Raw genomic sequence first — 288,358 nt, forward strand, 5'->3', positions numbered from 1 at the left:
TTTGTGTGTAAATGTATCTGTCAGATACTGTAACCTACAGCATGATTGACAGCAAACACCACTATAGCTAAAGTAGCAACTGGAAAAGCATTTAAATCCACTTTAGAGATCCTTACACAAGCAATCAGATCTGCCTGATCAAACAGCACACAGGTTATGTTGCAGGGTGTGACTTGGCATGGAGTACGCTGTAGGTGATTCCTGAAACTGTAAAGCCTGCATGAGTTTGTATGTGTGTCTGTGTGTACGTGTTAGTTTCCTCACCTGCTGGGCAGCAGAAGCACCTTGGCAAAAGCAGGCGCCAACAAGCTGATCCTCCCTGCCCATTAACTGCCAACAAGAGCTCTTGAAGTGTGTCTCACAGCATGTAGCTAACTGCCTTAGCACACAAGTGTATGTACACAAACGGACACTAAACACACAGAAAGATATCGCCAGCTACACAACTATTACTCTCCCAGATGCAAACCACACATGACTGAGCCATAGGATGGAAAGAAGCACATCGTAATGTCTCTCTCTCTCTCTCTCTCTCTCTCTCTCTCTCTCTCTCTCTATGTGTTTGTGTATGTGTCTGCTCTTTAAATAATAATCAGAGATGAAATGTCTAGGAAAGGGGACTACATAGATAAATGAGTCTAGATAAACGAGGCAGAATTCAAAGAACAGTAGGAATGAAACCTGCACGTGTTCAAATGTTTTAACAGTATTTTTTTCATATTTTAAAAATCATTTTAATTTAAATAAAACATGGAAAATAAAGCATGCCACTTCAGGGAACCCTTGTTCTGACTTCACTTATTGTAACTTAAATGATGCCATTTGGCTAATAGGCCTCCTCCTAATGAGGTACCTACATGGTGCCCATTCAAAGTGCACAGTTTTGCTTTAAAACTGCCTTGGGCAAGCGCTTCCTACAGAAACATCTGCATACAAGCTGCTACAAGCAGCAAAACACATATGGGGAGGTATCTAACCACTGAATTTGGTTGCATGCTCATTAGGTTTTATTAAATATTAGAGAAAGCCAACTGGGCATGTTATCATGGTGGTTTTGTACATATTTCTGATTATTAAAGTGTTTATCAAAATATATGGATCAAACCATTTATACTACCATAATATGTTTAACAGATTGTATACTGATACATTGATTATCCAGATGATCCTGGGTTTAAAATCTTAATAATGTTTCAGACTATACTTGGACAAAAAAAAAAAAAAAAAAAAAAAACAATGTATGAATTTGATTTTTTAGACCCATTAAAGCAAGCAAAATCTGATAAGCTGAATATGAAATTCGAATAACTGAAAGGTTATATGGATAAAATGCAATCGCATTATTGTATAAACGTCTTCATTCTAACAACCCATGGTAGTTGCTTATCAGGAATACACTAGTTTAAAATATCTCATGTTGTTGTTTTAACTTTGCCATCCCCTACTATAGTCCTTAATATTTAATCACAGGCTTTTAACACCTTAAACTTCCAGAGCCATCTTCTCATAGCTATATACTGTACATTTCCTAATTGCTTTCCTGTAGTTCCTAAAATCAGTTTTAAGATGAATGAATACTCTGATATTACCTGAGACTGTAAGGAGTTAAAGCATACAGCTTTCTGTCATAATCCTTTAGCCACAGTAGTGTGCTCAAGTCTGATGGAATGTAGTATCTTGATACGTCTAAAGGAAGCTAATGATATATGAAATACATGACAAGGCAATGAAAGCTCTCTCTCTCTCTCTCTCTCTCTCTCTCTCTCACCTTTTCTATAGTCACATTATGAAAGAATAAAAGTGCTAGTCTAAAAGTCATTGAACAATATAAGATGAGAAGAGAGATGGAAGAATTAAACAGTGTCTCAGGTGATGAGCACATTATTTAAAAGCTGTTCTAAAGCTCTGAACACAGACACTGAAATATCCAATGTACTGGTGCCCTGGCCCCTGTTTTGCGGACGTATGCATTCTGTGTGTGTATGTGTAATGTATGATTATTAGGCTTGAGTGTGTTGTTGCCCCCACCCACCCATCTCCCACCCGCTAACAGTGCTTTCAGCAACCATGTGGCTTCAAACGTTGGGCTTCCGTTAATAAAACCAGGGGGCTTTAAAACGAGGCACCTATTGGGTAAGACGCTTTGTGAGGATGGTTACAGTGTACTCATTAGTTTTTTCTTATGGAGGGTGATGGAAAAATAGCTGTCATAAAGCCTTCATAACATGCTGTGATACTCAGGTGTTGTTAAATGGCCCAAAACAGGTTTTAATGGCTTTAATCAGAAGACTGTTGGCTTTGAGTCTTAAAAAAAAGACTTGTGTTTGTGATTAAACTGGACTTTTTTATTATAGCAAACAATGATTGGATATAATGCAAGGGAGTAAGGGTAAGGGAGACTAGTTTGCTAAAATACACTACATAAAGCCCTATTAGGTATGTTTATGGATTACATATAAAATATATAAAGCTGCATATATTGAAGGACTCCCCTTATTCCCTGTATTTAAAAAAAAAAAAAAAAAAAAAAAAAGAAAAGGTCATATATCATACGATGAAAATCGGTGACCATATTTATCTTTTTTTTCATGCTGAACATTTTGCCCTTAACTGTAATTTAACAGTTTAGGTTTCAAAACAATTTCAATTTCTACCCACATTAAAAGCCTTACTGTTTAAAAAAAATAAAAAAAAAATCCTGATCCTCCTTCAGTGTCTCACTCTTCATTCCAAGCTTTAGCTGCCTGTAATCTCAATTAGCTATTGGTTTTTTTTTTGTTTGTTTTGTGTGTGTGTGTGTGTGTGTGTGTGTGTGTGTGTGTGTGTGCTACTAAAGAGAAAGTGGGAGAGAGAACAGAAAGAAGTAGAAGTTTCCTCTCAGTAGAGCAGAACTAAAGTTTGTCTCCAGTCAAGCTCTAGGCTGCTATGCAGTCCAGCAGCACTCCACCCATAATCACCAGTTTGAACCCAGAGAGACGTTCGCCACACAACTATAGATTACAAAGACCAGGGTCGGATGAGGAGGTTCTGTAAAATGGCAGTTTCTATTTCCACCCAAAACCCCAGCTGCCTCTGTTCTACTCCTGAACTACTTATTCAATAAGCCTTAGGAAACTGCCATGAGAGGACTAGGTGCATGATCAGGGCGTGACTAGCCTTACATTTCTACACCATATTACCTTCATGATGGTTTCTTTGAATTTAATACATAATACATAATACATAAGCATGACTGTGTGAATAAAATGTACAGATACTGACAGAAAAGCAGAAATAGTATGATCAAGGTCTTATCCCAGTTCCATTCTTCAGATTCCTCGTATGTATTTCCATTCCAAGACAATTTGCATTCAAGCATCTGGCAGTCCTGAGCTTCAGAGTAGAGTATTTTTCCATGCTACCTGGACTGGATTTAAATGAGCTCTGTGGTTAATACAACTGCCTCAAATTTCTCTTCATCTGATCATCTCCCTGCTTAATATTTATCTAGTGTGTAGCTTGATTGCAAATTAATATATATAGCTCAAGAAAGAGAAAGGTTTTAGCATAATTTTCATGCAAAAGTCATTCGGGGGAACTAAATGTCAGCAATCATACATTGTAAAAAAAAAAACAACAACAACAACAATAACACTATCTTACTGATTATACACTCATGGAGCACTTTATTAGGAACACTATACTCAACACTGGGTAGGATCCATGCTGTTGGCGCCAAAATTATGACCCTACCATCTGTGTGCCTCAGCAGAAATCGAGATTCATCAGACTAGCCAATGTTTTTCCAGTCTTCACCTGCCCAGTTTTGTTGAGCCCGTGCTCAGTGTAGCCTCAGCTTTCTGTTCTTGGCTGAGAGAAGTAGAACCCGACATGGTCTTCTGCTGTTGTAGCCCATCTGCCTCAAAGTTCGATGTGTTGTGCATTATGAGATACTTTTCTGCTCACCACAATTGTACAGAGTGGATATTTGAGTAGTTACTGTAGCCTTTCTGTCAGTTCAAACAAGTCTGGTCATTCTCCATTGATCTCTCTTTCACTGACAGGGCATTTCCATCTGCAGACTGCAACTCACTCGATGTTTTTTCTTTATTGCACCATTCTGAGAAAACTCTAGAGACTGTTGTGTGTGAAAATCCCAAGAAATCAGCAGAAATACTCAAACTAGCCCATCTGACACCAACAATCATGCCATGGTCAAAATCCCTGAGATCACATTTTTTCCCCATTCTGATGGTCGGCGTGAACATAACCCAAAGCTACTGACTCATATCTGCATGATTTTATGCACTGCACTGCTGCCACATGATTGGCTGTTTAGATAATTGCATGAATGAATATGTGTACATGTGTTCCTAATAAAGTGTTCGGTGAGTGTAGTTGGTACGTAGTTGCAGTAGATACTATTTATAGCATTTAAACTGTAATGTATATTCACAGTAATGGCGAGACTTCATATTGCTTTAAATATCAAGTTACACTTTAAACTCTTTTATTGCCAAATCTACACCTAGAATAAATTTGAAAAAGTCCTAACAAAAGAATCTAATAAAATGTGTTTATTAATCATTTCATTTTAGTAGCTGCTCTGAGTAGCCCACTAACAAACATCGCTAGCTGAGTATTAGAAAGTTCTTGTGTTGCAGGAGCTAGCTATTAGCTAGCTACAGAATGTAGTCCAGGAGCACAATGTAAGGATGATCTCCCTTAGTATCAGTCAAACATTCCAGTGTTTGATGGAAAGTTAGTTATAATTGGTATTTACAGTTAGAACTTGTATATAAGTAGTTGCTGTAAACTGTATGGATTACCTGTTTTAACTTGAAAGCTTTTAGGTAGCTAGCTAGCAATTATTAGCAGATCTCCTGCCAGCTCTCTTGTATAGTTTAAGCCTTGTTTAAACTTGTTGCACTTACCCTGGTTTGCTGGTAATACTGAAGCCATGATGCTTTATCAAAAGTGAGGGGGAAATGAAAGTTAACTTACAGTAAAGTTATTGATAATATACATAGTTACAGCAGTATTACGATAGCGATACATTGAAAGGTACTGCTGGTACGGTAAATATGTTCCCACAATACTTGCTGCATTAAACTGAAAGCACATTTTCAGTATAGTACTGACTTGAAACACAGACACATGGAGAAATGATAGAATTTCTTTACAGATTCTTTGCACAGAAGCACAGGTCACGCTGGTCGCTACATTCTGGTTTTCATGTGTAACTAAAGTTTAATCCACCACATTACTGAATACTGATAGAGTACACATAGCACTGAGGGTGTTTTGTGATGAATTACATTTATGGCTGTCAGCAGTATTGCCCCAACAATACAACACCATTTAGAGTGTTTTGCTTTTTTTCACTCTTGAAATACTTCCAGCACTCAGCAAAAAACAGAAGATACATTATGTAATGCTTTATTACTTATCTGTAGTAGAGTTTATATGCAAGTGCAAATTTACTCATGCGTAACCAATTTGAGATTTCCTTCTTAGTTTAATAAATGTTTTATGCACATAGAAAACATACATATTGTGTTGCTGCACATGATAAAATCTATTTTATAGTCTTCTGCACCTAGTTAAAACTAATCACAATCATTTTGGCAGTAAACAATAATGTTGTTCTCATGCCCACCAATGAAAATGCATTTTTACTGGCATGTTGTTGTACTTCAATTATCTTTTCTTGGGAGTTTTGTCCAGGATTCATGCTGAAATGCTGAAAAAGTCTAAAGCAAGCAGAAGATGTTTTTTTTCTTCAAATGTTAAAATGTCTACGTGAATTCAGTTAAAATAGAAGAAAAATGATCAAATGATCACTAACTCCATATCTCGTTTGTTATTCTCTACATGCCATTGGAAGGTTTGCAAAAAAAAAATTAACAGACACTCAGGAAAAAATGTATTAAGCTGCACTTTTCAGGGTAAAAACAGGAATCACTAGGATTGTCCCTCAAGAAGATCTCAAGAATGTGGTACCTTTCAAATTCATTCAGGTCCACTGTGATACTATTCCATTGCTTGTACACTGATGAACATGTTATTATACCTGTTTGTTGTTTTTTTTTTTGCTGGTTTTCAAACATGATTGCAAACCACCAAGAGGATGAGTAGCTTCCTAAAGAACAACAGCTGCAAAGGCTGCTTAATGGGGTAATGCTGGTATTTCTGTCATGCCAGGATTCTGTTTCTTGAAAGCACGGTAAGTATAGAAACACCTGTTTGTCTAAAACAGACCTTCCCATCAAACAGTAGTATTTTCAGAAATATTTTCAGAGGCTGATCTGGACATCTTAATGACACAATGATTGAGTATCGATGCCAGTATACCCCTATGGAGATACTACGTTAACTACGTTTCCCTTGCTTGACGTGGGGATTCATAATACTTAATCAAATGTGAAAATGTTTTAATCAACATTAAATAGATAATTACACATAGGTATTTATTAAGCAGAATAAGTTTGGCACTCAGAGTGCCAAAGTCAAATTGTATTCCCAAATGTTTTTAAGAAACCTTTTCATAGAATTTACAATGGGCAAATTGGTGCAGCAAACTAACACAGTTAAATTGAATAAATTTTCAACATACAGTAATAAAAAAGAGTAAACTGGTATTCTCTTGAATCTATATCTACCGTCTCACGTGGTAATACACTTTCTCTAAAAAAGACAAGCCATGAAAAGCAGAGGCTTTATGAATACTCTTCATAGGTTTTACTTTTCCCGGTGTCTTGTCCAGGTTGGAGCCATCTGAGCTCTCTGTGTTTTGCTTGGCGGCTTCTTGTTCCTGCTGACTTTGGACAACGTGAAAGCTCCCAGAAGATTTCATTCTCCATGGATAAATTCTAACACTTGACTTTTCTCAGTTGCTTCTATTTTCATTCATTAGCAAGTCCCTTCTGTCTCCATAAATTTTCAGTTTCTTGAATTACAACCATGTATGCATTATTAAACAGCAAAGATCAGCCTGAGAAGAGATGAATGCCTGCAGGTTTTTAATGGCATAGTGAAATCCAAACGGGACCTTAATGTTCAAGTCTCTTTGTTGGAATCACTGAGAAATAAATATTTGCACTCTTTCTCAGACATGGATGAACTTTTCATAAATGTGGATTTTATTTTAAGTCAAAGATAATTCCATGGCCTATGATACCTTCACTCTTGAGGAGAGCAATTTTACTTGCCTATAAACTATCCACAGTAAAACGGAATATCTTTGGTATTGACGTCCAACTAACAAAAGAGTTTCATTTTTAAGGAAGCTTCATTAATTTCCTATAAAGTGGATAAAGTCATGCATCAATCCTTATGCATTACTGCTGGAGGGTATTTTTTTTTTGTTGTTGTTGTTTTTTGTTTTTTTTAAACTGTGTATGTGTTTGTATTACTTTATATTTTATTTCTCCAAAATATGCAATCAACTGTATATTTGGTAAACCAAGAGAAGGCTGGTGGATTGTCTTGTTAAGCACCTAGGTACAATCAGACAAGGTCATTTTTCATTAAATCTTCTTGAAGGATATCTTCTTTGCAATGCAAGCTTGAATGGCCATATTTTACTGTAAACATGTTGATGCTTGTGTGTGAGAATTTTCAACTGCATGTACATCTCTGCTGGGGATATATAAGGTATAGGTGTGTTTTGGGGTGTTCATTTTTCACTTTCTCACCTTGTGTTTGTTTGTTTGTTGCGGCTCCTTGTGCTAACTTTATCTAATTTGTAGCTATTCAAGAAGACATTTTTGTGAAATCCAAACAAAATGTGTGTTTAGTTAATGGATCTCAGAAAACCTATTCATTCTCGACTACAGATTCGAAATAAGCATATTAACAATGTTAGCTGCTATCAACTTTCATTCATTTTCATTCATCTTCAGTAACCGCTTTTCTTGGTCAGGGTCATAGTGGATCTGAAGCCTATCCCGGCAACATCGGGCACGAGGTAGGAACACAGCCCAGATGGGATGCCAGTTCATTGCAGGGCACCATGCACACACATTCATACACTCATTCACACTTAGGGGCATAGCTAATCCAAGTGAGCATAGCTAATCCACCTACTGGCATATTTTTTTCGAGGTTCAGTTCAGGAAACTGAAGAACCCTGAGGAAACCCATGCAGACATGGAGAAAACATGCACAGACACCTGAGCTCAGGATTAAACTGAGGACTGTGAGGCAGCAACGCTACCCATTGTGCCACCATGCTGCCACCAGAAATGCTGTTATAGATTACATAACATGTTGCAGTATTTATTTTTAAAGGATATTAGAGTCTTGGTGATTTCAAAATGATTTTTTTTTGGCAAGTAACAGGTTAAAGAAAATGGCAAAAAAGAAAAGAAAAAACATGCAAGCACATGTCCAGAACTTAAAAAAATTGGTGTTACAGCTGTCCATAATATGAGGAGAGCTGTTACAAAAGGTTCATATTGTCTTATAATCTATGTATATACCTTTAGACAGATCAAATAAGTATTACATAAAAAGGTGTGATTTCTAAGTCTGTTTTCCATCTACAGGTTTTGTATGGTAATGCAAAGAGTTGTTACTTGAATCCCCCTTATAGCTACACTGGCAGCACTTCTTCAGCAGACACTGTTTTAAAATCTTTTTCCCTCTGTGCCAAAGCCTAATGGCACCTGAAGGCGATGAGGTGGCGTTTTCTCTCACGAGCGCTCACGCTGCTTTCACCTCCCAGTGTTTGAAAGGAAAAAAGGAAAGCAAAGTCAGTTCTCGGATGGCGGAAAATACACGAAGTTATAAAAAAAAGGGGGGGGGGGGAGCTGTGATTGGATCCTCACATAGATGCGACGTCTGCGGAAGAGAGATGAAATCCTCAAGTCGAATTGCTGTTGTTATTTTTTTTTTGTAATAGCGTCAGTGCGCATGTGCGCAAAGAGGCTCGTGCGTGGCGCGTGTAGGAGCGCACACACTGCTGTGTGTCTGTGAAGTTCAGCATCTTTCTCTCGCTCAAACGTGCCAGGTGTTTTCTTTAATAAATCTTCTTACTGAATGCAATGAATTGCATTGCGGTGCGTTTTCAAAATTATTCGGAACTAACAATGTCCTAAACATAGTATTTATTAACTACGCACCGTGGTATAACTCCCAGATAAATTCACGTGCCTAGATAATATGAGACAGTCATATGTTCTGACTTTAATTTTTATTGAAGAGGGGGGGGGGCCTTTGAAACGTACCCATGCACTGTAAACAGTTTGCCAACACCCCTGAGATATGAAATTATATATATATATATATATATATATATATATATATATATATATATATATATATATATATATATATATATATATATATATATTAAACATAATTTTAAAGTGATCACATTTGCAGTACACTGACCTGTGAAGAAATTACTGTGCACGAGTCATTTAAGTGAATTATTTACTACAGGCCTACTTATGTTGCACCAGAAAATCCTGAGATGAATCATTTCATCTGTCCATCATATAGCAAGAGTAAACTAATCAATATAGAAAAAGGTCCTCAGTGCTGAATAGTGTTGCATTATTATTATTATTATTATTATTATTATTATTATTATTATTATTAGTCCTATAGCCTACTATTTAGTGCTGAAGCAAAAAAGTTCATTTAGCACTGTGGTTTTTGCTATTGAACTCGTGTGCATCCACACAAGAGCGCAAAGCGGATGGAAGTAACAAATATACAGGCCTGTATACTACTGAGAATAGCTGCAAATCTCCTCCATGCGTTTCTGCAGTACATCACTAACTTTTAGCTGAAAGATGCTTATGGCATGCCACTCTGTCCAACTGAATCGAGAAGAGGGGGTTTTTTGGTTTGTTTGGTGTTTTTTTTTTTTTTTTTTTTTTTTTGCTGGCTTAACTCTCACCTTTTCTTTGAAAGATCAAGTTTCTTCAGATCTTAAGGCTAAAGAGGGGGGAAACGTTTTTAAGACAACCCCTTAGTCTGCTGAAGGAGGGACTTTATCCCCGGTTAAATGGGAACATGCCCGAGTTATCTGGTGTGGCCGGCACCTCCCCAAAACTTTGGAGTATAAAAGCGTGGGCAAAAAGTTTGCTTGGGCAGTAGGGAGTTTCTGCTGGGGTCCGCACTGGAATCAGAGGAGACCGGACCCTACTGTATATGACTGGAGTCTAACGGGAGAAAAAACAGAACTTCCCTCGCCTCAAAGAGTCTACATGTCTAATATTTAGACATGTTCAGCTTTGTGGATATCCGGCTGGCGCTGTTGCTCAGCGCAACAGTGCTTTTAGCAAGGGGACAAGGAGAGGACGACCGTGAGTATAACTCTTTCTTTGGTGTTTGTTTTGTTTTCTTGCTGTACCCTGTTATATCTGAGGAAAAGCGATGCTATATAACAGGGATGCAGAACGCAGAGGCCCCAGAGTGAAAGTGCCTCCCCTGGACTTGCAGAGTTGTTCTCTTTGGTGTTTTCTCTTTCTCGTGGTTGTGAATAGAAATGTGATAGAAGTGGAGAAAATGCTCTGGGTTTGAGGTGCACTAGCCCCCATTTACCTTTTTTTGCGCGCTTGCGAGCTCGAGTCTGTGGAGGCAAGTTGGTGCAGGTTTGGAGACGCGTCCCTCCACCCACCCATGCGCTTTCTACACCCTGCAGCGACAGCTCTTAACATCTGTCTTAACATCTGCACATTAACATCACCTTCAAAATTGGTCAGGCAGGAGTAAATCACTGGACCTGACACTCTCTTCAGATATGCTTTGTGTGTGTGTGTGTGTGTGTGTGTGTGTGTGTGTGTAAATTCTGCTAATTTACAACCAGCAAGCTTGGGATAAGAAATAAGATTGGGAGGATTGGGAATAGATGAGTTACAGGAGTATAAGTATCTAAATTTAAGCGAATTCCACTGAAGGTATGTCTTGAGAAGGAGTTATATAAACCACTTCAAGCGCGTTTTTTTTTCTCTTGGAAAAAGTGATGATCTCATGTTTGGATCAGTGAGGGGATGGAGTGGATCACGTAGGCTAGCATAAAGCTGAATAAACGCATTAGAACACAAATATGTGTCTTTGCTCGGACAAGAAGTAGAAATGCTGGCGAGTGATTAAAGAAACCTATTTTATATGAGGATTTTAACCGAATTGTTAATTCGGTTAGTTGCTGAGATCTTTGTCGCTGTTAAGTGATCGGATTTCTTTTCCCATAATCCAACGGCGCCTCCACGTGGCTGTGTTTGGAATTGAATTTTTTGGCAACTGTTTCCGAAACCCCACCTTTTTCACCCCTTCCCCCCTTTTTGTGTGATAATGTAAAACATATGTTGACTCTGCAGACTTTCCACAAAGGGAAAAACGCAAGTCGGTGCCAAGCCAACAGTTTTCAATTATTTTCTGATAGACACTCAAAAGCAGAAGACGTGGAAGTTTTCTCTGAGCTTTTTTCCCCTACATTGTATATATTTTTACACGGTATTGCGCCACCTAGTGTCACAAATTGATTAATCCAGCATTTCAGGTTTACAGCATATATATATATATATATATATATATATATATATATATATATATATATATATATATATATATACAAGTATTTCTAAAATTTATTTAGAGCTAACCATCACCATCAGTTCCTTGAACTTCCACGGTGGCATGATACTAAAAGCAGATTTTTAATATTAAAACTACTTTTAAAAGGATTTAACTACTTTTCAGCCCAAAGCCTGGGCGTACTTGGAAGATAAGAGAGTGAAAACAAAACTTCAAATCCTCCTCATCATTGTGTAAACTTAAACAATTCAAATGCTTGCTTTCTTACAACTAATGAGATCCTGGCCTACCAATATAATACTACTACTACTAATAATAATAATAATAATTATTATTATTATTATTATTATTATTATTATTATTATTATTATTATGCACAATATATGGAGTGGTTTAGTAGCTACAGTATTGACATACTCTCTCTTCTTTCGCTTAAGGCACAGCTGGCAGCTGCACGCTAGACGGTCAGGTCTACAATGATCGTGATGTGTGGAAACCAGAGCCATGCCAGATTTGTGTGTGTGACAGCGGAACGGTCATGTGCGACGAGGTGATCTGCGAGGACACAAGTGACTGCGCCAACCCAGTGATTCCCCCTGATGAGTGCTGTCCTGTCTGCCCTGATGACGGTACGCTGGCCTGCTTCTGTGTTTTAAATGGCACCTTATCATACTCATTCATCAATACACCAGACATCTCTAAGCTTGTAAAGAACGGAACTCATGCAATTCATGTGAATGAACTCGTGCTCATCATTCTGTAACAGTCACCAAACCTGTGCCCATTTCACTATATAGATGACTATATGTATTCATGTGACACATTACTGGTATTCTGAACTCATTAGAGCACATCATTAGGATCTTATTGCATTTTGTGTTGCACTGTAATATTTCATGAATATGCTGCATATTCCACACCAAGCTAGATTACCAAATGGCAGAAACGCAAAATATTGCACTATATATGAAATGGGGTGTGATTTCATAGATGGTAGCCACCGTCTTTCTTTGACTTTGGAAAATTTACTTTTGGCAAAGCACAACTGACTCTTTTTAATAGTTTAATAATCAAGGGCCTTATTATGTTCGCTTTAGAGAAAAACATACTGCAAATTATCAACAAATTCCTCTGGATTTCAGAAAGATTTCCCTTTTCTAGATAAAATATTATTGCTCTTGTTATACCAGAGGTTGTGCACTTCAAAGAGAAGGCCAAATTATGCATTTATCCCAAGAACTTGGCCCTCTTAGTAAATCTGGGAGGATGATACAGGGTCACAGTCATGTTATTAGCTGTCAAAGGGCAATGGGCTTACCATGGCTAAAACATCTCTTACTTGGTTTAGAAAGACATTATTTATTATCTTATTTTTATTAATTTATTTTTGACATGTTTACTTTCCTTCCATTTAGCAGAATACAAAGAACCCAGAGTTGAGGTAATTCCTGTTTTATCATAACTATCAAAAAATAATGTTATCTATTTTATCTGTGTTTTATTTATTTATTTACTTGTTTGTTTGTTTATTTGTCTAGTCTACTGCAATATATACATCTCTAGTTCAATTTGCAGTCATACCATTAATCATGTGAAATGCTGCAAACTCTTTATATAACATCAAATTAATTCATCATATTGTGGGGAAAACCACAAGTAACTAATTTTATATTTTTTCTTTGCTGTTTATTAGGGACCCAGGGGTGAGCCTGGTGAGAAGGGTGACAGGGTAGGTTTCTTTTCCTTTTTTATCTTACCATGACTAATGTTACTCAGGTTTATCGTTTTCACGCTTTGCCTGGTGTTAGGATGTTTATGAAGATAAAGCATTTTATACACACAGTATGTGATTTAGCAGAACATTGGCATCAATAACTGTTATATAATAGTGACTGTAATATAAAATAAAATAGAAAAATCCCCAGTGCTGAATTAATACTTAGTAAATACAGTATTATTTACACTGTACAATGCTTACAGTGTTCATTTGTGTCTAGCTGGATTTATATTCACTGTCAGTGTTATACCAAGTTATATCTCACAATTTTATTGTTCAACACATTGGTTAGTTGTTTTCATACAATTTTAGATATACATGTGAAAAATATGCACCCTAGAGGTTTTTTTTTTTTTTTTTTTTTTTTTTTACACACATATGGAATAGAGATCTATGGACTTTTATCCTGCATATTTATTTGCACTGAAGGAATAATTACTAGTGTGCTGACTGTAAACAGGCAGCAGATCAGTGGCAGAATGCCATTCCTCTACAATTAGATGTTTTCCATATGCAATAAACAGATGTTAATAGATACAAATACATAATATTTTATATAGTATGTAAGCATAATTATAGGCCAGAGCCTTTTCTTACCCAAAGCCTCCACTTCTCATACACCCTCTCATTTTCTCCTCTGTTATCAGGGTCCTGCTGGTCCTCCCGGCAATGATGGAATTCCTGGACAACCTGGACTTCCTGGACCTCCAGGCCCCCCTGGACCCCCTGGCCTTGGCGGAGTAAGTAGGCACCTGGAGATGAAAAATACCACACAGACCACACAGGAAGGGAAGTAGATTGTCATGCCATTAGTTACTGCTGATCAATCGGATTGATTTGTGATCCAAAGTGAGTCCCAGGTCAAAGCATGAGAAATCTAAGAGAACTACACAGGTTACAGTGCAAATATATTTCAGCACTATGGGAATGGACAGCACCCTGTTGGTGGACCAGAAATTTGGAGTATTCCTCCATGAAGGCTATGAAAACTGACCAAATCAATACTAAACTCTTGGCTATACTGTCTTGACTTATTTGCACCCTTTATATGCATCTCGGTACTCATGCATTTCACCTTTGTGGTGCTTTTCTTCCTTTGCTCTTGGAGTAATCGATAGCCATTAGTACATTCATTAAGACAAATTGGGTTTTGATACTTAAAAACATTGTTCAACTGTTCTTTATAATACAAAAATGGCTCTGTGTAATCACTCACCACTAACCTGACTTTTTGTATTTTCCACAGAACTTTTCTCCTCAGCTGTCTGGAGGTTATGATGAGAAATCTGGTGGCGCTGCCTTGGCTGTTCCTGGCCCAATGGTAAGGATAGACATGTGTGCACCAAAACAGCCACAAAAAAAAAGATGCCAAGTCCATACATTACCACTTTATACATTTTATATATTCATATAGTCATAATTTGGGCATGACACTATAGAAAATTATGTCTCCCACTTCTAACACACCAAATTTACCCAAATGCTGAGCCTAAGCTCTCCAACAGACTGGAGTTTACACTCCTGGTCCACAACTATACAAGTTACAATCATCACCACTTCCAATAAATCTGACGGAAAGGGCTTGATCATTAGACAATCAGTTGCATACCAGTGTTGACAGGCATCTATTTTTATTTCCTGGTCTTGCAAGTAAACATTTTCACTATTTATTAGTTAAACTACATAATTTACACATGCAGCAAGATTTTCTCATATTCCTACATTACATTTATTCCCTAAATTAACAGATTTGAACTCCACAAAATACTACTGCAGTTTTGTTACAAATGATTTGATATGACATAATATGATACGAATGCTATTATAAACAAATGTTGTATGATGCATGGATGGATGACAATAACAGTGTGACTGCAACATTTCAATGCTCCTCTTCTCTGTGTCCTTCAGGGACCCATGGGCCCTCGTGGTCCCCCTGGACCTCCTGGACTTTCTGTAAGCATTGTTTTTCTTGACTATGTATATTTTTTTAAGAAGAAACATGCTGTTTCTTATAGTATTTTACTGAGTGCAACTCTAATCTTGTATGAGATATATTAGATGCTGGTGTTGACCAGTAAATTGTAGCATCTTCATACTAATACCTCTTATAGTCACTGTGAATCATTATAGTGAAAATGGAAGCTAGTTAAATTTAGCTAGTAGTAACTAAGCTGACCTGAACTGATTTAGAGCTGTTTTAAATGATCCACAGTCTCCCTTGAGTTTAAAGATATCATTCTCAATTTTAATTTGTGCTTTGTTTCCGACTATAGGGACCTCAAGGTTTTACTGGCCCTCCTGGTGAGCCTGGTGAGGCTGGTTCTTCTGTAAGTGTCTGAAATATATCATCAATAACCACTTAGAAATAAACATAACCTCACCCTCACATTGATATCAAAAGATTACCAGTGTAAATGAGTGTTGGTCCAAGAATCTCTTGGTACCACTACACTCAGGTAACGCATGATTATTTGGCAATGCTGTCTTAATTCATGTGACTTCATTTTGGTCAACAGTTTTTCTGTTTGCTTTTATGATTTTTCACTTTCTCATGTACATACACACATTTCTAACCTGGTTTGTCCTGCTTGTCTTCTGCAGGGTCCAATGGGTCCCCGTGGTCCAGCTGGTCCTCCTGGAAAGAACGGAGAAGATGTGAGTAGCTCAGTCCATCTCAACACAGCATTGTCCAAGGACACATTATTTCAAATTTACATTTCCAACTACTTGCTACTGAATATTCATAATATTATGAATTTGTGCATATCTAGTATGCTCAGTGTATCTGTAATAGAGAGCTAGTATGACTCAAAGCATGTTTACATGGATATCAGTCTTGGTAAGTTTCAAATTTGTCTTCTCCAGCCATTTTGATTCACTGTTCCTGTCTCCTGTAGGGTGAGTCTGGCAAGCCTGGTCGCCCTGGTGAGCGTGGTCCTCCTGGCGCACAGGTTAGTATCTCTAGCATTTAGCGTTAGTCTTGTTAACAATGCTTTTGTCCTTGACACTTTTGTCCTTATTTTGTCTGATCTCACCAATTTCTTGTCTGCTCTCTTATACAGGGTGCCCGTGGATTCCCTGGAACTCCCGGACTTCCTGGTATCAAGGGACACAGAGTGAGTGTTCAAGCTAGCCAACAGGCACTGTCTTCAGCTTGTTGGATCTCAGCAGCACTCAACGTATCCTGAATCTTTCTTGTCATCTTTTCACTCTTAGGGTTTCAGTGGTCTAGATGGATCTAAGGGAGACACTGGCCCTGCTGGACCCAAGGTTGGTGCCACAATCTAAATTCTCATCATAATTGCTTTAGAAACGGCATTGCTCTGGGCATTCCTTTAAAACATCCTGATTTGCCCCACAGGGAGAGCCTGGTGCAGCTGGAGAGAATGGAACCCCTGGCGCTATGGTAGGTGTCACCAATACCTACTATCATATTCACGATCTAGTTAATAAAGGAAGGACTTTCATATATTGTGGTTGTGCTCCATCCTGACTTCCTCCCTTTATGTAACTTTTTTACACAGGGTCCTCGTGGTCTTCCTGGTGAGAGAGGCCGTTCTGGTCCTAATGGAGCTGCTGTAAGTAATTTCACCCATGGACCTGAAGACTGAATCTCACATAACTGAAAATGTTCATTTGTTTAGGCCAGGCCTATGCACCTAATTCCATAAAATCCATAACAATTCAGACTAACTTAAAAATGGTCTGCTTTAGCATTGAATAAGAACACCTAATTTCACAAATAACATGCTGAGGTCAGCTGGAGTTAGCTGGAGTTGTGTAGACTAAGGCATAGAGCATAGGTTTTGTTGCAAAGCCTCCCCCATATTCTAGTATAATGAATCAAAAACTGCTAAAATTCTCAGGTGTTGATGCTCTAGCAAACACCCAGATACTGATATACTTTATACTTTGTCGGACCTGGAATGAGTATATTCTTCTTCTTGATTTTTTCTTAATGCAGCGCTGACACATTGAAATATTTTGTATTTCTAATACATCTGATGTTTCCACAGGGTGCTCGTGGTAACGATGGTGCTGCTGGAGCTGCTGGTCCTCCTGTGAGTAGCCAACTTTTTAACCCACATTATGTATTTGTTCTGTCTGTTAGTACTTTCAGTTTTAACTTCATTTTAAAGATTACACAATGAGTGCTAGATCAAATCAAATTTGAGGACTGACATCATTTTTATCATTTGTTCTAGGGCCCAACTGGCCCTGCTGGTCCTCCCGGATTCCCCGGTGGCCCTGGAGCTAAAGTAAGTGATTTCTATCAGCAATACATTAAGCTAAAGTCTGTAGAGCAAACGTTGTGTTCTAGCAAATAATCATCTACTTGATTGATCACATATTTCTCTATTCAGAATTTTTTATGGCATGCTGAAATGAGTTATACCAGGGGTGTATTTGCTTGGTTAAAATAAACAGACAATATGAAAGCTTCATCAGCTATAAATCTACATAGAAAAACCTCATTAAAAGAGAGGTTATTCTGGGTTACTGTGTTAATAGGGTAAATAGTGGTAATGGGTTAATGGGACGTTCAGAAAAGTATGTCCTGTTGCTACTTTCTACATCTCAGAGAGCAGTTTCTGTAGAGTAATATTCATTCCTTTCAATCATTGTGAGAATCTGCTATGTATCTCACCACACAGCAACGGGTTTTCACAACAAATTGGGCTTTGCTGTTAGGATTATAGGCCTATTCCTTTCTTGTGAAAATGACTGATAGGCATGCACTTAACTGGTCTCCTGTGTACCTTTCAGGGAGAGGTTGGTCCTCAGGGAGCTCGTGGAGGTGAGGGACCCCAGGGTGCTCGTGGTGAGCCTGGTAGCCCTGGCCCTGCTGGTGCTGCTGGACCTGCTGTGAGTGGATCTTCTTAACTTGATTTTTGTTGCAAATTATTCATTGCAAGCTGGAGCATTAGGTAGATTCCACTTTGATTCCACCATTTTGGTTTTCTTCTACTCTAGGGCAACAATGGTGCTGATGGTGCTCCTGGTGCTAAGGGCGCCCCTGTAAGTATAATGTGTTTTTAAAAATCTGCAGTTAGATTTATTTGAATTTCTCTTAACCAACACATACATTGCACTGACTCTCTGCTGCAATCTACAGGGTGCCGCTGGTATTGCTGGTGCTCCTGGCTTCCCTGGACCCCGTGGTCCTCCTGGAGCTGCTGGAACTCCTGGTGCTGTTGGTCCCAAAGGTAACACTGTAAGTATATATTTGTTATCAACTTATCAAATATTATTTTTATAATTATACCGTTTTTTTCTAAATACAATATTAAAGAACTAGCAACCAACTGGGCAGTCATTTGTTCCAACATTAACATTTTCTTTCTTTGTTACAGGGTGAAGTTGGTGCTCATGGTGCCAAGGGAGATGCTGGTGCCAAGGGAGAACCTGTAAGTGCATCATCTCAACCGCCTTATGTCACAATCCTAATTAGAACTGTGTTCAAATCTGTTTTGCAAAGCCAAAGTTCAATTATTATTAAGTTAGCATTGCATTTAGGCTACACAGGTTAGCATGAGTTAACATTCATTCACAGGACCCGACACTGATTCATTGGCTACTTTGTCTGACTCTCACTCTTCCATGTAACTACTTAGGGTATACCCGGAGTTCAAGGTCCCCCTGGACCCGCTGGTGAGGAGGGCAAGAGAGGAGCCCGTGGTGAGCCTGGTCCTGCTGGTGGCCGTGGACCCCCTGGAGAGCGTGTATGTTTCTGACTTGTCTCATCATATGTTCTCCTATGTGCTCTAAAACATGTTTCCATATTTACATATCAGTTTCCATATCAGTGTTTATATATCAGTTTCATTAGGAAATAAAGAATGTTGAAAAAGCTTTATCGGTTATTATTCTGTATAGAGAGACAGTAACCAAAAGGTCACTGTCAATTTCCCAGCATTTCCTTGTTTAGTTCAGATTATTTATGCATGCAACAAATATAATATACAACAGTGCATAAATATAGATGCATTAATCTTGATCTACCTATTCTTCCTTGTACAGGGTGCTCCTGGTGGTCGTGGTTTCCCTGGTGCTGATGGAGCTGCAGGCCCCAAAGTAAGTCTAAAAAATCACTTACTGGAATATAACTGGACAATTTAGATGATTATTGTCAGTGTACTGTTCTGTGCAAAAAAAACCCCACTCCAAATAAGGATGTGACAGTGAGGAAATTTTCCCGACGGTTAATCGACATGTGACAACACTGGTACTACCGGTATCACGGGGGGGGGGGGGGGGGGGGGGGGGGCTTTGGGGGGGTTGGTGTTTCCCCCCTTGCTTATGAATGCCCATGCGGCGGTGCGTATTTCACTTTCACTTTTGAATTAGTGGCAGTTCGGGGGCAGCAATTGCTTGAATGCTGGGTTCATTATTATTCTTAATGAAAAACACAGCAGCTACAAAACAGTACAATGACAAACTCACTCGTATTAAATATAGAACTTTTGAAACCAAATCTTCCGCCATCGTCTTGTTAGTCAGCTCGCTTCAATCTCGTCACATGATGAATGAAGTGTTACTCTTGCTGATCTGTGCTGTGACTCTCACTAATTCACTCATGCTGAATTGAGCATCCGTTATCTAACTGAACTAAATGATTTTTATTACTATAAAAATCCAAAACCACAGTAATCGGTGTGTGGCCCCAACACGGAACACCGGAACAATAGACAATAGACGGAACACCGTCGGAATAGACGGAACACCGTCTATTGCAGCAAGCCTAATTCCAAACATAATTGAACTCATCAGCCTCTTGTCAATCATGCTAATTCCTGTCATGTACTTCTTTTTACTATAGGGTTCCCCTGGTGAGCGTGGAGGCCCTGGCATTGTTGGACCTAAGGGTGCCTCTGGTGAGCCTGGCCGCAACGGTGAGCCTGGCATGCCTGGATCAAAGGTAGGAACTAGTTTCTTGCATTTTTCTTATATCCAAAAACTATAAGGGTTAGAATGGATACTACCATGGTGATTTTAGGTGGTACATCTAGGATGGATGCTGGAAAAATGTTTCCCCACAGAAAGCTCTCCCATTTAGTAGCAATCATTACAGATTTTTTTTTTTTTTTGCCTAGCTAAAGTTGTTGCTAGCTCAGGTACTCCAAATTGAAGATCGAAAATCTCTGATAACTGATGGTATAAATTGATAAATTGCGGCCATATAAAAACAGTGTCCATTCTATTCATTCTAAGTAATCTTTCATTTAGTCAAGTTAAAATCTCTTGCTTTAGAATACAACATTCCTGACCTTTGTTCTCCTCGCTCTACATTGTAGGGTATGACTGGTAGCCCTGGCAGCCCTGGACCTGATGGAAAGATGGGAGCTGCTGTAAGTAACCACTATTCCATGTTTCATACATAATAGCCACAATATTTATGCACTCCAATTATATTACTCCAATTGTAGCTACTCTACCCACAATTTAACTGGGTTTTAATTCAGATTTCCTTAACCATAAAAATAGCAATATTTCCTGAAATAGCTAAATGTAGCTTTCGCTGTATTTGAATAATAGTATTGAATAAAAGTATGCCATTCTGTCACATTATAAGAATGTTCAACCTGATGGATGATATAGCAAGGGTAGGCTGTTACATTCTAGTTAACAGAGTGCTAGATGCCATGAAATACATATATCCACATACATATCCACATATATCTCTAATTTATCTACTTTGTTTCTGGCAGGGTCCTTCTGGACAAGATGGCCGTCCTGGACCCCCAGGCCCTGTTGGAGCCAGAGGTCAGCCTGGTGTTATGGGATTCCCTGGACCCAAGGGTGCTGCCGTACGTATTTTATCATTTCACCCAATCTCCTAAATTGGATTCAGTATTAAAGCTTATACAATTTGGTAACATTTTTCTACTGTCTGCAGGGTGAGGCTGGCAAACCTGGTGAGAGAGGTGTGATGGGTGCCATTGGTGCCCCTGTAAGTGTCAACGTCTATTTTTTGCAACACAATAAAATGTCCCAAAAATTAGTAATTTGAATGTTGTTTTTTCACTCTTTCATCATATGCATTTGTGTATGTATATGTAGGGTGCTGCCGGTAAGGATGGTGATGTTGGTGCTCCTGGTGCCCCTGGCCCTGCTGTGAGTATCTTTTCATATACCCGTATATCTCAACTAGCGTCTTCTCTCAATTTTTAGATAACCTTCCTCTGGTCTAATTACATTTCAAAAAGCTTTTTTGCTTTTGTTTGTAGGGACCCGCTGGTGAGAGAGGTGAGCAGGGACCTGCTGGTTCACCTGGATTCCAGGTGAGTGCCTACTTCCCTTGACAGAACACAAAGTCTTCCCTTGTACAGTGATTCTGACAATTTGTGTACTCATTGATTTTTATTTCTCTCTGTAACAGGGTCTGCCCGGACCTCAGGGTGCTACTGGTGAACCTGGAAAGCACGGTGAGCAGGTAAGACGCTCAATTACATTTACAGCATTTGCCAGACACCCTTATTCAGAGTGTCTTAGAAATGTGATTTGTAGTCTCCATCAAAAAACATATCCTCATTTTAACAGTCCAGGGTCTAACTATACCATTAATCTAAAACCTTGTTAGACAGGAATTAGTACAGTGAGTTATTATAGCAACTAAAGAGAACATGTTGAGTGATTTTACACTGACCCATGTAAAGGCTTGTTTTTAAAATCTGTCAAAAACAAAAATACTGCTTCTTTTAAATTCCTAGTAAGCATATGCAGCCTGCATGTGCAGTCCTACTGTTCTATCATTAATAGAACTGAATTGACTATGATTCCCAAGCTTAAAATAAATCAATCAAAATTACAACTAGCATTGGAGTATTGAAAATGAATAGTACGATTTCAAAATTGATTGTTGTGATGCAAGTATAAACCTCTTTGTTACAGGGATTGCCTGGTGAAGTTGGTGCCCCCGGACCTTCCGGATCTAGAGTAAGTATCCATTGCTATAGAAGTTATGGGATTTTATTTAACAATTCAGCAGACCATACCTAATGACACTCTAAACTTCAGTCCTCAGAATGATAGTCATTCTCCTTCTCCTCTCTTTGCTCAGGGTGATAGAGGATTCCCTGGTGAGCGTGGAGCCCCTGGTATTGCTGGTCCTGCTGGCGCACGTGGTTCTCCTGGTTCAGCTGGTAACGATGGTGCCAAGGTCAGAGCTACATGTCTACCTTGATCAAAGAAATGTGATCTCTAGTTAAGGATTTAGCACTGCAATAAGCTGGGCTGATACAGAGTAATTTTCTTTAAGCTAATTACTAGTCTTGACTATTTTCTTTGCGTATTTCTCTTTCTTTAGGGAGAGCCTGGTGCTGCCGGTGCCCCTGGTGCTCAGGGTGCTCCTGGACTTCAGGGTATGCCTGGTGAGCGTGGTGCTTCTGGTCTGCCAGGTCTCAAGGGAGACAGAGTAAGTGCCAAAATATATCTCAGAGATTATCATTTGGATGGGATTTATTTCATTCCAATGACAAAAACTGGATTACATTAAATTTCTTCAAGTAATGTTCTAACAAGTAGGAAGGTGACTATTATTATTATTATTTCCATCGTGTACTATATCACATTCTTGTTGCACTCATATTGGAGTGGATTGAAACTTCATTAGGCATGGATGTGATTCCAACCAGTTAAAATGAGCCTGAATTCGGCAAGAAAACATATGGTAAAGAACCAAAATAAAGAAATCAAAGTCATGATCCCCCAAGAAGGCAAGAATATTACATGTGACAGAGTGAAAATAGATATGTCAAGAAGGTATGGACAAAAATTGGCCAAGCAATCTGGCAGCATTATGACAGACATGTCCAGAAGAATGGGAACATACTACTAAGTATAGAATATTACTTCCTTGCACAATTGATGGACAGCAATACATCTACACAGCAAAATTGTTAAAGGTGTGATTCAGTAGATTGTATAATATGTTTGCCTGCTTTTTAAACTTTTCTGTCTATACATAATCACGTATAGTGTTACATCAGGCCACATCAGGCCAACCCTGATGTCGCATTGACTTTCTACATAGGGTGATCAAGGTGCTAAGGGTGCTGATGGTGCCCCTGGTAAGGATGGCATCCGTGGTTTGACTGGACCTATTGGACCTCATGGACCAGCTGGCCCTCAGGGTGACAAGGTTAGTCTCTTCAGTGTTTCTATAACTTGATATCCATTACTGCCACAACCAAATATCCTGACATTGTTGAGGCTAACTTAATTTGTTCTATCTTTATCAAGGGAGAGCCTGGTGCTGCTGGACCTGTTGGACCTACTGGTGCCCGTGGACCCCCTGTAAGTACTTTTTTCTTCTCTGGACACCAGATGCAATATCAATTCCCCTCAAGGAATACAAACATGGTTTATTTTGATAAAATGGACACTGATCATTATTTATGCCATATAAAGACTTTCCAAATCATGACATGTTTATTGCTAGTGTTTATTGTTAGTGTTTACCTATTGCCTTAGTTCCCATGAGTGACTAGTGTCCACTTCTAGGGAGAGCGTGGTGAGAATGGTGCGCCTGGACCTGCCGGATTTGCTGGACCACCTGTGAGTATCAATATAAATTCCAACTCAGCCAGATTCATACCTGATGGGAATTTAGCTTAAAATGCAACCTTAAAAAATTATTCAATTATACTGTATCTATAAAATCAATTTCAGATTAATCATGTTGAGCTCCAAGACTCAAATCACTATTAATGTGTGTGCTTATGGACTTAGTTGGTTTTTGAACAGGTTGCAGTAAAGATGTCTACGTTTCTCACATAGGGTACTGATGGTCAGCCTGGTGCTAAGGGAGAGGCTGGAGACACTGGTGCCAAGGGAGATGCTGGTGCTCCTGGACCTGCTGGAGCAACAGGTGCACCTGGACCTCAGGTATAGGCAACATCCAGAGCTCTCTTTCAACTTTATTTAATTTTCTATTCAACTTTTGTAGAAACTGATGAACTGCTGAAATGTTTAGCCAAAATATACAAACGTATAAGATATCAAATACTTAGTAAATATGAGCGTTACAATTCATTTGTCCCTTGAATACTTTAGCCATATACTTTCTGTTGTTTGATAACCTTATAAAGGTATCATTATAAAAATTTAAGCTGAGTATATTTACAATACAGCATAAACACCATTGTTCCCTTACAGGGCCCTGTTGGTTCTACTGGTCCTAAAGGTGCCCGTGGTCCTGCTGGTCCTCCAGTAAGTATCACTTTCTTAAATGAAACTAGGCTTCACTCTTTACTTAATCATTTTCTTGAGATCAGGAATTTTTGACTATTCTAATCAATCTCTGTTTCTTTTGTTAAGGGAGCTACTGGTTTCCCTGGTGCTGCTGGAAGACTTGGACCTCCTGGCCCTTCTGTAAGTTCTTTAGTATAGCTACAAGGCAACATTCTTTAAACTCTTCTCCAATGTCACTTCAGTATAACTTCTTGTCTACTCATTTAGCTGCTGTTCCATCCTTTCCATTTCCTTTCTAGGGTAATGCTGGACCACCTGGACCTCCTGGAGCCCCTGGAAAGGAAGGTGCAAAGGGTCTTCGTGGTGAGACTGGATCTCCTGGTCGCACTGGTGAGATTGGTGCTTCTGGTCCTCCTGGTACACCTGGTGAGAAAGGAACTCCTGGAGCTGAGGGTCCCCCTGTACGTTTCTCTTACTGTGTCTAAAAATAACCTCAGTCTTATAAGCCAGAAAAGGACAATTTTTTTATTAATTCAAAAATTCTTAGTCATGGCCTGAACACAGACATTGTCAGGTACCAGACATCTTCAGCATTGCCTTTTCTTAACAGGGAGCTCCTGGTATACCTGGACCTCATGGTCTTGCTGGACAGCGCGGTATTGTTGGTTTCCCTGGACAGAAAGGAGAGCGTGGTTTCCCTGGTCTCCCAGGACCATCGGTGAGTATTCAGAGTGAACATATCTCCAGTCAGTGTCAAAGAACCCAAAGTTAAACACAGACAGGAGGTAACATCAATTTTGCCTGGTTGACCACAGTAAAAGAATCCAATGTATCCTATATTGCCCTCTACATGATAAAACAATAATTGGTACTGAGGTTCTTCAGAGTACTCAATATTTTGTGAAATTGCATGGACATCAATCCAGCACTTGCTCTTGTCACCGTCTAGGGAGAGCCTGGTAAGCAGGGACCTGGTGGCCCCTCTGGTGAGCGTGGACCTCCTGGACCCATGGGACCCCCAGGACTGGCTGGACCTCCGGGCGAGCCTGGTCGTGAGGTAGGCACATTTACCTGTGCACCCCTACTTCATGCAGACATAATAAGTGACCTAATACCATCTTGACTTTAGTTAGCAATGTGTGTTGATGTTTGTTGTGGTCTATAGACCGTGCACAATTAATTGCTCAATATATTTCACCATTAGGGAACTCCTGGTAATGAGGGTTCTGCTGGCCGTGATGGTGCTGCTGGTCCCAAGGTAAACTGTGATCATTAATCACTGTATCAGTAAATCAGTCATATTGCCACAAAATAATGAGAACATGGACTTTTCCTGACTGTTTTATTTTTTTTTGCTTGTGTTGACCAAGTTCTCTATTTGTATACCACAGGGTGACCGTGGTGAGAGTGGTGCTGCTGGTGCTCCTGGTGCTCCAGGACCTCCAGGAGCTCCTGGACCTGTTGGCCCTGCTGGAAAGACTGGTGATCGTGGAGAGTCTGTGAGTCTTTCTTTCAGAACTAAAGATAATCTAGTCCAGTGGTTTTCAAAGTGTTGGTTGTGGCGCCCCTGGGGACCGCTAGGGGGCGCCCGGGGGGCCTCAACAATTTGGTGTGAAAAATAAATTCTCACTCTCAGACAACCACACACACACACAATCAATACCTAATGTAATGTAATGTAAAGATGTAAGATGTAATTATTAATAAAAAAAAAGGGGGGGATATATTCAGAAGTCTGTATTTTAAAGGGGGGCCTTGGTCAAATGTTAATGCCATTTGGGGGGTCTTGCCCTGGAAAAGTTTGGGAATCCCTGATCTAGTCAACACTGCAACTACTCTTAATAAAAGATACCTAGTATTTTACTTGAATGAGAGTGCACAGAGAAAGTCTGAATGAGTTCACTCAGCATCATTTCTCTCTTTACTTCATTAGGGTCCTGCCGGTCCCGCTGGTGCTGCTGGCCCTGCTGGCCCCCGTGGCCCTGCTGTAAGTTTGTACTTTAGTCATTCGCTTGTTATGATCCAGTAGAGTAGTTCATAATACCCTAAGGCCAATATATCTCTCTGTGCAGGGACCCGCTGGAGCCCGTGGAGACAAAGGTGAGACTGGTGAGGCTGGAGAAAGGGGCATGAAGGGACATAGAGGATTCACTGGAATGCAGGGACCACCTGGACCTCCCGTGAGTAATGCCCCATTTGCCTGATGAACAATCCACTATTTTAAAATGATATCTTCACCAGTGCATGAAACCACAAATACCAAAATGAACAGGCTCCACACACATTGGTGTTTTATTTTAGTTTAAATATTCACAAAGAGGACAAAAGACTAGGACTGTAATGGGTCCACAAGAGTGAACTAGGAAGATTTGTTCTTTTACTACAGGGACCTTCTGGAGAGTCCGGACCTGCCGGAGCTTCTGGCCCTGCTGGACCTAGAGTGAGTTTTTTTTTTAGTATTTTACTTTGCAGCGGTAGTAGATTGAAATGTCATACAGATGTTCCCTCATTTTTTGACTATATGTAATAATAGGGACCTGTTGGAGCTGCCGGTTCTTCTGGTAAAGATGGCATGAGTGGACTTCCTGGACCCATTGGACCTCCTGGACCTCGTGGTCGCACTGGTGAAATAGGACCAGCTGTGAGCTGCCCTTTCTTTTTAACTTTATTTTGAAGTTTTTAGCCAGCACACACAAGACAGCCATTTCACACCAGTCTTTTCATCATTCTTTAGGGACCTCCTGGACCTCCCGGACCCCCTGGACCTCCTGGACCATCCGGTGGTGGATTCGACATTGGCTTCATTGCTGCACCCCAGGAGAAAGCTCCTGATCCTTTCCGTCACTACCGTGCTGATGATGCCAATGTGATGCGTGACCGTGACCTGGAGGTTGATACCACCCTTAAGTCCCTGAGCCAGCAGATTGAGAATATCCACAGCCCCGATGGCACCAAGAAGAACCCTGCCCGCACCTGCCGTGACCTGAAGATGTGTCACCCCGACTGGAAGAGCGGTATGCAAGCTCAGAATTCCTTGCAAATTGTGATAGAAATAGGCCATTTTTAACCAACCATTCAATTGCATATTGTAGAGAGACTCAAGGTGTGTTTCACCTTGGTATAATGGAAACATGCCACAGTGGTATTCAACCAGAATAGTATAAGTTTAGTAAAAAAAAAAAAAATTAAACTTAATCCGGCTGTTGTTCTGGTATTTAACATGGTATGTGGTTTTGTAACACCTGTTCTATAAAAACAGGTGAGTACTGGATTGACCCTGACCAGGGCTGCAACCAGGATGCCATCAAGGTCTACTGCAACATGGAGAATGGTGAGACCTGCGTCTACCCATCACAGTCTGATGTTCCCAAGAAGAGCTGGTACACAAGCAAGAACATCAAGGAGAAGAAACATGTCTGGTTTGGAGAGGCTATGACTGATGGCTTCCAGGTGAGGGTTCTCTTAATGTATGCATCATTTTAAAAACTATTATACCTAGTAATATGCGGCATGTTCTCAACCTTTTTTGTCTCTCTTCTCTCTTCAGTTCGAGTATGGCAGTGAGGGCTCCAAGCCTGAGGATGTCAACATCCAACTTACCTTCCTGCGCCTTATGTCCACTGAGGCTTCCCAGAACATTACATATCACTGCAAGAACAGCATTGCCTACATGGATCAGGCCACAGGCAACCTTAAGAAGGCTCTGCTTCTGCAGGGCTCCAATGAGATTGAGATCAGAGCAGAAGGCAACAGCCGCTTCACATACAGCGTCACTGAAGATGGCTGCACGGTGAGTCATTTTCCAAGTCTACTCTCACTGTATGTTCATAGTAAATGGTTATATATAATGTGTTCCAGTATATGTCAGGGCTGTGTTCACACCATCATTGAATTTAAATGCAGTGTAAGTAGTGTGTGTATTCACATGACTGTTAAGGGTCAAGCCTAGTCTTGGAATGAAATGCAAAATTAGTGACAGCATTACTTTGAAAAAACAAACAAACAACCGGTTTAGTCTAAAACCTTAGGCCTATGTTTTGATTGTTGATTTAATTATCACCTCTTACAGTCCAGTACTTATACTTTTGTTCATTCCCTGCAGTCGCACACTGGTGCATGGGGCAAGACAGTCATCGACTACAAAACAACGAAAACATCTCGGCTGCCCATTATTGACATCGCTCCTATGGACGTTGGTGCACCCGATCAGGAATTTGGCATTGAAGTTGGCCCAGTCTGCTTCTTGTAAAAAAGAAATCTGGACTTGAAATTGTTTGTGTTGTGTGTGTGTTTTTTCTAGCAGTCATCTCTCTAAAATCTTTTCTATGCATTTAAAAAAAAAACCCTAGACTTCGATTTGGCTGTCCGAATGGTCCACTTGCTTAGAACTACGCTTCAGAAGACAGTGGTTATGTGTTATCAAGCTTTTTTTGGGACCACTATTTTACCACCATCAACACCGAGGACACTTTAGAAGACTCATTTGTTTCACTGGCCACAAGAAAATAATATATACTTGTAAAGTGTAAAATCCCCCTGGAAAATGGAGAAAAAAACATCAGAGATACAGGTGACTTTTTTTACCACTGCGGAAGGACAATGAAAAAGAGAAAACAATGCTTTGTACCATGTTCAGGTGTTAAATAAATCTGTAAAATGACATTTAAGTGTCTTTGTGTTCTACCCATCAGAACAAGTGATCAACAGGCACAACCATCATTGTTCGCAGACAGAACAGAATTCATATGAGACAGGGGTTTTGATATCTTATGTCTACCTCAGAAAAGAAACCTATATTCTTACCCAGTGTTGACCAACATTAGTTTAGGATTTTACACAGAAGTATGCTTAAGAAAACAAGAAACAGCAGCAAAAGGTGCTATTTCATGAGGTCCTGCAAGTGGGGTGTGTTAGAGCAGTTTTTAAAGTAATGTATTATTTCACTCTTGCTCACAGGGCCTTTGGTGCTAAAATCATATTCTCTTGCTGTCCAGTTATAACACATGCCTCTCTTGCTAAAGAACTTTGCTTCAATTTCTGTAGCAAAAGCCTTGTTAAGGAAATATAATTAAGCTTTGATGCACATCGTCTTTTCAAGTGTAGAAATAAGCAGGTGGAGTATTTAATTTTTTCCAACAACTTTTTGACACTTTTTGGTTGTTGTCTTGATTTCTTTACAAAACATCCCCATGTTGTCCAGTGATTACTTTCAGTGCTTCCATTCTACCACTTTTGTATCAGGATATGTTGGTTTTCAGTTTGTTTTTTTTGTTTGTTTGTTTGTTTGTTTGGTTTTTTTTAACTAGGGATTTTCAAAGCTGGCAAAAGAACTAGGGATCGCCAAAACTAGTGAGAGAAGCATACACACAATAGGGGTTAAAACAAGATGATCTGTACCTATTTTGTATATGTATAATAATTTGAGATGTTTTTAATTATTTTGAGTGCTGAAATAAAGCATGATAAGTGGTCGATCTAATGTTTGTCAGAAGTGGTCTTGACTCATCCCGAAGTGCCCCATGGACTTTAAAGAAGCACAGCTTGCACCTGTTACAGTTGTTTTGACTGGAAAGAAGATTAAAGAAAAATCAAAGAAACAGAATTGTCTTACAGTTGTACCTTATTTTTTTTAACTTTCAAATTTAAAATCTCTCAAATTAAAAGTAAAACCGTTTGTCCTACTCACACAGATGCCCACTCAGTCACTGAATTTAACCAGCAGTGAAGTTTTAATGACTAGCAAAGCCTAATGTTGCTCTGTAGAGTTTTGGTGCATTACCTACTTTCGTTCTGGACTTCTTCTGCTGCTTTGAAGAAAACCTGATATATAATCCAAACCAAATGGGCTCAACTGATTCTCCGCTGTCAGTCCCATCCGTCTATGGAGTCTCTACCGTACATCCAGGGAGACAATTCTTCACTCTGATTATATCTCCACCAAAGAAATAACATCCACTCTGCCGAGTCCTCAGGGTCACTTCACTCCATGCAGGGTCACTTTGTAGACAACTCTCATAATCCACCAGAAGGGAACTCGGCTTCCAGCTTTACCTGTACCTCACAGTCCTGGTACTGAAGTGATCTGTGCACCAATATGTACTGAAGAAATCTTCATGGTGAAAGGAAGCTTGTCTCGCTTGATACAAGGAAGCCATTGTATGGCTAGGTATGTACAGGCTTCCGTAGTTGGGGGGTTAGCTGAAATATGAGCCGTTCCCCTGCTTTCATTTCATTTGGTATTCTGTAGTCTCCTGCCATAATATTTCATCTACATTGATATGAATATATTCAGCCTGTAGGACGTTATTCCACCCATACAGGTGTCCTAAACTCCACAACACACCTAGTTTTGTTAGGACTCTATCTGTTTAATACACTGTGTATCTAGTAGCCTTATGGCCACTGTTTAAGCAGCACACGCAGCACTAGTGCTCCAAAATGGCTCCTTATTTCCAAAAAGTTCAATTACTACCTAAATTACTACCTAGGGTACAATAGAATGGCTTTTACACTCTACATAGTGTCCTAATTATGTGTAATGGAAGGTGTTTGTAAATTAATAAATATTAGTAATGCTTTATCAATCTTTTAGTCAATTTTATCAAATAAAACTGGACCCAGATTAAATGTACTATATGTCATCTTTTCATCTTTACAAGCAAAATCAGTTAGTTTAAATGGTGTAATGGAATAATAAAGAAATGAGTACTTTGGAGAAGTAGGGAAAATGATCTGTATTCGTAGTTAAATTACAGCATCTCTACTTGTGTACCTAAATTACAACAGTGTCTCAGAAGGTTCTAGAAGCCACTGAAATGTTGTCTAAGGATAAACTGACAATGACAAGAGAACATTCATCTGAATATATTTAAAAATTTACATTACAACAATATTTAGAACATTGCAACAATATTGTAAAATAAAACAAAATGATATGAAACAAAAATTAAATAATAACAGATATAAATAATAAAAACAGAACAGGTGGCAAATGACCTGTATGTGTAGTTAAATTACAGCACTGTCAGTACGTGCATAGTTAAATTACAGCACTATCTCTACTTGTGCAGTTACATTAAATCACTGTCTCTACTTGCGTAGTTAAATGATAGCACTGTCTCTTCTTGTGTAGTTAAATTACAGCACTATCACTACTTGCGTAGTTAAATTACAGCACTATCACTACTTGCGTAGTTAAATTAGAGCACTATCACTACTTGTGTAGTTAAATTACAGCACTTTCATTACTTGCGTAGTTAAATTACAGAACTATCACTACTTGTGTAGTTAAATTACAGCACTGTCTCTACTTGCGTAGTTAAATTACAGCACTTTCATTACTTGCGTAGTTAAATTACAGCACTGTCTCTTCTTGTGTAGTTAAATTACAGCACTATCACTACTTGCGTAGTTAAATTAGAGCACTATCACTACTTGCGTAGTTAAATTACAGCACTTTCATTACTTGCGTAGTTAAATTACAGCACTATCACTACTTGCGTAGTTAAATTAGAGCACTATCACTACTTGTGTAGTTAACTTACAGCACTTTCATTACTTGCGTAGTTAAATTACAGCACTATCTCTACTTGCGTAGTTAAATTACAGCACTATCACTACTTGTGTAGTTAAATTACAGCACTTTCATTACTTGCGTAGTTAAATTACAGAACTATCACTACTTGCGTAGGTAAATTACAGCACTGTCTCTACTTGCGTAGTTAAATTACAGCACTTTCATTACTTGCGTAGTTAAATTACAGCACTATCACTACTTGCGACTGTCTCTACTTGCGTAGTTAAATTACAGCACTTTCATTACTTGCGTAGTTAAATTACAGCACTATCACTACTTGCGTAGTTAAATTACAGCACTTTCATTACTTGCGTAGTTAAATTACAGCACTATCACTACTTGCGTAGTTAAATTAGAGCACTATCACTACTTGTGTAGTTAAATTACAGCACTTTCATTACTTGCGTAGTTAAATTACAGCACTATCACTACTTGCGTAGTTAAATTACAGCACTGTCTCTACTTGCGTAGTTAAATTATAGCACTTTCACTACTTGCATAGTTAAATTACAGAACTATCACTACCTACGTAGTTAAATTACAACACTTTCTCCTCTTGTGTAGTTAAACGTAGTTTAACTGTGTTTACTTGCGTAGTTAAAATATAGAAGTCATTACATGAATAGTTAAATTACAGCACTGTCTCTACTTGCATAGATAAATTATAGCACTGTCCCTACTTGCGTAGTTAAATTACAGCACTGTCTTTACTTGCATAGATAAATTACAGCACTGTCTCTACCTGTGTAGGTAAATTACAGCACTGTCTTTACTTGTATAGTTAAATTACAGCACTGTCACTACTTGCGTAATTAAATCACAGCACTGTCTATACTTGCGTAGTTAAATTACAGCACTTTCACTACTTGCATAGTTAAATTACAGAACTATCACTACCCACGTAGTTAAATTACAACACTGTCTTTACTTGTGTAGTTAAATTACAACACTGTCTTTACTTGTGTAGTTAAACTACAGCACTGTGTTTACTTGCGTAGTTAAAATACAGCAGTCATTACATGCATAGTATGCATAGTTAAATTACAGCACTGTCTCTACTTGTGTACCTAAATTACAGCACTGTCCCTACTTGCGTAGATAAATTACAGCACTGTCCCTACTTGCGTAGATAAATTACAGCACTGTCCCTACTTGCGTAATTAAATTACAGCACTGTGTTTACTTGCGTAGTTAAATTACAGCATTCTCTCCACTTGCATAGGTAATTTACAGCACTGTCTCTACCTGTGTAGGTAAATTACAGCACTGTCTTTACTTGCATAGTTTAATTACAGCACTATCACTACTTGTGTAGTTAAATTACAGCACTTTCACTACTTCCGTAATTAAATCACAGCACTGTCTCTACTTGCGTAGTTAAATTACAGCACTTTCACTACTTGCATAGTTAAATTTCAGAACTATCACTACCTACGTAGTTAAATTACGACACTGTCTACTCTTGTGTAGTTAAACTACAGCACTGTCTTTACTTGTGTAGTTAATCTACAGCACTGTGTTTACTTGTGTAGTTAAAATACAGCAGTCATTACATGCATAGTTAAATTACAGCACTGTCTCTACTTGTGTACTTGTATTACAGCACTGTCTCTACTTGCGTAGTTAAATTACAGCACTGTCTTTAATTGCATAGTTAAATTACAGCATTGTCTCAACTTGCGTAGGTAATTTACAGCACTGTCTCTACTTGCATAGATAAATTACAGCACTGTCTCTACCTGTGTAAGTAAATTACAGCACTGTCTTTACTTGCATAGTTAAATCACAGCACTGTCTCTATTTGTGTCCCTAAATTACAGCACTGTCTCTACTTCTGTAGTTAAATTACAGCGGTGTCTCAGAAGATTCTAGAAGCCACTGAAATGTTGTCTAAGGATAAAGTGACAATAACAAGAGAACACTCAATCTGAATATATTTTAAAAATTTACACAAAATAAAACAAAACTAAAAGAAACAAAAATAAAATGATAATAAAAAACAGATAGAACAGGTGGCAAATGTGCTGTTAGCAAATGTGCCTAGTTAACACATTCAAATGGCGGAATTAATGACTAAAATATTTTAATTTGTGGATCTACCAGTAATTTTAGTTGCATTATTGAAAACAACGAAATGTCAGTGTAATTGTGAATGAAATTGTGAATTAGCTGATTTTCATATTTTCAGGCGCCAGAGAAGGACAATTTTTTTAGACAGACAAATATCGACACCTAGTGGCCATGAAAGGTCAGCAATGAAATAGCGAACTAATAAAAGATATGAAGCATTTTATGTTGTGAAGTTGAAGTTATTTTAGTTCTGTAAAAATCATATTTGTTGTTGTTATTATTATTATTTATTTATTTATTTATTTATTTATTTATTTTGACAGTTTAGCACTGTTACAGAGAAAAAGAAAATGTGCTATTTGAACACTATTTTTCATAAAATCCAAAAAATCTAGTTAATTTTCTGATTTATTCAGAGAAATCCAAGACTACAGTGGACACAGATTCATGGAAGCTAGAACATTGAAGAATGGAAAAAGATAAAGCAATTTTTTTTCCCAGTCTGCAACTGTTCATCTTCAGGGAGCCTGTGCCCACTATAACCTTAGATTTCAATTCTTACTTGACAGGAGTGGAACCTGATGTGGTCTTCTGCTGTTGTAGCGCATCCACCTCAAGGCCTGATATGGTGTGCATACTGAGATGCTTTTCTGCTCACCACAGTTATAAAGCGTGCTTATTTGAGTTACTGTAGACTTACTGTCAGTTCAGACAGTCTGACAATTCTCCTATGACCTCTCTCATCAACAAAGCATTTCCGCCTGCAGACCTGCTGCTCACTGGATGTTTTGTTTTTCACACCATTCTGTGCAACCTCTAGAGACTGTTGTGTGTGTGAAAATCCCAGGAGAACAACATTTTCCGAAATATTTAAACCAGACTTGGCATTGGCACCAGCGGCCATGCCAAGGCAATGATATCACATTTTCCCCATTTTCTGATGTTTGATGTGAACATGAAGCTCGTGACCAGTAGATGCATGATTTTTTGCACTGCACTGCTGCTACATGATTGGCTAACGGGATAATTGCCTGAATGTGCAGGTGTACAGCCGTCCAGTGAGTGTATAGTGCTGTGAAAAAGTATTTGCCCCATACTGATTTCTTCTCTTTTTGTGTATATCTCATACTAAATTGTTTCAGAAATTAAAACCAGATCTAAGATAAAACAAAGACAACCTGAGTAAACACAAAATACAGTTTTTAAATGATAATGTTATTTATTGAAGCAAAAAAGTTATCCAATACCAACTGGGCCTGTGTGAAAATGTGTTTGCCCCCATAGTTACTAATTTCCCAAATCTATGAAACTGCATTCATAATGGGGTTCAGCTGGACTGGCCGCAACCAAGCCTGATTACTGCAAACCCTGTTCAATCAAATCAACACTTAAATAGAACTTTTTCAGCAGCATGAAGTTGGTTAAAAGGTCTTACCCAGTAACACACTATGCCAAACCACAACATCGACTCATCCAGGAAGTCACAAAAGAGCTAAGAAGAACATCAAAGGACATACAGGCCTCTCTTGCATCAATAAAGGTTCATGACTACACTATCAGAAAGACACTGGGCAAAAATGGCATCGATGGAAGGGCGTAGAGGCAAAAACTACAGCTAACCCAATAGAACATTAAGACTCATTTAAATTTTGCCAAAACACACCTTAATGATCCTCAAACCTTTTGGGACAATGTTCTGTGGATTGATGAGTCGAAAGTGGAACTTTTTGGAAGACAGGGGTCCCATTACATCTGGCATAAACCAAACACAGAATTCCACAAAAAGAACATCATACCTACACTCAAGCATGGTGGTGGAAGTGTGATGGTGTGGGGATGCTTTGCTGCTTCCGGGCCTGGACAACTTGCAATAATTGCGGGAAACATGAATTCTGCTCTCTACCAGAAAATCCTAAAGGAGAATGTGTCTTCAGTCCATAAGTTGAAACTCAAGCGCAACTGGATTATGCAGCAAGACAATGATCCAAAGCGTAGGAGTAAGTCCACCTCTGAATGGGTCCAAAAAAAGCTAAATTAGTGGCCTAGTCAAAGTCCTGACATAAACCAATTGCGATGCTGTGGCAGAAGCTTAAATGGGCAGTTCATGCTTGAAAACACTCCAATGTGGCTGAACTAAAGCAGTTCTGCAAAGGGGAGTGTGCTGAAATTCCACCACAGTGCTGTGAAGCACTGATCTCCAGGTATAGGTGGCACAACCAGATCTTAAGTTTAAGGGGGCAATTAATTTTTCACATGGGTGATAGGTGTTGAATAACTTTTTTTGTTTGTTTGTTTCATTAATAAAAAAAAATAAATAAAAACTATATCATGTGTTTAATCAGGTTCCATTTATACAACGGGATTTTGCATGGCCAACCTCATAATTATATCAATGCAGTTTGTTTGCAGTTATACATATATTTTTACCTATTGTTTAAAATAATTTTGATTGTTATAGGAAATGTTCACCAGTTGTCTGAGTGAGAAAAATCAAGTCATTGCAGTGTTTTATGCGATAATCTTTGGCCTTTTTTTAAAGGGTGGCAATAATTCTCAAAACGAACCCAAATATTCACATGAACCAGATTCAAATCCAACAAGTAACTAATTCTAAATAATTTTGCATGGGTTTATTTTATTTTATTTTAGAGATAAGTGGTTAAGCTGTTGGACTTCTGATCAGATGGTCATGAGTTTAAATCCTAGCACCGCTAAGCTGCCACTGTTGGGCCCTTGAGCAAGGCCCTTAACCCTCAACTGCTCAGTTGTATAAAAAATTTGATAATAGTAAGTCGCTCTGGATAAAGGCATCTGCCAAATGCCATAAATGTAAGTGAATATCAGGGTGGATGGTCTTAATGTTGCCTTCAAAAAATGTTTAAATTATCTTCAAACAATTTTTTTCCCCCTCAAATGTGTTCCACCATCTGCTACCACAACCGCAAATCTGATGACTAGATACACGACTCAGAAAAAATTAACAACATAACAAACACTAACCAGACACAGGTGAGGCTAATAATGGGTTTACAAGATGAGAAACAATCAGCACAGAATGGGGAAGAGTAAACAGAACAAAAACAAAAACAGAAGCACATGTGGATTAAAACTCCAGGGAGGTCTGGATTCCAGGTCCTTTCACTACACTTAAACTTTTTGTCCTCTCTGGCATGGATGCAAGGGAAGTGAAGAGGTTGGTAACTTAAGACACATTGAAAGGGAGTCATTCCTGATGGGTGAGACAGTTCTGGTATATTCCGCCCAGGGGAGAATTGCTGTTGACTACAATGAAACGACAAAGTATGTCATTGAGGACTTTGTTGGCAAAGGCCTGGAAGACAGGACTGGTGTTGACAAGTCCATGCAGCATCACAAAGTATTCATAATGTCCAGGATGGTGGAGAAGGTCATCTACCATTCATTTCCTTCCCGGATACGTATAAAATTGTATGAACTTCTGAGGTCCAATGTTGTGGCAACCTCTCAATTATAGCTGGCAGCAATGGCAAGGCTTACAATACTTGACAGTGACCTTGATACAGAGGCAGATATAACCATCCATTTCTCTTCTCCACAAAGAAGAACCCTGAAAGTTTTGCTTGAAACTGTGCCTTAGCACTTCCTGCATGTAATCCTTCATCACCTCTGTCTCCTTGTGTGTGTGACAGAGGATATATCCAAGAACACAGAGGTATAGCACCAAACAAAAGCTCAATGGAACTGTCACCTGGTATATTGAGGGGAAATTCTGTGCACTCAGTCTCTGTACTCTAACAAATGAGATGTTAGGTTGTGATGAGAACGGCTCTCAATGGAGGTGGAACCACACTGGAGTGGGAGACAGAAGCTGTAGCAAAATGTGAACCATATTCAGTCTTTCCAGGAGATCAGGGGACCATGAAGAGTGAGCCAAGGGAGTCCTAGCATCAGAGGGTGATGAGGTGACTAAATGACAAAAAGCTCTATCTCCTAAATCCTTAATCTCCTTAATGATCTCCAAATAGTAGCGAAATGGGAAGTGTTCATTCCTCATCCTAAGTCTTCATTCCTCAACTCCTCAGGCTGAGAGGTCAGCCATTCAGGTCTTCTCCATGTAGTGGTGGCTTGCAGGGCACTACAAAGATCTCCAGGACTCTGGCTAAATACCAATATGAATCAATCTATGAATCCTACCAATCAGGTAGAATACAAATTATTTTAAGGTGAAATACTACACTGTTGAAAGAAAACTGTACTTTACTCACCACTGCATATTTATTTGTGTTTGGGTAAGCTCCACAACTGGCATAGAGATGATCTGAATCCCTGCAATACAAGCACAGGCATTGTTGATGTCTACACTGTCATTACTCTGATGAAACCGTTGTCCTTCCAACCTCCATGGGCTCAGGAAATCTGTCTGAATAAATGCAGAGTGGTGCTCTCCACTCTCTGAAAGAGATTGCCCAGCTGGATTGAGAGGACAATAGCCTAGTCAAGAGATAGGGAGCCATAATGACAGGCTAACATACTGTTACTCTTCCCACAATTTGCAGTGATATGTGGTGATTTGAACTGAGTGATTTCAACTGCTGTTTGCAGCCAGCATATTCTAAAGCTATAGTAGTTCCCTGAGCCCATCGTAGCAGGTTTTCCTCTATATCCTCTGTTCTCTGTAGGATCAAAAACTACCTTAAGGCAGGATGTGATCATACCACCTTATCTCCATTCCTTGCAGCCCCATATCAGTCCACTCTCTTACTCTCCCCACCAGCAAGCACAGCACAAAAGTGTTCTGATTATCAGTTAGAAATAGGGCTGGGTTGTGTCTAATGTTCACTGTAGTGTGAAGTCTTTACACCATTCAGGCTTCAATACTACAGACTTAAGCAGGGTGACAGGTACAGGTCAAACAATTAATCAGCACCGATAATTGATTGCTGGAACTATTGGTTATCTGCAAAAATCAACATGATAGCTTTTCCCGGTTTCATCTTTTGCAGGAGCAACTGAGAAGGGTCCGCTGTCATTATACAGTATGAGAGCGGCGTCTTGAATTGAAATAAAAACTATCACTGACAAATTTTGGTGAGTTATTTGAAGTGGGTTTTTTGTGTTCATTATGGGTGTCTCTATTTTTATTTGTTATTTATTTTTATGTGTTACTTTTTGGTTCAGTTTGGATAAGGGCTGGGCGATAAAACGGTATAGGTATTTATCAATGGTACACCTTTAACTAAAAAAATGTTAGATATAACTCTTGATAAAATGTCAACAGACATGAAGTTTGTTTGTATGAACAACCCTCAAGCGTGCACCATCCCTGGATCATAAACATTTATATTTATTCATTTAGCAGATGCTTTTATCCAAAGTGACTTACAAATGAGGAAATACAAGCAAAGCGATATATCAAACGCGGAGAACAATACAAGTAGTGCTACCATACAAGATTTATAATTGAGTTCTAGAGAAGCAAAGAGTAGAGGTGTAAGAGCCAGAGTAAGTTTTATTTTTATTTTTACTTTTTTTTTTCTTCAATATTGTGGGGGTTAGCATTTTAGCATCTTCTAAACAGCCTATCATATGCCTTGATAAAAGGAGTGTGCTACGAGTGACAAGCTAACAGCCAATAAGAAGTTGCGTATCTGTGGGGTTCGTCATCACCATATGACCCGGACCTCCAGAAATAAGCGTTAAGGTGGAAGTTTTATACGAGGCTAGGATAACTATGCTAACTATGCTGTGCTTTAATACGATCTCCCTTAAAGTTTGCCTTTTACATTGCACACATTTTGTAACATTTTATTTATTAAGTTTTTATTAAGAGTTTCTTTAACACTTGTTTATTTAATGTTCATATTGTCACAGTTTCCCCTCGCGCTAGCACTGTAACACGCAGTGCTCCGAAGCTTGAAACGTGAGCATGCATTTCCGGGGATTTCAGTGACTTTGACACGTGTGTTTTGTTATGATTTCTGTCCTGTCTCCAGCCCTGTATTGTCATTGGTTGGTTCCCCCATGTGTCATCATTGTTCTCAGCTGTTTTGTGTTCACCCTTGATTACGTTTGTGATTTAAACCCTTTGTGTCTCATTGTTCATCGCGAAGTATTGTGTGTAAATTTATTCTCAGTACCAAGCCTTTGTTCCTCGTTTCCGCCACAGTTTTGATCTTGTTCTCATCCTCGTTATTCGATTCTATCTTGCCTCCTTTATGCCCGTTTGCCAATCGCTTGATCTGTTGCCTGTTTATTACCACGCCTTTGCCTTTCGATTTGTATTTGTCTGCATATCTCTAATAAAACTCTTATTTGCACTTGCATCCGTCTACAACCCCCCATTTCGTGACACATATGAAATATGAGAAGATATTTGTTTAAATTCTATTTTGTTTTTGACTGTTAAAACTAAAGATTATTTGTTGTTTGCCTTAATAAAGTGGGTAAATGAAAAATACTGTGGTTAAATTCAAACTTTTTTCTACTCATCTTTTTTTTTTTTTTTAAATTATCAATAATTATCGATACCGATTTATATGAAACATTATATCGTGATCAATTTTTATTGCTGTACCGCCCAGCCCTAGTTTGGATGTATATTTTTTATTGACTTTAATATTTATTAATAGTTAATAAAAAAATTACAGTAAATTTTCATGGTACAGTCAGTACTGTTTATTAAGGACTGTTAATGCAGCAATATTTTACTTTGAGTGTTATGTTTTCATTCAGTATCAATTTTAAAAACTATCGTTTGATTAATCAGGTATTGGCAGGTACCGCCTGACTTAGTTATCAATATCAGTAAAATCTCCAGTGACAGGGATTCCTGGGTCCTCCTCCCTGGAAGATGCTGAGAAAGGAGCATTCAGTGTGGTGAGTTGCTGTGAGATTCTCTTGATCAAGACAGTTAAACACTGGAGGGTTTGCTGCTCTTGTTCCAGGATCTGCTTCTGCTGCAACTGATCCTGTTGGGCAGCAGAAATATCAAGTTTGACTGACACTCCGTGCTGTCCTGATGTTCCTTCACCTGTATCTATTTTCACATCATTCTTCGATTATGCAAATCCAAAAGACAAAAAGATGAGAAAGAATGCAAGCTAATGAAGGATGTTTAATAGCAACTCAAAAGTAAACGTGTATGGATTTACCAAAAAAAAAAAAAATGAGATGAGTGCCCTATGAGACATGATGTTAGTTATATAGGCTAATTCAATTCCATTTCTTTTATGTCATAAACGTGTTTACAGGTAAACAAAGTACATATTAACATATTGCATAGCAATTTCAAATTGCTTTTTTATATGAACACATTTGCTAAGTATAATTTGTTGATTAAAATTCTGAATAATTATTCCTCTTAAATGAGCCTGTCTTCTCTAAATGAGTGTGATGACATGTAAGCTATAAGAAATTATATAACCCTAAGTAATCGTGGGCAGATTTAGTATAAATAGCTTATGCCAACAAAGGCAACTGTTTGTAATTAGTGCAAATGGAGGCTTTTTTAATGAGCATTTGAGATACATTCCATTAATTATATCAAAGATCATATATCAAAAATGATTCAAACAGACATTTTCCAAATCAGAATGAGCAATGCTAGGAGATCTAATGATTTTAAAACCTGTGCATTTCAGATTTTTAAAACGTTATTCAACTTAGAGAGAAACATGTTAGATGTAGAACATCCTGGCAGTAAGTACAATAATTATGTAACTTATTATGTGTAAAGCTTTTGATTTGCATTGGCGTTGCCTGTGTGGGTGTGTGTCCATCTGTCCGTCTGTCTGTCTGTCTGTTTGTACACTGAAATGTGCACATAGTGAAAAATTGTATCTCTTATACATACAGGTAGAGCCTGTTTGTGTTTTAATCAGGTCATGAAATTGCATAGATATAATGTGTTTATGTGTTTACAAAATGAAACCAGGAAACTTCTGTTTTATTCCACCCTTAGCACACACCCATTTGTCCCTTTAGGTATACCAACTTTCAACCCAAGCCTACATCTATATCTGAAGGCCTGTTACCACCAGTGCAGGTTGAATCCATGAATGTGAAAAATCCGGGTCACTATGGTGGCAGTGAGGAGGAGGGGTTGCTATGGAAACTAGGTCTGTGAGAATAGGGGAGTGCAGCAGTCTTAATTTGCGTCTGCATGAACTACCTGCATTCTACATCAGCACCTTCTAGGAATATACATAGAGATCTTACTATTTAATGATACTCATTATGTTTCTGTCATTTTTAGTGGACTTTGTGAAACATCGCTGAATTCCATAATAGGACACACATTCACCAGTTTATAAAGCAGACACATGCTAATATGCCACATACGAGCTCACTTATCTTTTTTTTTCCTTTTTGTACCATGTGGTGATTTAATTAGAGTACCATACAGTATTTCTTTTCTATCAGTTTGTTTAAAGGGAATGATTATGAACAATTTCTGTAGGTGGTCTTTAAGTGGTGCTGCTCTGATTCTATGCATTTTATCCATCTTATCCCCAACACCAAACTCATGAGAATTAGATCACAGTGAAGTCTTACCCGCACACATTAGATTAGCTCACCATATATATATGTATATATATAATGACGAATTTAAAGCAATAGGTTGCTGGTCAGAGGGTTGGTCTTGTAGCAGTGACGTTTCTCTCGGCTCTAGGTGTCATGTCTCCAACCGGTCACGTGGTGTCGCTCTTCTCAATGCGCTTTCCAGAGAAGACACACGTCATGCCAAAATGGGTCAGTGTGTCTCCTAGAACGGTATAGTGTCGACTGCTGCAGTGGTTTCATTCATCTTGTCTGATTAATTCACTCTTTATATAAATTTGATCTTAAGCTAATGAACTGAAAACTAAAATTTGCTGTGGATTCTAATGTCAAAGGTCATTAACGTCACTCAACACTTGTTCTTTAACAGACAATAAATTGCTTCACATTGTAGTTTATTAAAATAACATTATTCTTTTTTAAAAATGCTCTTTTAATGTCCTTTAATGTGCCTTTTTTCTGTTGTCTAATGGCAACAGAAAAAAAGAAAAGAAGCGACTACATATTTATCAACAAAATCAAGCATATCATAAAAGGCCCCAATCGCTGTGACACTCCGGTTCCTACTATTATAAACTTGTGTTATTCAGCAGATATCAGTATTTTGAAAAATTCTACATTTTATTACAGAGGCTTAGTGGTTACCACGTTTGCCTCACACCTTCAGGGTTGAGAGTTCAAATATTGCCCCGCCCTGTGTGCATGGAATTTGCATGTTCTCCCCATGCTTTGGGGGTTTCCTCCAGGTACCCCGATTTCCTCTCTCTGTCCAAAGACATGCACTGTAGGCTGATTGGCATTTCCAAATTGTCCATAGTGTATGATTTTGCCCTGTGATGGATTAGCACCCCGTCCGGGGTGTCCCCTGCCTCGTGCTCCGAGTTCCCTGGGATCGGCTCCAGGCTGCCCACTTTCCTGTGTAGGATAAGGGGGATGGATATATATTTTATGACAAAATAGCACTTGCCAGTCATGTTTAATACTAAGTCATATTTTCCAGTAAGATTCTGCCCTCTCTCCTTCTCAAAAGATTGCAAATGCTGCAATCTGACTACTCTATAATCTCAGTGGATCAAACAATAAAAAGCATGTCTCATGTTTATCTTATTTGGTATATTTCTGCACTGCCTGTCATTCATTGCTGAATTTCGTGGCCTAAATAATGTATTCCTAAAGAGTGTTTTAATGGTTAAACGAACTTGTTTCTACCAAACTGGAAGGGTTATTTGGGCCTAAAGTAAATTTCTCTTGTGTAGTCAACAAAAGCTGATGAATAGATAAACTTCTATCCCTAAACACATATTTTAGGCAAGTTAAACAATCTGCTTTAGGGCCTTTGCCTGTCATTTCTGTCTTATCGTCTTCTTCAAGAATGGACACTTAAATTAGAATTGCTAAATAAAATCTATTATTATAAATTTACAGAGAGCAGTATTGCCATTTCACAGGACTCCAGGGTCCTGAGCTCGGGTTACTGTTTATGAATGTCCGTGTGGGTTTCATCAGGGTTCTCTGGTTTCCTCCCACTGTCCACAAACATGCTGGCAGGTAGATTGGCAAATAAATATGGCCCCTTTAGTGTGTGTGTGAGTGTGCGCTCGTATGGTGCTCTGTGATAGACCAGCTTCCTATTCCCAGGGTGTATTCCTACTTCATGTCTAGTGTTCCCTAAATAGACGCAGAACTACTGTGACCCTGACTGAGTGGTAACTGAAGATCGAATGAATGAGTGAATATATTAAGGGTGGAAATCTGTTAAAAGTATTATTTTAAAATCTGTTCAAAATCATTTGCATGTGTATCCTTTGGCTTTATAACTGTCTTTAACCTCCTTTGTTTCCTCTGACCAGCTTTTCTAATCTAAGTTTGTTAAGTAATGCTTGTTCTTTTCCAAGTTGTTGTTTTCTTTTCTTTTTTTTTTTTTTTTTTCTGTTTGCTGCTTTATAATTTGTATGGTTGCCTTGTTATAGCGTACCCCAACAACTTCTTACAAATGAGCACCAACACAGCGGCATATTTTTCATTCACAAACCATGGGGATGCAAACTTTTGCACAGAACTGTATCTGTATCTGTAGTATCCACACACCGAGCAATGCTAACACGCTGCATGCTCCTCAAGCCCACAGGAGGAAAATGTGATGGAAGCAGTGATGCCATGCGCGCGAAAGGAGGGGCGGGGCTGTGAGCTGAGCTGTGAGCGCGAGCCGGGGAGAGAGACACCGCGGCCGCGTCACTGCTGCTCGCTCGCGGGGAAACCGACAGATTGAAAACGGCTCGCGGACACAATGGACTCGCCAGCGGACGGCGTTTAACGCACTGGACCTTTTGATGAACACACACACACAAAAAAAAACAAGGTGAGTCCGTGTAGTGGCTGTTGCGCGAACAGTTGTGTGTGTGTGTTTTTGTCTTCCTTTCTGTTTTCTGGTTGAAAAAAGAGAACCGTTATGTTGGGCGACAGAAGATGCAGGAAGCGACGTAAGCGAGACAAAGGCTACATGCGAAACCGTATACTAATGCACTAAATCGCATGGCAGCGCGTGCACAGCGTTCTGCTTTGACATATTGCTCTTTTTTTGCGGGATTATTCGGGCATGCGGTTTAGTGCGGTAGTACTGCGGTTTGGGATGTAGCCTCTGTATTAGGCAGTGTGAGCGGGGGCCTCGCCGTTCCGCAGGGTCCTACAGTTCTGTCGTGTTTTGACAGCGTTGCTGTTCGCTGACACACCGCAAACGAATCGCTTACTATCTATCCCGACAGGCTGTAGTTTATTGCACCGTTTTATACAACATATAAAAAGCACCTAGTCAGGATGTCGTGTTTCAGAGAGCTAAAGCCTAAACCTGCTTAGATGAAATTAGTGGCATCAGTCACAGGCAGGGGTTTATAACAAAGCCTACTGCACCATGCCAGGATATAACAGGCCATAGGAGAGCATTCGGATTTATTTCTTATAGGCCTTGGGAAGCTTACTATCCAAGCCTATTAATGTTTTAATCAAGATCACACCTTCACGACAGTGCTCGTATAGTATTGCACGAGCACGTTCTGATTTGAATGCAATTATAGGAGCACAGTTGGTGTAATAAATCAAGAAATCCAGAGCAAATACGGTTGAATGTTTGCAGTTGACATAGTAACATGAAGAATTACAAGGACATAAATGTGCATACAGTCTAGGCCTGTGTTGTTCCCTGTCATATCTACTCGCTGGGTAATAAAGTAGATTAATAGCGGATTCCTAAAGTGTGTGCTTTCTTCATCTGGATCGTACAGATTGAGCTGAACAGGCGGGGTGTTCGGTTGAATTTTGCTGGATTTCACACAAATGAAGGCGAGAGGAAATGTACAAATGTTAACCCCGCCCCTAGCCTTAAAGGTTTGGGGGTGGAGGGGTGGGGGGTTGGATCTAGCATCTTGCTGAGAGAACCTTTAAGGGTTTTTGGTAGAACCCTGTAACAGAGGATTGCCTATTAGGATCCAAGCAGAATCCCTTTAGAAAACTAGAACCTAGATCCATCTAAATAACCTTTGCCGTTAACCTTCATATCTTTCCATATGATTGAGTTGTGTGAATTGTTGGGTTGTGTGAAAGTGGGACACTATATTGGCCATCTTTGTAGGTCTGGCTAGCATTTTAGCCCTCGTGTGCTCTCACGTGATTTACCAAACATTATATGTTTCATAAAAAACCTTGTTGTATTCTCATCCATATTCGTGAAAGGTTCTTCTCGCTTTTTCGTCTGTTTCATAATACTGATAATGGCCCCTGGTTTGTGTCTGCTTCATGTTTGTTGCTGCTGCTACCACTGATGGGGTTCCACTTGCAGAGGAAAAGGGAGGAGGCTATGCCGTTACAACTACTCTTTACCACCATTTGATTAACCATGATGAAGACTGAACCCCCATCTGCAGCCAGCGGCACCACAAGCACCACGCTCGGAGCTCGGAGCGCGTCGCCACACAGGAATGCGTATGAGGCAGGAATCCAGTCACTTAAGCCAGTCAAAGACCCTGATGCTGCGAACGGTGAGGATAGCAAAGAGGGGAAGTCACGACCTCTGGGACGGGGTCGCAGGTACGGCTCCAATGTCCATCGCATCAAGAACATGTTCATGCAGATGGGCTCCCCTGGGGATGAGGAAGATCCGTCAAAGATGAAAGACCAGGCAGTGAGGCTCTCCTTGCCAAGAGCCAGTAGTCTTAATGAGAATGTAGACCACAGTGCACTTCTCAAGCTAGGCGGAACCGTTTCAGAGCGTGTGAGTCGCTTCGATGGGAAGCCTGACGGGGGAGGTGGCCGTGGACCTTGCTCTGGCTTCTCTAAGCTGCAGGAGACACGCAAGATTTTTGAGCAGCGTCACCTACAAGAGAAGCAGGCTGCCACTAACCGAATCCTCCTGAAGAAAGAGCGTGCCTCAGGCTTCCAGGACAGCCGTCTGGATGTGGTCGTACGATTTAATGGCAGCACAGAAGCCCTGGACAGACTGGACACGGAAGGTGGGCCTGTTGAAGCAGTGTCACCGACTGTCAGCCAGCTGAGCGCCGTGTTTGAGAAGGCAGAATTGCGGAACAATCTCCATCGGCCAACTTCAACCTCAATTCTGACCTCTCGCCCCAAAATCATCCCCAAAAAAGTGCTAACATTCCCTCAAACAGGAAGCCAAGAAAATGACTCGCAGGCTAAGGAGCAAGACGCAGCCCCTAAAAGTCCAAGGAGAACAGGATCCCAAGCTAACACAACAAACAACAAGCCATCAGCAGATGAGGCGTCTGTTTTGTCTGCAGAGCCAAACGCAAAGCACTCAAAGGAACTCCAAGACTCAGCAGGAACCAATACAGATAAGGATTCCAAACCTGGGGAGCACGATTCTGCTAGCAACCAGGAAGCAGGCAGCAGATTGGTGCACGCGGAGGTTCATGCTTCCCTGGAGAATGGGGAGGCTGAAAACAGTCACGAGACTGCTGAGCAGAGAGATGAGCGCAGGTTGAACCAAGGAGACGCCTCCACTCAAGATGAGGAGGCAGGAGAGGAGGAGCCCCTAAAGGAGGATTATTCAGAAGCTGACCTGATAGACATCAGTGCCTACAGTGGTATAGGTGAGGACTCTGGTGGCAGTCAGCTGGATGAGGATGAAGAGGCTGATGATGATGAGGCTTATGAACCGGAATCTAGCTGCACAGAGATCCCAGGACTGCCGAATGAGGATGAACCGCCAGCCAGTAGGAAGATCCGTTTCAGCACTGGGCCTATTAAGGTAAGCGTTTTATTAATTTTTATTTTTTTAATTTTTAAAAAAAATTTTTAGGAGTCAAGCATTAATTGTAAAATAATCAGCACTGCAGTTGTGACCATTGGAATATGTTAGTAACAGAAGACTGGATTACAATTGGCTCACCTCATTAGATTTTACTGCTCAGAATATACTGCATTATCTTCTGCAAGATTCTGACAAACCATAGTGCTCTGCTTCTTGACGGATCATTTCAGTATTCTGCGTTGACAATGCACAATAACTTTATTTTTTCTGTATTATTCACGTTTCATTTAAACAGGGTACTCCTGTGTAATAATGTTACACCTGTGTTATTAATGCCAAGTGTGGCTGACAGTTTTTTAATTTAGAGAAGGAATGTCAAAGGTTAATTGCCAAGGACTACGATTACTTTTACTATCACATAAATCACTTCACTAAATGCCTAGTTGATTTTAAGCATGCACTGGCCCAATGTCAAGCAGGTAGCCATTTCAGCAACACACAATTCAACCAATGACATTCAAGCTATCGGTCAGCTTACAGAGTCTCCTGCAGGTTTGCTGAACAGTTTGTGTCAGCTTCATTGTGCATCTCTTCAGAGTACATCTTTTACTTCAGGTTATAGCCACTTCCTGTAAGAGCTATGTCTGATGAGGTGCCTTCGTATGATCACATGCTTCTGCAACGACCATCGTGTTGGAATTTACACCCTCAAGAATACTGTTAGGACACTGGCATGTTTTTTTTTTTTTTGTTCTCTCTTTTACAAGTCACTTGTTTCATATTCAGTAAGTCAGGATATGAAAGCAGCATATGAAGTATTTATATCACCTCTTTTTAATGGACTGACTGAGTACTAATGTTCAAGCTTCTCTTTATATCTATCTGGTTTAAAAACTTCTGTTAACTTTTTTAACGTCAAGTGCTGTCTGGTATTAGTGCAGTCACTTGTGAAATCTATAGTGGCACTTCATGACTTATGACTTGTGCTCTTATGGTACATAGTCTGCGTTTTGACTCAGCTAGGGTGCAGAAGCTCCTCCTGTTTATCTGATCTATGGCATAGATAATCACAACCTTAGCTTATTTTGTCTCAAATCAAATGGGAGGGCGGGGGGTTGGTTATGGTGGCCTAGTGGTTAACATGTTTGCTGTCGTTAGGGGTTCGAATCCCACCTCCACCCTGTGTGTGCATGAGCTTCCATGTTCTCCTCATGCTTTGGTGGTTACTCCAGTTTTATCCCGAGTTCAAAGACATGTATCATAGGCTCATTGGCATTTCCAAAATTGTGCGCATGTGTGTGTGATTGTGCCCTGCGATGGGTTGGCACCCTGTCCAGGGTGTCCCCCGCCCTATGTGCCGAGCTCCCTGGGCTGCCCCCATGACCCTGTGTGGGCTAAGCGGTAAACACACAGCTGGTCTTAAATCCAAATACTAGGCATCTTTATCTTTAGGGCCTTTAAAAATGGTTGCAGCTTTTAGAACTATTACAACAAACACTTGTACTCTGGTAATATGTAAATGTTGGGGAAAAAATGTCATTTGCATTTATTTATTTGGCAGACAGTTTTATCAAAGTAACATAGAATTGAATTGAGCAAATGAACATTAAGGGCCTTGCTCAAGGACCCAGCAGTGGCAGCTTGGTGGTACCGGGAGTCGAACTTACAGCTTTCCAATTAATAGACCAGAATCATAACGTCCCGTGGTCAACTTCCACTCATGAGAACACCTATGTCACACAAGTGACCACTTGCCTAACAAGGAAAACAATTTGCTACACAAAGCCAAGTTTATCCATCCATCTTCTACCGCTTACTCCTTCTTCAGGGTCACGGGGGAACCTGGAGCCCATCCCAGGGATCATCGGGCACAGGGCGGGGTACACCCTGGACAGGGTGCCGTCCATCGCAGGGCACAATCACATACACACTCACACACCCATTCATACACTATGGACACACCAATCAGCATGCATGTCTTTGGACTGGGGAGGAAACCCCCGCAGCACAGGGAGAACATGCAAACTCCGCACACACGGCCCCGGCAGGACTTGAACCCCGGAGGTGTGAGGCGAACGTGCTAACCACTAAGCCACCGTGCGCCCCAAAGCCAAGTATTTTATTGCTCCTGTTTAACTTCCAACAAATCCATTTTGTGATCGTTTTTCTGCTCCTGAAGTCTACATTCATGATTACTCAGTTGCTCGTCCCTTCAAGGGGTCATCTAACAAATTTTATTTGAGCGAATACAGTAATACAGTAATGGACTGGCTCTTAAGATGGTGTCAGGGATTCCCACAGGGGCACGTGACAAGGGCAAGTCACCATGTTAAAAACAGTATTGGAACAGCGTATAGTGATATGTTTTAAGAAAGTGAAATCCCATTAAGAGAAGTTAAATTATCTTAGGAAACCTTTCCCAATGAAATCCCAATGTGTCTGCTCACAACGCATATGGATTTTCTGCTCTCAATGATGTCAAAGAGAAAATTTAAAAAGATGCCAACAATATCAAGAAAGGGTTTGTCCATTCATTCACTTAAAGATTATTTCCATGAATACACCAGAGCCACCAAACTGAAAGCAGTTTATATGTGGTGCTGTGCAATACCAGGCTCCCTCAGTATGTAGGCAGAATACACACATTGTGCCAATGTATTAACATAGATAACATCATTGAAAGGGTTTTGTCTCTGCACCAGTGAATAAAAGCATACAATACTTAAACACTCTGCACTATATTGGATTTTAGGCTTTACTAGTACGGCAAGCTTTTCATAAAGACTGCCATGGTGACTTTACTATATGAAGTACTTTTAAATTATACCCAGGCTGTTCATTGTGGACCATTTAAGCACCAACAATTTTCTTTGTGACTTGTTTTGCCTTGCAGAGTAATTATAGGCTGCAAGATCCTGCTTCAGGTTTCCTTATCCATAACATTAAGCACTGTAAGGGGGGAAAAAAAAAAAAAAGGTTAAAAAACCTAAATAGCAGGAAAGGGCAATTTCTACCAGCCGTGGCCACTCGTTTGCTCTTCCTTTCATTTCGTCCTCCGCCATTCCCCTTTTGTTTCTCCTCCCTCCCCTTGTTCATCTCCCATCTGTAAACTTTGCAGCCTTGCAGATAACACTGCAGCAGTACTGCTAGAAACAAACTGCATGCTCTAGAGTGAAAGTATGAGACACAAAAATGATATGCCTTTGCAATTTGCACATGGTATTGTTATTTACATATTGTTGTTGTTTTTTTTTATGTAGCAAGCATCCGTGTGGGTCATGTGTGTACATGCCCAGCTTTGTGGCTAGCCTTATTATTAAGTGCTTCCTGATTTCAGGCAGCTTTGGGCGGCCCCTCTTATCCTTTCAAACACAGGAAGAGGTCCAGCAGTTGCGTGGAAAGAGGTAGCTGGCTTCACTGCGCTGGAGATACTTGTCCTTTTGTGCTAGTCAAAGACCAGCATGGCGTTTTCTTTGTTCTGTAAACTTAATGCTTGGGTTCGGCTTTTAAAGTACTTGCCTTTGTAGCGTAGGCTCGCCATTCTGTAGAGTGAAAGGTCAAACGGTGTTCTGTGTGAACAGGAACTATCAAGGCAATCAAAGGATGAGGATAGAAATGGATTGTCTGTGTCTGTGCATAACGGCCAGTTCAAAAAGGGCCAATATTGGATAACATAGTCTTGTGTGAGCTCCCATTGTCACACAGCTCATGCTAATGTTGCTACTGCTCTTATAGTGTAAACATTCTTCAGAAATAAAACTTTTAAATGGTCTTTGTTAGGTATTTTATTATCAATAGACAAGATGTGCTTTTTATTCAGATGTAATTTCCTCACTTGGCTGCCGGTTGACAGTGAAAAACACAGTTGTCAGTCAAGTAGGCAGTGCAGTGCTACTGTCGGCTAATATACTGTTAATATTTTACATAGCGATACACCAATATCTCAGAAAACTCCTGCCTCGTAAAGCACATCACCTAAACAAATGACAGCTGTGTGGTTTTGAAGATTTTTGAAGAAGAGCTCTTTGCTAAAAACAAACAAACAATTAAAGATTCAACATCTTCCCTCAGACTTTATAACAAATCCCTTCCCCCGATACACAAGATTTGAAACCTGGAAGAGATCTCAAACCAGCGGGTGTATAGTGTGTGTGTGTGGGGGGGTGTGGGTGTGGTTATATAGATATGAAACATGATTCCTTCTTGTTAACAGCAGCAAGGCCAACCTTTATGAAATGTAGCAACGACTCAGCTAGGTAGCTGATTGATTAGCTAATAGTAATGGCAGCTAGCTACATCTAAACAAACAAGAGTCTAAACAAGAATCTAACCAAACACTCACAACTCACTCACTCACCCGTGAACATCTCTACAGCTTTACAACTATTTAACAAACTCTCAGATAGCATTACAGTTATCTAATCAATGATTTAGCTAGGTTACATCCCTGCTGGAAAAACAACAACAGTAGAAACCGTCATAGAATTTGTAATGGTGTAATGATTATATCAGGGATTGTATTGGTTTTAATGGAAACTGTAATGGTCCCTGTTGTTCTACTGGTAATTTGTTGCCTTCTACTGGTGGCATGTTATGTCTAGTGGATACCATTAAGGACCAATTATGGCAATGGTTTTAATGGTTAGCTGATGGTATTTGTAGTGTATATTAGAATTTCTGTGATGGTTACTATTTTTTTCCAGCAGGGATATTAGCAGTAATTATGTAGGACAGTTGACTGCTAAAAACAAACCGTTGAGGATTCTACATCATTTAGCAAAATAGGAGATTTTGTTTGACCTCAGATGAGCAAACTGATATCTGGCAGAATTTAGAGTACTTAACTCAAGTATTTCAAAAATGTACAATGCACCTTAAATCCATAGAGGCTAAAAATAGTTTTCTTTAATCCAAAAAGAAATCCTTAGCCTGTGCAGGTGGCCTCATAGACATCTCAGGGATCAGCACAATTCTGAATCAGTGCACATTTGCACTTTTTGTTATATATTTTTGAAATACATTAATAATCTATTTTCCTTTTAGAAAACTTGGAGCTTGGAGGTAAAAAATGCTTTCTAATTTTAAATGGGTGGTTGCACGGCTGTCTTCCTGGTTCAAAGGAAACCTAAAAATCTTACTCAGTTAACATGGAATAAACTAACTGTGACCTCTGTGTTCTGCACAGATTTTCTTTTTTTTTTTTTTTCTTTTTGCATATGAGGCCATGTGCCATAAATGTCTACTGTAAAGAAATTATTTTGACCTTCCTGCAGTGATATAAATACAGGCTCCTTAAAACGTGTTACAGCGCAATGTGTAAAAATTGCGGAAGTTCTCCATTAAAATGTAACTGAAGGAAAGTTTGTACTGTAGTTTCACTTTCACCTTCACTTAGGCCTTTTGTGTATGTCATTTTTTTTTATTAGAAATGATGGAAATTAATTAAAGAGTGCCATTATGTAGTGACACAACGATAATAGAGTTCTTTGTGCTTGTGTTTTAGTCACTCGTAGTAGTATGTTTTACAATTCCATAAAGAGTCAGAATGAACATAGTTTTACACATAATAATCTCCAGATGAATATTAAGCTTGTCCGTGGCCTTGTGAAATACCAGTGCCCACCATTGCGAAATTTGAGGAACGACTCTTACGCATTCTGAGTGGAAGAAATGAAGAGGCGTCAGTCTCCGCTTTCTCTTAGCGCTGTATCTTTTTTGAATGTATTTTTATAGAAAGATGAAATCCACTGAATCGATGTTATCTTTGTAAGAATAGCCCTCTTTGTAACAAAATGAAAATACATTCATTTTGCACGCAAACAATTTCTACATCTTACCTGTTTTAGCTAGTGTGTAGCATGTCATGCCCAGCACACTGTCATTGCTGACTCAGCAGTTAGCAGTTGCAATGGAGGTAGTTTGTTTCACATTAATAGGAAACCAATATTTGGTTTGTGCCCTTATTTGCTGAATGCAAATACTGTTTAATTAACCAAGGTATTTTATAAAAGGCAAATTGCTTAGTTAGCCACGTTATTTTGTTTCTATAGACCTTCTGGTTGGCTGTGCCTAATGGACATTACATGACATACATAATTTCAGAATCAGCTCATGAAACCTGATCTGTATTTTACCTGGGGCCTTCCTGGACAAGCACAATTTGATCCCGAATACCCATTGTTTTAGGAAAATAAATGTGAGAGTTGCATCACCATGGAGACTGTTCATCTTGCTGTTCATCTTGTTTTTTCTGTGTTTATTTTTCATAAACGCCTAATAAGATCATAAAGGTTAACCAGTCATGCTCATGCCAGTTTCCCCTTTATTTTCCGCACGTGTGCCGGATGCAGATTGTCCTTCACAATGGTCGTTGATGCGTTTAAACATACGAAAGGTTCATTTTAGGTTTGTACTTGGCCATTGGGGATTAAATAGAAGGCATTGAAATTTGAGACCCCTGAGATTTCTTGCCTTTTTATTGAACGCTGTAACTATTGATTACGTGGCTGTTGGTCTCCACATTTTTCTTGATGTTTTGTTGGGCTGGCTTTTTTTCAAGGACTATGAATCGATCCAGCATGCTTTAAAAAATCTGCAGTTCCAAGTAGGAGCAGCCATTTGAAGATTGAATGTCATCAAGTAGCCAGTTGTAATTTGTTGTTACGTAAGAGACAGTCCTTAGACCACTGCGGCCATACCGAGTCAAAGAGTAATGAGGATAATGGGATTACTACAATTGGTCCATTCTCTAAGAGCATGTTGAACAGTAGTGAAGTTTGTATGACTGAAGACATTGTTGGAGTGCCAGAAGAATAAACCCCATGTTTATTATCCATCTACAGTGCCGTAAAGTCCAAATCCAAGCTTCCTTAAAAAACAGTGGTTGGTGAACAGCTTTCACTGATCGTCTGAAATGTTAATCTGTTTAATCTGTCGGACTATTTTGAGCAGGAAGAACATTTTCACAAACTGTACTATAACACGAATCAGATTGACTTTTTATGACATCTGTTTGCTTGTGGTGTGACCTGGATGGACACCGAATGGCATTGGTGGCAGTGTGGTTTGTGGTTAATGGCAGTGGTGGCTTGACGGTTAAGGCTCTGGGTTACTGCTCGGTAACTTGGGGGTTCAAGCCCCAGCACTGCCAAGCTGCCAGTGTTGGGTCCTTGAGCAAGGCCATTAACCCTTCACTGTGCTGATGTCATGTAGATGTGACGAATAAAGATAAAGACTCATTATAATCCAGCTGTCGCTCATTTTGGAAATGGATAGAGAACTAAAGAATAATTTGAACTGTAAATAGTTTACTTAGTACCCTAAATCTAGTGATTACAATTAAATTGCGATGGCAGCAAGCAGCTTAAATAAATTCTTCATGAAGTGAACATGACATGATGTAGGTCATATTACTCAAGAGGCATTTAGTTATTATGTTGAACTAAATTGTTCTAAAATCTAAACAGTTTTGATTGTAGCTTGTTGATGACAGATCCTATGAAACAAAATGACTGGGTGGCATGGTGATGTATTCAGATATTGTTTGTTTGGTTTTTCCCCAAGAAAGGATATAATTTTGAGAGTTTTTATCGTCAAGCCCTACCCTATCTACCCTTACGGGAGGTACATTTGGTGTCTCCATTCAGCCTGCTTTTCTTCTTGACAGCGATGGAGTAAAGACATAAAAGGAGGTCAGAAAAAGAAATAGACCTGTACTCTAAGCAGCGAGACTCAGTAGCCACCACACTCTCAGATCCTTTTTTCCTCTTCTCGTAAAGCCTGTCTATCAATAGCCTTTGCAGTTTTTGGTCTCTTCCTCATGCAGATTTCACTAAGGTATCGTAATAAGCAATGCGTTTATTCTTAAATTAGTCTCTTACAGGAAGTGGATACAGAAATACCACAATGTATCATGTGTTTATTGAATTATAGAGTAACACCGGGATAAAGCCAATGTGTGATGAGTTATTAAGGCCAATTAAAGTGGCTGTAACACAAAGGTAACAAAGTTCTGTTTGTGGATACGTTTGTTCAGAAGCACAATGCACAATTCAGTCAACTACAGAATTATTGTTACCCTTCATGAGTGAAGTGTGCAAAACTAAATATATAATTGGATATCACATGCGATAACAGCACTGAGGTTCTTCCTGTAATGTCTAACAAGGTTGGAGATACCGGTAGAGAGGATCTTATTCCACTCCACCATGCAAAACATTTCAAGCTATATTTCTTAGTATTCTTTTTCGTTTGCACACGTGGACTCTCATCTTCAATTCAGACCACAGGTTCTCAACGGTTCAAATCCAGAATGAGGGCTCCCCGTGCTTCGGGGTTCAGGGGTTTCCTTCGGGTATTCCTCCCCCAACACGTGTTGTAGACTGATTTGGCATCTCTAACTTGTCTACATTGTGTGGATGGGAGTGTGTGTGTGTGTGTGTGTGTGTGTGTGTGTGATTGTGCCCTGCATCCAGGTTGTCCCCTGCCTTGTGCCCCGAGTGCCCTATGATAGGCTCCAGGCTCCACACAACCATGTGTAGGATAAACAGTACAGAAAATGGATGGATGTAGTGAGAGCTTGTTTGTTTCTCTTTGTTGAAGGTCTTGGCCTTGGCAAGTTGGCAAAATGAACAAGCAAATCTACAAGGAAAAGTAGTGTGGGATATAAATCATAAGAGAGATGTTTTTTATTTATTATTTTTTTGTGTGTTGGAAATGAAACAGTGATAATATTGTGTTTATTTTACTCCCAAGGCCACCAACAGAGGACTTAAAATAAATGTATGAATCTGATTGTCTGTCTCTCCTTGACAGTCCCCGGCTTCCCACCAGTTATATAAGCACATAAAGAGACCAGTGACGCACAAACACCCGGCAGTCACAACACAAAGCAAAGGCCAATGCAGGATTTGCCATTGCATTGCCATTGGTTGCTGTCCTAATGCATTTTGCATCACTTGTGAGAAGTGGCAGAATATTTATTTTTTCATTTGGCATATGGAGTATGTGAGCCACAAGAGAACAAACACAACCATCAACGTTTTTAACTGTTTCGTGGTAAAATGCGTTTGTTCTGGTAAAATGCATCCCTATGATGTAGATTGTTTAATAATAATAATAATAATAATAATAATAATACTAAAAACAGTAAAACAAGAAATTTAGCTATTAGCTGCATTGCACTGCTTTAAATGCTTGTTCACACAAATGTGTTCGTGTAAGAGGCAGAAGCAGGAAGTAGGTCGCTCGCATCATCTTCCTGAGACCTGTCTAAGAAAGACCTTCACTTCACGTTGTAGAACTACAGTAAACTCTGTCCTTATACATCAAGTGAGTAAAAGTGTGGTTAAAATGATCAACTCATTCACAAACACATTCCAATTTACTTTATTTAAAGATTTTTCAACAGTCACATTCCCTCATCCCTCTGCTCCTGTATCAGGGTCTCCACCTGTTCGCATATCCATTCTGGTTTTAAGTCTGATTTTAAGTTTTTTGCCGGATGCCCTTCCTGACGCAGCCCTCCCCGTTTACCGGGTTTCGGACCAGCACCGAGGGTGCACTGGTTCGTGCAGCCCTCCACCAGCTGAGGTTGGGTCCCTGACCAGGAATCAAACCCAGGCCGTGGCAATGAGAGCGCTGCATGCTAGCCACTAGTCAACCGTTCAGACTGTTGGATGCCGTTTGCATCCATTTTCAGTTCCTGCTGAGTTTCTGATGAGTTCATTTTTCCAGAAAGCACTCTAGACTGGAAACAACAAAGCCTCAAATCATTCTGAATTATTACAAATTATTTATAAGGTATCAATATTTTATAGTCAGGAAGATAGTTATAGTTAGTATTTATATAGTTAGTAGTAGGTTAGTAAGTTATGGTGTACTGGATAACAAAAAAAAATTGGTAATTACAAGATAAAATCACAAAGTGTCAGTTTAATGTACAAATACCTACTAATATCAAAATGTTCAACATAAATTAATCAGGTAATTTAATGTAAACTAAAGCTAATAGCCTGATGCTAAGTGTAAGTTAAAATCTTGAAGTTAGGTTAGTTACATCCTGATAAACAGCCTGTCTGATGAACTGAGTCAGCAGCGCTCAGTTGCAAATCCTATTGCAGGACAAAAATCTTACCAAATTTCATTTGAAACCGAATTATTAGGAACTCTAAGAAGTGAGCTTGAGTTTAAACCGGTCATAAATAAAGACACGCATATTCTCCAAACTGTGAAAACTAATTCGTTGTTGTCTTGCTTTAAAAAAAATGTCTGTGATTCTTGCATCCTGAACATAGTTCTTTAGTTTTTGTTCATGGATTTATATGGCTGCCAATCGAGGATACAAAGTTACAAAGAAGCTTTAAAATAAATGGACGTAAGCTATTTTTTTTAGCGTGTGCACAAATAAATGTCACGCCATAAACCGTTTAACCATTACACTTCTTTATGTGATGCGTAGGAAGTGAAATATGATAATACAGTATACTGTACGGGGTTCGGTGTAAAAAGAAGCTAGCTATGCTTGATGCTGTTGGCGTTTTTTTGGGTTTTTTTGAGAGAGGAATGTCAATGTGGCCCAGTGGCACTTAGAGAAGTCTTTGTGATTGAGCGTTAAGCAGAAGCCGTGGGACGAACACAAAGCGTCTCTTTTAGAGGAGGACCTTAATGAGGGTTCATCAGAGCTTTTAAGATTTGAATGTTTTGGAGTATTTTTGTGTTTGTTCTTTGGGCTTCTTCAGGTTTTCTCAACCTTTAAGTGAACGTAAAGGCAATACCACAATGGTGGGTATTTCCACCGCTGGTTATGGTGTGATGAGGCCCTCGGTGCTGTAGTCAGTGTAGCAGAAGGGGTCACTTTGGAGTGTCCAGCATGCCCGTTCAATCCCTTCCTCCTCCTCCTCCTTCCTCTTTAGCAGTCTTCTGGTGGCCTGTGGCACACTGCACTCTCTGTTCTCATCTCATGTGCCTTCCTCTCTCTCTCTCTCTCTCTCTCTGACATTCCCTCTGTGCTCTCACTCTTTCAGCTCTCTTCCACAAACAGCCTCTTGCATACAGCCTCCTCTTCCAGACACGCTCACTATAATCTTCTCTCTCTAAATATATCTCGCTTCTCTGACATATTGCCCCGTTTCTCTCTCTGCTTCCCGCCTCCACTCTGTCTCCCGCTCTCTCAAACGCTCTTTTCCCTAATTTTCCCTTATTTCTTCCTATTTGTTGTTACTCTTGTATCTTTTACAGTCGTTGTATTTATCTCATACTACAGTATGTAGTGAAAATGCACATACATGGTCTGGGGGGAAAGAGAGAAAGAAGCGGCGTATAGAGGAAGGACGTATTATTCACAGTACCCAGAAAAGACATAAAGGATGTAGGACTTGTACCTTTTTTCCTCCATGCTCACTTTGTCTTCACCTCGCTTTAATTTTTTTGTTTCACGTAGACATTAAATCAGCAGATTGGACGCTAGACAGCTAGTGACTGCTATCGACTTAGGGGTGTTACCTCCTGGCTTGCTGGAAACAGCGTTCATTCTGTTCCCGCATTATTAATTCATGCTGTTGATAATTATGCTCGTGTTTCTTTATGGGTAATGAATGGGTAATATGTGCCCAAAGCAGTGGTTTTGTACTTTCTCTGGTAATGAGTTATCTGCAGCTTCATGTTCGAGTGCGAAAACAGGTATATTGTGCCGCTAGAAGGACGGAGCTCAAAATGCGCGTGAACCAGAGCACATATAGATGTGCTGATTATGTAGTGTAAGTTATTATACATGCTTTATCTCTCTTGCGCTTTATGTTCTACATTTCGCAGCTCAGTACTGTCTCCACTATGTACTGTTACTATAGTGTGAGGCAAAAATTGAGTTAAAGGATGCTGATCCACAATGGGAATATGGATGAGAGACGCTGTGTAGTAATAAAGCATAATCTGTCGTGTAGTTGATGTGAAAGGTAATAAAAAATGACAAGCTGGTGAGATGCAGCTCCGACACAAAGCCGAGTTGATTACGTTAAGAATAAAACCTGATGGGGCATGCTGTTAGGAAAATCATCAGAAGTGATGTATGAACAGCCCAATGCAAAGTGTCCAATAATAGCACGTTCCGAAGTGTTTTTTCGTGCTTATACCACAGCAATTTGCCAACAATTTCTCATCCAAAATTTGGGACAAGACGGATCATGTGCCATTTTCAGCCAAGCCCTCTTCGTTTCACGTGGGTGCACAACATGAGTGCAGCTAAAAGCTCTCATTTACCAACAAACATCACTCTGAAAGACATTTGCATCGCAATTTTTTTAAAAAGCTGCAGCAAAATCAAGCATTTTTTGCCACAACAATCACAAAAAAAAATCTCCAAATCCTGTACAGACTGTTCAATGTTATAGAACATCTGTGAAACAAAGACTTCTCTCTGATTGTTTCAAAGCACTGGAGACTCATAGCAAAACGCCAAATAAACATCTCCTCGCAGAAAACCTATCAACAATTGTAGATGAGTTTATTTGGTTGGGGTTGGGGGTTCGAATCCCGTCTCCACTCTGTCTGCGTGGAGTTTGCATGTTCTCCCCGTGCTTCAGGGGTTCCCTCCAGGTACTCCGGTTTCCTCTCCCTGTCCAAAGACTTGCGTTGTAAGCTGATTGGAATTTCCAAATGGTCCGTAGTGTTTGTGATTGTGCCGGCGATGGGTTAGCACCCCATCTGTGGTGTTCCCCGCCTCGTGACCCAAGTTCCCTGGGATAAGCTCCAGGCTCCCCGCAACCCTGTGTAGGATAAGCGATACGGAAAATGGATTTATAGATGGATAGAACTTACACATCAATATAAACCTTGCAGCTGGAAGTATTGTCAAAAGAACCGTAATCAGCATCTTCTAAACAGTCCGAAATAAATAAATATGCGTTCTGAGGTTTTTAATGCCACAACAACTTTGTTAAAGGAAAGCATGCTGTAATTTACATTCATTTATAGTTACATGTAATGTTTTGGTACCTCTGCGAAACTAGTCATTTATTTTATAGCAACTATAAACAGTTGATCCGTCACCAGCATTCACTGCCTCGCGTTTTCATTTTTTTTCTTGAAGCGTTCACCTGGAACAGCTTTGTATTTACATGTTACAAAGTGCTGACGCTACAGTCTCCTATAGAAATTATAGAAACGGTAATGTGTTACAACATGTGCATACATATACAGCAGTCAGCACTACATGTCTATAGCCATGCTGTGTTAGAAAACTCATAAATGCCTTCTGAATTCAGCAGTACCATGGGATGTGATTATATTAAGGTTTAAAACTAATTAGAACTAACTATGTAACATACAACTATGTACTAAGTAATAAAAGTTGTCTATTGATTGTTACATATCAATAGTAAAGGTAGCATTAACAGAAGATGGACTGTTATATATCCAGTAAGTCTTGCTTCAAATAATACTGTGTGTGTGTGTGTGTGTGTGTGTGTTTTGACGGCGTTCATTGAGAAAACTCAGAATATGGTCATTTTTATGGTCAGTTACCTCTGTCCCTATGCCCTGATCTTCTGGCCTTCCCTTACCAGGAAGTAAACAGTTATCTCTAGGATACATGAGGATCCACATAGATACGCAGATATAATACATTTTTCAAAATGTAGTCTTTTTTTGAGATATCCGATCCACATTTCCGAACTAGACATGCTAAGGTAACCCTTTGTTGATCTTGTGTGTAAATCACCTTACACAGTTTTACAGTTAGGGCATTTGGCACACGCCCTTATCCAGAAGAACTTACTTTTATCTCATTTTTATACAACTGGGCAGTTGAGGGTTAAGGGCCTTACTCAAGGGCCTAGAAGTGGCAGCTTTGTGGGATTTGAACTCATGTCTAACTCATGTGTTATCATGTTTGCATGTTTTTACACATGCAGACATTTACTACTGTACATAAGGGCCTCATTTTCTTAAATATTAGACCTTATAGGTGCACACTGTAGGTTTACTGAAGTTCATCTGTTGCTATTCATAATTTGTCAAACTGTCTAAAAATGATTGGAAAGTTAACCGATGAAGATTGTGCATGGAAAAAGATGAGTAATATGTTCTATAGATGTTGTACCAAAAAATTAGGTGTGCTTAATTGAGCAAGCAGTGAACATTTAAAAACCCAGCAATACTGCTGTACCTGGTACAGTCTTGTCGGAGATCAGGAGTAGCACATGGCCACACTTCCTGTGTGAGATTAATCCAGGAGCCTGACTCTCGGGGATTAATGTCACATCCATCCAGATTAAAGCATTACCCCTCGGTGCCTCCAATCCATCAACACTAATATGGGATTGACTAATATGAATATCATCTTGTTGATGCTTCGGTTGTCCATTGACTTGATTAGTTTTGCACAGGTAAAGAGATTGAGGTGAATAGGCAGATGACTCTTTCTGTACTCAGTCTGGCAGAAACAAAGATTTTAGGTGCTTTGAGTGACACAATCTGACCGTGTTATCAGAACAACGTCCAGCCTGATGATTACAGAAACTACTGATTTTTTATGTTGGGTGAATATATGCACTTCAGTGGCCTTCATCTGTAGATGGCCTGGTAGTCTGTACTAATCTATGCTTCTGTATGCAATCTCATGATATTATATTGGTATTGCAATACATTTCATTTATGCTCGTTTGTTGTTAAATCATTTATTTTTTGATGTTTAAATTATACCATGGAAACCATCGTTGTTGGTATTTTCAAATGTAGTTTTATCTCTTTAGCAAACTGCAACACATATAAATATCGTGAGTAAGCCTGTCACGGTTTTGTCATAATTTTGCCTTAGTGCATTTATTTGAGGTAATCAGGATTATTTGAGGTGAACACGATTAATCGTTTGATTTTACAATCACAAGTTTACATACATGCTAAATCATGTCATGAATGATTAGCAGATTTGCGGTGCGTCTCAGTCAGCTCCCTAGTTCAGTAGTCAGGGCACTGATCAGGGAGTCGGCCATTTTAAGGGCTGTCTCAATTGCAAACTCGTTTTTTGGAACTGCCTAAAAATCCCATAATGCACCAAAAACTAGGGAACATCACCGTTCACGCTGTTCTCTTACTGGAAATGATATCATGCTTTCTGAAGCCTTTCAGCTCAAAAAAAAAAAAAAATGGCGGACGAACGCCAACTTCTTCTACAAATATAAGTAGCTTGTTATCGTTGTTGTAGTTCTCAAACGATTGCTTACGTTAGCGATTTTTAACCTTATTTGCCATTCTGTATACAGTTTGTGCGACTTTTAAATGTTAACTAGCTAGTGTACGATCCTGCTTGAAGCACCATGACAGAAATGTGTGTGATTAAGCTAACACATTTATATGACATATAAAACGGAAATATTTTTAATCTTTTCATTTCTGGTGAGGTTTTTACAACGCGAGTATGTAGTCATGCTGCCGGAAATTGAGTTATCAGTGTCCCATTGTGTGGTGAGCCAGAGTCCTTACCCAGGTAAATATACTTATACATTCAATTGAGATAAACAGGTATGTGTGTTTATATATTACTGCACTATTATTGTGCTTATAAGAGATTCCACAGTCCAATATCCTGTGTCGATATCGGGCCGATACTAGTTAAAAATGCTGGCTCAGATATGAACAATCAATCTGATCAGGTTGTGATGAATCTAGCCTGAAATATTACAGACGTGCCTGTAATGAAATGTAGCATATGAAAGGAATATAACACAACAGGATTTGCTGTTGGAGGAAAGTAAGCAGCGATGGGGTGGAGTGATGTGGTCTGGCACAAAGCAGGCGGCCGTTGCTACTCCAAGGTTGATTATTTTCCTATAACGGCACGTCCTGAACTGCTTTATTCCTCCGAGAAATTTGCCAGTGATTACAATTGATTCATTATTAAAGAACACGTTTTTTCCCCTCTCTCTTGAGCTTGTCACATAACATATTCCCTCCGTCCTGAAGACTCTCCCCATGGTGGAAACTTAAACGAACAGTTTTACCTCAAAGCACAGATACTGACTGAAGTCTTCTTTCATAAATGTTAAATAGAGAAAGCTTCACCAGAGCCATTTCCTGTGATTTGCCTTGCATCCAGAGTCATGCTGTTAGAGAATATTATTTAACACTGACTGACCAATCAGGTTCAACAATTCCACAGCCCTGTGGTATGAAGCAACACAAAGTAGGTCATCCGAAGATAATAATAGTAGCCACCTAAGTTATCATAACAGCGGCTATTTAGCAAAGCATGTGTGGGGTTCTTGTGTCAGCTGTATTACAATTTCACGGTAAATGGCTATGTATTTCTTCCTGTGGTGTTAGATGGCCATCTTAAATGAAGCGCTTCAATTAAAAGCAGTCATTTTACAACCTTGTAGTTAAAGAAATATAAAGGATCAGAATCAGAAAAGGGAAAGCGCTGTTGTGCGGTTTGAAGCGTTTGAATTATAAACATAATAGACATAACTGAAAAGACTTCATACCAGTCAATGGTTACTCTCTCATCCCAGAATCAGACTGATTTAATGAACATATTCATCAGGAAAATGTCCTGTGAATAGTCCCCCTGGACTTCTGTAGTTCAGAAATAAATAAAGTCTGCTGAAAGCCATCTGGCTAGCTAGAACATCCAGAAAAAAGACAAATGCTCGATTAGACTATCACTTTATTAGATTCTACAGGAAGCTCGTAATCAGTCACTTCTCTCTTTGGCCACGGATCCTGCGCCATTCATCTCAAACCTGGAGAGGACAAACAGTTTAATTGCACTGAGCAGTAAAACACTGCTCTGTCTCACTCCATCTCTCTTTTTCACACCTTCCTCCATCAGTGGTGTAGTGAATCAGAAGAGGTGAGCTGTGGTACTCTCTGTACCTCCCTCTGGTGATTTGACTTCATCACGGCTCTGTCAGCCTCTGTCAGGGATCTTCCATGCTTTAATGATTGATTCTCAAAGCAGGAAAAACCCTCTGTCGGCATGCATTTCACACATCGTTCCGATTATTTATTCATTACTAGCATGCAGGGTTAGTATTTATGATATTACTTCCTTATATGCTATAAGACACAGCTGTCGATGTATTAAGCTCACCTTTACATTGCTGGACAAAAGTCTGAATAATTTTTTCTTGCTTGAGAGCTAATTGGTCAGAAAGTTGGATTTAATCATAAAACTTGCCTCGGGTGTTATCATTGTTTGTAGGACTATCAGACCGATAAAATGCCTTGCAAAGTACATTGGCTGTCCTTATGCTCTGCTCATATCATGTTCGTGTAACGTGGAACTCGTATAGATATTTATACACCTTGTTTTCCTGCTCAGCATAAGAGGATGTTAGTGTTTCAGTTTCAACCGCTTTACTGGTAAAAAATAATAATAATTTGAAAAAGAATTTGAGACCTGTCCGCCAATAAGACACAAGTATTTTCCTGTAAACCCTGTCTGATTGGTCTCGCCTCCATTCACTTAAGATAAAATTACAACACCGCATCTCCACGTGGAGAATTATTCAGGGCTAAAGAAAAAATCTTTGGGGCTACAGCCCCAAATGCCCAGGCCAGCTTGCGCCCCTGGTTCTGGGTGGGAAGCATTCCACTACTCTCTCTTGTCTATCAGAGTTATTCTATTGAATCGTGGGTGCATGTGAGCTCAAGTATGCAGAAGAGGGCAGTTAGCGCGTTCCTCAGAGTGTGTTCAACTACTTGTAGTGTCTCAGAGGAAGTATGTACTAACCTATACCATCCCTGGCTGGTATCCGTCATTTAACAGGGTAGAGAGAGCTGGCTGGTGGGTGGGAAATCGCAGTGACCAACTTGGGATAAAATGGATTAATCGGGGACCTGAGGACTGATTCAGCAATCTGCCGTTATAAGCAGATCAGTATCATCCTCTAAAGCAGAGGTTCTCAACCTTTTGTAACTAAAGCCCACCCAAGACTCCCCTATCATGTGGCATGCCCCCCCCCCCATATTGTAGGAGACCAGGTATAATGATTATCTACTCTATATAAAATCTATCTATCTATATATAACCTAATCTATTATCTGTTTTAGATAGATAGATAGATCGATAGATAGATAGATAGATAGATTTTTGCTTTTGTGTTTTTGTACTTTTTAAAAAAATTACTTTTCATCACTTTTATGATTTTTTTATACTATAATTAAATCTTTAAATTCTATCTATAGTGTTTGTGAACACTATAATTACTTTGAACAAGAGAACTAGGCTGTAATAACATCGACTATTTTACACGTAAAACATGTTACATTACATTCGTCTGGATTCTAAAAACATTCGCATAAGAATGATATAAATTGTGAGGAAGGGCGCGTCTTGTTATCCATGACATTGTTAAATCTCCGGCTCTCAGACCCCCACTGAACAGAGCAGACGCAGAGAGAGGTGAGAGTGCAGCGGGAAAGCAACACCTCGCGCTTGCAGGACAGTACTGCTGACATTTGGAAAGTCGCTAAGGTTTGTCCCAGAAGTCAGTAGATTTATTGCTAAGCGCTTTTTTTTTTTTTAGCAGAAAAGTCGCTAAAGGGGTCTGAAAAGTGGCTAAGTTGGCAACGCTGGTATGCACTGACAGCTACATAAAAGGCAGGCTAAAAGAAAATACACAGAGAGAGGGAACACAGGGTTTTTCATTTATGCACATTCTATTTGAAAATCAATGAAGTATCCGAATGATGCCCTGTCTGTGTTTTTTCCTTGAAAACAATTCGCGCCCCCCTCCAATCTCTCTACCCACCCTGTGTTGAGAACCACTGCTCTACAGAAAGTTTTTTTTCTTAGATGCTGTTAGATTTATATACTGTAGCTGCTGAATATAGGCTTAAACTGTTAATATCCAAAAATAGTTACATTAATTTTTATGTTTGTGTAATCCAGAATTATTTGTGTGACCCTGTGGTCTTTATATTTCTCGTTTTGTGATTATTTATGATCATGTTGTGATTATTCCTTCTCTGAAGTTTTCTATATGTTCAGGTTATAAAACAGGCCATTTCCCTGTAAGACGATGTTCTACAGCAGCCATAAAAAAAAAGTCAATAGACAAGAATGGTAAATATAATGAGCATCTTTAGAGCGTTAATGATGAAGCCTCACTTAGAGTAGAATATTTCTGTTTGATGTTTGACTCGAGAACTTTTTCTGTGCTCTGTGTGGTAGAAGTAAGAGTTGAGATGCACCCTGGCCATGTGAGTATCTCTATATGTTCGACTGACATGGTGGTTTCGAAACATTTCCCCTGCTGATCACAATCCACAGCTTCCTGTTGTTGTAGCTGGCTTCCTGTTTCTTCTTTGGTCTCTGCCTATATGTTTGTGAGACAGAGCAAGGCCACTTTCTGTTGCAGTGAAGATTCTTGGCATGTCTGGTTTAGATAATGAAAGGTGTTTAAAATGTCTTTAACTATAAAAACTATAAGAACTGGCCTCATTCTAGTATTGACAGCTGTACAGATGTCTGTTCCAGTGTAGAGGTTGTGGTGTATTTAAATCGAAGCCCTATTGGCCGTGGTGTCAGTAGTGATGTTGTATTCTTAAAAACTGACTTTCACATGTATTGGCAGAGGTTATTCAGCAGAAATCATTAGTCTGGGTGGACAGGGCAAGCAGATGCCGGGTCTGGGCTATCTGTTTGTTTCATTTGCTGTTGCCTGGAGGACAAATTTCTCAGTATACTGCTCAGTCCAGTGTAATTTTTTTTCCGTCTCACGTCCATCTACCAGAGAATAAGACTCATCGCTGTCCATCATTGCTAAACAGTTTTGCATTTGATGTATTTCTGAACCCACTTCAGTTAATTGTTGGTGGTATTGTGCATCTTGACGTGTATTGTTGCAACCCCTATATACATCCATAAACTCCCTGATGGAAAAAAAACCAAAAAAACAATAGAAACCCTCAAAGAATTTGTATTGGTTTTAATGGAAAATGTAATGGTCCCTGCATGTCTCTCCTGATAATTTGTTGCCTTTTCTTGGTGGCTCATTATGTCTTGTGGATACTATTAATCTCCAGTAATGGTATTTAATGTTTTTAATGGTTAGCTGACGGTTTGTAAAGGTATTTGCAGTGGAAACCATTAGAATTTCTGTGATGGTTTCTATTGTTTCTTTTTTCAGCAGGGCTTCCACTGAGAATCCATTCTGGGTAGGGCCAATTTTAATTAGACTTATATTGACCACAGTCTTTATTAATGCACTTAACTAGCTGACTAGCTTCTCATAGATGTTGGTTAAATTACATTACATTTTTTTTTTAAGATAATGTTTAAATGGTTTGTGTCCTTTGGATGGCTGATTCCAATTACATAGATTTTTGGTTTAATTTGATAATACAACATAAATCGCATTTGGAGAGCCTGAGCCTGCCAGCTCAGTGAGTAAGCAAGTGCCACAATTTTTATATTTAATGCTACTGATAGCATTAAATGAATAAATAAATAGTGTTAATGGTTATATTTTAAAAGGCTTGGCTGCTGTTATATAAATTGCGACAGCCATTAAAATCCCTGAAGTCTCCCTGTGAAAAGTATGAGCTGGGTTGCTAGCAGTTAACAAGCCAGCTAACTGGGCTAATGTTATTGATGAAGGACTCTTGGGTCTTCTGATGCATTTTAATGTGTAAGTCTATGGTTATACAAGTCACTGAGAATAAGACTCTTATTGTAATTTCTCCTGAAGGTCTAGCAGTCAGAAAGTGTGAGGTACTTTACTACCAGGTAACTAGCCAACTAGCTAAGTTAGTTGATGTTAGTGATATAAAGCTATTCAGCAGTGCAGGGAGATTTTCAAGTGGCTTATTATCGTATAATCATTCCTTGTGTCTTTTGAGGTTTCCTTTACTTACTCATAGATTTATGAGTCTGTGTAATGCTATAGACTGTGTTCGCTCGAAAACGATAGAAGCCTTAACCCTTCCCTTTAGCTTTATATGCATGCACATTTCAGAAAGATGATGGATATCCTCTGTTAGTATTACACCATAAAGTGAAGGATTTTACGGTCTATAGATTATATATGAACAAACATACCTATAAAGTCCTGCCAACGAACATTTGGCACTTTTGAAGTCATGTCCATGCTCGTAAGCAGCTCACATACGATTAAGGAAAGCTGTGAAGTATCAAGTAACTAATACAATGTTAAGCATATTTTCTAAGCGGTTAAATAGTAACCGGGGTCTCCACAACTCCAAAAGGAACATAACGGTTAAATATCTGCATTTTCAATATGATTAAAAGTAGGGCTGGGTGATATATTGATATAATTTTGATATTGTGATAAGTGATTATGTGATACACTTTTTAAAAAATAAAAAAAAACAACTTTTTAATATTTGCAAATTAAACGATACTGAATGGATGCTGTTGGTTTGACGTCATCTTTTAAAACTTAATCTTCTTCGTCTTTGTAGGCGTTAAAGAAAAGTATCGTCGAACTCAGTCGAACAGTTTTTGATCAGCTTGCTAGCTAAATTATATATTGTGATGCTCATCGTGTGTCGTAGAAATGTCCTCAAGAAATGCTTATCATCCTCAATGCTTATCATATATATATGTATGTATATATATGTGTGTGTGTATATATATATATATATATATATATATATATATATATATATATATAGTTCATAATGAACAGGTTCAGCCCTATTTTAATTCAAACCAAAGTGGGTGGCAATTCAAAACTGCAAAGCGACATTGGTGGCTCTTCAGAATATAAACAAGTAAGTGAGAAGGTACAAGCATTCATTTATCCATATGATAAGTCAGCTGAATCTGCACTCACCTCATGTGTATTTGAGTGGGACATTAATTGCACAGTTTCTAGGCAACCAAATGTCTGGACTAGGTAGGCTAGCTAATAAATGTATTTCTTTAAAAAAAAAAAAAAATGCTGATTCTTCTCCTGTCTTGTTGTGTGTGTCTCTGCTCTACGTCTAGGCTGTCGTGCAGTGCAGTCACATGCATGCATGAATTTCCTTTTGTTTCTAGAAATACAGGAGGCTTGCTGTTCTAGACTGGAGTCAATGGACAAAACCCGCAGTGCTAAGAATAGTTGTCGCAACCTCCCTCAATGCCTGGGGGCTCTCCTGTGAGCACTTCATGTTGTGTGTGTGTGTGTGTGTGTGTGTGTGTGTGTGTGTGTGTGTGTGTTGTCGCCTTTCTGCACATAAAGACAATCTCCATAGCAACCAGGCTCGGGGTGTCAAAATAGGGCCTGGAGTGCCTAGTTTTCTCTGGTCATGAGAGAGGCGTGAAAGCAGCTGCCTGTTCCAAAATTGGGAAGAGCTGCAAGTGAGGGAAAACACACACACACACACACACACACACATGCACACAGTTTTGTGCATTCCCTCATACTCAGTCAAGTGGTTTTCTTGACTAGACACAGATTACGTATAGGCTCACAGACTCACTAAACACATGTGCTGGCTATTAGAAAAAGCTGTTGAATTTTGCAGGTTTCTGTGCAAGTGTGTGTGGACTGGTTTTATATATTGGTTGGGGACCAAAGGTCCTCACAAGGATAGGAATATCTGGCATTTTTGTCCTTGTGGGGACCAGCCAAATCAAACAGCAGCTTTTATTTCTTCTTATTATTATTTTTTCAAATTATGAGTCCAAATGTTTCATTTTGGATTCTGTGGTTAATATAGGATTAGGTTTAGGTGTAGGCATATGATGCCAATGAAAACTCTGCATGAGGACAGTAAGACAAGTGTGTGTGCGCGTATACACTCACCAGCCACTTTAATAGGAACACCTACACTTTCAAGCAATTATCCAAACAACCAGTCATGTAGCAGCAGCACTCGGAATAAAATCATGCAGAGGCAGGTCAGGAGCTTGTGACCATGCCATGATTGTTGGTGCCAGATGGGCTGGTTTGAGTATTTCAGAAACCGCTGATCTCATGGGATTCTCACACACAACAGCGCTTACACAGACCGGTGCGGAAAACCATCTAGCGAACAGCAGTTCTGCAGGCCTTGTTGATGAGAGAGGTCAAGGGGACTCTGAATGACCAGACTGGTGGTTACTGTAACTCAAATAACTCTTTACAACTGAGGTGAGCAGAAAAGCATCTCAGAACACACGACACAGATGGCCGACAAGAGCGGCACCTCGAAATGGACATTAGAGCACGTCAGGTTCCGCTCTTTCAGACAAGAACAGGAAGCTGACGCCAAACAAGGCACAGATTCGCCAAACTTGAGTAGCTGAAGAGTGAAAAAAGACCAGGCAATGTTTTTCCAATCTTCAGCTGTGTAAGCGTTCCTGTTAAAGTTGCCAGTGTATATACTGTATATGCAGCATTTACAGCATTAGAGCACCGCCAAGCTGCCACTGTTGGGCCCTTGAGCAAGGCCCTTAACCCTCTCTGCTCCAGGGGGCGCTATATCATGGCTGACCCTGCGCTCTGATCCCAACTTCCTGACATGCTGGGGTGTGCGAAGAAAAAAATTTCACTCTGCTGTAATATATGTGTTACAAATAAAGGCTTCTTCTTCTACTGTGTGCGTGTGTGCGTGCGTGTGTGCGTGCGTGTGTGTGTGTGTGTATTGCGCTATTCTGTAATATTCATCCTCCATATGAGGTGTAGAAGCAGCAAGTAATTACATTCTGTGTTTGTGTGTGTGTGTGTGTGTGTGAGAAGATTGTACAGTATGTGGGTGTAATAGACTGATTTTGTATGTCAGTACTAGGCTCTACTATTCATAGGTGTACTTTGTATAGTGTGTGTGGGTTTCGGGGATTGTGAGTCTTGGTGTGAGAGCAGGTTGTGCATTTTTAGCGTGTGTGTATGTATATATATATATATATATATATATATATATATATATATATATATATATATATATATATGTATATATTCTGTATGTGGTTAGCTATGCATAGAGTGTTTGTATGAGAAGCTAATAGACTTTGGCTATTATTCTAACGCATCATCATCATCCTCTGCATGCCTACGGGACCTCGGGAATGGCTGAGTCAAGCAGAACTGGAGAAATAACAGTAGCCAGACCAGCTGCTTTCTATGCGTGCACACACACACACACACACACACACACACACATACGCATATACACACATAGTCAGGCCGAGGAAACTGAGCATGGATGCGTGTGATACTGATTAAATGTTAGAGGTTTGAATTTTCAGCATGTATGAATTGTTCTTTAGGCAAAGCTGATAGAAAGCCTCCACTCGTCTTGTCTCATCTGTCTGTCTCTCATCTGTTTTGTCCCTGTCACGTCTCGCCTCTTCTTTCCCCGTCTCATCTCTCGTCCGTTGATACTGTTTCGTTTTGGTTCCGTGCTGTCTCATCTCATCTCGTCTTCTCTGCCCTTCTTTCCGCAACGTCTCATTTTGTCTCCTTGTCTCTTGTCCCGTCGTATTTCATCTTGTCTCATCGTCAGTCTTCTTTCGTTTTGTCTAGGCTCATCTTTTTCCATCTCCTCTTGTCTCTACCTCTCGTCTCATCCTGCCTCTGTTCTCAGCACGTGTTCGCTCTTCTCTCCTCCGTTCTCTCTTGTCTTTCGGCTCCCCCGTTTGCTGTTTTCTTCTCTCCCCGAAGATATCCGAAGATATATCTTCGAGAGGACTAACTGTTTTGTCCCTGGCACGTCCGGTGAGAGCGAGAGAGAGAAAGAGAGAGAGAGACTCCAAGAAGGAACACATGCATATATTAAACACAGCGCTCAAACACACGTTCCTCATGAAAATCTGGATAGCAGCTGGAATAGAGCAGAATATGAGGCTGCGAGATCATGTCCAGAAACATGAAGAATGTAGATGAATGTGTTTGAGCTGGACTGACATGCGTCAACGACTTTTTTCATCATACTGACCGTGTGAATTTGCTTCTGTGACATTTCCTCAAAAAAAAAGAATAAGATGGAGATGGAAAAAAGAAGTGTGTGTGTGTGTGTGTGTGAGAGAGAGAGAGAGAGGGAGAGAGAGGGAAAGCCTGGGGGTTGCCATGGAGATGGGACCATGTGACCAGTGTGATGGCATTCACAGTGAGGGGCGATGGCTTTGCCTGCTGCTGTCCTCCACACACACACACAAACACACACACACACAGAGCTTTTGGTAGAGCGAGAGATGAGTTGAAATGGAATGAGTAAAGACAGAATAAAGACTTTTCGGTTTACTCCGTGTTGGACACGGACTGAGAGACACGCACGGTTAGACGATAACACTAGAAGAGTGATGTGTATGATTTCGGAATGACAAAGACCAAGCGCGAGCAGAGCTGAGAGCTCAAACAGCTGACAGTCAGCACGGCCACAGGAGGGCTTTAACAAAGAGGAAGAGAGCGCTTGCGCGAGAAGAGCAAAGGAAGTAAAACATGAAGCAGTGAAACAAGGAAGCTGATGAACAGGAACAACTGATAATCCTGTCAGAAGTGAAAGATACCGACACCCTTACAGTGTAATCTTTTGCATGACAAAGAGACGCTGATCTTATTCGATGAAACACTGAGAGGGTGAAATGAACATAACCGTCGGATAACCGTCGCTACCGGCTCGCTCACTTTAATTTGTGGATTAATCCAAACACTTAAAATCCGTATCCTGTGTTTATATATTTCTCTAAAGCTGCTTTGAGACAATGACCATTGTAAAAAGCACTACACAAATAAAATTGAATTGAATTGAATAAAGAGATCGAGAGAAAATGGTTTCTCAAACCAGATTTATCGAAACTTTGTTAGAATAGCATTGTTTGAACATTTCTAGATTCAACATCTGCTTAGTAAAAGGAAGGGCTGGGTGATATGACAAAAAAAAATATGTCACGATTCTTGAGGACATTTGTACGATACACGATAGTTAATTTAGCTAACAAACTGTCTGCAAAACAGTAGTAAATTACACCAAAAAACTGTTAAACTGACTGTAGATGTGAAATATCTAATATAGGTGTGAACTGTAGGTATACAGTACAGCAGATGTGTAACCCGGCCTGGGCATTAGGGCTGTAGCACTAGAGGTTTTTTCTTTAGCCCCGAATAATTCTCCACTCGGAGCGGTTTGTCACTACGTAACTGAACGACAGTAAAATTTTGAATCCTCAGTGAACGGAGTGTTGTATTTTGTCCTCACTGGAAGCAGGAGCAATCAGACAAGAGTTTGACCTACTAATCAGAAGGTCATGAGTTCAAATCCCAGCAGCACGAAGTTTGGAGGTTGGGTCCTTGAGCAAGGCTTTTAACAAACCTCAATTGTAAGTTTCTTTGGATAAAAGTGTCAGGTGAATGTAAATGTCCTTGTGTATTGTGCTTTGTCAGAAGTGCATTAATACAGACTAAGAATATGAACATCTGGGGAAAAGACAACTGAGGATCCTCCTGATCCACAAAGTGCTTGGCTGTGAATCACGGTGTTCAATGTAAAAAATATTATTAGCGTCTGGTTAGCATCTTTATTTTCTCTTGGCATGTTTCAGCACAAGCTGACTGCACGTGGGGCGAGCACAGGAGAGTGATACGACGGCGTCACACTGCACTTTGCTTGGTTTGGTTTCGTCAGTGTTTCCACCAACCTACATGTTCCTGATTCTGAAAAGATCATCTGTCAAAGATCTGCTTAGTAAAAAAAATAGCTCTACCGTAGCCAGTATTTCCACAAACCTGCACGTTCCTGATTGTGAAAAGCTCCAAGCGAATTAATCCAGCTCGTAAAAAGCTGATGGGCGGTGAGATTCAGTTACAACCGCGATGTGTGTGATACCGTCATGTTTAAACATACGTGAAAACTCTTGTCTTCCAAAAGTCAGTGGGGATAAGACTTATTTTCATTCTCGGGTTGTTAGCACTACATGCAACTACAAGTAAACGAAATAATTACCAGGACATGAAACCTTCTTATTTCAGGGCTAGTGATTTGTCCGAACATTACTTCGCATATTAGTGTTAATAATTACTATGCGGCAAAAAAGATGACATCTTAGCAAGTGGAAATAGCTTGGATATGGTCAAATCTATCTAGTATTTCCTTTATTGTAGTAATATTGCAGTAAACCAAATATAAGATTATTAAACCTATTTAAAGCTATTTGTTCTCATTACAAGATTGAAACAGACGTGTTCTATCAGCAGATCATTTTGCGGATGTTCAGCCGATGGCCCATAGCGTGAAAAATTGCCTTTATCGGTCGATATGGGAATAAGAAGAATGGAGGACGTCTTTTTGTAAATCGCCACACTTGATGCTCTGTGAGCCACATCAAAGCGGCATCCGAGATGGACGAGGTGTTTAAACACAAACAAGTGTTTTCTCATTAATAAGATACTTCTGGCCAGAGGATCAACTCAATTCTCCTGACACCGATCCTTAATTATCTCTCACCTGTGCCTCATCCATACTGTAAATGTTTTACTGTGTGTAAAAAATACTATGACAGGAAAGTTTACACAGCCCAGTGAGGCACAACTTCCTTTTAACAAGGAACAGATTTTTTTTTTTTTTCTGGTGAGCGAATTAATTTGTCATCTAGGCTTTTCAGTGAGTTTGATGAGTCATTCATTTTGTTTTGAAGTTTGTAGTTTATTTTACTCTGCATTAAGGTACAGTTGAATTCTCTCCAGCTGTAAGGGTTTGCCATTACAACCAAGTAGCACACACACACACACACACACACACACACACACACACACACACAGGGAGAGAGATATACAAACCTTCCATAGGTTCTGTTGAGTGCTTTCATAAATGGAATGTATCCTGTCCTGAAGAGAAAAGAGTCAGATTAGATAATTTCATTAGGCATTTCCTTCCATCATCTATATCCACAGATCCGCGTCTGTACTGTAGGTGCTGGTGTTATCTGAGAAGCCTATGTGCTGACCTGCCTGTTTCCTCTTGGTGTCTCGGGGTGGACGAATCACTACCCCAGGCGCCTGGGACAAGAAGATTACACGTCCCGTAAAAGCTATCAGCTTTTTATTCATATTCATATTTTTCTCGTCATTCAGTTACCAGAGAAAGAAAAAAAGCCACTACTTGGCTATTGGCTTTTTTTGGCATGTATATTTCGAGCAAATGTGACAGAACTCATTGCTGTAACAACATTGTGCGCTGCTCGTATCCTACCGCTGGCTGCACTACACACATCAGGTTTTTACTAGGCAGATTAATTATCCTCTATGGATGACACACAATCTTTCGAGAATTAGCAACATGCAGGTTTGTGGAAAAACTAAAGCCGCCATATAAATCATCTGCTATCATAACATGCAGTCACCTCGCTGTTGGAGACATGTAGAGAGAGAGAGAGAGAGAGAGAAAAACACCAGGCAGACTGTAATAACACGCTTTCTGTGTGATGTGCAGAGAAAACACCACAGCTCTTCGCCAAACCTTGACCAGCAGTTCACAGAGTTTTCGTTGAGGGCACAACCCTGATGTGCTACCTCAGATGCTTTCTTAGAAAAGGATAATGACTATGGCTGAATTTTTTTTTTTTCTGCACTGGAATTTATACACTTGTTTATGTCTATATTCATGTATTTCACTAGCAATCTAGTTTGCCATACTGTAATACATTAATAAAGTAATTACAGCTTTTTTTTTTGCCTGCTCACCAAAACATGGGACTGACCAGTATATTAGAGCTTTCACTTTACCTGATAGGCTAGCTAAAGGAGTTTCTCATTTGTCCACCCCACTATGTATTTTCATAAACAGTGAGATTTTAGTGTATTATAAACAAGGCAGGATTTTATTCTCCTCAGGGATGCGTTTTCCATCATAAACGATCATGAGTCGTGAGTTTAAGCAAACACTTTAAATAAAAGTGGATTGCTATTCTACTGCTGCACCTGTGTTAGTGTTCTGATATACCAAGCTTCCATATTCAATCCTGCTGCTTTACCTTTGACCTCCAGGTTTTCACCACATACTCCAATGAGGATTATGACCGGCGTAACGATGACGTCGACCCTATGGCAGCCTCGGCTGAGTACGAGCTGGAGAAGAGAGTGGAGAGGCTGGACCTTTTCCCCGTAGAACTGGAGAAAGGTATCACATTCTATCCCTCTCTTTAGCTCAGGTTTAAAGCAGAAGAGCCGCTGGGTGGTTACGCTAAAGTCAGATTACTAAATGCTATAATTAGAAAAGCTTGACTGTAAATCTTGCATGCGTAGAGCTTTTGGCTTAGATTTTACTGATCAACTGATCTATTAAATGTTTGTGTTAGTTCATGTCATTTATCTATTTAAACTGGAACAGAACATCACTAAATGTAATTACTCTTCACTTGCACATAAAGAACTTGATGGAATAATTAGAGGTCGAGCAATAGTCGGGCGGTACCTGCCGATAACCCATTAATCAACCGATAGTTTTTAAAATTGATACTGAATGAAAACATAATACTCAAAGTAAAATAGTGCTGAACTTTAAACAGTAATGAAAACATATTGTACTTTTTTTAATGGAATAAATATATCGATATTAATATATATTAACTATTAATATATATTCAAGTCAATAAAAGATATGCATCCAAACCGAACCACGAAGTAACACTCCAGATAGCAACTAAAAATAGAGACAAACAAAATAAAAAACTCTACAAATGACACGAGAAAATTTGTCAGTGTATAATTACTGTATAATTACAGCAGACCCTTCTCAGCTGCTCCCACAACGGGTGCAACTGGGACAAAATTACCTGTGTGGATTTTTGCAGATAACCGATAGTTCCAGCAGTCAGTTATCTGTGCCGATTAATCGTCAAAAACCGCTCAATCAATCGACCTCTACAGTATACTACTGTTTAAACCATGAGGATCTTTCTGTGTGGTTCTGCGTGGTCAGATGGCGACGGGTTGGGGATCAGTATCATCGGAATGGGCGCTGGTGCAGACATGGGCCTGGAGAAACTCGGAATCTTCGTCAAGACTGTGACGGAGGGAGGTGCTGCTCACCGTGACGGAAGGTCAGAAATATACTAAACAGATATCGATCCACTGAACAGACCTGTGTCCTGACCCTGTTTGTTTATAGCTTCAGTTAGACGTAATCAAGAAATGATTTTCATCTACAGCTCACTAAAAACGAGGTTCACTTTTTATAGCATTTCGAGAACTGAGACTTGGTATTGAGGTAAACCTGAACTCAGGTCAGCTGATGTGACGTTTGAGAAAACGCTATGCTTGGTGAAATGTTGATGTTTTTTTGCTGTATGGAGTTCTGAAAACAGACTTTCCCGAACTGAAATACAGTTCTGTTTTGCATGTTTCTCACAAAGAAAGACTGGTTACGTCAACAACAAAAAAAAGTGTAAAAGGAGAAAATCATATTTAAAAATTCCATTCCGTCTGTGCCAAGGGTGGCTCACAGACATTTTGAGAGCTACTATCTGATTACAAACTGAACTGATTAGATTTCTATCAGTTTCACTATGACTGTATAAAAGCTAATCAAAAACCCGATCCAGGCATGCAATTTACTGTGTTAGAAAATCACACTTAGCGAGCAAGTTTTTATGTCCTTAAGCAGACTTCATGCAGACTTTCACCACTGCATTTTTTAAGTTGGCTCCATAATCGTCATGACCTTTGCAGAAAGCCTCAGCAAGAAAAAAACTACTGAGCTAAACACATTTACATGTCATTTTGGTGAAATATATTTGTGGATTCTTAGAGTTGTTAGTGTATGTCATATGCAGAAAAAATAAATTGGTCCATTTGGAATTTTCCATTTGGAAAATTTTGGTCAAAACCCGTTTAAATAAAAATGTTAAAAAAAAAAAAAATGTTGTCTTTTTCTGATTATTTGCCAGAATTCAGCACCAACGACAACTGACAGGTTTTCCCATATTACCACACATTATGCATTTAAAGCCCACCGTACTAGGTTTCTGTGAGTGTCCAGTAGCACATGCAGAAACCATGTACATGATGTCCTGCACTTTCATTCAAACATCCCATAACAGTCCCTCACTGGCTGTAACAGTCTGAGCTAGCCTTGAGAAGTGAGAAAGTAAGCCACACACAAGGATCCACTTTTTATGATGGAGGAGGCAGAGAGTAGCAATTCATCATTTTAATAGCTATGAATTACTGAAGACCGGCTCCTCCCTTAATGTTAGCCCTAAATGTTTTAGATTTCTTGTGATATAACAACTCACATGGAGTTGTTATTCCAGTTCAAGCAGTAATGGTAGACGATGATTCAGCTGAACTGCTGTGAATCGAATCATCCCAATTATTCATTACTGTAATAATGAATTTAATAAAGGTGCTTAATGAATAAATACACTCGGCATGGGAAAATGGCGTAACAGAATTACTAAGACCGGTCTGTATCTCATGTTCCTGAAAGCTGTCTCTTTTCCCTTTCCACCAGGATCCAGGTGAATGACCTGATAGTTGAGGTCGACGGCACCAGTCTGGTGGGTGTAACACAGAATTTTGCGGCATCTGTCCTGAGAAACACCACCGGCACTGTCAAGTAAGCAAATGCCTGCTATTGTTACACTTGTAATGTATGTACTGTGAATGGAGTGTATCAGTGAGAATGTGTGTGTCAGTAGCTAAGTCATTAGACATCCCTACAGTTCTAAACAACACTCACCATCCACATATCTACACGTGCACATCATGTGGCAGTAACGCAGTGTATAAAACCGTGTAGATACTCGTAAAGATAAGAGTTTCGGTTTGATGTTCTCATCAAACGTCATAATTAGGAAAAATGTGATGTCAGTTACTTTGACTTGGCATGCTTGTTGGTGCCAGATGGAATGGTTTGAGTATTTCAGACACTGCTGATCTCCTGGATTTTCACGCACAACAGTCTCTAGAGTTTACATAGAACGGTGCGAAAAACAAGAATGGAATGGTCAGGGTTGAGACCCGAAGGCTACGGTCAATCAAATAACCTCTCATTACAGCCATGGTGAGCAGAAAAGAATCTCAGAATGCGCAATTATGGAGAACCTTGAGGCGGACCGGCTACAACAGCAAAAGACCACATTGCGTTCCACTCCTGTCAACCAAGAACAGTAATCTGAGGCTACAGCGGGCACAGGCTCATCAAAGTGAAGATTGGAAAAACATGGCCTGATCTTTTTGTAAAATTTGATATGATATTTAATGCGAATATTACCAGAAGCACTTGATCTTTGTGATTTTGTGCACTGTGCTGCTGATACGTGATTGCATAATTGCATGAATGAGCAGGAGTAGAGATGATTCTATTAAAGTGGCCGGTGAGTCTATATACTGTTTTACTGAGGAGCTGTAACAAATCGAATGTCAGAGGATTGATTGTACCACTAACCAATAGCCGAAATCAACCTTCCCTATAGCTGAAATCAATCTACCCTTCATATTGCCCTTCAGTATTGTTGTAAGATTGTTTCTCCATGCTGTTATTGCATAATGTTCATGTTTTTGTGCTGAAATCTGAACCTACGCCATTCTAAAAAAAGGACACATTTTATCCACTGTGTGTACTTGTATTTTTCCATGAAAAGAACACATTTGCGTGGATTTAAGTGGATTGTCCTTGGCATGCAGTGATACAGGATAGCACATAGTGGGTTTTCTTTGTGCAAGTTACATTGCAATCTAATCTAAATCTATCTAAATAGATTTAAATTGTGTTGTGAGCAGAAACGTGCATTTCTCCAGCCTACCGTTTCTGTTTTCTTACAGAAATCAGCCAAGCTGGAGGAATGTCACTCACTCTTAACATGTATGCCAAAAAATCTTATCTCAGAGTCACAGTTCAGTGGGCTCTGTGTTATCAGTTATGCATATTCATAAATTAAACTGTCGCTTTAGTTTTGACAGACAGTGTACTTTCTGAAAGCTCTCACACTCCAACCCTGTGTTATTATGACTATTTTAACCAGTGATGTATGTGCTTTTTGTAGTCTTTAAACATTATCAGTCACATTTGCCATGGAAGTCCCTGTACACAGGATGGGCCATCAGTAAGAAATCAGAAGATTTGGTAGTATTTATGTTTCAAACACTTGAGTTTGTCCACTTCCAATGGGCATTTTGAGTAATTTTGTAGTCAAGCACTCAGATATATCGAGAAACAGTACTGGTTGTTCATTAAACCTTAACATTTTCCCTTTAAGGCTAGCTAGCAAAAACCAGACATGCAACTGAATAAATTAAATAACCAAACTACAGGGTGTTCCAAAAGTCTCCATACATAGTAGGGCTGCACGATTATGGCCAAAATGATAATTACGATTATTTGTCACGATTATTCATTGATTTTAGGGACCACATATTTTTATTGCACTTTCACATTTAATTAAACAGACCGCTGCTTTCACCTCCATGTTGTGCTACATTTCTGCTAATGTACAACTCTCTGCATCAAATTAGACTGATCCTTAAAGTGCATCATCTCGTAGAAGCAAAATATAAATACAATTGTACCCAAAATATAGGATGAGTAAAAATAAAAATGCCATCAACCAAATGAAAATATGCATCAAATATAACAAAATGCAACCAAATGAAAACAGTTCAGGCGTATGCAGAAAAGGCAATAACAGTGTTTACAGGAGGAGAGACGTAGCCAAATCACCCAGTAGAGTGGTGCAGGGATGACATAAATTTTTTGTACCGGAACCCGGAAGTTAGCGTCACACTGATTCTCTCGACAAAAACCCAATAGGATTTTCACATAGGCTTTTGGATTATTGCAAAAAATAAGCTCTGTGATCAACAAAAGTTTACAACACTAACACGTTTTGTCCATCAAGATAATTTTCACAAATGAACACAACTTTTATGAAGTTTGAAACCTAAATACAATCGCCAGAAATAAACAGCTAACCGTATGCTATAAACGAACTACACCACGGTCGCTTGACGTCAACGTCGCCATCACCAAGCTTCCGACAACTTTTCCGTACTTGATTTAAAAACATTTTCCATAATACGGATGTACTCTGTGGAGTAAATCTACATCCACGTTTTTTTTGGGAACTGTACACAGCAAACCTGAAGCAGTTAATCTGCAAAGTTTTTTTCTGTTCGACCTGATGTCGTTTAATGTCCCCGACAACGTCTGTAGTCCCATTTAGCAACATGTTAGCAAGCGCCTTTTTAAATACACGTAAAAGCTTTAAAAACTGACGAGTGGGGTATTACTGGTGTATTTTATGTCGTAGAATAAAACGTGAAAATATTTTGAGCTTGTGTTCACCACAGACCTTATTTCAGGGTTTTAACCAAAATCCCATCCAAAAAACCCATTGATTCGGGACGATGGAATGGGAAGTGCTAAAACGCTAACTCCGTTTCTGGGTTTTTGGCACTACAAAATGACGTCATCCCTGCGCCGCTCTATGGTGATTGGCTGTAAGTTTAGGAACGCTTGATTTGATCTGCAGCGGAGTTTTGTATGAGCGGAGGACGAACTTTAAACGTCAGTATCGCAGTCGATCATGTTCATTTAATCGTGGGCAGTCAAAATCGTAATCGCGATCGATATTCAATTAATTGTGCAGCCCTAATACATAGGGGACTGTGTTTGCCAGCACCATGTCCGTTGTGTCTTTGTCAGTTTATACGTCCACTTCTAGTCTTTTTGAATTTGTCAATTTGTACGTTTGGCAACAGTGCCGTGTGTTGTGGTTGCTATGTTTCTTGTTAAAGTCCATCGCAACCTTGCGACAGCTTCCCGATCCGGCCATGAAAATCATTTCAATATATTCTTCTTTTGTCGAAGGCACGCTTAAAGGCTATCTGAAAAAAAAAAAAATTTAATTCATACTAAGTTTATATTATATATATTTTACTATGATATAAATATATACACAGCATACAAAGGCATCTGTGTGGTTAAAAATTTGTGGCAACAGTGGGGAAGGTCCACACATGGGTGTGATGGTCAAATGTCCAGACATTTTCTTTTTTTGAAAATTGTTAACTGTGTTCAATCACTTCGAGTACATTTTGTTATTTAAGAAGGAAATAAATCCATGATTTAAAAAAAAAGACATATTTAGACCTTTTCCTGCATCATGACACGTTTTGGGGGTTTTTTTGACAATATTTAGGAAATTGTGTTTCAATGGACTTACTGTAGACAACTAACATAACATGATTTTTGCCCCTGAATACCTGAACATTTATATAAAAAAAAAAAATTTTGATGGACTGAAAGCATCAGTGTGACTATTGGCTTCTGTCCATGCATGAACCTGCGACTTACATTTAACAATCTCCAGGATTTTGCGATTTTATGATCGCAGAATTGAAAGCAAAATCAAGCAAACTCTGCAATATTCAGAGGAGCTTGCAATTTTTTTCAAAATTACCAAAGATTTTCTGCAGATTTGGGCCAAGACACGTCATGTGACGTCATCACAGCGCATCATTTGACGTCATCACTACGCGTATTCAGCCAAAGCCCTCTTCGAGTCACGTGAGTTGAACATGAGTACAGCTAAATGGTCTCATTTACCAACAAGCATCACTGCGAAAAGACCGTGCAGAACAATGTCTTGCAATGTGCGATGGGAATTTCACCAATTCAAGTATTTTTCCGCAAATATTTTTTTTGTAACAAGCCGCAGCAAAATCGAGCATTTTTCCCCACAACAATCTCAAAAAATCCGGTGCAGACCGATTTAACTTCCTTCCTGTTTACTTGTCGTTTAAAGTGCACGTGTAACAGGGGTTCCCACTCAGCCATGAAAATGTAACCCTACAGCCAATGACTCTTTCACTTTCCCCCAGCTTCCGTCCCGGTTTTAGCAGAAGTGGCTTCTCATTGCCACAGATGCCATCTTTATCATACCTCAACACTACCAGTCTGGTCATGTGCTCTGATGCGTACTTTTCATGTGCTTTCCTGCCGTAAATGTGTCTTTCTCTGTATTGCTGCTCAGAGCAGACACTTCCACTGGTTATTACATTGAATAGCAAGACTGGAGAGAGGCCAACTGGAACCCTGGGCTATAGATGCCATTTGGCACAGCTGTGGATTAGATTAGGTTCATCAACACTGAATGCAGAAGCAGTGCTTTAGCTGGATGAGCTACCCCAGGGTAGCAAGTGTACACGTTACAGTACGTTGCTGTTTTTCTGCTTCAGTTTAATTGTCCATTGAAAGGGTTACAAAATAAATGCATAGTGTAGACTGGTTTACAATGTAGTCATATTTCTGACCTGATGGGGGTTTTTTTTTCTTTCATTGTGTATGCTAAGAAAACAAGCACGATAGCGAACACAAATGACATTCAGACACAGGACATAACAAATAACACTGAAAACAGCGTTCGAAAGCAATTAAAAAAACAAAAAAAACAACAGGAACAATCGTACTGATTAACAATACTATTATGAATTGCTTAAAATCTGATCATGAGATTAAATGCACAAGCCATTCTATGATGATGGAGGTGCTAAAACTAAATGATGTCTTACCAAAAATCAGATCTCACCAGTAGAACATCATGATGTGTGTGCTGCAGGTTTATCATTGGCCGAGAGAAGCCCGGCGAGCAGAGCGAGGTAGCGCAGCTGATCCAGCAGACGTTGGAGCAGGAACGCTGGCAGAGGGAGATGATGGAGCAGCGCTATAACCAGTACATGGAGGAGGATGAAGAGGTTAGGCCTCACACACCCATACAGCAACGTTTCACACACAGCTGGCAAGAGGCTGCCATTTTGCTCACTTCCTCAAAACAGATGCAAAAGATGGTTTACAGCTAATATCCCACAGGAAATTGAATTCAGGTGGAAGATTCAACTTTTGGGCCACAGCACAGCGAAAGACAGTCAGACAGGACAAACTCTTCATCATCATCCTCATGTCATCACTTCATTAGTTGATCACTGTATTTTCGGTTTGTGTACACAAAGTAGTAATGGTTATAAGTTAACATCCCTTTCAGCATGGTTCCAGATGTTGCTCTACTAAGGATATGTAGCTTCAGGATCTGTGTATCCATAACTACAGTGTAATTATAGTTAAAGCTACATGCTACTAATTTCCGCCTGATCAGGACTGTGTGGGTGTGTAATGTAAGTGTCAGATTGCATAATGATTTGCAGCGTCTTCTCAGCAACGCTTGGATTTTTAGTCAAGAGTATTAAATGTTGCAGGATATATTTTTGTAGGGACTCAGCTCCTAACATAAATATGGTAAGATTTATTTTTTTTCCCTGCTTACTGCTTGCATCCAGCTGGTTTAAAAAGCAGCTCAAATGATTTCAAATAGGATTATACTACAAGAGTGCTGAGACTGTGTGGAAGCAGTGCAGTTAGTGCTTCCTGTTTAAAACGAGCTTTTATTTCGTAAATATTTAACTTCCTACTAGCACACGCAAAGTACAGTGTACAGGTAAATAAACCAGAGGACTATGTTTTACAGCACATAGACAGCTTGCTTGTCAACGGAAACAGTTGAAAATCGTGATTATATCATCATAGTACAGCCACTCTACGAATTCATTTCACTCCGTCTTGACCACACAAACTACAGGCCTGGAAATCATGTACAGTTAAGGTCATAAGTTTACGTACACCTTCCAGAATCTGCAAAATGTTAATTTTATATTTATATATATATATATATATATATATATATATATATATATATATATATATATATATATATATATATATATATATATATATATTAATGAATGAGGGATCATAAATGTTTAGTAATGTTTAGTAAAACTATTTAGTACTGCCGTGAATTTCACATGACTAGTCCACAAGACTATATATAATAATAACTGAACTTACAATAAAGTTCAACTGTTATTATTTTGTCTTCTGGGAAACATACTATGTAAATGTCCTATGTAGCGTCTGAAGGGTAGTACTAAATGAAAAAAATAAGATCTGTAAACAAGATCTGTAAAGATCCCCCCCACCGGCTCTTAATGTATCGTGTTGCCTTCTGGAGCGTCAGTGAATGTTTGCACCTGTTGTGTAATAGTTGTGTACGAGTCCCTCAGTTGTCCTCAGTGTCAAAAGATGAATCTCAGCATCATATAGCCGCTGTTGGAAAGGGTTCAAATATGCCGAAGATGCTGGAAAACAAAAGAATGTGCAGGACCTGGAGGATTTGTCTGAAGAACAGTGGGCAGTTTAACTACTCAGGACAAACAAACTCATGAAGAACTATCACAACACATAAAAACAGTGGTTGATCATCCAGGTAACGACACACAGTATTAAGAATGAAGCGTATGTAAACTTTTGAACTGGTTCATTTGTGTAAATTCAGTTGTTATTGTGTCTTGTGGATTATCTGTTATGTGAAATAGCTTATTCAGGGCAGAACTTAATGAAAAACAACATGTAATATTTATGATCCCTCTTTTTTTTTTAATTTAATTTTTAACATTTTGAAGATTCTGTAAGGCGTATGTAAAGTTATGACCTCAACTGTATACAAAATGCTAAATACAGTTTTAAGTCTGAATGAATGTAAATTTATTTGGAATTACCTATACTGAACAAGACAACAAAGAAAAATGACAGCTTTTAGGTGAAACGATCAACATCGTTCTTTCCTTTGCAGTCGGGTGTAAGTTGACATCGGAAGGTCCTTCTAATTATTAAAAAAAACGATATAATTTGAGAATAAATTGACCGGGGTTTGAAGTTGCTTCCGGGCTACACGTTAATTAGTGTCATTTTGTCCCTGGTTATTTGCAGAGAGCAGGTGTGTATTATAGGTCCTGTATTCACACACAGTATTCACACCTTCATCCATCACATTGGGTTTTCCAGCCAAAGCTTCCTCTGCTCCTCCTCCACGTGTGACGCATTTGGGTGTAAAGACAGTGGTAAATAATTCCGTGGCGGAGGATGTGCTGTGATCAGGTTGGGTAGCACGTGGGCATAAAAGCGAGAGCTGGCTCAGTGTTTCCTCCACACACTGTCTCTGAGATGGTTCAAGTTTGTGGCAGTCTCACACTTCCAGAACATTCAGCTCATCTCCTGCCTCACCCACGGCAATCTTTATAAACACCAGTTTTAATGTCCAAAATCTAATGGATGAACGCAACGGACAGATTTGGGGGAATTTGACTTGAATAACCAGATATTGTCTTTACTCTGTATTTTTTGTCTTTCCCCATGAAAGACAACACACCATTTCTGATCGTCTTCAATGTGCATTTTATTCTTAGTAGATACTTATGTATCTGCAAACAAACAGTGCAGTTAAATGTGTGCTGCGAGACAAACGTCCTCTCAGATCATTTACATTGACATTTGGTAGGTGTTTCATGCGAAGCAAATGAAAGGTTTTTAGTGGAGCTCAGAACTTTAGCTCTGTATTTTTTGTTCTGTAGGAATGGGATCCTCCTCTTCACAGTGACCCTGTGCTGTGACTCAGTCATTGTGCATCTGCTGTCTCTATTTGTAGCGAGAGTGTATTGGTTAAAGGTCCAGGAATCACTGAAGGTGGAAGCTAGGTTTGGGGATTCTTTTGGCCTCCAGCAGCAGAAGGCTCGTTCGATCAACAAAATTCCTGTAATTTTCAAGATCATGGTCTCGTCTGACTATATCACTTTTTTCCTCTGTAGGCCGGTGCTAATGGCTTATTGCACCACTGAACTCTCAAATGTGTGTTCAGCTTTGCTATGAGGGGTTTATGCACTGCAACTCTACTATAATATCCCTCACCATGTACAGTAGTTCTTGATGGACCTTTCTTGCTGTCAGTTACATTTTTCTTACGCTCTTTCCCATAGACCTTAATGCAGATGTCACTGTTCATATTGAAACCCAGCCAGTGGAGTAGTCTTTGTGACTGAAGCTGTGTTACTCATTAAAATTACTTCCATCTGTTACTTTTGCCATCGTGATCCAAAATCCTGGTCACCTTGGCCTGCTCAGTATTAGAGTACAAACCAAACAGTATGATAGAATGCTTATTTGCTTTGTTGTATCAGGCAGTATACCTGTCTAGAATCATCTGCACTCATTGGGGTTCTCAACACTTGGAAATCACCCGCTGTTGCTGAGGATTGCCCCACACGGACAGCCTTAAGATTGATGAGATTACTGAGGATGGTACCACTTTATGGACTGCACATTGAGATGAACAGTTTTACAGTTCTACACTAGCTTTAGGAGTGCAGTAGCCGTTTTGCACTCGAGTCTCCATCAGTAAACCATTGATAACTTCAACAAAATAGACCTCATGTGAAAACTGTAATGAATTTTCTGTTTACACATTTATACTTTTTGACCATGTAGTACACAGTTATAGAAGGGAATTATTTATCATCGCACTATCCGGTGTCACCCAAGTGAGGATGGGTTCCCTTTTGAGTCTGGTTCCTCTCATGGTTTGTTCCTCATATTGTCTTGGAGTTTTTCCTTGCCACCACCGCCTCTGAGTTGGTCATTAGGGATAAATTTATACATTTTAATTTTATATATTGATGTAAAGCTGCTTTATGTCTCTCCACCCACTTTGCTTTAGATGGGAGGAAATTAGTGGTTAGCACGTTCGCCTCACACCTCCAGGGTAGGGGGTTTGATTCCCACCGTGGCCCTGTGTGTGCGGAGTTTGCACGTTCTCACCGTGCTGCGGGGGTTTTCTCCGGGTACTCCGGTTTCCTCCCCCAGTCCAAAGACATGCATGGTAGGCTGATTGGCATGTCCAAAGTGTCTGTAGTGTATGAATGGGTGTGTGAGTGTGTGTGTGATTGTGCCCTGCGATGGATTGGCACCCTGTCCAGGGTGTACCCCGCCTTGTGCCCGATGCTCCCTGGGATAGACTCCAGGTTCCCCCGTGACCCTGAAAAGGATAAGCGGTGTAGAAGATGGATGGATGGATGGATGGATGTCCATGCATAAAGTTTTCCGAAGACCAACATTAAACCAATTAGAAAGTAATCACGGTTTGAGGTTGTGTGTTACTTTAGTGCTCAGTTTGTTAAAAAATAAAAAATAAATAAAATGTAAGATATCTGTGTTGCCTGTATTACAGAGATTAGTGCTACAGTCCTGTGATTACTTGGGTGAAATTTATGACCTTATTTTATGTCTCGCTTACTATGTACTATTGGTGTCAGCAGAGACTCTGCCACCTTGTGTCCGGTTGTGGAATTATCACTAATGTTTGTCTGCATCACACACACCCACAATTTGAATTATGTGTAGCAATGTGAATCTGAAATCCCAGGAAATATCACACGTTTATCGAGTCTGATCTTACAGTTGGCCTTGAGGTGGAAATACTGCACATTATCTGTCATTTTTAATGATGACACTTTAAGTAGACTCTGTACTGAAATTCAGTAGTGTTACTGGGTTAATGAATGAATTGCACTCTCTCTCTCTCTCTCTCTCTCTCTCTCTCTCTCTCTCTCTCTCTCTGTCTCTCTGTGTAGGCCGGTGAGTATGGCACAGATGAGGATGAGGAGATGAGCCCTATGTTCCCTAATGCTATCGAGGTGTTTGACCTGGCTGAGAGCGAGGACATGCTCTCTCCTGTGGAGATGGACCCCGAGAAACTTACCCACAAGTTTAAAGAGGTCAGTGCTGCCCGCGGTCATTTATCTTCCTCTCGTTCTGACCTCACAAAAGAGATTCAGGTTGAGAGAAGGGAATAAAACGTGTTAATATTTAGGTCAAGAGACTGCAGTGAATAGAAGATGCGCTTTCGAAAAGAAATGCATGTAGAATGTAGAATGTATGAAGAATTCACATCCAGTATAGGACCCGCTGTGTGATCGTTCACATGCATTTGCTCCATCTTTCTCTCTCCAGCTCCAGATAAAGCATGCTGTGACCCAGGCTGAGATCCAGCAGCTGAAGAGGAAGGTCAGAACATCACAACTGTTTCAAGTTCACAACAGCTAGATAATATGATATGATAAAAGGCTTTCAGACAAGATAGTCAAGAGTCTCCGCTTTGTTTTTGCTCTTTCTGTTTTGCAGCTGGCTCATGCCGAGCAGGAAAAGCTGCGTTGGAGGATGGAGAAGGCCCAGCTGGAGCAGACCGTGCGAGAGACGAAGGAACGCATGGAGAAGCTAGAGGGCTACTGGATGGAGGCCCAGAGCCTGTGTCAGGCAGTGGACGAGCACCTTAAAGAGACACAGGCGCAGTACCAGACACTGGAGCGCAAATACAGCAAAGCCAAACGCCTCATCAAAGAGTACCAGCAGAAGTGAGTGGGCAGGAAGTGGAAGGACTGCTTTGGTGGAGATGTGATGTGTAATTCCAAGTGGCAGTGGCGTGTAGTTCAACATGGCTTTGTAGTTTTAAAGTGAAAGATTAGAGAATATTCTAGAGATCACAGGTGCTGTGATGAGCTTTATACCTTGGTTCACAATAGGAAACTCACAAAAACATCACATCACGAGACCTGAGGACATTTCTACCATACACGATGCGTATCACGATATATAATTTAGCTAACAAACTGTCTGCAAAGCAGTTGTAAAATAAACAAAAAACTGATACTTTTCTTTAACGCCTACAAAGACAAAGAAGATTAAGTTTTTTAAAAAATTACCTTACATCAATGGCATCCATTCAGTACTGTTTAATTCGTCTTTTTTTTTTAAACATCACCATATCAGTATATCATTCACGTCATACCATCAGATCACGTCACCATTTATGACGATATCGACATTTTATCAATTATATAGACCCAGCCGTAGTGTAGAGTTCAGTTAGCTGAGTGATGCTGTTAGCATCTTAGCTTGATCACTAAGTTGTAACACTCATACACAGCTCATACTGATTTGCGAGAATGTTCAAGAGTGCCTTGGCACCCTGTCCAGGGTGTACCCTGCCTTGTGCCCGATGCTCCCTGGGATAGGCTCCAGGTTTCCCCGTGACCCTGAAAAGGATTAAGCGGTATAGAAGATGGATGAATGGATTCAAGAGTGCCTTTGCTGTCTTGTTTTTCTTTGTAATGAGCTCCTATCCCCTCCAGTTTTTTTATCCAACCATCACTACAGGTGTTTGCTAGCTAGCATTGTTAGCTGCACAGAAGCTAACATTATATATATTTCTATGAAGGTGATTTATGCAGAGAATGACCTCATATGGCTCATTAAGTGCTAGAGATTGAGTCACTCTGTAAGAACACATTCAGACAGGTTGACGTTTTATACAGACTGTGTTTACAATCATGTCCAGGAGCAGTGTAGCTAATTCCGTGTTCAGCTTCAGCCCCTTCATCAGTAAAAGACTTCTCCATCAACATTTATACTAATTGTATTATTTCATGTCATTAATAATTAATTTTTTTGCCAGTATGGCATGTTTTTTGTTGTTGTTGTTGTTTAAATAGACTGCCGCAGGGGTGATGTATTTTTGTAAGCCAACCGGGAAGATAACATCACCTTGGTTCCGTCGCCAAAAAGCCAGTAGGATTTTTCCATTGTCTTTTGGATTATTGTGGAAAGTACGCTCCGTGACCAACAAAAGTTTATGATTCTTACACGTTTTGTTCTTCACAATAATCTTCTCGAATGAATACAATTTTTATGAAGTTTGAAGCCTAAGTACAATCGCCAGAAGGAAAAAAGCAAACGTTAGGCTATAAACTAACTACACCACGGTCACATGATTTGACTCTGAAAAAAACAGTACAATTGGAAAATACTATAAATTGATAAATCTACAAGTTGGAACAGTTTGCAAGAGCGCGGGTATGAACACGACGAGGGTGTAGTAGATGAGTTTTCCTGTTCGGCGTGATGATGTTTAACGTCCCTGACAGCATCTCTAATCCCATTTAGCCATTTAACCGTGTTTTTTTTTCTTCTTCAAGACATGTAAAAGCTTAACAACATGTCGTTGGGGTGTTACTGATGCATTTTATCTCGTAGGATAAAACGTAAAAATATGTTGAGCTTGTGTTTACCACAGACCTTATTTCAGGCTTTTAACCAAAAACCCATTCAAAAAGCCCATTGAGGATGGAGCCGGAAGTGCTCAAATGCTAACTCATTTCCAGGTTTTAGGACTCATTCCTGCAGGACTCGATAGTAAATCTGGCTGCGCTGGGCGCTTACCGATTTCCGCCATGTTTTTTTTTTTTCTGTCTCGCTAATATGACTGACAGGAGGCCCTTGTAAACACATTATGTTAGAGGCTGAATTTTTCCAAACATGTTTTCTCAGACGCAGAATACGCTTGTTCTGATGCCATTACTTAAACAATCATTTTTACTGTGTATATATTTTATAAGAAAAAGAAATTCAAATGGAGTATTGCAGCTTTAAGTGCAGAAGGCGGTTTGCAGTTAGTGGTCGCAATATAGGGGACAGAGCTAGCAGAATACACTGTGGTGTAAAAGTCAGAACACTGTTGTACCGACAAATACAAATTAGTATAAAAAAAGGTTAAATAGGGTTAGTGTTAGGGTTGGTTGTTCCTATCACGGTTGTTTTAGCACAGGCTAATGGTGTGTGTGTGTGTGTGTGTGTGTGTGTGTGTGTGTGTGTGTGTGTGTGTGTGTGTGTGTGTGAGATGCAGAGAGATCGAGTATCTGAAGAAGGAGACCGCACAGAGGCGTGCGCAGGAGGAATCAGAGGTCGGCCACAAGGAGGAGACAGACAGCCTGCAGGAGAAGGTACAGTGCAAGTAGGAAAGCAAAACTTCATCTCCTAAGGGACTGCATTAAATGACAGATTCAGCCCAAACAAGTTTTTATTATTCAGTTTTTTCCTTTGCACATCAAAACAGATTTTCACCATCCATTAAACAAGTAAAAAGCATTAGTGTGCGTGGATGTGAACAGACGGATCCCTACGAGACATTCTGAAGACACTGAGCAGTTCAGGTTAATGTGAGAAAATCAGTGGAAGAGAAAACGATACTGTCGGAGTCCACTGGCTCATTAAAGAGCTAAAACTCCACAGCATTCTCATATTCCAGTGTGTCAGTGCCTGATGTGTTGCTGTTAATGCTGATGCCTGACAATAGAAAACAACTTTCACTGAATGTGACCGGGTTCTTTTTTTTTTACTGGCCCGTCATCTGAAAAACAAACAAACAAACATGGAAATCAACCTTTGTTGCACTTTTATAAAGATGTACTGCCATCTTGTTCTCTGTGTGCTAATTTCAATAGGATTTATTTGTTTAGTATTTTTTTTTACGGTCTGAATTTTTTGCCTGTTAGTAAAGTAATGCATTCTGTGTGCAATAGTGACTCCTTTTCATATATATATATTTTTAAACATCCCCTTGTTGAGTTGCCCTTACTATTTCTGTTAGCTCACGTTAGGTTTGTTAGATGACCCCTTGGATAGGTGAGCATGGAGCAGTGTGATTCCTACCCCACCAGGCCTCTATTATGCTGCGTTCACACGTACAGTACAGCTATTTTATCGCTGCAAGTTACCAGTCGCTGTACTATGAAGTCGCCAGTAGGCATTCTTACTACTGGTTGCCATAGTAACATGGGTGGCACAACTAGCATTCCACTTTTGACAACAAATCTTGACATTAAATTGAAGGGAGGGAGAGAAAATTCACCAGTGTGTGTATACATCATATCATACGAGATGAAGGAAGAGCAGTGTGAGCTCTTTGCCATTGTGGTGAAAGCACAACCGCCAATTAGCTTAGCTTAGCTCATGGCCTCCTCGGCCGTGGCCTCCATGTTTCCTGGGTCAAGTGTCCGGCTTGTTGCCAAGGTTATTATCGTAAACGAAAACTATGACGGAAATGAAAACTGTCAGTGAAAAAACCTTTTTGTTAACTGTTAAAAAAAGTATTGAAACAGATTTAAGCATGAAATCTTAGCTGCTTTAAAAGAAGTTTTACACATTTATAAAGCCTCCACTGTTGCTTTTTTCCTTCTTTAGATCACTGACTTAGAAACGAAGGTGGGTGCACTCAAGAGCTCCGAACCCTCCTAAACCTGCACAGGAACTATAGAGAACGAGGGAGAGAGCGGGAGAAAAGTCTTTCAGCCCTGGCCGTCCCTCCTTCCTGCATGTTTTCCCCTGTGGCATGCAACAATGGACAACCAAAAGACTGCAAGAAACATTAAAGGGATGTTACTGGGGGGAAAGGGGCGCGACAGAGAAATCATAATGCCCTGCCAGACGTGCGACACAGGCCTGCTCACCTCTAGTCTTCATGACACCCCATGTAATGTAGGACGTTTTTGCTTTCAAACAGTATTCCAATTAGATTTTTTTTCTTCTTCTTCTTCTTCTTTTTTTTTAATGGCCCTATAAAACATTACACAGCTTATTCTTGGCAACTCACTGCACATTTGAGTGACACACGCCACCTGGACCTGGTGCCAAGCGAACTGAGAAAAGAAAAATCCGTACTACAGACTTTTCGGTTTCACCTTTTTTTTTTTTTCCTTTTTTTTGCGTCATCTGTGGCAGAATGAGTCGCTGTGGGTTGTACAGCAGTGTCAGACCAGCTGATGGTGTTTGTATATATTCTTCAGTGTATTTAAAATGCTTAAGCAACGAGCTGTAGGGGAACAGGGGAAGATGTGTGGGTGGGTGGGTGGGTAATTCCAGGGTGCGGACGGGTAACGGTAAAAGTGAACGTATACAAATTTCCCAGTTCTAGACTGGCACAGAAAAATGGCAAACAGGGTGTGACCTTTCGATGTAATCTTTCAAGACTTTACATTTCACACTTTGCTTTCCTCTGGACAGTATTACTGGAAGTGTGTCGTGTGATTCAGACCAATGGGTCACTGTCTCCGGCATTTCCCTCACGCATCAGTCACTATTAGTGTATGAATGAGAACGAGAGGCTGTGTAAGAGGAGGCCTTGTGTGCTTAATTCTACCTTTTTTTTCATTCTTATTGTTTTTATTTCTGCTCACCAGATTATTCTTGCACAGCGTCAAATGAAAGTGCAGTAAATTATATGATGTGCGCTAATTGCCGAGAAATACAGCAGCGACGCTTCATCATCACTTCTTTAGGTTCTTCATTGTCCAGATTTTATTTTCTCACTTATCTAAAAAGTTCAAACAAAAGTCCCGCGGTATTATTTCGTTATTTATATTAAAGCACATGATACGGTAGCTACATTGCGTTATTCTGTAACAGGAAAGGCATGTAGTTATGAGAGCGAGGAATGTAAGCCCGGACCTGCCGATGGATCCTGGGAGTTTCAGGGGATAAACATTATTAGATCAAAAGTAACTTTCTTATCAGTATAATGATAACCGTACAGTCTTTGCAGTTTTTTCGCTTTTTTCTGACGTGATATTGTTGAGCAGCTCTTTTTTTTTTTTTTTTTTTCCAGATATTATTATTGTATTCAATCAAGCGTTGTGAATTTGGGAAACTGGAATTTAGATGGAGTTAAATACGGCTTTTAGGTAGACACTGGCCTTTAATCTGATTTTGGACCAGCCTCTGCAGACGAGACCGCATCTCAGCAATAGCATTAAAGGATAATTCCTTTAGTGTTTTAGAACGAATATGTGTAAGGGCATTCCGGCCAGGTGGCAAACTCCAGACGTTTTCACGTGCGAGATGCTATGTAGTCATTTTTATTTGAAATGAAGACGTGTCTGGGTGACCATCAGCCGGTAATTACTCTGAACTGTATGCGTTTAGTTCAGAACTCCTGGTGTTATCCTTTTACGGATTGGTGTGGGATCTGCTGGAGATATTCTTTCTGTTCGCAATAAGACAGAGGATCTGCTATTGCTATTTGTTTACTCTGAATTTCAGTTAAAACGTGTTGAACATTGATTCTGGAGAGACCGTTTTAGTTCGGGCAGACCGAATGCATTAGCTGTAGTTTTTCCATGGCTTTCCCATGTATGTAATTGAATTCAGTCCATCGCTTCCACTCGCTATGTTTTGTGATAATAAAATGTCTCTTACGATGCAGTATTGAAAGCCACGTCTGGGGGTTTTATCCAACCTTTTAACAGATATTTTAGTGATACAACAATTATTACTCTGCAACAATATATAATGGGCTTTGTTATTGTCAGTAGAGTATAAATAGAGTTTTTTTAATGTGTGGAAATAGATCTCGCGTCATTCACTTGCTCTGGATCCAATTTGAATTTTGTGCACACATGCAAGAAGAATCGTTACAGAGCACACTGCGATAGTCCAGGGTCTGTACTGTATGTATCGAGCGTCCCAGCTCAGCCATGTATAATTTTATCCATCAGTGCGACAAGCGGAACTCATCGTAAAGCAGCGCTTTTACTCTTGAGAGGTTTGATACATAAATACAATCCCTGAACTACCTCAGGTCCATTTTTCTGTCCATTTGGTTTCGTTTAGTTTTTTTTCCCTCCTCCCTGTTCTTTTGAATATTTTTTGCACATAGACAAATAGAACATCACTCATAACTGGAAATAAAAATAAATTGTGTAAATGCATTGTAATGAGTTCGACATGCTACAGTGGGGTTGATTTGATGACAGTCAGCGTGATGTAAGCTTGTCTCTGCTCCAGCTGTGCATAAGTATGATCCACTCAGGTTGAATGAGTATTAAGTACACGGACCTATTCCGGAGAACACACTGGACTCGTTTTTGCGATCACGTCCCAGGAGGACTCTGGAATTCCATTATTATCCACCTTTCTGGTACAAGGATTCGTTCCGTGCTCAGTGTGTCGCTGTTTACTGAAGCAGCAGAACAGGATTGTGTCCTGGAGCATACACATGCTCATTTCGGGTCAGCTTTTGCCTTTTGATAAATGTGATTACTGCAACGGGACCTGATCCTGTATCAGAATTCCTGATGGACGGGCCAGTAAAGATCGGAGCACTATCGGGACGAAACGCAGCAGGACAAGCTACATGCTGAGTGATTATCAGAGCACTGAAACACTAGTCAAACATTCAGAACTTACATTCCATTCGACTTGCTTTTGCGGACGTTGTAACCGACTATGAGGTTCACTTGCTTCTGTGTACAGAGAGGAACTCGTTCCTCATGCTGGTGTAAGGGTGTTACTCATTTTAACGTGAACTAAAACTTGACTCCATTCCTTCACCATTGAGGTTTTGTTTTTTAATTGCTTTGAGTTGCAACCATATAAATAAGAAAAGAAAAAAAAAAAGAATGTTCCATTTGAAAGGAGCGTCATGTTCATCTTGCATAATTTACTGTCATTAATAATAAATGCAAAAAAAAACAATGTGTTGAATAATGAGACGTGAGAATTTTTTTATGCGTGTATGATGCCTCATGCTTGCAGTGGTTAACAGCTATAGCTAAATATATTTAGGGAAAATTTATTATGAGTCACAATATCGTTATAAGTCATTCTGGCACCAACCATAATGACTGAGCAGTTTTGGTATAAAACTCTCGATAGAGTGTGTTATTCACGTCATGAGAAGCAATGTGTATGAATTTAATTTCAGCAATTAATATTGTAGTATGAGGTTTTCATTTTGGTGTGTCGGGGAAAGTTTTAAATTGGTTTAAATCCTATTTTACTGACTGTTCCCAGTTTATTTCTATGGGTGGTTACCGGTCTGACACTAGCTCTGTGCTCACTGGTGTTCCTCAGGGATCAGTTTTAGGCCCTTTACTTTTTAATATCTATTTCTCTCCACATCTGCTGCGATCGCTCGGCCTCCGTCATCACTTTCATGCTGACGATACCCAAATCTACCTTCAATCAAAATCTGGTGAATCCCTGATGTTTGTTTTCTTTTGATTGTATTTCTGAGATGAAAACATGAATGAATAATAATTTTCAGTGCCTGAATAGCGGTAAAGCTGAAGTTATGCTTATAGGTTCCTGTCAGCAAATTCTCAAAGCTGGTCTACTGTCTCTGTTCTAGAGACTCACAGTAAAATGAGGAACCTTGGAGTCATTTTTGTTATCAGCCTTACATTTGATATTACTGTTAAAGCATCCTTTTTTCACCTCAGAAATATAGCACAACTGCACCCTGTGCTCAACTTCTCTGTAGCTGAAATACTGATTAACTCATCCGTTGTCACTCGGATAGATTACTGTAACGCCCTTTTAGCCAGTTTCTAAATCCACACTCTAAACTCCAACTCAAGACCTACTTTTTTAAACTTGAATTTGATTGCTGATGTTTACTTATTATTATTATTATTACTTTTATTTTTACAAAAAAAAATCTCGGTGTACTGCTTATTTTGTGTACAGCACTTTGAGAAGCTGCTCTATAAAATAAAGTACATTATTATTAACACTTAAAAATAATAGCATGAAATCCAAAACCACTGCTAGAAATTATTTCTAAAACACGTACAGTTTGACTCATGAGCTCATCAGAAGAGGCTTTATTTAAGATTTGTTGGGAATTCTTTTTTCTGAGATGGAGGCGGAGCAGTGCCTCCTCCTGACCCGCCTTCCTCTCACCTCACTGGACACAGAGGAGCGCACTGTAAACACGGACTTCTGTACAAAAACCAAAAAAACAACACCCAGAGATTGGAGATTACCCGCTTTAAAAAAAAAACAACAACAACAAAAAAAAAACCAAGAAAACAATAAAAATCCAACTAAAGCGAACACCTGCTGTACAATTCCAGTAAACTGCAAAATAGAAAACAAACCAACAAAAAAAATGTTTTTTTTTTAAATTACAACCAAAGATATTCAACAAAACAATAGTATATATACACATCATGTACTACAGCTAGGAACCAAATAAAAACTGCAATGCAACAAAACCAAGAAGAAGATATGCTGTACAGTTCTTTCATCGTGAACATTAGACTCTCAATCTGTTTAAAATGTACACATATGTTTTTACCTCCTCAGATATACAAAACAAATATTCTCGTTGAACATCCATCTTATTTCTCATACATAAAATAGAGTCTTCATATTTATTTCGCTATTTACATGAACATATGTACATGGAGGCTTTTCAGACAGGCCTCTGCAAAAGATTCTCAGCAGGAAGAAAATCCTGAGAGAGTCGCATCCGAGACGAGTAAAAGCAGCCAGCAGCGGTTAGACGTTTTCCCTGCGGCCCGTCTGAGAGCACGTTTGCTTTATAGCTTATGATGGCTCCGTTTTGGGTTTGGCAAGAGATCATGAACTGTGTGTGAGAGCAGAGCAATGGCCATGGCACTGAATACCACATCCAGGATGTGAAGTCCAAAAGAAACAGGTAAGAGCTTAATTCAGTAGTGGTTAATCAAGCTAACAATTACTGCCTTTGTTAATAAGCAGGAGATCTGAGTGAATTGTAAGAGAATCGAAGAAAACTGAGATACATAAATACAAATATAGTGAAAACTTGCATCTAAAATGAAGCGTAAACCACTCCCTCATATGCAGTAGACTAAATGAGTGTATTTTCTGTGACAAACACTCAATGTGGCTAAAGGCCTCAGCATATTTCATACGGAGACGATGTTTGGATATTTTCCCCGAACAGTGGATGTTGTGCGGAGGTACTCGCCCTGTCACACATAAGAAACCACAGAGAGACAGTTTCAACTTCATTCAACCCTCGTACACGTCGTCTCCGCGTTAAATATGCTGAGGCCGGAACTGATCATGCTGCATGAAGGGGCCGGTCTTGGATTGGCGACTCGTGGTAGAGCGGGTGTGTGTTTAACACAGAGCTCAGAGCTGCAGGGTTACAGTAAGTGCCAAGTGCTTTTGTTGGCTTGCGTAAGAGGGAGGACAAAGTAGAGGCATATTAAAGTCCACGAGGTCAGATTGTCTCATGTTTTAGTTGGGGTTTTTTTTGTTTGTTTTTTGTTTTTTTAGGTGTGTGAGGTAAAAGAGGTGACGTCAAGTCCATAAGTATCCAGATGAAATGTAGTGTGACCCGATCACATTCGCTTCAGTTCCACTGATGGCAGTGCAAACTGGACAGATCTCACAAAATGATGGTGAAAAACAGAAAAAACTATGTCATATATAGGAAAAATCTGAGAAAACTGGACGAACTGATCGAAGATCTTCACTGAGTGGGAAGAAGGAAAAAAAATAAATAAAAAAAAATAAACACTGAGATGTTGCAGAAATGTTACGTGTGAATAAGCGTGCTGTATAACATTTATCTCTGTCCCAAAGTCCAGACTCGAGAAGCAGGAGTTCCTGCTGTATATCCTGACAGATTTCACTACTCTTCCAGCAGTCCAGCTGTGATGGAGAAGCAGAAAGGCTTGTTATGAGGAGGGAAGGGTCTGAATGGCGGGATGGGAGATGATTAGCCCCGTTACATATCTTTGGGCTCGAGCTTGCAGGACATTTCGAAAAGCAGGTTCTGATTGTCGATGACCTGCAACTGGCGCACGTACGCCTTGGTCTGGAGGTGGGAGGGAGACGGCTCAGCTTCCATCACTATGAGGGAGACAGAGGAAGAGAGAACAGATGCAGCGATTCAAACTCCTTTTAAATAATGCATTTGACGTCTAATTACTTACAAAATCTGGCTCATTAACATTCAGATGCACTCAAATACTAAATGTTGTATCAGAAAGACCACAGGAGGTGAAAATGGTGTTGCTTAATTAAGCAAAGCAGACAACATTATAATTATATCATTAACTTTTGTTTCATGCTCACTGTTATCCATTTACACCCCTGTAATGTTTTAGATCACTGATATTTATCTCAATTTTACATGTTTACATGACTCATACATAAGCCATTCGTAAGAACTGACATGAAGCTACATAAGCATTCATAAAGCCTTTCCCAAGTCTGAGGTCAAGTTGGTGTCATCATAATGTTTACATTTTATAACATGGCCACATTGTGAAGGCTTTGACAGTGACAATCGTTACAGTATGTATGTGATCTGAAATATGAATTCCACTTGAGATGATTATATGACAATGGCATGACACTATTTTCAAGAGGTCGACTTATCGATCGGGTTTGCCGTCGAGTCTGTTGTGGGAACGGCCGAGAACGGTCCGCCAGAGGTGAAATAAAAACTAATGACTGACTACGTTTACATGGACAGCATTATTGACCTTATTCTGAATAAGACAATATTGTGATTAAGGTGTTTACATGAGTTGCTTTTAGAATACTCCTTTCATGTTCCTGTTTTACATGTTATAGAACATAGATCGATTAACGGCACACGTCATTATGTCCCACCACGCTGTCCGACGTCCCTCCAGAGTTTCACCTATCATCATACAGTTCATCTTCATTATGGTACCGTATACAGTTTTGGGTGTTTTTATTTTTAATTTTGTAATATAATAAATAATAAATAATGTAATAAATAATAAATAATGTAATATAAAGGAAAATCTAATCACACATGTAAACAATGTGATTTCTCAGACACCTTAGCAGAGGAGTCTGACCTCTAGAACACTGACAGAGGAGACAGCTACAGATAATTAGACTGAGACTGGCAACTGATCATCAGCAGTGACATTGCTTCATTCTGGAGCAAAGCATCTGCAAATGTGCTAAAATACTCAGTCCCACCACAAGGTGGCCACATTGATATAAAATCTCTTAAGCCCTTGCACCAACATTGACAGGTCCATTTGACTGCAGGAGTTCAGCATCCGTTGCTAAGACACACTTAGAGAAAGACAGAGTAGGAGAAAGAGGGAATGTGTTGTGCCTGAGAGGAAAGCAGAGCTATGAATAGCTACACATTGTCCTCTCACATCTCCAAAAAAAAACCTCTTGCAATTCCCCTGTCCATTCACAGCCTGTCAGATTTTTAGTTCTCTGTTTTACACTAATTCAGGACCAGCAATCCCTCGACCAAATCCAAACCGAAAAATCATTCCAAAGCATGTTTGTTTGGTTTTTTTTTTTTTTTTTTTTTAAGACTAATAAGCACAGGTGCGGTTTCAAGCCCCTACACAAACAGCATGTGCTCTTCCCTTTCTTTGCTTTTGGACATCAAGTGCACATTAGACGTGATTACACCGCTATTATCGCCTACATCTGACTCGCATTTGAAAGTTCATACCCATTGAGGCTAACACGGAACTCAGATGTGCTGCAGATTGCTTGAAATGCCAGTGGCCATGATGAGAGGCTTTGGACCACAGTAACTGATGCCCTTTGACATCCTTGCATCAATAATGTCATCAGTGGGTGTTGAAAATTTCATTACAGTTAGGCTGGCATGCGCAATCTGACAGAATGGCTGGAAATGCCCTGCCCTGTACAGTCTCAGGTTCTCCCTGCTCCTCATTAGGGGTGTCACATTTTCACAATTAGTCAGAATATTCAGATGGTTATGGTTGCCAATTTCTATCTATTATACTGTCCATCAAGTTCCTTAGTCCAGTGGTTCTCGTTCCTGACATGTCTGGCTGCAACTCCCCAAAAATGCAGGTTCAATTTAGCATTAGAATTGAGGTTGAATCTCCTCTCTCTGGACTCTTAATACTCCAAAATCATACTAATGTAACCTCTATTCCTCTATGCAGAGGACGCAATGGCATTAAAAACACTTTGGCTGTGTAATCCGCTACCGTTGTAAACATGTTTCTAGGCTAAACCCACTCCCAACACTAGCACGTTGGTAATTTTATCATAAACAATAGCTATCAAACATGGAATTGCTGATCATAACTAAACTATTAGTTATTTTTGGTTAAGTGGTGCTGCAAACTGCCACACTAGTTCGATTTTTCTTGCTTGTTTGTCTGTGTATTGGCTTAGTGTGCCAACTTTCAGACAACCACAACGTGATGTACACTGACATTTACTGAGAAGAATCGTTCTTAAAACTAAAATAAGAACAACTAGGCGATTCGATCCTTTCGTTTCCTTTCGGAAACGAACGTGCAAAGAGATTTTTGTACATATTCGATGCATTCATTCTTTCATCTTCAGTAACCATTGAGGAGTTACTGATCAGGGCTGCCGTGGATCCCAGTAACACTAGGAACATTTCGCGAGGACAATAATGTGTTAAATAGGTAATACATTTTTCCTTCAATTTACTGTGAAGATTTCAGTCAGTAGCACCCCTACCCCTGACACACCAGATCTGGTTTGTTGCTCAATATCCAACCATTTATGAGCTACAGCAGGTATATTGAAAGCAGGCCAAAATAACCTGCCATAAGCAAAACTAACATGATACATGGAAAATAGCATGCAAGGTAATACTTTTAAAAACATAAGATCTTTAACATCCAACAGGAGACTACTCTGAGACGTATTAAGAGAATGAACAAACAGGTTTGATTTCTACACCAAACTGGAAGTGACTGTCTGGATAATTCAGTGGCAATCCCCTTAACACAAACCAATAAGTGTAATCCACTCAAGGGGATGAAGTGGGAAAAGCACTCCAGTGATTAAGCCAGAAGAACACACTTCAGTCAGAGGGACAAGGTTCTGACAAATGTAATATTTCAGCTTCTCAGACAGATCTGAACCAAGAAAATAGCTTCCTTAAAGAAAAAGATGTTTCACATATTTACATACGGAGAGTTTCATTAATAAATGAATGAATAAATATGTGGATCTTTTTTATTTTTTTGCAGAAAAATATATTAACATGAGCATGTATTAACGTAGTGTAAATATTATACTAAATGGTAAATGGTCTGCACTTGTATAGCGCTTTTTTAACCTTAGTGGTTCTACAAAGCGCTTTACACTGTGTCTCATTCACCCATTCACACACACTCACACACTCACACACTCACACACTCACACACTCACACACTCACACACTCACACACTCACACACTCACACACTCACACACCAATGGTAGCAGAACTGCCATGCAAGGCACTAACTTGCCATCAGGAGCAACATGGGGTTCAGGGTCTTGTCCATGGACACTTCGGCATGTGGAGCCACATGGCCCGGGAACCGAACTGCCAACCCTACATGAACAACCCGCTCTACCACCTGAACCACAGCCGCCCCATTTCTAGATCTCTAAGTGTACACATAGGAGATAAGTCCAGACAGAATCCGGTTGAGTGCAACACAAATGGTAATAATTTGTGTAGTCTTCATCGATTGCTGCGTAGCACCACAGTGAACCCTATTTGCTCTCCTGCCAGACTCTTATTGGTGTGTTTCATTAAACCGAGCAGACACAATAACCGTAATCCTCAAATACCATTTGTCAACATTTTATCCGGTCATTTTTTTTTACCCATGATTAACTGGCTCTGTGAGCGAGAACACTACACTGAATAAACTCTGAATGAACTCAATCATCTTGGACATCAGCGATCTGGATTAGGAAGGTGATTTGGGGAAATGATTTACAATCCTTTCATTCCAAAACACCTGAGATTTAAGATTAAAAGATTTGAATGATGTGGAAATAGTGAATGGTGAGGCTTCCACCCCCATGCTTTTATTACATTTTTGTATTTCCTCAGAAATATCACCATTTTCTAAATGTCTGGTCAAAAAAAAAAATCATTTTAAATAAGTGAAGATGCTAAACTAAAAGTTGTGATTGATATACCCTATTTTGCTTTTAACATTAATGTCAAAAAAATGCTTTTTGGAAATATTGTGGATATTACATTTTTGATTTTTTCAAAATAAATTTAATTGCATCCTGCCTGGAAGCAGGTGATTAAGGTGTATAAAAATATATAAATAAATACATACATACATACATAAATAAAAGAAATAAATATTAAACATTTTTTTGTCCCTCTCTTTTTTGTTTCTCTATTTTATATATATATAAAATAATTATATATAGTCCTTAACATTTTTAAGGCATCACTACAGTTTCAGAGCAATCCTGTCTATTGTGATACATATTATGTATTATAGAAATGCCTTTGAGAATCCTCTACCTTATAACACAGCTACTTATCAATGATTTCCCCCTTTTCTTTATTAAAAATGTCATGTCATTTGATATACTATAAACATTATTGTCTATGAAAAGTTAATCCTTCAGTGCTCACTGACAGTTCTCTCTCCTCTATTCGAAGACTTTCCCCAGAAACAGCTTTACACTTGACTGTTACAAAGTGCTGACACTAGAGTCTCACTCCATCAGTGTAATTTGTTACTACAGAAAGGATAACATTAAAATGAGTGCATTAATTACTATAAACACGTGACTGGCACCAACCAGAGCCTTGCTGTTACTAAATATAAGTCTTTACAAGAGTCTCTCCAAAGCTTATATTGTGCTCCTCAGAATATTTGGATTAAAAAAATAGAAGCACACCATTTCTACTTGTATTTCCTGTTTTATAAATTTGTTTATACGTTTCATTTGTGGACAGTTTGATGAAACTAAGACGGGCTTCGTTGGCTGAAAGGAAATAATGGGCGCGGAGGTATAAAGTGTGATTATAGTATGTGAGGCTGAATTACACTGTGCTTTAACAGCACGCGACGAGTTTCAACATTATTGCCTGAGGTGATGTCATGGTTGCCATGGTGCCTCGGCTATTGTTCGTCCGATTGGTTTGATTTGAAATGAAAATATCCGAGCGGGAAATGAAGGTGCTGGGAGCCACGCAGCTGCTGCACACATAAACTGCGCTTTCAGGCTTATCAGGGAGGGGCTGCCTATTACTAAAACCCTACAGTAATGTTACACAATAAACTGTAAACTGTTTTCAGATCTGATTATCACACACACGCACCCACACACACGCGCGTGCGCGTGCACACAAACCAGACCTTCCAATGACACGTGTACTAGAAGCAATTGATTCTATTATGTCAGATGTGTGTAATTTTTGTGTGTGTGTGTGTGTGTGTGTTTTGAAGTGCTGCTTGCTGTTTTGCTGGCCCTCAGGGCTGTGCTGTTCTAAACAGATGGGATGTGGCAGGGTGGAGCAGAGCTCCCCCAAAATTAATCCACTCAGACAGGTGTGTGTCCGAGCATGTGTATGTGTGTGTGTTGTGGGTGGAGCTATGTTCTCCTTTTTACAGTAATTGTTTTTGACAAGTTGGTTTCTGTCTCTGAATGTGTGTGTTTTTTGAGCGAGACAGAGAGACAGAGAGACAGAGAGAGAGAGAGAGAGAGAGAGAGAGAGAGAGAGAGAGAGAGAGAGAGTGAGTGAGTGAGTGAGTGAGTGAGTGAGTGAGTGAGTGAGTGAGTGAGTGAGTGAGTGAGTGAGTGAGTGAGTGAGTGAGTGAGTGTGTGTGTGTGTGTGAGAGAGAGAGAAAAAGATGGAGAGAAAGAGATAGAGATAGATACAGTCTTGGATTACGCTACCTAGCTGAGTACTCCTGTACCGCCTGATGCTCCTCACCATTTCTGCAACTTTATGCTGAGAGAAAAAGGAGAAGAAAGAAAGACATCTTGAAATTTCTGAAAATAGTCATAAAACATGACTCACTACAGATCTGCTGGCAAAACAACAGGGTGTGCATATGCGTCGTCACTCACCATCTTCTCAAAATTAACCAGTTCCCCATGGAAGGTCTTACAGCTCTCATGAAGGAAAGTCAGATCTACAGAAAAAAAAAAGAGAGAGAGAAAAAAGACAAAAGCATGGTAAGGCAATGACAGGTCAGCACGTATTTAGGCCTCTCTCTCTCTCTCTCTCGCTCTCTGCTCTCCTGCAGAACACAAGCATGATGCGCACACATCAGATGAAAAAGTACAGACGGATTAAAAGTGCGATGGCTGTAAAGACACTCGACATGCCATGATCAGCTCAGTCTCTTCAGCACCACTGGATTATTCTGCAAACATGAAACAAAAAAACGAAGGCCAGAAGAACATGCCGAGACAAGCCAATGCATACCACCAGACGCGAATATCTGAATACAGGTGATTCATTACAGAGAGCAACACCGAGATAGACAGAGGGGTTGTTTAGGTCATCCTTGGATAACTCTGTCCCCCTGCATGGCTTTGACAGTCTGGAGCTGGTAAACAGGCATTAAAAATGCAACACTGAGGCACAAACATAACCTCAGCAAGTTCCCAAAGGGACAACATATCTGGAACAGCCACTAAATTTATCAACCGAAGAAACTGAATGATGAACAGTACAGTGAGACTCTAAATTTACAACGTTATAAAATATTTCTGTTCATAAAAGACTGTTTATTTTATCATACATTGGTAATGCAGGTGTAAGAGTCTGGGATCACCATACCTTACTGGGAAATACTAAATAATATTAATAAATAGAAATAATTTGGTCATTTGATCTACGTGCCACGGCATGCCACAGTCAAACGTAAAACTTTCGGCAGCTTTAGAAAATGAGGCGCAAATATATCCATCCAACCATTTTCTGTACCACTTACACTATACAGGGTCACGGGGAGCTTGGAGCCTATCCCAGGTGGACAAGGCGGGGGACACGCGGGGGAGGTACCAACCCAACACACACACACACACACACACTACAGACAATTTGGAAATGCCAATCAGCCTACAGTTCAAGTCTTTGGACTGGGGGAGGAAACCAGGGTACCCCCGAAGACCTAAAATGCTTACTTACACAGTTCATTTTCTCTGTTATTGGCACCACTACCATTAACATTTGGTTAATATTTGATGAATCTTGGCAACAATCATAAATCAATTATTAGTGATTATAATTGCTTTTAAATTCATTATTATCAAAAAAAGGACTGACAACCGGTGGGTAAAAAATTATTCTCATTTTTAAACTGATGTGTAAATAGACTAGGAAGGTGATTTGTCTGGAACTCGATAAATATTACCATCTCTATATCATCATCATTTGCGAATTAATGGTAGGCCTACCCTAGATTCTGAACAAAGCTGCTCATGTATGGATAGGAAACTAAATAGAATCATCACAGCAGATTTAGTGATCAACAAAAGTGAACTCGTTAAGGTTTACTCAGGGTGACACCCCTAATGCAGGAATTCAATGGTGATAATACAGTATTTGAAACATAATTTTGTGGAAAAGTGAGAAGTGTGAAGAAGAGACCTAATTTGCAAGAGAAAACTATTTCAGGAAAATGATCAGGAAGGCTCACATGTGAACAGATTCATTTCCCCCAAAAAAAAGAGATCATAAAGAAATTACTGAGCCAAATGATCTCCAACACACCCTTGGAAGAAAAAATAATGTATGTATGGAAATGTAAAATTCCACCAACTCCATTGAATTGTTTTGTCATAACACAAATGTGTGCATAGCAATTAAAAGGCAGGTTTTAATGGCACAAAGTCTGAACGTGACCAGTATATGTTAATAAAATCTCAGCTTTCAAAAGTGAAAAGACTAAAAGACTCAGACGCAACATTTAATTATGTACCGTCATCAAAATGCAGACTTAAAAGGTTACTTGGAAGTTACAATAACATGGTGAAGAGAATGCATAGTACCCAGACATCAAAATAATAATATTTAGATAATAACAGATGCGAGAATGTGTGTAACCAGTGTTATGTCTGCTGCGCTTCTGTCAACGTTGAGCTCATATCAGAGTCTGATGGTGAAGCTGAACTGACAACGTTCTGGAGGAGAGTCACCAGGGGCTGAAGGGGAGGTGAAACAAGTAAGAGGCAGAGCAGCAGTTAGATTGGACTGGGAAGAAGAACGAACAAGAAGGGTTCTGCTCAATGCATGAGTTCCTGGAGGCATGACTGTTGATTATTCTGTTTTCCAGAAATCAGATGTATCACAGTGAGTGTGGACATTGTAACGAGAAAGCTGTGTGAGCACAGAGTCAGTGTTAGGCCCAGCGGGGCGTGTGCTCCGAGTCTGGCTTGCACAGCACATGGAGAACAGAAAGGTGTTAATTAGCCTAGCTGGGTGTCTGGGTTGCTTTTTAATCAGGCAGTGGCAGGGCTGCCTCAGCAGGGCAAGGTTTTATAGAAGCACATCTGGACAACAGCTGCTTCTTGACTATATGTGTAGATAATGTGTTTGTGTGGTGCAAACCATGTACAGTAGTGTTTATGAAGCGTATGTGTAGTTGTGTAGATGTGTGTACAGATGTCAGTTTTATGGATATGTGTTTTCAGAATCTCACCTTTGAGAAGTAGTGGGGTGAAGGGGATGAGTGGAGCCCTCAGACTGGCCAACAGGTCCCTGTATGACTTGTGATTCCTGGAGGGATCCTGAATAACACACACACACACACACAGAGTTTACAAATGAGCTAGATTTCTAACCTAATGCTGTGTGAACTCAATATAGTGCACGACTATCAGATCCAGTTTCACTATACAAATACTATTAAAAAGTTGACGCATTCAAAGGTAAAAATCCACTTAAAAATGTTTAAAGATTATATTATCCATTTTTAGTTTAAATTTATTAACCAATAAACCTTAATCAAGACACTTGTGACTTGATAAAAAAAAAAAAAAAAAAAGAACACATTTGTTTTCACATGTGCATGACTGCCTGGGAAAACTAGTCGGGTGTTGTTGTGGCTGGATTCTGGTGAACAGCCAAAAACTTTGGCCAAAATAGTTTTCATTGCCGCGGCCTGGGTTCGATTCCTGGTCAGGGAATCAACCCCAGACACTGGAGGGTTGCACGAGCCAGTGCACTCTCAGTGCCGGTCACAAACTCGGAGCAGATAAAAGAGGGAAAGATATTTTGACTCGTCAACTTTAAGAAACTACAAATATATTTCAAAAAAATGAGGTGGAAATTGCCTTTGCTGTCTATCTTCGAAGACCATGATGTGTGAGTTTAACAAAAACATTGTGCAATTGTCTAAAACATTACTAATTAACTATGTTTTTCATCATACAGCAAATATCATGCTTTCATCAAGTCGATTTATAGCTACGTGCCTTAGGGAAACACAAACAAGCATAATCCATTCAGTTTGTACTCAGATATGGACTGTGAAAAGGCCTGCGATGCTCCTGCACTGCAGCCAGAATGGAAGATTTAATTGCAATTTTCTCCCTTTTCACTTTCAGAACTTGGTAACTGAAAAGGACACCTGACCATCATACCCATATGTGATTCTTCTCCAAACTGTCGGCATAAATTTGGAAGCACACAACTGTATAGGAGATCTTTGTATGTTGTAACATTACAATTTCCCTTCACTGCAATTCAGAGGGCCAAACCTGTTCTAGCATCACAATACCCATGTGCACAAAGAGAGGCTCATGAAGACATGGTCTGACGTTTGGTGTGGAGGAACTCTCGAGCCCTGACCTCAACCCCACTGAACACCTTCAGGATCAACTGAAACGTCAGGCATCGTCCAAGATCAGTGCCTGGCCCCACAACTGCCCTTTTAACTGTATAGGCACAAATTCCTACAGACACTCCGAAATCTTGTAGAAACTCAATATTATTGGCCATGGTTTTGGAATGTGATGTCCAACTAGCTCATATACAGTAGGTGTGATGGTCAGGTGTCTACATACATCTGGCCAAATAGTGTACCTCCTCTAGTTTTAAGTGCTGAATACACAGAAATGTACAGGATGATATATTTAGCACCTTCTTTTCTCTTAATTGCTGTAATCCTAACTACTTCTAACTGACTTCCCTGTTAGTAGGTATCTATGGAGATGTTGCAAAAACATCAAATCACGATTATTTTTGGTGCTCCTTAAGAAAACTAATGTGGAAGTGTCTGACTGACCTCTGTGAGAAGGACCAATTGTGGTACTGTGCATGTATAATGAGATATATATATATATATATAAAAAAGAACATTACTATGGTATGACAGATTAACTAAGGTATGTGAGTAATACGATGGCTCACCGCAATGCTCTCAAATTGCTGGAACTGCTTCCTGAACTTTCCGGGCAAGCCCTGCCGAAAACAGAAGCGCAGAGAACATGGACGTTTCAGAAACATTCACCCCTTTCTAACATAAGCTATACGTCGAGAGGAAAAGGTTGAAATGGGGGATTAATTAAAAGATCACTGCATTGAAATCGCAAGGTGTGTTTGAGAAGTGTTTCCTTTAAAAAGGTGCTGCTTAGTCAGTTCAGTTGCCATGACTACGGCTAACAGGCATGGGCCAGGAATAACACTTGGCTCTTGGCAAATGAAAGGAGGAACACACACAAAAAAAACAGTGTATGTACGAGTGTGTGTGAAATGTGAGTATGTCTGTCTATTCAAGCAAGTATGAGAGGAAGAGGGAAGAACAAGATACAAGTGTGTTTGTGACAGCGAGAGAGAGGGAAATTAGAGGCGAGAAAGTGAGGATTAGGTACAGGAAGAAAAGGGAGAGAAGATATAGAGGGAGAGGAAGAAAGATGGTGCTCACCTCCCAGGTAAGGCGCAGACGGCTAACTGCAGGGTTGTCCAGCCCCAAAACTACAGCGAGGAACGACAGCAGGTCCTGCTGCTGCTTGCACCTAAAACAAAACCCAGCAGATAGTTAGGACATGCTCTGAAAACCTGAAATCCAATAACGATTATCAGATAATTAGGTGATAATTATACGAGTACTACAGGCTAATTGCCATGCCTTTCTTAATTCATTCTGGATCAGCCACTAATAACAGCCAAACTAAATCCAAACACACATGCGTACACACGCATACACCAGTTTACTCACAGAGCTGCGATCTTGATGAACTTGCGCAACAGCTGCACTCTCTTAGGCAGTGACTGGCACTGCAGGATCTCAGTAGCGACCCAGTGCTGCACCTCGCTGCACCGCTGCAGTACCAGCTCGAGGTTGAGGGGGCGCCATCGCGCCTCCTCTCCATGGAACACATAACACACAAACTCCACCTGTTTAAACACAGAAACCCGGTTGGCACATGCAGTGATTTTTTTCTAATATCTGCACTGAAGGGTGAGGCAGATGTGGAGAACTGGAATGTATGTGTGTGTGTGCTGTATGTGCGCTTTGTCTGACCTCGTGCACACAGCTGAAGAGCTCCCAGTCAAACACCACCAGCTGGTTGGCCACTTCCTCTGCACTCATGTCATGGAGTTTGCTGTCACCCGGGGACCAGTGGATCTCCTCAGGCAGGGGCAGCTAATGTATACACACAAACACACACACCTATAAGAACTCTCCACACATGGTGAAACTACAGGGTTGGGCTTGTGCTTATCTGATTCTTATCAACAAAGCAATTACACACAGTTAATCTCTGATATGGAAATAATATGTATTGTCATTCAGACTCACTGAGACTGGACAGTTTCTTTTCTTTCTTTTTTTTTTCCCCCTAACTGTCCATTTTGGGTGAGTCTGCACCCATGATACACTCAGATTCCTGTTCTTGGTTAACAGGACTTGAACCTGATGTGGTCTTCTGCTGTTGTAGCCCATCTACCTCAAGGTTCGATGCTTTGTTGAACGCTGAGATGCTTTTCTGCTCACCACGGTTATAAAGAGTGATTATTTAAAGTTCCTATATCCTTCCTGGCAGCTTAAGCCAATCTGCCCATTTTCCTCTGACCTCTCATCAACAAGGCGTTTCCACCCACAGAATTGTCACTCACTCAATGTTGTTGTTTTTTTCTGTAACATTCTGTGTAAACTCTACTTGAGACTGTAGTGTGTGAAAATCGCAGGAGATCAGCAGTTTCTGAAACACTCAAACCAGACCATCTGGTACCAACAACCATGGCATGGTTAAAGTCACAGACATCACACTTTTTTCCCCATTCTGATGTTTGATGTAAACTTTAACAGATGCTCTTGACCTGTATCTGTATGATTTTATGCACTGTGCTGCTTCCACATGATTGGCATGTATTATGATTGGTGTATTAAAGCTGGTCAAGTATTTTGTCTTAAAATTGCAGTTAAAAAAAACATTTTAGAAAAAAAAATTAACTCCCAATAAGTTTCGGACCTAAAAATGGAAAATGGAAATGAACTTCTAATACCTCGTCATCACTGATGCAGTGTAGCTCTACAGTAATAGTTCAACCACAACGCAAACAAGGCTAATTCAAAGTCATAGACACTTAATTAGCAGCGTGTCAACTGTATAGTTAATTAGAGCCTGCTGGTCCTTACTCATTTTTCATCAGGATTCGTTTGATTTTTGCATGCAGGTGACTCAGTGCAATGTTTCTCACCAGGCTCTCCAGCTCAGAGGGTTCGCAAGCGAACAGGTGCGTGTTGACGCCCAGAGTGGTGAAAACAGCCTCGTCACTGGGACGGAACACGGCCTTCTCTGCGTAAAAGAAAAACCAAGAGCACAGATTGTAGCACCATGTTAATGTTACACGAGCGAACTCAACCCACACCGATAAGCACACCTAGACGTCAACACATCTCGCAGACAGTCCGCTGCCCGCAAGGCCGTCACGCTGCCGCCAGCCGTGTTTCTACTGGTCTCTTACAGACTATATAATATGCAATTGTGGCATCTACTTCACGGGGAATCTTTCCAATTACACATACGTACGTATGTGTGTTTGTGTGACGATTTATGATCTGTATGTTTAAATCTCACCAAACTGTCTCTTTCGTGCTTTCTACTTCCTGTTTTTTGTGTGTGCGTGTGTGTTTTGTACAGTGGACTGCTTCTTGGTTTTGGATCTTGTTTGGATCCCATTAATTGGAAATGGTTTCTTACAATTTCTCATAAATTGGATGAAAATATCCCCCTTAATACTTGGATCTAACATTCCGAGTCGTTTCATGACACGTACCTCCAGATGAGGTGACAGCCACCAGTATGAGGTTGCCTGGTTGCGTCGGTTGCTCCTCGCTGTACTGGAGCTTTTCTCGCACCAGAGCCAAAATCTCTCCAACGCGGCAGGAAAGGCGGCTGCGGATGGTCACGTACGAGTGGTCGGGTGTGTATACCCTACAAAAAACTGCAGAAGCAAAAGTTTACTAGGTCAAAAAGCCCTGCAAACTTAAGCAAAGCAACCTGGGCTATATATTACGTTGAAAAAAAAACAAAAACCTGCAATAATAAGGTTTCCTCAAAAGTGTCAAAAATCTCTCACTTTCAGTACCGGATGTCATTCCCACACTATTTTCTTAGCATGTTTTAGTTTAGTTTTCACTGCTAAAAAGGTCATCAGTTCAAAAGTAACTGTTTCTTGATCAGTATATTGGTTTGCTGTCAGCTTCCTGGTCTGGTCATACATCTTCACTATAAATAGGCCTCAGTGGGCCAGTGAGGTCAGCAGCTATTTCCCCTTTAGGATTGCTTATTGACTAATTGTTTAGCGAGTCTTAAAAGCACTTGGCTTGAGTCACATCTCCGATAACGTCATACCAACTAATGAAGTCCAATAATTTATTAAAACAATAATCAAATCGGGCGTCCCCATGACCTCACTTCTGCCATACGGTGTTAATTTGGACTCCTCCATTAGCAAATAGCTGGAGCTCCAATTTTACCGTAACCTTTTTTTTTATTTTTAAGCTGTAAAAGTCACGCAGTTAATTAAGCCGGCTGAACTCACTTTCGTCTGAGCCACGGAAAGCCTCTCGCGGCTGCAGGCAGGCGTCGATGCGTCTGAAGTGGCGAAAGAGCGGACGCACCTGCTTCTTCCGACTCTCCTTGTCCTCCTCTGCCCTAGAAACAAAAAATACAGAGAACGTCAGTAGTGCCTAACACGAGGGAATTCAACATACCTTGTAACACACACACACAAAAAAAATCAGCACTATGTGCACAATTTATATCAAGAGCACAGCCTGCAGCTCGTTTACTAATTGGAAAGACATTGACACAACTGATCATCTCCTCCCTCCGGCATTCTTTGGGTATAAATGATGATCCAATCCCGTCTGTGTTGAAAAGCATCAGTTCCCTCTGGTAAACTTTATTAAATCTCTACACTCTCAGAATGCCATAAGCACATTCAGCTCGAATTTCCTAGAATTAACTACATAACATAATCTACTGTTCTGGAGGTGTCGTGAAGCCACACAACTGACAACTCCCCACAATTAGCAACTGAATAAACATTAAGGAAAAAAGCAGAGTATAACAAGCGTGCATCAGCAGTGAATAAAAACAGCTGTGGTGGACTTCTCAATTAACAAACGAGCTGAAAGTTACGCTGCCGAGATGTAATTTGTGCACATTAAGTCATTAAGTAAAACACTGCTAAAGGATTTCTAGGAAAATATAATACAAAATAACACTCTTGTTTAATCTCATATACTATATACACTATATGTAACAAAATAACACTGATTTGCACGAATGTATTGAAAACATGAGTACAAGCACATCATAAATAACTTCAAGCCACTGGGCTAGACAGATAGACACGTGCTATGCAGACTAACCAATGTTTTTGACAGTGATCACGTGTCTTATAAAACAACAATTTTCCATCATTTGTAATGACTGAAATCAATGCAGAAACAAAATAAAACCATACCACGCCTTTTATAGCAACCAATTTGCTTGGGATTACATACTGTTACATACTATAACTTGATGAAATAGGACTGTGTCACATGTCAGTGGATTCTCTGGGGCTCCACCCAAACCTGGGCCCAGGACTATTGCCCCATCAAATCAATATACCCTACCTAATACTTTGCCTAATGAAAATCCATATTTAAAACGGACATTTATTATTATTTTTTTTCTAATCTCAAATTTTACTCAGTCCGTACACTATTTCGGACGTCTTTTCTAATTGTTTTAGCTCCAGATGCTTGATTTTGCTGCTGCTTTTATCAAAATTTGCCATGCAATTTGCAGAGTTTTTTGTGCTTTTTTTGTGGAAAACTACTTGAATTGGTGAAATCGCAATGGCAAGAAATCATTCTGCACGATCTTTCACAGTGATGTTTATTGGTAAATGAAACCTTTTAGCTGTACTCATGTTCGACACACGTGAATCAATGAGGGCTTTGGCTGAATACGCGTAGAGATCACGTCACAGGACACGCCTTGGCCCAAACCTGCGGAAAATCTGAAGTAATTTTGAAAAATTGCAAGCTCTTCCCAATATATGAGGCATTTCCTCAATTTTTCCACTCATTTCTGCAATCGCAAAATCCTGGAGGGACTGATTACTGCATTAATAAAAACAACGGCTCAAAGAAAAACTGACAGAAACAACACAGCATATAAAACTGCAACAGACTCAATTTCTTATTAAGAGAAGGGTCTTCTAGTGGTCATGTTTAATCATGGCTCAAGATAATAATCTGAATCGCTAATCATTTCTGTCACGACACATCTGCATGCTTCTCATGTTGTCTTTGGAAGAGATATAACAGTTTTTATGTCCGGTGTATATCCAGATAGACATGACGATGAACATCTGTCCTGGTCAGAAAGTGAATGAATAACAATTACCAATACTGCAGTTGCTGTATCAACATTTGTTTCATTTTAAAGTACTCACTCATTCCCAATGAATAAGAATAATAATGCATTTATACTATTATATAAGAATAAACAACAGCTCAGCTCCCAACACTCCTTCACACATTTCTTTCCCCCAGAGTTGCGCTTTAACGCGGTGAGCTGCACATGAATAGCACGGCAATAAATGAGTGCACTGAACTGACAGACAAAGCAGCACACTTAAGGTCCAAAAAGTATGCTTTTATTCATTTACTGTGTTTTGGTTGGCAGTCCTAATTTATTCGTTTTTTTGTTCGTGCTTTTATCCAGACAGAGATTTCTCAGGAGGTCCTTGGTTTTGAGTCCGAGTCACCAATGTGCGACTCAATCGTGAAAGAAAAAAAAAGAATAAAAATAAAATCACAAACATGTCCATAATTATAAATAAGCAATCTGCCGATAGTGAATGAATAGTGTTTATAGAGATTCTTTTTTTTCTTCCTCAAAATAAAAAGTGCAGAGTTTAAAGGCTTCATTAAGTGGTGAAGGAATTTAACATCACATAAGGAACACATCAATTACCAGATGCAACTCCATTCCCAATTAGCATCTTCACAGAACCATGGCCTCGTGGTTCACAATAAGCTACAACACGACTCCTATTAGGATTTTATAGCTTGCTACTGTAATAATGAAAGGATCCAGACATATAGGAAGGAGGTGGGGGAAGTCACGTCAGATCTTTTTGTAATTTTGTTTAGAACCTTGCAGGGGCCAGTAAGGCTGGATTTGGGGGTTAACAAGCAAAATGTGGATTTCGATTTTAATCAAAATCATGCTGTGATTTTCAACACTGGTGTAACAACATATGGCCTGCTATTAACTTGCACAGAAAAGATCAAAAGTGGTGTAACCACCATATTTAGGCCACTCACGGGTTGTGGAGGATCTCAGCCCAGCGCTGGAGCTTTAGGACGTCCTCCACCAGCTCGGGGAAGCGGCTGAGCTCTTGCACGGCACAAAGGTACAGGTCCTACATCAAGAGGAAGTAAGCATAAGAGAACACACCTTAGCAAATAAACCAGCAGACTGGGGAATTAGCAAGCCACCAGGCCTTCGATTGGTTTCTTTTCCTTGAGGGAAACAAAACTGGTCTGTGTGCTTGCTGGGGAAAAGTTCGACTTGGAAAAAGCGGCCAAAAACAATTACGACCTCAGATAGGCAGTGCTGAGTCAGTTTTGTTGCCATGGATACACTGATAGACTCCTGCATGGAATAACACTTGAATCCTTGAAACCTTGAGTGTTTTTGTCTCAGATGCGTGCGTGTGCGCGCGTGTTGAAATTTGTACCTTAGGGAAACTGTTGGACCTGTCCCCCTCCTCCTGTAGTAGTTCTCTGTATGTGTCCAGGTAGCGGAAGGCCACACTCAGCACAGCCTGCTTCCTCTCCGCACCATCCCAGGTGGGCCAGCCCTCGCCCTGCTTGGGTTCAGCTCCAAACCTGAGCACACTGTTAAGGAGAATCGCAACCTGCGCACATTAGCTGTTGTGTGATAGAATACCTCTTACATGTACACATAGACAGAAGGGATGAACGGGAATGTGGCTGTATCTTAAATTCACACAGACACACAAACACGCATGCATATGTACACTACAATCTACCTTTTATTGTGACTTGAGATAGACCAGAGGGTCTGTTATAAGAAAGCTGAACTACAATATATTACATAACATATTCTGGTGAATTCTTGATTCTGATTGGTCAGAAAGTGGTGACTACTTTTCTATAACTCTGACAGTGGTTCCAACTGTAAGTTTTATACTAATGCACTGTTATTACTAATATTTTATGGCTTCTATAATAACAATTTACAGTGGGGCTTTTATTGCAGCCTAAAAAGATTTTTGTTTTTTTAACCGTCTGAAGGAAAACACCATCTGTGAGGAAACATTTTCCATTTTTGGAAGGAGTCTCTAGTGTCAGCCCTGTGTCCCATTCAGAAGTAAAGCTGTAACTGTTTTCTGACCTAGGGAAGTCTTCCGCATGAAAATAAGTTGTGATTTCTCTTTAACATGATAAGATGCATTTATATGTTGCTTTTTTTGTGTTGTTTTGTTTTTCTCTATATTAGCAGATAACAAGAATTAGCAGGCTGTTAGCTAGTGGGTTGGTGAGTGGTTAGCTAGTGGCCCAGCTAACTTGGCTAACGTTAATGCTGAACAAAATCTCAAATGTTATGGTACATTTTGACAGAGAATACATGATGGTATGAAGCCTTCATTCATATCTATCTTTGATAAATTCAAGGTCATTTATCTAGCAGATATTTAGCCAGCTTGCTAATTTAGCTATAGTTAGTCATTAGGCTAGTCGGGGATGGAATGATAACATGGAAATGTTGCCTAATTGCATGTATATGCATAAATCCTGGCTTTTCACTACGGTTTTAAAAAGAGATTTTCTTGTGCCATTTATTGGGATTTCAAATATAAAATTTTTTTTTTTTTTTACAGCTTGTTCAGTTGTACTTTACCAGGTGCAAAATGGGATCTTAACAGCTAATCAACCAACTTCCTGTCAGTAACAATGAAGGCACTGGATACCCGCTTTTTAGAAAAGTGACATGATAAATAGTGATAGCGATATCATGCTGTATTGCCCTGCTGTAAAGCACGCACAGACACATGAACACAAATGTGATCCTATTCGTCTGTGATCATCTAACAAACAGACACAAGCAGGGGGAAAAAAAACACAAAAGAATAGCATATGGCCATCCAGGCAGCATAATTACAACCTCAGAGAAGAAGGAACACACCCATCACGTCTACACGCACACACAAAGACACGCACGCACACACAAGTTTCTTCCCTCGTCTCGTGTAGTTTGTTATTAACAGGGCTGTACAGGAAGTGTGAACTTTTATTCACCAACAGACAAACCATAACAAATCAGGCATCTTAGTCATAGAGACAAAATACTGCCTTAGAGGCTCTCAAGAAAAGCAGACACACCTGTGTGGTTGTCAATATGATTAGAACATGGAATTGATCGGAGTTTGGTTTTTCTGCCTTCAAATTTAGATTCAGGCCAGTGTGAGGTTGCCCTGGTTAACTCCAGCTCTGCTCTTCAGATCTATTTAAAGAGTGACTCCCTAACACCCTGTCCACATTTAAACCACCATTCCTGTTCAAAATGGCCAAATGGCCAACCAGGACACGTGTGCAAGCTGCCTTTGATGGTAGTCTAGATATAGTAACTGTATTTATGTCCAGTTCTTTCTAAACATTGTGCTAAGCTCAGTGGCACCTGGTTCTTAGTGGAGCAAGCCCGCTCAGAGTTACAAAGAGCTCACCGGCTTTCATCACTCACTCACAGTATGTGTGTGTGTTTGTGTTTGTGTTTGTGTGTGTGTAAGTAAAAAGACAGGGGATCTATTTTAAAATCTAATCCAATCAGGAATGGCGAGAGGGAAGAGAGCCAAGGGGCTTTCCCTTTGTCTTCAGGTTCAGCAGGAAGCAGACATGTTTCTACAACAAAAGATTTGATTAGGCCTGGATTTCCAGACCTGGAAAGGGGTTCTGAGGAGGTGAGATAATCGGGGATGGGAGACGTAGACAAAGAGGAAAAACTGGGTGCAGACACTGGGCATTAGGAGCAGTGAGGCGTGCAGGCTTTCCAGCTTTATGCTCTGGGAGCAGACGAGTCCCTACAGTATTTTAGCTACTGTAGTTCAGAGGACAGGCAGACTCTTCAAACTGAGAATCTAGGTCATACAAGGAGATTGGGGGCAATGGCTGTCCTCTATTCACACGCACAAACACAACCCCCAAACAACAACCACACTTGAGCAAGAGCAGATCTTCTGGGTTTCAGGTTTCTATATAAAAGCTAGTAATTAAACAAGACCTGTTAGAGGACAGGGCAGGGGAGAGTATGACAACATGATATTGTTATAGTGAAAAGTTACAATATGCGTCTATTGTGGGTATCATCAATAATCTTATAAGAGCAACTAACTGCAGTAGAAACAACATAGGACTTATTACTGCACTTTTTGGCATCATAGTTTCACACTAGAAGTCACTCATGTCACTTTTTGTACAGGCTTTGAGGTTTTTTTTTGTGATTGCTGCGGCAATTTTTTTTGCAGGAAAACTACTTGTATTGGCAACATTGTTCTGCAATGTTCGGAGACCTTTTAGCTGAACTCCTGCTCGAAGCACGTGAATTGAAGAGGGCTTTGCCTGAATGTACGTTGTGATGACGTCACATGACACATCATCACCCAAATATGTGGAAAATCTGCTGTTAATTTTTTTTTTAATTACAAGCTTCTTTATAATGTGGAGTTGATTTTGTGTTCATTTCTGAAAAATCATGAAATCCTTGAGGGACTGTTTAGTTTGTTTCTTGTTGGCGTGTAGCAACTGTTACTGTTGTTGCTTGATTTTTTTTTTAATTCTATGCATCTACAGCCCACTACACAATTTATACACAGCACTTTTCATCAAAAATGTATTTAACATTGATTTACATGTTACATGCTGGCCTTCATATTAACTTTATAAGACCGAGTAGCATTTTTGCTGAAAACATCTCTCCTTTCCTAGCCAGAGTAGCTACTGTGCAACCCACGATGAGTAGTGAGGAACTTTTTAAAAGATCAGGCACTTACAAATCTTACAAAAGATCCAACTTCTCCCTCAGAATATAAATAAACAAAACCTGCTGATACACGCCTGGAACAAAAATGCCCCCAGATTGTACAAAACAAAACAAAAAAAAGTGGGTATAAACAAACCCTAAGATTTTCTAAGTGATTTTCCATGTTCGTTATTTCCATGGTCTGGAAGACGTGCTTCTTAAATGCACATGACTGATGTTGATAATGTGCGAAGGATACTGCTGAAGCAGGACCTGCTGAAACTTGTCGGATGCCAGGAAGATTGGGTGTGTCAACATAAAGTCGTCCAGGAGTATTTCTGCAAAAAAAAAAAAAAAAAAAGAGAGAGAGGGAGAAAGAATGAGTACATTCAGAACGTACAGTACATTACCAAAGCTGTTGGACGTGGAAACAGGAGGTTTACACGAAGAACAACAACAAAAAAAAAAAAAATCATCATTAATCATGCAACATATAAACGTCTCCGCACTGACAGACTTGCTCAACCGGTCATGAACCCAAACATCTCGGTGTGAAATGAAGCTGTATTTTATCTTCTCAACTGTCACTATGTTTTTGTTCTTTTTTAATCCATTGGACAAAGGATGCCTGAGTAAATACTTTCACATTCCTTTAAAATAGCTGCGGGCTCTTGCATACATAATAACTAAAGCAACTCAAGATTTTTTTTTTTAATAAACAGTCACTAGTTCTCAGGAACTCGGTTCAAAAATTAGATCAGTCTGACCAAAAATTATCCGAAGATGGATAAAAGGATAAATTTGGCAGAACAAAATGGGGAAAATAAAAAAGTCTAACATGCTCGGTCTAACCTATTTATAGTATAGGGTTAGAATCATTTAAATGTGTTTCAACTGAATTTTTATATATTATGTCTGAGCCCGTGAAATACAGCTCAAGTGGATACGCCATGTAATTGGATTAAAACGTGTATCTTAAAGATTGAGGGGGAAAAAAGGAGACTGGTGAGGAGACAACTGTTTCGCATACATTCCTCAATGTACAGCATGTCATTCTTTAACCCTTTCTAGAAGTACACTGGCATTCGGAATCTTATTGGACGTTTTCAATCAGCATAAACAAATGAATTATTTTATTGCTGCAGTGCTGTTATACGATTAACCAGGACACTGTTGGGTTTGTGTGTGTAGAGTATCGTGTCTCTGGCTGCGCCCGAATATCACTATTACCCTGTTAGACAGTAGGTGAAAAGCAATACGCTAAAGTAGTAGGATATCTGAATTCTCAGTATTCATAAATCAGTAGGTGAGAAATACTCGGATGTCCTGCTGCTTCCGCCGAGATTCTGCAGTATGGAACCACTGGACACTGGATACTGCGCTGCCCCATACTGCAATGGGACTGGCACAGAAGAACTGTCAGAATCCGCACCGCGTGGTACGTCCGGGATTGTATTCATGCTTACCACTTACACGGATCAGTACGGACTGTATCAACAGCCGAGCAGTAGGTACTGAATCGAATGCAGTAGGTACCGTCACGGCATGCAATTTACTGTAGGTACTGTCACACAGCTTCTGTGTTTAGCTGCTGGTGAACTGAGTGACGGGAAAGGGGTGGGGTGTGCAAACATTTAACACTTCTCCACAATAACACTGGTACCGTGATAACACACAGCACAAATGAAGAGCTATTTTGATAGTAAAACACAGTATACACCTGTCACAATAATTATACCATTTAAACCTAGCAGGCTGGGTAAAAAAAAGAAAGAAATACGAGGGTCTGCTTTCATATGAGCCATTAACCGCTAATGTGGCGTATGACATCACAAATAAATTGAACACGGGCAGCCCCAAAACAGGTGGAAATTCCTTTTTTTTTGGCCTCTGGTAAGAAAAATAACTAAATAGATCAAATAAAAACAATACTGTGTTAGAAGAGGATGTACTGTTATTGGAAAAGAATCAACTTCAGGGTGATCACGGCATCACACCATGCTGATTATTTTCCAATTACAGCACACACCATCATATTTCAATCCTTACATTTAGTGGAACAGCTTTGTACTTGGTTTGGCATGTATGCTGTTCTTAGTTTGTACCGTATGTTATATTTGTATAACAGTATGTGTTATTTTTAGCCATGAGCCGATCACAGCGAAATTTCCTATAATATATTTTATATATATATATATATATATATATATATATATATATATATATATATATATATATATATATATATATATATATACACACACACACACACACACACACACACACACACACACACACACACACACACACATACATATATACACACATATATACATATATATATATATATATATATATATATATATATATATATATATATATATATATATATATACATATACATATATACATACATACATACATACATACATACATACATACATACATACATACATATATATATGTATGTATAACATTGTGAGATTTTACAGAAAATGTAGTCTGGACTTTTCAGCATGACTACATATGAATAAGATGTACAATTTATAAATAGGTAAAAATACACTATATGGCCAAATGTTTGTGGACACCTGACCATCACACCCATATGCATCAAACTGTTCCTGCGAAGCTGGAAGAACACTATTGTATAGGATGTCATTGTATACTGTAGCATTACAGTTTCCCTTCACTGGAACTAAAGGGTCGAGCCCAAACCTGTTCCAGCATTACAATGCCCCTGTGCACAAAGCAAAGTCCACGAAGATGTTGATTGCCATGGTTGGAGTGGAAGAACTCGAGTGGTCTGCACTCAAACCCCTGACCTCAACCCCACTGAACACTTTTGGGACGAACTGGAACTCCGACTGCACACCAGACCTCCTCACCCAACATCAGGCTTACCCTAACCCTAACCCTCCATCCAATCCAGCCATGCTTCAGAATCTAGTGGAAAGCCTTTCCAAAAGACTGGAGGTTATTATAACAGCAGCAAAGGGGGGGACAAAATCTGGAATGCAATATTCAAAAAGCATACATACACACACACACACACACACACATATACATATATATATATATATATATATATATATATATATATATATATATATATACACACATACACACACACACACACACACACACATACATACATACATATATATATATATATATATATATGTAGTCTTAACACTAATAACATTCATATATCCTTCACTGGGCATTTTTTTGCACTGCTCAAAATATATGCATCTCTATCTAGGTTAGATCAATCTGTAGCATATTAAATCAATGATTAAAACTGCATGTGCTGCCACTTTAAAAATGATCCAAAAGAGTAACCTCGAAATCAACACAGACCTGAAAAAGTAGGCCACATCCTTCATATAGTATGCAAAAAGCTCATGCAAACAACTACGAGTCAAACCTTGGGCTATTACGCAAAGGAGCAACGTACAATGAAAATTCACTACAAGAGGAAACCTCTGAGCCCAGTGACGTCAAATCGGGTGAATGACCCTGGGCCTTTAAGCTGATAACCTGATATCACATCTTTCTGTTATCCGACTCCACTGCGTCTTTTTCCTTTATGCTTTCTGCTCATGGCGGTTTTACTTTGACTGCAAAAAACAGTTCAAATCAGTGTGTACCGTCTGTGGTGAGAATAACAAATGTTATAGCTGTGCTAAAGTCCAGGCCAGATGTGTGGGATATGTTCCTGACTGGTTGAGGCTTGTCCCGTCTTCTCATGGATTGACTGGAAGTTTCTCTGACGTGACGTCAACAGACGTGAGCAAATGTAGGTGAAGGGAAAACAGTGAGCGGTGGAAAAGAACAGTGAGGCATAAATAGACACAAAGGGTTAAAGTGTTCATTTACATGAACAAAAGCAGGACAAAAGCTGGGGAAGGAGGAAAGTAGAGGACTCGGCACAAGTGTAAAGCTGAAAAAAAGTCACTATTTTGCAGATTTATACCCAACTCTGTGTGTGTGTGTGTGTGTGTGTGTGTGTGTGTGTGTGTGTGTTAGTGGGTAATAGTAGGTGTGTCAGTTGGAGCCCTCTCCACATCTTCACAGCTGCAAATTTCCCAGGGTTGCTAGAGAAACAACATATTAAATGGTTGTTGTGTGTGTGTGGGGGGGGACGACAGAACGAAAGAACGAACCTGGGCGGTGAATCAAAGTGCTGCACACCACATTAAAGCAAATGGGATGCAAAGTTGCAAGGACTCACTCCAACTCAGTAGAAAACAGAGTGGATGAGTGACAGGAACAGAGTGAAAACAATGATTACTTCATTTTGCTTTTAGTCCCCCTTATGTGTGTGTTTGTGCATGTTATTCTTTGTCTAGCCCTTACTGATATGTCTGAAAAATGCTCTAACACAGCATCGATTTTGGCATTCGGACCGATCACACAGTTTCCTGTGGGTGTGTGGATAAATTGAGTTAACACCACAAGACCAGTCAAGCCTAGATTTTCCTGAACCTCAGTTTGCCCGAAAATAAGACCGATCAGAAAGTCGCCCACGTAACCATAGCAACCATGGCAAAATGCATTATTGTTTCTCCTCAGACTCATTCTGACAAATCTCTTTGGCCGAAAGGCTTTACTCTCACATATACAAGTATAGAAGTGAAATTCTTTTCTTCGGATATCCTAGCTCACTAACTCAAATTTGTCAAAGTCAGGTTACATGGAACTCCTTGCTTCCAAAAGGTCTAGATAAGCATCTAACGCGACCGCGTGGCGACAACAGTTTAACTGATAATGATTAGTTCAAGGCTAGAAATAAAACAATGTCAAATAGCACCACAATATTTTCTAACAAATGTAATTTGTTCTATTTCACAAAAGATAAACAAAATAGGGGGCATGGTGGCTCAGTGGTCTCACGTTTGGAGTTTGCTTCGGGGGCTTCCTCTGGGTACTCGGTTTTCCTCCCTACATTCCAAAGACCTGGAGATGAATGGACAAAAGCGGTGTGTGTGTCAAGACAGCAAATGCCACACAAGCAGACTATACATTCCAATGTTAATGAATGTGGCCTGTCTTTGTCCTGCAAGCTTCATATCTGACCACCCATCCATCTTCTATACCGCTTATCCTTCTGGGTCGCGGGGAACCTGGAGCCTATCCCAGGGAGCATCGGGCACAAGGCGGGGTACACCCTCGATGGGGTGCCAATCCATCGCAGGGCACAATCACACACCCATTCATACACTATGGACACGCCTACAATGTATGTCTTTGGACTGGGGGAGGTACCCGAGGGAAACCCCCACAGCACGGAGAGAACACACAAACTCCGAGCACACACAGGGCCGCGGGGGAATCGAACCCCCAACCCTGGAGGTGTGAGGCGAACGTGCTAACGACTAAGCTACCATGCGACCCTGACCACCTATATTAAAGTAAAACCCTCTACTGTACAGCTCTACTCTGAACAGATGACCTGAAGTAGAGAATAAACATATTCCCTCTATTCATCTTTTGATGATGAAAACTTAACCCAACAACACACACACAGTGCTAATCACACAGTGCTAATCACTGCTTAATTAACACTCATGTGTGTAGATAAGCCAAGATGAACTAAAAAATAACACTTGAAAGAGTATGAATCCACTTCTATTACTATAAACTCAAATCTAAATACTCAAATGTAAATCTTAGTGGTCCACTTACCAATGTTCCACTGAGCTGAAGGTCCAAACACCTCACCTCCATGTTCTATGGGTAATGCTGCTGAAGATACATGTGCTTTGTTTCATAGTGGCACTTAACGTTACCACTCTTAAAATCCCAGTGAAGTGTCTTGAAATGCATAGCATTATTCGATGTGTTGACGTAATTTCCACTAATACATGAAGTTAGGGCGGGACATATCAAGTGGCTCCTCCTCCTTTTAAATAGCCAATAGTGTTTAGCTCACCTCACAGCCAGGAAACTCACAACTGTTGGGGGTGCGACACATCAGATTTTAGAGAGCATTTGATTGGACAAAAATTTTATTTATTTATTTATTTATTTTTAAATCGAACAAGAAGAAAAGGGGCAGAGTGATGTCATCAAAATTGTTGATCCGTATTGGTGGTAGAGAGAGACTAAATTTTGAATGCATAAATCTTTTAAATGTGAATTTTGACATTGTTTTGTGCACTCTAGCTTATAGATAACCTTAAGGATAACATATTCATACTAAAAGTTATTTGATTTCATGGGGATTTCAAAATCGCCACGGTCACATTGCAAATGGAGCACAAAGGTTTAGTGCTTCCGTTTTGACATGAAAGAAGGTGTTTCATAAACACAATAAAAATAAAACCAAACAAAAGAAAATACAGCAGTTAAGATTATATAAGACGTTTTACATTTACATATGATAAAAATTCTAAAACCTTTTCTGGTAAAATCATACTAAACAAATCCTTAAGTGAGCTTACTACATAAAAATGTTGTCTTCTTGCATTAAAAGCAGACCAGTCCAATAATATGTTTCGTTGTTGCATTAGGACCGGAGAGTGTGGAAATTGTCATAGTGATGCCGTTACGCTGCTCTGATTGGACGTTGTTGTCATATGCCAACGGTTCAAACCAAAAATACTAAAAGTACTGTCCATCTTTTTGCTTTTTTCATATGATTCTGTTGCAGACATTTAACATACTAGTTTAAAAGGGAAAATCACACCAAACTTTTATGCACATATGCTTACATAATCATTTAGCCATTCAGCAAACTAGCTCAAAGATTTAGATCTCGATCCGGATTGGACTGTCCTTTAGACCGGAGTCTGCCTATTCAGTACCCCTGCTATAGACAGTAACAGTTCATACAAAATACAAGCTTACCAAAAAATTAAATAAATAAAATCTAAAAAAAAAAAAAATACCAAAATTGGACTCCCATGTGCTTTTTCTTGAGTTTTCATTGAAAATGCAGAGCATAAACTGCCCAACGTCACCACAAAAGAAAAAAGAAAATTACCATACAACAAGAACAAGAAAAAGACAATAAATTAATTAAGTACATTTATTCCATTTGATCATTTATTAATGCTGCCAAACAGGCTTCTGACAAGCCCAGTTACCCTCAGCAGAAATGTAACATCTAATATGATGACATGAATAAGGTCTGCAACCCTGCAGGATCTAAAATATAAGAAATAAAACCTATATGCCTCCATGTGAAAATCCTTTTCTCTGCCCCCGCGCTCTCCATCTCTCTTTCATCCATCCATCTCTCTCTCTCTCTCATTCTTTCTCTCTCTCAGCCCACCAGTGCACATTAAAGTGCAGTTTTAAGTGTAGCAAATCTATTGCCCAGTTTAGAACAAAGCACATCTTCAACACCCACTCCTCACAACACACACACACAAACCAGAGCATACATACAAACAACTTGGGACATGAGAAATGCACACTAACAAGGATTAAAATACTGGCACTTATTCATTTGCCTGGAATTTCTATCCAAAGCAATTTACAGCCAGAATACAATTCTATCAGAAAACACCACCAATCACAAAGACATGCATTTCATTCCTAAACACTGAACAAAAATGTCTGTTTTCATGGCCAAGACATGTTTATGAACTTTAGAAGAGACCGAAAAGACAACCTTGATGTACCTCAAACCATAATCATGTACCTACTAGAGCAGAACTGTAATGTTCTACTATTTTTACAAAAACACACATCCGAATGTACAGTAGCCCCAAGCAGCCACGCATTATAATTTTTTTCTTGCTTGCTTTCTCGTGATCTCAACATAGCAAAATGGTTGTTTTCTCGTGAAACTGACATAACAAAAGTTGTTTTCTCATGATCACGACTTAATTTTTCTGTGTACTGGATATAACGTGTTTTTATTGTTCTGGAGGCAGAAAAAGCTTAGCACAATCTCACAGCATCATGGATGAACAAATTAATTTTTACTTTGATCAGGTACTCACTCGAGCTGAAATAGCTCTATGTCCATCACTGATTGACGACTTTCACATTAGTGTCCGATACTCAAGAAGAGGACACCCCTCTTCTCTCTCTTAATGTGGAGATAAAGTCCATCTCTACAGCGCTCTACAGGCAATTATAACATTTATGATGGCGAAGGCACCAACATGCATGCAACACCAGTCCCATTCACAAGGCACAAGGTTTTATAACGTTGTGAGAAAACAGCTTTTTGTTATGTCAAGATTGTGGGAAAATTAAGTCGAGGTCAGGTTATATAAAAATAGAGGTCAAATAGAATATTTTAATCACCTAACCCAAGTCTATTGAATATATACACACACTTATATATATATATATATAAAAATCTCTGTGCCTGTACTGTTTATTTGGCACGTCTGCCATATTTCCAGCTTAGTGCCATAAACACAGTACAGGCACAGAGACACGGCATGATCTAGAGAGGGAGCAGAGAGAGGAGTGCACGAGGCAGAGTGGTGGCAACAAACTAGCTGAGAGAAGAATGAGTTCCTTGTTAATGCTTGGATGTTAATTAACTCATGAATTAGATTTCATTATGCTTGAATAATTAGTGAAGAGAGACTTCGGAGCACAGTTCCCACTCCTCTTTATCAGGAGCTGAGAACAACAATGTAGATAAACTTTCGATCAATTTGCATTGCTGTTTCTACAAGCGCTTTTTACTGCTGCAACATCATAAGACATACATTTCGAATTTTTAGCTAGACAATATCATGTTTTGGAGGCCTTCTTTACTTCCTCTGCTCTGCGGTCAGTGTGCTAGATGAAACTTAGTAAATAAATTCAGAGGAATCGTTATTAATCAGTCATATGCCTAGGAATTGTACATATAATGAATTTTTTTGAAGCTGGAACAGCACCTCCCCAAAAAAAGTTTTTAAAAAAAGGAAATTAAAGGAAGAAAGAATTAACTATAAAAAATTTGAATGCAAATTGAATGTTAATATGATGTTACAGAGGAAGATGAATGTAATGTAATGTAAGTGATAACGTCAGCTTCAGGAATCCAGCTAAGCTTTGAGAGGTGAGAGTGTGGGGGTGTGAAAAAGACAGACACACAGAGAGAGAGAGAGAGAGAGAGAGAGAGAGAGAGAGAGAGAGAGAGAGAGAGAGAGAGAGAGAGAGAGAGAGAGAGAAGCAACTTGCATTTTGTCACTTTATTTATAATTTTCATATATTTATATATATATATATATATATATATATATATATATATATATATATATATATATATATAATTTTATTTACTTATTTTTGTACTTATTACTATTTTTATTCTATTTTTATTATTATTCCTATTATTTCATTTAGTTTATTTATTTACTTATTTTATTCTCCTTTCTTATCTATATTGATGCTTTGGCAATGCTGTGTGTAAACAATCCAATATCCCAATAAAGGACTTTGAATTGAACAGAGAGAGAGAGAGAGAGAGAGAGAGAGAGAGAGAGAGAGCGAGAGAGAGAGAGAGAGAGAGAGAGAGAGCGAGAGAGAGAGCGAGAGAGCGAGAGCGAGAGAAGCAACTTGCATTTTGTCACTTTATTTATAATTTTCATATATTTATTTATTTATTTATTTATTTATTTATTTATATATATATATATATATATATATATATATATATATATATATATAATTTTATTTACTTATTTTTGTACTTATTACTATTTTTATTCTATTTTTATTATTATTCCTATTATTTTATTTTGTTTATTTATTTACTTATTTTATTCTCCTTTCTTATCTATATTGATGCTTTGGCAATGCTGTGTGTAAACAATCCAATATCCCAATAAAGGACTTTGAATTGAACAGAGAGAGAGAGAGAGAGAGAGAGAGAGAGAGCACGAGAGAGAGGGGTGCATTCATTTTCTATAACAGCACGGCTCGGTAAATCCGGCTGTAATATAAATGATAGGCTTATATTAAATGCACTGTGGGGATTTGTGCTCATTCAGCTACAAGTGCATTAGTAAGGTCAGGCGAGGAGGCCTTGGGGTGCAGTCGGCGTTCCAATTCATCCCAAAAGTGCAGGCCAACCGTGTTCTTCTACTCGGACTGTAGCAAACCATGTCTTCATGGACCTCGCTTTGTGCACGGGGGCATTGTCATGCTATTGTCAACAGGTTGGGGCTTGACCCCTTAGTTCCAGTGAAGGGAAATTGTAATGCTAAAGTATACAGAGAAATCTTATACAATTGTTTGCTTCATATTTATTGATCATATCCATTACACCCAAAATACAGCCTAAAACCATCAAACTTCATAGTCCACTGACCACCACTAACGAATATTTCAACATACTGTAAATGAAATATTCATACTAAGTAATAAAAAGAGCATTGCTATAAAAAAATAGAATTTGTAGTTGGTTAAATTTTTCAATATGCACTTACTGTTTTTTCCTGTGGCTAAATCTCAAATGTCACTCTGTGGGGTATATATGTAGGTTGCGCTATGTAGGTTGTACAGTTATGTCATAATCTATATACTGAGCATATGTGTAGTGAATAGGAAGCCATTTAGGAGCTGTGTGTTTGTAGATTTAAATGACAAATATGTGGGGGAAAAAGTTAACTGTAAAGTCGAAGCAAATATCAGTGACAAACGTTTTGCTAAAAATTAACATGTTGCAAATTTTTCTTTATTTTAAATATCTGAATACATTCAAATACTAGACCATACAAGTAATTAAACTTTGATAGCTCTACTACATTGGGGTCATGGTGGCTTAGTGGTTAGAACGCCTCACACCTCCAGGGTTGGGGGGGGGATTCCCGCCTCCGCCCAGTGTGTGCAGAATTTGCATGTTCTCCCTGTGCTTTGGGGGTTTCCTCTGGGTACTCCGGTTTCCTCCCCCAGACCAAAGACATGCATGGTAGGCTGACTGGCATCTCTAAATTGTCTGTAGTGTGTGAATGGGGGTGTGTGTATGTGTGAGATTGTGCCCTGCAGTGGGGTGGCACCCCATCCAGGATGACCTCCGCCTTGTGCCGAGCGTCCCCTGGGATAGGCTCTTGGCTCCCCATGACCCTGTGTAAGATAAGCGTTACAGAAAATGGATGATGGTTTTGATTGTTCTAGATAGTTCTGTTTTTTCTCACCAGCGTGAGTGTTTGTGTATGTGTGTGGGTGGGTGGTGGAGTTGGGGGAAAGGAAGGGGAATGCATTGTGAATATGCTCCAGCCATTCTGACCCCTTCCTCAGCCTGCAGGTCAGAGAGTTCACCGGGAAATCTCAGAGCCACACTCGCACATACACCATAAAACTGAAGACTGGAAGCTCTTTTTGTTCAGCTGGGCAGCTGAAATAGATCTTTCCATGCAATATTTCAGGGGAGCTGAATAGAGGAGGGCAAGATTATATAAACTGTGATAGACAACCCGTTACCATGGAGGCTTTATCACATCTGAACCCCTACTGCCCACGCACCCGCTCCTTTCCTTCTCGGTTTCTCTTCTCCTCATCGCTCCCTCACTGACGCTGAAGCATTTGGCAGTAGGCAGAGAGATGCAGAGATGGTGTGGGAGTGTGTGGTTGTGTGTGTGTGTGTGAGAGTGAGAGGAAGAAAAGATAGCGAGAATGGTGAGAATGTGTGTACCAGGTCTCAGTGTGTTCTCGAGAGCTGCCTGTTCTTGTTTTCCATATCTGCTTCATCTCGAGCCCTCGGTTTTGTTCCGGTGGGTATTACGAGCATCCATCAGGACACACCCTACTTACACACCTAGACACTTCCAAATGTGCAGAATCCAATCTGACTTAAATTAAACATAGCTAAAGACATGTCCAAGTTACTCTACAAGCATGAGTGACTTAAGACAGCTGTGTGAGAATGTTACGCATTCAAACTTTGTATGCAGATTGTAAATGTGCAGCGTGGGTGGATAGCAGAGATGGTAGTGCAGTAGCAGTAAGGCTGGTGATATATCAACATTCTCATCAATTATATAAATTTTCTAAGCTCTCTCTCCTATCATGCCATAAAAATGGCAACATGAAGGCACACCTTGCAGCCAATCAGAATCAAGTATTCAGACAGGCCGCGGTATAACTTATTAAGCAACATAAAAATGGCAACATTTTTATGTTGTTTAATAACAGTTATACCCCGGTCTGTCTGAATACTTGATTCTGATTGGCTGCAAGGTGTGCCTTCAAACCTATAGATCTAACGACTTATATGTAAAATAACTAACAAAAATGAACTGTTATTTGTATCCTTTCAGTCAAATTTTGCGCTGTAAACATCAATGACTGCTTTAGTTGGTCAATCCTGGCACGTGACCATGGTATAAGCGGGATAATGCACAGCTAGGTGTGCGTTACACCAGATGACGTCGATGAGGGATTTAACCAAATATGAATACATAATTCTGATGAAACAGTTAATGCATCCTAAACAAACACAAATACAGATATGAAAAGTAGGCAGACTACTCAGGGTGGGTTTTTTTGTTGTTGTTGTTTTTAGAAAGCTTAATTCAGGAGTTTTGAATATAATTATTATATTTTTGTCATCGATTGTGAATGAAAAAGCAGCCGTTTTTTTTCATGTTTCCAGGCCATTACAATAAATAAATAAATAAACAAACAAACAAACAAACAAACAAACAAACACCTTCCAATATAGACGACACCACATTCCATCCGAATATGAAAACAGATACAAATATGTTGAGCACTAAAGAAATGCAAATTCAGATAATGGCATAATGTTACAACCCTAAGCAAATATCAAACCAACTTACTTGTTGAATTTTATATCCTTAAGCTAAGTTTATATCCTTAATCCCTCCCTAAAATAGCAGAAGCTCTTTTTTGGCCTAACCCAGTTAGTAGTGGCCTCTGGAGGGATTGTGGACACGGGCGGCGCTCTGAGCATTACACCAGCCTCATATCTGGAGCGCTGGGAGAAATGACTTGGCACCACTGCTATTACATCAGACAGGATACAATAGAGCAGGCATGTGCCAATAATCACTTATGAAATATACTCATTACACAGGATATTATCAAAATATCATTACTACCCGTGTGTTCCATATACAGCAATTTGGGCAGCAGAAATGCTCCTAAGACAAAGTCTGTTTCGTTTGGAGGACAGGTCAATAACAAGCGTCTTCCAAAGTTCCTTATTTTGGATTCATTTGAAGGCATGTCTTCTCAACAAAGATAGTTAGTTGCAACTAACATTTTTTTCCCCTAATCAATTAATTGGACAGCCCCCCACCCCCCACCCCGATTAATCATGGGGGGGCACTTGCAAAATTTCAATACCATTTTTTCCCATTTATTTAAAATAAAATCCGCAAACTGAGTGCTACAAATATAAACTTCAGACTAAACAACTGTTTGTCCAACTTTCTGTTACAACTGCCTTTAGTCACACTGTTTTACTTATGTTTACTTTGATCGTACCGTTACAGATCTTACTTGCACTCCTACGGTTTATCACCACATCCACATTGCAAATGAGGAGCAACACGGCTGCGTTACAAATAGATCTATCCCACTGTAATAAGCGACAGAGTTTACACTGCAAGCTCACAAATACAGCATATAATCATAATAAGCTCGAATTAAACTGATTTCACACTAATTTCCCCAACCCCTTATACAACGTGGAGCATTTTGGATACAAACATAAGTTTGTGCCCGTGCATCAGTGTTGTGCTTACGTGCTACACAAACTCCCCTTTATAAAGCTTACAGGTTACAGACTACTTCACTGCATTTAATGCACCCCTGTCTTAGAGGACTTGGAGGTCGTACACTTTCTTCCTAAGTCACTTGAAGATTACGCCTCCGTCTGATAGTGACTGAGGTCATGTCGGGCATAAAAGGTAATGCTGACAAAGAGTAAACAAAAGAAATGAATTTTCATTGACTCTGGGTATTCTGCTAAAGCTAGTGGCATTGTATTGCGTGCGTTTGACGTCATGTGACACCGACTGGGAAACGGCTTATACTTCCGGTTAGTTTAGACGATACTACCCTTCTAAAATTCATATACCAGATGGCAGAGCGCATGGTGCATAGGGTAAGTGTATAGTACATCATTTGGAACACGACTTTGGTCTGCACTGTCCGAGGAGTGTTTTCGGAACAGAAGTAACGTAGTTAGTAAACGTGCCCTGTGCCGCACGCGGACCAACTAATCGATATTGAGATTCGTTGACAACGATTTTCATAAACGATTATTATCGTAACAAAGTAAAATATAATCAGTGATACTGTGAAATTTTTAGGAGACATTTATTTAATGTTTAAGGAAGGAGTCTCAGCTGTAAACACTTTGTAAAAGTCAGAAGTTTCCAGCATGAGAAAACCTTCAGGACAGAGGAGTTTACACTTTCTGGTCTTTTGGTTTAAGAGTGTGTGTGTGTGAGTGTGAGAGTGTGTGAGTGAGAGAGAGAGAGTGTGTGTGTCAGAGAGAGAGACGGACAGAGAGATGTCAGTGAGGGAATGACTGTTCATCACGCATATAACCTAGGAACAGGAACTAACTTGTCTCTTGGACGTTCCACAACGTTAAATCTAATTATACCATGGTCTATCTGAATACTCGATTCTGACTGGCTGGAAGGTATGCGTTCAAACCGTATAATGCACAGGTAGTTCCAGTCAGTTTAATCGGTCTCTCTCTCCCCCTCTCTATCTCTCTCAGATATTTATTATAATTCATTGAAATAAATGCAATCTTATCACACTACTTTATCTCTGTGTACGATTTGGAGCGGGCAGAATTCTAGATCTAATGACCCGGACATAAAATAACTAACGAAAATTAACCGCTATTTTTATCCTTTTAGTCAAATTCATCTCTTCAAAACATCTCTGGCTTCATTTACATGAACAGCAGTAATCTAATTATTGACCTTATTCAGAATAAGACAATATTGTGATTAAGGTGTTTACATGAGTTGCTTTTAGAATACTCCTTTCACGTTCCCGTTTTACATGTTACAGAACATAGATCAATTAACGGCACACGTGTTATGTTCCCATGCCACGCCGTCCCACGTTTCCTCCAGAATTTCACGTATCAACATACAGTTGGTCTTCGTTATGGAACCGTATACAGTTTTGGGTGTTTCGTTTTTAATTTTAAGAAAGCTTCAAGTGCAGTTAATTATTTGTCATATGTTACGTGCAAACCGACGACTGCTTGAAGCCGTGGGCTGCGTCCCAAACCGCGTACTTACCTACTATATAGTAGCCGAAATACTATACTTACCTACTATACAGAGTAGTGGAAATACATGTATTTCACCTACTATATACTGTAGTAGGTAACTACACGGTTTCGGACTGTGCTGTCTTGTTTGCCATCAAACAGTTGAGCGCTGCTGTGCGTGTACGTGTCCTGTCGCAAAATACGGTGAAAACTCCCTCATGACGTTAATAGTGTGATTAAAGCGTGTACATGTCTGTAATGCACGTCGATAAAGCGACTAAAACAGGAATACTCCACGTCTTAATTCCATTTTACGTTTACTTCGAGTATGAATTTAGCCGGATTAAGGTCATCAATAATCGCTGTTTACATGCTAGTTTCTTAATCAGAGTATTGTCTTCATCGGGTTAATATCGGATTATAGTTGTCCATGTAAACGTACTGAATGACAGCTTTAACTTATCAACGTGGGAAAGTGCCCATGATATAAGTGAGATAAAATAGTAGCTAGGTGCATTATATGATTTTAATGCATTTAATTCAATTACATTTAATACTGTGGAACACCCACAACACAAGTTAGCTTTTGTCATCACTTACACACATATACGTTATATATATATATCACACATACACACACTATTATAGCAGTCATTCCTCCAACAGCCTTTTTTCTTGAAGATAGTAAGACAAAAGATGCAACCTGTCACATAACTGACAGACCGCAAAATCACAAGACCACAAAAGTCCTATCCTGAAGAGGCTGTGGTGGACAATTTCAAGTTATGGCTTTACCTCTGACTGTTACAAAGCACTGACACAGGAGACTCCTTCAATTAAATATTTTATTAAAAAATTTTTTTTAAATAATTCCAGGGCCATATTTATTTTGACCCCACCACACACCCATAAATTTGTTTATGTTGAGCGTCCAGCATACAAGTCCCTATGTAACACAGTATCAATATAATGTGGTCGCATCGCCCAGCCCCAAATCCATACAAGCTTGAAAAATGCAGACATCATTTATTGTTGCAGTATTGTAAACTATGAAAAAGCTTAAATCTGTATAAATCTGTCAGCACTGGCACACACACACACACACACTGCAGGAAACGCCCATGCAAACCAGGTCACGGCTGACCAAATGCACGTATTCACACACGTGTTTACATACTGTAGCCATGAACTTTGAACTCTCAGTGATACTGGAGCCTCAAGGTTAGTATAGATCACACATACATAAATAAAGAACTGAGGGTTGGGTTTTTCTTGTGTTCGTGGTTAAATAAATGAACAGAAATAAAATACATCAGAAACTTTCTCAGGGTCAGCAGCAGGCAAGATTCATCAATATAGTAACAACACCATCTGAGATCATATCAAATCATTTCTCTCTAATGTGTTATCAGAAGCAAGGATATCACATGCTGCAGAGTGATTCAAATCTCCTGGCGTGTTAGAAGGAGGAAACCATATATCTTTCTAGGTTTGCATGTGTGTCCTATCTTAATCTAACAAGCTTTAAACATAATCTATTTCTATACAACATGCGAGCAACGTTCTTATTGTAGCACGTCCTAGTGTCCTCTTTTACGTTCCCCTGAAGACTCGAGCTGCAACTCAGGAAAGTTGTGCGCTTAATTGTAGCTTTCCGATGGCCAATAACGACAGCGCAGCCTGAACATTTCACAATCAAAACTTCTAGCATACCAACAATGTTCTTAATGTCAACGAGACTGGATAATGAATTCTGCCACCATGTTTGAGAAAATGAAGAGAAGTTGCCTATGAATCAGCATGTGTGACTTTTATGATCATTTTGTACTTCAAAAGGCTGGCAATTTTTTTTTTTATATTTTAAAAGGCCACAGTTCAGTGACTCCAGTTTTCTAAATATGAACCATAACAGCATCTGGTGCAGATTTGTTTCAACAGTTATGCAATGATTTAACCAAGGACAACTCATCACTTAATTACCCCGTTGCAGCCCAGCAGCGCACACTGTGCAAAACACTACTGGCCGCTTTAAAAATGTCAAAGACATTATATAAGCCATGTCTCTCAGGAAAAGAGGTTTTATTTATTATTGATCAGCACTTCTTAAGTGATTCTGTAACTTAACACAAAAACATTCTGGTCTGTTAACACCAGTAACTCACTGCCTAGTCCCAACAAATTGATTTACGAAAGAGGCGCTAATGCGCCCTAGCACTTTCTGTTACGGCTTTAAAGAACACTTAAGTGATCTAAACGCTTCTTGATGAGCCTCCAAAGAATGCATGCATCCATTGAGACATAAAAAAAAATAAATAAATAAACATTCTGGTTTATTTTTTAAAAGTTCTTTGCACTAAATGCCACACTGTACAGGAGTTAGACCAGGGGTGTCCAATCTTATCCGGAAAGGGCCGGTGTGGGTGCAGGTTTCATTCCAACCAAGCAGAAGCCACACCTGAGACTATTGAAAGCTAAGATCAACTGATTAAACAGGTGGAATCAGCTGTGGCTCCTGTTTGGTTGGAATGAATACCTGCACCCACACCGGCCCTTTGTGGATAAGATTGGACACCCCTGAGTTAGACAAATCATACATTCTTCAGCTAGTCCACTGGTCAAGCAAAAGAACCAGTGTGTTGTCTAGTCCAGAAAGCTAACTGACTAGGCTAAAAGATGGTAGCTACCATAATATATGGCTTGATAGTCAGCTAGTTCCATGCATTAATATAGACTAAGAGAAACCAACAAGTATATCATGATTTTTAGCACATGGTTTTTATGTCCTTGACTAAATAAATAAATAAATCCGCACGTCGTTGGCCAACGTTTCGACGATGAGATGTGGTGATCTCTCTTTGCATTGCATATGAAAGCTTGGCTATAGTGTTTATGTTGTCTCAATATGTGTGAAGGTATTTTGTGCTACCAGGAGAGTTATAACATGATTCATCAGACCACGCCACCTTCGTCCATTGCTCCATGGTCCAGTTCTGAAGTTCACATGCCGACTGTAGACAGTGGACAGGGGCCAGCATGGGCACTCTGACCGGTCTGCGGTTACGCAGCCCCACGCACAGCAGGCAGCGATACACTGTGTGTTCTGGCACCTTTCTATCATATCCAGCATGAACCTTTTCCGCAATTTGTGCTACAGCAGCTCTTCCAGACGGACTACCGCCTTGGGCGCCCACGACCCTGTCGCCAGATCACAGGTTGCCCTTCCTTGGAGCACTTTTGATAGGTTCTAACCACTGCATAGCGGGAAGTCCCCATAAGACCTCCTGTTTTGGAGATGCTCTGACCCCGTCATCTAGCCATCACAACTTGGCCCTTGTCAAAGTGACTCAGATCCTTACACTTGAGCATTTTTCCTGCTTCCGACACATCGACCTTGAGAGCTGACTGTTCACTTACCGCCTACTATATACCAGGTAATATATAACAGGTGCCATTGTAACCAGGTAATCAATGTTCTTCATTTCACCAGTCAGTGGTTTAATATTACGGCTGATCATTGTGAATATCATGATTAGGAGTTGTGCTTTTCATACAGTAATGTATCGTCTGTAAGCTTCCCTGCGGTTCGTTTTTCCCCCCAATGCAGCCTTCCTATGGTTAAAATTCTGCTCCATACCTCATGACACAAATGTTCTATGATGGGCAGAAAACACTGCAAAGCGACGCAGATTCCAATAAGGCACGTTCTCAATCGAATAATAAAACTACATGCTATACAAGTGCATATGAAAATATAAAAGCACTCACAGACCTAAGTAATCTCTTTATAAAACCTTTACAACAAGACATTCACACATGGATGTTGTTTTATATAGGCCTATTCAAACTCCTTTCCGTTCTTGCTAGTCAGATGATGGGATCCAGTTGCTTTTTGTATTGCAGATATTTGACAGCTTCTTAGTCATGGCAATGACGGTGCTCTAATCACATCCCTCTTTCTCGTTCAGCCCAGGGAGGCAGTTCTGCTAGACTATAGGCTGTTATTAGGGCTGTCAGTCGAGGCACTGATCTGCAAGCTTCGGGCCATCTGCATGTGTGTGTGGGTGTGTGTGTGCGTGTGTGTGTGTGTGTATGCTAAATGTGGCCAACAGGGTGGCAAAAAGACAGCAACCACTTCTGTCACTTCAAGCAGCCTTCACGTGGTGTTTTTACCATAGCTCTGGTTGTCTTCACTGATATTTCATTTTAGTATGATGTGCATGTGTGTGTGTGATGGTGTCTCTGCAGCAGAATTTGAACGAGCACTCCTTTCCGGTTATGTCAAGTTAAGGCTGCATAAGTTCCCGCTTTGATGCATTACACAGTCCCTGGGCTTCACGGTCACTGTCACTGCTCATCATACCCTTCCCTTGCTTTCTATTCACCCTTCCTCATCCTCCCTGTGAAGGGGCGCTGGTTACCATGTGAACGAGTGCTATACCTAAAGAGAAGCTTTTCCTGCCCACAGGCATATTCGCCAAGGAGCTTGCATACATACATACATACATACATACATACAGCAGAACATACAGTGCTCATAAACATCCTGGATAATAAATATGAGTCAGAAATGCCTCCCACTTATATATAACCATGCACAAGGCAGCCTAAGTGCATGTACACGCACACACACAAAACAGCAGCAGTGGCGGAAACAAAAACATAAGCCAGCACACATTTACATTGTACATGGTCAGAGTGGAAGTCCTGAGGGCCTCCAATTAGGCTTGCTGCGATAGACGGTGTTAGCGGTGTTGGGGCCGCACACCGATTACAGCACTTGCCCACCGTGGCAGTGCCGCCACCATCGTGGTGTAATAAAAGTCATTTAGTTCAGTTAGAGAACGGACGCTACAATTAAAAACCGGATGAGTCCGAGTCGCAGCACAGATCAGCAGGAGTCAGACTTCATTCATCACGTGACGAGAGTGAGGCGAGCTGACTGACAAGACGATGGCGGAAGATTTGGTTTCAAAAGTTCTATGTTTATATAAGCGAGTTTGTCATTGTACTGTTTTGTAGTTGCTGAGTTTTTCATTAAGAATAATAACGAACCCGGCATTCAAGCAATCCCCGCTCCCAAACTGCCGCTAATTCAAAAGCGAAAGTGAAATGCGCAGGGGCATTCATAAGCGAGGAGGAAAAACACCAACCTTCAGCACCCCCACCCCACCGCCCGGTGATACCGGTATTGCCACACATCGGGAAATTTTCCCCATGATCACATCCCTACCCCCAATCCATCTCAGGTGCGTGGGTATGAAAAGAGCGAGTGGGCACAACCACTAACAGAGTGAGAGAGAGAGAGAGAGAGGGAGAGAGTGTGTGAGAGAGAGAGAGAGAGAGAAAGAGAGAGAATAATGTCATAAAAGCTCTCCAAAGGGAGGCCAATGAGTGGGCAGTCATTTCTTCCTAATCTCTCACTCTTTTCAGAAGAAAAACTGTGTTTCTCCCACGCAGACCCATGCCATCACTTTCTCATGTACCACTTGTGTTTCTCCCTTTCTCCTGCCATATAATGCTTTCTAAAAGCTCCTTCAGAACCACCTGAGGTGTATTGTGCTTTTTTCTGAAAGGTGGAATACACAGAGGATCAGTTCAACCAACCAGGTCACAGCAGGGCGAAGCGTGACTCAAACCCGTACGACACGACTATCATAAAGTACAGGTGATGACAACCAAAGTCCAGAATCCCCTAGGCATGCGTGATATGGATATTTCCCTGATTTTGATTTACATTGTCTGTAGCTTGAGATTGCATTGCTGTTTGTGTGGAATTCTGCATGCTCACCAGGCATCCGCATGGGTTTCCCCCAGGTTCTACGGTTTCCGCCCCACCTTCCAAATACATGCCATTAGGCAGAGTGGGGACTATAAACTGTCCTAGCTGGGAATGTGAGTGCGTGTCTATGGTGCACTGTGATGCACTGGCACCACAGAAAGTATTCCTGCCTAGCACACAGTGTTCCCGGGATAAGCTCTGCACCACCCTGACCAGGATAAAGTGCTTACGTATACTGAAGAAATAAACTACAGTAGTTAAAAAAAAACTAAAAAAAAAACAAAAAAACAATCGAGTAGCTTTATTGAATATCATGACAATTTTTTGTATAAATGGGACACTACAATGGCTTAAGACATTTATTTCTGTTCCTGTAGTATGGAATTAAATTTGTGCCAAAAGTATTGAACAAAACTTTTCAAGAAACGAATAAAAATATCCAATGAGAGAGAAGAAAAACACTCAAACTGAAAACGGTGAACTCCGTGGCAAAAATTTTGCATGGTCTTCAAATAAACAGCACTCTGTCAACAGTTTCCTAAGCTTCCATTTTGCTAATCATGGTTTCGTTTACGTTCGCCATTCTGGCACAAATCTCCTCTGTGGACGGGCCTTAACAGTGATTTACTCTCATTGGCCAGTGAGTACAGACTTTTGGATAGCGCTCTGTATGTAGTTCTCGGTATAGTTATAGTGTTCGTACTTTGTAGTGGAAATTAGTATATTATATGTATATATCATCCTCCTCCTCCTCCTCCTCCTTCAGAGCTGGACATTCAAGCGGTCAATCCAAATCTCACTAGCCAAAGAGAGTAAATCACAGTTAAGCTCCGCCCATATGAGAGGTTTGTGCCAGAATGGCGATTGTAAACTTATGGAGCATAAACGAAAGCTCTGACCGCCATGATTAGCTGAAAGGAGGCTTAGTAAACTGTTCACAAAGAACGCTGATTATTTGAAAACCACGTTACCTTTTGCCACTGACTTCAATTCAATTCAATTTTTTGTGTATAGCGCTTTTTACAATGAACATAGTCTCAAAGCAGCTTTACAGAAACATGTAAAGTGACGGTGGTGAGGAAAAACTCCCTAAGATGATATGAGAAAGAAACCTTGAGAGGAACCAGACTCAAAAGGGAACCCGTCCTCGTCTGGGTAACAACGGATAGTGTGAAAGTGAAAGAAAGTTCATTACGGTATTAACATTAAATCTTTGTTGATCCAGTTCACTGTTTTCAGTTTGAGTGTTTTTCTTCTCTCTCATTGTATATTTTTGTTCGTTTCCTTGAAAAGTTTCATTCAATACCTTTGGCACAAATTTAATTCCATACAGTAAAAGCTATTATAAATTAAACGAAACAAGTCTCAGTATACGACATCACCCTGGCGTCGATTATTTGACCGTAACAGAACGACTTTTTATACCACGGTGATTTGCCAACTATCACCATTTTTAAAATTAGTTCCTGTTATAGATTATAACAGCTAGAAACAGTCATTTCCCACTAGCCTCTCTTTTTCCCTATTGAAGTGAATAAAAACAAACAAAGCTTGTCAGGGGTGGAGGGGCACAATATGAAAATAAAAGCGGTGAGCGGTTAAGAGCAATATTCTTTATTTATATGGCACAGAATTCAAAGCTACGTTTCCATCCACCGTCGTAAAAAACTTTAATCAGCTGTATAGGCTTAACAGTCTGCATACAGTAACGCATCCTTTCTTGTGTTTACCACCCAACTAGTGGGGGGGGGACACAGAAATGACATTTTTGTTAATATTTGCAATTTAAAACAAGGGGAAATGAAGTTCAATTGCAAATTTGTGCATGTAGTAACAAACATGAACCTCACAGAAATATTGTGGCATTGTAGGGACAACTGCATCATTATATCGTCACTAATAAGCATACACTTACTGTAAAGCTGGGTGCATGATATTTTATACCGTATACACAGAATGCTAATCTAGGATGTATATTTTCGTTAGCTCCATTTTCTGAATACTTGTGTGTGGGTGTGTACACTTTAATTGCCGCTGTCAGAGACAGGGAAGATGTAGGGCTCGCTCTCGCATGGCAACACAAAATGGCTTCTATAACTCGATTCACACAAAAACACGACAGCTGCACATTCTATGGCGTGCATAGAGGGAAACAGGATAAGGTGTTTGTGCATGTCAACTAAATAATACCCTAGAGATATTCGAGTTATTACAGTTCACTTAGGTAAGAACATTTAATCCTCGATTGTTGCTAAAAGGTGGCAGCTTTGTGTGGAAATGCCTCAGCCAGGACACACACCTTACTACACAAGAGGTGTGAAAGAAACAAACTGACGCATTGGGGAAACTCCATGTGCCAGTTTGTATTAATGTTAATGCGTGCGACTCGTGCACCTGTCCAAGTTTCACTTTGAACCCCTGTCCTGACATGCTAGCCTGGGAAAATCCTTCATGATCATTTCCATTTGGCAAAAAGTAAACACTAACTACTAAAGAACAATGAACTACTCAATCACCACCAAGCTCAGAAACTTTTATGCTATCCTTTTAAAAGAGCCTCAGTCGACTCGGCGTGGTTAAACAAAAGAGGCGGGTGAGAGCTGCGGGGTTGTGTAAAAAGAAAGATTAATATAAAAAGTTTATCATTAACATGTGGTCTTCATTGGAGTCAAATATTTGTCTTTTTTTTTTTTTTTTTTAAGTTTAAACCTCTTCAAATTGACATGTTGGGACTATTTTCACATGGTTTCCTACACTGCCATTCCACAACCTGTTGACAGTGGTGCCAGTTGGATTTAGCATTAAAGAGGGCGATGCAGCAGCGCTTTAGTCTTTTACTTATGTCCAGCTCTCTCGTCTCCTCATCTATACACTCTGCACAAATACATAAGAATCGACTTTCATAATAATACTGCTGTAACATTGCACCGTACAACTGCATCCAAAGTTTGCACCAAGTTCTCCACTAATTGACAATGAACATGGCTAGAAAATGGTGACTCGGTAAAGGAGGTCTTGTTCTTTTGCTTTTAGGAGCCAATGTGGAAACAGGACTCTTAGTTTGTTTTAATGGTTTACTCAGCGGGTGTAAAACAAACTTCAAGCCTAAGGAACGTTGTTAATATCAGGAGAACAGGAGCTGTAGATGAACCGTGATTTTCGTTACCGTTGTGAAATGTACGGCAGTCACGTATTTTTAACATGAACCTCACGACTATATCCTATAATAGAGAGTTACACTAGAAACAGGTATAAAAAGACCATTGGACTTTCTAGTGAGTCTAGTGATTGGAAAACAATGAAGATTTGGCAGTGGCTTGGAGGTAAGTGATGTTATCTTCATGACCTAAGATCATTACAACACCCCAATCCATAATCCACACATTCACTGCTACTGACAGCAGGTCAGACTGAGAGATTCATCGTTAAGTAGCCTAATCCACGATTAGCAGCACTTTTTCAAATGTTCTTAAACCTCTAAAATGACAGACAGTACAACAAATAAATGACAGGCTCACAATCAGTGAAAGACACTCAACCATTAAAAATGTGGACAGTACTGCAATTAAATAAATCAGAACACAATAAATAATATATTATATATATATATAAAAATCAGTGAATATCATCATCTTTACCATGAATGTGTTATGAAGCCAAGAAAATATTTATGAGCAATCATTTTATCATTAACCCCTTAAAGAGCAACGCCATTGAGAGTGTCACATTTTACCACATCCCTGTGTTTAAATACCATCTGCATCAATGAATAATAGTGTTTTTATTGCCTTGTAAGGTTCATTCTTCAGTTATGCAATAATACAATGGAAATAGTACAACACAGACGCATCTAACCAGCAACAGCGGATCAACAGTGCAAATGTCAGAGGTGTTTCAAGCAATTTGTAATGACTGTTCATGCCAACTAAAGGGGGTTGACCACCCAAGGACTTCTCCGCTACGGGTTTGATACAGCACCTGAAATATGGCGCCTCGTTCAATACACAGTATACAGCAACATGGATGCAAAAAGGAAAGGCCCTGCAAGAACCCTGATGCGATCTGTAGCTGCAATTTTTTTTTTTTTTTTTAAAGATGACAAAATTCACAAACGACCGTGCCAAAAGCGCAAACTCTGACTAAACAAATAATAAAAATTCATTGCCTCGAATGACCAGCTGTTCTCGGTTGTCAAGGAAGTACTGAGCCGTGTTAAACAGAGCGCAGTCATTTTCAAATTTAGATGGACAATTCAGCCCTCCGGTTTGCTGCATAAAAAAAAATTACTTCTTTTTTTTCAGTTTTATACAGAGTCCATATGTGAAGAAAATGTATGTTTGAATGCTTTTGTGGTCGCTCACAAAGATACGTGCATTCTCTCACATTTTCTTTTTTGTGTTTTTTCTCTTGCAAAATTTTTGCGTCCTCCTGTCCGTGAGTTCATACAAACAGTACTCCGCGTTTAAATTCTCGCTGGCAGCAGGGCAGTGGTTCAGACCACTCAAATGATGCTGTGCAAATACAAGAGCACGCATCACGCAGAACGCGAAAGGTTTTATGAGAGGGAACAAAATTTTCTCGGGAGAACGCAAAAAAAAAAAAAAAAAAAAAATTGCGAGAGAATGCAAGTTTCTTTGCAAGAAAGCGCTAAAAAAAAATTCTGAATGAACACAAAGTTTCTTGGGGGAACGGAAAAGCATTGAAATATACATTTTCTTCCCATCTCGTATTGATTCAATCACCATGGGGCTCTGTAGTTTTCACTCCAATGTGTCATATATGTTATCACTATTTTAACTAATGCTTTAAAAAAAATTTAAAAGCATAGAAAACAAATGATTATGCAACGGTAAAATAGAAAAACCCATCCGATAATCAGCGCTCAGTCTAAACTGCTTTGTTTTAGCTTCAGTTTCGGTCAACATTATTCACTTTGGTGCAGTATTCAGCAGTATACCAAATGGCCGAGAGACATAGAGCCAGAGTTTTACAGTCCTAGCAAGTATCTTGACGTGACCTGACAAACATGTCGACAGCGCACACATGACAGTCTAGATCAAAGCATGCGTTCAGAAGGTCCACAGGAGCCTCCAGAGAATGTGCTTATTGGAAAATTCCAACACATGATCACTCTATTTTGAGTTCCTAGCTTTTACAAGTGCAGTGAACACAAGTCAGTTTCAACAGCTACCATTTGGAGAATAATTCTATCCAGAGAACTGCAGTGTGTCTCAGCAAAATACATGCCCCCGTTGCATCGATTTTCTCCGTTAATGTCTCACATATGTATGTATAAGCAAGTGCAATAATACAGTGTACCACCGGAAACTACTTATTGTTCCTCGATACATGCAGCCCCCTTCCCACAGACAGGCCCGCATGCACGGCCATCATTCACAGGGTCCTGCTGTTTCCATGGTTACGTCTTCATAACACTTCACTGCACATGTGCATTTGGTGCTGCAGTACCACAACCGACGAGGATCAGCACTGGCAAATCATTACTGATTTAGTTCAAGTAATTGTGGAATGGACATGTTTACACATTTAGATAGATGGATGATACGTGAGGTAAAGCTTTACTGGCACACAGACAGCTTTAACGGGAACATCAACCTGGAAAACACCCGAGATATATATCGCCCGCATGACAAGCGAAATTCCCACCTCCACCATAGACAAATCGGTTTGCAGACAGGAAAGCCCCAGCTAAAAACAAAACTCTGCCTGCAAACCCTGTCCAAAACATTCAGTAGCGTCATTTCCCATCCAAAGCAAATATTTGGTACTTCAGCACATCATTCTCAGTGAAGTGCCAGCTAAGCTGCATCGCAACTGAAGCTAATTAAAACGTGATTTTCACAACCTTGTACCTGACTAAACTCTTGTGATGCAGCCAGTAACATGACCTGGGTGTCAAAATAAATAAATAACACCGCACTACGTGTCGTCTTGTTTTTTCCCCCCACTCAGTCTTGTAGTTACTCTAAATTATTAGCTTTGCAAAGCAAACCAAGCAACGTGGAGTTAAAGCAGTTACATGTAGGGATGCATAGATCTGATACCGAGTATCAGGACTGATGTTGGCCTGAAATGCTGGGTCCTTATGAAGTCAGTTTTGACAAATTTCAGATCCAACCCATTGCTGTGAACATGTGAGATATGTGGAACAAACTGCCCTTTAAAACACTCCCGTCGCACCTCTGATGTTCCGCATAGCTTCACGTATCACAGAGTCAATGGATAGTCGGAGTATTGTTTTGGAAATGAAGAGAGTGGAATCAGTGCATCCCTAGTAGTTTTCCATATCCAGTGAGGCTTGCATGTGAACTCCAGTGTTGTTATGTAACCTCCTGAGTAGTGTAGTGCTGCAGTGAGGAATTAGAATTTGCCCCAAGAGCTTGCAAACACGCTCAGGATGTACTTAGTCTGGCCTTTCGCATCAAATCAGATGTTAATCTGTGTTAAACCTGAGGTCTGTTTTGGCAGACAGGTCATGAAGGGGAAATGACACAGCGTCCAAAACCACCTTGATGTTACTACAGCACACAATTAGTGCAGCAATATATTACATTTTATATACTAATTGCCTGTGCGATTTTAATCGTGAGAAGATAGCTCTCGCTTTCTCTTGCATGTCACTTGTACAAAAACAAGCCTTGACAGGTGAGTTCAGGGAGTCTTGAAATACCGGGGATTTTGCTACGTCACCTGCGCTGCGGTTCTCGCAGTAGTAGTGGGAATAATGGGCATGGTGTTTTTCTTTTAATTGTTATTATTATTATTATTATTATTATTATTATTATTCATTTGTTTCATGACTGGGCCGTACCTGTGCAGTTGCCGTACCGCTTGCCCGCCACGCTGTCCAGCAGCGCGAGCGCCAGGTTCTCCGGTGTGTCGGCAGGAAGGGGGGTCCAGCCGGTGTCCAGGCTCGCCTCGGAGCTCTGCTCGTCACTGGACAGAGACGGGCTCCGGATATCAGTAGCGGCGGCCGACGGCCAACACGGTGCCTCCTCGGTCTCGGGGCTGAAGACGTCGCCGCGCGCCGGGCCGCCCTCGGGCGAGCTCTCGCGGAAGAAGGGTACGACGCGCGAGAGGCTGGCGCGCCGCCGAGCCGCGCTCGTGCCCGCCGTCGCCTTCTCTCCTCCGAAACCACCGGCCCGAGTCAGCGCGTTCGTCTGCTTCTTAAGGAACTTCTCTAGAGGCTTCATTCCAGCCGGCATTTTGATGAAGGTAGCACGTATAAGAGCCTTGCGTCGATCCTGACTGATAACGAATACAGCAATACGGGCAGTGAGAATAAAAGCGCGCGCGCTTACATTGTAGCTCAGTTACCGTGAAACAAGCAAAACAAAACAAAAAAACGTAAATGCTGCTCACACTCCCTGTTGCAATTGGGTCATGAAAACGCAGCCATCAGTGAATCTTGCTTGACAGATTAGTAAAGTCTCAGACCGTGCACTATGACTGAAAGAGATCCGCGCGCGAGTCAGGAGCACGGAGTCGGAATGGTGCTGAGGGCCGGTTGCTCCCTCCCTGTCTTGTCCTCTGCAGTCGTGCAGGTCGTGTCGGAGAGGCGGGCAATTCTCACTCACTGCATATAAACCCAACACATGCCATGCTCAAGCTTTTTTCAAGTTTTTTTTAAAAAAAAAATACTAATAATAATAATAATCAAACGTATTCTCCGTGAATTGCAGATGAAGCGCGTGCGAGATAGCACGGCGCCGTTTTCCTGTCGGGATGCAGAAGGGTGACACAAACGCTCGTGCTGTGTCTGCGGGTGAACGGGCTACACCGCCTTAATCAAGCAGGGCTCCGATGCACGCGAACAGATTCGACAAAGCTCCTGTACACGTCTCGCGCATAGCTTTTTCTCCTCTCAGTCCACCCCGATGTGAAGACGGCGTACTAAAACACGGCGCTTTCACTCGTGCCTACACGCAGTATACACACCCAACGGAGGTGTGTGTTCGTGTGTTGTAAAGGCGACAGCACATCCCGTTTCATTCCTCCTCCTCTGCGGTTGTACGGAGGAGCTTCTGTTTGCTTGGACTCTCCCCCAACCGTCAAACTGTGAACACGTGATTGACCACGTGACCGCGAGCGCGCGGAACAGGTAAAAGACAGCGTTTAAAGGCCCTACTTTCCTAATTAGCTTATTGCAATTAACCTTATAGTAAAGAAGCGTTGTGTAGTCGCTGAATTTACCACTACAAAAACAAAATGAACAATGTTGGTCTTCTCAGTTGCGATAGTCCTGAATGTCTTTTTTTCTCCTAAGGGCCAGTTTGAATTGTGCTGAATTTAGGGCTGCAACTAACGATTATTTTCATAATCGATTAGTTGGCCGATTATTTATTTATTTATTTATTTTCGATTAATCGATTAAACGGATGGGGCGGGGCAAACCTTCAGTACCATTTTTTTCATTTATTTAAAATTACGTCCACAAACTGAGTGTTACAAATATAAACTTCAGACTAAAACTTTACACACAGACACACATCAGAATATATATTCTTTCTATAACTGTAGTTTAATTCAGTGCCATTAAAAAATGCATAAATACTTATATTATATATATATATATATATATATATATATATATATATATATATATATATATATATATATATATATATATATATATATATATATATATATATATATATATATATATATATATATATGTATATGTATATGTATGTATGTATGCTTTTTGAATACTGCATTCCAGATATTGTCCCCCCCTTTGCTGCTGTTATAATAACCTCCAGTCTTTTGGAAAGGCTTTCCACTAGATTCTGAAGCATGGCTGGATTGGATGGAGGGTTAGGGTTAGGGTAAGCCTGATGTTGGGTGAGGAGGTCTGGTGTGCAGTTGGAGTTCCAGTTCGTCCCAAAAGTGTTCAGTGGGGTTGAGGTCAGGGGTTTGAGTGCAGACCACTCGAGTTCTTCCACTCCAACCATGGCAATCAACATCTTCGTGGACTTTGCTTTGTGCACAGGGGCATTGTAATGCTGGAACAGGTTTGGGCTCGACCCTTTAGTTCCAGTGAAGGGAAACTGTAATGCTACAGTATACAATGACATCCTATACAATAGTGTTCTTCCAGCTTCGCAGGAACAGTTTGATGCATATGGGTGTGATGGTCAGGTGTCCACAAACATTTGGCCATATAGTGTATTTTTACCTATTTATAAATTGTACATCTTATTCATATGTAGTCATGCTGAAAAGTCCAGACTACATTTTCTGTAAAATCTCACAATGTTATAAATGGAAGAATGTTAACAACAAAATTAATCTAATGCCAAGCTGTTGACTACATTTAAGTTCTTAATGAGTCTGCCATGTAATAGTAGACAGTTAAATGTGAGGACATTAAAGCTCAATTTAAAGCATTTTAAAACAGATGCAATAAGCAGAGCTCCTGCACAGTGGCAGTGCCGTGATCTGCTGATACATAGCAGTTACCTACATATACACAAACCAAAATTACATGAATTTTGAATGAAGAAATATGTGTGAAATACACCCACACACCATGTAACTTGTTTGACTTGCAATTTGTGTTAAAAAAAACACTCCATCCAACATTCTAAGAAGCTTTCTAACAGTATCACTGTGATACGTGGTTTACATTGCCAGGGCGATACCGCTTTCAATCAGTATGTGATCTGACACACCTACAAAGTTTTGATCGGGTAGACAATAGGGAAATTTGTAGCTTTTAGTTATAATCAAAACTTAGTTAGGGGTATATATTTCTGAACACTACTATTGCTAAATGCTTAGCAAATGACAGTCTTTTTAGGTATCACAAAGAGTTTAAAATTTTAAAACTGTGTTGTTCAGGACTTTAAATTCTCAACAACACCCAGATATGCAAACAGATAGAGTTAGACAAAGTTCAGAACCAAAGTAACCAGAGGAAACCCCCAAAGCATGGTGAGAACATGCGGTATTCAGACCTCCAGCCCATGGAGGTGACATTCAAACATTCTAACCACTAAGTCACCATGTCCCAACATGTAACTAAACAATATTACATAAAAATTTAAATATGTACTGTATTACATTACATTACAATGTATTTCAATGATTGGGTGGATGTAGGCTTGTCCTCCTATTCAATTGAGTATTATTATTAAATGAATATTATTTGCATTTAAATAATATTTTAACATGTAAGAAAATTAGTTTTCCATAGACAGATAAATGATGACAATAATAAATGTTTAATTTTAAGATCAAGTATAGGCACAAGTACCTATTCAAGATGAAAGCCAGGTTTTTAAATCTTTTTTTTTAGCCTGACAATAAGAGACTTTTACTGATATTTTCATTGCTGATTTGTGCACATAGTTCAAACTTCACACATTATAATTGACAATATCATGGAGATGTTGAATATGTTGCAGCTGTCGTCTTGTTACATATGTGCACATGACTCCTTTTCTGTTTAATTAGAAGATTTTTTTGTTAATTATTGAGAGACAATGTAATGTGATGTGGAATAAGTTCCATGATACACGAACACATTCATTGCACACAGATATGCTTGTGTAATAAGATCTATAGGCAGGAGAACTTTCTGTGAAACCTGTCATTATTCGCAGCTGGCCCAGCTGGAGGATTCCAAAAATGGATTAATAATGATGTAGTTACGTCACTGGATCTAACGCCTGTTGCACGGTCAAACAGTCAGCTGCCTAATAACTGTGAGCAGCTAGGAAGTGTAACCTGATAATTGGTGTTTGGTTTCTACCTCAACTCCTGTCATCATTGAAGGCTTCTTTGGAAACTGATAGGTTTCACTTTTCCAGAGTAAAACCCCTAATTAAATCTTATAGACACTGTGTGTGATGGCCATGTTATATTGATTTAAATACTCAGAAACTGCTGAAGTATTTGGGTCAGTAAGAGTAACAGTCGTATTTATGACTGTCTGGGTCAAGCGTAGATCATCAGTTTTCATTTAAATGGAGTTATGTAATAACTGAATGGAAAAAGATCACACCCAAAACTTCTAGTTAACTTATTTCTCCTTTTCTTTTCTCATTCCTCGGTTTTTGCCCATAACACCTCCCTGTCACCGCCTTACTTTTATGCCTGTGTCTGTTTAGTGGGATTCGAGCCTGGCTGTCTAACATGAACCTGAATCCACCCAGTTCTCCCAGTTTGCATTTCCTCAATCAGTACCTACACCACTGTCACCTGAAGATGTATTCTTAACTTGTTAATACCTATTTAGGAAAAAAGGTTGCAGTTTCTTAAATCAGGTTATATCACAGAGCTATTTAATTAATTTATTGATAATTTATTAATTTAATTTCAAATCCGATTTGTCAAAGGTGTTGTTTCATTTTCTGTTATGGCGTGACTGCCAGATGTAACACAACATTAATTGTAACTTTAAGCAGATTAAACAGTATGACTTGTTCTCTCATAAGTAACATTTGTAATTATTGGCAAATTGCTGAGGAACAAAACACTTTGGGACATGCTGTTATAGAGAAATCAGCTTTGAAGTTGATAACGCATCTCACCACCCTGTTGTTGCTTTCCATTCCAGCAGCATGACTTCTCTCTTACAGGGGATTAGAATTCATTGAGCATCCTCACAGCTATCACAGAGTCACTTGGAACTCAGCTCAACTATGAGCAAAGATGTGCAAGATAACTGCAGGCCAACAATTACTGTAAGCAAGCAGTTATGTATAACTGTATGACTGTATGTATAACTCTGTATAGCTGTAATAATGCAATAATAGAAATGTATTTGTGTTCAAATCTTTGTTGTACACAGGGAGAAAACTCTTCTGAGTGCTTAATGGCTTTTGTGTGGCATTTGTCATACTGACAATCTGACTAAAAAATCTGACCAAACAAAATAAACGTCACTTGCTTGATGTATGTATTCGATTTAAGACAGGAAGTATGCAAATTCCTGTCAGAGCTTTTTTAACCCTCCTATTATGTTATGGGTCAATTTGACCCATTTCCACATTTAAGATGTCTGAAATACTGGTTAATATCTTTTTTGTCTTTGAAATGTTTTGACTTTCCTTATTTAGGGTCATGCAAATATTTCTTCTTATGAACGGGTGTGTGAGTGTGTATGTGATTGTGCCCTGCGATGGACTAGAACCCTGTCCAGGGTGTACCCCGCCTTGTGCCCGATGCTCCCTGGGATAGGCTCCAGGTTCCCCGTGACCCTGAAAAGGAGTAAGCAGTATAAGATGAATGTATAGATGGATTTTTTCTTATGGCCTGTTTCAGACAAGCCATAATAAAGGTTGACTGTTTTAAGCTGTTCTTTGCTGTTTTGTGTGTATTTAAACTGTGGAAGTCATTTTGACTCATTACATAATGGATGTAACTTTTTTTACCCAACATAATAGGAGGGTTAATGACGCATTCAAATCTACTGTACTTTATGAAGTAAGCTGTAGAAATGCCAGATGTACATAGGTAACTGTGTTTCTTTACTGCACTTAACTGTCATTTAGGATGTACTCATTATACAGTGCTAAAGATGTATATTTTAAGTATCATTTTTTGTGTACTTTTTCAACAATGTTTGTCCATGGGCTTTTGCCCTGATGCTGCAAGTTTACTGTAAGAAAACCAGTAGTTAATGATATTCTTGAGATGAATTTGGAATTAACACTGTCTTTCTAACTGATTGCCCAAACATTGGGTTAAATATTTAGACCTCCTTTTCTGAGAATTCCCCTCCATCACCATGGAAATCATGCTGACACCATGACGTAGGAAGGTGTTGCACAGCACCCCTAGTCTGCAGACGACCGCTGGTTACTGTGCTAAAATAAGCCTGTGCTGTGGTTTCATTTTCAACACACCCGTCCACACATATACGCTCTCTCACTCTTGCTTTTGCACATGATTCACTTCTCTTTTCTAATAGTTTGTTCCATTCTGTTAGCCGTATCATAGACTAACACTAATTCATTCTTTAAGATGGCACTTATATCACTTTTCTACCAAACCCAACTAACCAAAAACGCTTGCTGTCAGTCACAGAGTATGTACAGTTGTTCACTCAGAGAATTCTCTCTCATATGTCCTGTGTCAAATGCCTTTAGGTCATATTCTTTGGCGCTTAAAATACAATAACAAGATTGTGAGAAGTTGTGATTGTAGTGTTACAGTTCCAAGTAATAGCAGCAATATTATTTTTCTCAGTGTGCCATTCCAGCCATCAGAAGAGCGCTATATGGCATTCAGCAAGTAATCATCAATTACTTAATTATATAATATATTTGTGAAATAATAGCACTTTCAAAATGCTTACACAATAAGATTAAAAACACCTACAATTTCTAAAATTTTAATATACCAGAGGAAAATTATAAAACTAACAAATACACCAGCTCAATGCAATAGCCAAAGTATTGCTCTGGTAAATAAGCTTGTTTATATACTGTAGGTTTTAATATACTGTATTGTTTTATCACTATAAGAAAAAGTACCATAAGTACTATAAGAATAAGTGCTGCTTATTCCATTTGTTCATCGTTAAATTGCTATACGTGTTCCTGTGTATACTGTATAAGTGTCAACTCTACTGTAGCATCTTACAACTGGCCTTTACTTTTGAATCCTACAGATGGACCCTTCAGAGTTCTCACTATGTAGCCTTAAGAGGGAGTAGGACAAAGTCATGGACACTTCAAAATGGACCACACTCTATGACTGTGTTCTAGTCTTATTATTTCTAGTCTATAGTAAAGCTTTCTTGTCTTGGTAAATCTTTGCCGTAAGTCTGCTCTTTTGCAGAATGAAATTCTACTAACGCTCAGTTTCAAAATTGCTTGTCACATCCTTTGTAATCTAAGAAATGTGGAGCGTTCTACTGTACTATTTCTCTGACATTGTATATTCATACTGCATATTTCTGATGTTCTAGTGGGTTGTCTTCAATCAGATAACTGCTCTTTGGTCAGTTAGAAATACCCATTACACCATCCACACTCAGGCTTATCTCACTCTGGAAACTACACTTGACATTTTACAGAAAGGGCATTTGATTTATCACACTGTAGGTGTTATTGTAGGTACTTAAGCTGAACAGTGCTTTTGGGGTTTTATATGAAACTCGGGTATCCTGACGTCAAACAACTAGACCAGAGAGTCTGAAAACATCTTCCTCCCACTTTTGATGGTTTTCATTGGGAGAATTTATTGGGTTGGTCTTAATGATCTCCCACTGCCCATGAGTAATGACTGTGAGTAATTAATTCCATTTCAGAGGTGGTGGTCATGTAGATCTCAATCTAAAGGAAAACAAGTCAGTAGCGCCTTACACCTCACTGAGCTGTTGTCTTGGCTGTTGCGTAACGTTATCTCAGCCGGTACTGAACGTGACTCTTGCTGATGTGTATGTGTGGCAAATAAGACCTCCCCACTCCACCCACACACACACCGAGATGACGCACAACCTTACCATGGCCCTGGAGTGACAAGCTGGAGTATGCATCTGTAGTGAAAACACACACACACACACACACATATCCCCTGCTGTCACAATGCTATGCTTTTTACGCCATGCCAGTCACCAAAACATGCTCACAGTCATTGTATCAACAATACAGCTAGGCATATATAAAAGGGTGGAACTAACAAAACAAATTGGATTTGGTAAGAACCCCTGTTTAGAAAAACTGGGTTGAAAGTGATTTCTTAATTCAGAGTGATTATAACAGTGCACATTTTAGAACGCACATACTAAGCCATGTTTATTGCTTATTACCATATTCCGGTGTTATGATTTATATCCAGGCCCACCAGTATTTTGTGAAATCAAGCATGATATTCTGGGGAGCTTGGAATTTATCAAAATGACTGCAGATTTGGGCCAAGACGCATCATGTAATGTCATTACAACACACGTTCAGTCAAACCCCTCTTTGATTCACGTATGTTTAACAGCTAAAAGGTTCCATTTACTAACAAACATCACTGTGAAAGACAATTCAAGTAGTTTTCCACAAAAAAAAGCACAAAAACAAATTTTGTTAAAAAGCAGCAGCAAAATCAAGCATTTTTTAGCTGCAACAATTACAACTCTGCAAATTGACCACCATTTGGACAAAACCACCATTAACACACATTTTGGTCATGCATAAGAAAGAGACAGAGAAAGAAGGAAAGAAATGTGAATTGAATAGACATTTTTACACAGAAAGATTCATTTTCACACAAATGTCTGAATCATTTTTGTGAACCCTGTGCCATTTACTTTTTAAGGAAGCTTTTTTTTTTTTTACTTCTGCATAATTCATTGTGGAAAATCGATACTTAAAGATGACTAAAACATAGCTAGTTTGTCTGAAAATAGATAGTTTACGCAAGTCAAATTTTCTTACTTATCAATGGTAATTGTGGGTTTTAGGTTTTAGGTCAAGAATGATAAATAATGAAAGACAGATCAGGTTTAAAGTGATCAATCTTTACTCTGTTTTAGCAAATCATCTATGAACTGATTAACTCAAATGACTTAGAAATTATTTTTTAATTCACTTGCATTTTTACCAAATCTGACTCATTGCTGTTACTTTTATCCCACATTGGTGTACAGCTTTCAACATTACTACACTGAACAGATGTCCCCATTTATTTACATTTATTTTTATTTATACTCAGGCATTCTGAACTGAGCATGAAAAGATCAAAAGACGATCGAAAGAATAACCGAATGTGCATTTTGAGAACAGAATTTGTGTCCACACCCCATAGTTTTGATGCACATGGTAACTGGTCAAACATAATGAAGGTAAAACAGTGCTTTATCTACTCGTCTCTGTACTTTTCAGCTGTTTGTCATTGGCCTTTTTGTTGTGGTGTAGTCTTTGTAGAGTTGCAAGTCTTTTGAGGCTTTCTTTCCCATCTCTTGTTATTAACTGTTAACAAGTGCAGCTGTACTCTGAATACACTACATATGCCAGCCATTTCTTTAGCAAGATGTTTAAAGTAGCTGCTTCTGTTATGTGGATGACCAATGCTCTTACAAAATCCAGTTAAAGAGGCATTTGGGGGAAAAATCTTTTTCAGTATGTTTACTGCTGCTTTTGTTAGGTTCGGTCGATGTGCTGTGTCCCTGATTAAATTCAGTTAAAGAGGCATTTGGTTAAATTGAAGCTCCTGCAGATAGAAAATGAACTACGGTAACACGACAGGGACAATTCCTGACCCTACGAAGCTCTGTGAACCTTCATTAGCCAGAGGAGTTCATCTTCATTAATTGGGGAACTAGCTAACCTTCCATCTGCTCACTAACTGGACAAGCCCATCTAAAAATCTCCACAACATTGACACAACTGTATCTCATAAAATCTATACAACTTTCATACAACCCCATCTCATAAAATCTATACAACACTGACACAACCGCATCTCATAAAATCTACACAACATTGACACAACCGCATCTCATAAAATCTACACAACATTGACACAACCGCATCTCATAAAATCTACACAACATTGACACAACCGCATCTCATAAAATCTACACAACATTGACACAACCGCATCTCATAAAATCTATACAATATTGACACAACCGCATCTCATAAAATCTACACAATATTGACACAACCGCATCTCATAAAATCTACACAACATTGACACAACCGCATCTCATAAAATCTACACAACATTCACACAACCCCATCTCAGAAAATAAAATAAAATAAACTGGACAGTTGAAGATAGGAAAAATGTCACCTGGTCTTTTCCCAATCTTTCGGTAAGCCTGTGCCACCGCAGCCTCAGATTCCTATTCCTGGCTGACAGGATTGGAAGCCGATGTGGTCTTTTGCTGTTGTAGTCCATCTGCCTCAAGCTTGGGAGATGCTTTTCTGCTCACCACTGTTGTAAAGTATGGTTATTTGAGTCACCGTAGCTTTCCTGTCAGCTCAAACCAATCTAGCAATTCTCCTCTGACTCTCATGAACTGGGCATTTCCACCCACAGAACTGCCACTTATTTGATATTTTTATATGTTTCACACCATTCTCTATAGACTGTTGTGTGTGAAAATCCCAGGTGATCAGCCATTTCTGAAATACTCAAACCAGCTTGTCTGGCGCCAACAACCATGCCACAGTCAAAGTTAATGAGAGCAGATTTGTTCTCCATTCTGATGTTTGATGTGAACATTACCTGAAGCTCTCAACCTGTAGCTGCTTGATTTTATTGCTCCCCCACGTCACAACTGGCCGTTTAAATAATTCCATGAATGAGCAGGTGGTGTTCCTAATAAAGTGGTTGGTGAGTAAGGTATTTGTAATATTGTTTGTATTAAAAATGAACTATTGCAGTACTCTGTAAAGCATATATATATATATATATATATATATATATATATATACACACACACTTTATATATACTTTATATATACACTTTATAAAAGGGTTTATAAAATGTCCTGACCACGCATCATGCATCACCCATATGCAACCACACATCAATCCAGAAGTCACTCTCTTACACACACAGACAGAGAAAAATGACTTGGGCCTTGGTGTTGCTTTCAGCATCAGTGTTCTGTTTTCATTTATCTGTGTGTGTGTGTGTGTGTGTGTGTGTGTGTGTGTGTGTGTGTGTGTGTGTGTGTGTGCGTGCTGTTCTGCTCATAAGGAGATTACTTTTAACACTTCAAACAGACTCAGCTTTCAGCACTGTGATGTATGGAGTTCTCACCCCCATCTCCGCTACCCACATTCACAGCACAAGCCAAACACATTATACTTACAGCTCAGAGAAATCCTTAAAAACAGAAACATTGCCCCCTATACCTCATGTGTTCTAGCCCTAGACTATTCATTTATTTATTTATTTGAAAGTACTTAAACTGGATTATGTTTCAACGTCATCCTGGGGCGTATCATATAATTCAGCTCAGTGTCGCTTCAGAAGTGTCATCACTAATTGGTTGGCTGATGGATGTCTTAATACAGGCTGTATTAGGGAAAGACTTGAACCATATGGGATCTTCTCATTTACAGGCAGACAGACTAGTCTACAGACACAAAGTCGTCTGCAGTGCTCAGACAATAATGATAGATAAATGAAAGAACAGTGAATGAAAGGGAAACACGTAATAGTGGGGGAAAGAGGAGGTTAACTCACTCAGGTTCTTGGTTTTCTTGTGAAAAGATCCAGATATTTTCAAGATTTGTTCAAAATTTGAAAACGTTTGAACTTTGCAGCTGTTTCATTCAGTTTTGTGAACAGTATTTAACTGTATTGCGTCATGCAAGCTTCATTACTAGAGAAAATACGGGAACATCTAAAGACAACAGATATATAAGATACCTTATACCCCATTGCTGTTGAATGCTCGATTCTGATTAGGTAGAAGATGTTAATAAACTTTCACATGGCTTGTATAGTTTTTTCGGCTGCAAGATTTACATTAATGCATTCTTTGAATACATCATTGTTTCTATAGTAACAACTTACACAGCGAATTGTATGGTAGATGCTCCAATGACTGTTATGAATTGCTAAAATTGTGAAATTATTGATATGGTGAAGCTTTCAGTGAAGAGATGTTTATTTAGCATTTTTGGAATGAGTGTCTAGTGTCATGATGCTTTGTACAAGTTATTTTTCGCTTACTAAATGGTTTCAGAGCCCCATACAAAATGTAATGTAAGACAAGGAGAACACGAGGAAACACCATTTTTAAATATCAAAGAAATATATAGATGTTTGTTTCAACATCTATATATCCCATATGAAAAACGTAACCCTAACCCCCTAAACATAATAACTGGTTGTGTGACCTTTAGCAGCAACAACTGCGATTAAATGCTTCCAGTAACTGGAGATCAGTCTTTCACTTTGCCGCGGAGGAATTTTGGCCCGCTCTTCTTTGTAGGATTGCTTTCATTCAGCCACATTGGTGGGCTTTCAAGCATGAACTGCCTGTTTAAGGTCCTGCCACAGCATCTCAATTGGGTACGAAAAGTTGATACGGCACAGGGACAGTTGAACCCCCACTCGCTCACTGCTGGGGCTTGAACCCCCCGACCTTCAGATCAGTAACCCAGAGCCTTAAACGTTCATCCACCACTATGCTACGATATTCTCCTTCAGGATTTTCTTGTAGACAGCAGAATTCATGGTTCCCTCAATTACAGCAAGTCACCCAGACCAAGAAGCAGCAATGTATCCCCATACCATCACACTACCTCCACCATGTTTGACTGTTGGTATGATGTTATTATTGTGGAATGCTGTATTAGCTTTACGGCAGATGTACTCATGTCTTCCAAAAAGTTCTACTTTAGACTCGTCAATCCACAAAGCATTATCCTAAAAGGCTTGGGGTCGTCAAGGTGTTTTTTTCTTTGAAAAATGTGAGACAAGTGTTTAGTTTATGTTCCTCTTGGTTAGCAGTGGTTTTTTCCTTGTAACTCTGTCATGGATGCTGTTTTTGCCCAGTCTCTTTCTAATGATGGAATCTTGACTGCTGACCTCATCTGAGGCAAGTAGTAATTGACCAAGACATTTGAAGAAAACATTGACTTTTCAGATTTGGTTCGTCACTGTCTCTATAAAAGGTTTAACCACTACATTCTACATTCACCTACATAAATCATTCATCTCGGTTATTAGCCAGCATCGATATTTTACAGTTGCATTGAACATTGAATATATCAAGTGTTTGTTTTCCCAAGTTCCATTTGCAAGCACAATTACTTTTTAAATGTCCACAATTTTTTTTCCCAGAAACTGTTCTGAATTTCTATATTCATTTAGGCCTGGAAATGAGAGGCTTTAAATCCCATCATATTTTAGACTGTATGGACCAGTTAAACTCAAACATGGTAAACAAAGAATGTGGAATGTAGGTAATTGTGTGAAAGCGAAATGTCTGAGTGAAGGCTCCTGGGGGGGTTTGTACATATTACAGACTTTTGGCATATTTTGGCACATGTTTTGGATGTCACTGAACAAGAGAGCATCTGTGTTCGTGCAGCACACATGGTTTATCCTGATCATTTGTCTCCTTGGGTGGTGGGTTTCGAACAACAACCATGAATCACAGGCGAGTCTAATGACTGTCAAATGAATACACACATACGCACGCACGCACGCACACACACGCACGCACGCACACAGAAACACATACATATACACATGCAGAGTCTGGGGGATGGGGCAACACAGTGATATCATCCTTGGTGGCAGGCTGCTTTGTTTGATCAGCGTTGCCTTGTGACAACGCTGGAGGGGTCAGCGCCACCTCGCCACTGTGCCTCCCTGCAGGGTAACAATAACAGAGCGAGGGGAGCCAGTTAAATATGCAAGAACCAGCACCGTCACTCATTAAAAATGCAGCGTTGATAGAGACACTGAAAGAAAGCTGCCTAATTGGACTTCTTGAGCTTTTAAATGAAAGCCTGTACTGGGCCAAAACAATTCAGTATTCAGGGCTTGGGACCGACTGAACTGAATCTCCATTTATTCCACAGCAATACTTAAGGGGAAATTCATTATAGATGGTTTAAGCTGAGTCTTGAAGTGGGCTTTTCAAGAAAGAAGATCTACTATTAAAAATGGCAAGCTATTTCTTGCGGAGACCCCATTTGAAACAGCTCTTCTACTGTAAAAAGTTGTTAATTTCTATTTCTAGCATGGAATGATCAATTAACAATATTTGAGTTTAGTCTAAGACTAAGTGTGATTACTATGTTGCTATCTGGAAAACTGGCTCTTTGATTTATAGTTGCACATCTTAGAGGCAGACAATACGGCATCATTATAAACACTGATGGGTTTGCCTGAGGCATGAATGCATCAAAAGACTCAAAGTGACAGCTTCATAAGCAAATGTCTCCAGAATAATATGAAAAACAAAAACTGATCCTTAATCTGATAGCTGTGACGTGTTTTACCCCAGGTCATGTAGAGTCAGAAATTGCACAAAATGCTCAAGCAAATCTGCAGAGCTAACACAATTCACATATTACTGAGTATGTTCAGTTACACAGATCAGTGTGTGTGTGTGTGTGTGTGTGTGTGTGTGTGTGTGTGTGTGTGTGTGTGTGTGTGAGAGAGAGAGAGAGAGAGAGTACATCTTTTCAGCTAGAATACATGGATTCTAGGAGGTTTTCGATCATCTAGGTCATTTTGAAATGTCTAGTAGTGGCAACTCATTACAATGGGACTATAAGACACATAGAAGTATATGTTGATACTAAACTGATACCATCAGCCTAAAACATGAGGAAGAAATTTGTTCCAAAGTGTCCTCGTCATCTCGTTCAGCACATCCAAACAGTCCGTAGAGACAACGTGTGGTAGGTATAGAGAGAATGTAGCTAACATTAAAACAGTGAGAGCCATAAGACAAAGTGGATGACAAAAAGATGAGGGTCTCTGTAGAAAAAGAAAGACACAGCTGAAAGAAATGGATGACAGAACTGAGAACATGATGCCAAAAGAATCTGCCATGAAGACGCGCCAGCCCAAGAGCGGGTAAGACAGGAACACAGTTCTGGATGCACTGTAAGTGTGAAATCTCCATTAGCCAGAGAGGAAATTGAAGAATTAAGTGTGACAGGAGTTGGTCTCCTTTTTTTTTTTTTTTTTTGATTGCATAACAAACTTGGATCGCATTTCAGCCTCTCTGCACTAAGCATTGCTACAGGCCTGTCAGTCAAAATGCTTCACAAGTGTATTGCACCTAAAGTGAGAACAGTGCATGATGTACACACACGTCCCCACACAGCTCAGCCAAAACACCACGGCAGCCTCGGCGTCACCTCCAGCTGCTACATTCATGAATATTCATAGATGTACTCAGCTTTTTTCTGCCTGATTGGTCAAGGAGATCATTTTCACACCGCTTGACCATTGTGCCCACCAATACGACTACCCAGTAGGTCTCACTGTGAGTCGGATGAATATTCATTATGGTATTCTGCTTTTCTTTGAATAAGGCATTTGTGTTGCTGAAGACAGACACTTGGCCCCGGAGGCCCGTTCTGTCAAAAACAAAAAGCAGAGGATATGTAACTCAGCAAGCGGGCTGAAGTTGTGGTTCTGGCAATGATGAGGTTATTTCAGCTATTCTTCAAAGGTTACTGCAGAAATGTTTTTATCTGCTATGCTTGCCTGCTTAGCTTGTGGTGCATGACACAGAGTAACTGACAATGTAAAATCTTCTAGAGGAACTCTAGATGCAGTTTACATCTGTTTCAAAGCATACTGTTCCTTCCCCACTCCAGATTTGGAGCGTAAGCGGCAAGACCAGCCCAATTTAACGTCATCATTGTTTATATTATCACTACCATCAAGTTATTTACATATAGCTGCTTATATTCACATGGTGTAGCATAGTGTGGCAAAGTTCGCTTCACATTTGGGCAACTGACAACAATATATCTGCTCAGAGCAGAAATGCTAGCCTCTGTGGAGCCCGGATTCTGTAAATGGGAGAGGGGAAAATGATGTGGACCACCAAACTGATCAAGCTGTCTTCGCATGCCTGTCAGTCATGTTGCTTGTCAATTCAGGAACATCCTCTTCCTGTAGGGGAATTTAGGAGTTATATCCTATGTAGTGCACATGCATGTTTATTGGGGGCTTTGAAGGGAAGGCTGGAAGAAAGAGCTGTATTTTTTTGAAATTTGAAATGTTCAGTACAATCAGCTTCGTACAGTAGGTGCTGACCATACAGAAATCAGCAGCACCTCCAAGTGGCCAATTATAGTTTCTCACATTAAGAGCCAATATGTAAAATACAGTTGAAATAAAAGATGAGAAATGATAAATGACTGTTGATGTGGTGAACATAGAAAAGAAATTGCCTCCTTGGTTAAGTGCCACTAATTGCTAGCTTATATAATTAGAAAATTAGAAATAATTATTATATAATAATTAAAATATAGAAATCTCTGTAGCCTACGAAGACCAGCTTGATCCTGTACTGGCTAATCTGTACATCCTGGTCTAACAGTCAGGGCTTTTTCTAGGTAGCAAACCGAGTCTGACTCAACTTCTGTTTTCGTTGTTCCTAGCCTGGGTTTCTATTCTGTTGTTCTGCAGCACATGTAAGTACTGAAAGATTGGTTCATTTAAAAAAAAAAAAAAAAAAAAAAAAAAAAATACACATGTATAACCTATTACACGTCTGTGCGTATGGCTGTAAATAAAATGCACTGAAGCAGAAGACCAGGCAATGTCCAGAACAACTGAGCCAGTCCCCACTGTAGCCTCACATTCCTGTTCTTATCTGATAGGAGTGGAACCTGATGTGGTCATGTTGTAGCACAATGAAGATGTTTTTGGTTAGTTGCGCCATGCTGCGTATTGTGCATGAAAATCCAAAGAGCTTCCCAGGCACATTTTCTCATAACAAGATTCAACATGCTGGTCCACCAGTTCATAACCAGCTTCATCATGGTCGAGTACCAGCTCCATAACCAGTTTCACCATGCAAAAGTACCAGCTCATAATCAGCATCGCCAGGCTGATCCACCAGTGCATAACCAGCTTCACCATTGCTGGTCCACCAGCTCATAACTGGCTTCACTAGGGTGATCCCCCAGCTCAGAACTGGCATCACCAAGCAGTAGTACCAAGTCTTAACCAGTTTCACCAAGCTGGAGTTCCAGCTCATAAGCAGCTTCACCAGGCCAAAACACCAATTCATAATCAGTTTCATCAAGCTGGAGAACCCAAATGGTGCCTAATGATTATGAAAAAGTAGCCATCTGCACAACGTTGGCATAAAAACAATAATAGCTTAACAATCAAAAGAAAATCATGTCTCACACTCTTGCTGCCGGAAGCATTGCCAATGCTGGGTGCAGCCAGGCTCCGTCTGCCGGTCACTCGTTTGTCCAAATAGACATGCGTGCGCAAACACACCAATACCTTAATCCCCACCCCCAAAAATGACAAACACACAGGATTACACATGGGTCTTGTTTTAATAATTCTCTTGACAAAATTGCTCCACAAAAAAACAAAAAACACACAAAAAATGATTTTTTAAAAAACATTTAAACACCTATGAAACGTACAAGCCCGTCACAGTGTTGGCAGGTCTAGTTAATCGGAGCAGATATGTCAAACAAATGCAATTTTTAAGGCATAGAAAGTAACATCACAAATCATCTTATAAACCACATCTAAACAACACTGATAACGTAAGAAGTTGATTTCAGTTATACTGGCAGGCTACCAGGAGCAAATGGTAAAGGGAACCATTTTAAAGGACATATCCATCACAGAGTCTGGTGGGGTTGATAAACAGATTCACAGCCCCTGGAGCTCACCTAGAATTGCTTTCACAAAGAAATGTAGCCATGTGCTCATGCATGCCTGTACAGTGCTCCTAAAAGAAAAAAAAGAAAGAAAAACAAACCCTTGTAATTAGCACATCTATAAAATAAAATAAGCTGTTGGTACAATTGATAATTGCAAAAGTTAATTATCAGTTAATTCATTAGACAACAAATGAAGGCTAGGAATCCCTGCTAACTTTGTTCAAGGTGACAGTATTTCACTAGTAACTAAGTTTAAGGTATTACTGTTTTTTTGTTTTGTTTTTAAACCACAGGCTTCAATAATACATTTATTCTATATAGATATACACAAAAAAGCCATCACCAAGCAGTAGCACTGTCAAGTATGTCAGTTTCAGGCAAAGTGAACGGTCCTGGGCTGAGTTTTCCCCAGAACATCACAGCACAAAATGCACTGTTAAATGGTTGAGTGAGCATCACACAGTACACTCCCTACCAAGTAAAGTCATCTTAACTTGAAACCTTTATTACAGTATTGTATTTAACACAGAACAAAGTCAAAGATACAGAGATCAGGCATGTGCCATTGATGTGGGGAAGAGTGAAGAGTTGACTTCACTACACACAAGAGACTAGCACCTTTACAGAAACTATACTGCTTGAGCACTTAAAAATTAGCACTGTTGGGTTTGAGTAAAAAAAAAAAACCTTTTTTTTTTTTTTTTTTTTAAATGCATTAGAGCCTATGAGCAAACTGCTATTGAATTAAAAGACACATGACCTCCAATAACTTTTTTTAACTTGCCATTAGAACAGTCATACTTATAATTCACTACCTTTCTGTCAGCCCTTAAAGATGCACAAATCATCTGCGTAAACCACATGTGCATGTGCTTTGTGTTGACCACAGAAAAGGAGCTCTTTAGATTTGTGTCTCTGTACGTCAGCACTGACAGCTGGATGCCAACATTTTTTGGTCAATTAGTTTATATACTAAACATGGATCATACCATGCCACAGCTCAACGCTTCCTGCCCTCACTGACTGGCCTGGAAAATGCACTACAGCTAAAACATATTGCCTTATTTTAGTTACTAATAAACATTTACACAGATAGAGAGGGAGGGAAAAGGAGATGCATAGACTGCCAGGCCAAACAATGTGCCCTCGAATGCTGAATGTGAACGTTAAACACTACATGCACATATTTAAATTCAACGTTTAATGAGAATCATAATGTGTCGCCGTATGGCGCCGACCTGCATTCATGTTGCATTCTTCAAAACACAAAATGGGGTAAAAATTCCATCAGATAATTATCATGCAGGTCCAATTGTGAACAAGTATATATTGCATTTCCAATAGTCCTTGATCTCAATAGCCTCAGACATGTTTTCTTCTCAAACACATTCAACATGCTGCACTAAATGAAATGTTTCTAATTATGTTTATCTGCCTTTCCTATCTAAAATAAAGGCCTGGATTAGTACAACACGTGACGTTTATCGATAATGATTATGATAGTGATTAATAGCAGCAAATCCCCTTTCCGTGTCGGCTTGACATATATAACTTACAGTACATTTCCTTTAGGAACTAATACATGCCTTGAGAGAGTGAAGCAGCACACAGCAAATAGATCAGGTGATGAAAAATACGATCGAGACATGACTCACAAGGAGGGCCTTGCATGAGGGTGAATGTGACATGCTTGACAATGAATAAAATCAAAAGTTACAAGTTTAAAAAAAAAAAAAAAGAGAAAAAAAAAGTGATGTAACAAAGTGAAATTATATTCATCCACAAATGGTGCTGGTCCTGGTCACTCCTTTCAGCAGCAGCTAGGAGCGCACCTCCTCACTGGGCTTCCTGCTCTGGTCCTATAACACAATTCAATTACATTTTATTTATATAGCACTTAACAATGGACATAAATTAAAATTTGAAATGTATCCCATAATCAGCAAGCCAGAGGTGACCGTGGTGACGTAAAGAGGAAGACTAACCAGACTCAAAAAGGAACCCATGCTATTCTGGGTGAAACACAAGATAGTGTGATCTCACAGACATTGCAAAGAGTATTTTACAGTTCATTATTCAGTACATCTTGGACAGTTTTATTTGTGCCAGAAAGGTTGACAAAACTTTAGTCTCAATAAATATTCAAGTAAAAATTGAGAATTTTTTTTTAAAGATTTGGCAGTAATTGATTTTTTGCACAGGCAAAAAGAGAGCTGGCTGTCTAACTAACATGAAAATGAATAGCATGGTATAATAGTATGTTAGCTTGTTACAAAATCAGATAGGATTCTTTTTTTGTCCTCCAATTTCTGATCCAGCATTTTCTGCTGATACAGGCCCAATATCAATAGAGGATATTGGACTGGTGTCATCTCTAGTTGTAAATGAGAAATTAAAACAGGATCCCTCTCATGTCAACTTTGTAAAAGCCTTACACTGACTTGACAACAATTCAGTATGCCTTGAAGCTTAAGTAAACCATTCTGACTGTTCAGATAACTGTTTTACTGCTAACATTCTCTTTGCAAAAACAGGTTTGGATATATAGGACATTATTTACTATACCCTTAAGGATATATGGTATCTTTTAGTTGAATATGTTAAATCGGTTAGGAGTCAATACTGAGCTCAAAGTTAATTCTGAAGACTGTTCTGTAGTTTAGCATCAGTGAGACTCACCTCTGGCGGGGGAGGCTTGACTGTGACTGGCTGTGAAGTACGGCGTGGTGGAGAAGGTTTGGGTTGAGCCTGCTGCTGTACTGTGTCAAAATACGTCACTCCGCCATACACCTGTGACTGAGCCTGAATAGAATCCAGATTGTCTCACCATTTCAATAAAGGCAAGTAAATGCAAAAATTGGGAGAGAAACAGAAAATAAGTTCACCTGTGCATTGGGGTAGATGGGGGGTAGTGTAGCTCCAGCAGGGTAAGGGTAGTTGGTGTTGCTAAATGTCATGACTCCAGGTGGAGGGTAGAAGGGTGGGGGAAGAAGTTGCTGTGGGGGTGGCTGTCCAGGTGACAGAGAAACGGGCGGAGCAGCGTAAAGCGCAGGGTTCGGAATCGGTCCTCCTGACTGGTGAGGATGCAAGCCTGTAAGAAATGGAGCAAAAGATGATTGGTCAGTTATCAATTATTTTAATTTTCTATTACAATATCCATGGAAATGCATACAGGACAAAAAAATAATAATAAACTAGACCATACCAAGATGAGGCTATGAAATAACCTTTCAGAGTTCATACAAAAGTTGTTGGATTACCGGGGTGTGTGGGGTGAGGCAGGTGCATCTCTGGTTGCACCAGCAGTCCCTGTGGTGGCATGGCAGCTGGACTGTCGCCATGTGTGTAGATTGGTCCCTGGAATGACACTGCATAGCAGAAACAAGGATGTGAGCATCTAGATACTAAACTTATTAAGACTTTGAAGACTGTACTGAGCAAAAACATTCCTGAAGTGTAAAACACAACTAAGCAATGTTAACATAAATATTAAATGAATTTAAAAGAAATATTTATTTTAATATAAAAAAGTCTTCATAGAAGTGTTTTTCTTTCATTTACAGGATACAACCACAATGCCCTCTGCAGGTCTCCTATTTAAGCACACGTACTGGTTTCATAATAGTGGCCCTCCATAAGCCCTATGTGCATTGGCGCTGGTTCAGGCACCGGCCTCTGCCTCTGAGATGAATACCGCTTAGCCCGGCCACCACCGACACCCTGCCGCAGAGGTCAAAAAGAGCAGTAAATACACATACCTTTTCCACTGCATTTCTCCAACTGCATATGGTGTGCAGTAACAAATGAACAATAGTGCTTTACAAAATAGGTGGTAGTTAAGCATTACTAGAACTCACCATGTCCTCCATGTTGCCATATTGAGGAGGTCCACCTCCCATATGTATAGAACTAGGGATGCCTATGGGGACAAAGAAAGGTTGTCACACAAATGCCACAAAGAGCCTCAACACAAATAATTACACTCAAATCAGGATCATCTGTTCAAGTTTGCATCGTTAAGTATACAAACACAGTAAGGAGAACACAAAAAAATGGAAAATGGAGAAATAGTATGTTGCTAAAAAAAAAAACAAAAAAAAACAAAAAAAAAAACAAAACAAAACAAAAAAAAGGCAAAGAATAGGAATAACCAACTAAACAGGAGCAAGTGAGCATACCCCTCATCTCAGGCCGGAGGTATGAGGCCGGACTCTGGGTCCAGCTTTGCCCAGCCAGATTGAGACGGGCCAGGTCCTGATCGAGCCTTGACAGGCCACTCTGTGTGCCCGCATCACCCTGTCCCTGCCATGATTCGGTCTTGGCAGCAGTGGGCACAACCTGTGGGGTGAGCACCGCCTCTTCCAGCGAGGCCTGCTTGCTAAGGTCCGAGGGCCTGGCCCGGCTCCTACGTGCCAGTGAGTAGGATTTTTTCTCCACTGGCCTCTCAGGAGGTGGTGACACCTCCCTTACTGTGCCAGGTGCGCTCGACTGTTGCTCCGCCGTTGTTCCACACTCCTCCTTTTGCTGCGATGAAGAGCTTGTCTCCTGCTCAGATTTGTAGTAAGTGGTGGGTACAATGGGAATTTCACCTTCCTCTTCTTCATCTTCTTGTGGACTGCGCCGGGCATGGTGAGGGGTTCCATGAGAACCTCGGCCCCTAAGTCTGGGTGCCCTCTCGCTCTCAGGAGCCTGGGGTCGCGTGCTGGCCTTAGGATGACTCCTGATTATTTCAGGCCGACGACTGCTCTGGAAGGTGCGTGCAGGGGGCTGGGTGGAGGGTCGATTCTGGGGCCGAGGAGCAGCAGGAAAACCTGACTGGGACGTTCCTGTCACAGGCGGGGCACTGCGGGCAACGGGAGCCGCACCATGCCATGAGGAGCGGGGGGGCTTCTCAACATCCCTGTAACGCTTGGATTCTTGGTTTAGCGGGCCAGGATGCCTATGAAACAAAAAGATAAAAAACACAAACAAACTAATGTCTCACTGTGTGTATATATAGTTACTAACAAGAGAACCATCCTACACTTGTTTTGGAGTTGTCTAAAGAGAGAACAGCAAACAAACAAAATTGTCTTTCAACTGCTTACCTGGGCTTCCGTGGCTTGAATGGTCTGGTGTCACTGGAGCCGTTGCCGTTGCGAATGTCGTAACCGTAAATAGCAATCAGCTCCTCGCGTGATTTGGGGGCCTGCTCCTCCTCCCGGAATTTATCGTGCTCCCAGCGACCCTCGTCTTTCCACAACTTCCTATGCCTGCCCTTAGGTCTGGTGACAGAGAAACAGGGAACAGAGAGCAGAACATAAAGAAGGAAGACAAAAAGGGAGGAAAGTGAAAATAATAGAATGAGTGCAACCCAACTTTTTTTTTTTTTTTTTTTATAAACTCTTCACCATACAATATAAAGACATGTAGTAGGCTATTCATTGCACATAATGAAACATTCATTGTGGTAGTGCACAAACTATGTAACCTGAGGAGATAGCAAAATGTATACAATGTGGAAGCTACTAGATCATGATTTAGAATTAGCCTAACGGGTGATGGTGATTACCTACTGATTTAACTGGCATCTCGGGAGAAGCAAAAACACATTGACCTGCAAAGATACCAAGTAGTAGCAAGCGATACAGTTGTTTTCCCTGAAGGATATTACCTCTCTTCATCTTGAGTCTGGCCTCTCACATCATGCTCAAAAAACAGGCCCTTCCGGGGGATGTACGCTGGATTCTTCCGGTCCTCATCATCATCCAACTTCTGACCAGGTTTACTAGCAGACTTATTCTCAGGATCATCCGTGCTCTCCTGTTGAGTGTGGTTTTTAATATTATAGCAGAGTCCCTCCAAAAACTAGCCTAAACCAACTAAAGCATCAATAATGCAATAAAAATACTGAAAATAATCAGACAGTGGCCATTGTCTATTATGAACAAAGCATAATGTGCATCAGTTGATTAGAAATAGATTGTGCCTCCATAAACTTCTCAAAGCACTATTCATTTCCAAATAGACCACCAACCATTTGGCTTTTTGTCCCATACCTGACCATCCCCACTCTGCCTCTCTCCTGCCAAGTTGCCCTTTTCATCAGCTTTCACTTCTTTCATTTCTCTCTCCTCCTCCTCTTCCTCCTCCTCCTCCCCTTCTTCTTCTTCTTCCTCCTCCTCCTCCTCCTCTACCAAAACTTCAGTAGGAGCTTCAGCCGCTGCTTTCGGCTCTGCGGTTGGGGGTGCAGCATCTTCTTGACTGAAGTGTTCAACCTCCTCCTCCTCCTCTCCTCCCTGAGACACATCCAGGTTGAATAGATGAACATAAACACTGCTCTCCTCATGCCAAATTTAGCACTTTAAACGTTATATATATATATATATATATATATATATATATATATATATATATATATATATATATATATATATATATATATATATATATATATATATATATATATATATAAAAACCTCTTCCAAATAATGCTACACGTAAGGGGAAAAAATTGGCTAGTTTTACACAAAAACTACAACCTCATGTCTATTTTATTTTCAAAAGAAAACACCTCCTATCAACGTCTTTTGTGGGTTTGCTCAGCAGATGGTGTTTTACTGTTGATCTGCTGCTCAAACCGACTGGAATAGGACTGCAATTAAGAAAAACTAAGTTTTTAATCACTGTGTAATTATCATTATCAATCTAATTACAGAAAGTAAAGACTTCGATCATTATTTACTGAAAAATTTCAATGCATTTCTAAAACGCACAGTTAAACGTATACTTGTCTAATGACAGCGAAGTCAAACATACACTGATAGGTTTTATTTCATGTTAATGAACTCAAAACATTCATCCTAGACAGAAAGTGAAAGGACCACACTGGTGCACCTTCCAATCAGCGAAAACACTGGTCAAAAAAGAAATAATTTGAGATCAAGTCTAAGGCGTATTTTTGAGTGACCGCTCGTTCCAGCATATCCCCATGTTAAAATGCAGAGCATGTTGATAATCGCCAGAAAGACAACTACACGATCAACAATGCCAGCATTTTTCTTGGCGCACTACACTGTAATTTTACTTCCATTTGTGAAACAGTGTACATTATATTATATTATATGCTAAAGGAAAGAAGTTTGGTTACATTTAAGCCAGTGTAGGGGACATAAAGCAAGTTATAAAATGCAGCATACATGATACACCAACACACAGCAATGCTGAAGCAATACCAAAGCAATACCACCTGCTATGAGGTTTTAGTTTGTTTTTTTGCAAGATTATCAGAACCAATTATTTTTAACAGCAAACCTTGCATATAAGCAAGCCCACTAACTGATTTACAAATACATACCATTATCCATAACATACCAACTCTCACACGAACTCTAATGTAACACGATTTTTTTCTTTTGACCACAGTCTATTTGTATGCCATGTGACTTTAAAAAATTTTTTTTTAAAGTACTAAATATCACATGACATTACCATGAATTCTGAAACACATCAAATCATCAACTTCAAATTATTGAGATCAAGCTCATTAGAAAAACACTACATGCTTAACTGTCAACAAATCTTCAGAAAGCTACAGAATTAGTACATCCACACAGTGCTGTGCTTTCAGGGTGTTCTCAGCATCCAGCACACTTGATTAACAATCCCATTACAAGGCTGTTTATTCAATTTAAACCAAGTGTCAGAGCATCAAATGTGCAGCGCAGGGCTCCTCTATGGTGACAGATCTCCTCGCCAGCCCCGGGTCTGTGTTGCCATGGTGACTCACCTCCGAGCGCGAGCCATTCTCCTCCGGATCAGCACTTTCATAGTCAGAAAGGACAGCTGGAGGAACAAAAGATTTGGCGTTAGATATCTAGATGTACCACAAACACCCTGTTATATGGACAGACTCAGCTGACAGTCAGGTTTATTAGATAACACTGTCTTGTACATTATTTGGCTATTTAATCTACCCATAATGTAGGTGCATTTTGTAGTTATACAATAATTGGCTGTGGTGTGCTAGACGTATACCATCAGCCACCTCTATCCAGAGGAAAGGAACACTATAGATCCACCAGACAATAACATGACATCACCATGTCAATGTCACTGCTGTGCCGAGAATGGACCATCACGCAAAAAAATATATATACGATTAGCGATGGCCGCCCCTTCCATTGATAAACAGGGTAAAGGGGTGCTGTTAACTAGCACATCGCAACATATTTCATTATATAAAGCACATCTATATGCAAGTGTACTTGATAAAATAGCTTTTAAGTGAACACAAGCTATATACGCCTAATAATAATAATAATAATAATAATAATAATAATAATGGCAAGCTGTTTGAAACAACAGCACAAAGAACAAAAAAACACTCACCTTCACCTACACCGTCTTCACTTTCCTACAACAGGTTGGAAAAAGCAGTTAGACACAGACTCACAAACCATCAGCAATCATCCAACAATCAATTTCAAGCTTTCAGGAACCCCATAAAATATAAATAAGCCCTCTTCCTCACTACATTGTGCTGTTACGTCTTTCCTCTAGTAACGACGAACAAAATGATTTGTGGTTAAAAACTGACAAAGCGAGAACAGCACACTTTTCGGTCATGAATCAAAAAATGGCACAAGTAATAATACGTAGGATCAAATCAACCCAAAAGGGAGTAATGATATCAAGGCCATGATGGGTGGAAATGTTAAGACTTAAATGGATATTTTCAGAGTCAGTGAGGCAAATTTATGCAGTGAATGTGTGGGATTTTGACTGACTCTACACATCAACAGATGACATGTTAAAAAATAAAATCTGACATTTTCAGAAAGCAGCTGCGGTTCATTTAAAGGATTTCCAAAGAGGATCCTTAGTGATATTCAGATGTGTAATGATAAGGGATTAAAGTGTGCTAATCTAGCAGAGATAAACGCAGAGAACACTTTCCTCCCTATAGTGTAAACAAAAACAAAGTGTGAGTCGTCCATCTTCAAAACATTTGCTTAGTTACGACTCTATAAATGTATTCAAAGCCTCTGCTGTTTGATATCAACAAACTGAAATGTGTAACACTATAACGCCTGTGTTGAATAAGAAGAGTCTTAGTGGAGTCCTACATGTACAGTATTTGAGGAGAGAAGAGAAGAGAAGAGAAGAGAAGAGAAGAGAAGAGGAGGTGTTGGCTAAAGTGCTTTAATAAGTCCAGAGGGAAAACATTCTAGAAAATTCCCACAGAGCTTCCAACAAGCGAGCAATGCACTACTAGTTCGTTACCACCTCAAAATATCACATAATACGTATAGCTAAGCGTATAGGGACATTCTAGTTTGTATAGAAGAAGTCTGACTTGCTAGCAGTCTCGCTAAAGTAATAGCACCCTGAGACACTCACACACTCGGACTCGACGTCGCTTTTCGGGGCAACGCGCACAGCTGGAGTCTCCCCCGGCTCGGGGACTCTAACACGGGTCTTCGCGCCGGGGGAAGCCGATCTCCCACTCTCCGACCCGGACGCAGACTCGTCGTCATCTTCGCTGTCCTGAGACGCGCGCCTCCTTCGTCGTCGCCGGTCCGCCATCTTAGCACACAAGGAACGGGAACCGGAAGTGCGTAAGGAAGTGTGGGCGGTAATAAAGTCGTAATTTCCTCCCACCAACACGTCGCTCAGCTGGGCGTTTGAGAAAGTGGGAATTTCCACGTAACCTACTATCAAATAAAGGCACGATCATTTTTTTGTAATTCAACATGTGGATTTTTATGAGAAATACTGAATAAAATTTGAGTAATCTGGTCCGGGACCTTAATTTTTTTGACATTCGTAGTTATGAGCTTGCTGTATATAACCATAATAATATTGTCCAAAGAGAGAAAAGCGCAAACATAATTGTAAAAAATATAACGTCAACAAATCTTATCGTGATTATATATTCACACTGTGGAAATAAACATTGAAGGCTCCGTGGTCACATCGCAGACTAGTGATGGGTGAAGGACCCAAAGACACGCCCACTAAACGATTCTGAGTGGGCGTGTCTCACAGAATGCTTCTGAAGTTTTCCGGGGATAGGACCCCAAACCCACAGCGACCCTTATCAGGATAGTTGCAAGTATATGCGGTGTAATATACGCGTTCTCAACGGTTTTATATTTGTAAATAAGTTTGCAAACTATAATGATTCCCACCCTTACATATTATGGGTTATTATATCCATGACATCCTAAGCCTAATACTACAACACGTGGAAAAGTTCAAACAGGGGTGAATGTTATATATTGCCTTTTATAACTAATGTATATATAATCTGTCAGAAAACGTTCAAATGATAAAAAATAAAAAAAAGTGACAAGATAAAATAGCACTAACAATTGGGGTGAACATTTGAAGGGCTTTTCTTCATAAACACCACATAGAAAATAGTTGTAACTGATATGTAGCAGCTGATGGGCACGCTTTACCTGATAAAATAACCAAAACACAAACATAATTTGAAGATATTTTAATACCGAAATATTTTCTTTAGATGCATTAGAATATCTTTTCATTTATTTGCAGAATCAACACTATGTTACAAGATGTTATACTAATTTTGTCTTAGAAGTCACTCATTCACAATGAACAGAAATGCAAAAACAGTGATCAAATAACATTCTCTGTTAAACTGCATTTTAATTATGATGTGAGTTTTGGTCCATACTGCACTTTTAAAACGCTAACTTGCATGGGAAAATACCAAAGCAACCAGAACACAGCAACATCACATTTTGGAGTGCAACAATGAGTATGAATTTTTGACAGCTCGGCTTTCTGCTATCTTGCAGCTGGTGTGCCATTCAGAGTGCCAAACGGGCTTCAGCGAGGAGCAGTCCTTTGAAGCTTGAAGGTGTCTTCAGGGCAATCAACTATGTACGATGTTGCCAAGATGATCCTATAGGACACAATACACCACAGGACAGTCAAGCTGATTCAGCTTCTTTCTAACATCATGAGATCACTCAAAGAGGACCGCTTCACTTGCGGCAGGTCCGATGGGGTGTCTTCTTCTTAGACGCTTCTTGTCGACTACGGCTACGCTCATCTATCCAAGGTATTTCAAAATTCCTGTAGATGGCACATACACATTTAGGGCATGGTGGTCTAAACTGACTACATAAAAGCTAACATGCAGAATTTTATCAATGACTTTACAAAACTTACTGTTGTTTAAGGTTTGGTAGAGGCCTGCCAAATGCCACCACTGGCAGGAAAGGCGTGATCATTAGAGACTCCACTACAGGGACAAAAGATGGAGAAGTTACATAGTCAGTTAATGGTGATGTACAGACCCGTTTTTCCAATTTTTGTATTTAAAAAAAATAATAATAAAATAATCAATCAATCAATCAGTGAGCTGTAGAAGTGCAAGTGACATACCATCCTCAGCTTCAGGGTAGAAGGAAAACAGCTCTGGCTCACTCTCCTGAATCACCTTCTGCTTGTTCATCCTCTGCTGAAGGCGCTGGAACATTCGCTGCTCCCGAATACGCTGAATATCCCACCTGAAAGATGGAGGGCACTTAAAACTTGTGAAAAGAAACCGAGTCAGTTTAAAGGGTGCCTAAAAGAAGTCATCAATTACCTTTTTCGTCTCTTCTCATCCAGCTCCAGTTTTGAATGACGCTTCAGAAATACACCGTCATCCAAACTCTGAATGGAAAAAAAAATTAAATGGTAATGCCACAAGGTTAAATTTGTGGGTTCAAGTCTTCAGACTAATATCAACTACAGCATTAGCTTAAATACGAAAATATCTCATGCAGCCAGCTGAAATCAGAACAAAAAACTGCTTTCCTACAGCATCCTAGAATTTGAAGCCATTACATTAATGAGCAACAGCAAATACCAATGAACAATAAACAGAGCCCCAGTTATGATTATGTTAATTCCCAGTTAATCCATCTCTTACCTCAAGGATATCAATTGCCTTTTTGTCCTCCAGAGGTTCCACAATGCTCTCTCGCCAGGAAGGAACTAAAATAAGAAGGAAAAAAAAAAGGGACACATGCCAACATAAATTACAAAGTCTTTTTTTCTGCTGTTAGTTGCCTTTACAATTTGCCTGGAATTTGGGCATCACTGCAATTAAAAGTTTCTATATTAAAATACATAAATATTCCCTAACAAGCTCAGAGCAAAGCCACATACCATCCTGAATGTCAACCAATTTTTGGATCATCTTTTGTTGTTACTGGATCGATATCCTGAACATCCATGAAACCCACTAGGCTTACATTCAAATAGTTTTGATTAACGCTGGAAATAAGAATGTGTTTTAAGACAGGATTTGGATTATAATGGACTAAGAATATACATACTTCAAATAAATAATTTGGAAAAATTCATCAAGCAAGCTGCAATTGTGTGTATGATGTGTTAACTTCGTTCAAAGTGCACTCACCAGCAACCGTGTCCTCCTGCACAGGAGACTGATCTCGCCATGGTGAAGGCGGAGTCTGATGCCAGCAGCAGAGATACATCTCAGTGGTAGCCATGTAAGGCAGCTCTTCTGATTCCACAAGGGAGGAACCAGGTGACCTTACCTCAGGCTCCACCTCTTCCTGAGACTCTTCCTCCAAAGCTTGGCTTTCTTTTGGAGGGGGCACTTTAGGATGCCCACGTCTGGACCTTGACATCCTGGATTCCTGAAAAAGGATTCTCCTAACGAGATTGAACCATGAGTCACATGTTATTAGTTAATCCTTTTTATACAAAGGCTGAAAGTATTCACAAGATTTATACATTTTTTAAAATCAATACCTTTTCAGGTTCTTGCCACTTTTTTCAAAATTCGTTTGGCGCGGGGTCTGACACTGACCCTCAGACTGCCCAGTGCCTTCTGATGTGACAGCCTCGACAGACTCCCTGCGGCGAGGAGTGGGACGACTCTCAACGCCATCTTTCTTCACCATCTGTAACCGCCGCTCCATGCGCTCGATCCGTGCTGCCAACTAAATAAAAATGATTGCAACACAGGAATCATGGCATTAATACTTCCATACTCTAATAAGAGATCACAAATTGCAGAAGTTGAGCAAAGTTTCACACTTTTTGAACTGACTATGGTTGTGTGTTCCAGCAAGTTATAGTTTGGGGGAGGGGTGCTAATGGTATAAGCATCATAAGATCATAAAAATCTCTACATACCATCTCTTTTTCAGCTTTGAGGTCATCTATCTCCTTGTTCTTGTTCTGCAGTTGCTGCTGTTGCTGTTCAATCAGTTCTAGCTGCAGCAGCAGGATCTGACGGATGCAGCCAGTCTGGGTGGCAGCGTGGCCTGTACCTTTCATCGCATTCCTCCGTTTTCCATCAGAACCATGTTCCGGTGAAGGGACCCCTGCCACTGCCACTCCTCCTCCTGACCCTGCCTTCCTAAGCTGCTTGCTGCCATTTGATGCCACTGGATCCATCTTGCCCATGTGGTTATGACTGGTGTGTCCGAATAGTACCTTGCTTTTGACCGGGGTACCCTCAGCCCCCATCTGCTTGGCCAGCGGAAAAGTCAAAGCCCCCAGGTTCACCCAGTTCTCCTCCTGTCCCCTCCTTACTGTTGGTGACAGAACAGGTCTGTCAGCGGTGCTCTGGCTGGTTGAAAGGGTCTTAGCTTTGCTGTGAAAATGCTGCCCAGTGCTATTGTGAATGTTGCTCAGGATGCCTGGAACTCGAACAAAACACTCGGAAGACTCCTTCTTCAAGCGGGTCTGAAATTCGTGTTTTTTAGCTTGGTCACCGGTGTCCGTGTCCAGCTTGTTTCCTCCACTTCTGAACACAGTGGTTCGCATAGTCATGGCGAGTCAAAGGCACTCACCAAAACCCACCGCTGCAATTAAAGTGGGTGCAGTGACTGTTCGCCATGTGCCCAGGCCATCCTGTCCACATCCATGCTGAACCCTAAAGCAAAAAGGAAAGTTCATGTATACAAGTGGGGCTTCACTGACATAATTATTACTTAACAGTTAGTTATTACTTTGTAAAAGGGCAGTGTATGTGTAATTAAAGCAAATTTAAGGTATCCAAGTGGCTGGAACTTGCTTTCCTGTTGGCCTTCAGTTTTACTTAACCATTAAATACTAACCAGTACATGTGAGGTGATATATTCAGCAGAAAGACATTTCTAATTTCTCTTTTTTTTTATTATTCTTTTCGTGTTTACATGGGTTAGCATGATTTTTTAGCATGTTAGCCTGAATTTCCAAAACAATGCAGGTGTTTAACCTTAGCTAACAGGTCCACAGGTAAATGTGAGCTACTATTTAATACATATCATAAGGTACTACACGTCCCCAGTTTTTATGTCTCGTGGTTCTCTCAAACGGCACGACACAAATTACTCGGAACATAAACACAGCGTTATGTTAGCTTGCGTGCAGCGACCATGTAGCCGTGTCCACCATTTTAGTCTCAGCAAAAACAATGACAGTCACTTATAGCAGCGTCTTTGACTGCACGGATACGCAATGACGCCATTTTAAAACCAACAACACACGGCACGGGTTTTTCACCATATATTCCACTTACCAGCGAACTATTGGTCACTCATTTCTACTAACATTATATTTTAAACCCGTCGTCCCCGCCCGAATATATCAACCCACCGACTACTTACCCGAGCTTCTCAAGTGCTTTTAAAATACAAAAAGCGCGCATGCGTTGAAGTCCTCGAACGCGAAATGTGATTGGACGCCGAAGACTGGACCTATATTTGGCTCGCGACATGAAACGTCACCTAGCGCCTAACCGGAAATGAGATCTCTGTGAAGACTGAAGCACGGAAGTATGGAAGTATTTTTGCGGACAATATTCAAAAACAACTGCAAACTGTGTTAAATTGTAACGGTGATACACGATTTGAATTTTCATCTGAATTATGTCACAGTTTATGCGTACACAAATAGGAAATGCAATTGCAAATACAGCTTGCAATTGCTTTTGAATATTGCCCGCCAAATATTTCCATAGTTGTGGTAAACTTTGAGTCACTTATGTGAGCAATGCAGATGTCCACTAGATGACACTCTTGGTTAAGAATTTCCAAGCAAAAAAAATTTAGGTCACAATTTAGTAGCTACACATATTCAAGGAAAGCAAGACAACTGGGCAGTGCATTCTTCATATTATCATATGAGATGGTAGTGTGAATTTAGAAACGCACAGGCTACATGATGTTTGGGCCTGGACTGGATATTACCTAGCTGTCCGTCCAAGGAGCAATGATCCTTAGATCATAACTGATTTTAATGGATGGCTTTGTTTTTCAAAACACCCCAGCCAAAGTAGAAAAGGATTTGCATTTTATGAGTCTTCATGTGTCATGGTCAATATGAGGACATTTAAAAACAAAGGAAGCATGTAGGCCTGTAATTTTCTGCTGTCAGTTTATTTTGTAATCCAATGGCACATTTGGGAATTCCACTTGGCAATTCTACTTCTGGGAATGCTATGCTGAATTTCCAGATCCCTAGTGTAACTTGAGTGCTTTTATGTAAAACTAAAATATCAATTATACAAAAACAATGAATGAATTAACTTAATTTACAATAATAAAAAAAAGACCTGTTAAACTAGTCTAATGCCTGTCTAACTAGTCTGTCTAATGCCTAGTCTACACAGGAGATGTATGTAAGCATTCAGCTCTGGCATTTCAGTCATCCATCCATCCATCCATCCATCTCCTATACCGCTTACTCCTTTTCAGGGTCACAGGGAAACCTGGAGCCTATCCCAGGGAGCATCAGACACAAGGCAGGGTACACCCTGGACAGGGTGCCAATCCATCGCAGTCACATACACATTCACACACCCATTCATACACTACAGACACTTTAGACATGCCAATCAGCCTACCATGCATGTCTTTGGACTGGGGGAGGAAACCCCCGAAGCACAGGGAGAACATGCAAACTCCGTACACACATGGTCACGGTGGGAATCGAACCCCCAACCCTGTGAGGCAAACGTGCTAACCACTAAGACATTGTGCGCCCTATTTCAGTAATTCATTCCTTCCTGCAGCAGGTTGAGAAGGTCACTCAGATTTCTATATCCCCAGCTACAGATTTCAGCTGCTCCTTGAGGATCCCCAGATATTCCCAAGCCAACTATGAGATACAAACTCTCCAGTGGGTCCTGGGTCTTCCCCAGGCTCAAGCAGGAGCCAACCAGGGTACATTTTGTAAAATGTCCAAACCCTTTCACCTGTCTCCTTTTAATTCAGAGGTGTAGTGGTTCTATTCCTAGGCTTTTCCTGATTGCTGAGCTCCTCATTCTGTGATGGACAGTAATCCCAACAACCTTGCTGTGGGATCACATTTCCTCTGCCTGTGTACTGAGGCATGGTCCTGATGCACCACTCCTTCTGCTAGTTCCTCTTCCTTCCACTTATCATTCACCTTCCCTGCTGAAACATCCAGCTTGGTATGACCTAATTCCAGCTGCCAAAACACAGGCCAAGCCAGTCAAACTCTCTGCCAAATGGCAACTGTTAGTATGAAAAAAATGTATGATATACTAATATACTAATATACTAATAATACTAATGCTACATCAATGACAAGTTGTAAATAATAATCAATAATGTTAAACAAATAAATATGTAAACAAGCAAACAAACAAATAAATATATAAATAAATGAAGTGAGGAAACTAGAAAATCTCAAATCATTACTGATCCATTTATTCAACTTATTAAACAAGCTGGTCAACTTGGTAAATTACCAGGTTGACCAGCTTGTTTTGTTGTGTTTTTTGGCAGGCGTTCGCTGGTCAGATATTAGATTTTTGAGCTCGGTTGGATACCTAGATACCACACAGACATCTTTCCTAAAAATTGTAAAAGATACGTTAAATTAGAAATGTTAAGATGCCAACCCAGTGATGAGAAATTGGATCGCTTAGTAGCCTCTTCTTTTTTCTGAATGTATAACCTACTATACCTCAACTTTCATAATCTGCAAAAATTATGAGCCCTCCAGAAGAGGGTGGATCACACAGCAAGACAATGACCTTAAGCACACAAGTCGTTTTACTAAAGAATGGTTAAAGAAGAACAAAGTTAATGTTTTGGACTGGTCAAGTCAACGACCTGACCTTAATACATTAGGTATATAAATGCTGTGGAAGGACCTGAAGCAAGCAGTTCATGTGATGAAACCCAACAATATCCCTGAGTTGAAGCTGTTCTGTATTGAGGAACTGAGCTGGATTATCCAATGGCCATTATGGGCACGGGCCCAGTTGCCCATGCGCACTTGGGGCCCAAGTGAGGGGAAGAAAAAAAATTATTTTCTTTCCTTTCCTTTCCTTTCCTGTCTTGTCCTTTTTCATTGTGCCCAGGGGCCTCTGAATTCTTAATCCGGGCCTGTTGAGGAATGGGCTAAATTTCCTCCAAGCCGATGTGCAGGACTGATCAACACTTACTGGAAATGTTTAGCTGCAGTTATTGCTAAACACTGAAAGCAAAGGTTCACCTACTTTACACAGATATGTAATAATGGATCATTTTCAGCAATAAATAAATGACCAAGTGTAATACTTTTGTCTCATTTGTTTAATTGGGTTCTCTTTATTTATTTTTTAGTACTTGAAAATCTGATTATGTTTTAGGTCATATTCATATTCATTCATAACATAGAACATTCTAAAGGGTTCACAAACTTTTAAGCACACACACATATACATATACATATATATATATATATATATATATATATATATATATATATATATATATGTACATACATATATATATATACATATATATACACACACATATTCATATTCATATATATATATATATATATATATATATATATATATATATATATATATATATATGTGTGTGTGTGTGTGTGTGTGTGTGTGTGTGTGTGTGCGCGCGCGTGTGCATGCGTGCGCTTGTGTGTGATACAGCTTCAGAACAGCGACGCCCCTGCTCCCGCCCACAGCGATGCTCCACACTGAGCGCACGTGGCCGAGCCTGGGCGCCGAACGACGTGACGCCAGTTTTCAAGCTCCTGCACACGCGCAGCTGTTCTCGGTACAGAGCTCACATGGCGCACGAGGAGCTGCGACACAAGCAAATAGGACAAGAAACAGCAAAAAAAAACAACAAAAAAAAACCCCAAAAAAACCCCCAAAACGGATGATATTCATATTTTTGTTCTCTCGTCATGATTTATGTATTTGCATTTTAGCATATGAGTTATATTTCAAGTGGTTTATTAGCTACAACCAAATCACCGCTTCACTAAAGAAATTTTGCCGCACTTCTCCGGATAAAGGGACACGCGCGCTTAACGGTTTGCTTATGCAGTTGGAAAAGGAGATGGAAAACACCCACTCAAATGAAATGCGTTTTTGGTTCATTAGAAACAGCCTAACGACAGCCTGACATATGGTACATAGCTCTTGAGATGAGACTATGGAGCCTCTATCAGGTTATGAGGCTGATCACAGAGACAAATCTAGTTTTTCTTTTTTTTTTCTTTTTTTTTTAATATCGATTTTGTTGTTAATTGCATCTTCAGACTTTACCTTGTGCTTTTGCGATTCACAATAGAGAAAGTATAGAATTTAGTCGTTCCTTAGTTAGCTATATTTACTATTACACTTTTGCAGGAGTGGAACACAGGAGCACACTGTAATGTAAAGACGAACATAGAGGACATTATTCTCTGCATTAATAAACATTCCCAGCTCGTGGGTCTTCCTTTCCTCCTCGCGAGGACCGACTCGTGAACTGTGCCATCTTATGGAACAGGTCATACCTGAGTTTGCATAATTTGCATAAAAAAACCCAATAGACACACTCCATAGAATTTGTAATGGTTATAATGGGAATTGTATTGGTTTTAATGGAAACTAATGTTCCCGTGGGTCTCTACTTGTAATTTGTTGCCTTCTATTGGTGACATGTTCTGTCTAGTGGATACCATTAGGACCAATAACGGTAATGGTTTTAATGGTTAGCTGATGGTTTGTAAAGGTATTTCTAGTGGAAACCATTAGAATTTCTGTGATGGTTTCTATTGGGGTTTTTTTCCAGCAGGGACTGCACAGCACACCACAGAAGGTTATTATTATTATTATTAGTATTAATAATAATAATAATAATAATAAATATTAATTTCTACATCACTCTGTATGACAAAGCAGGACAGATTTTTAAGAGTATCCATTAAAGCGTTTCAGAAGCTACATTACAGTAGGGATTTCCCAGAAAAGCAGGCTAAAGCCTGTATTAGTGACTTTTTCCCAAAAGACTCATGCACCTGTTGCTGGATGTGATCACATAACGTGTCTGAAAACATAATGTGTCTGATATTTTCGCTTATTCCCAGAAGCATTTTATTTCTCACAGCCTTGATAGACTTTAATGAGCGGACACAAAAGTTTGTAAACAATCTGAATATAGAGAACATATAGTCAGTGTGCGGTAATTCCAGGACATAGAAAATAACTCGTTTGCTATCTCAGAATAATAAAAGAAATAATATACCATTTTACTAGTTAATTATTAAACTACTGATAGGGTGATATGCTCATAAATTAGGGTCCATGTGCTTTTGAAGAATCGCTTTCTAGGTAAAACAAAACGTAAACACATGTAGTGTGACTTCAGTAGATTGAATATTAACCGCTGATGTGTTAATATTAACCCGGCTAATCGCATGGTTCAGCAAACGTTTGTTTTCAGAAAATACATACCATTTCCTGGAATGATGAGACTAGTTTGTACACTTGTAAGAGAAAGATTTGTCAGCAAGCCTGAGTGCGAGGTGCTGCAACTGTCAGTAGCAACCGCATAAAATACTTCTTCTTAATGAAGTTAATGTGGCTGATGGTCTAATTCAGTTCAGTTCAATTGTATTTGTATAGTGCATTTAACAACAGACCTTATCACAAAGTCTTTGGTACAAATCTATAATATCCAGCTGAGATTACCAACTGTAAAAGGGCACGACTTTTAAGAACAACTGTTCGTCAGGGTCAGGTCAGGAAAACTCCAGGTGTTCCTAATAAAGTGGACAGTGAGTGTAGTTGGATTATTAACAGAAATTTGTACTGAGCGGGCCTTTTAAGTAGTCACAGTTAAATGAGTACCTGACTGCATAACATTTGAAAACCATAGAGCAGGGGTGTTCAAAGTCTGGCCCCAGGGCCAAGGGCGACCCGCGGACAGATACTAATTGGCCAGTGGCCTCTATCACTACCCAACACATTGGAATTTTTCCTTAGCCAAGTTGCAAGAGTCTTTTTTTTTCTCTAATTACACCTGCAAATTAATTTACTGAATAGTCGAATCTACAGACAAAAAGGAACAATTTCAAAAGAGCTGGAAACAAAAATACTTTTTCATTGAGAGCCATAGCAAATTCATGTATGTCATGAGACAGTAATTAAGAAATTTAATATTTTGAGACATTATGAAACAAATCATGGACACTGCAACAAAAAAAAAAGTCAGAGGACAAAGAACAAACAGGGTACAGAACAAACAGGGTACAGAACATTAGAGATAATAAGTGGTAATGTTTTCAACCACTGAGCATGGAAAGCCTTTCGCGAATCCTTGAAAGATTATTTAAGTAAAGTGGTCAATGTCATTTGTCCTGAAAAGAAGCACAAATTTATGAATATCATCTATTGTATCACAACACCAGCTGTCAGGTGATACCCTGTTGCAGTTATTCCACTAAAGTTAATTATAATGGAGCTCTAGAATAATATTGTAGTGACCGACAATCTGTTATTATGAGGTCGACCAATATGGCCCACTTTGAAAAACCCCTTCCCTAGGGCTTGTGAAATGTTTTGAATCACATCACTACTCTGCATACTAACAAACTTCCAACATCTTCTGCAGGAATCGAGTAAACACACATACATTCAGAGAGCCTCAGATGAATCTCTGCACCATAAGGGTCAAGCATGAAAGGTGAAAGAGGCACAATCACATGGTATATTTATATATTTAATATGGTATACGATTAATTCACAGTAAAGTTAATAAACAGTGTTTCTTTTTTTCTGTTTAGACTGCACAGTCCCAGTGAATTAATGTTTACAGACATTTTGCTGCAAGATCTGCTATTTTTGAACAAGGACAGGTCCTGGATGTGTGCTAATGCCAAAAAAAGAGGACAACAGCAGTGAACACAGTGAGCCAATCTTAGTAGACACTGCTATTTAGAGTATATGCTCAGTGGGAGCTTATTTTAGGAAGAAACAGCCTACATCATATTGAGTTAAGCTGAATATACAGTAGCTGATTGTACCGTGCACTGGCTGTGCCTCTCTTCAGGAACAAAATAATTTACCAAAGCAGAAGCTCTGAGTATATTTACAACCTTATCTTTTATAGTCTGTATTCATAAATGCATGACTAAAAGTAAATAGACTAAAAGTACGTATTTTTTTTCTGTATTGTTAGGATACATATCTTATACTTAGTGGATATGAAACAGTGGTCAGAACCTACCATGATATATAACATTCTGTTGAAGGTCAACTCAAATTTAAATAGACTTAAACTTTGAAATTCAACAGCAGAAAGTGTATTTGGGTTGTGTTTGTATAGTCTCCATTAGCCTGCCTTAGCCTACCTGGAAATTTCTCACAGATTTAGCCTATACATTACTGGAAACTTGGGGAATCTGTAATGGAATTCTGTGTTGTTCCTCTGTTTCTTCTGAAGTAATTTGTCAATAATAAAATAAAAAATAAATAAACTGTATAATACAGGCATTTGATTTTCATTAATTCATTAACCTTAAACTTTATCCTGATTAGGGTTTTGAGGGATATCCCAAGAACACTGGGTGTAGTCTGCTGAGTTGCAGAATGATTATTAGGGACTATACTATGAAAACCTATGGAGCCAATACATTAATTACATTATATGGCAATTAATTTGGCACAAGTAACAAATCAAATCTTCTGAAAATGCAAACTTGCAGTGTTATACTTTCATATGTTCATGACCCTCTTTACTATTCTATGTCCAAAACCTGGGACATGTCCGAAAAAATGCCTTATAGTGCTACAAACCATTATACCATCTGTCATAATGTTTGGTATGCCATATGTCAGCTTCCCACTACCCCAAAACTCAATGGAAAGAGACCATCCTTCGCATAACAGTGATACTGACATATATCGCAGTACATTGCAGTCCAGGCATCAGCATTACCACTGTCATAGATTGACCAATAATGCAAGGTAGAGGACTATTAACACAAACTGTGCATGCAGAAAAAATAGCTTTAGTTTCTAAATCTACACTTACAAGGTAAAACAACCTGGAGGTGTACACAGTATTCAAAAAGTCCAGCAATGTTGCTACACCTGATATGGTCGATTTTTATTGTGTCCCAGTGCCATACATTTACTTCCATGCCCGTGTCACTGTTGTGCTAAGAATGGTCCAACAATGGTCCAAGTATCTGGTCTGAGGTGATCCTATTGTGTTAATTTTCCATTGATGGCACTGTAAAGAAGTACTGTCATTTCATACATAGTATAACATAACATATAACTCAGTACATTTGATCTTTTGGTTGATGTAGGATACAACTGAGCTGAAGGATCTTGCTCAAGGACCCCTTCAGGGCGGTTTGGTGGTGCTGGGATATGAACATCTGTGACTTGAACCCCTAACAACTGAGCCACTACAACTAGCTCAACTAGCTTGCATTGATTTGCTACAATCTTTAGTGGAGTCAATTCATTTGCAGAAGTAATTAAGTCAATGCAAGCTACTTGCAGTGTAATTGTTGTGGTTCAGTGCTTAAGGCTTTGCGAATAGATCATAAGGTTGTGTGTTCAAACCCCAGCCCTGCCAAGCTGCAAGACCCTTACCTTCAACTCAGTTGTATCCATGAGTCAAATGAGCAAATGTACTAGATTACATGTTGTGTGTTTTATACATCCATCCATTTTCTATACCGCTTACCCTACTCAGGATCGTGGGGAGTCTGGAGCCTATCCCAGGGGACCTGGGGCACAAGGCAGGGGACACCCTGGATGGGGTGCCAGCCCATCGCAGGGCACAGTTGCGCACACACTCATATTACAGACAATTTTAGAGATGCTTATCAGCCTATAGCACATTCCTTTGGACGGGTGGAGGAAACCGGAGTACCCGGAGGAAACCCTTGCAGCACCAGAAGAACATGCAAACTCCACGAGAGGACTTCAACCCAGGCAAATGTGCTAACCACTAAGCCACTGTGCCCCTCTGTTTTATACAACAGTAAGATATTACAATACCTTACTGTAAATATGTTTTAGCATACCCAAGCATTATTTTTTTTCCAATGTACAGGGTGGTGCATGATAAATTGCGCATAGGAACAGATGCGCATGTGCATATGATTAAATGGTTATGGAGTCAATGCATATACTGCCTATGGTTCTGGATATATCCAAGAAGTAGAATTATCAGTTGAAGACCCAAGGACTTTTGCTAAGTACTCTGAAAGTGTGTCACTGGGCCACGAGACTCTTCAGCGGGTCACATGGACACATTTCGCGCCTCGTGCGGGTTTGCTGAAGCGCCCCACCTCACCTGCGCTCCAAACTGCGCCAGCCTCAGCAGAAAACCCTGCGTCCTGACGGAGCGCTTCATAGCGACACATTGCGAGAAGAGTGACAGCACAGGCGCACTGGAGTCTCACATGAGACTACAAACCGGCACATCTCAACATCTTCTCAACCAGTAGCCTATCTGACTGGAAGATTCCGTCTGCTCAAGCAACCGCCAGTACGTGTTTGCACGTGTTCTGCGAATTCCATGCGTTTTGAAGCGCTTGAAGAATAGCCTACAGTTTGTCTAGGTTTTACTTTTCATATCGACACCTGTATGACTGGAGCACAGACTGGCTACGACAATGGACTCGAACAATAACAACAACAACAACAACAACACCGGTAAGAAATACTGTAAGCTTAAAGCATCGATTTTCCTATTTATAAATGTGTTTTACATGTGTTTGTATGCGTGTTTTCTAGACGTTAAAATGATCCAGGCTGAGCCTTTGATTACAACTGGACATCCGGATTTGTTGATTAGATATTAGATATGTTAAAATATAGGATACAGTATCAATATACTAGACGGTGCGATGCGCACTTATTACTGCGAGCCATCTAATATTTTTTGTTTAATGAATAAACCTCCTAAACTGGGATTATTAGCTATGGTGTAGGCTACAGAATTTATATGTATGACTCCTAAACTGTAATATAGCCTATTCAGCACGTCCTGAAAAATGAGGGGGAAACTTGTGTATTAATGCATATAAGTCCTGGGAAAAAAAGCCGTAAATGGAGAACGGGTTTAAAGATCAGTCAAATACAGGGACATCACGCGGCAAGACATTGTTCTCGTCGTGTTTGAGGAAATAGGTCAGGACAGAAAAGTCAGGTGTACGGCCGTCCTTGCGGTGCAGGCAGCGTCGCGTGTCCAAACATGTTCACATGGAGCGCCATGTGCGCTTTGTTTTCAGTCCGACTCTCCTCCCTCGATCATTGGCGCGCTCGCGCTCATTACATAATCTCCCCGCTGAGCCAGGCCTACTGCGAAGTAGCCACGTGAGCCATGCGCGCGCTCTGATTGGACAGTTCCAGACTCAACACAGGGATGCGGGCTGCACTTCCTAACCCACGTTAGTTTTAAAACTAGGACAGGGAACCGATCCAAGAGGACGTAACAGCCTTTCCCCCCACCTTCTGTTGACATGGATACATAGATAACAAACAGTGAAAGATACATGTCTACGTAGCTTATTTCGTAACATTTTGAAAAAGGCAACATGCCACTCTTCATATAATTGGCAGTCAAAATGATGTTTTTGTGTGTGTGTGTGTTAACATACAAATACAGTTTTATGAAACTAATTTATTCCATATTGAAAAAAAATATATAAAGATTTATTTTTTATTAGAAAATCAATTTAATTTTCCTTTGATTAGAAAGTCAGTTTAAATTTCATAATATTGCGCTTTTCATAACACATCCATGTATTCAACTAGATCATATTGAATATATCTGAGATAGTGAGGGATATATACTTAATCATGGCACTCGAGGCTCTCATTTGGAAGGCGGATCCACATAACACGAGCCGGTCTCGTTGTAGAGCCGTGTGTCTGAGAAGCGCACGTGGCACGGCGGTGTGCTCGGATGATGCGCTAGGCACATTCCACGCATGCGCGTTGCAGCCACGGGTTTTACCTGAAGTATCTCTCCATCAAGGTTTTGTTATTTAGCGGTGTTGGTGTTTTATTATTTTTTTTTATTGTGTTCGACACCATTAACAACGGTGTTGTAAAAGTTAACTACTAAAGAGACTAGACAGAGGGTGGATTTGGGCTGTAATCACATGCGCGTGCACGTGTTGCGGTTGTATTCCACCTGACACAGTGACCCTTTGGCTTTTTGTTCTTGTGTACAGTGGTTATATAATCTTTGAAGATATTTGGCCTCTACTATGTTTGGAGGAACGATACTAGACAGACAGAATACTGTATCTCTGTCATGTCCAGAGTAAACAGGGTTAAACATTCTTCATAGGTTTTAATGGGTTAGAGAATTCAAATAACTAAAATAAAGGCTAAAGTAAACATATACTGCAATAAATAATAAAGAGTGCTGAAGAATGGGAGTGGAGTATATGAACATAGGAAATTTACCTGTAAAGCTGTTCACATGAAGGAGAAAAGTAGAAACAGGGGATCTTTATTTGTAAAGATGTTTACTGGGATTTATCTCACAAATCTAGGGGGGAAAGTGCTAACAGGGGATATTTATTTGTAAAGCTGATCACGGTGATTTACCTGAGCTCAAAAATAAAATAAAAAAAAAGAGCTAGAGGAAATGTATTTGTAAAGTTGTTAAGTGGGATTTCCCTGTTTTGCATGCATCCTAAGAGTAATCTGACTTCTGCTATCATTATAGTGCATAAACAATATGACAGACAGGGATCTGCACCTGAATCACGGCTTGGAATAAATCAACAGCATGACACACAAGCTTTACCACGTGGCTGGACACTGCCCCAGCTGCAATCACAAACATAACCTTTGTACAACATGATATTACTGCACATAGTTATTTTGAGTCCTCAGCCTTCTTTCTTTTATTAGTGGGCATGCAGAGGCACATTGTAACCATAGTCCTGAAATGTATTTCCCTTCTTCCGTTCACTAGGAGGAGTAATCTCTTACATCGGATCATGTGGAGGGTCTCCTAACCGCACCAGCCCAGTATCCATGTACAGCGAGAATTCCAACAGCAGTCTGCAATCATTTACACAGCCGTGCTTCGGGTCATCTTTCCCATCTTCACCTAATGGTTCCCATGATTCTTCACGTATGTACACCAGCAGCAGTAGCTCCAGCAGTTCAGCATGTGGTGAAGACGGCAGCTCATCAAGTTCAGGAGGATCCCCAAGGGGGCGTGATGAAAGCAACATCACATACAACTCACCAAACAAATCAGTTGCTACTCTTACAAGTGAGTAAAATTGCCTTTTGTTCAACACCACCATTGATTATGCATTCATGATTGAGACTGATATAAATTTTTTTTTTTATATATATATAAGAGCTAAATGGAATGGTTTTACTCTGCAAAGTCTGTGGAGATGTGGCATCAGGCTTTCATTATGGTGTCCATGCCTGTGAAGGCTGCAAGGTAAGAATGTTATTATTGTTATTGACATGTCACTTGGAAGACTAAATTCTGTTTTAAATTTCAAAAACAGCTACATTTTTCCCTTCATCTTTGGCAGGGGTTCTTCCGTCGGAGCATCCAGCAGAACATCCAGTACAAAAAGTGCCTGAAGAATGAAACCTGTACTATTATGAGGATCAACCGCAATCGGTGTCAGCAGTGCCGTTTCAAGAAGTGTTTGTCTGTTGGCATGTCTCGTGATGGTGCGTTGCATTGACAGTATATTTCTTTCTGCTAAAACTAAAAACCCAAGCCCAAATAACATTTCTGTTTTCTTCCAATTACAGCTGTCCGTTTTGGTCGCATCCCGAAACGTGAAAAACAGCGCATGCTAGCTGAGATGCAGAGCGCCATGAATAACATGGTGAACAACCAGCTACAGAATGAATTCCAACTGGCTAGTCTCAAGACCAGCACCTCATTCTCTTCATCATCCTCATCTTCCTCATCTCCCTGCCCAGGTCTGACAGTGGCTTCTCAGCCCCAGCCTTCTGCTGTGCCTCTAGCTCCTTCCCCTTCTCCACCAGCTCCAGCATCGCCTACTGCTCAAACTGCTCAGAGCCCTCCTCGGATTGCCACCTCACCACCACTGTGCCCTAGTCCTGGCCTGGACAGTACCATCACTGCCATTACCAAAGCTCATCGTGAGACCTTTGTCTATGCTCACGATAAGCTAAGTGCAGCACTACAGCCCCAAAATGGGGTTGATCTGGATGGCCACAACAGTAATTACTTTGCATCTGGCTACAATATGAATGGCCACAATTCAATATATCAGTCTAATGCAGCTCTACAGTGCAGTGGCTTCAATCCTGATAACCAACAACACCTTCAATCCTCACCAGTCTCCAACCAGCAACATCAGAGGCTGCCACACCAAAACAATGGGCAACACATCCCAAACAGCAGCTGGTATGGAGCTCAGCAGGGTAATGGGAACAGCAACAATATCCCGCAAAGCTGCCCATGGAAGAACCGCAAGGACATTTTGCTGGTGAGTCTGCAGTTATCTGGGCTGATTTAAAAGCAGACTTCTGGGACACTTTATAGACTAGTAGACCTCACCATAGGTGATTACCAAACTGTTTCGTGATCCTAACTAACTTTGAACAGGACCAACCTTCTTACTAGTACACAAAAACTATGTTACCTGCTACAACCTGAAGCATTTTCTAAATCATTTTTACCATTTCCAGGCTTGTCCAATGAACATGCATCCTCAGGCAGATCCTAACAAGACACCACAAGAGATTTGGGAAGATTTCTCCCTGAGCTTCACACCAGCTGTGCGTGAGGTGGTGGAGTTTGCCAAGCATATCCCAGGTTTCAGCTCTCTATCCCAGAACGATCAGATCACCTTGCTGAAAGCTGGCACCTTTGAGGTAGGATCTTGACCATCTGTTGATTTAAATAATTAAACAAACAAAATATCCTATATTATGAAGAAGAAGATATATATTACAATAAGAAATTCACAATTACTATATTGGAGCAAAACATACACAGATGAGAAAATTTCAAGGGTTCAAGATTGTTTGGAGGAGTGTCAGATCAGGTATGCAGTTTGTTAGGTCCTTCCTAGTCTTGCAAGCCAGACCTTTAGCTTTACTAGATGGGGTACTGTGTTTCATCAATAAATGCAGCTATGGTCTGCCTAATTTTACAGAAAAAGGCCAATTGATTGACATGGCAGATGACTAACCACAGGCCTTTTCCCATAGCTTGTCAGTAAACACACAAAATTATCTCGTTTATTCAGTGCTTCACACAAAACTCTTTAACAACTTTGAAAGATTCTGTGAACTTTATTGACACCAGTGAATATATTTTGCTCGAAATGTTGATTGTGTCGCTTTCTTCAAAAGCTTGTTATACTGCTAAAAAACAGTGCACAGAAGGGTTGTAATTTTCAACATTCTGAAGGTCATTGCCATAAAAGTGTGCAAAAGATATCAGGTGGTCTGTTTCCTGTTGGTCAAGAGTCTGAGACTAGTTCTTTCCTAACTGTAACCACACTTTCCATCCTATATAGTACTCAATTTGTAGATGGATCTGGTTTGCCTCGTGTTCCCAAGGCAACAGTGTTGTGTCTGGTTCTGGGATTGTTCTAAATGCGCATTTCTCTTGTGCTCGGGGCCTAGGATTCCATCATACTTGGTGAATCTAAGGACCATTTTGGCCTCACACACATGTCAAAGTGGGATTTTTGGAGTCACCAGGTTGGAAGGCAGAAAGCATCCAGGAGCTTCTAGTCTAGTTCTATAATTAAAAAATTGTGTCTTTGGGAAATTTTCCCTCCACCTCCAAATCTTTCTTGGGAGTTTTTTTTGCATAGGACTGAAAATACATGCTATTTCAATGGAAATATTTGATCCTTCAGGTACTACTAGCCAGTTTCCCCATACATCTTTTTGTATTCTGTTCAAAAGCCATGAAATCCAGTTTTATCCAATTCATTGTCAAGACACAAGAGTGATTGTGTAAGAGAGGCAGGGCAGCAGTTTATATAACTCAACATCCATGAACCATAGACTATATAAACATGTTTATACAAGGTCTATGCTGTGATCTGCACTTTTATCTAGGAGAGGCTGTTTAGTATTAGCCCTGACATTTATAGTGTGTACTGGGATTTTGTTTCTTCAATAAAATAAATCTCTTTGTGGTTGCAGTTCTGGTTTAGCTCTGAACTTGTTTGGCTTAGACCTATCATTATCAGTTATCATGAGAGTCATTAAGAACATCACAAACATTTCAGTTAGTTATTTGATCATTTGTTGTGAGGCGACATGATGAATTTCTAGACTTTCAGCAATTATAGTGTTCTCTTTGATATATACACAATTCTCCACCTTTAGTATTGACTAACCTTGGTCTGTTTCCCTCTATGGTTCTTTTCATAGGTGCTGATGGTACGTTTTGCATCCTTGTTTAATGTCATGGAGAAGACCGTCACGTTTATTTCTGGCACCACCTACAGCCTAGAAGCTTTGAAGAGCATGGGAATGGGAGCCCTGTTGGGAACCATGTTTGACTTTAGTGAGAAACTCAGTGCACTTGAGCTCTCCGCAGAGGAGCTGGGTCTTTTTACTGCTGTGGTGCTGGTTTCTACAGGTTAGCATTTTCATGGTTTTCATATAGGTCACCTTCTGAATGAACAGTCAAGATATAAAATTGTGCTATTTTATATTAGTCATCTCATAGATGAGCAATATGAATGTCAAAGTGGCAGTAATTATGTATGATATGTGTAAATAATTTATTCTTTCTTATTGTTCAGATCGCGCTGGTTTAGAAAATGTAAAGTCGGTGGAGATGCTCCAGGACAGCCTGATTAAAGCCCTTCGTACATTGGTCAGCAAGAGCGCCCCTGGTGATGTCTCTCGTTTCACCAAGCTGCTGCTCAAACTTCCAGATCTGCGCACCCTTAACAACATGCACTCTGAGAAGCTTCTCTCCTTCCGCATTGATGCATGAGAAGCCTTTGGCAGCTGTTACTACAAGCCAGCTGAGTCTATGGGAGTGGATACTGGAGGGTTTAACTGAAGGCTTTACAGATTTACCATTGCTGCTCCACCAGCATATGCTTGGCTCTGATGGTGCTCAAAAACTTTAACAATGATTACAGGTTTGAAGGGACACACAAGCACTAAGTGCATCAGAACGGTGACATGACTATATTTTTTTCCCAAGTTTCTCTGTATCACATCAAATTTAAATCGAGGTACTGTGACCAATGACCGTGATATTTTAAATTCTTAAACTGAAGGACACAATATGGCATGGACTCAAAGGCCCAATGTACACCTTGCATTAACATGAAATCGACTGGTAACATTGCCACATCACAGCTCCAGCGTCCCCAGTTCGATCCAGAGCTCAGTTTACTGTCTGTATGGAGTTACATGTTCTCCCAATGTCCATGTGGGTTTCAAACTGGCAGGATCATTGACTCTTCTAAATTCCCCCTAGGTGTGTGTGTGTGTGTGTGTACATGGTACCCTGCAATAGACTGACATCCTACCCAGGGAGTATTCCCACCTCATGCCCAGCATTCTCCAGATCCACTGACCAGGATAAAGCAGTTATTGAAGATGAAGGAATTAACATGCAGTTTGCATTTGATTTCACTCTTGTATTTACCCCTGATATTTATATACATAGGAGGGTTAAATGATTATGCCAGGTTCTTAGCTGTTTAGAAAAAAAATTATGCATCGTAGTACTTTTCTTCCTAATACCTAATACCAGCCTGATGCAAACACACTGTATACACTGTTTACACCTACCTGACATCTGATTACAGTGAGAGCCAGGCTCTGGATCTCTGGTGGTGGCATGGCTGATCCACATGTTAATGCAAGGGATAAATAGAGCCAAAGCTTCACACAATCTTGGACCTACAGTCTGCTGGAGTTCAGTCCATGGGAATCATAACCAGAGATCTGGGATGAATAAGGATAAAGGCAGACAGAACAGTACTTTATTATTGCAGTCTGAATTGGGTTCCTCAAAGAGGTTACAATATACATCACATCCCACATTTAAAGAATGCACCCGATCAGTATTGCAAAGGAAAAAACAAGTCATGTGAGGGATCTCATCCCACCTGTTTAATTCCCTGACACTTTGTAAAAATGTGTAAATATAAATCTATACTTACTTGAAATGTTCCAAAATGTATATATTCTATACATAAATATATTTTTTTGTAAAGTGTAATTGCTCAGTGAAAAACTATATATGACAAATGTAGAAGATGTCCAGTGTAGTCAGATCTCATTTACAGCATAAATACTTACTCTTAAACATGTTTGTGTATGTTTTGTCTTCTTTGATTACACTATATAACACAGTGTTTGTTCCTGGGCAGTAAGTGTTATTTTCTAATTGCTTATGCCTCAAAATTATTTAATTTCCCACCCTGACTTTATGTGAAGGAAAAGACGTAAATTCATCCATTTGCTCAATGAAAACAGATAAATTCCAAAATACGAAAGCCCTGGTCACAAAAGCAAAGTGTGAGATGAATAATAGCCATTTTCTATACTTTTGCAGTAAAAGCAATTAGGAAATAACTCATACGACCCAGGAACAAAATAAAATGAAAAATTTGTTACATAGTGTTTTTAACATTTTGAAAAAGTTAACCCCTTGTATCAGAAGGGCTAAAAACAACTGGGTCCTTGTCGCTTCTTTTCCAAATATATTAATGCTGCCTTAATGTGCTCATAAGATGGTCACAAATGTGTTAATGCACTTTTAATCTAATAAGCTGCCCTGATTCATTTTAGCATCTTTCTAACATTTTCTGCTTTTCTAAAAATGTACTTAATGTTAGTGATACAGTGTGTCAGTGGTTATTTCCTAATCTATTATTTCCTGACTATTAAGTGTTTCCAAAGTTCTATTTATATAACTAGCAATGTACCTACCACCAACCACTGAAACGGTTCTTACCTACACCATAATAAAAGGATAATGTATCAAATTATTTTCTGAATCTCCAACTTGCAACTACGACATGAAAGGGTGTTCATTTGAAGTCAGGAACTCATATTTACTATAATTCCAGTAGCACATAAAGGCAGAATAAATATGTCCACTGAAACTGGACTTTTGAAGAAAAAGATTCCCCCCCTAATCTTCAACTGTCTAGTTTGGGTGAGCTTGGGCCCATGATAGCCACAGATTCCTGTTCTTGGCTGACAGGAGTGGAACCTTGGAGAGGACAGGGGTGAGCTTCTGCTGTTGTAGCCCATCCACCTCAACCTCATGTTCTGTGCATGATTAGATGCTTTTCTGCTCACCACAGTTGTTAAGATGATTAGTTACTATATATTTCCTGGCAGCTTGAACCAATCTGGCCATTTTACTCTGACCGCTCTTACCAAGGAACTTTTTTTTTTTGCACCATTCTTTATAACTCTAGACACAGTTGTTTGTGAAAATCCCAGGAAATCAGCAGTTTCTGAAATACTCAAATAAGCCCATCTGGCACCATCAACCATGATTAACATCACCAAGATCACATTTTTCTTCATTCTGATGTTTGATGTAATTGTTTTGCATTGTGCTGCTGCCACATGATTGGCTGATTAGACAACTGCATGAATATGCAGGTATTCCTAATAAAGTGAATGGTGATTGTATCTACAGTATAATTTCCTATATCTGTGGATGGTTTAACCATTTGATGGCATTTGGCTTATCCAATTGAATTGAATATGGCAAACTAAGCTTCACTGTTAACCTGACAAAAGGATATGTTGCCATTACAACTGAGTGGGGCTTATATACAGTAAGTAAGTAAGTAAATAAATAATATAATATAATATATATTTCACACACACGGTAAATATATTTGAAATAAGCCTGATTTATTTTGCTTCGTGAAATACCTCCATGGACTAAGCAGTTTGTAGCCTACATTAAGACTAGGCTAATAGTAATTCTTCATTTCAATCAAACAATATTTCTGCAAGATTATCTAAATAATCTTTACCCTAACAGCTGAGACCAATCATCCCCTCTGTCTTTGTTTCATTTGAAGATGTAAAACTTGATGTAAGGATTACCAAAACCCAAAGTAGAAACAGTGCAAACATGACCAAGTGAATGAAGAGGCTTTCCTTTCTCCTCACATGTGGAATACACAAGTGGGTCAATCTGCCCTCATAACCAACTTTTCAGTCTCTTCCTATTGGTCAGTGCCTGTATGAGCTTCCCATCTCTATTAGCCAATAACTGATGAGCAAAGCCTGCGTAAATGTAACAGAGTTGCTCATTAGCTGAGGAACATGTATGACTGAAAATTCTAGGAAATAGATTTGCTATTCCATACAAACAAGTTAACAAACAGTTGAATGAACCAGCAAGGAACCAGAATTGAGAATTATTCTATTCCCAGGTTTAATGAAACAAAATTGTTTAAATAGGTTTACATTTAGAGCTGGAGCAGTCCTACATTCTTGGAGAAAAAAAAAAAAAAAGTTAAATCTAGAACTTGAAATGTTTTTTGTTTGTCTTTTGGTAGAACCCTACAACAGAGGGGTTTTGTTTCAGAGAGATTTCCAAACAGAACCAGTTCAGTATGAATCTAAAAAGTTATAAGTATCCAAATAATCATTCATGAACCTTATTTTCTAAGGGTGGGCAAACATAAACACAAATTGATATGTGCTGCCTCCTACTGGTGAAGTCTGTTCATACACAAATAATAAGAAAAAAAAGGTCAATCTCTTATAACATAATGTGGTATTGTTTCACATTAAGGAACACTAAATTAACATTAGTACTATTATACATTATTTAAGATAAGAAACCTATAAACCTCAGCATTAATAATGCAGAAGCAAAATCAAAGGCAATGAATTAACTGTTTGTTTAAATGTTAAATAAATAGACCTGCATTAAATGCTCATGGCTGAGTTATTCAAAACATCACAAAGTTAAGATCTTCTTAACAAGAAGAGAGGGGGGATTCAGTGTGATGCTCACTCTTGAAATGTTATAAATGTTGATAATCAGGTCAGTGGGTGTAAATACTGGCACCCACTTTTCAGCTTTACTAATAAATTTTGCCAATTAGCCACTACAAACAGATTTAATTTAATTAAGCCATTAGTTCATATTCATGAATGTGTTTAGTTTTAATCATGGAAGATTGCCTCGTCTCATCTAGTCTTTTCCCCATCTACATCTCCCCAGTTTCAATGAGCCCAGCTTCCTGTTCTGACTGATAGGAATGGAACCTGATGTAATCGTTTGCTGTTGTAGCCCATCTGGCTCAAAATTCAACAAGTTACACACTAATATATATTTCTGCTCACGCATTGTAAAGTGGATATCTGAGTTACCACAGCTATTCTGTCAGCTCAAACCAGCCTGGCTATTATCCTCCGACACCTCATCAACAAGACATTTTACATTTTTCACACCATTCTGTGTAAACCTTAGAGGATCAGCAGTTTCTAAAATCCCCAAAACCAGCTCGACTGGCACCAACAACCATGCCATAGTCAAAGTCACTGACATAACTTTTTTTTTTTTTTTTACCCATTCTGAGGTTTAGGTGTAAATATTTAAAGGTAAAGGTGTAAATATTTAAGTGGCCCATGAGTGTATAGTGTAATATAGAGTGTATAGTGAGATATAATATTTGATCAATTCTCTATATTTACTATCGGATAAGTTTTAAAACATCTATTATAGCACTTTTTTTTTTTTTTAGAAAAAAAATATTATAGAAAAACATACAGAATGATTCAGTAGCACCTACAGGTGTTTCCTATATAAAGACAGTAATATAGCATACACAAAACAAGACGAACACAGAAAAGACAACACTTGATGTACATGTTGATGCTCAAAAACTGTTCTGATTGATGCATTACCTGGTGCAGACAGGTGCTAATAGCATTAAATAATTATTTTTGCCGTTTACATACATTGCCAGTCAAGATTATTTTATTACATACATACAGGTGAGATGCAACCATAGTAAACATTTTTGCATTGCTTCACTTTGCAGGCTGTGCTCAGAAATCCGGATATGAGGAGAGAAACTCAAGCCAATCTGTCAGAGTAGGATTCATCACAATGGGCTGAAAATCAGAGCAATACAACCAGTGAGTGTAACAACATACATTTATATAAATGTGCAGGATTTATGTACAAACAATATTTAATTCTGTACAGTTCTTATACTAACGTCTATCTATTCTGAAGTGTTCAGATTTATTTTAAGAGACACAATGATCACAGAAAGGTTTCCCAGGTGATATGCCACTGAAATGTGAGGCTAAGCTAAAACACATAAATATTAACATTATAAACAAAAAGAAATCATTTTCAGTGAAAAGATCTGAATTAAATAAACTGAATCTGGTTTCCACAAAAACAGTAAAACAACACAAACGACTCTCAATAACCTTCATTCGCAGCCTGTCTGTGACTTCTAGTGTCATTTAAAGCCAAACTTGCACTGATTATATACCAAATAAATACAGTTCCCTCCACTAATATTGGCACCCTTGGTAAATATGAGCAAAGAAGGCTGTGAAAAATTGTCTATTGTTTAACCTTTCGTTTTAAAAAATAAATAAATAAATAAATAATTTCCCCAAAAAACATTCTTTATAAAAAATATCTTTGCTAAAAATAGGTGTGCAACAATTATTGTCACCCTTTTAGTCAAAACTTTGTACTACCTCCCTTTGCCAAGATAACAGCTTTGAGTCGTCTTCTTTAATGCCTGATGAGGTTGGAAAATACATGACAAGGGATCGGAGACCATTCCTCCATACAGAATCTCTCCAGATCCTTCAAATTTCGAGGTCCACGCTGGTGACTCTCCTCTTCAGTTCACCCCACAGGTTTTCTATGGGTTTCAAGTCAGGGGACTGGGATGGCCATGGCATTTGTGGTCAGTAAACCATTTTTGTGTTGATTTTGATGTATGTTTTGGATTATTGTCCTGCTAGAAGATCCAACCACAGCCCATTTTAAGCTTTCTGGCAGAGGCAGTCATGTTTTCACTTAATATATGTTGATATTTGAGTCCATGATGCCATGTATCCTAACAAAATGTTCAGGTTCTCTGGCAGAAAAACAGCCCAAAACATTAAAGAGCCTCCACCCTATTTAACTGTGGGCATGAAGTACTTTTCCATATGAGTGCCACTCTGTGTGTGCCATAACCACCCCTGGTGTTTATTGACAAAAAGCTCTATTTTGGTTTAATTTGACCACAGAACCCGATCCTATTTGAAGTTCCAGTATGCTTGAGTTTGTTTTTGGATGAGAGTAGAGTTTTTTTTTCATGAAACCGTTCCAAACAACTTGTGGTGACGTAGGTCACTTCAGATTGTAGTTTTGGAGACTTTCTGACCCCAAGACGCAACTAACTTCTGCAATTCTCCAGCTGTGATCCTTGGAGGTTTTTTGGCCACTCGAACCATCCTCTTCACAGTGCGTTGAGACAATATAGACACACGTCCAATTCCAGGTTGATTCATAACATTTCCAGTTGACTGGAACTTCTTAATTATTGCCCTTATGGTGGAAATTGACATTTTCAATACTCGTGCTATTTTCTTATAACAACCTTTTGCCGCACATCATCGCTATATTCCTTGGTCTTACCCATTGTTATGAATGACTAAGGGAATTCAGCCTGGGTTACCTCATTTATACCACGTTGAAACAGGAAGTCATGGTTGAACAATTTCCTGTTCCTAGTCACCCAGGTGTAGAAAAAAAAAGACTAAAATATCAATGGGAATATACTTCAAATATATTTTTCTCATATGAATTCATATGCAATTCATGTGCAATAATTTTTGCACACCTATATTTAACAATTGTTTTTGTTGGTAAAACCTTTGTGTTGTGTTTTGTTTGATATCCATAATAGCAGAGTATTTCTGTGAAGATTTTGAACAAGATATCAGAAGGTTAAACAATAAAGACATTTTTTTTTATTTACCAAGGGTGCCAATAACTGTGGAGGGTATTGTATGTACGTTTTCAATTATTTACAAACAAGAATAAAATCCTCACTCAAATACCCCTGAAACACTTTCAAATACACTCCCATGTTATTCACTCTGAACTTTTACACCAGATGTGTGCTCAAAAGTGCATTTGGTCTGGATAGAAATTTCAAGAATACAACATGTATGCTATAATGTGCTCTTTAGGAACCATCTTCTTAACAGGACATAGCTATATTTTAGCCTCTAGTTATAGTGTAGCAGTGCATACACTCACATAAGGTTACAATTCAAACTTCATGAAGGTTCTAATTGCCACTGAGTGAAAATCTCACTAGTACGAGTTGTTGCTGTGTGATGCATGTCTCAGTGCTTCTGGTGTGTAAAGGAACTTAAAACACCACACTGATATGGGAGAGTACTCCAAGTGGTATCAATCTGGTGCATGCAAATGCGGTGTAAAACGGGCTTTTGGTCATTATTGGGAAACACATTGAAAATGTGAGGTTTAAAAACCCAAGCATTTATTTTGAAATGGTTGTATCAATATTTAAGATCATATACACTCATTTTGCGTAAGCATTTGAGCATTTTGCCTTTAGCAAGTGAAATACATTCTCAATTGGATTCAGGTCAAGTGATTGATTTGGCCATTGCAGAACATTCCACTTCTTTGGCTTAAAGTCTTGGCTTGCTTTCAAAATACGCTTCATGGTATTGTTGAGATGTACTGTAATGCACTGTTCAATGAGTTTTGAAGCATTTTGCTGAATATGAACAAATAATATAGCCCAATACACTTCAGAATTCATCCTGCTGCTTTTGTCAGAAGTCACATCACAATAAATACAAGTGAACCAGTTCCATCGGCATCCATACATACCCATGCCAAAAGATGAGGGGATATGCTTCAGATCATGAGCAGTTGCTTCTCTTCTCTGTACACCTTTCACCTTGTTTCAGAACAAACTAATCTGTTCTTCCTGTTTTTCAATCTCATCTGTGGTTTGTGGTAAACCCTCTGTATTTGCTCTGATGAAGTCTTAATTGCTCTTGTTGACTTTCAAAACAGAAAGGTCTACCTACCAGAGGATGTTTTTGATCTGCTTAACTGTTGTGTAGGAGTTTTTGTTCACCAGGGAAAGAATTCTTGTCTTGAAAATAGATGATTTGTCCACACCTAATGTTTTCGCTATCTCTCTAATAGGTTTGTTTTTATTTTTCAGCTGAAGGATGGCTTGATTCACTGGCAGTCACAGCTCTTTAGACTTCATATTGAGAGGTAATAGCAACAGATAACTAATGCTAGACTTTTATCTGCTTATTTGCCACTGAAATAATGAGGGAATAACAGATAATTGTCCAATTATGTTTGGTCCGTTAAAACGGGGGATTACATAAAAATTATATAAAAAAAAAACTGTAATTCCTCAACACTCAGACAAACAGATTAAAATTAAAGGAGTCAATTTGATTTAAAATTCATTCTAATTCAAATTAAATCTGCTCTTTGAGCTCATGTTCATTATTTAAATTCAACTCGTACATACAGTGGTAGACAGCATGAAATAACTCTGCTAATGTCCAAATATTTATGGACATATGGAAATTTTTACACAATTTACTACTTAATTTTATAAACTGTAATTTCAGTCATTTTAAGACTGACACAGGAGACACCCTGCACTGAGTTCAATCACAACAAGATCTTTCCTGACAGTTTTACCTGCAGGGCAGAAAGATTGAGAAGGTTGCCATCTTTGCGCACAGCAAGCAGTTTGGCGCAGCCACTTGACGGGTAGCCCTCGTCCAGCTCCAGGTGGCACACTGTGGTGGCGGACTTGAGGAAGATCAGTAGGCGCTTTGCTGGACACCAGTCGATTGCAAACCTGAGGCAAATTTTTTTCCATGTTAAAAATTTCACCTGAAGGAGGCGGTCACATTTTACTAAAATGAAGCAAGCTACCCAAATCTGGTTTGCAGGAAGTGCCGGAACATTTGAGGTGTCAGAACTGAACAGAAACAAAAAGTATCTGATGACTTTAGGTGAACTGGGTAAGTCAGATGCTACAATGACAAATCATATATATTTACAATAATATTTAAATATGTAGTAATTTTTAAATTGTGATTTTGGATGCATGTAGGATGTTATTTTTAGTGACTGTTTTACAATTGCAGAAATATCGACAGCTTCCCTGATGTGCCACTTTGTGTTCTGTGGACTGTGCTGTGGACTCTGTACCTGGAATGCAGAGCCTGGATTTCAGCAAGCATCTTTCCTTGACTAATGTAGCACTCCATCACTTCCAACAGTGCAGCACTCAGCTCTCTTACAGGGCCTTCCACTGACTCCTCCAAGAGGCCTGCGGTGCCCTGAAAAACCTGGATCGGAAAACACAGATCTTAAACACAAGCAACACCTTTTCTCTTGTACTCAGGATCACAAAACTGGCACAAATAAATCACTGACCAAAAAAAACGCCCAAAAAAAAAACTTCACCTGCAGGCGGAAGTGGTCTTCTTTGGTCATGGTGATAGACAGATGAAGAGGCTGCAGGGACTGTTGGGTGGAGCGGGGCAGAAGCTCTAGACACAGCTCAGAGGGGCTCGCAGACAACAACTTGTACTGCATATTAGCCTGAGTGACTTCCAGGGTAGCCTGCAACCTGAAAGAGGATACAGTTACAGCCAAGTTGATGTGGAATACCCAAAGCAGGTTATGCACTGAAAGAGTAGGCAGGTTGCAATGACTGCGGCTATTTCTAGTTCACAGTTTAAAAGCACACACCCGATAAACTTAAATTATGGTGTCTACATTTTGTGTATTGCATTTTCTTATGCATTGATGGATAAAATAAACAGAAGATAATTCAGAGAGTTAAATTAAATGTCATACCAACAATAAAATTTAATTGAACCTGGTATTTGTACCAATGGAATTTGAATGGTATCCCTGGGGAATGACAGGTTCTACCAATCAACCAGGGATTGCTAAGACTGTAGAATTCAGTGCTTTTTGTGCATCCATAAAAAGTAATGCATTAATACCAATTTTATATATTTATAAATATTTATGCATTACTTTTTATAGATGCACAAAAAGCACTGAATTAAACTACAGTCCTAAATGAATAATATATATTCTGGTGTGTGTCTGTGTGTATTGGGTTCTTTTCAGTCGTATATAATTGGACAAACAGTTGTGTAAAGTTTTAGTCTTAAGTTTATATTTGTAACACTCAGTTTGTGGATTTTACTTTAAATAAACAAAAAAACGGTACTGAGAGTTTGCCCCCTAACCCAACCAATTAATCGAAAAAATAATCAGCTAACTAATCGATTATTATAGCCCTATTGCCTATGCACAGAATCATACGCATTCATTACCATCTGTTAAACAAATATCTTCTACACTACGGGTCAAAAGTTTAGACACACACATTATTTAATTTTATGCTTTTCTCCCCACATTTTAGAATAATAATAATAAAGTCAGCAAAACTCTGGAGTAACACAAATGGAACTATGGGAATTATGTTGTGATAAAAAATCCAAAATAAATCATATTAATTGAGTATTTTATCATCTTCAAAGTAGACACCTTTTTTGCCTAGAATTTTACAGAAATGTATTCTTGGCATTTTTCAACCGTTCTTGAGGAATCCCCTGGGGATGCTTTTTAAACAGTATTGAAGGAGTTCCCACCTATGCTGGACTCTTATTGGCTGCTTTTCGGAATATTTCACTCCAGGTCATCCGTTTAAAAATATTTTTTTTTTGGAAATAAAATGTTTTTGTTTTCTACTGTAAGAAATGAATATGTTGGCACAGTTATATTTTTGTGTACAACACTGATTTCAAACATTTAACCATACACCTTCAGGTCAAAAGATTTTTAAGATCATGAGAAACATTTCATTCAAGTGTCTCCAAAATTTTGACCGGTAGTGTATTTTGGCCTGCAACGGCCTTATACGGCTGCATCAGCAAACACTGTTTTCTATGCATAACGTGAGCATGTCCCAATTCACCATACGAGACTGATTTGTGTGGATAAGCAGATTGCTACTATAAAGACTGCATTTTTCTCACATTCAGACCTTGTCAAAGATGCTTCTCACCTGTCTCTAAAAGCCATCCAATTAGACGCCTTGGCTAAACGATCATCTACTTGAATTTTGAGTTCAGAAAGCCGTCTGTCACAAGCACGCAGGGCATCCTGGGCTCTCTGCAGGGAATCATCTATTTGCAGATTCATCAGTTTCTGTGGGTCAGAAAAAAAGTGTGATCTTAGGCATAAGTTCATATGAAAATTAGTACAAAATATATTTTTTTGGAATTTCACACTCTGGTTCAAGAACTGCTACATGCACAAGTACTATTATTTGTACCGAGTTGTGTTGCATGCACACATTCTGACAGAATTCAAGACCGTATACCAAACTGCATAATGCATGCAGGGTTCAAGCAGAGACCTTGAAGCACTCACACCTTCGTTAGTCACTATCCAGCTATCACGAGTTATTTATCTCAACAACTTCATCCAGGATAACAATATAAATTCCACAATAGCAATAAATCAGATGACTATCATCCATCATCTTAAGAATTAATATTAAGAATAATATTATACTCATTCACTCTCCTGTATATTTACTCTGTCACGTGCTATCGCTCTCTTCCTCCTGATTGGTTTCAGCTCCTTGCCAATCACAGTGTGGTCTGACTTTTTCTGTGCCTGAAATTGGGGTTTTGCTCCAACTAGACAACCCTGACATGGCGCCAATTGTGAATGGCTATATAGGTGTTGTCAGGGTCACCCACAGCAGCTCACAAGCTGGAAAATTTTGTCCCCTGAATCAACAATCATGGGTTTTCTTTCCCCAAGTTTAAAACCAGTCACCTTGTTCTTTTGGAATTGTGAGTTGGATCATGATTAAATTACTAAATGAAAGCTTACCTCAGCCCTCTGCTTCGATTGTAGTGCAGCTCGCTCCTGTTCCTTGCACTCCTCTTTCTGAAAGAGATCATATTTAGGTGACTGAGTGTCATTTACAGAAAGTTATTTATATACTGTCTCCAATAAGGCCACAAAAAAGATTTGCATTGATCTGGAGGAGAACTCTTGATGATTTTGTGAAAACAAAATGAGCCAAGTTTAAGCCAAAAGGAAAATCGACAGGGCTATTTCTCTAACGATTCACTTCAATCAAAGACTATGTAAATAGAAATGACAAAGAGACATAAAAAGTGCTGGGGAGGGGGTAGATCAAATTACTTTCTTTTCCAGGTCTACCAATAGTGCCTCCAGCCTTTGCCGTTTTTTGAGTAGCTCTTCCATGCACTCCACCAGTGTGCCTATCATCCCTTCCACTTCCTGGACCTGCTCAAGATACTCTGCTTTCAAAGCCTTCCAGGGAGTGCTGGCCTCAGTGTCTATATACATGAGTACACACAGTCAATTAGCATTTCCCAAGGTCCACCTAGTGCATGTACCATTATTCAGCTACTGATACACAATCAAAAACAGTATTCCATTCTACTAAGCACTGTAAGGAAAAAAAATCCCTCTAACCTGGATTAGGTGGACATGGTTCATTGAGGAACTGCTCTGCTGACTCCAGACCTGCAAGAAGCTTCAACATGTCGTCCATGACACCATGCTGATGGCACATGATCTTCTGTTTCCGTCTGCAGTCCTATTCGAAAGAAACAAGACAGATGTATATATGGTAAAATATCCATATACATATTACAAAACGATGTGAAAAATTACAGTACTGCACATCCATATTAAACCAAGCAAATACATGATTTGGTTTAAGTGCTTTCTTTTCTACATATCTTCACCTAGACCAGTACTTCTCAAACATGTCCTGGAGGACCCCTAGCACTGCACATTTTGCATGTCTCCCTCATCTAACACACCTGATTCAACTCATCAGCTCATAAGTACTGACTGCAAGACCTGGATTGGGTGTCAGATAAGTGAGACATACAAAATGTGCAGTGCTGGGGGTCCTTTGGAACACGTTTGAGAACCCCTGACCTAGAACACAGGTTCCCAACTCTGCTCCTACAATATCCAGTGTTCTGCACATGTTAATATTTTCCTTGCTCTAAACACTTGATTCAACTAATCAGTTGCTTAACAAACCTTCCCGGGGTATTTGGAGCAGGGAAAACAGTAAAGTTTTCAGACAGGGGGTACTCCATTACCAGGTTTGAGAACCTGTGACTTAGACCCATTCTTACCATTAAATAAGCGGTCATAACTTTTCCCTCTCCAGAGTCCTGAGCCTCGGTGGAGTCGCATGTCTTCAAAAGAGACGGACCAGTTCTTTCTAATATCCTACATTCAGACAGGACAGTTAACAAATATAAGATAAGTAAAATTTCTCCAATCCTACAACGCTGATAACACCACTTCTACAGTTCTACACTATTAAATTGACTGACTGACCAAATCTGCCCAGTATAACACTAGCGAGCTGACTAGAGCCTAACGTTACTTACAAAGTAAGTATACAATCCTTCCTCCTATTAACACACAATAATGTGGATACTTTAAGAACAAAATAACGATATTTATACTGTATATATTGTAGGGTTTTTTTGTTATTGTAAAGCCTTTTTTATTTTGTATTTATTAGCGCATTCCCAAAACATACGTACACAGCTGCTCTTTCTGTCGCCATTTTTGTTTTGAAACTTACCCGCGCGATTCTTATTGGTCAGTATCAGGCCCGCCTCTTCGACTTCTTTTTCTTCTTCCTTTATACATTTTAATGACGGCTTGCAAAAGCAGCTACTCGGTTCATTATCGCCCCCAGGTGGACTGGAGTGTGGCGCATCGCGGGTGTGGTTTCTGTACGATGTAAAAACTTATAAATAAATAAATAAATAGATAAATAAATAAATAAATAAATATTTCTGCTTTCACTGTAGTGAGGTCCCATGCTCTAAACTATTCAAAATAAAGGTTTCAGTTAGAACCAAAAAGGGGGCTTCAGCATGATGCCATAGGGGAACCCTTTAAAGTTAGCATAGAGAACATTTTACTGTCAAGTTCTTCAGAGAATCGTCTATTTACTGGTGCTTTACATAATGCAGAAATGGTTCTTCGTAGTACTTCCACAAAAAAACATGTTATCTTATCAAGGTCTCTAAAAAAACAACCCTTTTTTAGTGCTTTAAGGAGGAGTAAGGTTCTTAAGAATGATGTCAGGAGAACGTTTTCCAATCCTACAGGGTCCTTACAGGGTTCACTTTAACTTGTTAAGGGATGATACCTTGAAGAACCTATAATGAAATAAAAGAACTTCTTCAATCTCCAAATAACCAAATATATAGCTCAACACTATACAATGAAAATGGTTCTAAACAAGAATAAGTTCTTTGCAGAATCTATGGTGCTGTAAAGAACCACTGATGAACCTCCTTTATATTTATGAGTGCAGAACAGAGGTTCGGAGACTTTTAGCATCCCTTTTATGCCAGTCAGTCAGTCAGTCAGACTGACAGAGATAGACAGATAGATAGACAGACAGATAGATAGATCTAGTCAAATATTAGGCATGTTACTGGAGCCATTAAAACTTTTTATTCCTAAAATTTTCATCCATAAAACCCCACAAAGTTACATTGTATTAAACTGCGGACTCAAAACGTTCTTATAAATAATAAATTCCTACAAGAAACATTATGATTTTAAACCCATTAAATTCAAGTGACCCGCTACTTCGACCTAGATAGCGAGTTTCACCTTATTTTTTTTTATCATGTTATTAAACAATAGTAGACTCCAAGTTGAAAATACATCAGCACTTCCTGTGTTCTTGTTCTTCCAGATAAATTCTGCAGCTCTTTAAGTTATGCACTGTTTATTTCTTCAAGCTTTAAGTCTACTTCTCACTTTCATACGCTGGAAATAGTAACAGTGTTTCCACCGTTTCAAGTCGGTCACAGCATGAAGCCTACATGTCCTAGAACAGAAGTGATTTCTATCCCAAATATTTAACCCGATCTTACTTGAATGCCAAGATGTTTACATTATGAGATTAGTTTTTCTGAGGACCTGTTTTGTAAGGCAAGTTATCACCTTGCATGGCAGCTCTGCTACCATTGGTGTGTGAATGGGTGAAGGAAACATAATGTAAAGCGCTTTGGATAAAAGCGCTATACAAGTGCACCATTTACCATTTTACTATAGACGTATCTTATTTGGTTTTAGTTCTTTAATTCCTGTTGAGCTAGTTCTTCTGAGATATACAGTATCTAGCACATTTAGACGAACCCTTCTGCAACTTTAACTCAACATCTGGAGAACAGTAATCACACACGCGAGTAAACCTACTGTACATTTAATTAGCCTAAAGTTTTTAGGTTATTGTATTTCACGATATTCTAAAATAAAATATAATGCTAATATCGCAGCAGATCTATCAAAGGAAAACGTAAATAAATAGCTTAAAAGGAGCATCAAAAATGGTACAAATATACTTTTGATTATAGCCTATACTTGCCTACCTGTTGGTATAATTTCAAATTGATTAATCCCTAATGTTAAAAATAGGCTTTACTGTGTTAGACTGCTTAACAACTCAATTAAATAATTGAAAACAAACAGCAGAAACTGCAGACTATCATTGTTTTTGTTTTTTTTTAATCAAAATGTTCTCCTTTGAATTCATTTCTGTCGATGAGATAATGACTATTTAAAATTGGCAAAGTGATAATAAAATATTGAAATTTATTGGTAGAATATGTATGCTATATATTATATATTTTAATACATAACGGGTGTAATTAGATTGCTTCGAGTTTGAAAGTTATAGCCTATAATCGAATAAATATTAGCAGGTCTGGTTTCCCGTCTAAATTCTAGTTTACATACAAAACCTAACGAATGTAAAGAGGATGAAGGTGTTTTTGTTGTTGTTGTTTTTTTTTTTTTGAAGATTATTTCATGGAAATGTAAACTGTATTTCTTCAGTAGCTACAGGCGATTGTTAACTGTTGTGTTAATATTTGATCATCGAGGCTTTTGTTCATTTATCTAACTGAATAAGAGCTTTATTGTGTCATCCATCGTTTTTGTTTAAAAAAAAAGAAAAAAAAGAAGAAAAAAAAAGTTATTCTGATATCATTTTGGTGCCAAAACAACGAAGAGTCAATTAAAACTCTGAATTATGGCCGTTAATTGTAGATAGTTAAATCAAGCACTTAGAATAGAAACTGGTCTAAAAGTTGTTTGAATTGCATCTCCATAATAATTCAGGTTAAGATCTCTATATAATAGTGATATTTTACTGGTGGTTCCAGTATTTAACCCTTCTCCAACCTTGTTTGATATTAAAATGATTATGGAAAGATTTTGGTGACTTTCTCACAGTTTGTGCTCCTACCTGCATGGCCATTTTAAGGAGTGTTGAGGCTATTTCCACGCTGTACTGCAGGGAAGCTGGATGTTTCTGACAGCTCATCAATCCAAGAGTTGTTTACAATCTGCAATCCTTAATTTCTGATGCTCACCATCTGCTAAATGTCAGTGTAAATTATAATGACGATGTGACCTGACAAAAAAAGAGATCCACTGTTGTAAAACAAAGTCAAGGGCTGTCAAATTAAGTTCCATGTTGGCTAGCTAGCTAGCCTAGATAATAAATACTGCTTTAATGCCCTTGGTCTGCTAAACCATCTTCAACATACACAGGTCAAAGAACCCTTCTTTGTGGAACCATATAAATATTTCCCTGTCAGAAACAGGCCCCAACCTGTTTAAGACTTTTAGCAAAGAACTGTTGAAGAATCCAGAGGTTGCAGTGTTCTTTGCAGGGCCTGTGTAGAATTCAGAGCAATTTTGTAGACAATTTTATTCAGCTCAACGGTTATGACTACTAAATATGGTTACATTTATTATTTAAAACAGTTATTTCAACTCTTGGCTGTTTCAGGTATTACTGAAAACAGGCAAAAATATGATGTTAGATGATTCCTTTCAAACTGTAGCCCATCCGATTAAAATTGCTCTCATTGATTTCATATTATCGCTATAATTTTATTTGCCAATCTATTATACTACAGAAATTATTACACTAGTATTACTATTATATAACCCCTGGCAAATATTATGGAATCACCACACTTCGAGGATGCTCACCCGGATTTTTTACTTTACAAATAAATAAACCACAGATGATGACACAAAACAATTTTTGTTTAATAACTGAACATTCTGGCTTCACATACCTCAAACAAATTTTAAATCAAATTGTTTTAATTAATGGTATAATTTTTTTTTCCCAGATCAAGTAGAGGGAAAAATTATGTAATCATCCACAAATTTTTTTTTAAAAAAATTCACAATTAGTACTTTGTTGCTCCTCCTCTGGCTTTATGACAGCCTGAATTCTTTGAGGCAAGGACTTCACTAACGAAAAACAATATTCTCCATCAAGCTGGTTCCAACTTTCCCGAATTCCCGAATTTCCCATTTGTTTTTCATTTCTTTTGTTGTGCATTTTCTATTTTCAAGGCATACTGCTTTGAATTTTCTATCCCGATGCTCTGACGTCTTCCTTGGTCTACCATATGTTTTCCTTTTATAACCTTTCCATTTTGTTTATACTTGCACCAAATGTTAGACACAGCTGACTGGGAACAACCGACATCTTTTGCCACACTCAGTGTCAGATTTCCTTCTTGAAGGAGTTTTATAATACTTTCCATTGTTTCAATTGACCTCTTTCTTGTTGGGGCCATGTTTCCTTTCAAAATGTCTAAGGTTAAGGTCTGTACTTTAAGGTCACTCCCTTTTAACTGCAGACTAATTTGCATTTTTTGGACTTGTGCTAGTATTTGTATTAAACATGTAAATTAAATGGAGATTCTATATCGTTTTCCTCTACTTAATCTGGAAAAAAAAATGTTATTAAAATCATTTAATTTAACTTGAGATACATTTCATGAAGCCAGACTGTTCAGTTATTAAACAAAAATTGTTGTCATATCTGCAATTTGTTTATTTGCTACTAAGTAAAAAAAGCCGGGTTGTACTATGTAATGAAGTGTAAAATAAGTTTGAAGGTTAGCAGCATGTTTAATATTAACTCTTGAGTCTAGAGCAACAATCCAGGCAGATCATATTCTGCTAATATGATAATAAAAATAATAAAAATGCCTTATGTATTTGACTGCACACCTGCCCACAGAAATACAGCTGGGACACGTTTACCGTTTTTTTCATCTTTTAATAACACATTCATATCTATGCTCTGTATTGTTTACAAGAAGTTCAGAACAAATATGGATGAGAAATGAAAGAAAATTGGCAGGCAGAAAGGTGAAAGTCCAGATAGTGTCCATGGCACCTGGCATAAGAGGGGGCTGTGGGGTGGGGCTAGACGTGATACATCACTCTTCTTCCTCTCCTCCTCCTAAACTGTGCCCTAGTCAGCTAAATAGGCCCTTACTTGCCTGTTGCATCAATACAGATTAAAAAAAAATTAGAAAGAATTGATTTCAGTATCATGCTGCTCTGCAATGTCTCAATGAGTACTATGTTGCAGTTCACATAGAGTGAGAGAGAGAGAGAGAGAGAGAGAGAGAGAGAGAAAATTCTAATGCATCCAAAATGAGATACAATCCTATGTCATTCCAAAAAAGCAATCAGAAAAATTTATCAAATAAAGGATGAAGAATTGCAAACTTAAAAACATAAGTCAATCTAATGAGGAATGAAAAGAAAAAAAATATTGGATATTGAATAATGAAATTGATATTTTTCTTTTTACTTTCCCTCCCCTTTCCATTTATTTTTATTTAAATCAATCTTGAATAATGGTCTAAACAATGGCGAAAAAAAAAATCATCTTTGGAAGAAAAAGTTTTTGTTTTTAATTAATACACTATCCACTACAGTATATGGAGATTCTTCTACCCAGTTGTTTACATCATTAATTATTTTATTACTTTTTCATTTGAGACTTTTTCAAAACAAAGACTTTTTTTTGTCCTTTTTCCCCACTTTACATTTGTCCTATTTATTCATTTGTTCTCTAAGAGGTAGATCAACCAAAAAAACCAAAAAAATTACTTGAATATAGGTATCGTGCTCCTTGACTGAAGAAGATAAAATTAAAAGGAAGGACTATAGGGTGGAAAGCTGAGGAAGAGAGGGATTCCAGTTTCCCTTGATGCTGATCTGGAACTCTGTCACATCCAACATCAGTCATTACAAAAGAAACACCAGTACACATGTCCGGGTAACTTTTAACACCACAACAAAGTGAACTCTGTGGCTGTTTGTACGGAGCACTGGTTTAATGGGAGGTCGAAAATAAGTAGAATCAGGAGGTAGAGTAATGTGTTTGAGGGTTACTGAGCACTTCTCCTTTAGTGGGTATTTACATATGAGGAGTGAAGGCAATACTTCACACTTTTGCGTGCTCTCAAGAAATGGCTGAGTAGTGACACTATGTGTAGTTTAAACTAGAGGGTTCTCCATGTTCCTGATCCTTCACTGTTTGTCTACAAACCAAATCCTCCCAACATCAAACACCCAGATCATCTCTGCTCACCAAATCCTCACCTCCCTTCCCTCCATCATGGCCTCAACTCTAAAATAAAAGAGTGATTGAAAACAAAAACTAGAAGCAACAGGAAAATAATAATAATAAATTAAAGAAATTAAAGTGAAAAAAGTAACATGCACTTTCGCTCTTGTCAGGTTGATAAAACAATCTTATGGCTAAGTCTTGAGGTAGCGTTTCCTAGTTATGTGAGGTTAAATTCGTCATTAGCACCCAAATGGTTTCATTGAGCGAAGGCCAGAAACTAGTAGGATGAATTTCCTGTGGTGTGCATTTGTCTGTCTGCTACACCGGACTAGTATGAGGTTAGATCTGTTGCCTATGTCTAAATCTGTGCACTTTTTTTTATTTTTATCCTTTTATAATTCTATGATTTCCAGAGTATTAACAGTCCTTGTGAAGGAATTGCATAAGAATCACAAAATAAACATGCAGTTGTGTTCCTGAAACTTATAGTATACAGGTTTGGGTGGTATTTTGTATTTTTTCTTTCTTAAACAGAGCGAGTGCTGAAGTGGAAGTTATTAGTCTTCACACTACACTAAAACAGTTTGAACAACCTATATCGGGTCTTTACGGAGTAAATGAAAAAAAAAATCTGTTTGGCACAGGTGTTAACTGCATTACAAGTAACTGGTTAGTATTTTAAAATGATCTAATAGCAGTATAAGAGATCTCTGTGCTTTTCTAAAGAAACCTGATCGAGAGAGAGAGAGAGAGAGAGCGTGAGAGGGAGAGAGAGAATAACTGATCCAATTGAAGGCAATACAAAATTGGGGGGGGGGGGGGGGGGGGGCTGAAATTAAGGGTCAAACGACTGAACAGAACTGAGAAAACAGACACAAACAAGGCCAGCGTGAGAGAGGGTCAAGGTCTATACCAAACCCAAACAACAAAATGTCATTCACATGTAGCAAATAATGTGAGTAAAGGAAAAACAACTTGCAAGTTGCATACAGGGATGAAAGGAGAAATAGATGGAGGACGAAATAAGTGAAAAGGAGAGGAGGGAGATGAGTGTAGTATTCATCATACATTCAGCAGCACTGCATGACTACTCATTTTAGTGACCTAGAATTAATATCCAGCAAATCTGTGAGAACATAAAGCCTAAACTATGTTTAAGTTGGCTTTAATAAATGTCTACCTTTTATTTTATTTTATTTTTTAAAAAAAAGAAAAGACGAAAAAAAAAATGTCGGCCCATCTTCCTCTCAACTCTTTTACATCTTACATTCCAATTTAAAATTGAACAGCTTGACTCCATATTTCCCCAGTCTACAAATATCCTAAAGATTTTTCGGTTATGTTCTTTTTTTTTTTCTTTTTTTTCGTCTAAAACTGATGAAACAGTACACAACCAGATGTCATGTCCAAATAAAGCTTGCTGTTAAACAAAAGGCTGCAGTCTGAACAAATCTAAAGTGGTGTGTGTGTCTTAGGGTCTGACAGAAATCTACAGGCTAGAGAGAGAGACAGACTTCCTTCCCACCTGAGGAGGAGGAGGAAATTTTCCACATCAATGCAACCCGAACACTGGTGTCTACTGAGAAAAAGGGAAGCGTGAACAAAAAGCAACGATTTCAACCCGTGAGTGAAAACGAGTACACAAAAAGGCGCCATTTAGCCATGCGCAGGTGGAATGTGTACTCATTGAAAAAGAATTCTGGCAGTATCTATTAATCTTTCGCATCACAAATCGCTACATATTGCCCAGCTTTGTCCACGTATTTTTTTTTCATTAAAAAAATACAAAAAATGTTTTCAGTTGCAGTATTTCTTTTAGCGATTTATATACAGGTTAAATCTGTCTCTGTTGTTAAGTGACTGCTTTCTTCATTTTTCGCTCCCATTTTCCAAAGTATTCTCATTCAGTTAAAAAATGTTTAACTGAGACCATAGGATAGGATGTCTTTATTCTGTCTTTAACACCCAAACCACTTTTCATCAACAAAAAAAACTATACACTTAAACTGTTTTCCTTTTCGTTCTCTTTTCTTTTTTTTTTTTTTTTTTAGAAAAAAAACAAAAACCAAAACACGCATCCCATCACACGTACATATAGGATGATGAGTAAGTACTATGCTGAACCTAAACTTGACGTAGTTACCGAGATGCCACTGGGCTGCTTCTCAAAATACAGTCATGGCACAAACCTGGTAACCAAGGCAGACTCCAGGCCTTCAGTGCATAATATTCATACGCTTGTAAGCCTTTCATGCCCATTTGAGTCAGGAGATAAAACACCATGACTGTCACACCACTACACAAAAAGCCAGAGACTTCAAAAGTCAGTTGGTTATAGGTCCAGGGTAAACTAAAGAATCTGCCACGGCATTGGTATTGGTAAGACTCTTGCCTATATGGATCTTTTTGAAATAAAATGTGGAAAGGTGTGGGGTACCATCCATACACACTCACATACACGCGAAAGCTAGGGGGAAGAAAAAAAATATCCAACAATAACTAAAAATATTTTTTCCTTAAAAAAATAAAATATTCAGGACTATCAGCTTTTATATAAAACACCAGCAAGCCAAAAAAAGGAAAAGAAAAAAAAAAAAGCCGTTAGGAATACTGAGGTAACAATACCCTGAGGTAGGTTTCTATTTTTTTTCTATCTAATCTGTTCGAAGATGAGTGAAGAAAGCCAGCTTTCTGGCCTCCTCATCAGCATACATCGAATGGAGTAGGGGAGAGAGAGAGAGTGCAGAAGCCATTTTGACATCACCCGCTGTTGACCTCTGACCTAAAGGCAGGGTGGAGAGCTGGGCCATGGGAGGCTGTATCTTTCACGTGATCTTAAATCAAAGGCCAAATTCATTCATCAAGTTAACACGACTGTTTGAAGATTGCTCGTGCTGTCAAGGTCAATCGAATTTGTATTACTTGGATGATAATTTAATCCCATTCCATCTTCCCTCTGCAAGTAATATCAGATTTTTTAAAAATTCAGAACTCAGAAATTCACTCAGTAGTGTTTGGTTAAATCATGGTTAAAAACATACGCCAGCAAAACCCAGATACTGAAAGATGATTTTAAATATCAAAAGATTTCTGTGAAAGATGGTCTGATCCCAGTGCCACATTCCCATTCCACTGCCATTTTCTCTGCTCTCTGAGGGGCCAGGTTAACTCACATATCATATATATATAATATATATAAAATATGCCATTTGGGCGTGGGCCACGCGCCAACGAGCATCGCGGGCGTAGTTCAGGGCTGGAGGTGAAGTTTACATCTCGGAGCTGAGCCTCTGCAATAGAACTGCAGGGTCAGCCTCGGCCCGCCCACTTACTGTACCCTCACTGTGCTTCAACACAAATTCATGAAGATTATATTTACAACCTCATTTTTCTTCTTCTTTATTTGTCCTTACCCCCAACAGTTTACTGCCAGGGACTTAAAGAGCAGTGTTAACAGCTATGGCCCCTCCCTTAATTTCCTGTAGGCAAAGGATGAGCCACCTTATTGACTCAATGTGATGGGTTCTCCGCTCCCCTCTCCCCACCTCTGCCTCACTGCATTTCATAATAATACCTCTGAATAAACATTTCTATACATATAGCTCTTCTTAAAAAAACACCCTTAAAATACTTGAATGATTGGTGATGGCAGGGGTGCCCTAAGCATGATACAATTCATGAGAGCTTCTCTTAAGACTCTCAAGGCCACGTTGCCATGATTATTTCATAAGCTGCCACAAGGAATCCCTGCCATCCCCAGTCAGTCGACCTGGCATCTGGTCTCTGTTTCCTAGTTCTCTCTCTCTTTTCTTTTTTTTTTTAACCTATTTTTAAATCACTCAAAGTTCTAGTTTCTTTTCTCTAAACTCTTGTACTCTCTCAGGCATTTTTATTTCCTTTTTATTCCCCTCTTTGTTAAATGCTCTTTTCTCCCTGTCTACCGCTGGGTCTGTGTGTTGCTCTCTCTGTCAGTCCATCCGCTGTTTCTCCTCGGTCTGTCCATCCGTCTGTCCGTCCAGTTTCGGGCTGGAGCCTGTTACTTCCTCCTAGGCTCTTGGGGCATTCCCTGGTGGGGCCCAAGCTCTGACAGGTTCTGTGGGTGAGATGCCTGAGAGCCTCCCATGCCACCTTTCTGCTGCTGCTTAACTTGTGTCAAAATGTCTCTGATCTTCCTTTGGGCCAGCTAAAAATAAGAAGACATTATTCAATTTATAGTCATTCCATTACATTTGTCTAGCATGTCACCTATACAGCTTTAAGGATTAAGAGCAGTTTTAAGAAATATATACACACACTCAATTTATTAGGTAAACCTAGCCTGTACCCTCTACTCACTGGCCACTTTATCAATTAAACCTACCATATACTATGTGCACTTTGTAGGTTTACTATAATACTTTTTACCCATAATCCTTCACAATGTTGCCATTTCGATCGCCACATGAGCTGGGCTTTACCAAAGTATCACTGCTGGATTTGGTTACCTATCTTGGACATACACGTGGAGATTAAAAATACTTCAGATCATCAATAGAGCAAACAATCACACAGACATCCTGATTAATGTCTTGGGCTAAATGTTTCTACCAGCTCAAACTGTTCAGTAGCAGCTAGGGGTGCAATGATACATCATGATACGATGCATTGTCATCCAATAATTTGATGATGTGCATCATGAAAATGTGGATATCATTCTATTAATTATGCATTTCATGCGATTACACTGCTTGAACACCAGAGGTCCCAGTCTGCACAGCCCATAGCATTAAAATATAGGACACGTGATCCCATCTGCACTTGTGAAGCACTCGATAGCCCAATAGCTCCAGATTGCAATGACCAAAACTCATTATGCACTATGCAGTTACATGACAGTGATATAACGTTTAAAAAAAGAGCTCTTCAGAACTTTTATACAACACCCTCACCACCAAGAGCAGTGTTCACAGCTGTCAACACCACCAAGAAAGAGGCCACAGAAATCAGGCACTTTAGCTGACTTTGGAGCTCTAATTCAACTATGTAGCCCATTATGTTTCAGTTGATCATTTTCAAAGTCCCCAGGTCAGACACTTTGTTTATTCAATCACAATTCTGGGGAGAATTTCTACATTTTATTTATTTACAGTGAACTTGTACTACAAGTTTAAGCCTGTTCATAGCTATATTTAATTTATTTACTTTTACCCAGATAAAATGCACTGTTTTGCATTGCTTATTATACAGAAATAAAAAAGGAGTCTTTTTCTTTATTCAAAGTTTGTTCAAATGTTCTGAGAATCGAACTGAATTGTGAAAGGAGTATTGTGAATCCAATCCATAGAACTTTCATGGCTTTAGCTATAAATGATTCTTGGGTTGAGTTATCCAATGGGAAACCGTGCGGAGAATGATCTGGCCCAAAACAATTGAACGGTTACTGGTGGTGCTATGGTGGTCCCTTTCCCCTGATGAATGGGGTAAAGGAGGTGAATGTGTACCTAAAAAGTGCACCTATATTCTAAGTCGATAAAAGTCGATAAACTGACTAATGGCTATAAATGTACAAAAGATGAAAAGTACATAATATGTATCGTATATATACACAGGCAGGTGACGAATTAAAGGAAAATCTGGTGGCCCTGGGGATCATTTTGCTGAGGGAAGCATCACTCTAAATAAATACAAGTTATTCTGACTGATCAGTTTTATCCTATCTTAAGCCAATTAAACACCTGTGAGAGATTTTGGACTAAAATGTTAGACAGCTATCTCCAGCACCATCATCAAAACAACAATTGAGAGATGGTCTTCATCCCTCAAGAATTGTTCCAGAGACTTGGACACGTTTTGCATCCTGGTGCCCCACCACCTTACTAAAACACTTTTATGTTGGCTTTTCCTTTAATTTGTCACCTATCAGTATATTTCAGGATGTTGTCTAGCAGTAAGGAAATATCTACTAACTCGAGGAACATGGACCTTAAAGCGTTACCTGTATTAAAAGTGAAGTAATAAAATGTGTTCCTGTTTGAAACGTACCTGACTTGCATAAAAGTGGCCGATGATTTTGACAATAACCTGGTCCTGCTCATCAGGAGTCTGCTCTCTAGGAACCACCACCTCAGCTGCAGTTAGGTTCTGTAGCTCATTCACCTACAGGAATACAGTTTAAATTATTAGCAGCTTGTAACCTCAACCAGCAGATAACACTAAGGTTTTCCCTCAGAGCCTATAAGTGTCAGTGGTGTGATTGCCTGTATCATACCATGAAAAAGAAAGAAAAAAAAAAAAAAATACAGTAAAAAAAGGAAAAAAACATGAGATATCCCTCACCGTCTTTCCACCCTTCCCAATAACTCTGCCAGCAGCTGCTGCTGCTACTTTGATGTGCGTCTCCAGCTTCACCTCTTCCTTCGGTCCAAAGAAGTTCTCCTCCTTCAGCTTGCCGTATATTCTTCCCTGAGCCTGAAGCATAACAGAAAGATGACTTAAGTATTGATAAATGGATAGTTAGCTATACTTGGGTATATGTACCAAAAAATGCAATTAAATTAAAGCAAATTAGAGTAGTTGATACAAAGACCCTGTCTCTTTCATACATGCTTATATCAATGTTAGTACATGATGAACATGACCATTTATTGTTGATCTTAACAGATATTTCAGAACATTCATGTCTATGTTATGTTATGTGGGGGGGGTCCATATAGATTGACAGAATGTTTGGCCAATCACAGATGCTGAGGTTTTTGAGCGGTTATATGTATTAGTACCTTAAATTGGGCCTCGGGTGGACCAGTAACAATGACCATGCGCATCTTTGAATCAGGCGTCTCTGCAGGAGCAATCTGGGGGAAGAAAAAAAAAAAAAAATTCAGTGAGTTAGCATAAACATCCCCTAAAACATCTTTAATTAATTGTGTGTTATTTGCATAATGGCTTTGTGTGTGTGTGTGTGTGTGTGTGTGTGTGTGTGTGTGTGTGTGTGTGTTGACATGTTAGCAGCTCCGCACCTTAATGGAGGCTCCAGCAAAGCGGCTCAGCTGCTTAATGTGCTGGCCCTTCTTGCCAATGATGGCTCCTACTGCTTGTGCGGGGATGTACACATGGACCGTCTCCTGCTCAGGAGCCTATGGACATATTGGAAGATTCAGGCAAAGCAATACATAAGCAATAAAACACAATGGGGTGTGCAGACACAGGAAGATAAACAGAAGGGGTTGTGTGAGGCAGCATGGTGGGAAATTAAGTTGACTTTTTTAAAAAAAATATAAATTAATTAAAGAATAACGTTATACTTTTTATTCTAATATTGAGGAACGACCATAAAACGAAAGCTAGTTCCTGTTATCACTTACGTTATAGCAGCTACATAAGAGTCATTCCCTCACCAGCCTCTTTTTCTTTCTCTTGAAGGTAACAAAACAAAAACGCAGCTTGTCATGATACAGAGAAACTGCAAAGTGCAAAGTCCTCTGTCCTGAAGCCTCTCCCGTGTCAGAAAACTTACTGGCCTTTACAAAGTGCTCACATTGGAGACTCCTTCAATAAATGTGAAACCTCTTTCCACAGAAAGCTTCACCAGATCAACAATCATACATCTTTATTTGATGGAGAGCAGCACACTTTAATTTATTTATTATTAAGCTTAGATTATCTGTAGCATCCATATAAAAGAATGAACGCATGGATATAAATCTTTGGTTTGCTTTGCAGACAGGTACTGTCCGAAAAATAATCAACACTTTTTGAACAATCAGAACCAGGAATTTGTATGAATGAAATCAGTACCTTTGAGTCAGGAAATTAAAGCCAATGGCAGATCATTCCTTCTTCTCTCATAAGTTATATGAATATAGCTGGTAAACTTGTACGTTCATATTTATGTCTTACCCCAAAGGAGCCGTATGGGGGACAAACCCCTGGGTTTCCAGGGGGAGGAGGAGGCATGGAGGAGGATGGAGGGAAAAGGCCAAGCGCTCCAAGGTTCAGTCCAGGGATGAGGTGCGTCTGTTGCTGGAGGTGGACAGAAATGAAACATGAGCAGTGGAGTCAACCTAACACATCTCTAAATCGTAAAGTCTGATTTCATCACATACTTACATTCATGGCAGCGATGTCGTTATCATAGGCCTCTCGCACTTTCTTCATGATTTCCTGCTCGGCCAGGCAGCAGGCCTCAATGGCACCTTTCACTGTAATGGTCCTCTCAGGGTTATACAGGGTCAGATCCTGCAGCCTGCACAGAAAGAAGACCGCTCAAACTCTCTGGAACAATGAAGGCCAGTTACGTGATCGGTAACGAGAGGATGCGTGTTCACTTGTTGACTTACGGCGAGATGGTGATCTTAGTGTCAGTGTCTTGTTCCACTTTCTTCAAATTACGCCCCTCTTTGCCGATCAGACGACCTACAAAGTTGTTGTGGGCAAGGATCTTCAGAGGCACCTCATCAGCACTGGCAAAAAAGGGGTAAAAGATCTTCACTAATCTGAGACCAGTGCACCGACACTAAAAATTTAACTAAGCTTTCATTTAGTTAATGATCATTGAAACTGCTCAGATCACCCATCCCTAGAGCACTATCCACCTTGTATTGCCCAATTTATTTTGGAGGACCAGAAAATCAGAAAGAAAACTTTTCACTTAATCAAGTGAAATGCCTGCAGAGGTCATACGGCGTTAAGCAAGTGTGGTGTTAATCTGGAAATCTTGGATGGAATTTCACCCCTGTTCAGATTTAATGTAAATTTGGAGCTCACTCACGTTTTGGTGTCTTTGGCTTCCTGGTGCATGATGTCGAGGATCATACGGCAGGCTGCCGAGCAGCCTTCGGGAGTCGAGTGGATGCTGATGGGCTTTTCTGCAGCCCCGGCATTCTCTTTACGGTGGACATCAATCCTGAAAAGGGTTTAAAAGGGTCAAATAAAGCTGTAGTTACAAAACTGTGTTCTAAGCACTACACAGTCTTACTGCATTGTGCCACACTTATCATTTGCCTGACACTGGACATCACTCTTGTCTTATACTTGTAGCAATATTTGCATCTTATTAAATACTGTACATGTATGAATCCCTATCTTTTTCGTTATGCTGCACTGTGGTTCTGAGAGTGTATGATCAGGTAAGACAGGATTATTATCATCACAATCACCAGCATGCAGCAGGCACTCACTTGCTCTGAGTCTGCTTGGTGATGTTACGGATGGTGGCACCCTCTTTGCCGATGATGGCGCCCACATACTGGGTTGGTACAAGCAAACGGAGAGGTATATCAGTGTGCTGATGCTTGGAGGGCATCCCTGTGCCAGGGGCCCCCTGCCTGGAGTTGACACGGGAACCGTATCCAGAGCGGCGACCGTTGTCAGGGCTGCGCTGGGCGTCACCGTCCAAACTCTCGTCAGGTATGTAGGACACTCGCAGAGTGTTGTTCTCAAACTGGTAGCCATTCAGCTTTTGGATCGCTCTGAAACATCCAAATAAGATGATTTTGTTTTTTTTTTTTTAAAGTTGATGACTCAGAGATGGCCCTGAAGCACAGCTAGTGCACCACTAGGTGTCATAGCTGTACTGTGCAGCAGAGAAACCTGCGCTCCGCTGCAAAGCACAGTCCAGTGAGCTTCATTTCTAAAACCCCAGCACAGGTACAATATGGGGGTTATTCCAGCTTTCATTGACCTTATCTATCGGCATAAACATGACAACCTGCTCATGCGGGATGGAAGCTGATTACAGTACAAGGACATGAAGAGCAGAATTTGTTTTTAAGTTTGTAATGTATTATGGTTCTTAAAACATTACCTTTTCAAACTTTCATTATCTTAAAGTTACGATTACGTTTGAAAATTAAAAATAAATAAATAAATAAATAAAATAAAATAAAATAAAATAAAATAAATAAATAAACAAACAAACCACAAAATCACTGAGCCAATGCAAGGTCAAAATGATAACTTCTAAGGAAAAGTAAACAAGACACAAAAAAAAGTGCACTCACTGTCTGGCGTGCTCCCGAGTCCCATAAGTGACATTCACCACAGCTGTCTCACTTTCTGTGTTAACTACAGCCAGAAAGAGGGAGAGATTAAAAGAAATTCATGAGATGTTTGATAATGTGAATACTGGGCATGTGAATATTGACAGGCAAAATTGTTTGCTCACCTTGTTCACAGTTCTCAACGGTTCCATACTGTGCAAGCAGACCATCAAGCACCTGGGAAGGAAAAAGAAAGGACCATGTTAGGAAAGAAATTTAAACTTGGGGCTGGGCTGAGCCTGAAACCAGACACGTAATCCCAAAAAAATTAAGATATCAGCACAGATATTGATGCCTAACACAACTGGTGCTACTCTCAACTAAACTCACAGCTCAAAGTGGAACACCTGGACACACGTGACAACAGGACATCACCAGGTTTTTGAAAGTGTAAACCCTGAACCTCGTTCAAATTCAAACAAGTAGTGCTGAAGCTGTTCAAATTCCGAACTATCTATTGTGCATAATGATGTGTACGAGTTCCTGAAAACAGATCAGTAATCTGACCCATCGCCCCCGTGTGGCTGATTGAGGAAGTGGAGACAGCGGAACACATGGGCCAATGAGGGCTGGACAATAGAGGAAGACCCGGCCCACCTGGTGCTGCAGCGTGCTCCGTGCCACGCCCCACAATTTATATTTCACATGCACAGGTGGCACAATGGTGCATGACAGCAACACAGTGCCATACTGAGGGTCTCTCGAACCCCCCACCCCCCACCCTCTAAAAAAATATGATTTAAGATTACAAGCAGTGTTGATTCAACACAAGGCATTGCAATCAAAAAAGGTTATAAGTAATCAATGAAAATTCCAAATCAGTTTAAGAAAATCCAGAATTAAACAGAACAATCACCCTGATCACCAGTGATTTTAATGAAATAGACTAAATGTGAACACCTCCAACAATGTAACATACAGTATTGTGCACGTCTTAGGCACTGTATTTTTTTACTACAAACTTTAATTGGAGATTTTTATTTTATGACTTCTACATTATCGGGTCATTTAAAAAAAAAAAATGAAACATTAGTTTTCCAGCACAAAAATAAACTTATAGAAGCAAGTGCATCTGTCCAAGTCTCTAGATGAACTGTGGCTGGTTCTGCAAGATGCTCAGTAAAACTTACCAGCTAGTTTCTAGCTATAAAACTTTTGTTTTTTTTTGTTTTTGTTTTTTTAAACAAAAAGGGTCATCACACCAAATACTGACTTTGTTTCAATTGTTACCATTTACAGCTTTTTTAAAATTTTTTTTTATTTTTATTTTTTTTAAATGTACAAACATTTCATTTAATTATTTTTAAAGGCATCTGTGCTTTTTGCAGCATTTCTTTGCACACGCTTAAGACTTTTTTACAACACTGTATGTATGGATATATATTAAAAAATTATTTTGATCAGTACAATTCTCTTTGGTCTGCAATGCAACCCGCTCAAGTTCTGAAGTTACATTACGTCCTCAGGCCTTTTAAATCTCTAAATCATGCAATGAGATTTTTCAGTTTCTGACAACCCAAAATCATTTTTCCAAAAGAGGCGTCTCCATGTTGTGTCTATTTACCAATTCATTTTTAAAAAATCCCTGTTTTTCTGGGAGCACTTGGAGTTCTACAGCATCTACAGCAACAAGATCGTTTCCATTTCCACAAGGTGAAAGTGGTCTGTGTCTGGTCTATCTATACTGCACAGAGCAGATTCATTTTCTAGACACAGATACTTGCACTCACCTCCCATTGTAAATGCGGTGGAATGTTTCTAATCTGGAGTTTCCTGGTCCTGTACGAGGAGAGAGAAAGAGCAACGGTGAGACGATTAGCTCTCTTATTTTAAAGAATATTATTTTAAAACAGATTTTAACCATTATTTTTGAGCATTAAAAAAAAGAAGAAATATTAACAAGTGGCAAATGCAATTGGATCCAAGTACCACTAAGGAATTTAAAATATTTCCACCAAATCATCAATCTGGTCACAATTCACTACAGTGTTGACTCCCTGTTCAATGGCAGTACAATTCTTTTCCAAGTTAAGATTTAATACATGATAAAATGACTAAGCTTAACATAATGAATTTGATTATTTACCTGTAAATGACTAGCATGAGGTTCACAGACATTTAAATTACGCAAAAGCATTGAGATCTGGCGTTATCACCATTAGCCATATATAGCATGCCAGTTAGCATGTTCATTTTAACTAAATTCTGCTAATTAATTTTATGACTAACGCGTTGATTTGATGTGACACATGGATGCACTGCTATCACACATACACACACACACACACACACACACACATATATATATATATATACACACATATATACATACACACACACACACACACACACACACACACACACACCACATAAGAACTCCCAAGTTCCACCTCAGCATGTCTTCTGCTTAGTGGTTCCTGAGTCCACTCTCTCATTCTCGAATGCCACAACCGGCGCCAAAAGCCACAACAACATGTTTCCTTCGAAAACCTCCCAACATTTTTCTAGGAAAAATATGGCCTTAAGACAACTTGCTCCGTCAGCAGTGGGGTGAAAAAAAGCAGGAATGACTAATACCATTGAAGCCACACCAAAAATAGCTTATAATGGCACATGGCGAGTAAGAAGATATGTATTTTTTCCCCACTTTCTTGTACGTAGTAGTTCAGAAAAGCAACAAAATTGAAGCTGGGAAACATCACGTTGGAGTTAAGGTTGAACAAAAAAATGAATAAGTGAAAAGGACACGTAAGACATATAACCAAGAACTAAGTGGCTAATAAAGTGAAATGTGGTGAAGAAAGAGAGAAGCAGCAGTAGGGTGAGGGCATGAGCGGGGTGAGAGAAAACGGCAAGTGGAGATTGAATGGGGATATTGAAACCGGACATTGACGACTGTAGTACGCTGCCAGCTGTCCTGGAACCATCCCAGCACGCGGGCAAGAGGAGGGCAAGAGAATGGAGAGAATCGGAGGACAGAGTGAAAAGAGGAAGCAATAAAAGAGGAGCAACAGAAAAAAAAACCATGAGACACTAGCATGATAAAAAAAAGAAACAAATAACAGAGAGGGAAAGTGAATAAGCTGATGAGGGCAAAAAACAACAGCATCCATTGTACTGACATTCCAACACAATGCCCATGAGATGCAGCAGGACACTGGGACAGTAATCCTGCCCTGCTACAAATGTTACTCAGGTTGTAATGTTGTGTGGCTTTAACCTTGCACTGAAAGTCAAAGGCTTCCTAAGCCTTGCTGTTGTACACTAGAGCCTCTAGATGGAGATGGAGTGCAGAGGAACAAGGAGGAAAAGTTCACACCAGGGGTCAAAAGGGAGGAGCCCAACTCTGTGGCCAGCTCAAGTCCTATCTGGAGTTTTGGAAAGGGTTAAAACTAGCATCCCTGGTGACCTCTGAACCTTTGAGTTCATACCCACCCACTGGTTGGAGAACAGAGTGATTTACTCTCCCCCACGCTTCACCGCTCTTTTCGGCCTGTTGAAAATGGCGAATAAAAGCCTATCAGGTCTCAAAAGCTACATAGATTACTTTATTTTAAACTGCATCTCAGTGGCTGTTTTAAAAAAATAATAATAATGTTGGGCACCGTTCTGATCTTGGATCGGTCCTTTAAGAGTAGGCTCAGACAACATGTCGGAGTTCACAATGGCAGCCATTTTGTTGGCTTGCTTGTAATAAGACATGAGACGTTCCAAGTGCTAGCTAATAAACTTATCCCCCCCCCATTCACATGTGCTTTTAGGATACTGCATGTACGAGAAACCATAAGATTTAGTGTGTAATGGGACAATTTAAGACCCCGATTTAGATCTGCCAAAAATCACCAGTCTGCTCTGGTGCTGATCAATGGCTCTCGGCTATCTGCACACATCCCCCACCCTGACGCTTGAACAATCCACAGGCGCACACGTATACACCTCCATCCCCCTCCCGGCCACACACGATCCCTAGTGAACCTTTGCATCATTGGCTGTTAGACCAAAAACATCTCTGTTGCTTTATGCCAACAAGATGGATGGAAGTTGAGGGGTGGAGAAGGACGGTCTTTTTGTGTATTCCTCTATTGTTTGGGGCTGGGGGTGGAGAAGCGGCTCTTAATTACAATTTCAAAGTTAAAATTTGCATACTGTTTCCGCTGATGAAACGAGCATGACCCTTCAAACTTACAGCCATTATAGCCATGCTGGCATAAGATAAAATCAGATTTTAGTGTACAGAATGATGGGATAAAATTTCTGTTCCCGTTTCTGTCAGTGCACAGGTTTCTGTCAATCCATGAGAATTGAGGAAAATTTTTTACTTGCTGATAAAAGGTTGAGGGAGCCAAGAGCATTTAATAACCGAATCTAGAGAAAGGCATTGAGTTATAGTGAAAGAGGACAACAGAAGACCAAAGAAGAGAACGCACCTCTTGAGAAGGGCAAAGGTGAAGGCTCTTTAGAACACCCAGAAGTAAGAGAAGGGGTTTGTTCAGTTTGCGATGGAGGAGTCATTCTGTGCTATTGTCCTATAGTTGGGGGCAGGGTCAAGCAGCGCATTTCAAAAGATCAGGTCCTTGGTCAATAGGCTCGTCAATCAATCTTAAAGATTTTAAGCATAAACCCAAAAGCCAATGTGCACAAAGGTATAAAAATAAGCCCCTGGAGATGCTCAAATTGGAAGGTACACTTGCATGTGCAATGCTTTCCTCTCATGTCCACTTCCATTCACAATTCTAAAAACAAATTTCCCAGGCATGAAGGCACACACGATGTACGCATGCAGACATAAAGCCTACGCCCTTTCATGTCGAGAACATCCCGTTCGTCTGTGTGCACATGTGCACTCCTACTCGCAACACACCATGCAGCTCTCACATACACTTTCGGTAACATACACAATGGAGCAACGCACGCATGCACATAAGCAGGTGCATCTTCAAGCAGCCGTTACAGAGGCTCGCTGCCCTGGAGGCCCCTTTGGTAATGAACGTGCGAGGAAGTCCACATGCATGCAGGCTGGTGCATGATGGGCCAGCCTCAGCTGTTCTCTAGGACTCAGCAGGTCCCACCGTCCATCAGTGGTGTGCACACACACACAGAGACAGCATTCCATCGCTCCAAATTATAAACACGCTTTCAGACACGGCCACCGCATGAAGTGCAAACATACACTTTTCTGCACACACCCACTGAGCCAACATTTTCACTTTCCTTATTTAATGAACACACTTAACATCTTTACTACATAAATGGTACACATATTTACACATTTACATACATATTTACACATTTATATATATATATATATATATATATATATATATATATATATATATATATATATATATATATATATATATATATATATATATATATATATATATATATATATATATATGTGTGTGTGTGTGTGTGTGTGTGTGTGTGTGTGTGTGTGAGACAGAGAGAGAGAGAGCGAGAGAGAGTGTATTATATACACACACACGTACATACATGTACACATACATACATACTATAACCATGTACATGCATGCAGTATATTTAAATTCCACTCAAACACATCACAGAGTCAGCATACCAACCCTGGCATATAAAAAGAATGCAGATTTAGCACTACACACCCACACACACTCGCACTACACTACTCACAACACTACTAGTAAGTGAGAGCTTCAGGATTTGGTCTGAGTTGCAAAATGTCTGTTTTATGGGGAGGGGGAGAAAAGAAAAAGAAAGAAGAAAAAAAAAAAAGAAAAAAAAAAAAAAAAGAGAGACCTTAAAGCAAAGCGAGGATTCCTAACTGTAATGCCAAAAACGAAACTGCACAGCTGGTGGAGCTCCGAGTGAGTGTAATGTGGGAATATGCTCTCCCAATTTAAGGTGCAACCATACAGTAAAATCAGTTTAATACGGAAGGTTTTTTTGGACAAGCTTTTTGACGTGCATGTGAAACATGAGAATGACGCTTGTGAGTTTTCATTTTCACACCACACTAATTCAGCTTCACAACTTCACACATCCCTCAGAGTTTTTTTATTATTGTTATTTATTTATTTTTTTACAACAAAAAAAGTCCCCTCCCAGACAAAACGCCAAATTTACAGTTAAAAATTTTGTGTAAGGGACACCTCAACACAAGCACGAGATGGTGAGACCTATAAATACCATCAATTCAATTTAATTTGTATAGCGCTTTTAACAATGGACATTGTCTCAAAGCAGAAAGCATACACCATCAGAACATACACTGAGTGCCAGTGGAGTTTAGATGGCTACTTGAACAGGTTAGCTAGGTGTTGGAAGTGTAGACCCTTCTCTTACCATTACACCAAATCCACCATATTGCAGAGAAAAAGAAAAAGGGGAAAAAAGAAAAAAAAAAAAAAAAAAAAAAAAAAAAAATAGTGATGGCATAGCATGTTTTCAAAATCATTCAAGAAGCAAGCACAACTTAAATGTCATCCTAGCAAAATATTTACTCTCAAAAATGTATATAAGGTCAACTACTAATACTCCATTACTACTACTAATGGCTCAATGCTATTTCAATTTCATTGAACAGAATATGAAATTGTGCAACAAACTGGCACATATGTATGTCACTTCCTACACACACATATGCATATGTATATACATGCATACAATTCACACACATACATACACACACACACACACACACACACACACACACACACACATTATATATATATATAAAAAGACTTTTCAACACCAATTCTTAAACCAAACCCTATCCTCAGTAACCACAACAAAATGACTTTACCCTCAGTTTTGGGGAAGGGAAAGAAAAGGGAAAAGGGGGGGGGGGGGGGGTCATATACCCACCTACCCCAAATATAATATAAAATATAATATATATTATATTATATTATATATATATATATATATATATATATATATATATATATATATATATAAATAAAAAACATTGTCAGGACTATCTTGCTTGACTAAATAAAAACACATGCATATCAATAAAAAAAAGAGCTGGGCCATGTAACAACTAATTACCTATATTAGTGGAATGGCAAGGTGAAAGGTTAGACAGGAAACTAAGCACACAGGAAGTATCCTAGTCAAGAAGTGCGACTAGCATAAATCACCCTTTGCCTTGCCACTTCCTGTGAGCCGTTTCTTATTCAGCCAATCAGCAGCAGAGTTTAAAAGAGTGAAAGGAGGTACTGGCAAAAAGGCGGGGAGAAAAAAAGGGAGAGAGCAAGAAACAATGGGCTTCCAAGACAGAAATAAGCATTCCTACTCCTTCCCAGTCACCCAACACACAAAGAATGACATCCTCTTGGTATATACTATAAAGTAAACAATTCATTAGAATTCAATTCATTGTAATTACTGCATTTTAGTGAGCTGGATACAGCTCAAAGCTAGATTTGGTCATCCTACAAAATGACTGCAGTAATGAAGCATGGGATTCTTCAGTCAACATGGCGTCAAGAACTTGGTACTCCTGACAGACCTTTAAACTGATCTCTTCCCCCTTTCTAAATATTATGAACAATAATAGTAATGATTTCAAAACTGATCTCTGGTCAGTTGAAAATAACTAAGAACTACAAGAAAACTTAACAGTGTATATAGAGACATAACGCTTTTGGGTTTTGTTTCCTTGCGTGATTGATAAGGCTGACAAAAATATGTAGAGAACATTTATCTAAGAATTAACCAAGTAGGTATACATGCAATTGTGTATGCACATCTGAAATATTTGTAAAAATATTTTTATCACTCCTGTTTGATATCAGCTTTATGATAGAAAATTAAGTACCACTTATTCGTAGCTTTACTTGTTTTAAATGCATGAACTATGTGCCTGAAGAAATAAAAATAAGACTGTGGTCAGCTAGAAAGCAAGGACACAAATTTCTCTTTTTATTAAAAAAATTATTTAAACAAAATTAACTTGACATAAATAACTGCTCAGTGAATAAAAAAAAATTCTATAAGCTGATATGGTTAAGATAACTAACCTAGTGCTGAGCCAGGGTTAAATGAATAATTTTCCTTCCACTATTTTTATTTCACAACTTCTATATCTGAAATAAAGAAGCAATACCAAGGTATTTATCAAATGAAAACATTAAACAGACTGAAAATAGTTTTTAAAAAATCTGCTATACTTTATAATTAATTCATATTAACCAAAATTATAAAACAGCTTCTGAAAAAAAGTATGGTTTGTGAACTTCCTCAAAGCCTGTGAAAATCTAAGGTAAATCTGAGATTAATAGCTACTACTACTACTACTACTACTACTACTACTACTAATAATAATAATAATAATAATAATAATAATAATAATAATAACAACAACAACAACAACAGTGAGAATAGAATTTGTTGTGGGGTTGCAGTTGCTGAGAAGTCATTTCAGATGAAACACAAAATCATCTGGGACTGGGACTGAAATAAATCCAGCTTTAAAGATCGAGTAAATATGTAGTTGAGGGGACAAGCCCAGCAAGTTTCCCCAGTCCATGGTGGAAAATTGTGTGTGTGTGGCAGAGGTGGGGGAGGAGATTATCTTCATAGCCTTATATCCTCCCTTTCGCTCTAGCTTCATAACAGGAGTCCATGGAAGAAAGCTGATTATGGTCTATGTGGAGAAGTCCAGCTTAACCAAAGGGTCCTCAAGTCAATGAAAACGCTCCTCCAAATCCTAGTTAGGCAAATGGATCACAGTCAATTACAGTGGTGGGACCAAGTGGCCATACACACACTGGTAGTGGTCAGAACTTCAGTAAGAATGGTGATCCAATATCTATGAAAGCAATTTTATGTTCTACTGAATAAAGAAACATGGTCACTGAAGAGCTTTAGGTTATCTTCTCTTGCCAACAGTGAACCATGTGAACTGGTGAAGAAGAAAGAACTTTGCTAGGCCTCAGAAGCATCCCCTTCCCCCTTCGCCATATTTTTTCTCTTTGCATTCGTTATACCTGATAGGGCCACCATCCCCCACTCGGCTCTGCTTTCTTTTTTCACCCCACCCCACTAAGAGGTCAAAGGTTATTCCACAATATTGGCAATCAAGGCATGGTGATGGAGCATTAACCCTTTAAAAGCTTAGAAGGAGGAGGCTAATCATGATAGCCTGTTTTCTACAAGACAGGGAAGCCTAAGGAACTCAGTCTTATTGTGCATATAAAATCCACTAAATTCATATACTTCACACGCAAGACAAAATTTTAAGTTACTTTTTCATCTGCTTGTGTTTTAGCTTTTTAATGGCTCCTGAACCTTAAAGGTTATGCTATGAATTGTAAAGAGCAAAAAAAAAAAAAAAAAAAAAAATCTTTGTCAAGCTACATAATTGATCAAGAACATCAACTGATAGTTGTACTCATTTGATTAAAAACTGAATATAAGCTGTTATTATAAAGTTTACATTCCAACAACAACAACTGACTTCAGGGGACATGACAACAACCTAAAGTGACATAGCACTTTATCTCTCCAAACTACAAAGCTTTTGGGAAATCAGAGCTTGGTCTAAAATCATGACTGCAGCCAAAACTAATTAAAAAGTATGAAGCTAAATCAGAGATGCTAGCTACAACAGCTCTGCGGATACAAGTGTAAACATGCAAAAAGGGAAAGGAGGGGAAGCTCATCATTTTTATTATTTTATTTTTTTTGGTGAAAAGAGGCCAAGAAATTCCATATTGTCCACAGAAGTTAGTCCCACCCATTTGATTATTGTGAGGGAGTGGGAAATTGCAGTCATCCTAAACTGATATATGAACAAATTAAGACCTTGAATATCTCCATGACCTGCAACTGCTACGGAAATGAGGGAGTACATTTTAAAATGGGATGTTTACAGATTCCAGTAGAATAAAAGCTTGTTCTTTCCATAGTACTTCTTCATATTGGCTTATATTGGTTCTACTATATTGCAAAACTAATTTCTTAAGTGCCATCTATTAAAATCAAATGATAGAGATTTTAAATGAGAAGCAGGTCATGCATCCCACGCAGATTAGCTTGTAGATGTCATTTTCCAGCATTCACCAGAGAAAAGAAAACCGTTGTGCCATACCTTTGTCGGAGAGGAGATGGATACAAGTAGTGCTTAATTTCAAAACATGCATCTGAGGAAGCTTCTGCAGCTCCAAATGTTAAACTCAAGAGCCATAACCTGCTAACTGCAGATATATTTATTGCCTCCTCTTTGTACATCATTAGCTAAACAAGTAGGTCCACGTCCTCTTATGGAAGGAAATCATCTAAAACATCTACAAAGATTGGGTTACTACATTCTACCTACCACAATGGCTGCTCTAGGAACAGATACAGTGCATAGAAAAAAAAACTAACCTATATAAATGTAATCACAATCAACATGAAACACAATCCCATACATAGAGACTATGAAAACAACACAGCTGTGCAAAATTGTATTTTCAGAACACACACACACACACACACACACACACACACACACACACACACACACACACACACACACACACACACACTGAGTGCTCTGTAATTTCCAAAAACCATTTCAAACCAACACACTATAGTTTATGATGACCTAATAAATATAATTATCACTCACAAAAAATAATATCTAAAAATATCTACTTGTGCATGTACATCTGTGTGTCTATGTGCTAGTATGTCTATCGGATTTTAGATCACTAATGCTCGGGCACCCTCAATATTATTAAAATAAATTAATTTTAATATTTAAAGAAAACTAACATTTCATCATTGCAGTGCCGTTTTAGACATCTTTCGTCTTCTGTACTGCCCATTCATACTGGTAGTAATGTGCCGCAATAAAACGTCCAGAAGACAATCATTTTCAAGGTGTGCCCACTAGCATACTTAATAGTGTGGTAAAATCATATGACCTATACCTAATCTACAGCAGCATGCAATTTTTATATACTATTTATTTACCATAGTGAGTACCGTACAACGAGAAACATCGGTAGAACCAATATAATTTTTTTTATACTTGGGATAAGATGTGTTTTTTTTTTTTTTTTTTATGAAATAGAGACATCACAAATTTGCAGGCTGTTATGAGCACCCCCCCAATGTGTTGAACATGGCTGCACCTATGGTCACAAATGCTAACGACGACCATCACATTACAATGACCATGCTCAACTGTGGAATGCCACAGCATTGGTAACTAGTGGGGGGTGGGAAAAAGAGTCTAACCCTTCTGCTGCATTATCATGTGGAAAAATTCCTCCTTCTCCCCTCTTTCACTTTTGTCTTGGGAACTGTGGAATTTGGCATGGTATGGAAGAGGGGGGGGGGGGGGGGGGGTGGTTCCCAATTCCTTTACTTATAGCATTGCATTTCGACCTTTGAACCCAGATGGGGGAACTCAGAGGTTGAAAGAGCTGGGCCGCGGCAGTATAGGATAGGGGGTTGGGTTTAAAAGCAAAAAGTGAGGGTTTGTTTTAGGTTTTTTTTGTTTTAATATATATACACACACAGGGAGCCAGGTTTAAGGTCAATGGGGACATAAAATTAGCTTTAATTATGTTCCCCAAACAGGTGAGCTGTGATATTTACTGTTGTACAGTATGACTCCACATAGCAATTAATGGATATGACTTCAAGAACTAAACTGTTACGTGTTATGATCAACACACATAAAGTGGCCGCTTAGAGTAAATTCAAGGATTTTTTAAATCCATATTTGTGATTTAAGGTGATTTGGATGAGATCTGATCAGCTGGCCGCACTTTACAGCAAGGACTGAACAGATCAATGTGCCATGTTTGCGCGCGCGCGCGCGTTGCACAGAGGCGGGGGGAAGGAGGTAGTAGTTGTAAAGCTGCTAATGCGCATGTGCGCTGGGCTCTCCTCTCCTTTCCGATTGCTTAGGCGGTGGGTAAAGTACAGGCCGTTAAAAAATAACAACTCTCGAATTCCTTTCTTGATGTAAAAGGGGATGTACCCTTGCTTCGGGTCAAAGTTCAGGTTTTGCTGCACACATTGCAAGCGACCCTGTATGAGGAGATTGTGTGAGATACCATGTTTTCTAAAGCGAGCTACAAAAACCCAGGACAGACTCCGACAAGCCCTTGTCAAGAACATATAACGTGCTTTTTAACGCAACAACAAAAAATACCCCATGCAAAATCACCAATATATAAGCTAGGCTATATTTTTTAAACAAGAGAAACCAGAGGAGGGTCCGCACAGCCGAAATGGGTGCAATAGGCGACAGGGTCTAGAATCTGCCGAGATACATGCAACATTAAATAGAAATGTAGTTAACTTTAGGCCAACAATAATGTAAGGAATCATATTGAAACAATACGCACTCTTCTCGCGGGCCTGCTGTCTCGCGTGCGCCATTTCATGAGTGTGGCGCGAGAACTAAAATGGCACCACTCGCTTATTTAACCAGATCTGCATTCTTTCGGAGAAAATCATGCAAGTCGCCATGAAATCCAAGAATTACTAACAAACTACGTTTACAAATGCCCGGGTTTTGTAAGTCTTTGTTGAAAAGTGAAAACTACACTCGATTAAAAGCAAAACAAAACAAAAAAAATCTAATTATACAGTAATAAAACAGTACCGTGTAAATCCGTACATAAAACGTGGTCCTTAAACATCTACAACTGCCTTTCAGTGCATTTGCTTTGCAAAAGGCTATGAGGGAATATAATCAGGTTATCCTATATGTTAAATAAAACCCAAAAGTGGGCTAGTTCTCAGAACGCTCATTCCTATTAGTTTTCCAGGCAAGCGCGTGCGCGCGCGCACACACACACACACACACACGCAATAATAATAATAATAATAATAATAATAATAATAATAAGTTTTTATGCGAAATGTACTATTAATCTCCCGGATTAGTGTAACCTACGATACACAAATGTAATGCAACTCACCATGTAGTCTAATTTAACTCCAGATTTTGGATGAATGAATGGAATATGACAGTGAGTAACGTGCAGCATTCACACCTAATATGTGCAATATGTTAAATAAGAGACAATGCAGCACAGGTTTGGGTCTATATTATCGCTTTATGTGATCGCAGTACTTTTTTCAATTAAGCGTTAAAGGGTCTGTTGTAACTACATTGAACAGGCTGCACAAGTGCAACAAACACAGAAACTGGTGCATTTTCCACTGTACATTTAGGCCCCATATGTCGACACGTGTAAAACCGGGTCTTCTGGTTCAGTGCAACTATTCACTATACTGTATAGTGCACTAGCCTATATAATGCCAAATATCCAGCACACTCATGAAATTACACTATATATTGCAAGTATAGTGTCCAAACTAGCCCAGTTAACCCCCAGTACCCATAATGCACTATGCAGGTACTATGTAACAGGGCACTTCGGCTTCTCAAGGTTGTTTGTTTGTTTTTTTTTTTGTTTTTTTTTTTTTTAAAACCCCGACCCGTCTTTATAAGAGCAGTCATTCAGGTCATTCAAGAAAATAGCATTAACTACATATAGGTTTTTAGAATTTTAAAACTTGTGTTACATAAAATAACAACAATAACAATAATAATAATAACACAAAAGATACAAATAAATGTAATTTTATTTTAATCAATTTAAATGTATTTTAATTATTTGCCCATATGAATCTCGTGCATGAAAACGGGCAATCAATCACTGGCCACCGTCTTTCTGATATTTTCAGATGGACTTAACTATGGACTAGTAAAAAATCCCTGTTAATAAGATGTTTTAATTCATAAAAATCTAAGTGTTATATTTAATATAAATCGTTATTGACAGCTTTTAAGCAGGTAGTGTCTTGCCCCCCCCCCCCCCCCCCAAAGCAAGTCACTACAGGTGAATAGTGTATTGAAACACACAAACACCTTCGCCAAATGAGGCTTCGTCTAATTAAGAGATTTGCACGTGCAGGCGTAATAAAATAAACTCTACACTTCAGTTGATGTTTGAATAATATAAAAAAAACTTCATATGTTTCCAGTAGTAAGTGTTTTACACGGTTTATAAAGGAAACCGACATGTATGTCGCATACACTGAAAAATAGAAAACATATCTGGGATATGCAACCTCGTGACTTTAGGAAAAGTGGGCGTGGCTTAAGCCTTTAGCCTGGTCGCAAGTAGACAAAGTGTCTTTTTTGATATTTTTAATTTCTACAGTAAGTTATCTAATTTATCAAAACATACAAACAAACAAAACAATGGAAAGGACTGACGTGACCAAAATGGTTGTTTCTTCCTGTAGTGTCTTGTCTTAAAAGGTGTTTATCAGATGTATGTTGATGTTCCCTCGCAAATAACGTATGAAATGTATTTAGGGCATGTGTATTTGGCTAAATAGGATGTTTTTAAAGACAGTAGGCCTACTGTAAGGTAACATGAAAATAAAAGCCAGCATTCGAGTAAATATGAACCAATGTTGGGGGGTTAAATGGTCAACCTATCTTACTTAGGTTAATCCATTAACTGTTCTGCCCAGTAGTTTCGCAAACTGTGTGGTTGACAGCAAGCGAATTTCCACTCAGCCATTTTAGAGTGTAAGCAGCCATATTCTCCTGACAACGCCCAATTACCCACAATGAAGCGCGCTCACATGCGTGTGCGCGCGCAGGCTACTATTCCAGGCACATACACCATGAGGACTTTGTTTAGCAACCATCTCAGCACTGCTGGAATTACATGCCACATATGAATGTGTGCATTTCAGCCTTTACATTTTTGCGAATGTTACTATATTGAATTATGATTTAAATGTATCCATTTGTAACGAATCAATAGTAAAAACATTGTATTCAGGCACAAGAATACCAAAAAACCACTACTACTGTGCTAGAATAAGATTTTTGTTTTAGTACATTAGTCGTTCCATGTTCTAATATCACTACAAGATTATTATAATAAGAATTAGTCATTACTGCTCGATTTATGCTCAATCGAGACGTACTTAAAATGTAGGGAAAATGCAAAAAGACAGCACTGAAGAAAAAAAAAAAAAAAAACATTAAGAAGAAAATGTGTTGTTTGTTCCCGTGTCTCTCCAATGCTCCTCCGTTTATGCAGCGCTGTGCAGGCACAGAGGAGAAGGAGAGACCTGCCTTCATTCATAAAGTCATAGAGCTACTCGAGAATACTACAGCAGCGTGAAAGAGGCGGCGCGCGCAATCACGGACCCGCCCACTCCCGACACAGCAGAGGGGGGATATAAACGTACAGCGCTAAAGAAACGTGTGCATCCACGCTCCATATTACTATTGCATGAGAATACGTCGCCAATTCTCCAGTTTCATGTATTAAGAAGCTTCTAAAAGGAACTTAACGTAGATCTAATGGTTCTTAGGCAGTATGGAAGCGTCCACACACCCCTACAGAGTATGCGTTTTGCCTAAACCCGAGTGATTCCTCACAAACATCACTAGTACAGCGCAAATGCGCGCATGAGTTTGAAAACACTTAAGGGTTCAAGCGAATTGGTTGCAGTGTTATTTAAGTAAATCGGTGGTTATGGCTCGTTTGGTTTCGGGAAAAAATACATCCGTCTGATCTTCATTAAAAAGGTCTTATCACCACTAACCATCTGAATAAGGTTCTCCTAACAAACATGGTAACCCAGTGTTATAGCCTCACCGCGAAGAGACGCAATGAAGAACAGTGAAACAAAACTCAAGGGCATTTAAATATTGTGTGAGATCTGATTCAATCTCCTCCAAAGTATATTAAGACCTTAATTTAAAATCTTCCAACCCTAACTTGAACACAAACACAACAAAATGTCTGACAAATCTGAGCGAACCTCCTGAATATATATTTTTACTATATAAAAAGTACATATATTCTTAGATTAGTGTATAAGGGCATGCAAAAAAAAAAAAAAAAAAGATTCACAGTGAAAATGTTCTCTAAACTCATTTATCACAAGGAAATGCACTGAATGAAGATTCAACAACAATAATATACATACATTGTATACACCCAAACACACACACACACACACACATATATATATATATATATATATATATATATATATATATATATATATATATATATATATATATATATATATATATATATATAGAAATGTAAGGATAAAAAGTTCTTGATACCAAATGATTAAATCACAAATCATTCTTGGAGTAGATGGATTTATTTAAATTGAATAATTACAGATAGTAGAAATTATAAAGGGTTAAATTCAGACTTTCACATTCTTCAAATATTTTACGTTAGTTTTTCTCTTCTGAAAAAAGGTTACGAATATATGAAACTACATGTAGTGATGATCATTAAATTATAAATGAGAATGGCTATTTTCAAGTCAGTCAACTTGCCTTTAAGAAACAATAATCACAAAAATGTAAAAGATTATCACCGCTTGAGAATCATTACATTCTGTTCAAAATAAAGGTAACATGGAAAAGAAGTACTTCAAGATTCAAAGACCACTTTATATTGCATAGTTGTTGTCTCAAGAAAATTTTGCAAACAGCAGATCCTTAATAATTCCTACCAAAAGTAAATAGCACAGATTTACTTAGGTTAAAATAATTATAAATAAATAAATAAATAAATAAATAAATAAAGAGTGTCTTTTTGAGCACAACTAACATTTACACTTTAAAGAGGAAGTGATCAGAGGTGGGGTGGGGGAATACACATTTTATGTTCTTCACTTGAAATACACACCAAAAAAATTCCATAAAGTTATACATACATCTGTATGTTTAAGAGGGTTATAGAAATGTATACACCATGCAAATCACTGAAATATTTAGTGTCTCCTCTTCTTCCTCTCAGTCTTCCAAACAGTGTGAAGCAAACCCCCACTCTTTTGAATCAGTAACTGCTGAGAACATGGGGTTCTTCAATGTTACATGTAGCTGAATGCTGAGGAACACCAACCAATCTGCCTCTACAACACTAACAAATTCTCTCTTTTTTTAATGCTCATATTACAGCTCATTCCCCCATGTTAAAGCTCATTGTCTAGCGCTGTCTGGCAATGTGTCTACACAAAATATACTGGTTAAACCAGATCTGGGAACCAGGTCGTGATATGAATATTAATTATTAAAGTGAAAAATGTTGGTAGGAAAAGTAGACCTTGGTCTGGTAAAAACAAAAAAAAACAAAAACAAAAACACACAACCAACAAAAATCAGGGGTTTGAGATCAAAGGGGAACATTAAATATGGCATATTACGTAAATCATCCTTTGGTCAACTCGAGAATCTGAATGTAAAAAGCAGATAAATTTTTTTTAACTTAAATTTATGCAGTATATTCACACGCGCACACAGACACTTCTCAATCCTATTCTCCAAGAACCATTATTTCACAGTATGCACATCAAATTCTTGAGCACATACAAAATGGTCCTTTAGCTTAGCAGGCGCCATGTTTTCAGCTCATGCAGTGATCATGTGAGGGGAACTCATGATTCATATAGGTTTGGGTAAGGCGGAGGGAGAGTTGCAGCATGGGAGGAGGTTCGCTGGCCCTTCCCCCCTCTCTGTGGCCTTAGTATGATCGTGTGCACGTGTGTGTGCGCGCGCAGAAAGAGGCCATAGCATGATCAGACCAGCACATGCCTGTTTGGAAGCCATGTGACACAAGGGCTCCATTTTAACTGATTGAGGCTGAGTGGGAGGGTGCTGCAAAGATGTAAGGGCAAAGAAGAACTGCAGAAAGAAGAAAATTACCCGCTTTCCGTTGGTGTTATACGAGTACTACTACTTATGTAAACAGTAACATTTAAAAGTGTAAGAGAACACAAATAATATATCTGAACTAAATCAACATTTATTTTCCAAACCACCATACGTATTTAAAAATTACTTAAAATATAATAAAATGACTAAACCATGAGCTTAAAGCTTTCAAAGCTACAGCAGGGTCTGAAATAACTTATGTTAGTACTCAGGTTTTGTTAAAGGACACTGTAAAAGCATCCCACATAAACACTGATGGCTGAAAACAACTTTGAGAAATTTTGTCTTTAGACAGGCGTTTAAGAGCCGTAACACAAACAAAACAAAAACAAAAAAAACATCAGGGAAAAACCCTACAATTTGTTATAGTTTAACAGCCATCAGTTGATTGAGCTTAACATTTCCTTGGCACAAAAACCAGATCATATATCTTACAGACTGATCTTTGTATGATCATCCCTAACCCAAAAACACCAATTCACATACTGCTGGTTAATTTAGTCTCACCCCCATTATACCTGGAATAGGTTGAATATGGACCTTTAAACAGACAATATAGCACAGAATTACATATTTAATAAAATATACACTATATACACACACTATATTTTATAGAAAATGCATCAAGGGCTATTTTTTAAATATATATATATATATATATATATATATATTATATATATTATATATATATATATATATATATATATATATATATATATATATATATATATATATATATATATATATATATATATATATATATATATATTATCTGTCTTGTCTCTGGCCAATAAAAATATACATAAGTGAATGTATACTGGCCTTGCACCAAAAACTTTAAACCACTTCATAGCAGTAAATGATAAGAAAAAAAGAAAATGATACCAGATCAATTAAAAAAAAAAAAAAAAAAAAAAGGAATTACAAATAAGAACAAAACTACTGTGAACAATAACTTTGGGCATCTACTTCATGAATTTCCATTCCCCCATCCCAAATGGTTTTACATCTGGTATGAGCAAACAAGTCCAGTAAGTCTAATTCATATATAGACAAGTTTTAATGGTTATGTTTGCCTTATATCTTACATCAAACGTATAAATCATCTTAGCCTTAGCAATTGTTACAGATTTCTCCATCTTTTTGTCTATCCAATTGCATGATAGGATAGAATATACAGTATATAGACAATAGTTTGCACTGGTGTTGTCCATCCAATACTGTTCTGTTGTCTTGTCTAGTTAGCCTACAGTATCCTGTGTATTGTATATTTACACTTCTTCCACACAGTCATGTATTTGCACTTTATGTACTCCTGTGTACTGAGCCATGTGTTGTGCCATTGTCCCGAAGAAACGGCATTTCGCGCCAATGTATACAAGTAGAGAAATTACAAAATTCCACTTGATTTGAAATCAACAAACTCCTCCAGTCTCCCATGATTCAAAAATCTAACTCTGCACACCTAGAAGGTACTGTACAGGTACATGTGTTGTTCCACAAGATACAAACAAATGTACCTAAAAAGGTTCAGCCACCCAAAAAGTCTCTTAAGGCCCAATTATGGGACTTAAGTGGATTTTAAAAAGGTGCACGCTATATTCAAAAGCACCTAACTAAAAGATATAAAAACAAATATCCTTGAGGGTACTCGTATTAACATCTGAAAATGTCCAGTCCTTTCCTTTTTTTCCCCTGAATGTGCAGTTTACATATCTCGTTTAAGATTAAATAATTAATTAGCAATTCTACCTTTCACATGTCCATCATGAATGTTCAAGCTGTCTGGAAAACCCATCTTCTTTTCCTGAACACTTCCAATCACACCACTTCGTTTCATCAGGAGTCAACAGCATGCACACAATGAAACTGCATGGAGCTATATTTTTAGTTCCCAGTGTGAATGGAGACACACTTAACATTAGCATCCATCTTCTGTGACTCGCTTCATTTCTGGTGATCAGTCCACCATCTTATGATGCCACAGTTTGACTACACGTGCCGATTTATATCAAAGTGCTTCTATTATATCTTGTCTCAGGCAGAGTGGATATATTTTGCACACACATTTCAATTAGAAATGTAGGAGATATAAAATGGTTAAAAAAAACAAAACAAAAAAACACTCCAAACTTACAAGAGAAAGTTATAGGGAGCACAAAATGTATGTATGCAAATTGCACTGTTGATGAAATTATGCATGCATAATATGGAAATGATTTGAATGATACTTTATTTAATCCATTTATTGTAATCAGGGTATAGCAAAACACATAGCAATTCACCACTAACAATAAGGCTGGTAGACTGTGACAATACATTTGTAAAGCTACACAGCGGACTTTGAACGGTCATGTCATATATAAAGACTGGTCACAACACCTAACAAATATTTGCTTGCATTTACCTGAAAAGCATGGTTATATCTATGCATGGCTTGACTGATCTACTGTTCAAGCTCAACACAATACATGATGCATCTTAAATAAAATATATTAAGTACATTGTGGCTTTTTATGGCACAGTACCAAGACAAATGTTCTAACTAATACATGACCTTGCATTGCCTCGAATAAAACATATTGCAGAAAAAGATAATAAGAGTTTTATAAACATAACAGAACAGGGACTGTTCAGAAAAGAAAAGAAAAGAAAAAAAAAAAAAGTAAAAATGTCATTTGAACTGGAGTCTCGATATCAGCAGTCATGTACCAGAAAGACACCTGAGGCGTGTTCAAACCAGACTGTTTGCAAACTTTTCTCCTGAATGGCTTTGTCTGTGAAAAAAAGCTATAGATCCAGTTTCAGAATGCAGTCTGCTTCACTAATCTGGTGTCAGCATCAAATACAGAACTGTAATCACCTCTTAAAGAGTCATATGCCAGTTGCATTTTGTGATGCTCAAAATGTATATATAACTAAATTAGATTACATCTCACACAAAGGTACTCTAACTGGTCCAGCTACTATCTAATGGGTTCCAAAAACATGAGAATTCATGTTTAGCAATGTGATGTCAAGACACCACCAATTTCCTCTTAAGTGAAGACCACTAAACTTTGTCATTTGTAAATAGCTTTGGATAAAAGCATCTGCTAAATGAATAAGTATAATGTACATGATAGGACAAACAGCCTGCTCAAACCAAGTATTTAGCAAAACTCTGTCTATTGAATATATACAAATCACACAAGCGTGTTCTCTCTCTCTCTCTCTCTCTCTCTCTCTCTCACACACACACACACACACACTCTATATAATGAAATATCACACTGTTTAAATCCACTTGATTAATCAGTTAAAATGTACAACATGGAGGACAAATTTCCAAAAACACAGATAAACCTGTAGGAGCAGCAAACGCATGTTATGCTATCTACATTACTAATCTAATTACATGTCTGCTCCAAGCCAAACAAATTAACCAAGAAACCATGTTAGGTTTATATTTTATATCATTTTAACCCTAACGTACTGTAAAAGCTGCCAGGATTCTATGGTCAAATTTAGGAAGGTCACTTCCTTTTAGTTTCACTATCTGCACAGCCAAATGCTTCTTTGCTGAATGTTGGGATAGTAGATGCTTTGATTTGTTAGCCAGAACACCAAGTTTGCATTTTCAGATGGGAGGAGGGCCCTTGCTAACTAATGCGTGAATATATGGGTAAAAAATTTGAATAGTAGAACATGCTAGGACATGAAATTTGAATACTAAAATAGGTAGAATGTTTCAAAATCAGTGAGAATGTTTTTTTTTTTGTTGTTGTTTTTTAAAACGGCTCTTGACACTTCTACCCTATCGCTGTTCTCTTCAGAGACTTCCTGCCACTAGTATATTTTCTCTTGCCTATATAGGTACATGGTAAAACTGTCAGTTTGAGAGATAGAACTTAAAGAATTTTAAGTTTTCCCTCCCCCTCCTTGGCAAGTATTTATGGTGCCTATGCTTTCAGAGAAGCCCGTTCAGCAGCAACACAAAGAGAGCTACAGGGGGGTGGAAACAAGACGCTAAGGTCCTTACATCACAGGGGGAAAAAAAAAAATCAACAGGATCTTCTTAAATTTTTTTTTTTTAGGCATCATCACCTCTGACCGTGTCTTTACCATGGGCAAAATTACACCAAACCAAAGTCAAATTTAATAGCTACAGAAATCCATGAGCAATTTTTTTTTAATGTTCCATATATATATATATATATATATATATATATATATATATATATATATATATATATATATATATATATATATATATATATATATATTTTTTCCAAATTTCAGAAGTCAGCAGTGTTTTGTGCTGTAAAACATTTCACCAATTACCTACCTGCAGCAAAATATAGCAAATATCAAAAATAGTAACCACTCAAAGCTTCTTATCAATTAGCTTACAATATAAAAAAAAACTATTTGACATGTTAACTCCATTAATTTACATGTGAAACGTATTCATATGTTAAACAATACCTCCCCTTTCAACTGGTGAAACATTTGTATGATTTTTCCACAAATGTTAATTTATGGCTATTTAATAAAACCTATCCATGAAACCTATCCTATTTGCTTATTTCTGAGTCATGAATATATATATATATATATATATATATATATATATATATATATATATATATATATATATATATATATATATATATATATATATATATATATATATATATATATATATATATATATATATATATATTTATTTTACAGGACCACCTGTTGGGCATGTTCTTCTCTAAGAAAAATTCTCTGGTCATTCGTCACCAACCTGACATACCTCTTGGAAGGTGGAGAAGCGAAGCTGGAAATTTAATTTCACAACAACAGCTTTGACCTAATTATATACCACCTCTAGTGTTCTAGTTTACATGACTTAAAGCTCTAGTTAAGGATTACAGATAAAGTACAAATTTTCAATTATTTTAATGCTCGCGTGTGTGCAATGAATGTTTAAGTACAAGCACTTGCGTATAATCCAAACATTTAAGGAAGTGAAAAGTTCTCCTTTGCCTTTTCATCACTGCTTCCTTGACGTATGGACACGAAGAAATGGCAAAAATGCAACCACCATACTATTTGTTGTTTCATCTTTAATCCTTCTACACACTCTCTCTCTCTCCACTTAATTTTTATTTTGTTATATGAAGAAACCCCCCCTCCCCAAAAAACAACATTTTTTCAAAAGGCCAGCATGCTTGGAGGCTACATGCTGGTGCTATGTTAAGGCTGCTTAAACAAAACAGCACCCACAGAATATAGGGATTCATCCCACTTAAAAAAACAGGACAGATGGTTAAAAATGGGGAAGGGGTTAACAGGGAGGAATCTTCTTAAACAGACAGCAGCACATATTTTAACCCTACCACACTGCCAGCATCTACAAACCAGCATGGAACAGACTTGTCTTTCTCGCTTCCAATCTTTAATTGCTTTTCTTATCCACACCCAAAGCTCCAGTCCTCATTTTGAGACAATCCACAATGGCGGAGAAGGGAAGCCCTGTAGGAAGTGTCATTGTACAACGCCCCTACAATCCCTATCCCCCTCCCCCTCTCCTCTCCTCTTCCCTTGTTCTCGCAATTCTTCTCCTCTCCAGAACAAGCAAGCCCACTGAGAGTCATGCTGGTCAAATGACCCAGCTGAAAGCATGCCTACATTTACATTCAACTAGCCTGCTAGCATATACCTACCATATGGAATACAATGCAATGCTAGAAATGCATTTCTTTTGAATGTGGGTGTGTGTGCCTGGTGTTCTAGCTTGATTTTGTGAGAGCAAGAGAACCAGGGGAAGAAAGGAAGAGTGCACATATGTATGTGCTTGTGTGCAAGAGAGAGAGGTGGCCTCTCATGCAACACAGTCAACTGCTTCTCAGAATGTGCACACAGGTGTTCGTGGTTCCTGATTGGTCGCTCCCCCTCTTGCTTTAGCTCCTCCCCCTGCCTTCTGTAGTACTATGATCAGGAATGGAGATGGAGAGAAAGGAGGGTGATCAAGTGAGAAAAGAGAGAAAAAAAGAGGGAGGGGGAGCAAACAGGCAACTACTGTGGCTCAAGACTCCCATTGCACATGTTCACTGCACATTTTTCAGCTAATCAAACAAAATGTGAAATATTCTACAGTACATAGGAAAATATATTATGGGTATAATATGCAACCAATTTGTTTACATGTTTGCTCTTAGATCACAATCATCGCTTCTCTTCATGTAGACTCTTTCTAATGGCATGACTTGCAAAGTCAAGATAGCCCAAAATAACCATAGTTAGCCTGCTAAACGAGCTTTCTTTTTACTGTTTACCAAACCTGTCACTTAAGCACTGCTTTGGATAAAAGCACTATATACGTGCAGACATTGAATTCCTCTCTAAAGACAACAGACAAATCAGTCTTAAAAAATAGTTTCCGCCCCAAAAACACACACCTTCCATGCTACGCGACATCATAAAGTGCAGTCTAGCACTTCTACAAATGCTGAAAGACAGGTCAATTATAATGGACACCTGGAAATTAAATGGTCACAAGTACAAAATATCTTTACAAAACAAACAAATACTGTATAATTAAATGTGATCATTGACAAGTGAGTGACCTTAAAGCATACAGCGAAGGAAAAAAAACCCCAACAATATTGCACTACTCCACATACAGCCATGGTGAAACTTCTCTGAACTAACATGTACCAAATTCCACATTCCTGCATTGACTTAATTTTAAAGTATTATTCAATGATTACTTTTTTCTTCTAAAGGCACTGGAGAAATATTTTCACAAAAAGGTTTTCTATACTTACTCAAATATCATCAATTCTATACTTATCCAAGTATAAACTCATGCACTAATATGCCAGAGAAAGTAAAACAAGTAAAAGCTGCACATCCTAGTTCTGCTTGATGGTTGTAATCAAGTCAGAATAAAAATAAAAGGTTCAACTGTCAGTATTATGACTTTATGGACAAAAAACCCCCGAAAATATATACACACACACACACACACACACACACACACACACACACACACACACACAGGCATTAGTCAACACTAATCATGTTTTAATGAATAACAATGGGTGAATTAATAAAAAAAAACAAAAAAACAAAAACAGAGCATACAAGTCTGCAACTTGTGAATGTAAACATTTTACTAGTGGCTCAATTATTGGTGGTCAAATCACAGCCTAAATGTATACATTTTCCTATAATAGCTACTTATTATAGACTACTTAATGTCACAATCAGTAATGTTAAATAGAATTAAATGTGTTAATAGAGGTGATTAAAGCTTTTATTGCCCAATAGTGATATGGTGCTTCTGTATGGGCTAGATCTTAGCAACTGGCTCTGAAAAGGTGATGTGGGACATCCCCTTATATTCCATATCATTTTAGAAGTATTAAACATTCAAAACAGCTCTTGCAAATTTAACACCAAGCATGAAGCATAGGAAGGTGCCATGTGAGTATGGGCCTGCCATACACTCCTGTACATAGTGTGTATGTTTACATTATTTGCTCAAATATCCATATTTTTTCTACTCTAATTTTGTCTGTAAGGCACACAATAAAGATTATTAGGGTCAACCTCTTGTTCCACGTGGACATGTCTCTCTGTGCGGTCAAGGCTTTCTTGACTTATGGGCATGCTTAAAAAGAAGCTATTCCTCAATGCACTTCTGAATAATTACATAAGGACCCATGTTACCATACAGAAAAAAAAAAAACATACAGAATAAGAAACTCTGCCTCTATGGCCTCCACCCTCTTTCTTTCTCTCTCTCTCTCTCTCTCTCTCTCTCTCTCTCTCTCTCTCTCTCTCACACACACACACACACATACATATACATACATACATATATATACACACACACACACACATTATATATATATATATATATATATATATATATATATATATATATATATATATATATATATATATATATATATATATAGTCATATTTATTTGCGTTACCACTGACCAAGCAAGATTTAAACATTTTTTCCCACTATTTTCCAAATTGTATTTAGACCATACACGTTATAAAAATAAAAAAAGACCACACACACTCTACATACTAGCTTCTATTTACAACCAAGCACAATCACAGCTTAATGCTAGGCTAATTGTGATATTAAATGAGAAATAGAGACGCAGAGCTCGGAGAATCAAAATGGCGGCTACAGAGCCACGATACCTTTGACCTAATTAGCATTCCTCATCTTCCACATGAGTTTCTTGAGTCTGTTTTATTTAGACAGTCTACGTTTGTTTCAAATAATAGAGATAAAATAATGTTCACGCTATGAGTATTTAGAAGGAATCTGTAAAACGCGGAAAAGAAAAAAAAATGATCCCCCCTTCATTTATAGAGTTATGCACATGGTCTATCTGATGGCGAAAACAGAATAATGCCTCTTCTGTTACTACCACCACCACTAATAATAATAATAATAATAATAATAATAATAATAATAATAATAATATTGTTGACATTACATTTTTCGTGACCAACGTAGTGTATCAATAAAAATGTACTTTTTATTGGCTCCAATAAAAACGTGGCATTTCCACGTAGTCCTCTATAGCCAGGCATGAGCCTTCATATGGATTTCGCCACACTAGGCGCCATTTTCTTATTTGCTGACGTTGGACTGCTTTATTCGCAATGATGGCGACCACGTGTCGTTTCAGTCTGACTTTAAATTAAATTCAAAAGATTAAAGGCAGGATCGAGCACGAAGACAAAAGGGAAACGGAGCATTAAACGTACGTTCAGCCACAAATTCATTCCACTAGCCAGCCCGTATAGAAAGCTGTGGGCGCGTGCTCATATTAGACCCTCAACAGTAGCCTTTACAAATAAATAAATATTTCAGTGCCCAGTACTAAAGCGAGTAGGCAACAGCATTTAAGGTATAAGCCTACCTGTTCAAGTGGCACACACTGAACTTGATTGAATAATAACGCCACAAAATTTAAGATACCAAAATAAGCACCTCTATTAAACGTTCTGATTTCACTCTCTCACTCACACACACACACGTGTCACATTCACCTATTTGATCACGTAACCGTGGTACTGTTTGATTCACGATCGTTTAATTTGATAAGTGAACTGAAGTTATTTATTATTTTTTTAAAATGGCTATGCTAATTTTTAACGGGTTGCGAGTGGGGTGAGAAAAGTGGGCAGGGTAGGTTTTTTTTTTTTTTAAATAAACACAATCCACTAGGCTATTGGAACATTCTGTCGCTTCCTACTAAACCCAAGGTAGACCCAATTCTAGTTTCTGAGGGGTCCTACCTACATCTTCACAAACCCCACCACCATATTCACGTAGTCACACACTAACCTCGTTCTGCTCGCACTGAACACAACACGCGTATGCATTAAAACAGTAAACCATTTACTGAACACATTTTTAGATTCTTTAGTAACTGCTAAACATTTGCTATCCGACATATTAGGCACCGAGCGTAATATCGTGAACTCCATTAACACAGTACATTCTGTGCATTATTAGAGCCATATCAACTTAATGACTGCTTTTTTGTTGTTGTTTTTTTAACAAAACAAAAACAAAACGTTAGGCTATTAGTCCATCGATCCTTCAGGCACAACAGCTTAGAGTTTATGACTCAACAAAAGATCATTCGAGGCCTAGGCCTTACTTTAGACCAAGGCCTTTCTTCATGTATGAAACGGAGTAATGAAAGCACTGCAGTAAACGGCAGCAACAACGAGGTTATTTTATGTTCAAAACGTGAAGAATAACCCCAAATAGCACCCGAAGTTAAAGAAAATCTTCCTGGAAAAGCACGTGATGTGCCATTCAGAGCCTACCGTCTTTTGTGCTTTAACTACCAAACGCTACAATGTCACTATGTAGAAGATGAATACATTTGTGTCCATATGGGGATGGAAACAGAAAGGTGTTTCGAAACAAAGTTAAAGGCAGTCAGCTATGTTGTATTTTTTAATCTAACATATCCACAAATTTGACACCCAAGAAGAATAAAGCAGAAGGGCGAAACATCGTATGTACGCCTCCCTCGTGTGTAACCCATATAAAACAATGCATACATTCATGTTTGCAGCAACAGAGCAAGGATTTAAAGTAAAAAGCAAATACCTTTGTTTCTTAGGGACAGAATGTTCTACTTCAATTCGTTTGCCGTGAAGTTCCACTTTACCTAAAATAAATAAATAAATAAATAAATAAATAAATAATTAAAATCACAAAATGAGGCCATCTAATCCATTGATTGGTCCTCACTGCTTAGCATATGTTGGCTATATTAACCATTTTAATGGCTAGTAATTGGACGCATTGCAAGCTAGCTTCGTATCAGTGTCAATGAATTATTAAAAAAAAAAAAAAGTACTACGCTACATAACTATTGAAGGGCTTATATACTGATATTGGGCTCGTCTGTGAACTAGGTGGGGGGTGAGTTAGTGATAAACTCTTTTCAACAGAGTTCTTCTGGGGAAGCACATACAAACCTGCAACATTTTTGGTACAGTTTCACATTTCATTGGACGCATAGGCTCTATAGGCTGTTCTCGCCATTGGTGTTATGGAAGTCATTTCTAGACTTTATTCGCCGTTTTGTGTACACGTCAACAGAAACTTTCAATCAGACACTGGAGAATAAAGTTAAATAAGCCTTCTTACTCTGCGAATTGTAACATGGAAAAGCATGGCGACCTTCGTGCTATATAGAGCCCACAGATCACATGCAACATATGTGGACAAGCAGGGAGATATTTTATATAGGCACAGTAAGTATACATGTATAAATCAGTGTTGCATTTAGTTTTGGTGTCCTCGAAGGGGGACTCCATGGCCGTTTCTTTTATGTGTTCCTACAATAGGCCTATAGGCTACATGAAACGTGGTTTATCTTACTATAGCGGCCTATTAGCCAAAAGGGGGAGGGGTGGGATTTCACTCTGTAGGACTTGGTCGATTCTACTGAATATGGAGACAGGTTTCAGAGATTCTTGCAAGTACAACTAAATTCACATCAACGTGAGTATTAATGTCAGGCTCCTAATCTAATCAGACAACACTATAAAGGTAACAGAGCAAAGAACAATTTGAACGTTGTACGTTGATGTAGCTTATATTAAACAGTCTTGGCTAGCCTAGGAGTATAAAAGTTATTTTGCACTCCTTGGCTCAAGGAAATGCACACTTCATTCCTTTACACTGCAAAGAGCAGAAATGTATAGCTTAACGAGCCACAGCACACATTTTTAAAAAAAAAGAAAAGAAAAAAAGATTAGATTTCTGTGCACAACACTTTAAAAGAGTCAGAAATAGTTTATCGTGTATGGTGCAGTACGAGTGGAGTAAAACTGTAACAATAAGACTATTACAGTGAACTACTTACCAGAAAATGTTTCAATTGCTTTCATAGCCCATTGGTCGTCCGGGCAATCAACAAACGCGTATCCCGTTTTCACTAGAAACTGTCCAGAGTAAGGAATCTTGTAGTCTTCAAAGGTTTTAACCAAGTCCTCTGCGGTCACATTTTCATTCAGATTTCCAATATATAGCTTGTTCATTGTGAAAAAAAAATATCAATGCTTCCCCCCCGTAAAAAAAAAATACCAGAACTCAAAACAAAAAACTTTTCTACAAACGGGGGACTATTTGTCCAATATATATGTATATATATCGAGACCGCTAAATATGAAAGCACGTGTAAATTTCAACGAGTTGCAGCTGAAAACGAAAGAATTTCGAAGAGGAATCTTAAAATAATACGGGGAAAGTTCGCCTAACAGTAACGTAGCAGCCCGATGAAGTCCGCTGGCGAGTGGAGAATCCTTGATTGTAGCAATCCTGGCGAATTTCCTGCAGCGTGTAGCAAACGGTATTGCTCTATATTAATGTGATGGTGGAATAGTGGTAGAGAAGTATGGCGGGATCGCGAGAAATTCTTTTCTCTCTATCTGCCCCTCAGCGTAGAGCTGTACCCTTGCACTGTCATACAGATCCTACTGCCTGGCGACGGCACCGCCTCTAAAGCGAGTCGAATTTACTAATTTTTTGTTTGCAAAGAGGAAACCACGTGGTCTGTCGGAGTAGCTGGAGAAGGGGCCGGACCTCAGCGACGTGTGTGAATATGTGTATGTATGTATGTGTGTGTGTGTGTGTGTGTGTGTAGCACAGCGGCAGATGGGCGTATGTTGGACCATCTAGTCCTTCTGTGTAATGGGCTTTCTTCACTACCATGCAGTAGTAAGCTTATGCCCTATCACGGAGTCATCATATTTGGGTATTGCATTTGTTTGCAAGATTGTGGGTGAAATTCAACATTTCTTTTGCTTAAGCCCAGCCGCTGGTTGGGATTCCAGTGAAATGCAAGCTGATGTGCAGGGACATAAGGCCATAATGTGTTAAAAGTCATACTACCAATGACCTCTGCCACTAAATTATTTCTTCCACAGTCATGTTTTACATAGCTTATACCTGTATACGCGTGTATGTCTCAAGATTTGGTCGTGGGCGCGATACACGAGCGGATGTTTGTCTTTTGTAGGCTGTATGACGTTGGATAAATAAGAAATGTACTGTATTTTTTAATCACCACATAGTCTACTGACGTAGTAAAAGTTTGTGCTGGCGAAAATTTCTGTTACATTTTTGAACTTCCACTGAAACACGTATAAACACGAAACATTGTCTCACGCGCTCCTGGTAAATATGATACAAAAGTAACGTTCAGCTGTTAGGTCCATACTACAGGACTGCACGCGCTTTCTGCATTTACTGGAGAGTTTAAGCGGCCCTGCTGGAGATTTACAGCACCTTATAGCATAGCCCATAGGCTTTGACAATCGAGCCAAAATGGAGGGCTGTGAAAGTGCACGGCCTGCTGCTGCTGCATCCCGCCTACCACCAGGAAGTGAGCGAATCAACTGTTGCACAAGACCTTCTACATACGAACTGTGTGTTCTGTACTCTCTCTATGCTACTTTCCGTGATATGACACACAAAAGTGATCATTCACTCACGTGGCAAAGCTACGAGTCAGTAAACAACACTGGGAAGGTTTAGTATAATTCTTGGAGGACGTGTACACGTGGCGGCAGCACCCCAGCCTCGTTTAAAAGAAAATGGCCTCTCATGGGCTCCATGAAGCGTACTGGCTTCATCGCATGTACATACTACGAAAACATGCGCTTCTTCCATGTTCATAGTCCGCGTTGTGTAGTGATGCAGCCGAGGTGGCTTATTTAATAAAAGGAAGATACATGCTTACTTGGTGTCAAAATTACATTGCTAACGAGCTAATTTTGTTTTGCTACAGCGAGTATTGTTCCTCCAGTTTTGACTGCTGTAAAGTTTTGTTAAACAGAACAGCATTATCTTGATCTTTACGTTTAAAAATGTCAAAAGTAAACATTTAAACATTAAAATAATAGGTTTAAGTAATGTTAAGTAATAAACACATACTATATATATATATATTGCCTAGGTGCATTGCTACAACTTTACACAACTTTAGCATAAACAAGAATTCAGAGTTCTAGAAATATGGATTAATATGCAAATTGGAAACGCCCAGGTGCATTACTTTCAAGCCTGCCCCACCCCTTCAGCGGACTTCCATGGTTACCTGTGGATGGATAGGTGCATATACATGAACAAATCGAACAAACAAACAAATACATACATAAATATCAGGCTAGTCAAGAGGATTCAATATAAAGCTGTTTAAAATGTTTTTGTGTACATAGGTTCTTTGATAAACTAGTTTGTATTGGCTAAACATACTAGTGATTTACTCACTACAGGGTGTCCCAGAAGTCTCCATACATAGGGGAAATTAACACTTTTTAGCAAAATGTCTTCCTAAATTGTTTATATAAATGTATAAAAGTTCCAGATAGTCTTTAAGAATGCCTTCAACAAAAGATGATCATAAAATGATTCTCATGGCTGGATCGGGAAGCTGCGATGGATAACAGGAAACATGACAAGCACATCAAACATGACACTGCTGCCAAACTTATTAACAAATTCAAAAAGATTGGAAGTGTTGTGGACCAAGCTAGAGGTGGGAGTCCACAAGCATCCACTGATGAAGGCACAACTGATGTGGTGCTGGCAAATATAGCCCCCTGTGTATGGAAACTTTTGGGACACCTTCTAGATTGTAAGTAAAGCCAAAATTCTGTATCAAATCATGTGCAGTGTACTTGGCTGCCTCTATTTTTTTTTTTATGTCAAACTCTGACTCTATGTACTAAAAAAAAAGACAAATGACTGTGTCTTACATCACTAGAAAAGCATAAACCAGGAAACACCACCAAAAGGTTCACCCTGAACTTTTTGCTACTAATTGTATTTGAAGTGCAGCCATGATACATTTTTGGCTTGGTGTCATTTACAAAAGTTAGCACCACAGCACCTTTGATGGGTCTGCCCTTTAAATTACATAGCAGACTGTGACTGATAGTGCAAAATATGTCTAATATTTCACACTTAATTTGTATCAGTCTATCAGTTCTAGGATAAACTGTGTAATAGTATATTTCATGCTGTTGAATATCCAAGTATGTAAACATTACTTGCACTTATAGTGTAAAGTATATAATTTAACTTTGTAAAATCTACTAGTACAGTCATCGCCAGCCCTTACAGATTTCCTTTCCAAATCCAATATGGCATATCTTCTGCAGATAATCAATCTACTTTGTTAGCTTGATAAACTCTGTTGGATTAGGGGTAGAAGTGAATTCTGTAACAAAGCAGCATTGGTGATTAAATGGTTGGTGATCACTTCACTAGCAGATAAACAAACTTTATTTTGCTTTAAATCAGGGATGTATAGTCCTGGACAACTATTCTCTCTGCTCTGATGCACGATAATCCCATGTTGAGCAAATGAAGACACAGAAATAAATTAGGTGTATTGCATAATGTAGAATACTAAACTTCACAGTGCTACATTCAGGAATGGAGTCTGACATCTGTGCTTCAGTATTATTGTCTCAGATTTCGCAAGTAGTAGTGAACAGTAATTGACAATTAAAAAGTAAAAAGAGCATTGAAGGAACACCCCAGTTTGTATCTATTTTGTGAAAACTGAGTACTTCTGTATATCTATGAATAACTGTATAAGAACGGAAAAAGGGTAAAAATAAATAAATAAAAACATAGACTTTAAGGTGAATAGCAGTTCAGAGACTTTTCTAAGACGCTCATATAAGGATGTCTTCTGGGTTTTCACCTTGCTTTCATAGTGAAATTAACTACACTCTTACGAAAAAGATTGTTTTTTGATAATTAAGGCTTCTTAGCTTCTTAAATGGTTCTCCTTGGATTCCTCTCTGAAATGGAAGAGGAGCCTTTATTGTACAGAAAAATTTTATGCGTTTGTCCCAAAATGGTAAACTGAAGAATCCTAAGCGCAAGATGCAAAGTGGAACCGTTTTCTTAAAGTGTAGTCTTGAATACTATTCAGGTAGAAGACAAATTGATCAGTAGTACAACTTGTATCACTTTATGTGTCTATTATGTGGTGTACTCATGTATGACGTGTTTTTTTTTTTTGTTTTTTGTTTTTTAAATGGCCCTTCTCCTATATACATGTAGTGTTTGGTTTCCTAAGCACTGTGCATGCTCTGGGGGACTTGGACCACTGGGGCATAAGGTCAAATCCTAATCTACATGCAAGTGCTAAAATTGTGACAACAATGTATAAGGAGAAAACACAAAGTGATCTGTAAGGGTTAGGGTTTTATATCAGCATAATACCACAAGATTGATATGAACTGATAAGAAGACTTGATATGAACACTTCAGAAGGGACTCTGGTCACTTTGACATAATTAAAATAAAACTATAGTATGTATACCATGGTGCTTGTTGATGCAAATTTACAGAAGCACAAAGTGCTTCTTTTTGAAGAATAACACTTCATAATGTGAATAACTTGTTATTGAATGTAGTGTAGAAATCACCATGTCAGCCCCCAGAGACCAAAAACAGTTCTTATTAGCTTTGTGGGTGTGACCTGACCACATACAGGGAGGGGGTTGGGGATAGTATAACTTGAATGGGAAAGGGGAAGTCTCTTTTCTTTATAGGGTGAGAGAGTGTATAGATCCTACAGGTAACTAAAACTAATTAATCTCCTCTTAGTTTAATGTTTCATTTGCTTTGAGTAAGCATTAATGCAACAAAACTAAAATGCAGTAGGGGAAATTTTCATATTGCAAGATGGATATTTCAATTTTTTATCTTAATGAAAATATTCTTACATATTAACTTTGCCTGGGGAAAAATCCGAAATGAGTCTTTCAGTTAACATGATTTTATTGATGTATTGAGACAAAATATAAACATTCTGAACTTGTATAAACTTTAAAGTGCAAAGTTTATAAAAAGTTTAAGTTTGTAGAATGGCCATTCATTAATTTTATTTTGGGGAAGCCTTGCTCAATATGCTCAATTGCAAAACCATATCTATGTATTACTATGTTTAATTGTGTAAATTCTGTATATCAAATATTCACTTATATTTAATTAAATGTTCAGAGTGCATTACACAGATTAAAAATACCAAAGACAAGAGTGTTAACATTAAACAGCTAATTTATTTTAATTATGCTGCTTTAACTAAAGGGGAAATGCTGATAGTATCAGCAACATTAGAGGACTAAAAGCAGCTGAAACAAATATAGTTTAATGTGTTGTAGTGATCAAATGAATAAGAAGTGGGAATATTGTTAATATTTCCACAAATTTTTTCAATATAAATAATTGTTTTTAACTGTTATCTTAACTTTCTACTGCACATTTCAGGTTCATTTTAGTCTATAGTTTTGAACTGCCCATACACAATAGAGACAGAAATAATTTTTGAAAAAGTTTCCAATGGGTTTAATCCCTCATTTCATTTAAAGAAGATGCAAACTAGTAGTATTACTTTTGTTTCTTGTGCATTGTAATCAAAACTTTCATATGTGTGCATATGCTTATAGCCTTTAGCAGAAAGCTTAGCATAAAAAATACTTTGCATTCATTTAACATAAGCAGACTCACACCATTTCACAACAGAAGCACTGAAAAAAATCCTACAACATTTGATTTAAATAATTTTACTAAAACAAATGGTGTAAAAACTAATTTCAATGTCTAACTTCTTACACTAACACAATTAAAGTAGCATTTTTATGGTTCAGAAATAAGAATACAGACAAAATAATATTTGAAATATTTTAGATAAATCATTGTGATGACTTTGTCTACAAATATTTTCCACATCACTCCCTGATGAAACCTGTAAGCATGCACAATAAGCTTTAACAGCAGAGCTCTTGTAAAATAAAAACACAAACTGTTGATCCACAATTTACAGTGTCGTCCAAATAAGAAGCTTTTTGGAATACAAGTGGATAAAAAAACAACAAAAAAACAAACAAACAAACAAAAAAAAAAAACCCAAACAAACTATAGCTTAGTGATGAACAAGTTAGCAGGAAAAGAGAACATGCATATGATGCATTAATATAATAAAAAAAAACTATTCGAACTGTATTTACTTTCAATTAATGTATTAAATTATTGAAATAATTTAGAAACAAAGGAATTAAGAAGGAAAGAAGAAGAAATGATTACAGGTAATGTTGTAGGCTACACACGGTAATTCTGCACTACCTGACTAGTCCAGACCAATTCTTCTGGTCCAATGTTGCATTAAATTAATTGAAATGGAATCATAAACCTCGCGGTTTCCCGACGATCAACTGCAAAACAGTTTCATCTCCCTTTTCACTGCTCCCAAAATGGAGAGAGGTTGGGGGTGGGCGGGGTGAGTAGGAGCCAATCAGAAACGCTGTCTCCTTTTAAATCTGATGACGCAATGAACACACCCCCGTGCTCACGGCTCGCCCTCCGTTTAAAAGCCTCTTTCCCCCATTTTGTATTGAAGAGGTAGACTCGTTCAGCTGCAACTTTTCTTCATCATTGTTTTATATGAATTATTATGAATTCGTAAAGAGAACCGTTTAAGTAGATATGCGCGAGCAAAAAATCGGGGAGTAGGGTTTTTGATGAAGAATGAGAACATTTTATGTTTAAGCTTGCTCATGACAAGTTAAGTAGGCTTTATTCTTGTTCCTCTCAGCACAGACAGATACAATGTTAAGAACGAAATGTAGTTCCCTAAGAACCACGGTCAGTCCCTAAGAAACAATGTCAGACAAGAGGATACATAACCCAGTGACAGAGAGATGTAAAATTCAATACATACAATAAATGCAGATAATAGATTATACATAAAATAGAAACCGTACAATAAACTATACAGTAAACACTAAACTCAACTCAACACCCTCTGCTGCAATAAGAGCACTCCAGTAAAAGTTAATGTGCTGTTCTGCATTTTTAGGCTATATACAAAACACCCATGTGCAAATGTTTGCTTCACACATACATATAATGAAAATGTTTTACAATCTACAAAAACAGACTTCAGATATGCTAAAAATGAAATGTACACGTGTCCTGGTGCAGCAGGGGTTTGAAGTTGGCGTTTGCCATGATTCTCTTGGTCTGCAATGTTGAACTGAAGAAGGCAGTTTATGACATCTGGCAGCATTTATAACAGAAATGTCAGGAAGAATGGGTTTTCTGATTGGCAAAGCATTCTGGCAGAGTTATGGACTAATGGAGGGCTGGATATTAAAGCTGAGGATCCAAAAGCTGCTCAGGGGATATAAAGAACATGGAGTCAAGTACAAAGGTGGACATACTAGTTCTTACATAGCATTTACAGGGAAATGCAAACTTCTGAACTGATATCCTTTGTTTGTTTTCATTCTTAGTATCTTAAGACACACCATTTTATTATATGTGGCAGTGATCGAACATACAAGTGTCCTATTTGTAGAATTAAATGTTTGTGCTTGACTGTTCAGAGTTCTGAGATATTGCTGTGTTGTTGAAGTTTTAGAAAATCTGCCCCTATCTACAGCATACCGTTCTCCTACTTTGAGAGAATTTGTGCATTTTGTCACATATTATAATGAGGAAATATCTATGAATCCTAACACACCAAATGGTTAGTTGAAACAGCTTTAACTTTGGCACTTGCTTTATATATCGTTTGAACATAGAATTCCTGATACCGCCAACCACACAAGTCTACATATTGAGTGCAGGATTTTATTTATAGATTTATAAATTGATAGATTCAGTTTATGAAAAAGTTAAGTGTCCTGTTTACTATTTTTGTAGAGTGTTAATAATATTTGTTATACAATTTATTTATAGCAATAGTTATTATATGTGATAATAAGGAAATAGCTGTCAAACCCAACACACCAAATGTCTTGTATGTAGAAATTAAATGTTTGCACTTGATTGTACATAATATTTAAAAGCAGAATTATTGATTCCCCTACCTCCACAGATAACTGTAGATTATAAACAAATTTATAAATTGCTAAATTCAGTCTATGAGCACAGGTGGGGCATTTAATGCTCTGCAATGTTCAGAAATGTCTGTGTAAAAACGTTTTACCATTTTGTTTAAAAAATATTTCTTTTGGAGTATTAAGAATATTAATATATTATTAATATCTTAACATACACTATTGGACCATTTTGTTACATGTGATAATGACAAAACATCTGTGAAACCTAACATGCCAAATTTCTTGTTGGAATAACTCTTGCACTCAACCACACACTTCTACAGATTACTATAAATTATAAACAGATTTATAAACAGATAAATTCAATCTAATCGAAATGTTACTGAATGTTAAATCTGTTCAAAGTGTCCAGTCTTCTGAACTATTGTTGTACTTTATTGTTGACAGTTTGTGTCTGTATCTACAGCTAACCTATCTCCTACTTATTGAAAACTTTCAGAATAGTATTTGTTATATTACTTATTTGCAATATTAATATATTTTTAATATCTTAACATACACTATTGGACCATTTTGTTACATGTGATCATGACAAAACATCTGTGAAACCTAACACGCTAAATATCTTGTTGGAATAACTTTTTCACCCAACCTCACACTTCTACTGGTTGTTCTACATAGTATCTGTTATATTATTTATTAGTAGAATTAGGCATCTTTACATACATTATTTGACAATTTGTCTTTGACATGATAATGAAGAAACATCTGAGAAACATAAAACACCAGATATCTTGATAGAATAACTTAAACGTTGGTGCTTGCATCTATAGGCTATAGCATTTCAGTGTAAAATAGTTGATAGCCTATACACAATTCTGTAGCCTATTACTATAGATTATAAACAGATTTAGAAATTGATCAGTTCATAATGAGAGAAATGTGGTGTTTTTTTTTGTTTGTTTTTTTTTAAGTTGTTCAAACCGTCCAGTGTTGTGAAGTATTGCTGTATTGTAATAGCCTATAATGAATGTTCGTAAATGTATCTACAACTAACCCATCTACTACCTGAAGAATTCTGGTGGTATTTGGTATTTCGTGTAGTATTTATTTGCAGCACGTGTGCTCCCACCAAGCGGGCATGCTGAGATAATGCAGCTTGAGCAGCTCAATCCAGAGCAGAAAGAACTTCATACAAAAGCCTGCCAACATGAACACACATGAACTTCGACATGCTGTTAATCGGTTTCTTCCCAACCGCATAGTACGTGTGCCAACAGCGCTAGTATGTTCGAAACTAGCACATACCACAGCAGAATAGTTTAAAGAAAAGCATATTTTGTCTTCAAATTATGCTGTTCATTCATAATTCTATAAAAGATTAATCTGGTTAAACCACACATCTTTTCATGCCTTAGTTTTGCATTTCGTTCCTACTAGTTAAACCCTTTACCTGGACCATACAAATAACAAGACTGGCTATAACCGAGTAATTTTTTTTCATTTCGTGAGAAAACAGATATGCTTCGAATATATATATATATATATATATATATATATATATATATATATATATATATATATATATATATATATATATATATATATATATATAAAAGCTACATTATACTTTTACGCATGGCATTCAACTGAATTAAGCAAAGGCGTTGTTTGTAAATGACATAAGACTTGAGTATGAGACGTAAAAGGGGTCGTTACATCATTTATTTTAACAGGTTAAATAGTTACACGAGGACATTTATCATATAATCACCCATGCACAATTATCGTAGTGTAATACCGCGGTGAATTACATGAAGGCAAATGTTAAGAAAACTAAGAAATCGAGTAAATGTAGCCTAATTAAGGCGCGTTATTATTGGACGGCGCAGTGAATTGTTTATAAACAAACCAAGTGCCTAAACACAGAATTGTTTCTAGAGGAATAAGAATAGTTAGCGAAACTCTTGTAAATAGAAATCGTAAAAAATAATAATAATAGTAATAAAGAGCTCGATCTGGAAACTTTTGCATGCTTTATTTGGTTAAATAAAGTATTTTAATTGCACGCCTTATTTGGGTAGATTATTTAGTGTTGAGTTTAGTTGTAAAACTCTTGTTTTATATATTTGAAATCGAACCTCTGCTTTGAGCTTGAACGATTGCGATTGCATGTCTGCAACGTTATATAGGCTGTATATCTGTAGTGAGTCTGCAAAAACAACAAAACAAAACAAAATAACCCCCCAACAGGTTGAGTTCCTCTGTTCAAATCGATTGCCATGAAGCTCCGCCCCGCACTGAGCGCATTTCACACACGTTTCTAACCACACAGGCAAGTGAAAAGCTCCACTGCTTAAAGCTGCTGCATGATGATTTTGACATGGTGTTGTTTTATATAAGGTGATAAGTGAAGTGATCGGAGCCTCAAACAAACAAAAGCAAATAATAAGTGAGACCAACTTCACAGCAGATCCTATTTACTTTTACATAGACCACATCTGATAGACGCCCTTATACATAGTGACTTAGAGAAGTACGTTATAGTTTTAACCGAAAAACAAAACAAAACGTCCTCATTCTAATAGAAATGATCCAAGAATACCGTCGACCTAAAACAATGTGCAAATGATGTATGGTAACCCGGTACATTCACTTCCTCTCCATACTCTCCAAGTGAAAACGAAACCCAAATGTAATCTGACTGAAGTACTGACATTAAAACTGAGGTGTGTAAAATGTTATGCTTAACAAAAACAGAAAGATCCGATGTGTAATTTCAATCCTTTTGTATTTGGTTGCAGTAATCATGCTCCTGGGAAAGTGACGTCACGACAGTGGATTACACATTTAACCTTGTCTTCGAAGAGAACAAATATCAATCTGTAATATCTTGTACTTGATTGTCCATAATTATTTATGACATCTGTCAACCTGCTAGTTCTCCCTTGAGCCGGTTATATACAAAATGATGTAAACCTTCTTTACTTATTTCTATGTTAGTGGTGTTTAAGATAAAGCATGGTGATTGAAGACCTATTCCAGTACCAGCAAGGAAAGCATAGATTCATAATGTTTACTCAAATGTTTGTGATATCTAACAAGAGCTTTACAAATCCCTGTTTGTAGTTTCTCTAATGTGTCTGATGACTACCCTTTTAAATATGAACCTTGCAATAAACAGCACTATCCTCACAACTCTGCATTAGGGGTCAGTTTCTGTCAGAGGGGTTATGACTAATATATATATATATATATATATATATATATATATATATATATATATATATATATATATATATATATATATATACACACACACACACACACACACACTTTTACAAAGTGGTAGTTTAACATTTGATTGTATAATCTAGAGATTTTCCACATATTTTGAGAATCTGTTTTTGTCTAATTAATATATAGGAAAGCAAAAATACCTATATGTGAATTAAGTTAAATTTTTACTACATTTATACATAACTTTATTGCTGGGCACAATATATTCTGTCCTTTGGTAGAATAAGTTCTATACATTTGTTTATAAGCTTAATGTTTGAAATGAGCATTCATTAATTTTTTACATTTATTTTTGGCATATGTATGTGAATACAATCTATGAACTGAATCCAGACGTTTAACAATAATGTAAGATCATGTTAAATTGTTTAAAATAATTGGTAATGAATTTCCACATACAAATTCCTGAGCAACTGAGCATTCTACTGTTCTAGTTTATGAATGCAGAAATACAATCAGGAATAAAGTACAAGAAGGCAATAAAATTAAATAGGGCTGCGATTCCATTAGGAAAGGGAAATACCTGTGATGTTGAATGTGATCTAAATAATTTTTTTTTTATAAATGTGGAATGTTATCAGTTGTAACACTATCATTAAAGCACATATCTCAGGTTTTAAATTACTCTAATCTTTTAAATGTCTTAATGAAGGCTTAATGTGGGTCTGAAATGAAAACATAATTAGACTACTTTCCTACAAACAGTTAAATAGTAATAATAAAAATAGTACAATTTCAGTATCTGTGATCTAAGATGTCTCAGAAAAAAATGAAATATTGATTAAAACATGATTGTTAGATTTTATTTTTTTAAATATATCTTCTTATATGTATTTTAACATTGAAATAACAATGTATATGCAATTAATAAAACTGGTCATGTTAAACGGAACTTTTTTTCTTATCTCAAATAATTTTTTTAAAGCATCTCCATTACACCTCATGTTTGAATTTATTAAAATGCTTGTATTGTTTCTGCTGATCATGTATCTTAAGTTTTTAATAAAAACTAATTCTACAAAGAAACCCTGCTATGAGCCAAGGAAAGAAAGTCAGCATAGCTAGAATTAATATTACTATATTTATATCTATAATAGGTGGATATATTAAACAACCATCATTAGTCATTAGTACATTAGACAACCATCTCCGGTTTAAAGATATTTTAATGTATGCTCTCTTTGAAGTTTTGCTAGCAGAAGACAACCATTTGGGGGAAAAACTATCTTCTGGTCTGAACTGGGTTCCCTTTTATTTTAGAGAACAGTAAATTGTATTAAAACCCGAACACATGAAAATCCACAGGGTGTTCAGAAGTAACATTCAGTTTAAGAGTAACTGAAAAGTTAATCTTTACTATTCATTTCCCTTTCTGTTTTTGTGAAGAGGCTCCAGCCAGTGACAGTAGTGTAATGCATAAAAGCACACATATAAAAGTCAAGGTGCTTCAATTAAAGTTCAGCATTATCAAACATTAAAATGGGAAAAATATTATATTAGTGACTGTGAATGTAGCATGGTTGCTTGTGCTGGATGGGCTGATATAATATTCAAAAAACTAGTGATATCCTGGGATTTTCATGTACAACAGTCTCTAGAGTTTATGGTGCATACAAAACAAACAAACCCATCCATCTTTGATAAGAGAGTTCAGAGGAGAATAGCCAGACCAACTTGAGCTGATAAGAAGGCTACGGTAATGCAAATAACCACTCTTTACAACCATGGTGAGCAGAAAATTAAAACACATTAAAATCTGAGGTGGATAGGCTACAACAGCAGAAGACCACATCATGTTCCACTCCTGACAGCCAGAAACACGAATCTGAGGCTATGTGGGAATAGGCTCAGTGAATCTGGACAGGATTGGATTGAAAAGGAGCATGAGCTGAAGAATGTTGATTTATGCAGCCACATGCAGATGGTAGCGTCAAAATTTGGTGGTACTCCAATCCCTGAATTCATGGACACCATCTGCCTTGCGCCAACAGTTCAGGCTGCTTGTGGTGTAATGGTGTGGGGAAGGTTTTTGCTGCATACATTGGGGCCCTTAATACCAATCATGTCTACATGGAGAAATCTCAAATGAATACTTCAAAAATCATGCATGTGGACTCCATGACACAAAGAACTGAGGTGGGGGAAGTCCCGTACAATATTAGTAGTGTGTTCTTAAAGTGAGTGTATGGGTGTGCAGTCTGATTTCTGTTCAGTGTTACTGAGCAGTTGTTCAATAGTACCATCTACTGGGCATATTTAATCAACATTTATTGTGCCGTTCTTCACATTATAAATAATCCTTATAAATTGTTTAACCCTGTTTAAAAAGAGGACACCTTAAAGCTGATCTTGTCAACCAGAATTATTATTCCAATACAAAACTACATGCTGGAAATCCCAGAGAGCTTGCATTTCTGCAGAGAAAGAGATTTGTAGTAGATATTGTACAAACCACAGAAAACTCTGAACAAGGACAGAGTCAATTTTACAAATAAATTATACATTTTACTTCCATAATGACACAATATGGACTAGATGTCTCAAAAACTTGAGACTTCAAACACATTTTATACAAAGAAATGAGAGCCCTTATGTTCTTATTCAACCAACATATTTAATCAGGCTAAACAACATGAATAAGGTCCTTTGACTGTACAAACAAAATACAAATAAGAAAACTCTCCCCAATGACGACACAGCCCAAACCAATAGCTGATCAGTTTACTGATCAAAATATACCAACACACCAAGTCTCTCCAATAGCGTTTAATGCACAATTAACAGTAAAATAAAGATTCTTCTATGCACAATATTTAAGTATTTACATTTGCTTTATAGTTGCATCAGCCTTTTTTTTTTTTTAAATTTAGATCAGGTAAAGTAATTCATTATGAATTCATGTCAAAATTATGACTCTATTCATGATATTCAAAATATTTAATGATTCAGTGAATAAATGCTAAGATTATGAATGTGAAGACATTTAAGTGAACAGAAATAAGACCAGGAAGCGGATTGCTGGAGTGGTACCAGAGCACAAAAATTTATGGTGGCCTGCTCAGGATTGTGGTGGCAATATTCTCATATTTTACCTGCAGTGTGTGCATGACCACCAGATGAAGTTATGTATAAGGGGGGCAAGTAAATATGTGCTCCAATAAGTGGAGTGTGTGCTGAACTGCTGCCACATTTCGCATCACACATGCCTGCATTAATCTTCTAGTCCCGTCCCCACAATTCACTTGACATCTCTCCCTCAAGCAAAGAAAAGAGGCAGCCACTGGCTTGCAGAGAAGGAGAGGAAAAACAAACCAATCAAAATAAACAGGAAATAGACTAATCCTGTGCTAATCAGTTGACTCCAAAACTTCTCAATGGTCTGTGTGTTTGCTTGTTAAAAAGCGTCCAATTGCTTTCTCATACTCTCGCTGTGCCCGTAGGGGGCACTCTATGGCTGGGAGCTGCCTTGGCTGTCTGGGTCTGTTCCAGATGAGCTGGTGTCAGAATCTGAGTCTCCGACATTGTCCTCAGGAGGACATTTTTCCCGCAATCTCCTCTGTGTGGCACCGAGACGCGCCAACAGACCCTGATAGTCAAAACGGCCTCTCTTTTCTCCAAAAGGATCCTGGGAAAAGTAAAAGCAGGAAATGTAATTTGCAAAAGTTTGCATAACTTTAAGACAAAATCAAGATGTATATACCAACAAAACATTCAGTTTTGGATGTGCAGAGGTTTCTGTCAGATAACTGTCACATATAAGACAAATTATTAAAAGTGTATGCTACAATATTGTTTTTTTTTTTTTAAAAGGAAAAAAAAAAAAAAAAAAGAAAAGTAGTTAAAGGCCAGGTTTGCATCCGCCTTTGTAAATGTGGTAATATTGTAACATTAAACCAGCCAGTGCCTTTATAACAGCTAACCTTGTTTTGTGTCCTCTCAGTTGTAATTAGAGATGCACCGATGTATCGGCCGATAAAGGCAATTTTTCACGCTATCTGCCATTAGTTTCAAAACATCCGGTGATCAGGGCCGATTATATCCCGTCAATCAAAAGAGGGCGGGAAACCATCGATTTCGTGCTGTGTGTAAAGATGATGTCTCTTGTGTGCAATGAAGACAAAACTGCCGTTTGTAAGCTCTGCACCGCTAAAATTTTACACCGCACACTGCAACAGAGCAGAAGCAGTGTGTTTTTTGTTTAGGCATGCATGTTAACGAATGAGTGCTTTTATAACGGACGCTGCAGCAGTGAACTAAAATGTTTTTTATGATCTAAATGAATATGAGTTGACAAAAAAAGAAAGATATATTGCACAAAAACATACTTGTAGAGTAGTATATTTCTTATCCAGTGAATGTTTTTATATTATATTTTATTTATATATATATATATATATATATATATATATATATATATATATATATATATATATATATATTTATATTTATATATTTATATTTATATATTTATATTTATATATTTATATTTATATTTATATATTTATATATTTATATATTTATAAATATATAAATATATAAATATATATATATATTTATATATATATATATATATATATATATATATATATATATATATATAAAAATATAAATAAATAAAAAGTTGATATTATATATTACCAGTTTGATGTAATGATGAAGTAGAAATGATTTTGTTTGTGGTGAGTCAATGTGAAGCCTAACAGGAGGTTTTTTTAGAATTCAGTCAATGTTAATATGAATTAATAACATTCATGTGTTAGTGTTAATGTGAGTAATGCGTTTTCTGTTTATGAGACCAGTTACTGTGAAACAACTTGTTGAAATGGAGAAAAAAAAAAGTTTTTATTTGCATTTCTTTCAGAATTGTGGAATCAATTATTATCAATTTAAAAGGTGGCATAAAAGGCAGAACCACCAAACTATCGGTATCAGATGATATCACTCTGTATAATCGGTTATCAGTATCGACTGAGAAATTTAGTATCTGTGCATCTCTAGTTGTAATATTTGCTAACATTCTTCCTGAGATTTCTGTCCCAACTCTCCCAGAAGTCATACACTGCCTTCTACAAATCAGTTCATTCTACAAATCATTTATTTACTGACTTTGCTTTTTTGATTGTTGTCCTGTTGAAGGTCTTCTAGGTCTATTTTTTTGTAGATTGTAAAATAGAAAGGTTTCACCCAGACACTGACATACCCAAACTTTTGGATTTTGTTCAAGATGTTCAAGTTTTTAAGATGTAAAAATTTAAGAAGTCCAGTAATGTAATGTAGTCCAACAACTTGCAGTGTTACTTGTCTGATGCATGTTCCATATAAACAGAGTTAAAAACTTGTAACTGTTGATCTGGTGAGGCATTCTGTGAGGAGATATATTTAACATCAAGGTTTTCAAGACAGAGGGTTTTCAGGTTTCTCTGTAATGTGACAAGCTGCATTTTTGTCTTATTAAGAGACAGAAAAGGAAAGAAAAAAAAAAAAAAAGAATGGCTGGTGAGGAAATTATTGTTTATAGGTGTTATAATGTACGTTTCAACAGGAACTAACTTGTTTAATGGACGTTCCACAATAAAAGTATAACTACAAACAAACACAATGTATGCTATGTTGCTCCTGAATGAATGAAAATTTTTAATTGTTGGAAAATTTGTGTCGTATTAGAGGAATGAAATTGACAGGACATGCGGTCATAGGAGAATAATGGCTGGTTGGTGCGATATGGCTTACTTATTATTTAGAAAATAAATCTAAAGGCAAAACATAGCCATACTTTTATGAGCGACAATAAATCTGAGAACGACTGCTGAAAGCAAGAATAGAGTACATCAAAGAAATATATTTATGATTCAGTATGAAATAGCATGAATTCAGTGTGTCTTTTTAGGTATCTGCCAAAAGATGCAGTGTGTTGCCAGGTTCTTTATTTAGCTTTATTCCAAATGAATTTGCTCCGGTCAATCTTTGCATTTGCCTTTCCTTTGCATTTTTAAATGTGTATTTAAAAGGTCTTCCTTTCTGCAAAAAAATTGGTTATTGTATTTACTTATATACCTATACATAATACCTGCATGTTTTGCCCTTGTAGGTGTAGACGTTCTTTGCAAACACCTTCATAGAAGTCATAGTACTCCATGAAAGACTTTTCCATCACACTCCTGAAGAACAGAAAAAGGAATTAGTGCCTTATTGACTTTCAAATAAAATGCCATTTTTCTAACCAAAGAGAACGAGGCAGATATTCCTATTCTGTCTTACTTAAGTTTTCTTCAGCACATTAAGAGCCACTGGGCAGTTACCTAGACAGTACGCAAAATATCTAAATATTTACCACCCACATTAATAGGAACACCTGTACACTTGGTCCTTTTGCAGTTACCCAATCAGCCAATTATGTGGCAGCAGCAGAATGCTGATCATGCAGATACAAGTCAACAGCTTCAGTTAACATTTACATCAATTATCAGAATGAAAAAAAGGTGATCTGTGACTTTAACCAGGGCATGGATGTTGGTACCAGATAGACTGGTTTGAGCATTTCAGAAACCGTTGATCCTGGGATTTTCACACACACCAGAGTTTACACAGAATTGTGCGAAAAACATTGAGTGAGTGACAGTTCTATGGGTGGAAACATCTTGTTGATGAGAGGTCAGAGGAAAATGGCCAGACTGTCCAGGAAGGATAAAGCAATTCTGAGCTGCCAGGAAGGACCTTAGTAACTCACATAACCACTCGTTACAACCACGGTGAGCAGAAAAGCATCTCAGCAAGCACAAAACATCGAATCTTGAGGTCGATAGGCTACAACAGCAGAACACCACATTGGATTCCACTCCTGTGAGGCAAGATCAGGAATCTGAGACTATTATGGGCACAGGCTCACCAAACTGGACAGGTGAAGATTAGAGAGAGAGGAGAAGAAAAATAGTCAGAAAGAAGAAGGGGAGAAAAAAAGAAAAGAAAGAAAAAAAAAAAAATAAAATCGCCTGGTCTTTTTCCAGTCTTCAACTGTCCAATTTTGTCAAGTCTGTGCTCATGATAGCCTCTGATTCTTGTTCTTGGTGATCATGAGTGGATCTTCATGTGGTCTTCTGCTGTTGTCACCCATCCACCTCAAGATTTCATGTGTTGTGCATTCTGTGATGCTCTTCTGCTCACCAAAGTTGTAAAGAGTGCCTATATTAGTTACTACAGACTTCCTGTCAGCTCAGACCAGTCTGGTCATTCTCCTCTGATCTCGCTCATAAACAGGGTGTTTCAGCCTACAGACATTACATTCACTGGATGTCCCCCCACCGGGAAGGCTTTCCTCTTGACTTTGGAGTGTGGCTGTGGAGATTTGCTCATTCGGCCACAAAAGCATTGGTGAGGTCAGGCGCTGATGTTGGGTGAGGAGGTCTGGTGTGCAGTCAGTGTTCCAGTTCATCCAAAAGGTGTTCAGAGGGGTTGAGGTCAGAGCTCTGTGCAGGCCACTCAAGTTCTTCCACACCTTGACAAACCATGTCTTCATGGACTTCGCTTTGTGCACGGGGACATTGTCATGCTTGAATATGTTTGGGCCCCTTACTTCCAGTGAAGGGAAATTGTAAAGCTACAGAATACAAAGACATATATAATTGTGCTTCCACAATTTTGTGGAAACAGTTTGGGGAAGGCCTACATGTAGGTGTGATGGTGGGGTGTCCACAAACTTCTCTCTCACACTCACACACAGTATATATTATATAATAAAATGGTTTACCAGTGACCATAAACCTCAAAATAATTAATAAAATGTTAAAATGCATTGTTACTAACCACAAGGCTTCTGGACATGGCATCTTCCCTTCCAACATATCACAGACAGCCACACGCATCGTCTCATGGCGGATGCACTCATTGTAGTTCTTGCTATCTCCTGGGTGCCTTTCCTAACAAACACAGCAACCATTAATCAGCAAAATCTAACAATTTCAATGCAAAAGAGGCACCTAAGTGGTGCACAGAAAACTATTCACACTATTGTTGGGAGATGGTGAGTTTGAATCATGGAGATTCCACAGTCATCCATGGCTGGGAGTCCAAAAGATGGCTGTGCTCTTTAGGTGGTAAGCATGGCATTACCCGAACATGTGCTAGCCTTCACCCTCCATGGTTGGGAGCTGTTGCATTATAGGGAGAGGTAGCTAGTAGGTGGGCATTTACAAATGACCAAGCGGGAAGAAAAAATGGTACTATCTAAAAAAAGTAGTTTTCAAAACAAAATTAGATGGGAAAACTTTCCTATTTCCTTTATATATTAGACTCCTACTCCTCGAATAATGTCATATCTGATTCAGTCAAAGTCTCTTCTGCATAATGAACCTGAATCTTATAGGCAGGAACTTTGTGATTACCAAGAGCAGTGTTTCTCAGTCCGGGAGTACCTGTGTCCTGCACATTTTGGTATTTTCTATCCCCGGTCACACTCACAGTTCAGGCTTGTTAACTAGAGAGTTTATTCGGTTAAGTTGGGATAAGGGAAAACACCAAAATCTGCAGAACAGCAGTACTCCAGGACCAGGATTGAGAAATGTTGGAAAACACCATGGTCAGTGATTGGTAGAAAGAGTTTCCATAGATTTAATTAGTTTGTTAAACAAGCTCCAACACATTAAATATATTGGGTCATAAATACCTGCTCAAAGCCTGGCTCATTGTGGTAAGGGTTCTCGGTCATCAGGGACTGGATAGAGATGAGGACTGAGGAGATACTCTGAGCAGGGCTCCATGCTGGCCCAGTCCATGTGCTGAATATCAAATGTATGTAACAAAGAAGTAAAGTTTATTTTTAAGGCAGTCTGATTTTACGTTAAAAACAGACCGGTTTCAACTGGATGCTAGTTTGTCACCTAAAGAATGCTTTACAGCAGGTTTTGTTGCCTTACAGGTGCAACAAAAGTTCTGTGGTATGTTTCCCCAAACCAACCATTCAGACAGCCTGTGTAGTTCGTGAATCAAGATTTCTAGCATTATTAAAAAACAAATTAATTTATCCTGTGTAGATGCTATTATTTGAAATCATAGATTTTTTGTGAAGTTTTTTCTTTTTATTTACATAGTATTAAAGCCAAACAAAACATGATCTAAAATCTAACTTTACTAGAGTGCTGTGCTAACATCACCTGAATATTGCACTATGTGGTGGAGCATAAACACTTACCCGAGAATGCTCAGGCAAACTTTGCCATTGCGGTAGAAGTTGGGGTTGAAACGCACCGTGTTGTGCCCAGTGGTGATCAGTTTGACACGTGGGGGGTGGATGGGGTAGTCAGGGGGGCAACGGAACAGGAAGAGGAAGAAGCCACCCTCATATGGTGTGTCAAAGGGACCTGTGATTAGTGCATGGATCTGCAGAAGACAGGAATGTCAGTGCAATGACATTACTGACAGTGCTCATAAATCCCCAATGGGCTCACAACTGCCATGAATGTACTCATAGAATGTATCTTCCACAAGCATATGGATGGTTGTAAATAAAGACATCAAAGAATCTACAATTTTGATAGGTGGAAATATTAAAATAGATCTTAATGGCTGTTCATGATGCCCAGGTTAAAGATTTATTTCAAAGCTTGAAACATTTTGAAATAAATAAATAAGTAAATAAATAAATCAGTTGTTCTACTAATATTTTAAAGAATACGACCGAGGTTTTAAAAATTTTTTTCATGTGCATTTAAAGTTCAATATCTAGCAACCCATTTGAATCTGTAAAGCCAGATTCCTGCATTGTATTACGTGGTCATTAAAATTTTTAATACAACATTACTGCAATCTCAGTTTTTCTTATGGTTATTGATTATTCAGAGCTTACCTTAGTCATATCATGAGGATCAGGAACCACAAACATGCCAGGCGGAGGTTCCTTATAGATGGACATAATGTCTCTGTGTGGGGATAAAAAGAGCAAACATTGAAATAAAAGAAAGCCAATATGAAAATAACCATCCTCTCTGTGACAAAAGGATGCTTCTCTTTCCTATTGTAGATGTCCCTAATAAACAAGCATCTCCATGGTGACATTGTAGCCTTCAACATTGCAATATTCATTCTTCTGTCTTCAGTAACTGCGTTATCAAGTTCAGGGTTGCAATGGATCCAGAACCTATCCCGAGAACACTGGTTATGAGGCGCTCAACCTAGGGCAATTTATTGTAGCCAATCCACCTACCGTCACATCTTTGGGAGGTGAAAGGTAACCCACATACACCTGGAGAACATAAATTCAGACAATAACCCAAGCTCAGGATCAAACCAGGGACGTTTGAAGTGGATTAACCCCCCCCCCCCCCCCCCCCCCAAAAAAAAAAAAACAAAAACAAAAAAAACAACAACAAAAAAAAAAACCCACACCAAACAAAAATAAATAATTAAATAAATAAAAAAAGCCAAATAATTTCTAAATGAACACATACATGAACACTGTCTTGCTTATTTTAAATGATTCCTTATACAGAATACAGATAGGAGATACACAACCACACCATTTGGAGAGCAAGGCAGTCTTTGAAATGTACACTTCATTGCCAACTTGCAACACAGTACAACACCCAGCCCACTCTACTACAATTCCTAGGAATTTTGCCAATTCTGCTGAAAGAATCGGTGGCTGCAGCCTCACATTTACTGTACCTCTGTCTGAATTTAGCATCAAGACGATTTACCCCCGGGGACCTGATTGCTTCCTTTGAAATGCTCAACTCTGGTAAAGCAAAAATCTAGTGTACTCTGCGCTACTTTCACAAAGTCTACAAACGAAGCAAAATAAATGCACCCAGGTTCTAGCGTAAAATGAGATAAAATGTAAGTCGCTCTGGATAAGGGTTTCTGCCAAATGCCATAAATGTACTTAAAAACTTGTCCACATATCTATGCGCAGTAATTGTTTATGGTTCATTGAACAAGCTTGAAAAACATTTTAAAACCCTTTCCAATAAAGATCTGTAATTATTTGGATTTGACAAAATTATCTTAAAAATATAGACGCTTCTCTTTTTTGTTGCCGAGTTTAGAATGAATGAAAAAACATTTCATCTTTCCGATGGGTAACATTAAAAGACTTTTTCATTTATCATCATCATCATCATCATCATCTTGTGGAATCGGCTCTTTTTTGGATCGACTCCCAGTCACTCTAAACGACTCAAACAGTTAACTATGACAACAACGTGCTCATTTAAACTGCGTGCTAATTTGCTTCTAGCTAGATAACCAGAAGTCCGCTTAAGCGAATTTATCCAGATACCCGGACATACTTTGACTCAAGTATACCGCAAGTCGAGGTTAGCTAGCCAGATAGCGAAGATAATACAAACAAATGTTATTCAGAATACACGTCTAAACATTTTCCAAATTAGTTAGCGAGCTAGGCGGCTAAGCGGCTAGCTAGGAGCTCAGCTTGTTCAGAAAAGTACAGCTTGTTCACAAAACACGACACATTATCCTTATGTTCTGTCCTGTTGTAAATGATGAAGAAAAGGGAAACAAAAATGTATTTAAAAAAAAAATTTTTTTATATCGCCCATCCCTCCAAACTACGTGTATTTATATTCCAGAGATCGTTTTCAAATCGCGTAAATAGGTGAAATAAAAGTGTTAAAATTCGTTGTGTTTCTGAATCTGATATTAAAGTGTGATTTCAGTTAAACGCATATTCCCTCCAGCTCATATTTACACTCACACCTGTCCTCAGGAGGATATGAGAATGTGAATGACTTTGGGGTCTTTATTTATATAAACATATGGCTAATAATTGAGACGAAGTTTAGATATGTAGACATGGTATTCGGAAGTAAACAGTGCAACTGTAAGGGAAATCCATTACTGAGTAACGTTAGTGAGCAGAACATAAGGCTAAGTTAAGTTAGCATGCTAACATTACGCTACCTCTTTATCCGCAGGATGCACTGCTGCGAAGCTTTCTCGTTGTCCCAGTCGGTGCTCAGTGTGGGGTCCCAGGACGTGGCGTGAATATGAGACAGAAGACCCGCTCCAGCCAGATTCGCCGGGGCTCCGGTTAGCCCCAGGCCGATGCTCGAGGGCAGAGATGGCGGCACAGCGGTTAGCACCGAGCCTGTCGAGTTCACGACGCCGCTCTCCTGGCTTTCCATGTCCGAGGTGATGTGGTGCGCTACGCCGGGGGACGCTGCGGCCAGGCCGGTCTCTGCAGCCACCGCAGGGGGAGGGGAGGCCGGTAAAAAGTGACCAAAACTCGTTAACACCTGAGCTCCGTTACCGTGACTGGACGCCACAGCTTCTTCTCCAACATCGTCCGCCATAGTATCTCGAATTTACTGTTAATAGCTCTGGGATTTTGAGCTGTCAGTTCAAAACCTGATTTCCTTCCTCCTGGAGCCTAGCGTTACTGTACAACGGCACGAAGAGAAACCATTTCTACGGCATCAGTCCTAGTTTCGTTTTCGCCCTGAAGCATACCGTCTCTCTGATTATTTTGTGTAATAAATTACTCACTCTTAACCAATTAAGCAATTAATTTAAAACCCATGTACAACACATACTGGAAAAGCCACACCTTTCCAACTAAACACTCCTGCGTCGCTCTGTGCTCAGGTCCGGTTTGCGTAGCTGTTGTCGTTTACTTCCTTCTAGTAAGGTGAATTAATAATAACCATAACGCCACCTACCGACACACACTGACTAGTGCACTACAAAGGCTGGATCACGCGATTAATTCACACCCTATGTAGTGCACTCACATACAAATAAGAAGCCGTTAGGGATGCAGCCATTGAAAAATGCACAGCGTCAAGTCCTCTGGGTAATTTTTTACATTTAAAAAGTACAATCATGGCACATGAAGGTACAAAAACTTTCAGTAGTTGCAGGTCAACTATTATTCTTTGACCAAGAAAACCCCGATAAAGAAAATTAAATAAACGAACAAACACCATCCGGGTTTTAAATTAAATTGAAAAGCTGAAAATGTCTTTAGTAGAAAAAAGGAAATTTGTTAATTTAGAGATGTAATTACATAGATCAGTGTATATGAATGAAAAATATAAAGACATCTTTCTAGGACATTTCATTTTGTTTATATAAAATTTAGTTTCGAGCAGATATAGCCTAGCGTTTGGGTTAAGCCAGTTAACAATGACGCCATCTTTGCAAGGGCAGCGAGCCAAGCTGAGCTTCTTCATCAACATTTTGTCTGTTGGCTGACGAACTTAAGGGTGCATTACCGCCACCTAGTGAACAGTATAGTCAGTTGATTATAGCGTGGCTATTAAAGCTTCCTTAGGTGCTATAATCTTCACAATGTAGTATATATGTTACTGACTCCTTACAGTAGTGTTGAATCATGTTTCCTTATTCGTTGCAGTCAAAGTTGAGCTGATTGACGTAATTAGAATAGGCCTATAGAGCATCAACGAAATGTCTTAAGTGGCACCTCAAGCCCTCTGGTCCTCTGCCAACAAGAAGTCCATGCATAGTGTGGGGTAAGTGTGGCTTAAGTAAGCATTTGGGACACTCCTCAAGACTTCATCACATTCCCTGATGGATACCTGCAGAGTAGTGTGTTCTAGAGATGGGATTTCTGGCTCTTTTCAGAGTTAGACCATGTGGCTCAGCTCACTAATAATAGCCAACTCTTTCAGCTCCCCAAATGATTCTTAACCAATCACCTCCACTTCCCTAATCCACAGACAATTGCTATATAGCTGTTGTTCTTTGTCTCAGAATGGTCAATATTGTTTCATGAAATTTTACTCCACCTTCTAATTAACAGAATAAGACAAGATTGTGTTGAATTTTATACAGTTTAAATAACTGTTAAAGATGTATGGCAGTAAAATGCACTGTGCCTTGACAAATACAGTAGGCATCCTTGCATTATTGTTGTTTTGATTTCTGTGCCTATGCTTCGTTAATTAATTTAAATTTATCCTGATAATTATATACAGTACAATCTTCAACAAGCAGCAGTACAGTGAATCTTCCCAGTAATGCAGTCTCATTCACACAGCTGAGAGACAAACTTACATCTCACCCTTCATACTAATGAACAGCTCAGATGTTGGAAAGAGGTTTCCATGGAAGCATTTTGATTAAGTTACATTGCAAAAGCACTCCTTTACATTCTCCAAGCAACTGCTTAGAACACTTATAGCTTAATGGCCCTGATTTTTTTTTTTGACTCAAATATGAAGGCATGCCTGATATGCAAAACAGATTTTACTATGACCTTTAAATTACCATTAAAATATATTTTACTTATATTGTTAATTATGCAAATGAAGGCAATTACCCACATTCATTTGCATAATCAAACCATAGTTTGATTAGTTACACTGCTCCCATGAAATATCTGAAATGCCTAAAATACAAATCTAAAGCACCTATCTCAGGAAATGACTTTCCCCGGTCAAGGAAAGATTATTTGAGGCTTCATATTGGTAACTGTAGTATTTACATTTGTTCATTTAGCAGACGCTTTTATCCAAAAGCGACTCACAAATGAGAAAATACAAACAAAGCGATATATCAAGCAGAGAACAATACCATACAGAGTGCTAATATACAAAATCTTTTAATTGAGTTCTAGAAGAAGCAAAGAGCACAGAATAGATGTGTAAGTGCCAGAGTAAGGTTTTCTTAAAAATCTTTTTTAAGGGGTTGGTTAAGTGTTCAAAGAGGTGGGTCTTTAACTGTTTCTTTGAAGATTGTGACAGATTCTGCGGTCCGTATTGAGGTTGGAAGTTCATTCCATCACTGAAGGACAGATACTGTGAAGATTCTGGAACGGGATCTTGAGCCACGCTGAGTAGGCACTACTAAGCGTCTGTCATTGATTGATTGCAGATTGCGTGAGGGAATATAAGCCTTCAGGAGAATGCTGTTCCAGACAAGGTCTTGTACGTGAGCATCAAGGCCTTGAATTTCATACGGCTGGCTACAGGAAGCCAGTGGAGGGAGATGAAGAGGGGTGTGACATTTACAATCACCATCCACTTTATTGCACATTCATGCAGTTATCTATTCAGCTAATCATGCAGCAGCATAATGCAAAAAAAATAAAGGCATGTTGATACAGGTCAAGAGCTTCAGTTCATGTTCACAGCAAACATCAGAATGAAGAAAAAGTATGATCTCTCATCATGGCATGGATGTTGGTACCAGAAAGGCTGGCTTGAGTATTTCATATACTTCATACAAGTATTTCATTTCTTGTTTCTGATTTGTTTAGCATGCCAAGATGCTTTTCTGCACACCACAGTTGTAAAGAGTGATTGTGTTACTATAGCCTTCCGGTCAGCTTAAACCAGTTTGGTCTTTCTCCTCTGATTGCACTCATCAATAAAGTGTTTCAGCCTGCAGACCCTCCACACTGTTTTTTTTTTGTTTTCCCCACCATTCTTTGTAAACTAGTGAGAAAGGCATGTGAAATTTCCAGGAGAGAAGCAGTTTCTGAAATACTCAAATATTTTCCCCATTCTGAGGTCTCATGTGAATATTAACTGAAGCACTTGACCTGTATTTGCATGATTTCTTTTGCATTGTGCAAAATCATGTGCATTGTAGCCAGATGATTAGCCGATTAGATAACTGCATGAATGTGTAGGTGGTTCTAATGAAGTAGACAGTGAGGGTACATACCACTGTCTAGTAATAAGCTTTTCAATGTTGTCAGAGATGGATAATCCCTTACTTTAAATAATAAATCGGCCTAATTCTGGGTTTGCCGATTTACAGCAATGTCCAAGAGTGAGATTTGAGACACCTTATTTCAGAGATTGCACTGTTCGAGGGTGTAAAATGGTAATTCCACTGACGATTTTTAGCCATTCATTTAGTTAAACATTAGATGAGCCGTGACCACATACCTTGCAGTCAAAACATGGCTGTTCATTTTGAAAGCATGATCGCTGTAATTTGGGTTACAGTCACTGATTTCAGTTTCAACAAAACCACATATGCTGAGCAGATGCCATTTAACCTTAAAATAAAAGATACATGGGCCATTTAAAGAGACCTGTAGCTTAAGATGCATTAAAAATATATAATGTAATATAATATATAAATAAATATAAAGAGGAAGTCAAAGGCAGATAAAAGTTATCCCACCCATTTATTCAGACAGACTGTCCCAAAAATGTAGTGAGAAATTACATAAAAACCTCATGGAGGGAAGGGAAGGGAGAAACACACAAGATATTTCTAGTAGTTTGTTGGAATGGCATGGCCACAGCCTTGTGAGATGTGCTTCAGATTCTGATCCCTGGATGGACTGTCATGGCAAATAACAGGTGGACAGAGGTCTAAATTACATGGCAAACAGGATAAGGAACGCCACCATCAGACAGAAAAGCCCCATGGCCTCAGATAGGGCAAAACCCAAGATGGCATAAGAGAAAAGCTGTTGTTTCAGGGAAGGATTCCTGTCAAGAGGACAGCAAAAAGCATAAGTTAGCAATATGGTTATAAGGAGACAATGTGAAACAGAAAAAACAACTTTGCATTACTATCCTCATGAGCACTCCAATTGACAACTTGATAACATCCCAGGAAAAGAATCAAGACATAATTTTCATCATAACTTGCAAAGTTACTATTCCTATGAGGACCAGCAATACAAGAACCAGTCCATACAGGTTTTTGTGATCATTGCAAACAAACACTGGATTCCACTGCGGTTTTTTTTTTTTTTTTAAAATTTTTTTAAATTTATGATGCAATGTGTGCACTTTTTTGCAGAAAGCTACTTGAATGGGCAAATTTGCAATTGCAGGACATTGTTTTGCATGTAATGTTTGTTGGTAAAGGAGACTTTTTTTTTTTTTTTTTTTTTAGCTGTACTCATTTAAGCCTGTTCACACAAGGAAGTTTTTTTTTCCCCCCAGTGCATTATGCCAAGTTCACACTATACGACTTGCTGTTTTGTAATCGGGAGTCATGAAGTTGTTGCGGTGTTCACACTATGCGATTGCTTGGCAACAAGGGGTCACACACATACACAACACGATCTGACAACGACCGTCACCCAATGACTATCTGGGGTCCAAACTATATTTTGTCACGAAAACACACGAAACAGGAGTTATTTATTTGAAGATGGACGTAGGACACAAACAAGTGGCGTGAGCCGTTTGCACGATGATGTGCTGAAGAAACCACAAAAGGGAAAAGACAAAGTGGCTGAAAGAACAGATTAGTAGACATGGGCAGCAGAGATTTTGTACTACAGAGAGAGTTGGAGGCGAGTAGATCGGTTTCACAAGTTTCCCTTCCTCACGGTGGCCTCACCCCATGCCTTGTTTTCTCATTGGCTGTAGCGTGTTGCTGCAATCACTGCCAGTGATGACACTTCACACTACAGGATGTGGAGTCACCCGACAGCTCCAGATATTTAGCGTGCCAAATCTGTGTCGTTGAGTAGCTGTTGATCCATTTTGTGTGTTCACACCCACGTGTTAAACATGAACGAAGCACTGAATGGAAGTGCAAATTCACTCCCTGACAATAGATGGCACTTATTGAAAAGCAGAAATACCAGGGACACAAGGTGGTGCTGCACAACTTAACGTTTGACACCCACTCATGACTGAAGACAGACAGTATTTAAGTGTTTGCAAAAAGCCGTTCACACACTTTGCGAACTGGCTAACAGAAAATGGATATTTCAAGCAGCACCAGCGACTAAGAAATATTTGTTCTGTTAAATGAGTTTGGGGTAGTGCCCAAAGATGTTAATGTTCCTGCACACTGGTGAAGTGTTTACTATGAATAGTCTTTTTGTGGTCAATATGATAAATACGCAATAATGGGGCACTTAGTTTTTTTTTTTTTTTTTTTTTTAATAAGAGGTCAAGAATACTTGTATGCAAAATGCCAGGTGGAAAAAAATAAATAAAATAATATACATATACACACACACACACACACACACACACACACATAAAATTGACTATGAATCAGCAGGTCATTGAGCAGAGATGTGAAACATTTGCAGGGAAGAGACAAAAAACAATGCTATTTAGTATAGAAAGCAACACTGAAAGAACTAAATGGATTGTTTATAATATATGCTTGCATTTCAGTGTCGTCAAAAAAATAGCCACGACATAATCTTAGTTCACAACATAGTCTTCAGCAGGTATCAAAGTGTGCTCGGCAAGACAGTTTTGTGCTTGAGCGCCACTAAGTCATGGTTTTCATGTAACTTCAGGCACGGGGCACATGAACAAAAGCACAATGATCATTGGTCAGCCAGTTTTTAAATAAAACATACACCCCAAAAAAACCCCAAAACAAACAAACAAAAACAAACAAAAAACACCCCCAACCACCAAAAACTACCCAGAGACATTAACATTTGACACTTTGATGCCACTCCCATTGACAACCACTGATTTAGTTAAACGGACCGTTTATGCACTGAAAAAATTTCCTGGTATGAACAGGCCTTTTGACACATGAATCGAAGGGGGCTTTAGCTGAATGTGTATTGTGATGACAAATGACGCATCTTGCCCCAATTCTATGGAAAATCTGGCATAATTTTGAAAAATTGCAAGCTCCCCAGAATATTGCAGAATTTCCTTGATTTTACATTAATTTGAGATCGCAAAATCCTGCAGGGACTGACGAACACTAAATTACATAAAGAGCCTTTTGTATACATCATGTCAACTAGCAGTAGGAAAACAAAAGTTATCCTTCATTTGGATTGTTATTCTTGGGTTATTTTTCATTGTTGTCAGATGTTCCTTCCTTCAGAACTTACCTGGCGTAGCCAATGATGAGGCTACCAAACACTGTCCCAATTCCAGCTCCTGATCCAGCAACTCCCACTGTAGCAGCACCAGCACCGATGAACTTAGCCGCAGTGTCGATGTCTCTAGAAACAGCACTGGTCTGAAAGCTTCGGCTCATGTTCAGAAAAGATGCCTCTTTCACAGGCAAGAGGGCTGCCTATGGAACGAGCAACCATAGTAACTCATTAACCGTGTTTGAACTGCCTGTGTATGTGCACCCAATCTAGCATCATGAACCTTACCTGCTCAGTTTTGGCTTCAGGTCTGTTGAAGATGGACACGGAGACAGGCCGAGCCAGTACTCTGGAACCTCCACGGAGCTGAGAGAAATGGTAAATGAGGCAAAAGGTAAGACACAAAAAGGTAGCCACTTTATTAGGAACACCTGTACATTCATGTAGTTATCTACTGAGCCAATCATGTGGCAGCAGCACAAGGCAAAATAAATAAATAAATAAATAAATAAATAAATCATGCCGATTCAAGTCAAGAACTTCAGTTAAGGTTCACATCAAACATCAGAATAAAGAAGAAGTGTGACCTCGGACTTTCATTGTGGCATGGATTCTGGAATCAGACAGGCTGATTTGAGTATTTCATAAACTGCTCATGTCCTGGGATTTTCTCACACACACACCAGTCTCTAGGGTTTACACACAATGGTGCGATAAACAAAACAAAAACAAAACAAAACAAAACAAAAAGGGTCTGCAAACTGAAACACCTTGTTGAGAGAGATTAGAGGAGAATGACCAGATTGGTTTGAGCAGACAGGAAGTCTGTAGTAACTCAATCACCCTTTACAACTGTGGTAAGCTAAAAAGCATCTCAGAATGCACAATACATCAAACCTTGAGGTGGATGGGCTACAACAGCAGAAAACCACCTCAGGTTCAACTCCTGTCAGCCAAGAACAAGAATCTGAGGCTATCATGAACACAGACTCACCAAAACTGGACAGCTGAAGACTGCAAAAAGACCTGGTGATTATCCATGCTACAGTCACATTTTTTGCCTCAAACATCAGAAATGATGTGAACATTACCTGAAGCTCTGACCTATATCTGCATGATTCTTTGCATTGCACTGTTGCCACATAATTGGCAGGATTAGATAACTACATGAATGTGCAGGTATTCCTAATAAAGTGGACAGTGAGTGTATGTGCAACCTTTTGGTTAAAAGCAACAATAGATTCTAAAATGTTCATTAGCTATATCCATTTTTCCATACACATGAGAATATACCATTTTGAAAATGCCTCTAGAATTTCTCTTTTTTTTTTTTAAAGATAATTTGTATATTGCTTATTTTATACAATTTCTTGCACATTTCCTTGTGGTGAGACCCAAATTTATTGAACACACAGAAAGAACCACATTACATTCTCCAGTCTAGCCTCAACACAGGTACACGGTTTAAATTATGAAACATAGAGGTGTTTCTTTAAAAATTACACTGAATACATACCACAGAAGAGACAGTGGCAAACTTGGCACAGGCGTACATGTCTGAAGCCTGAAGAGATGACAAAAAGAAAAAAAAAAAAAAGTTAAAGATAGACATTGGCACATTTCCCAATCTGCTGTCAAATCATCAAGAACAGTGGCTAGACCATCGCAAAGAAACAAGAAAGAAGTATCTGGGTAAAGACAGTATGTGTCAATGCAAAGACTGGGGCAGAGGCATTGAAGATCATGCCAGCTCTGTGTGAGGGGTGGGGGTTGGGGAAGGATGGGTAGGTGGCTGTGGCTCAGGTGGTAGGGTTGGCGGTTCAATTCCTGGCCCTCATGACTCCACATGCCTTGTCCTTGGGCAAGACATTGAACCCCAAGTTGCTCTCGATGGCAAGCTAGCGCCTTGCATGGCAGCTCTGCTATCATTGCTGTGCGAGTGTGTGTGAATGAGAAACAGTGTAAAGTGCTTTGTAGAACCACGAAGGTTAAAAAAACAAACAAAAAAAAAAACAATATACAAGTGCAGACCAGATTAATTGTTAATCCTCTATACATGGAAGTATAGAAGAAGGATCAGAATAATAAACAGATTTACTTAGTGACCCTCATGATATGCAACTTGCATGCAATTCTGGCTTCTGTGATTATACTACACTCATAAAATACAAATTAATGATCATTGCTATATGCCCTTGCAATTGTTGTATTATTATTTATTATGTTTACTTTTCCTGGCTTGTGATACAAGCATATAGTGTAGGGTTACTAGTAATTTGCTTTCTCTGTGTCAGAATACAATTATTGGCACATTAATATTGACATACACTGGCTATTTTTCTTCATTAGATACATCAAGCCTGGCTGTCACTGGATGCATCAGGACCCATTAGATGTTACGTGGCCATATAAGTGGAAGTGATTTACTCACAATAAGCATCCAAGACACTTTTGACCCTATTCACACCTGTACTTAGTGTAGCGCTGTCCATTTGTGATGGGATTGCCCAAGATAAATGAGGGTCCAGGTGGACAAATAGCAGCAGCATGCAGAAATTGCTTAACTGCCACAGTTAACAGTTTCAAACATTGAGCAAATGTCAAAGAGCTGACAAATTAAACCACACGGGTTAATATATTAACATTATTCAAGCAGTCAGATCAATATGGTACAATTAGTCACTGCAACTATTAAACCACTGTTACAAAAAAAGAGAAAGGAAAAAATGGATCAAAGATCATGACACATGTAAGCAGTTATTTACACTTTTCATGCAGATGACATGAATGCAAGGCAGGTGCACACTGAGATTTAAGTGATGTAACATTACTACAGAAGGGAAACAAAATCTAGAGGGATCTTTAACTTCTTTATAAAAAAAAAAAAAAAAAGGAGAAAATGTCAGCCACCTTTTGTACAGAATAAAAATAAACACAAGCAATCTATGTAAAATTTATTGGCTATTCATTGGCCCTCGAGTTTCAGAACTTTCCACAGATCTATCCAATTTTAACATTACATTCCAGTTTATATTACTCATCATCATAATAACTTTTAGAATAGTGAGTTGTGAGTTTAATATGTAGTGTTGCTGTGATTTGAAGTCCCCCCCATCTAGATCCAGATTATCAAAGTGGGATCTGGTGACCCTCAAGGGTCTCTGAAGGATAGCCAGGGGTTTCCAAGATTGGGGGAAAAATAAAATTAAATAAAATTAAATTAAACAATTAAATAAATAAATAAAATCACAGAAGCCCTGTTTATACTTCAGAGACCCATCTGATCATCATAGAGCTAAAAGGGAAAAAACAAACAAAATCACAGCACCATTGCATATTAAACACAACAAGGCCAATCCTTACTTAGAACAGCTCAAGATGGCCAGTTATTCAGGCGCTCAAAGACGCCGAGAGAAAAGAG

At 38.9% G+C, this 288,358-nt stretch overlaps 10 protein-coding genes and 1 long non-coding RNA gene across 16 annotated transcripts in view; 4 read left to right on the top strand and 7 right to left on the bottom strand.

The window, feature by feature from the left end:
- The first annotated feature begins 10,067 nt into the window (after positions 1-10,067).
- col1a1a (collagen, type I, alpha 1a) lies at positions 10,068-29,981 on the top strand. Of its 2 annotated transcripts, none has more exons than XM_017493360.3 (51): positions 10,068-10,298; positions 11,967-12,158; positions 12,945-12,970; positions 13,223-13,258; positions 13,954-14,046; positions 14,553-14,627; positions 15,218-15,262; positions 15,583-15,636; positions 15,911-15,964; positions 16,207-16,260; positions 16,372-16,425; positions 16,526-16,579; positions 16,671-16,715; positions 16,834-16,887; positions 17,326-17,370; positions 17,515-17,568; positions 18,077-18,175; positions 18,284-18,328; positions 18,426-18,524; positions 18,664-18,717; positions 18,925-19,032; positions 19,331-19,384; positions 20,130-20,228; positions 20,605-20,658; positions 21,019-21,117; positions 21,207-21,260; positions 21,371-21,424; positions 21,538-21,591; positions 21,690-21,743; positions 22,202-22,246; positions 22,371-22,469; positions 22,617-22,724; positions 23,343-23,450; positions 23,552-23,605; positions 23,813-23,866; positions 24,089-24,196; positions 24,467-24,520; positions 24,629-24,682; positions 24,802-24,963; positions 25,113-25,220; positions 25,452-25,559; positions 25,707-25,760; positions 25,894-26,001; positions 26,436-26,489; positions 26,575-26,682; positions 26,889-26,942; positions 27,036-27,143; positions 27,237-27,516; positions 27,762-27,952; positions 28,050-28,292; positions 28,605-29,981. In XM_017493360.3, exons 1-51 carry the CDS (start codon positions 10,217-10,219, stop codon positions 28,749-28,751), a joined length of 4,353 nt encoding a protein of 1,450 aa, XP_017348849.2. In that variant the 5' UTR covers positions 10,068-10,216; the 3' UTR covers positions 28,752-29,981. The 2 variants fall into 2 exon arrangements, with proteins under 2 accessions (XP_017348849.2, XP_017348858.2); XM_017493369.3 differs by having other exon boundaries at positions 10,069-10,298; positions 12,948-12,970.
- Positions 29,982-44,889: 14,908 nt separating this feature from the next.
- Positions 44,890-97,059, top strand: ppp1r9ba (protein phosphatase 1, regulatory subunit 9Ba). The gene is made up of 11 exons (XM_017491778.3): positions 44,890-45,045; positions 46,519-47,946; positions 76,857-76,989; positions 77,791-77,911; positions 79,324-79,428; positions 84,431-84,566; positions 89,328-89,471; positions 89,707-89,760; positions 89,878-90,107; positions 92,435-92,531; positions 93,772-97,059. The coding sequence occupies exons 2-11, from the start codon at positions 46,576-46,578 to the stop codon at positions 93,823-93,825; spliced, it is 2,445 nt and encodes an 814-aa protein (XP_017347267.1). The 5' UTR covers positions 44,890-45,045; positions 46,519-46,575; the 3' UTR covers positions 93,826-97,059.
- Positions 97,060-98,174: 1,115 nt separating this feature from the next.
- rapgefl1 (Rap guanine nucleotide exchange factor (GEF)-like 1) lies at positions 98,175-149,651 on the bottom strand. The gene is made up of 16 exons (XM_017491787.3): positions 148,988-149,651; positions 148,437-148,873; positions 120,910-120,988; positions 117,349-117,499; positions 116,933-117,030; positions 114,145-114,257; positions 113,377-113,544; positions 112,798-112,895; positions 111,617-111,739; positions 111,311-111,489; positions 111,017-111,107; positions 110,503-110,553; positions 108,791-108,878; positions 106,209-106,273; positions 106,035-106,089; positions 98,175-100,215 (listed from the first exon to the last, which is right to left on the bottom strand). Exons 1-16 carry the CDS (start codon positions 149,008-149,010, stop codon positions 100,091-100,093), a joined length of 1,944 nt encoding a protein of 647 aa, XP_017347276.2. The 5' UTR covers positions 149,011-149,651; the 3' UTR covers positions 98,175-100,090.
- Positions 149,652-165,573: 15,922 nt separating this feature from the next.
- On the bottom strand, positions 165,574-175,537 carry casc3 (casc3 exon junction complex subunit). Of its 2 annotated transcripts, XR_001810623.3 has the most exons (14): positions 175,313-175,537; positions 174,302-174,326; positions 173,700-173,755; positions 171,970-172,209; positions 171,585-171,733; positions 171,019-171,195; positions 170,110-170,870; positions 169,789-169,850; positions 169,543-169,651; positions 169,192-169,299; positions 168,817-169,022; positions 168,611-168,733; positions 167,518-167,790; positions 165,574-165,999 (listed from the first exon to the last, which is right to left on the bottom strand). XR_001810623.3 is itself a non-coding variant. In XM_017456650.3 (13 exons), exons 1-13 carry the CDS (start codon positions 175,496-175,498, stop codon positions 167,752-167,754), a joined length of 2,241 nt encoding a protein of 746 aa, XP_017312139.1. In that variant the 5' UTR covers positions 175,499-175,537; the 3' UTR covers positions 165,574-167,751. The 2 variants fall into 2 exon arrangements, 1 of the variants encoding a protein (XP_017312139.1); XM_017456650.3 differs by having other exon boundaries at positions 165,574-167,790.
- An 865-nt stretch (positions 175,538-176,402) lies between these two features.
- Positions 176,403-180,704, bottom strand: msl1a (MSL complex subunit 1a). 2 transcript variants are annotated; one of them, XM_017460961.3, is made up of 9 exons: positions 180,562-180,704; positions 179,102-179,846; positions 178,715-178,905; positions 178,356-178,615; positions 177,864-177,928; positions 177,537-177,604; positions 177,332-177,456; positions 177,116-177,188; positions 176,403-177,019 (listed from the first exon to the last, which is right to left on the bottom strand). In XM_017460961.3, exons 2-9 carry the CDS (start codon positions 179,741-179,743, stop codon positions 176,929-176,931), a joined length of 1,515 nt encoding a protein of 504 aa, XP_017316450.1. In that variant the 5' UTR covers positions 179,744-179,846; positions 180,562-180,704; the 3' UTR covers positions 176,403-176,928. The 2 variants fall into 2 exon arrangements, with proteins under 2 accessions (XP_017316450.1, XP_017316458.1); XM_017460969.3 differs by having other exon boundaries at positions 180,474-180,563.
- Positions 180,705-183,930: 3,226 nt separating this feature from the next.
- Positions 183,931-187,679, top strand: LOC108258447 (uncharacterized). The gene is made up of 3 exons (XR_001810671.3): positions 183,931-184,350; positions 186,820-186,891; positions 186,992-187,679. It is a non-coding gene; the product is annotated as an uncharacterized LOC108258447 (long non-coding RNA).
- A 1,819-nt stretch (positions 187,680-189,498) lies between these two features.
- On the top strand, positions 189,499-198,034 carry nr1d1 (nuclear receptor subfamily 1, group d, member 1). 3 transcript variants are annotated; one of them, XM_053675147.1, is made up of 8 exons: positions 189,499-189,896; positions 192,166-192,471; positions 192,563-192,651; positions 192,749-192,893; positions 192,978-193,684; positions 193,887-194,072; positions 195,594-195,804; positions 195,971-198,034. In XM_053675147.1, the coding sequence occupies exons 2-8, from the start codon at positions 192,228-192,230 to the stop codon at positions 196,165-196,167; spliced, it is 1,779 nt and encodes a 592-aa protein (XP_053531122.1). In that variant the 5' UTR covers positions 189,499-189,896; positions 192,166-192,227; the 3' UTR covers positions 196,168-198,034. The 3 variants fall into 3 exon arrangements, with proteins under 3 accessions (XP_053531122.1, XP_017312572.1, XP_053531112.1); XM_017457083.3 differs by having other exon boundaries at positions 189,499-189,884; XM_053675137.1 differs by lacking the exon at positions 189,499-189,896 and adding an exon at positions 190,965-191,211.
- A 1,544-nt stretch (positions 198,035-199,578) lies between these two features.
- On the bottom strand, positions 199,579-209,887 carry si:dkey-225f5.4 (uncharacterized). Its single transcript, XM_017457048.3, has 10 exons — positions 209,865-209,887; positions 209,445-209,541; positions 208,765-208,888; positions 208,468-208,625; positions 208,150-208,206; positions 207,311-207,453; positions 205,690-205,855; positions 205,432-205,571; positions 204,913-205,075; positions 199,579-201,296 (listed from the first exon to the last, which is right to left on the bottom strand). Exons 1-10 carry the CDS (start codon positions 209,885-209,887, stop codon positions 201,231-201,233), a joined length of 1,137 nt encoding a protein of 378 aa, XP_017312537.1. The 3' UTR covers positions 199,579-201,230.
- A 4,533-nt stretch (positions 209,888-214,420) lies between these two features.
- igf2bp1 (insulin-like growth factor 2 mRNA binding protein 1) lies at positions 214,421-255,583 on the bottom strand. Its single transcript, XM_017453138.3, has 15 exons — positions 254,882-255,583; positions 253,615-253,675; positions 227,496-227,544; positions 225,891-225,942; positions 225,727-225,790; positions 224,905-225,195; positions 224,496-224,630; positions 224,065-224,187; positions 223,835-223,970; positions 223,625-223,747; positions 222,745-222,861; positions 222,505-222,579; positions 222,065-222,196; positions 221,771-221,884; positions 214,421-219,932 (listed from the first exon to the last, which is right to left on the bottom strand). The coding sequence occupies exons 1-15, from the start codon at positions 255,054-255,056 to the stop codon at positions 219,786-219,788; spliced, it is 1,794 nt and encodes a 597-aa protein (XP_017308627.1). The 5' UTR covers positions 255,057-255,583; the 3' UTR covers positions 214,421-219,785.
- Positions 255,584-268,937: 13,354 nt separating this feature from the next.
- On the bottom strand, positions 268,938-278,831 carry ube2z (ubiquitin-conjugating enzyme E2Z). Its single transcript, XM_017453720.3, has 7 exons — positions 278,097-278,831; positions 276,025-276,097; positions 275,371-275,558; positions 274,846-274,957; positions 273,987-274,099; positions 272,254-272,344; positions 268,938-269,811 (listed from the first exon to the last, which is right to left on the bottom strand). The coding sequence occupies exons 1-7, from the start codon at positions 278,486-278,488 to the stop codon at positions 269,635-269,637; spliced, it is 1,146 nt and encodes a 381-aa protein (XP_017309209.1). The 5' UTR covers positions 278,489-278,831; the 3' UTR covers positions 268,938-269,634.
- Positions 278,832-282,280: 3,449 nt separating this feature from the next.
- Positions 282,281-288,358, bottom strand: part of atp5mc1 (ATP synthase membrane subunit c locus 1) — a 6,701-nt gene continuing 623 nt past the window's right edge. Inside the window, exons 2-5 of the mRNA XM_017453734.3 lie at positions 286,454-286,501; positions 285,226-285,303; positions 284,953-285,140; positions 282,281-282,607 (exon numbers count right to left, since the gene is read on the bottom strand). Of these exons, the coding sequence (XP_017309223.1) occupies positions 282,493-282,607; positions 284,953-285,140; positions 285,226-285,303; positions 286,454-286,492 (420 nt within the window). The 5' untranslated portion in view covers positions 286,493-286,501 and the 3' untranslated portion in view covers positions 282,281-282,492. The remainder of the gene's footprint in view (positions 282,608-284,952; positions 285,141-285,225; positions 285,304-286,453; positions 286,502-288,358) is intronic.

The sequence above is a fragment of the Ictalurus punctatus genome, chromosome 2 (assembly GCF_001660625.3).
Source record: "Ictalurus punctatus breed USDA103 chromosome 2, Coco_2.0, whole genome shotgun sequence".
Lineage (NCBI taxonomy): Eukaryota > Metazoa > Chordata > Actinopteri > Siluriformes > Ictaluridae > Ictalurus > Ictalurus punctatus.

Excerpts from the sequence above, each read along its gene's own strand:
- col1a1a (XM_017493360.3), top strand. The coding sequence starts at position 10,217 with ATGTTCAGCTTTGTGGATATCCGGCTGGCGCTGTTGCTCAGCGCAACA. Across the intron at positions 21,261-21,370 it reads TGGGTGCCATTGGTGCCCCT|GGTGCTGCCGGTAAGGATGG; the intron begins GTAAGTGTCAAC and ends ATGTATATGTAG. Across the intron at positions 23,606-23,812 it reads CTGGTGCCCGTGGACCCCCT|GGAGAGCGTGGTGAGAATGG; the intron begins GTAAGTACTTTT and ends GTCCACTTCTAG.
- ppp1r9ba (XM_017491778.3), top strand. The coding sequence starts at position 46,576 with ATGATGAAGACTGAACCCCCATCTGCAGCCAGCGGCACCACAAGCACC. Across the intron at positions 77,912-79,323 it reads GCTGCTCACCGTGACGGAAG|GATCCAGGTGAATGACCTGA; the intron begins GTCAGAAATATA and ends CCTTTCCACCAG. Across the intron at positions 79,429-84,430 it reads AACACCACCGGCACTGTCAA|GTTTATCATTGGCCGAGAGA; the intron begins GTAAGCAAATGC and ends TGTGTGCTGCAG.
- rapgefl1 (XM_017491787.3), bottom strand. The coding sequence starts at position 149,010 with ATGACCCAATTGCAACAGGGAGT. Across the intron at positions 114,258-116,932 it reads GCTGAGATCCTCCACAACCC|GGCAGAGGAGGACAAGGAGA; the intron begins GTGAGTGGCCTA and ends TTTTGTTTCTAG. Across the intron at positions 113,545-114,144 it reads TTTCCGTGGCTCAGACGAAA|TTTTTTGTAGGGTATACACA; the intron begins GTGAGTTCAGCC and ends TTGCTTCTGCAG.
- casc3 (XM_017456650.3), bottom strand. The coding sequence starts at position 175,498 with ATGGCGGACCGGCGACGACGAAGGAGGCGCGCGTCTCAGGACAGCGAA. Across the intron at positions 172,210-173,699 it reads AGAATGGCTCGCGCTCGGAG|GGAGGAGAGGAGGAGGAGGA; the intron begins GTGAGTCACCAT and ends GATGTGTCTCAG. Across the intron at positions 171,196-171,584 it reads CAGACTCAAGATGAAGAGAG|ACCTAAGGGCAGGCATAGGA; the intron begins GTAATATCCTTC and ends CTCTGTCACCAG.
- msl1a (XM_017460961.3), bottom strand. The coding sequence starts at position 179,743 with ATGACTATGCGAACCACTGTGTTCAGAAGTGGAGGAAACAAGCTGGAC. Across the intron at positions 178,906-179,101 it reads TCAAAGCTGAAAAAGAGATG|TTGGCAGCACGGATCGAGCG; the intron begins GTATGTAGAGAT and ends ATTTTTATTTAG. Across the intron at positions 177,020-177,115 it reads CTACCAAACCTTAAACAACA|GAATTTTGAAATACCTTGGA; the intron begins GTAAGTTTTGTA and ends TGCCATCTACAG.
- nr1d1 (XM_053675137.1), top strand. The coding sequence starts at position 191,034 with ATGGCACTCGAGGCTCTCATTTGGAAGGCGGATCCACATAACACGAGC. Across the intron at positions 191,212-192,165 it reads TGAAGTATCTCTCCATCAAG|GAGGAGTAATCTCTTACATC; the intron begins GTTTTGTTATTT and ends TCCGTTCACTAG. Across the intron at positions 192,894-192,977 it reads TGTTGGCATGTCTCGTGATG|CTGTCCGTTTTGGTCGCATC; the intron begins GTGCGTTGCATT and ends TTCCAATTACAG.
- si:dkey-225f5.4 (XM_017457048.3), bottom strand. The coding sequence starts at position 209,887 with ATGGCGACAGAAAGAGCAGCTGT. Across the intron at positions 208,889-209,444 it reads TTATGACCGCTTATTTAATG|GACTGCAGACGGAAACAGAA; the intron begins GTAAGAATGGGT and ends TCTTTCGAATAG. Across the intron at positions 207,454-208,149 it reads AATCGAAGCAGAGGGCTGAG|AAACTGATGAATCTGCAAAT; the intron begins GTAAGCTTTCAT and ends TCTGACCCACAG.
- igf2bp1 (XM_017453138.3), bottom strand. The coding sequence starts at position 255,056 with ATGAACAAGCTATATATTGGAAATCTGAATGAAAATGTGACCGCAGAG. Across the intron at positions 225,196-225,726 it reads ACTCGGGAGCACGCCAGACA|AGCGATCCAAAAGCTGAATG; the intron begins GTGAGTGCACTT and ends TGGATGTTTCAG. Across the intron at positions 222,197-222,504 it reads CACCCGAGGCCCAATTTAAG|GCTCAGGGAAGAATATACGG; the intron begins GTACTAATACAT and ends GTTATGCTTCAG.
- ube2z (XM_017453720.3), bottom strand. The coding sequence starts at position 278,488 with ATGGCGGACGATGTTGGAGAAGAAGCTGTGGCGTCCAGTCACGGTAAC. Across the intron at positions 275,559-276,024 it reads ATCCTCATGATATGACTAAG|ATCCATGCACTAATCACAGG; the intron begins GTAAGCTCTGAA and ends TGTCTTCTGCAG. Across the intron at positions 272,345-273,986 it reads CCATGTCCAGAAGCCTTGTG|GAGTGTGATGGAAAAGTCTT; the intron begins GTTAGTAACAAT and ends TCTGTTCTTCAG.